Below are 288358 nucleotides of genomic sequence, written 5' to 3'. Positions count from 1 at the left end.
CTAATGGTACACTAACGGTCATTAATTCCTCTTACAAACAATAAACGCCTCAAGAAGATGGCAGTAAACTGCGCACGTTTACATCCTCGTGCATCTTTATTTGTAAGGAGAATCTTAGCTCTCATTGCGAGCCATTAACGTGAGGGACACACAGTTCGTCCAATTTCACTGCAGAGTAGAAATGAAAGTGAAATTAAACACGTTTAAAACTGGAAGTTTAACTTGAAGGACCATGTCTCAATCCACCATGTGGAAATGATGATGAATAATGGTAAAATAATTCCTTAGCTGCTGTCCTGCATTACATACTGTAGACTTACACAGATAGCTTTGTAAGTCAGATAAAAATGCCCGTTTTTGTTAAATTTTGTTTTTCGGTAACAACATAGTGAAATACTATATTATCCTACTTCATAATAATTATAATGTATACTACAGGTAATTTGCACTGAAAAAAGTGGTTGGAAGATGAATGTATTGCGGGTATATTTTAGGTGGTAAAAAAAAATTAAAAAAAATACCACTGCTGATCTCATTCTGCGGCTTGAGAGGCTTGTGTGAAAAGTACCATTTCACCCTGCTTACAAATCGCTGGCTTCATCCCTCAATTAGCATGTAGGCAAGCTGTCCCCCTTCCAGGAGCCGAGGGCGCAGTGCGGCCCTACAGGCGGGATGAGACTGCCCCTCCGACGATTAACCCAGGAGCCAAACCGCACCGTCAGCCAAGCTGTGTGCGGAACGACATCTCGTGAGGTAAAAGGCTGCCGGACTCTTGACTGGAAAACCCCGCCCTCTCACAGAAGGGGGTGGGCAGCGGAACCAAGCCCAAATGCTCCCTGTACTCCTGAAGCTTGGCACCGTCAGAAACGCTTGGCGCGGCCTTTAGACACGATGTGCTGTGATGCTCCTTCCTGGTAGCTTGACTTCAGCACAGGGAAAACGGAGGCGTTTATGCGAAAGCTGTCAGATGACTACCTTTTTCTCATGAACCATACCATTACCCTACCTGATCCACCAGTGTTTAGTAAGACGTATGTGTTTATACATGCTTGAAAAACATATCTTTCAATAAAGTATAACCTACCACAGTATTTAATGCTTGTACCTTCAACAAGTCATTTGATTTGGAGGGAAATACAACATATTCTTATGAGTCTTTCATGCTGGCCAAATTTTCAAATCCAGCCCTTGTTCCATGACTTTACTCTAAAGACGGGGCTTACTGCTGAACATCTGATACAGTCTAAGAGCAAGAAATAAAAATACACACTGGCAGGTATCAGCAGCACCCGTGGGGCAGACGGCGATGCCAGAAAATGTTACAGGAGCACCTCAAAGACCGCAGTGCAGTCACAGGTACTCAAAAGTCCAAATGAAACCAAATAATAGTAATAATAAGAAGAAGATGAAGAATTGATACTTTATTGACCTCTGTGGGGAAATTCTCTTTACGCCTCCCCCATCCTACTCTCTGTAGGTTCAAGCAAGCTGGCCATGAAGGACAGCCACCTGTTGCGGCGGCCAGTGAGCTGGGGGTTAAGGGTTTTGCTCAATGACCTGCAGATGTCTCGAGGCCGGGGTTTGATCACAGGTACAAAGGCTTTGCCCACTGAGCCACACGCTGCCCCCAGGGAAGTGAGAAAATGGGGTGACAGCGTCGAATCAGGGGATGGAACCCTGAGCCAGAATCGCCGAACTTCAGACGGTTTGAAAGTCTTGAATGAGGTCCGGTTTTCTGTGGGCACCCCAGGCATCTAGTGGACATGGGAGCACAGGGAATAAAATAGTGTGTAACAGAAAGAGAGAGAGGCAAGCTAATCGGAAACAGGAGTATCAGAAGCCAGAGGCACATTGGCTGTCTGATAGGAGGGAGAAGCGGCCCTTGAGCCGGGTTCAGGCGGCTCCAACACCGACCAGCTGCGGACTCCCACAGCTTGCTGGTCCACCTTAGGGGAACCACAACGGAGAAACTCGACAGATTCACAGCCTCCCTAGCTGAGCAAAGTGGATGCACCACAATCAATATGAATGAAGACACTTTTGTTCTGGTCCTTGTTAGGTCAGTGCTTTTCATTCCATCACCTAAATCTAAACCACACAGCTCATCTGCTCAGGATACACCGTAGTACATTATGCATCCATCCATCAATGCATCTTCCACCCACTTATATCGGACAATTATGATACATCTGGCCCGGATGCCAGGCTGTGGTAGATTGTGCTGTACTCTGTTCTGAATAGTGGTGCCCATCCTGGTGCAGCTGAAAGGCACCTTGGTCTGCAACCTCATCTCCCAGCATTCACAGCAGATCCTTTCAGGTGTACCTTTGTTCCTGCTGCTATCCGCTCGGTCAATGCCTCCCGTCTCCATGTCCTTAAGCCAGCTCGGAGGACATTAACCGAAGTCTCTTTGACGAGTCACCATACTGCCGCACCTGCGCTGCTTACACACCTCCCGTGTTTCTGTGCCACCTGTAGTGCCCGCTCTCTGCTATACTCTTTCTTGCTACATATTATCTATTTATTTGCTTCCTTTTTTTTGGGGGGGGGGGGGGGGGGGCTCTAGTGCTTGGATTTATCTATTTTTCAAACGATGCTGGATAACATAGACCCCAGTAATATTCAGTCTTATACATCAGTCACCTATAAATCTGACCCTATAAGCACAGGTGCAGAATAGGACGAGGGATGTTTCTGAATTAGACCATCATTCACAGTAGGTCTGAATACAGTGGTATTGTGGTATGCAGTGACGGTACAATTAGGAGTGTCAAGTGCCTAATTGTGTTTTCTGTGAAGCAGAAATGCCACCCTTTAGGATACCGGCTAGGGAGGATGCTGTTACATGCGTGCGAGGTTTTCACTGTCGTAAACTTGGCTTCAATTACGGCAGCAAGCAAAGACTTCACGCAAAATCACTGAGCGCAACCATGGGCTTCCCTCGTCAAAACACGACCTGCAGCCTAGACAACCTATTAATAAAGCGAGTTTTTCAGGGGTTTGAGCAGACTGACCCAGATTGTCAACGGCCACACGCACCCCAGGTTTGACGGAGGTGCCGCCCAGAGGACTGAAATGGATCCTCTGTCCAGTCCTGCCATCGGTGTCACGTGGAAAAAGCCTCTTTTGTCTGTCCCAACCCCCATTCACTCACGCACGTACGCACGCACGCACCGTTGAGAGTCTACCGAGTGTGACGAAGCTTTAAGAGCCCGCAGAGATTATTCTTAAGTAAAACAGCTTCTGCAGAAACCTGCCAGCACTCTCTAGAGGAAACCACCAGCAGATGCTGATGCTGCCAGGGTCCATTAGCCAGAAGCCTCCATGCTGTCTCACGCAGAGTGGGGAGGGAGGCGTCAACGCCGCCACGATCCAAGCACGGGTGGGGAGGGGGGGGGTAAACGTGAACCGCCGTGCCTTCAGACAAATTCCATGAGGATGCAAACAAACAAATCCTGGAGAGTTTGGCTTGGCCAAACCACTAGCGATTTCGCGCATGTGTGTAAATGTTAAGAAGTCCTCTAATACATAAACAGCTTCTCTTCCATTCGTTGAGATAGCTTATGCACAAAAATTGAAATGTAAGGCTTTAAAACCATGGTAGAAATAGAAAAATATCCTCTCACGAAAAAAACATCTTTCCCTGAGCCAGTAAATATAAATTATAATACATAAATAAGCTATGTCAGCCTCCATCTATTTCAGGGGCCTGAAACTACCTGGTACATTTGAAAAATGCATATAACCTGTGAATATGGTTTGACCCGAGAGTCACCAGAAGTCAACGCTTATCGTTTCACAGCATTGACACTGCTGACAGTCCCCTCCAGCCTGCGAGTTCCCCCTGACACACAGAGTATCATTCCATCACGTCAATTATCTGAAAAACAAAAGGCAAACCGGCAAATATGTTCCAACCTTAAAAGTAAACAAACCTAAATAAAATGTTTAAATACCAGACTGATGCAGTTCTGGGGGAATTGCGAGCAAAGCCGTTTAGAAAACGGTGAGTCAAACATATATGCTCCACTTTTCTCGTTAATCTTTATAACAACGAGAAGCAGCCGCACGCCGGGGCTGAATCTCTCAGCGTGGCGGCGAACGCAGCAGTCAGGATGCTGACGACCTGGGGTCTAATCATGTTGTTACTGCGGTAGGGTGTCCCCCCCCCCCCCCAAAAAAAAAAGGATATCTGGAGAGATTTTCCATCTATCTCAGCTTTATCGCACCAGAGTCAAGAAAGGCAAGCAGATGAGCAGTTTGTACCTAGCAGAAAAAAGAACACCGAGTATTCCAAGCTACAGTGTTGTTGCTTTTTATGTGAAACCTCACAAAACCACAAAGAAACAAGACAGCAGGTTAGTGATTCGAGTAGCAGAACCAGGACTAGAGAATTTTATTTACAAAGATTTGAGTGAATTCACTGTGATCGAATAACCTGGAGGCCACATGGACATCGGAAGTCTGGTGCAAGCATCTGTCTTGTAGCATTGCGGTCTTTGTCCACAGGAAGGATGGACCCCTGAAAATCACACTCGGAGAGGCTGTCTGACACCTCAGAAACAACCAGTGTTAGATTATCTGTGCTTCAGAAAGTTGTTTAATTGTTTATATGGGTAAACAGTTCCAGAATGTGAGAAGCATTCTGGTGGCTATTGTAAATATACCATAATACATCCCTTCTGTTAAATAAATTGAACTTACTTTGTGCATTTGACTTTGCCGTTGTGTTAAACTTGCATCAAATTATAGCAAAACTAGGTTCAGGGACATAAAAGGTATTATTGAGGATGTTTTTGAAAAATAACACAAAAAGAGTAATGATTCCAGGGATGGGAAGGATGTTATCAAACTCTTTGAAAGTGAAAGGAAGGGTTACATTGAGATGGTGAAATCAGGGAATAAACATCAGAGAGGAGGGGTCGAACCACACATTCACAGACGTGTTCACAGACGTCCTCGTGAAGATGGCCATCGAGTCACAGTCCACGTGTGTCTAAAACACCGAACGTTTGTTTTTCTGCTGATAAAACGGGACGGCCTCAAAGCTCCGGAAATCGGCAGCGCACATCAAAACAGTGAGCCGGACAGAGAAGAGAGGAAGGAAAAAATAAGAGAGAACAGAAGGCTAATTCTGAGCTGACAGGGGACTCTGCGCTATCTCAGCTTAGCGACCGGCGTTACAGAGCCTTTCTGAATCTGCTCACCGGAGATAAGTGGACAGGAGGCAGACGAGCGTCCGGAGAGCCATCATATCGCCCCCGTTGCGACCACACGTTTTGCGGAGCACCGTTGGTGAACGCCCAGGTGCTATGAAGGACTTTCCGTCATTCCCAAGGGTGTGTCTGCAGCACTAATCTTTGAGCGCTCAGCTCTCGAACAATGGCGGTATGTGAGGGTAAAAAAAAGAATTAAAAAATAATAATCGCACTTATGCAGAATATTCCTCATATCACCAAAGGCTATGGTTTGCCCGGGGACAATTAATTGAAACGGTTTAATCGACCAGAATGCTAATGAGAGCCCTATTAAGGCTGAAATTTAAATAGGGCAGGTTTTAATAAAGGTAGGAGTTTGTGCTTTGTTGTGGCGTACAGACAGAAAGCTCAGAAAGGTTAGGTGACACCTCACCTCTTTAGCCTGTCTCTCTGATAACAGGTGTTTAAGCATTTAAGACAGAAGCATCCGAGATGGAAAACAAAAGTGGACCCTAGATCTGAATCGCATCATGTATCTGTAAACTGCAAATTTTGTCAGTTCAGTACGAAAAGTCTTGAAATCCTGACCATACTTTCCCCTCATAGAGCAGTTACCATGACAACGGGCTCTGAGTCTGCAGAACCTTCATAAACCAGGAAACTACAGAGCAGAAGTTTGGGATTGATGGAGGATTAGATTTTTCTGGAAGGAGTACAGGCCTTTGCAGTGTAAGCATCGCTTTACCCTTGGGTGCAGAACACTATGCCTTTTCTTGAGCTCTGTGTTCTGGAAACTGAACTCCGTGTTCTGCAGGTCAAACCTACCAACAGAACCCATCCAGAGAACCAGGCCCATCTGGCAGGCCAAACTGTCTGAGAAGGAATGCATTACATTGGGATTATTCGGCATGCATCAAAGATCCACTGTTCTACCTGGTTAGCGGGGATTGCCAGCTGTCTGGCCTTGAAGATGACCTGGCAACAGAAAGGTCAGGAGCCTGCATTTCTCCTGCCAGCTCAGCTCCACCTGCAACATGACTTGGGTGGTAAAAAGAGCCATCCTGGCCAACGCCCCCAGTGCCAACGCCCCCGGTGCCAACGCCCCCAGTGCCAACGCCCCCGGTGCCATCCGCTGGACCATAATACACAGAGGTCCTTTACTGTGAGTCAGCTCTTAAACTAACTTAACTGACTCGTTGCTAAGTAAATCCATATGTAGTCAATCCCAATCATTATTTACTCAAGATATTTCACTTTTCTACCAAAGTTGGTTTCACAAAAATTTCATGCAAAATCAATTAAATAAATAGCTGGCAACGGGTATTTCCTCCTGACACCTACTTTGTGCTTCTTGATATTATCAGCATAACACTTTAAATATTATTACATTTAGCGATTAAGCCAATATTCATCCAAAGCCGCTTATAGTTTTCAGTTTTTCCAGAAGATTCCCCCCGACCCTGGGGAACCGTGAGGTATCACATTCACGTCGGATATGGAGAGCACCTAATCCAGTGCCGGGGTACCCTGCTGCCCCACCCCAGGAGTGGGCGAGAGTCACCAGGGGTGGCGACGGAATCTCTAGCGGCTGCTAACTAGAGCCGACACGTAGCTATAAATTCATTTCCGCAGCAGCGTAATAAAGACGCCTGCCCACTCTGCTCTCTCTAATTACCGGTGGCTTTACTTAGATATGAACAACAGGGGAGGAACAGGCCGTAATAAGTTGTTTGTCTCCAGCCGAGTTTTCTTAAATAGTTTCGTTTTCTCTGGAAGGCCAGAGCGGCACGCTGCGAAATCTCCTTCCGCCGTGCTCGTCGCTCAGCAACGCCCACGAGCCTCGGAACTTAATACGCCTCATAAACAAGCTCGATTTGCGTGCCGGCGGTTAACTCGCACGCCTCGCCGAAGGAAGCCTGAACGAGCAAGAGTCATTCCCTCCGTTTTGTGTGTCTGAGCCCCGTCGATTCTCCCAGAGATCTTGCCACAGCATAAAATCTGCCTCACACCTGAGGGAGATTTTAAGCAAGGCTAAAGTAACATCTTTTTTTTTTCAAAAAGTAGATAAACGCTGTCTTGTGCCTCCTAAAAAAAAAACAAGTGACTTCCACCAATTTTCAACAACAGCTTTACTTAGTTGATAGTCAAGGGGAACCTGAGATCTATCCCAGAATGTACAGAATACAAGGCAAAGGACAGACAAAACAGGATGCCACTCCATCAGCAGTGTATGCAGGGTTGGGGGCACTGGGGCACTGGCCCCCTCCTGAAAGATGAGTGGCCTTTGGAGTGTCCCCTCCCCCATCAATCACCAACTCAAAATATCATTGTTTGCCCCTTCTGTATGCATTATGACCCCTCTTACACCTTCCCCCTTAAAAAAAAAAATCAGTCCTTGTACTCATATCTTTGTGGGGACTGTCCATTTATATTATGGGCAAAACCCTAATCCCAGCAATGACAACCTTAACCCCTACCCAGCCCTAACCTTAACCACCAAGTCTTTTGGCATGTTTAGTTTTTCAATTGCAGTCACAAATTTTTATTAAATTGAGTTTCGCCAAAAAAATGGTATCCACACCGTAAAAATAACATTTGGTCCCCACAATGTAATGTATACCTGGACTGTGCACGCACACAGACACACCCAGACACACACTACGGGCAGTTTAAAGACTCCAGCCAAACACACAGAGAGAAAAATGTACTTTTTAGAAATCGAACCCTCAACCTTAAAGGCAGCTTAGAGCTGCCATACCACCCTCCCACATGGCCTAAACAATATTCCGGCCGTAAAGACCGGCAGCATTTCCTTTCATGTGTGCATTTAAGGGGGGCCCAGCATCCAGCCAGGGGGATGCATGACGCAATATTAACAAGTGGGCAGGGCCCCTCCCTGATAACCCGTCACAGGGCATCAGGGTCTCGCTCCCGTGCCGTGGATCTCCAGAATGCCATCTCTCTTTAATGAGGAGAATCTCCTTTTGGCTGTCGAGGAAGCGGATGTGTGAAATCGCCGCGGCAACGCCAGCAGACACCAGCCGCATTACAAACCAATCGCCCCGTGGGAAATCCTGTACTCAATTACTTGTCATTCCATTATAAAATAATGGATGAGTCCCCATTATATTAACCAGACTGCAAAGGCTCAGATTATACACACAGCAATGAGAGAGAATCAACACATTTTCTAATTGAATTCGGTTAAAATCAAATGTTTCTTCTGAAAATTGGATGATGTATGGCTCTCCCGCACCCGCAAAACTTTGCCGGTGAAAATTAATCAGACTGCATTTTTCTACACTCAAACTGATTGATGAGCCATTGACTTAAACCACAAAACACTATTTAAATCATACATTAAATTGCCAGTATGACTAAATGAACGGTAAAATTTATGTATGTAACTTTCTACATAACACATCCTAATTATAAACTTACATTTCAGTAATAATTATTAAAAATTCCAAATAAGTAAACACTGACAATATATGCCAACACTACAGCCAGCTGACAATCTGCGTCCAGCATGTTTGTGATCTCTGAGTGAGGGTTTGCAGTCACATGACCATCATGGGGTAGTTGGTGGGAGGGGGTTGTAGGGTAAGCTTCATGCCCTAGACGTCCACTACAAGGGAACAGAACAGGAATTTGTCCTTTTCTTAATCGTGATATGGGCTTAACAAAATCCACACATTGTCACTGTTTGGAGGGGGAAAAAAAAGGAGGGAATTTGCAGGCCACCCCAGGTCACAGAAATTCATATAGCAGAAGTTTAAAGACCTGAAAAACATCACACCACAGTGGAGGGCTTCAGGGACCTGATATCAGAAAACTTCCCAACACAAGTTAACTTCAGGTCCTACCAGCTGTTAGGATAATACACAGCAATCAACAGGACCTTCTCAATGAATTACATCATGGAGGGAAGGTCAAAGTGTGCCCAATTCCCAGAATCCTTTGCTGCCCACAGATAATACTGAAAGGCCACAACCTCTGTATTCTATATCCCGGCCAGTGCTTCCCCTTAGAATTTCATTGCTGCAGAAGGGCAGCAGGCGGCAGGACGGTTAAGGGTTATTGAGGTGGCTCTCTCTAATATTTTTTTCAGCAAGGTTTTAGATAAAAGAAAAAATATCACCTTGGACGCCCCCGAAACTGAAGAAATATGGATCCCACGTTGATAGATCTTGCTGATTGGGGGCTTCACTAGGTTTTGGGGTCCCTATAAAGAGCTTGATCACATTAATCTGCCAGGGTTGCATTCACCTCTGACACCCGTGGGAATGGGGTGGGAATGGTGGCAGTGTCACCTTGAAGGTGTAGTTACCGGTAACAGCTGCACCAGGACATTAGCCAGCATGCCGAGGCCCAAATGCAGCCTTACCAACATTCACTATACAATCAGCTAGCAGGGCACATCACAGGAACCTCCACAGCACACCGCAGTGAAGCATGGGGAACTGGTCCTGCTGTCCGCACAACAGTGACTCGCCCCTCTCCTCTCATAAGACATGGAAGACGTGTCTCATTCCAACTGGATTACTGTCCCTTTGGCCAGTTATTAAATGCTGGAAAGCCTTCAAAGGGTCACCCCCCCTCCATCCAACACACAAGTGACACCCCCTCTCCACTCAATACCCGACATGCCTTGCCCCCTTGAAAGACAGTCAGATGGTGAAAGGGACCATTTTTATTTAGTGACAAAGAACCAGCATAATCCTTGAAGCTGTCCGGGAAAAAAAAAATAAAAATCAATACATATGAGTTATCACTCCAGCAGGATTTTAGGTCGTTTCCATTGGTCACTCCTTAACATGCTTTTTATAGGAAGAATTTAAACAACTCACAGCTGCAGCTCAGTTTATTTAGTTGTAGTTTTTTGGGTTTACGGGTGCTGGTGACAGGAGGGGCAGTAGGTCCTTCGACGTGTGAAAAAACTCACAAAACGTGAAACTTCGTGACTATTTAATCTGCTTTCTGTAGGAAGAATTTAAATGGGGAGTTTAAACAGCTCAAGGCTCCAGGTTATTCAGCCCAGTGTTTTTTTTTTCCTCCTTTTTTTTGAGGTGTACCAGCTCTGGTGACGCGAGGGGGCGGTGGGTCATCTGACGTGCGAAGACCTCGCGCCTCTGACGGCCCCTCAGAAGAATTCACGGTTGTTAGCTTTGCGCCGGATGGGTCAGGACAGTGCGAGAAGTGTGGAGAATAAACCTTGCGGCGAGGAGGGGGAGGCGAGAGTTGACAAGAAGGGCATCTAATGGCGGTTTTAACAATTAGCATTGATTCGATTAAAGCAGATAGAGAGTGTATTTATGCTCACCCCCTGCTGGCTTCCCGTGGCGCCTTCCACCGGGAGCCTAGTTGTGCCCAGGGTAATGAGGAAATGCCTGCCTTCGCTCCGCTTACCAAATAAGGTGCAAAACGCCTGAACTCACATCCCCCACCACCCCCCCACGCTCTGCGTGTGTACCTGAGTATGACACCCCCTCACCTACCCCAAAGCCCGAGCTCACATCTCACACCTTGCTCGTTAACCACATCAAACCCTCGCCACTGCACCTTGCTCCCTTCAGTCGGCCCCGATCAATTTCCATTTCCTCGGCAGAAATAAAAGCGCCACCTCCGCCGGCCCACGGTCCCGGCCATGCTCGCCGCGACCCGGTGCCACCTCGGCCACCCGCGGCCCCCGTCGACACCTTCCAGGCCAGGTCCAATTTGCCGCGCCGGCTTTCTGCAGCACGGCTGCAGAACCGCGAGGATTTGCACACAGGGGAGTGCAGCTGCCTCATTAGGCCACAATGGGGCATCGCCATTAAGCTGGTCCCTACCCGTACCGCCGTCATGTTTTAAACATCATGTCCAGGGCGTTCTGAGCCGCGCCGGGCCCGTTCTACGGAAAGCGCTGTAAATCAAGCCAGGAAAACAGGCGGCGCGGCTCCTCTGTGGGATTTTCTGACCCCTGACATCGGACGAGCTTTCCATAATCCCACTAATGCCTACCTGTCTCACCCGGTTATTCAGACAAACTGCATGAAACGTCTTCTCGGAGCTCCCAGTGGGGGCAAAACAGCGAGAAGGAGCAGGTGATGAGGTAAACAAACGCAAGGCACAAGGCAGCACTGCTTCATCCACACTATACACTGCTTTTATAACTAAAAAGACACTTTAAATCATGTAATTCTGTGAGTTTATGTATATGGAAAAATTACTTCATATACACATATATAAACACATGCTTCATAATTAAAACACAGTCTGATTTATATACATTTTATATTATAGGTAGGAAGTGCTTATGTATACATCTTTCACAACTGCTTGAGACAGAATGTGCGTCCTGCATTTTAAGAGGGAAAGAGGCTAAGACTGACCCATCGTGTGTCAAAATCAATTAACTCTGGGCAACACTTTTCAACGCGGATTAGATTTCTAGGAGCCGGAATGGACCTGAGTGGCGTTTTAATGGGATTTACCTCCCCGCTCCACCTAAGCCCCTTCAGAGCCTGCTCTCAGTTTTTAATCCCACGTTAGTGGCGCTACATCTCAATGCGATATTGTCAGGATGGGGCGGGGCTCCAGGGTAGCAGACTGCATTTAATGCGATCCATTGACATGGCTGGGTAGATGAAGGGGGTGGTTGTTGGCATCTCTCCCAACTGGTTTGTACCATGTCTGAATTAAAGGACAATATAAGAGATTAATAAAGCATAGTTTAAACTTAAATCTTGACGCGACATAAGACCATGAGCATGCTGGATTTAATTGTTACCCTTTCACATAAGCCATTAATTGACACTTCATTCTTTATTTCATCAAACAAAAGCAGATATGAGGAATGCTTAAGCTGATGTGAAGGTGGACTGGTCAGCGATTATCAATCATTTACCTATCTGTCAAAGTCACTTTGGAGGGAAACCAACTAATGGTCAATGAAAGATCCTTAAGGCTTTCTACCATAACATCACACTTGATGTACATTAAGAACATTAACACTATATATCGTGGTTTAATAAATAGTTCCATTTGTGGACCATAATCCATTGCTCTTGGTTATCCGGCCTGCAGAGTACCGTCTTATACGATGCTAAATAACGGTGCCATCTAATGAGGCTTCTTATGGATGGTAGCTCATAAAATATTCACATAAACAGCCAAACGTTGGTGATGATTTGACCAAATCCTAAAAGAGCCCCAGTTCCATGTTCTGCAGGGCAGCTAGCAGAAGTATCAGAGCTAAAGCTATAAGCGTTTGGGTCGGTGCCTTCCTCTGTAACAGCTAAGTGAACCTCGAGGATCGGGATCATCGAAGAACATCCAGATCGTCCACATAAGAGAAACGCAATATGATGTAGCAATGAAGCGACTTCACTCTCCCATGCGGTGGAAGAATCAAGCCGATGGCTTCGCTAACACAAGCTCCGAAGAAAAGAAACGGCAAGGAAAGGGACTCGCGCTCCTTCCATTCTATCTGTGAGGTAAAATCAACATCTCACATTAGCGGTCTAGGAAAGGAGACACTGCTCTCATAAGCACTCTCAGGGTGAACTGATGCTTATAGAACGATGCTTTAGGATAACAGTGGTAGACCAAAAGGTTGCAGGCTGGATCCTACATTACCTTGGTATTCCCTACTACATCACTGCAAAGAGATAATTACTATTAGAACTCATTAGAACTGCTTGAAAATGGAACCATGAACACATTACCGAGGAGACCATTCTGAAGTCCGGTGCACAGCAATGATATGGGTGCTGGGGAAAGCCCAAAAACAGGGGCTCTGTGGTTTCAACACCCTTAAGGAAAGCGCTTAAACGACGACAGCTCGGTAAACAGGCGGCAGAATGAATGTGAGAATGTGTGGAACTGTGCGTGTCAGCAGATGAAAATGTGAGCTAAGCAACAGAATAATAATAATAATAATCATCATCATCATCAACGTGATGTAGGACCGTGAGAGACACCTGGGGGAAACGGACCTGAAAGAACGGAGAAGGGTATGGGGAGATTTATAAATGTACAGCCTGCAGGTGATTAAACCACAGCGGCTACTACTCAACAAGAAGCTGCAGAAGCTGATGGATGGGCCGGGGGCGACAGCCAAGAAAAAGACGGAATTAAAAGGAAGGCAGCGCTAGCAAACCCGGGAAAGAGAGGAAAGGGAAGGAGCGATGTCGCTGCAGATGGGGGAGGCGTTTAGGAGAAACGTCCGAGATGTTCCAAGACAGATGACGGTAGGAGATTCATGACGCATAGAAAATAGGAGGGAGACTTTTTAAATATATATATATTCATAGCAAAGGGACACATTGAATAAAACAGCAGAACGGCCATCCAAAGGGGGGGAGGGAACAGATGAGAGTGTGGGTGGGGCAAGGGATACGAGGCGAGGTGAATCGGCCAGGGTATGGGTAGGGTAAAGAAAACCCGAGAATCCAAAGCACGAGTTCCGAGCACAAGTCGATAAATCAAGCCGGCAGGTCTGATGCCGAGATCATTTACACTGATCACCCTCCACATGCACGGGCACACACACACACACACACACACGCACACACACACTCACACGCACACACACACGCACACACACACGCACACACACACACACACTCACACGCACGCACACACACACACACACACACTCACGCACACACACACGCACACACACTCACATGCACACGCAAGCACACACACACTCACACACACATACGCACATACACACGCACACGCATACACTGACACACACACTCACGCACGCACATACACTGACACACACACTCACGCACACACGCACATACACACGCATACACTGACACACACACTCACGCACGCACATACACTGACACACACACTCACGCACACACGCACATACACACGCATACACTGACACACACTCACGCACACACACACACACACGCATACACTGACACACACACACACACATGCACATACACACGCATACACTGACACACACACGCACATACACATGCACTCTATGTCCCAGACACCTCACTGCACCCAGCCTGGAACTCTGGGATGCCCGTTGTATTTGTACTCCTGGGTCCCAACAGTGCCCACATCAGACAAAACACAACGTGGCGACATGTAAAAATACACAGTGTCTATGTAATCTATCAGTGGCTGGCGGGGGGGGGTGTGAGGTGGATCCACGAGGCAGATCCTAATGCCGGCATATGCGAGCCAAGCAGGAGGGGGGGGACAAAAAAACCTGAGGAAGATGCCACATGCGTCACGCGAGCGTGGGATTGCACGGCGTGATGGCGTTTGCAGACAGGAACACGCTCCGGCGCACTTTCAGGATTAATGAGACTGAAAATAGCATTTATTAGCCTGGTATCAAGGCAAAAAGATAGATCTAGCTAACTAGGAAAAAAAGAGCACTAATTTCATTTGCAGTGATGCCCCAAACCCTAAAATGCGTCTCTTGCTGGGGAAGCAAGGCTTGGCGGGAATCCGCTGCGTAGATGAGCTTGATACCATTGCGACGTATGGCGGTGGCAGTGTCACGGCGCATTAGATCACCGGCGTCCGCGACCCGCACTGAGAGACGCCACACACTCGCAGTCAGCTTCCTCCAGGCGGATCAGTCATCTGTATGCGACACTGGGATGGGGGGGGGAGCCGCATTTTAACAATAACACCTTGACGCTGACACGGCTCGTATAAATAATGACTCTTCATTTTTCACGTGTTGCCTCTCATTTATATTTCAGCAGCACACACACTTGGATCAGAGAGATACAGCGAGCGGCCGACGTCTTCAAAATAATGAATCATCCGTTACGGATGCTCTCGCTCCCTCCTCACCGGGCGCCTCACTCGTTAATCAGGGGACATCGCTGACTATCTCTGCTGTGTTCCGTTGCACAGATCCGACTCGTGCTCCGGCCGCCCCGGAGGGTGTGACCCCCATCAAATCTCGCGGGGCCACACATGAGGCGGCAAGCCAGAAGATCGCATGATGTTAAACTATGTAGAAGAGCGGTGAGTATGTAAGTTCGTGCAGCGATAAAAGAAAGAAAAAAAACCTTTGGAAGAAACGGTGCTTCTCTTTGCTGAGTGTCCATTTAGGCTTGTGAGAAAAAGATTTCGGAAAATCCTCTGCGAAAACGTGGCCGTTGACCGACTCACCACTGAAGGCAACATGCATGTGTCTGGGCACCACAAACACAAACGTATCATGAGAGGTTACTAGTTAACAATCTTTTACCATGGTTTTGTTTTTCTATGGTTGACTACAAATTTACTTACTCATTTATGCAAAAGAATCAGTTTTTTTTACCTAATGGTATGTTTTTTAAGTAGTCTTTTTATAAACTTATTCCTTTCTCATAAATTATGCATAATCCTTAAAATGCTCAGCCTGAACCCAGACCTAATATCAAAGTACAAAGACATATTACATGCATGTAAAATTAATTTGTATAACAGGTGCTTTAGGAAGCAAGTATCTTAATCACTGATGCTTGCAAACGGGCTTATTGTGCTTGCCTGGTAATTTCTTTGCTACTGAACTGGCGACTATAGTGATCTTCCCGATCCCATTTAGGGACATCCATCCACCCACAACCACTTATCCAGTACAAAATCCCAGTGAGCCTGGAGCCTACCCCAGAACGCACTGGGCATGAAGCAGGGAACAACCTGGATATGATGCAAGTTCACCACAGGGCACATACCATGGCTAATTTACAGACACCGTCAGTGATTTGGACTGCAGGAGGAAGCCCTTTATATCATGGGGGAGAACATGTAAAACACCTCACACACAGAGCTGGGGGCTACGATCGAACCAGCAGCCCTGGGTGTGTTCCAGGTCAAGGTGATAGGCACAAGCCACCATGCTGCCTCACAACATCTCACTATAATTAATTATACCCCATTTGGAGAATATCACAGAACATCTGAGGTTCCTTTCAAAAGCAGAACGATTCTGAACATCTTTACCCGCACTGATGTGCTTTAACTCCTTTGTTGTGCTCTTTTGTCTCCTTCGACATCAAAGCTGCTGTTTGCAGCTCGGTGTTTGCAAGATTCCCCTTTCATGACGTTCCAGACGAATCAATGCGCTTCCTTCCAACCTTAAAGCGTCCCCCGTTAAGAATACTTTCAGTCGGGGGACACGTTTAATGGATTACATGAGCATAAAGCGAACCCCACGCGCCGTAATCCGTAAACCGGAGACGGCGCGGCGAAGTCGCGTGGACCAGGAGAGCTAACCATCCCTCGCGCGCGTGGCGCGTGGCGCGTGCCGAGGGGTTAATCCGCAGCGGCGGTAAAAGCTGTCGAAACCTCCCGGAGCGAGTTCGCTCGGTTTATGGACCAGAAACAATGTCCTTATCTACGTTTCCAACCTGCCTTTCAATTTAGGGAATGCCAGGGAGGAATTTGCATGTCAATCACCGAGGCGGCTGACATTTAAAAAGGACTGAGGAGCACTGGTATGAAATCACGGAAATTAAATGCAAACATTCAGCTTTCTGGGTTTTTTTTTAAATATATAAATAGAAATTCCTTTGCATTCTTTTCGGTGGATTTCTCAAAAGTTAAAGAAGATGACTTCCCTTAATTAGGAAGTCAGTACCAGGGGACGTTTTCTCCATTTGCAAAACATAATAAATGATATGAGCTCTTTTTGATTGTAATAAAAGAAAAGCACGCCGCCTCCTCTAAGGGATGTATGAATTCCTGGAATCAACATATCACGGCAGGGTTCGCAGTCTTACATTTTTTTGAAAACAGAATATTTCATTTGACGCTGAATGACTGTAATATATATATATATATATATATATATATATATATATATATATATATATATATATATATATATATATATATATATATAGACACACACACTCTGGAGTCTGACGGAGCAATATGTAATAACGTGAAAACAGTAACACCCAGGTTGCCCAGCCTAGTGATTTGGACCAGAACAGCTAAAAGTAGAAGCCGGACCTGAAGGGCTCTAAGCCTATCTTGGCAGAGTGACCTTCCTCATGGTTCCTGGATCTCCCTAACATATTTTTAAAAGGGGGTTAGGGGCTTCGCACAGGGGCCCGATGGCCTTAAACAAACAGGAGAACTTCCAGTCATAAGCACAGAATCCTAACACACTGAGCCACATACGATCCCCCCAAAAGGAAGTTTCAGATGGGCAACTGGAGATGAGCACGACTGGATGTCATATAACTCTTGAGCTCCTGTATAGACGGTGGACAACAGGCAGATTGAATGCATAACACCGTAATAATGTTTAATCATGCATTGCAGAGAAATCATAGAGGGCACCTCCACCCTCAAGAGCAAGATTGAACAGCGAGCAGCTTCAGGGCCTTAAACAGCAGCAGACAGGCAATTCCTGGCTCTGTAACAGGATGGTCGCGATGACATCACTAATCTCAGAGACTGGCTCCTACCTCCCTCCTTCAAAGGTAAGCACCTCCTTCCCAGCTCACTTGTAATTGCATCCTCATAACCAACTGTGCTCCATATTGCTCTTTTAGTACAGCAGGGTGGCCAGCATTGGTCAACTGGCTGTTCAAATCGAGACAGGTCTGCACACACATGCACACACACATACATGTAACAGTTTTACCTTGTAAATAGTCTGTCCTGTTTGCAAACTACCGCAATGCGTTTGATGTAGCTAACTTTAGGTTTATAATGGAATAATACAGATTTGTCATAAGCTTTCTTGCGTAAGCTGGAAAGCGTGAGTGTGACACGTGATACGTGAAAGTTGGCAGCCCTGGTACAGGGTAACAGGTTATTATGTTTTATTTATTTAGTACGTTAATTGATTTAGTATCGTATTTAGTACGTTTATTTAGCGATATTATCTAAAGCCATGTACATAATGTAGTTTTTGAGAGAGCAGGATCAGCCAATCACTGAAGAAATTGATGCCCAACAGTGAAATCATTCTGCTGACCGCAGGTTTTGAACCGACGACCTTCTGAACACAGGCATAAATGTCCTATCCCCCTGAATCACACACCATCCTTGCCAGCTAGCACAGGATGTGAGGTAGGGAACACCCAGGATGGGATGCCCATCTATTACAGGTCACACATGGGCAATTTAGAAGCCAAACTGACTAATGGTATGTTTTTGGGCTGCTTGGGAAAACCACAGGCCCATAACACTGGGAGAACATACAAACTCAACAAACACACACAGAGAGTGGGATTCAAACCCTCAGAACACTGGGAGAACATACAAACTCAACAAACACACACAGAGAGTGGGATTCAAACCCTCAGAACATTGGGAGAACATACAAACTCAACAAACACACACACAGAGAGTGGGATTCAAACCCTCAGAACACTGGGAGAACATACAAACTCAACAAACACACACAGAGAGTGGGATTCAAACCCCCAGAACACTGGGAGAACATACAAACTCAACAAACACACACAGAGAGTGGGATTCAAACCCTCAGAACATTGGGAGAACATACAAACTCAACAAACACACACAGGGAGTGGGATTCAAACCCTCAGAACACTGGGAGAACATACAAACTCAACAAACACACACAGAGAGTGGGATTCAAACCCCCAGAACACTGGGAGAACATACAAACTCAACAAACACACACAGAGAGTGGGATTCAAACCCTCAGAACACTGGGAGAACATACAAACTCAACAAACACACACAGGGAGTGGGATTCAAACCCTCAGAACACTGGAGGAATGAAGAAAAGAACTGCTGTGTGCAATTTAAGGCTCAATTGGATATATTTAGCAATACTGCCCATAGCCACAATAAAAATCCTGCATGGCTCTGTGTACAAAAACATAAATGGTCCGAGAGTCTAAGCAGAAGCCATGTGGATCCAGGGGTGTCTCCTAAGCAACAGGAATCAAACACAACTGGTTATTTAGTTTTAATCCTGCAAATAAAACATTATTACGACTCGATCCATATCGACAGAGGTGTACGACGGAGATGCAAAGGCGCGGCTGGGATGCTGGGATTTCGGGGGCGAGAAGCCAGGGGAGGTTAATGTAGGAGCCCCGTTCGGCGCCGCACCTTCGTAGTGGCATTCAGATAACAGACAGATGAATGCCCTCTGCCACGTCCCCCTATAATGGGCCTTTTAATTGTTTTTTTATTAATGAGGATGACATTTGGGTAGTAATCTCCTCAAGCTGCCCCCCTCCCCCCCCCCAATGACACAGACAGGGTGAGGTCCGCCTCCCGTTGCTATCACGACTGGGTCCTTCACCGCTCTGACCTCAAACCGCACCATTTATCGCAGCAGGAGGGGATTCAGATGAGGGGGAAACAAAAAAAAAAGTACTACTTGTTTGATCATTTAATTACACAGCTGGCTTTGTGGGTTTTAAATCTTACTCAGAGCAAAGCTAAGGTCTTACCGTCCACGTTATTCTGAAATGAAAGGCCGTTCACCTGTAGGAACAGCGCTGTTCCACAGCAACTTAGACCAAGCAATGTTTTCATTAGTGTGTAGAAACTTAACTGCCACCCTGTACTGGATAAATGGATGGATGGATGGATGGATGGGTGGATGGATGGATGGATGGAGCAAATGTGCCTGTACCCATTGGAAACAATGGCCATAAAAAATGTCATACGAATTTTATAAACATTGTCACATAGGGGCAATTCCAGGATTTTTTAACGTGGGGGTCATAAGAGGGGCCACAATTCATAAAAAGCGGACAACCTTATCATTAGCCAATGATATGATTTGAATCTGTGAGTGACGGGGAGGGGTACGCCAGGGGCCAATCAGCTTTCAGGGGCCATTGCTCCTGTGGTCATCCCCTCACTATGCACTCTTGGTGTCACATGACCATGAGGATTAGGTTTTCTAATGAGACTGCATAAAAGAAGTTCAGCCTTTCCTCAGCGTGCCTTTGCTCCTCACACGTGGCAATGTCATCTCGCATGATGCGTTCGAGAAAGGAGGCGTGACCAGTGCCAGCTGGGCCCCAGCCAATCAGAGCAAACCTCAAGTGCTAGTCCTTTGAGGACTTCCCGTTCCTCCGAAGACCCGGGGGCCGAGAAACCAGACATGCCTCCGCGTCAAAAACCCAATAATGTCGAAAACAAAATTACCATCTAACAAGTAATGTTATTTCCTCTTACGTGCACAGAAATGTCAGTATAGACTTTTGCTTGACATTTATAGTTGTTACATCTGACAAAGGTCGAGACTGATGCTGGAAAAGTGGATCGAGCATTCGGCACTGTGACTTGCGGGGGGGGGGTCCTTAAAATACCGAACATGGGTGAGACACTTGACAAGCAGGGAGGAACCAGAGCACGTTGGTCAAATGAACTCAGTGCCAATCAAAATGTGCTTGCCATGTCTACTTATTTTTAAATAAGGCCTTCAAAATAAACGGTGTCAGTTTACCTATGTCTAATTAATGTTTGCTTAGGTATGTATCTCAATGAGTGCTGTATACATAATTTTATATGACAGTCTGGGTGTCACAGAAAGCTTTTAGCGACTTTTGTAAACTTCTTAAGAAAGCTCTAACTCCTACTTATCGCCCCCTAAAGACATGGAGGTCAAACCGCAGCGGCAAAGGTTTGGAGACAGACATACCAATGTTATGATGTATCAACGGCCTTAAACTTAGCTGATCTATAATAAATGAACTCCTCAGTGTCACTTCCAAGTTATGATCATCGTGTAAAGCCTTCATACTCTTCACAATGCACCCAGCGTAATGTTGAGAAAGAAACTGTAATCCCCCCCCCACCCACAAGCCACAGGAAGCTGCAGGTTAAGGTGTATGTGTGGGTGAGAGACAGCTTTAAGATGTTCGTCTCATTAGCAGCTGTCAGGGAACTAAATAAAAACTCATTAGGACAGCGAAAGCTACTCTAATTAACTTATTATACCATAAAACATAAGTGATGTCACTACTGAAAAAAAGTATTTAAAAAAATCTGTGGCATTTCTCATACTGTGTAGAAAAACATCTTTCTGCAGCAGTATCAGTTTATCAAAAGAATAATTATTTCTGATGCATTATTCATCCCCCCCCCCCACCTTTAAAGTGAAGTGTTTTACATTGCACTTTAGACTTTAAACATGAAATGCTCCACACTTCCTTGGTTTCCAAACACCGGTATCTCTGATCTTTGCTGACTGTGACATCTGGTAGGAGTTCTTGTGTACACTTTTGTTTGAAATGTCAGGTCTGACATTATGTGCTCCCTCCAAATGAGTTTAGAGGTCTCCTAAAACCCGTAAGTGCTGATAATTTTAACCTGAATGGATGAAAACAAAAGCTAAAGAACCCCCTAAAATATTAGTGCACAGTAGGGGGGGGGCAAAACAGCCAGACCGAAATGGGTTAGGCGGGGGAGCATAGCAGTGTCCCCCGACGCCCGCTAAGCGCCCATTCTTTCAAAGCCACACATGCTAATGAACGCATCATTGACTCAAAGGTTGACGTGCCTCTAGGATTATGGCCGTTTAAATGGGCGTTTAGGGTAATCTGAGATCCGCGTCTTTGCGCCGTGACATTGACTGAATGACAAGCCGTCATATGGGACGGTTGCAGCCCGCCAATGAGATATAAAAAATTAAGCATAACCTCAGTAACACATAATTAGTATTAATTACATATAATTGTGCATAATTAACGGTAAGACATTCCATAGGCCAAAATACAGTTAGAATATGGCAGCATATGGTCTATTACCATCATCCTCCCACACAGTATCTCTGCCACGTGAATGAGAAGCCCAATAGAAAAGGCAAACACAGACTCATTAAAGCCTGGGTTCTGAACCGTTTTTTGTGGCACGTATCCCTTGGCAGGCCGCTGAAGCCTTGGGGCCTTTCTCGGATTAATTACATGAAAATATCTGTGATTTCTTTTGGTGTAAAAGTCACAGTAGAAAATGCTGAAGTTCCATTAGGCTTTAGGCGCAAGAGAGACAAACATTTTGTCTTGGACCTCCTGAAATCCCCAAGACCCCCAGCTAAGAACAGTTACGTTGACCTGGGCTTGCGTTACTGTGGCCCATTGAGTTGCATTAGGCAGTTCTGTCCCGCAATGTACAAATACGCACTCCAGCTTCCGTTAACTTTATATTATTATTGGCTACGTGTTACATGATTCCTAACAAAAAAACAATAACAGCAGGCTGTACACAGCCTGAAACTATGCGCCTTGTTAACTTGCTGCCATTTGTACAAGTACAGAGAAGATCTTTAATTTCCTGGTCGGCTCGGCGAGTCAGCATGTGTCCATGATCGTGGTCCCTCCAAGAAGGCCCCTAACCGCAGGTGCCTCAGGGACTGACTGTTCCAGCTTTTATGACTGTATGATGCTTTGGATTAGAGTGTTAAGCCAAATAAATAAATAGTTTCACATATCCCATCTAATTTTCCTATGAGACAAACAGGCACGGGTGAGAGCACAGGGTCAACCATTTATCTAGGGTTCAACACTGATATAATCTCTCTGACAGTGATGGGATATGAACTAGGAACCTTATGGTCATGGGCACGGATCTGCAGAGCCAGTCACAGATTCCCAAACAACCAATCAATCAACCTGCTACCTACTTTTACTAACCCTCTCCCATTCCTGAGAGATTGCATCAGTGCATTTAAAGCACCTGTTTATGGCAAGCAAAAAACCTGCATATTAATGAAACATTAATAAATAATTATGAATGCGGATAAGAAAGTGAGCTTACACCAGCTATCTGTACACTTAAATCCCAGTAGGGGTCCTAAAATCATTCAGGTACTTAAAGTGAATGTGTCCTCTGCTCGTTTCCGATAAAAACCTTCCTCCAATTAATTATTTCAAAAGACTCGCTGTGCCTCTTCTTTCTTAGGCCTTGAAAACAATTTACATCATGTCCAAAACATCAGGAAAAAGCACTAACTTGAACTGGAATGATCTAGAAGACCACCTGCTTTTTCAGACCCATGGGATGGGAAAAATGGCACAAATACCGATAGCTACAAAACGACTCGGAAAACAGCACATCAGTAGACGACAGAATGGCCCTTTTAAATAATAAATAGGATAATTTAGCACGTGTAATTAAGTATTCATGTGGAGCCAAATGGATGCGACGTTCCTTCTTGTCTGGGCAGAGTAGTGGGATGGGAGGTGGGGGGGCTCACTTTTCAGTAGCTCAATCACTTTTATTACTGAAAGGGTCTGCAAACAAACAGCTGCTGAAATGTCAGATGTTAATGAGTCCCAGCGACAGTGTGCTAAACCGTAGGATTCTCTCTCTCTCTCTCTCTCTCTCTCTCGCTCCCTTTTTTAGGTGTGCAGTATAATAATCCCCAGTAATAATCCCATCTTCTGGTCCACTAACATCAGGGCAGGCCAAAGTGCAGCAGGTGGCCATTTGTACCACTTATCACCCAGGCTGTGATGACTGGGAGCGAAAAGCAGTCTGACTAATTCCAGCCGGCCTGCATTCCCCCCACTCCCCCACCCCCCGTGAAAGGTCGGTCCTCAACTGCAGTGAGCATTGACCCCTTTTTTCCATATTCACTGACAAATTACCCCCCCAGTCACGGTGAGCGCAGATGAAAAGGCGCAGATATGGTCTCTGATTGAGTCCTCCCACCATGACAAAACGTGACTAGCTACCATTCTGCGACAGCTCCCCCGCGCTCCACGTCCAGCCTACGGCTCCAGTCCCTGTGTTCCTTTTGAGTGTTTCCCCAAAGCCATTTAACAAATTAAATATGATTTAATTCCCTGAAAAAAGAAATGGCAGAATCAGCAGCATTTAGAAAATAAAGTAGATTGTGTAGCATCAGGAATGCTGTCATATTTCTAAAACAGGGACTGAGGAAACAGGACGGACATTCAGAGGACAGTATTTCACTTCACCCTTAATGCTTGTTGTTGTTCTGCTTGCTGGACGCAGAGTTTCTTACAGCTTGCAGTTTGACAATAGGATTTTTTATATCAAAGTGCAACAGCAGTATCCTCTCCGGATGCAGTTGTCCAGCTTAAGCAGCCCAGTTCCTTACTACATACCCTTTATTCGAGAATTCATTTTGGATTCAGCACAATTAAAGAAAGTAATTATAGCACAGTATAATCACTCCCCCACCCAGCACCCCGCCCCCCACACACACACACTCACACAAAACATGCGGTGTACTAAACTCAGTCAAATAACCTAACATAATTATTAAAGAATAAAGACTGACTAATTATAAACGCCTCACCTACCTGCCCGAAAACATCCTTTGTATTAAAAAATCAGGCCATTTTTAACAAACATTTAATTCCATTATGCAAATAAGAGAAGAAAAGAATTGAAGGGACATTTTTAGTTATTAGTTATTATAAGGTGCTGGGAAGACCGAATAGAAACGCTGTGGGAGAGAACAGAATCACCACCACAGATGTGAAATCCAGCCGTTTGAAGGGCAGGAATCCTATTGTGATCTCTCCGGTGTAACATTAAAGACATGGGATGATACAGCCTTATCGTGTACCGCAGTTCATCTCCCCGACTCGCAGCCCATGTGCTTAGCAAATGTCAACAGAAAATCATGCACAGCCAATCTTATTTGTTCAAGAATTGCTCTGGGTCACCGCAATTCACGCCGGTGTCCACAGCTCTGCTCTCAAAAGTCCCGCTCTGAGCTCGGAACATCAGCCACAGCACCTGTGCTTCACAGGCCGTAATAAATGACAGCTGGAAGAGCCTCCCCCCCCCTACCCTGCACCCTCTTTTCAAATGCATCTAATAGGAATTGCCAAGAAAATGTCCATGAAAAACCAGCAGTCAGATGGTATAAGGAGTGAATTCTGGGTCTCTGTGAAACCTACGTGTCTCGCACCCCCAGTGGAAATTCCATGCAAAAAAAATCTGTCTCAGTAAAAAGTAACTATAAACCGCATCAGTGCACCAAGGTGTAATCTCTACAGGTGTAGTGGCAGGAGTCATCTTGACTCGTCGGATGTAAATCACGTAGGACGACGGTGCCAATGCCCAGCCTCCTCGCTGATTTATTCCTAAGTCCGCCCAGTCGCTAATGTTTAATTTCCAAATGAGAAGGTGGCATAATTCAAAGTGGTCGTTAACCACCGGAACACAGCGACTCGCTAATGCTAACGTCGGCAGCATGGCAATGACACATCTGACACGTGGCCACCCTTGCACTTCTCCTCTGTTTATTCTTTTCACTGAAGAGTAAATGCACCGAACAATCAGAGTCCACCTTGATATCCAATATCGTACCTCACAGGCACGGGGGGAAAAAAAAACAAAAAACAAATAAAACTGAATACCAACGTTCGCGGAGAAACACCGAAGACGAGATTCATCGCCAACTAAGGAAAGACCTCAGCAAACAGCATGTCATCGAGCCAAAGTGGAAACTCGACGCAAGGGAAGGCAGGAGCCGGAATCATCCAGAAGCCCATTTAAGACTGAAGAATTCACACCTGAGTCATTAAAGGCAGTCACAGAAATAACCTCAAGGTGCACCCTATTTCCTTCTTTTGCCAGTGACTTTGCCTAGTATAAATAGTTAGATGTATTATTCTTACACAAGACACCCAGGATCTCTTGCTGAGTTGTAAAGTAACTGGAGGTAGGGAAAGTGACCCGATTAAGCCCAGGTACCATATAAAACCACCCACACTTTTCCTAGAAAAAAACCCATGAGGAAAGCCAGGGAGATTTGTTTGTTTTTCAGCAAATAGTCACATGATTGTACTTTTTACTTGGAGTCAATCAAATGCTTTGTTTTCTAAGAACAGGAGGTATTATTGAGAGACAGCCATTCTTGTATTTTGTATTTAGTATTTAATTGTACTGTTTTCTAGATGAGTGTCCAGAGCTAGAGCAGAACACAGAACTTCACATTAAGTCTCAGTCATGATACCATCACATTCACACCTAATAATGAGTACACATCACTCGTGTAATTACCCCCCCCCCCCCCCGAGTCAAGGATGGCTTTATCATATGGTCACTGCAGACCAGCTGAATGAACCTTGCATTCAGCATTAAGCTTAGAAATCCCAGAAAAGCAAACTGTACTGATCTTGAGGTCAGTGTGATCTGTGAGTCAATTACTACCATTTCACGAAATGCAGTGAATGAAAGTGCTTGCCATTATATATAACCTTTCAATAAATCTGGGTTTTTGTTTGTTTTTTTTAAGCCAGTGTGTCAGTCAGACTCCTATAATTCAAATGATTTAGCCTTGATAGAAAGATTCCAGAGATTCCATATTGTACACGACTGAGGACTCTGGGATATTTTGACATGATTACCAGAACATCCTTCTCTCAGGTATCACGGTCTCCCCTCTCTGGGGATTGTGGGCCACTTGGAATGGTCCTGGTGACAATCCAAGGAAGGTGTGGGAGGCAACGCCGAGGACAGGCAGACGCGCCGTCCATGGGGCTCTCCTGCAGCCTGGGATTGTCATCCTAATTGCAGAAGCTGTCTCAGGTACAACCAATTAAGCCAGGCTCCAAATCACAGGCTCAGCCGATCCCTGCTCTTTGCCGGGATGAATCTATGATGTTAAAATACAGCACAGCTTTTGAAAATATGGATTCAGTGTCATCACAACAATATATAATGATCTTTCTTGAGAATACTGTGTACTTTGCTGGGCTTTGCAGAGCATTTTATGTGAAAATAAAGCCTTTATTTTATTCCCATGGGTTTCTGCTGGACGATAAAGCATTTTTTAATCAATGAATGTCTGGGGTACCAGCTGTAGGAGACAGGAGAGAGCAGTACCTTAAACTACTGACTCGTTCCATATACAGACAGTCCCCTAAATACCCAAAGGTTCACATACATTTAATCATAGCATGTAGCCAACAATGGATCTCACAGTTTTAAAATGTATGGGTGCTTTTAGGTCAAAAAACCTGCAAAAAGACAATTTTTCTCAGCTACTAACATATCGAGGTAACTCAGCAGTAACAGCTCTTTAGCTCGGCAGTAACCGCTCTTTAGCTCGGCAGTAACAGCTCTTTAGCTCGGCAGTAACCGCTCTTTAGCTCGGCAGTAACAGCTCTTTAGCTCGGCAGTAACAGCTCTTTAGCTCGGTAGTAACCGCTCTTTAGCTCGGCAGTAACAGCTCTTTAGCTCGGCAGTAACAGCTCTTTAACTCGGCAGTAACTGCTCTTTAGCTCGGCAGTAACAGCTCTTTAGCTCGGCAGTAACCGCTCTTTAGCTCGGCAGTAACAGCTCTTTAGCTCGGCAGTAACCGCTCTTTAGCTCGGCAGTAACAGCTCTTTAACTCGGTAATTGAATTTTTCTTATTACTGTTTTGCACAACCTACCGCTCTAGCATAAGTTTGGTTATTTCTGACTGCCATTGTGCCATCTAACCAGTGGTATTCAGAGAGCTTAAACACTGCATTTACTCACAGTTAATGATGTCACAAATGGTGATGGGGACATTAGGTTCTGATGGACTCAATGCTGACGGTTCTGGGTTAATACCAAACCTCCCATTTGCTACACATTCAGCATATTTGTCGGCCTATAACAGTGATTCTCTAGCCTGGCCACAGCCCACCCATCTATAGACCTGATTTTATACCTTGTCAACTAATTATAAAACCCTTGATTACCTGGGTCTGGTATGTAGGTGGGCGTTTAGAACAAAAATGCAGACTGATTGTGGGGGGCTGAGCCAGGGTTTGAGAAGCAGTGCCCTGTAAGACCTCTTTCCCACTGGATAAATATGTCTCCATCATGAGAAATGTGCAAATACATGCCGAAGAGACCCAACGGCTAATATGGCGTTAAACGATACTAGCTATTCAAACACGCACAATGTGTTTGTGTTTGAACTGAATTTATCGGTATTTCACAAAGAGCAGGAGAGAGCTCATCAATTAAACATGGCTGGAGAGGAAATGTAAACATTATTATTGAAAAAAAAACTATAAGCCTCTGATATTTTTTTTTCTTTTTAAAGGACAGTAGCACAGTGACTAGTGCTGTTTCCTCACATTTTCCCAGTTTGGAGGTTTTTTTTTTTTACCCCTGTCCTGTCCGGCAGTTTAGCAAGCAGGATGTTAGTCTGGGTGCTTTATTGTGCCAACACTTTTATTTTGCCAAGTGGAGCTTCGGATTAAGCTCCTCTTGTTACTTGAGGTATATACTCTTTATTAACCATTTTAGATTATTGCGCCACGAAGCCAGAGCTGACAGGGGAAGTTAACTGAGGTAGAAGAGATAGGGTCTGTCTGACCCCCCCCCCCCTTTTTTTTGTGTATTTATTTATTTTTCTTCTTCTTCAGTTTGGAGGTTTTGAATCCCGTCCTGGGCCTGCTTTGGGTTTACATGTTATCCCTGTGTGATGCAACCTTCATACAGAAATAAAAAAGTATATTGTGCATGACCCTACTAAGGAGGATGGATAAAACTTTAAATATTTAAATCTATGTCTCTTAACCCAGTCCTCAAAGACCCCAGACGGGCCGCATTTTTGTTCCCTTCCAGCTCCCAGCCAATCAGGAACACTGAATACCTGGCAGAGACATGCTGGGAGCTGGGAGGGAGCAGAAACATGGACTGTCTGGGGTCTCCGAAGACCGGGTTGGGAAACACTCATTTAAATATTGGACAACCTTTGCCCAAACTTTGGAAATAACATTGTAATCCAAATGCTACACTGTATCATTTAACACATGTAAAATTTTGTTCCAAATGCACCATAATCAGATGCATTTTAGCAAAAGAACAATCCTCAACTGCCACGTACAGTATTCGGAAGGTCATTCAAAGACAGTCCATACTCTCACAGCTGAAATTAAGTTTAAAAGCATTTCATTTCTATAAGCAAGATGCTTTAGGGACAGTCTTTTCCCCATTATTCTATTTTCCTAGCATGTTCATCACTCATTCCAAAGAAGCACCGAGGCTCTCCTTCAATCACACGAGCCCCACCCACACACTTAACCTTGACCGGCAAATTCAGCCATCACTAAATGTGAATAATTTAATTATTGCTTTGCTAAGATGACTGTTGGATGGGCGGGGAAATAATCAGCCCAGGTGAGGCATGGCGGGAAGGGCAATGACGGCTCGACGTTCCCAAGCTTCCCTGCCCTCATTTGCGTTTGTTGTGCCCGTGAGTTTTGCTGATTGGTGCAAAGGCAGATGGAGGCGGGACATACAGGCTCAGCTCCAACCATTGGCCACTTCCTGCACTCACCCCCTATGCCCTCCACCGTATTGAGCCCTCTGACATCACCAGTCAGAACTTCTCACCAATGTCTATGCGACTAATTTCCCAGGCACATACCAGCAATGCGCACAGGGGGGTGGGCAGCCGCGCCCAGAGAGACCTCTCATCCAGGAGATACCACACACACATTCTGAATTAGGGTTAAATTTGGCGCCCCCCCAGGTCTGCAGACGGATCTCTTAGAAGTTCTCATCCTCAGTATTTTCCAGTGCTTTCAGATCAGCCCTGCAAGCATGATGGGCTCTTCAAAATGCACCTGATCCTCCCAAAAAAATGAATCATCAAGACTACAGTGATCAGACTCGTGTGTCAGTACACGGTCACAACAGCCCTTAAAACCTTCCAGTTGAGGGTTATGACTAATAGCAAGATAAAACCTCATACAGCACATAATTACCCATTCAGCACCCACATACACAAGAATCGGCATGCATACACATTCACACATCTGTATGTATGTGTGAAACCAAGATAATCAAAGCAGTTTTCATCCATATTTTATGTGCACCTCTGTATATTTAAAGAGAAAATACAAAATATGTGTAGTGACCAAACGCGAAGAGGCAGTACTAGGCTTGTGTCAAAGTAAACAAAATCAGCACCAGCCATTTAGAGCAAAACGAGAGGTCAATGGCTCATTCTCAATCCCACATGCCCCCGCCATGACCTCTGACCTCTCTGAGGGACAAGGGCCATGCTAACAAGCAGCTAGCCGCAGCAGACTAAGCTATGGTTTTGCACTTGCTGTGCCTGTCCCTGTGTGTGGGGGGGAGGGGCAGGCTAGGGGGCCCCCACCCTTCCACACATGATAGACTCAGGTGTCCGGTGAACTAATGCCAATTAAAGTAGAAGCCCTACCCAAGATGTCCCTGCGAGATCAAGACCTTCCACTTTCTCTTGCCTTTTTTATAGGGGGGGAAAGAAAAATCAGCTTCCTGTGTGGTTAAAAAGGGAGGAGTTTTAAAATAGATACTGTTATGAAAGACAGCGTGACACAAGGACAGAGCCAGGTGACACCGGGAGTTCAGAAGTCCCCTTTTCAGGGCATACCATACAACGGAAGCGGGAAGGGCGGGCGAGGGGGTGACACAAAAAATATATATTTTTAAGAAATTTCGGCAGAGACTGGATGAAGCAGCACACAGGTTTCTTGCACTCCAGCACAGGTTTGACATAAATTGCTTGGGGTTACTGGAAAAAAGCAATATACTCCTACAGACACCTACAATAAGTAACAGGTAAGACGAATCAGGGGACTGTCACCTGACTTACCCTCCCAAGACAGATGGGCGCCTCCTGCCCGATCAGAATCACTATCCTTCATTCACTGGGTGCAAGGAACTCATCCTGCTGTAGGTGATGACATATAACATACAATATACAAGCTCCCCAAAAAGTATATAGCCAGTATATAGATACATCATGTTTATATAACCTATATAGTTATGCCAATCATATAAGCTGGAATCTAATGTGCTCCGTAAAAATTGTCCCAGCAATGGGATGAATTTAAAGAATATATAAATTTGTTAGTAAGGAACAGAGGCAGGTTCATAGATTCAGGCAAAAGGTCAGTCACACTCTGAGCTGTACAGATCCATGTGGCCAGGTCTTTTGGTCCATTCTCACCATACTCAGCACTGTCAGATGGGGGGAGGTGCTGACCGCAGACACACAGCTCTGAGGTGCCACATAATTACACACATAACTGCAGGTGTGTGTGTTAACAGATTAGAATCATGTGAGGTGGTGCCCGCGGCCATGGGGGACAGCTCCGCCCACAAAAGTTTTTTTTGTGAATTAAAATCAGCTGCTTCAGATGGCCAGAAAACAAACTGGGGAACAGAACAGAAAATCCCTGGGACTATAGTGAGGTTACCAGGGGACTGCATCACAAAGCAAGATTTTTTGTTTAGCTAGTTAACTTGGCACATTTAAGGTACCACAACTTCAATGGACTTTATATCTGTTCACTTACATTGAGTTCAGACTACCTTAAATCCGACAAGTTATCTTATGCCCAAAGTTCCAGCTTTGTCATACAAGCCTCACAGCAGAAGGGATAAGTGGAAGACCAACACTTCACCTGACCACCGGAGACTACACCCCCATCGCGCTCAGAAACTCATTAATATTAAAACATCCTGTAATGATAACCGGTTTCTCAATGCTGTTCTCCATGTTTACTGCTTTTTTAGACTGTGTAATACACTGAAGTATCTCTTCAAACAAGGGAATTTAACACTTCCCGTTTGCATCCTTTAATACTTAGGAAATATTCTGTCCAATTAAGAACTTGTATAACAATGGCTCAGTGGCTCATGCCATTAGCAGTGTAGCCCGTAGCACCAACAGGGGGGTGGGTTTGACTCCCGGCTGTTTATGGAGTTTGCTTTGTTCTGAGTTTGGGTTTCTTCCGAGACATTTTCTCAGGTGCACTAGTGTCTCTCACCGGGTCCCCTTCCTTGCGCCCTGTGATTCCTAGGATAGGCCAATGAATGGGATACCTGCCAAATTTCAGGTCCAGAAAGTAAAAATCCAAACCAGGATTTTGTTTTAACCAACCAGTTGAATACTATGTGACTATGACTCTTTATGCCCAACTGGTTGGTTGAAAGAAAATCCTGGTTTGGATTTTTACTTTTTGGACCTGAAATGTCCACCTCTATAAATAGGTATGGGAAGTGGATAGACAGATGGATGGATGGATGGAAGTATTGGTGTGTCTCTCTCTTGGCCATAATGTGTGTCCCCTTCCTCGTGTCCTGTGCTTCCTGAAATCAGTTCTGGCTTCCCCACAGCCCTGTCCTAGGTACGAGGCTATGAAGCATGCACATCTTCAGGTCATTTCACACTGACTGAGGCAGTTACATCCTCTTCTGAAGTTCTGAAGAGGAGAGAGCGAGCATGTGCATCAGGGAGAGGCGAAGCAGCCCCCAGGCCAGCGAATTTCCAGGCTGTTCTGTCAAACGGGCCGGTGGCAGCGCACCGGGTTTGGGCCCAGAGAGTGAAAGGCCGTGGAGCATGAGATTTCTGGTCAGCGGACTGGAATGCAGCTGGGGAGAGCAAATACGAATAGTTATTGGAGGATGTGTATAAGGGCAGTAGATGGAAATGTCAAGAGGTCAAAGGTCGATGGCTGTCATTGCTTATTTCTCAGTGGATGTTCTTCATGACATGGAATCAGGACACGGCCTTGATGCCTTATTTCCATGATTGTATAACGGAGGATTTTTTAAATGTGCATGGTGTGTTGGGGGAGGGGGGTTCTTCAGGTGAGACTAATCGAATGTCTGCTCAAAAGGCACCACTCTTCCGAGCACGTCACTGAAGGCTGTTACGATTGTGTTTTTTCAAGCTCTTAGACATTTTCTTTCTCCTGAAAAACATTCTGGGGAAAAAGAAAAAACGAAAGTCAGGTTTCCAGGCTCCGCTGATCCCAAGAAGAGTGGAGATTCTTTTCTCCCAATCATTTGTGGATGAAATCTCCCTGCCTGAACTTTGATGTTCTACATTAATAACTTTCAGAAAAGCCGAATCTCGCCTCAGACTTGGCGCTCGGTTCGGTGGGGGGTCGTTTGAAAGGAATTTAACTCGGCTTGGATGTTAATGGCTGTAAATCTCCGCTCCGTGGCGCAGGCGTACAGGAAGGATTTTATGTGCGCGTGGGCGGGCTTACGCAGGCTTGTGCAGCCTCCGGAGGTCACGTGTGAACGTGTGTGCACACGCGTGTGCAACTGCACATCAAATCATGTGTTCCATTTTTTTGCTCATATTATGAATTACATATATTATACCATAATTAGAAATTAATATATCAAAGTAGAGAAAATCTCTTTTAAACCAATGACTAAACCCCACACCTACTTGACTGAACATATCAATTTATAATATTTAATGGGCCTGGAGAATCTGCAGCATAATGATCATAGATTTCAGTTTACCTGTGATATTTCAGTTTACCTGTGATATTTCAGTTTACCTGTGATATTTCGGCGAAATCTCTGCTGGAGTTAATAAACTAAAAATAATTACTCTATACAGGCACCAGGATTTTGTTACAAACTCCACTTTGCTACACATTGCATGTCTTTTCCCTTTACAAACATCCCTGCTTGCTGCCATTTATGGCCATTACCACACAGGGGGATTAACTCACGAGCGGCGTCTCGAACAGCAGCGTCTCCTCATGTACACATGATCATTCATCCTCCAGTCGTCCGATCCCTGCGGTCTGACAGCTGCATCTGACGGAGGGTCCATCTGAGTCCCACGGCAAGATGTTTACAGGAGTGTACGTGTTACTCCTAATTAACCCCCCCAGCCACAGCGCTGAGGTGTAGGGAAAATAATCACCCTTTCCTTTCATAATGATAAATACAGAGCCTAACAGTGACTGTGTTTTTAATTTTGGAAACATACTTCACTGTGATAAGATACTTGATACAATTTAATTTATGTAGTTTAATATATATGTTTACATAAAAACAGCAATAGAGTTTATAGATATATAGATAGTTTATAGAAATATAGTTTATAGATATATATAAACAGAATTTATATAGAGTTATATCAATAGATCGATAGATAGATAGATAGATAGATAGATAGATTGATAGATTGATAGATTGATAGATTGATTGATTGATTCTCTCTTAAAGCTACAGTATACTTTCTCTCAGGGAACAGGGTATTACTTTTTAATGAACTATAACCATAATATTATACGCCATTGTCTTTTCTTCAATAGATAACCGTGCTCACAAACACTTCTACACCCATACGGCGCATTCCTCAAATCATTTCAGTGCACTTTTCAGCCTGAATTCCCATAAGCATTTTTGAGCAACAAATTAAACATTTACATTTTTACTGTGCAGCGAAGCTTAACATCTGTAAGGCTTCACAGCGACAGCGAGAGCCCAAGGGAGGCTCCTCCTCTGACAAATTAATACCTCTGAGAGGGGAAGCTGAATGGTGGCAATAAACTCATTTGTTCCCCCAATAATGAAGAATGACTCCCCCCCCCCCCCCCCCACTACATCTGTGACTGTTGCCATGGTGACCCGGCCTTACCCCCATCGTTCCTAGAAGTGCTCGACGCTCGCTCGGAGTCGTGCGTTTGATGTCATCGGAATTGTTCTCGGGGTTTTGCTGCACACGCGTGTGCACGCGCTCACACACGCACAAAATGGAGGCGGTGCCTGTGTTTGTCTCTGAAGCCGTTCACTCATTACTCTGCTTCCTGGTCTCTGGGCTGGAGGATGGCAACAATAGACCGAATTAGTCTTTTTTTTGTTTTTTAATCTTCCTCTGCTTCTTTGATTCACCCTTCAGTCAGAGCCGACCCCGTGAACTCCACGGAAGTGCCGGTGTCCCACCTCAATTTATCTCCATGTTGTCATAGCACTTAGCAATTAGTCGTAGCGATTACTCAGCCTTGAAGTGTTTCCGGGCAAACACAACGCCGTCATGTCCCGGCCCTCAGCACTGCGTACAAACCCCCCCCGGGTCACCAGTGGGGCCTGGCAGGTAGGAGGCAGCTTCCAAACTATATTCATCGTCAACAGCAAAGTAGACTTTGATATTGCAGTGGTCACAACTTAATAATTTAAACAAAGGTCTATTATTTGGGGGGGGGGGTGAATGAATCTAAATTAAATATTGGAGGTACACGCCCCCCCCCCCCAGGGTCCAACCTGTAAATTACTTAATCTTTCTGGCAAATTTACTGACAAATGTTTTGAAGAGTGTTGTCCAGTAGAGCGGAGGTGAAGAACCTGATCCATGGAGGGCCAGTGTGGGTGCGGGTCTTAGGGGTGACCCCGCCATCAGCCAATCACAGTGGGTGCCCAGGACTGGAGTTGAGAATCGCTGTTTTATTATTGGCAGATTGAGAGGTCATTACAAAAAGCTGCACCCACAGTGGCTCTCCATGGTACAGGTTCCCCACCCCCGCAGTACAGGGTGGCAGTAAGTCCAGAGCTGGTCCCAGTGAAGCTCAGGGCATAGACCTGGATACTGCCTGGGTGCGATGTCAGTCCATCGTGGGTGAAGCTCATGGCATAGACCCGGGTACTGCCTGGGTGCGATGTCAGTCCATCGTGGGTGAAGCTCAGGGCATAGACCTGGATACTGCCTGGGTGCGATGTCAGTCCATCGTGGGTGAAGCTCATGGCATAGACCCGGGTACTGCCTGGGTGCGATGTCAGTCCATCGTGGGTGAAGCTCAGGGCATAGACCCGGGTACTGCCTGGGTGCGATGTCAGTCCATCGTGGGTGAAGCTCAGGGCATAGACCCGGGTACTGCCTGGGTGCGATGTCAGTCCATCGTGGGTGAAGCTCAGGGCATAGACCCGGGTACTGCCTGGGTGCGATGTCAGTCCATCGTGGGTGAAGCTCAGGGCATAGACCCGGGTACTGCCTGGGTGCGATGTCAGTCCATCGTGGGTGAAGCTCAGGGCATAGACCCGGGTACTGCCTGGGTGCGATGTCAGTCCATCGTGGTGAAGCTCAGGGCATAGACCCGGGAACTGCCTGGGTGCGATGTCAGTCCATCATGGAGCATACAAAGACACACTCAGCTACAGTAAGCTTCACACAAACTGCCACCCGCCATGCCAAAAATGTTGAGATCTCTCTGACCCCCCCCCCACCCCCCCCCCCAAAAAAAACACCGCTATTATTTTAAAGCTTTAGGAATGCCAAGGAAGCGTGCATTAAATTTATATGAAATGCATTAAAATCTAAAGATCACGGCAGGGGAGAGAGATCCCAGTGCTTCATACTTAGCCGAGCGTATATTTTAATTTTCCTTCTCTGCTTGGGCCGCACCTCCTTCACACCTCGAGATCGCAAGAAGCTTCGATAAAGATCTTCCCGCGACGTTTATGTGACTTGGGAGGCAAGCTGACAGCAAGTCCCGGGAATGCAGAGCTGGGTCCAGGTCCGACTGTGTGCGTCCAGAGACGAAGAGAGTGAACTGAAGCGGACAGAGAAAATAACCATATGTGGCTAAAACAATTAACCAGAGCAGACTGGACATAATTCTGCAGCCTAGAGCTTTTTAAACATAGTAATGCTGTTCTAAGCATTGAAAATGACAGACAAATAGCAGCGTCTTGAATGTGGCACGTCTGAAATTGCATCCTGCTACCCAGTTACCTGTATTACTGCAGGACAGATAAATAATCTCATTAAAACGGTCCCTTAGGAAAAGACAATAAGGTGCATCACCATGATGTTTTACTTGGATGCTTTGGCTTATCTGAAACCGTTTTGGTAAAACGCTTCCCAACAGTGAGCATCGAGTAGAGCGGGGGGGGGGGGGGGGGGGAGGAGTGCATACGGAGGAGAGCGAAGGAGGACCATTTCAGCAAGGCGAAGCTTGCATCTTTCAGGCAAAACTATTAAAACTGCGAGCGCATTACAACATCAAACATCTAAGAGACTCGTGCATAAAATATGCATGATATGTGTAGAGTAATACAATAACACTGAGAGGAAACAGTAAAATCCCCAAAGCTCTTCTGCTGACAGTGATTACCATACTGGCCTTGTGCTGTTAATATCCCACTAAGCTAATTTATCTGTACACAGTGCACATACAGAGGCACGCCTGGCCATGTACTTTATTTCTAATAATAGCGGAAGTGCGTAAATTCTCTCTGACATCTGATTTACATGATTACAGCCAAAGTGTGAGCCGGTGGTATTTTTCAAAATTGGATTTTGCTCGTTCACTCCTCACCCAAAGTTTTGATTCCACCGGATATTGCGGACAAGCGTGTGTTGCTGTTTCTGTGGAAAGCGATGGTTGCAGGGTGGAGGTTGGCCCCCGAGAGAAGCCAGGCGAAGGCGGGGCACATTTCCGGGGTGGGTTTTTTACTTCGTGATTTGATTTATGAAAACACATAGTCAGCCACAACAAAATATCACAATATATCAATATATCACGAAACCTCAATACAGTATTACACTTTCACATACAGCCTTAAAAAATGATAGCATATTATGTACATATAAAATAGCATATTAAAACTGTACACACATACACATTATATTATTTATGCTTCAATTGAGACAACTAATTTAAAGTTGGTCATCTGAATTTTGTGAAATGATTATCCTCCTGGAGAATTGGGTAGCATGCACTGATTAACACATCTTAGGAGACTTATTCATTTTAATTTCAAATAAATGGGATTAATATGAGCCATTTAAGTCTGTGTTATGACATGTTCCCGTTTATCGGTGACAAGCTCCAAAAAGGTTTCTAATAGGACAAAGTTGAACAACATTAATGTTTTATTTCCCCACAAATGGCACAATTCAGCACCGGATGTGCTCAGCCAACTTAGAATAATCTGTTTAATGAAACTTAAACAGGAAACTTCAACCCTTGTTGTAAGACTTAAATCAGGGTAACGGGCACTAAGTGAACACAGCAAACTAAACAGGCATGCAGCCTTTTCATCCATCTGTTATACATGGCGGTGCAAGTGACTTTAGTTTGTGAGGAAAAAATAAAAATAAAATGAATTCGGTCTGAACAATGAGTCAGAACAGTGTACTCAGATAAAAATCTCCATTTTCTACGCTCCAACCTAAAACAAGGAGACTTGGGAATTTTTACCACTATCCAAGTGTTTGGATGTGCATCTAGTTAATTATTTTTACCCCCTATCCCTCAGCCAGAAAGCACCCCCCCCCCAATCCCACCCCTTCTCCACCTCCCTCCCCCACGCACCCCCCACCAGTGATGTGCAGAATACTAATATGGTTAACAATCCCACCCCCCGACCTTTGACTGGGAGGGATGGGAAAATTGTGGGTTTGATCAGTACAGACTTATGCGACCCATCAGCTACAACCTTACAGAAGATGGAAATGACCTGAAAATCTGAACGCAAAATACATTACGGGCACAAACTGACATTCGGAAGGGATTGAAGCTCTACACACGGTGCTAAAAGGTTACACCTATTTATGCCATTAAGTCAATTATTAAGTAAAATACGTCCACATTTCCATTATTACAGCCATATTCTTTCACAAACGTCGCTGACACAGTAAATGCATTTTAATATCTTAGTAACTTTGATAAGAAAATTACTTGAAAACATTCAAAACGCTTAATGGGCAATCTGTCTTCGCGCGGCAATATTAGCAGAGATATGAGCCATTTACTTTCATGTAAAAATGATTGAGTGGAACATTCGTGCCTCATTTAGTCAATGCATTTCCTCTCAGTGGTGACACGGGATCCTGGTATAGCCATTAAAGGAGTGATATCCGCGCGCCTCACACGCGACTGGGGGTGCGGACGGATCGGGAACGAGTGCGCACACGCCGTGACCCCTCTCCCGACGGCCGGCGATCGGGTGCACTTTTGACAGTGCCTGTTGTATCTCGCTCGGCTGATAAAAATCCACTTTCTCTGCGCCCCCCTTTTTTTTGTGGTTTATGGAAGTGTTTCGCTTACTCGTATATACTCCATGTTGCGGGCTGGATGTCCTCCTGAGATGCAGAATTTCATTTCTGTCCTCTGCATTATATTTTTGTTCATATCTCTCATACTAGACTATATATGCCACTTTGTTTAGTCCCGTTGTTACTTCAAGATAAGTTAGGGATTTGAGATGACATCATAGTTCTGTGTGGGGGGGGGGGGCGCTTTGTACCATCCGATCACAAAATTTTTATAAAATAATTTTTATATATATATATATATATATATATATATATATAGACACACACACGTACACACACAAAATGTTCTCATTGATCTCAGGAGATCTGTATTTTACAGTTCTGTTTTATTTTTTGCAATTTGTTTCACTTTAATGTGCTAAATGCCGTGTACCTGGGCAATACATGGCGTACAAAGTTGACTCCGATTCTGATTTCGACGCATTTTTTCTTTCCCGGCTGTAGCCTTGAGGACCAAGCGGGACGCTATAACGCCAAAGGGGAAGCCGCACGGCGCTGTTTCCTCTGGGTGCTGCCGGTCCATTTTCTCGGTTTTTGTGCGCACCTGCGGTGAAAGGGGTGCGATAATTAAAACGCTAAATACGAGCCATTGTCTCAGCTCCATAATCGCTGACATTTCCGCTCAGGACTCTGAGTTACATTCTTATTCTACAAAGGATTAAATTAATCCAACGGCCGGGGACCGAATTACTATTAATTAGACAAAATGCTTAGTGTTGGGAATTGCCAACATAATTTAAATGGCTTATTAATATGCAGTCTCTGGCAATATTTGATTTTTTAATTAGAGGAATTGCTACACTGTAGAAAAAGTATTTAAATGTACATTTTGCCGATGTCTGTGGGGTTTGAAGGTGCTGCTTTCCAGTCGTTATGAAAAGCTAGTTTAGATATTTCGCAAACGCCGGGAAGGACTTCGACTTCTCTGCATTGTCCTTTCTATGACAAACAATTTTAATATAAAAATAAAAAGTGATCATCTGATGTACAATTTAATTAACCTGTTCACCTCTACTATCGTCTCCCTATGTCACATTTCAGCTAAAAAATAAGATTTTAAAACGTAAAATCAATGTAATTAAAACTGACTGTAAAACTAACAGTAATTGTAAAATACCTACAGTAATTGTGCCTGTCGTTGTCCCTTTCTGAGACTGGCATACCTACCTAATTTTTACTATATTAGGGAATTGCAGCTGAGAATGTAATTAAGTCTGATTACATGCTACGGAAAGATTACGAAAACAAACCCAGAGTAGGTGCAGCACTGGCCAAACAGAATATACACAGTTCTTTGCTGGAACCCCAACAATTATTAAAGATATCGCCAACCATTCCCCAGAACCTTTTATTCAGATCATGGTTGCAGTCTGTCTCTGCAATCACAGGTAAGGAGGCAGGGGTCACTCTGGATGAGATGGCAGTCTGTCACAGGACGGACACCAGGGTCACCAACTCTCACACATCTAGCGTGACACTCACGCTTTCAGATTCTCACGCAAGAAATCTTACGGAAAATGTATATTATTCCATTATAAACCTAAAATTAGCTGCATCAGAAGCGTTGGGGTAGCTTGCAAACCCTACAGACATTTTACAAGGTAAGAAAACTCTTACATACATGTAAATGCGTGTGCAGACGTGTCTCCAAATGAAAATCTCACGCCAGCCAGCCGGCCAAAGTCGGCAACCCTGACACACATCAGCACATCTGGATATTTCAGAGACACCATTTCACCTCATAGTGTGTTTTTAGTCTTCAGGAGGAAATCAGCACAGGCAGACATTCCATGCAAACATTTTTTTTTATGTATTTTCTTGCTCAAATAGCCTTCGTCTAAGATTTCGAGGCATGCTCTTAGGCAGAGCCGAGCGGAGTGTGACTGTATCGCTCTTATCGTATTGGGGGTTTAGCCACACGGCCTGTCAGCCACCCCACCCTCCTCTTCGATAGTTTCACTCGTTTAATCTCAGCACCTCACCATGTTCTTCCCTCCGCCAGTCTCATGAAGGAGTGACGCACCGCTGCCACCATCATCATCATCATCGTCATCGTCCTCGAAAACGCCTGCCATACCCTGGGTGGGGGGGGGGGGGGGGGAAGGGGGGGTTCAAATTTTTCTTTTCAGGAATTATACTTCTATTTAAATGTCACATTTAACTTAGAAAAGACAAGACAGTAATGACCTTCTCTCTGTATTCCAGTGAGGAATCTCTGTGGTCTGTATTTCTGCAGAGCTCAAGGGCGCGTTCGGCGTGATTTTCCGTACAAAACAGCATGCTTCAGGCAGTTTCTCATTCTTCCTGTTTCATACAATAACTGCTCTTCCTTTGCTGGGCCTAACAAAGCCTGCATCCCTGCTTGCTGGATGCTTGATTTTCCTTGGTTTGTAGACTGAATGCGATTGGCTTGGCGATAAATTGGCGATCAGCAATGTTACCTCACGCCTCCGATGATGGGGGCTGTCTCTTCCTGTCTCTCCCACGTGTAAGTCTGTCTCCAGAGTCTGTGCGGTTATGTGGCTTTCGTCCAAGTCCTTCTGAATCCTTTCAAGACCCGAAGATGTGCAATTTTGGTGAATTCCTCTCCTCTAAATGCCCGTAGTTTGACGTCGTGTCCTCCGGAGGACTTGAATTGCAGGACTTATCCTGCATGTCCTTTGTGAGATAGCCATGTCCGTGCACTGGATAAGCAGTCAGGAAAACAATGGATTATCCAACAAGCAAGAGGCACACACTAGATAAAACAGTATTGAAACAACTGCTTAAGTGTAGAATAACAATATGACAATATGAATAACACTATATGTACTCAATCCACAGTCCTATACCTCTACAGCTTCACTTATAATGGTGGTTTTCAACCCAGCCCTTAGGGACTGGCAGACAGTCCACAAATAATATGTAAGACTCCCTCCCTGCTCCTGGTAAAATGTGGATAGTCTGGGGGTCCCGTAAGACCGGTTGGAGAAACACTGGCGTAGAAGAAAAAATGTTTGCGTCTTACATATTATTTGACTCTGTTTTTGTTCGATTTCATGCCGAACGCACCTCTATGTGATACGTGACCTTTCAGGGCCAGTGGCGGTTTTCAAGGTGGGAAATGGATGAGATAAAACAAATATATATTTCCCCAGGCTTGACAGAATGTCATTTTTGATCGACTAACAGCTCCCTGAGTTCTTTAGCCCCCAATGATCTTTCTTCTTGTAATACTTCTGGAGATACAGTAGGAGAGATGCCTTTACGTTGGATTCTGCTCCATTAATGCCACACACGAATGTAACACGGGCTTGGAAATTCCTCTAGACAGGGAGAACATGCCAGATTAGCCCATTCTATGTGTAGCTTTAATGTGGAGTAGGTAATCCCTGCTACAAAGCGGGTCTTCGTTTGCTTGTACGGATACCTAAAATCCGCTGTGATTTTGGCAGCCGTCCGGGCCAGTGAGGCATTGGAGGCGTCACACTCTTGCATTTCATGCTGCTCTTGGGGAATGCTTGCTCTCTGCGTCCAGGGGTCCTTAATAACGTGCCACGTATTAAACTTCTGGCTTCCTGCACACTTGAGGCCAAGTTAGGAAAAATGATGGTGTCTACCCCCCCCCCCCCCCCCCCGCCCCCGGCTCAGGTGTAGAGCTAACAGAGTAGACAACATCCCAGAGTGCCGCAGACCTGGCCGGCGGGCGGGTAATACACCCCCGACAGGGCTCAGACAGGCATGGATGCAGTGAGTCACAACGTGGCTTATGCTGGCCTCCCTTTGGTCCTTTGCCATCAAACAGATGCTAACACAAGCATCCTGGATTCTGAGACAGAATATGCTCAGGCAGGGGCGTAGCAAGGAATTCTGGGTCCCCTGACAAAATATCACCTTGGGCCTCCTTAGTAGATTTTGCGAACTGAGGGAGGTGTTGTCCCCCACGGTAGATCAGCAGACTTTAATTCCCTTCCAGTCCAGCCGACCCCCGCACCATGTGATAGCCTTCTCTTTCAGGATGGAATAAAGAGAGCCTGATACAGTTAAATAAGTGTTACAGCTCTGGGGAAAAAAAATAAGAGACCACTTTATTTAATTTTTTTTATCTGCATTTTTAAATTCTGGTTTGATTCTGGTTGTGCAGACAGAGGGCTACACTGTGAGGCAGGATGCTTCCAGGCTCAAAGGTTCTAAGACAGCAGTACATAAGAACAAAGTGAAGCAGGAGACACTGGGAACGACCAGAAACAAGCAAGGTAGAGGGCAGAAGTGACTTTCTAATGACAGAGATGACCGTCAACTTGTCCGGCAGTGCCTCATAAATCGGAGGATGACCTCAAGTGACCTTCAAAAGGAATGGGAAACATTAAGTGTAGGTGTGAAGTGCACTGCTAGGACAGTTCTTAACAGGCTCCTAGAAGCAGGACTGAAGACCATAAAGCAAGGAAGAAGCCCTTCATTAAAGAGAAGCAGGGAAGAGCCAGGCTGCAGTTTGCAAAAACGTATATATTTTACACAGACACATGCTGTGGTCTCTTAATATTTTCCAGAGCTGTACATTCATGCTATTCTTTTGTTGGTAATTATATATTCAATAACGTAACATTTCATATAAAAGTTTACACCAACATTTCATTGCTAGACCAGTACTGTTCCATCCCAGCAGTGTATTGGACACTCCTTTTATTACATCCCATAAGGAATGATCAACACTCTCCAGTTTATCTTTCACCTTCTGGTAATCGTTGACATCACTAAATTCGACTAAATGCTCAAGCTAATTCATGCCCCGGGTGATTTACGATGCTCATGACACCACGACGTGACCCTAAACATGATAAGGGACCTCATAAAAAATCTGCCATATGGCTGGCCTGTTCTGTACGAGAATGGGAAATGCTCACGGTAGCTAAATACCTGTGTATTATCAGGCATTCTGAGCTCACGGGAGATTTACTTACACAACAATGTTCTGAGGGCATAATGAAACATGATAACCAATCAGATTGCAGAGGAGGTGGGTCCAAGCAAATAGAGGAGGTGGGACCAATATATCTGATTGGTTGGTGACGTCTCCTCTAGTTTCTTGGACCCACTTCCTTTACAATCTGATTGGTTATCCCATTGAATCAATCATTTTTCCTTCTGCCTTCAAAACATTTTTCTGTTTGAGTAAAACTTCCATGAGTGCATTCTGATATTAATTATTTATAAAAGGAAAAAAATCATTATATGTGCAAGACGAGGGATAAGGAATAGATGGATTTGTAACTGACAGCTTATACATCATAGTGTTTTCACACAGGTTTGTGTTTCTGTCCACTTTGCACTGGTGAAAGCATAAAGGTCACCACGGCTGTCTGTTGCCCCCCACCTCACCCCTGACCAACCACCACGGCTGCAGCCCCCTGAAAGGCGTCCGGTAGAGGCTCTGGGACCGATCTGTGTGATTTCACTTGTGTTGCGTACACGTCTGACACGTGGGCCAATCAGAGTGCTCCATGTGGTATCTGGCAAGCAGGACCAGTCGGCCGCTTGAGTTCACCCTCAATTTCCTGTCAGGAGCTGTGGAGGCAATTACACGACGGTATGATATGAGGACAGACCCGTATTCACATCACGCTCCTTCCCATCGCATGGATTCCGAGAGCACTTTCAACAAGCCCGATGCTACCTGGGAACTTACTACTCAACTTCAGTAGTATTTTTTTCAGCTAATCGTTGCGAAACCATCTCGAAAGATATGAAATAACACGATATACTGAAAGAAAATCTCCCAGTCGTGCGTCTAAAATTAAAAGGCAGGCTCTTAAAAGCAGTTCCTATATTAGCAGCGTGCCAATTACTGATAGAAACGGGTGTCAAAGGTCATAGCACGCCGATTTTATAAAACTATTTCGTTACGTTTACGAGGATGGGGGGGGGGGCTATGATATTGGGAATGGTAAGACAGGAGCAGTCAAAACCAGCATGGGCACCAATCCCCAGGAATGGGGGGTGGGAGAGGGGGGGTGTCAATGACACATCATACCATGGCAAACATCGAGCTATTACAGCTGTAATTTCACACCTAATAAAGCGTACTTAACGCAGCTAGCGAAATAAGTCCCGGAACGAAGAAAAAGAACAGTACGAAAGATATATGGTGATTTCCCTTGTTTTATTACATGTTAAAGATGGTGCTAATGCGCTGCCGCTTAACGCGGTCGGGATAACCGACTGAGCAAAGGTTCGGGCCTCAAGGTTAACTTAGCGGAAACGATGGTAAGGTCATTTAACGAAGGAGCCGCCTGTCCGGGACATAAAACCTGCGGGGGCTGTGGGACCCTGACATGAGCAAACCAGCTCCCCCACTAAACACCGGATTTTATGCCTTGGATGGAATTCTAGAATGAGTGTGTGCGTTCGCTCGTCCACAGAACCGTGAAAAAGTGAAATGGCCAATTAAAACCACATACGCTGAGTTTTTTTTTTTATTATTATTTTTCCCGGTGAATATAATATACTAAAAAGTCTGTGAACGGACTCAAACATGCCCATTAAGTGTCTAATGGTGGGAGAAGAATGTTTAATGTGGAGCCCCAGACGAGACAAGAACATACATTAATGTAATCAGGGAATGGTAAATATGATCTTAATGTCCAGTACGAAAGAGGAAACATATTTCTAATCACGCTCCACAACTCGAATAATGTTGACGCGTGACAGGACAGGTCATCGTATAATATGAATTTCAGCTTGTGATCTGGTTAAAAGTCACTGATCCAAAAAAGCACGCCTTAAGTTTGACAGGAGCAAGACAAATTAGCCTTACACCTCCCTGCCCCCACGAAGGTGTGCAAGGTGCTTGCCAATCTTAGATATTTAATTGTAAAAAAACCCAATTAACAGCCAGTTCGCAGTGGGAGGGGTGGGAACAAGGACTGGAATTATGGTGACGCCCTCGCTAATTTTACGCTTTTCAAAATCTAAATGAATATTACTTTCACGTACGTCTGACAAAGGGCAGAAGCGTAGGCCGAGCTTAATTTGAAATAAATCTTTCCATCATTTCCAAGTGTGTGATTACAGGAGAGCAGTGGTCAAGCGGTAATAATGTTTTTTAACACGACATCATCTTTCGATATAACGCACCACTTCTAAAATTACAACAGGAGCGCGGGGGGGGGGGGGGGGTTTGTTTATTCAGAGACGTGAGTGAAATGATATTTTCATCAAGGCTTAAACACGTACGTGTGCATCTCTTGGTGACAAGTGATGGAACCTTCAGAGATGAACTCGGATGTTATATATAGGATTACGATAGCGTGAGCTGTTTGCTTAACATCAGCAATGCATAATCTAAGCATAGATAAATGTAACCCCAAGTCCTTCCCACTAAGTGGTGAGTCAGATTTAATTGGACATGACTGTTAACTTGATATTCAAAAGGGAATTGCATATATATTACTAAAGAAAGAGATTGCTCGACATAGGCTCTTCAACAGGAAAATGTTATTGAATTAGTAGGACCAATGACTGGCGTTTTAGGACGAGAAACTACAAATCCACACCAAAATTTTGTTTGTAGCAAAAAGTTAAACATAAAGAGTCACAGTCACAGAGACTCAACTGGCTGATAAAAACAAAATCTTGGTCTGGATTCGTAGCTTCTGGACCTGAAATGCCCAACACTGAGGAGGACACAGTCTTTCCCCCATCAATCAGGTGGTTAACTTGATCTCTTTGTCACTGTCTGAATGTTCAGGTCTATGTGTCTCAATAGTTATACTCTTCTTCTCATTTGCATTTTGACCAACAAGAACAATATTCCACACTTTACATACCTGATGCTGACAATAAAAAATACTTTGACCTTTTTTTTTTTAACATTTTTTAACACATGCAAACACCCCCAGAGAATGATACAAAGATGCAATCATCCTGGCAGACTGTCAGCATCTTTGGGCAGTGGCAGGGCTGGACGGGGTCCCCTACAATTAATTTTGAAGGCCTACAAACCCATTGATCCACTGGGAAAATTCGCAATATTCCAGATGGCCAGTCTAGTCCTGGGCAGTGGAATCGACATCCTTGCACATTAAAAAGATGAAGTATTCAAATACAGTGACATAATGCTCAAATTCTCTCTCAACGCAGTAACCAATATCCAAGGCAAGCTAATATATCCTAAGTTCTGTATGCAAAAAAATAGTAAAATAGTTCCTATTATGAATGTGATTCTGTGAAATGTCTGCAGCATTACTAGCAAAAGATTTCCCCTAGGATAATTAGAATACTTTCCTGCACGTTCTCCAGCAGTGAAATTATAATAAAATGTATGTTCATTGAAAATTAACCAAACAGACATTTCTTGTGGTAATGGAAAAAATGTCTGCCATTGACGGCTGAATTATTTTAAGTTTTGCAAAAGAAAACCCTTGAAATAAAATCCATTCATCTATCAGCCAAGTGCTTATCTGGTACAGGGACGTGAAGAGCCTATACCAGGAAGCAAAGGGTAGAAGGCAGGGACACCCTGGATAAGATCCTACACCTTTATGGAATACATACATGCGCAAAAATCACGCAGTATAGACAATTTACAGCCCTTCTGTTCCAGCAGAGTATAGTAAATCATAGCCGATCCTAAACCTTAATATGTCTTTAATCTGGTCAGGTCTGATTCCATAAGCAAACAGTACAATTATGGTTCCACAGTAGACCCAGTACGGCGGTCCGAACAGTAAATTACGAGAGTGGCCCTGATCTTGGCACAGTGCCCAACATCTATTATTAATATTGTTATTAATATGTAGCAGGTATAAATGTGAGCTCTTTTGTAGCTGAGGGCAGAAAGCAATTTAGAACAGTACAGCCGAGATATTTTTAAACACAAAGGAAGGATCCACAGAGGTGTATATCTGAATATCTGTTGTAATATGCAATGGATATGACTGTACTAAAGTACAGTACGATCACATATCTAAGCAGAAAAGTATTCAAGTGGCCTAGCAGGTTGGGATCCATGATCAATATTCCTCAGCCCAAATACCTGACGTAATTATATATATATACATATATACACACACACACATATATATATACATACAGTAAATACATATATACACACACACACATATATATATACATATATACACACATATATACATACAGTAAATACATATATACACACACACATTATATATATATATATATATATATATATATATACACACATATACACACACACACACATACACACATATATACACACATATATATACACACACATATATACACACACACATTATATATATATATATATATATATATATATATATATATATACACATACATATACATACACACACACACACACACACACACATATATACACACACATATATATATATACACACACACACACACACATATATACACACATATATATATATATACACATAAACACACACACACACAAACACACACACACATGAAAAACTATGACATATATGTCAATGATGGTTTGACACAAAAGCACATTTATGCAATTCTAACGTTACAGAATATAAAATTTGCTTTCCACTTGTATTACAATATATCGTTGTGATGGATCATCAGTTCCAGAAAAAGAATAAGAAGATTTTGATGTCAAGCTGGACACAGATGGGCAGTGGCATTAAAAATGACACGAAAAGAAATTCACGACTGAAAATGTAAGCAAAGTGTGCTTTGCACAATGAGGTCGGCAAATAAAAATGAACATTTCAAGAAAGCAGATTAGGTATAGATATGCTGTCCTGACCTTCTGACCTTTGTCCAGCCCAAAAATAGCCTGAGTGTGAATCTGATCATTTAAGAGGGATTGATTGGCAAATGTCTCACAAGGAAATTAGTATTAGAAACAAAATCCCTTGGACTGGACATTAGCTGCATTTGCCATGTCGATTAACACATTCAACTGCATAATGGAAAGAAACACTATATGTAAAAGTCATCAAAATTTATTTATGGGATGTGCAAATGTGTACATATCTGGTGAGAAGAGTGTGGGGGCTCATATGGAATCTAATCAATACCTGTGCTGCACATCAATGCTTCGTTATCTCTTGCCTGGGAGAAACAAAAAAAAACAGCAAAAATAATTCCACAAACGCCATAGTACATAATTTAAATAAGCTCTCTTAATAATGAATTGTATATCGGGCTTTAAGTCGAATAGTTAAACATGATATAGCAGTTCTTTGGCATACCCGTCTGTTTAAAAATCAATACAGGAATTTCCACATATTGATCCCACTGTTGATGAAATAATGCAACGGCCTTAAACACAGAATCAGAATAGCAATCTGTCTGCAGCAGAATTAGATACAGTAAAGATCAGCATGGACTAGTTTATGAAAGACAAACCATTTTGCCATAAATCCACTAAAGTGTCTAAATGCCACTGTATTTCTGAAAGACAGATGGAAAAAAACATGTAGCACAACGTAATTTCTGTTTAGAAAATTAATTACGCTTTGACAGAAGACACTTACTCTTTTGACATATGTACAATGAATATGAAGGCTGATTCATTCCCCATAGATATTTATTTGCTATAATTGTAATTATAATTACATTCATGACCTGATTTTTACTGGCGATACCCCGGTAAATCATGCGAGAAGTGTTGAGCAGTGATGCCTGGAATTCAAAAGCTGGGAAAAATGTCCCAAATCTGGTGCTGTGAGCAAAGTACGGGCTCTGAGCATCTTGTTTTGGTCCAGATATTATGGCTAGAAATGCCTCATTTTCATTTAGGCATTCAAATCGAACCAGACCCCCCCCCTCACAGAAGCAATGAATGGGAGCAATATTAGCATGAATTAGCATGTGCATTAGTATTAGCATATTAGCAACTTCATTCATTGCTTCAAAAGAGCCAGTTACCGGCACTCAGGCATATAAATCATCACGGGCCAAAGGTGCATCTACATGTAGTAAGGTGACTTGCTCAAACTTTCACGTTTGACCTGAAAAGTTATGGATGTAGACCCTGACTCTTTTAAGTGCAGGTTCAATAAGAGCGCCACCACGAGGAGGAGCGGGGAACTGCAACACTTCCCGACATGAGATGAAAAATGGGCGTGGGGGTAAGACGGATTTCACCCTGGGAAGATGGAGCAATCGATTGACAAAAGTGAATCCTAAGTCACAACGTAATCTGTGCTTTTGTTAGGAAATGAATCTGCTGGGGTGCTTATCTGACATTTTTATCCAACGTGGCTGATGTGGTTTACAACTTTGCCCGTTTAGACCATAAGGGGTTTTAGTGATACATTTCAGACTAAGTGCCCAGCAACAACAGTGGGGGTGTCTCCTGGGACTTGAGCCCATAACCCTGTGGTTATAAATCCAGTTCCTTAAACAGTACACTACCCACACCCCAGTTAACGCAAGCAGCCGTGTCATGGGGAATGTGCACAGGTCAGGCCGCAGTGTAACAGACACGTTGGGGTGTGATCACACATTCCTATCAGAGCTGCCCCACATCTGACCTTTTTATGTGAAGGGTGGGGGGTGAAGGATAATGACTCTGCCTGAAGCTACAACTTGGACTAGAAGCAGAACCCAGTCCAGCAAAACTTAGATACACCACAAAGGAAGAGAGTGTACATCGGGCTGGTGTGGCTCAAAGTGCAGAATATTTCACGAACTTTTACCTAGAGCGCAATACCCACCCCCACCACAGGGAGGCATATGAACTAACTTCCGGGTTCATGAATAAAAGCTGCATTGTGACAGGCGTGTTTGGGGAGGGCTGATGAGTCAGTCACATGACCGGGTGGAGGAAATCGACATTGGCGATTGGTGGCCCAACAGAGGCTGCCTCGCCCTGACAGGGCAGAGGTGACCGGCTTGCCTGCTGATTGATTAACAGCAGTATCGCGCCCAACGTGCTCCCAGCATAAACTGCAGGCTCATCCATTTGCCTGTCACCTTCAGGCTGCACTAGCTGGCCTGGCCAACTTTGGGGAGGCAGGCTAGCAAATTTACACATTGCCCATGTATACATGGCGTGTGCGTGTGTGTGTGTGTGTGTATATATCCATCCATCCATCTATCCATTTTCTGCAATTACTTGTCCTTTTCAGGGCCGCAGGGGGCCCAGAGCCCATCCCAGAGCCTACGGGTGCAAAGCAGGGAACAAACCAGGATGGGGCACCAACCCATCGCAGGGCACACTCACACACCATTCACTCACACAAGCACAACTATGGACAATTTGGTAACTCCAGTGAGTTTCAACATGTGTTTGGACTATGTGTGTGTGTGTGTGTGTGTGTGTGTGTGTGTGTGTGTGTATATATATATATATATATATATATATATATATATATATATATATATATATATATATATATATATATATATATATATATATATACATACACACACACACACACACACACACACACACACACACACAGTGTATGTGTGTGTGAATACACATCGTGGGACATTCTCTGTCTCCCCTTTTTGTACAGTCCTTACCAACTTAGCCAGGCTCCTATGCCTTTAAGAAAGTATAGCAGGGATACATTAAATCAATCAAATCCACGCTTTCAAAGATATACTGGTGAATGACGCAATGTTAGAGTACATTTCATTGACGGTGGGAAAAAAAACACACAACATAAGGAAATCCAAGAGTGCCGCAAGGTCTTTCATACATGAAAGGAGTTTGAAAAACACTCACAGGTTCAGATGAGCGTTCCATATAAAGTGGCTTTTTATTCATACTTGACATCTTTCCTGAAACAATTTAGGCAAGGTACCCTCCTCAAGACAGTGCAGCAGCCCTTATCCTGGGACGACTGCTACATGACCAGTGCATGTCCTTAACCACAATATTGGACATGACCATCTTTCACCACATATGTTTTTAAAAAGCATCTCTAGCTTCATTTTGTTTTCCAAAAGGAAGCAGAACTATGGATGTGAGGGATTTTTCAAAACACAAAACGTAACTTTGATGATCGACGTGTTCATTCTCAGCTGCACCTCGCCCAAGGAGAACTGGCGTACATTTCGCCTGAACTGATGGGTATATGTAAGTTAGCAAAATTAGCAAACAGCTCATCACTTAGAGCATTGTAAACTGCTAAATCATTCACGGACCATTGCGTCTAACATTTCATTATGAAACAAGCTACGCCCGATAGTGTGGAGGCCCTTATCTTGAAACAGCACGCCACGTGCTGTCCCTTATCACCATGATTGTTACGGTGATGAGGTAATGATTAGCTAGGAACCCCTTCTTAAAGTGCTTATCCTTATCTACAGGAAGAACGCTTACTTCAAGTGCTGTCCGGCCTGGTACGGTACAGAGGGCCACACTCTGTATAAGGACCCAACACAGCAAAACATGGGGCTGCACAATAGTGTATTAAAAGATAATTAAACAACAAAAAGCCCATTAAAATAATAAGGTGGACAAAAGGGAGAAAAATCCCCTAAACGCCACAGGATCATTATTGTTTTTCTCTTTAATTTGTGACATAATAAATGTTCCATTTAAACATGTAAAGCAAACAATTGAATTTTAAAATCAGCTGTGACAAAACCACCCTTTAAATTTAATTTTCACTTATGTTCCATTCCAGCATTTTATCTTAATTGAAAACGGATAACAAAAAAATTGGGGTCAGTCCCAGTATGCAGTGGCACAATGGCTAATAATTCCAGCAACACAACACATGAAAGGAAACATACCACAGTTTCTAGGGGGAATGTTATGTACCTAATTAGTTTTAAACTGATGAACAGTGTACAACTGGGACAAACAGCATACATATGAATGCCATCCTGAAGCTATGTTACTTAATATTAATAATAATAAAGATTTACAGCCACTGCTCTATACATGCATGCCTGTTAAGGAATATTATTTTCATAATATTTGCATTATTATTACAGGGAGGGTGGGTGATTTCCCATTTGAAAACTTGACTAGTTCGTTGGAAGCCGGAATTGTCATACTCTACGTTTGTATTAAAAGTCATATCTCTTTGTGTAAACGGTGTATTAATGTGATTTTTTTTAACAAACACCGATGTCAATTCAAGGAGACCGTTAATGAATCTATGCGCACACAAAGGCACATTTTCAGCGCTTTCAGAAACTGGGACATTAAAATACGCCGTCTGACAGGGCTGTGGGGAAAAAATTGCTAATTTAATGGCTCCAGGGATGGTGATTATTATGACATTTAAAGAGGTATTTCTGTGGCAGAAAGGAGTCATTTAGACCACATCTTAAGTGCACTATGAACGCCAAGGTCACGTCACTGTTTTCATTACTCCGCGAATAAAATGCTAATGGGAATTTTCACATACCCTTCGTATTTCTCTATAATCCGTACTCTAAAGACTGTTTTATCTATCTTAGCCAGTAGAGTGTTGTCACCATATAAAATATATACACTGCATGTCATTAATAACAAATAGGAAAAACATCTAATTTTAATATCATTATCATTGTTCCCGCGCACATACGAGTTCCATTACTGAACGATTACTGGACTCCATAAAATACCAGGAATCGTTTATCTCTGCCTTTAAGTGATTGAATGCTAAAATTCTCTATATATTGAGTAAAGTGATTGATGAAAGCTGCTGTACAATTAGAGAGGTAAAACTGAAGCAAAATGCAATTTTGTATAGAACAAACAAATATATAGTATAATAGGAAAGCGACCTTATAAACTAGTAAACACCAGTTTTGCAAACAACCAAAACTTTCGTGGAAGATACACATATAGGTGTGCATAATTGCGGGAGCGCTAGCTGTTATTTAATCCGTTAAATCCTAGTTAGGATTAACCAAATCCCCTGTAGCTGCCATATGTTACATTAATAAAGTGTCATCCGTTTCACAGGCATCAGTTAGAAGCACGCACTTCAACAGTATTCCTCCAGTCCGTATAACGACTCGTGTACAGGGTGTGCTGCTCGTTATCGTTTTACAATGCTGTGACCTGCAACCGAAGGAGGTGTAACAATATGGCTATAACCCATTCGTTTCATCTGCGCCAACAGCCCGGCGTGATGGGTGGTCCTGGGGGCACTGAAAGGAGGCAAAAGCATGAATTATCCCTACATTTCATAGTTTGCTCGCGTTCCGACGTTTTTTTTCTCAGAGCTAATCGCCAAATAACGCAATTAACGCGTCACTATTAGTAAAATGTACAGTTTTCGAAATTAGCTGTTCGCTGTTAATAATCATCGCAGACAACATGAAAAATCAAATAAGCAATGAGGTTTAATATACATAATTAACAATGTTTTTAAATCCATTACAAGCGGCAGAACTAATAATGAATTAAAGTGTCCCCGAGGTCATATGTATACAGCCAATTATCCATATTCCGGTATACCACACACGATTTTTACAGAAAGCAACGTCTTCATTAACATTACACAATACAAACGATTTGGCAGACTTATTAGGGGTAACGTGTATTTTCATATGAGCATTCCGTCAAAAACTTCACCTGTAGCGCATGTGCAATAATTAAAACTTTTATCTATATTCCAGTGCATTATACCATAATGCAGCAATATTAATCCTTCTCCGCATTTTATCAAAACTTACAAATACTGCAAACTGTGACACATAAAACTTAATGACGGGCTGTCCACCCACGTTAAACTGCTCTACCTTGTTTTCCCGGCGCTATACAATGATCAGAAGTAACATCTCGATCGCATTATCCGTCAAGTAAATTTACTACATTTAATCTAATTTATTTTTATTTCACAACGACATAAGACTCAGATAATATACAAAGGAAAGAATATATTAAAAATTATGTTATTGTACCTCAGTATCCAGCAGGTCCCTGCTCGGCATTCTAGACTTTTTTTTCCTTTTCAAGGCAAATTAAGCTTTTACGAAACAAAACCAAATGGAAAATTAATAAACGAATATGCGATTTGGTCTCCATAGTGCTGCGGTACATTAGGTGTGTGGCAGTATGAACGTCTATATACTACGTCTAATCCATTTATAATGTGGCGTTTCGGAGACGCAGTTTTGGGAGAAAAAAAAAAAAGACAGAATGATTGCTGAAGATGCACGAATGAATCAGAATGAGATGGCAAGAAATAGCGTCCGGCGACTCATACTGAGCAAACCCACTGTACTCTGAGTAATAATCTTCAATGTAAAGCAGAAGCAAGTGTCTGTTCAACCATTCGTGTAGCTAAGTGGTGGCGCCCGGTACACAAGATTGGTTAAAAGCAGAGAAAAAACTTTTTTTTTTCCAGAAAAATAAAGTTAGGGTCACATACCTCAGTGTTTACAGAGAGATGCGGTTTGCTGCTGGAAACTGCCCGATCCACTCATGTAAGTGCGTCCATTAAAGGTATAATTTAATTCTTATATTGTCAGAAGTCTACCTAAATCTTTGGGAAAATTACACATACATCTACACTGAAGGTTTGCTCAAAGCAGAAAAACGATTCGGTGCAGCCGCTTTACAGCCTGCCTAATAGAGCGATCAGATATATTTCAAACATTTCCGGTTAAGGTGATCGAATGCAATAACTTCTGTATTCAGAGAGTAGCTTTATATGGCCCTATATATGGATCTAAACATGCTGGCAATGTCAACACACATTTTAACGTTTGAGATCAGAGACCATAAAATCTTAAAAATGTCTGTGTAATTTTTAATGATTTTAGCTCCCCTGTATGATGTTCCATTCTGCAGACCACAAAAGCTTAATTATTCCTGGTTATTCCCTGACCGGAGCCCATGACCACTCACCGTACCAGGCTTTCTGCAAACTTTAGGTGCTGAAACAGTTCGTTAGCCAAACAAGGAGGCTAGTTAAAATACACGGGGCTCGTTTAAGAGCCAGTCACAATTAACCCGACGTCTAGGTCACGGCTGACAGAGCAGGCAACGCGTACGGGACGCAGGGCGTGACGCTCATCCAGTCAATGTGCGCTTTTCGTAAGTGCGCCTGCGTGTACAGTAAGAGCGCAGACTTTATGCTGATCCCGCTTTTAATAACTCAGCATTAAATACTGTTTGCACGCCAGTGATTACCTTGTGCGCCTGCTGTTGCTTTCTCTGACCACCAGGCACTAGTCTTTCTCACTTTTTATCGTTTCTTCTCGGATGAACTTGAAGCGATTGCTTGCAAACCATTTGGACTGTTCAATATCAAGCTCTTGGACCACCATATTTATTTTTTAATGTTTACATTTTAGGCCTACGTGTTAAGAAAGTCACTAGTGGAAAACACCGCAGGATCTTCTTTATATCGCAAACGCGAGATGAGTAAAAACCTTTTTTTTTTTCATTTGGAAACCAGTTTTATTTAAGCAATATATAGCAGCACTTACAGAATATCAATATATGTTGTTAACTTACTGCATGCTCTCGCCATACAGTATGTCGAAGTCTGTGGGAAGTACTACAGCGCTCCTGTCCTGGCCACCTTAGATGTACCAGCCCAATGTCAAAGGGCATGGATAGATTTACGCATGTTTATCCAGCCTTGTGTGGGGTTTGAAGACTCAGCATAATTCCCTTGCAATGCCCTGTAGCCATTTTATATGGGAGGTGGGTGTTCTGGATAGATTATAATGGGATATGAATTATATTTGCAGCAACAAAAGCCTGCGTGTATTTGTGCGTTTATAAGTAGAGCAATGCAAGAAACAAACATCCAGAATGCATTAAAGTATTATTTTAATGTTTCTGACTCATTAGATTACATTTTTAAAGAAAGTTTTGAAAATACATTCAGTGCTTCTGCACCCACACGGCGAAAATTCAGCACACCCACGCGCAGGAAAAACTTTATCTGTCTGCACTTCATAAACTCAACGACCGATGTACAGAAAGAAAATTAGGACGGTAAAAAAAATCGCAAGTAAAAAATCATGACCTCTATATTGACACAGGGTACAGTTTATCTTAAGTGCATTTCTGGCCATTACAGACCTTCAAGGCAGCACAGACGAAACCTTCTCTGTGGCAGCAAAGCTAACACAATTTAGCTCAAACGAGATTTGCCTTAGGTGTGGACGTCAGCTCCAATCAACACTCATACATTTGGGCCCTGCATTGAAAAATATTACTCTATGAAAAGCAATATAAAATGTCTACCCATAAGTATACGTTTCATTTGATTAAATATCATTAAAGACACAACAAATCACCAGTCTTTTTTCACAGTCCTCTATAACTCATTATTATTGTCATTCCTTTATTCCATCAAATGTTATAGATTTTCAGGCCAAAAATTTAAATAACATTTCAATGCATATTTAACAGGTAATACGTTTAGACATCATTAAATATTTATGGAAGGATACAATTGCAGTGCAAAATTGATATCAGAAGCCATCTGTATCTTCCCAAAGGTTGAACAATTTCTCATGAATTAAAAACATTGTTATTTTGAATATGCATTTTTTCCCCTCTGGAATCATCTTCAATATACACACAATGCACACACACATATATGTATATGTATATATATATATATATCCTGTGTGTGTGTGTGTGTGTGTGTGTGTGTGAAATTGTGTGGCCTTAGATGAAAAAGAAACAGCATGAGACAGAATTCTGACCATTTACAAAACCACATGGGCTCACAGCAATTTTTTTTACTGTTTTGATCAGATCTTCCCTATATTATGCTATATTATGAGACTTGGATATATCATATGATAAAAACCAGTGATCAGCGTGAATCATCGGGGGGAGGGGGGGGTGCAGCTGATATGAGGACTTCGAAACAATGTAAACATCAGATATGAAGTTGATTTCCATGCTGATGCTGAGGGATTTCTCAGCGTACCACTGCGTGCTTTTGGTTAATGGCCTGCACTTCTGTGCCTAACTGAACTTCATGTCCGCCCAGAAGCCAAGTTGTGATGAAATATGGCAAAACTGCCTCATTAGCAACTGCAGACACATATATAAATAGGGTTGTATTCCTAAAAGAAAGGGGCAAACCGTGTACGGACAAACACCACTTTCTTTTTATACTGACATCTTTTAAGTGATAATGTAAAAATTTACATTAAGTCTCCCTGCATTTACTCCATTACAACGTCATTAACAGGTCTAGAAAAGTCATCATTTTCCAGCTCCAACTTTAAAATAGATCATCTCTGGTTTTAAACAGGTGACATAAGGTGAGTGACCCAAAGCGGAGCTACAGGAAACAGAACAACAGCTTGCTGGATGTCCAAGTAAAGTTGCCGATTCAGTCCGTGTGACTTCTGATGCCTTTTCCTCGGCCATCCGGCTCTCGATGCAGCATCTCTCCCGGCCGCTCACCTGCTCCTGTGCGTCTCCCTTCATGCCCTCTAGCACTCCGGTGGTGGGATGTCTTCCGACTGAGCTCAGATTTATTCATCTCCTCTGCAGGTAAAACACTCCCGCAACTCGGGACTGAAAACACCCACCGGCTACTTACACTTTCTGCCGGAGACTCATACATAACAAAAACAAGCAAGTCTGTGAATAGCAGGAAACAGAAAAGGAAAAATGTATTTTGTAACTTAAAAACAGATGAACATAGAATTAACAAACCCCCATTTCACTATTACACTCATTTTAATTATTTTTCAGTCATTCGCCATTGTTCGTTGACCCACAGAATGCACACAACAATTCCGGAAAATCACAAAAGCATTTTCTGCTAGCAGAATGGCTTTTCTGTTTTTTTCTTTTATTTTCTAATTCCCTTATTGTATTTTTGTATCTATCGTGCCCACAAAAGCAAACTGCTGAATGCATTGCCGCAACATTTGTTGACCATTATTCCTTTCTGTTATCCACCAGTGCATGAATCAGAGAGACGGACACCCGCTCAGGGGACATACAACCGGGGGTCGATTCTAGGAGGCCATATCTACAGCTCCACAACTCCAGCGGCAAACTTAAGCCCCCAGGAGCAGCCTCTTTTTATCCCCTTACGCCCCCACAAACACCGCACCAAAAATGTCTTTGCGGTGCTGCAGTCATGGCCACATCCACCTGCAGAGAATTGTGTCACCCCAAACGTGGCGGGGATGAGAGCCCGGTCTGCACCGACGTGACTCAGCAGAGATGATATCGTCATGGCACAGGGGCAAGCATCTTCTCCCCCTTCTATGATGTGGAGTATTGCCGAGATGTGGTTCATCACGCGCTAAATGACATTGGTGACTGTGAAACTGCCCAATACCAGCAAAGCTTAGTCACCAAGCATATTAAGCTCAGCAGAGAACCCAGAATGTTAGCTACGGACAGCGGGAGGGTGTTGTTGCCATGCCCGATCGATCCCATCATGTCAAACTGAACGACCTTCTTCGGCACTGCGTGTTTAATGGACAACCCCTTAAAAAGGGTGGGCGGGGCTACTGAGAGTCGTCTCCAGGTCGCCTGCCAGTCTTACATCAGTCACGGCCTCCTCGCTCCTCTCCGGACCGCTTCTGTTGCCGTTTTGCATCAGATCGATACTCCCTGCTGCAGCTGCTGAGACTGAAGGATCTCCGGGCCGCTTTTAGCAAATAAATCCTGACAGGCAGACGAGGCGAGAGCAGCAGACAGGCCTTTTGATTCGTATGATTCCTAACTGCCGTGAAACTGAAATGATCCAGCTGCTTATGTTCGTTTCAACAAAGAACAAAAAGTGAGCACTTTTTTTTGGCAAATTGTGCAAGAGATGTGCACCTCACGTGGACATTAACTTAACGTGGATCGTGAGGTTGCAAGCTGTATCTGGGGCCCATTGAGGGCTCACAAAATCCAAGCTGTACAGAAATAATCACACACAAATTACTCGCAAACACAAACACACACATTCTTTTTGGAGTTTTAGTGGAACAGCAATCACATCATCAGGTGTTTTGTCTTGATGTTTACTAAAAATGTACTTTGTCAAAAAAATGTACTTTTATTTAATAGTTTTAAATAGAAAAGTGCATGAACATCATTATAAGACTGACCAACCACCTCTGCAAAATTTTATGACATGACGAAACAAAGCATTCTTGCAAAATCTCCTCTATCCAACCATGAATTTTTAGTTTAAGCTCAAATTAAGGAAAGACATTTCTCTGTACACTACATAACGAAATAAGAACGTGTAGTTTCTTACTTATTTTTAAATCATCATCCTCATGAGGATTGCGGTCGTATGGTTAAATGTAACTACCAAATGTGCAATAAATATTAGAATTCCAATTTCATCTCTGAAAGCCTGTTATCGCTGCGATCGTGGGTAGAATTAGCTACCGACGTTGCTCCTTATTTCTTGTTATCTTGCCGGACATAATATGCTAGCTATGACCAGAGGCCCGGTCGGGCATCGGAAAAAGGCGGTCCCTCCTTCATTGTGTCTGGGTTCTTGGTGCTCCCAGCATGTCCAGATCGCAGATAAAAAAAAATGCCATGAAGCTCTGCTCTTTTTAATTTCCCCTGAAACTTCCGCTGGTCAAACCAAACAGAACGGGGGGCGGTATTTAGCAGCACCTGGGACAGCTGGCCCCGGAGAACCTCGGGAACAGAGATGTGGGTCTAAACATCAGCTTGTGTCCCTTTTTTCTCTCAAAAACTAATAATGACAATAATAACAAAAACATATCTGAATAATGATCCTGAATAAAGACCTACGAGGCAAAACGTGTCCGATACCAACTGATATACCCAGGAAATGAGGTTTGCCTTAGTTTATGTCCAAACAAAATAGGCAACATAACAACAAATCTATTTATCAATAATATTTATCGATACTTTACCTTTCAGTACTAATTCACTGATGCACCAATTACTTTGCCCCCCGTAAATGTTTTATTTAAGGACCATAGATGATGTTGTGTGGCACAGAAGGTACCTTTAGAAAAGCAGTGAAAAATGTTTAGGTATATTGCAAACACTGCAGCGTCTAAGTAGATCTGGCGTGTTGCGGTATGTTGAAGATGCACTGTGAAATTGTCCACATAAATTAACCCCCCCCCCCCCCCACCGCCATAAGGACACAGGGAGACTGCTTTGACCGGTTAGTACGTATATTACCGACGCGATACTTTATTCGCTTACTCCCTGTCCGCCGGCGTCTTAATCGCGATACCCTTTATTCGGGTGTATCGATTTAAAGCACGCGTCTATTTAAAGCCGTATGACAAGAAATGATCCGAACTAGAGGCGCCCCATCCGTGCTTTCCACGGGCTTACGGGGCTGTCTGGCGGGGCTGCCCGTGTGATGCAAGGCAGCTATCCAGCGCCGGGGAAAATCTTGCGGGCTAAAGATCCCGTGCCATGATGAAACATTAGAGAAACACCCTGCAATATCGCTCCTTAGGATACAGCGGCGTGTGCAAGCAGGGCAAATAGACGCTCGTATCCCTCATTTCTCTGGGAAACACGTGGCGAATTGCTTTAATTAAACCCCAAGACCACGCAGACAGAAATTGATCTACGTGTTTATTTATGCATGCACACACATATATAGCAAATATACAACGCTCTAGGCCTGAAATAACCCAGCACTGAATAAACAGCTATATATGTATAATGTACAATAATAAATATATAATGCGCTAGTAGCCAGTAGATTGAAAAGCATTAAACATGTAAATGATTGTCCTATTAGTACAATTTCTCAGAAATGAGACAGTAATTTACAAACAAAAAAATCACCTTCCGTCATTTGCACATTCAGAAGCTCCACATCGAAACGCACCGTAATTAAGTGTAATTTTTAATTGCGGGTCACCAAATACAAACTGATGTGTCAGCTGTCACGGCGTTAATTACATCAGTTCTAAAAAGTAACTTGTTACACTCCCCATCTGCAGGCAGAGAGGCTGTTTGTCATAGTTTCATTACCACGCAGCCACAGTGTAATTATTAATTTCTTTTTTTCTGCAAGAGACCCGGCGAAAGTTTTTTTTTATGTCTACGCAAGATGTTCGGAGCGAGGCCCATTCTGCGCCGAAAGCAGATTTGATGTGGAGATGCACTAGACTTCCAATGACTACATTACTGTGTTCTTAATACCCGCGGTTTTGCCCTTGCTGACGATCGTGCAGATTTTTTTAATTCTATTATTAGTCATCCATTGTCTGACTGCTTATCCGGTGGTTACACACTCTGGGAAATTTATAAACCCCAGCTCCCCTAATTGCAAGGGTTTGGACTTTGGGAAGAAAGAGGAGTGTTAGAAGGATACCCCTCCAAGCTCCAAGGGGAGAGACGCAAGCTTCACACACACGAGCCGGATGAGAGTCGAACCACCCGTTAATTATAATTTAATTTGTTGTTTTGTGTTTTTTTTTTTTTTTTGCTAAATTGCACATTATTGGCACGTCTATTTTTTCCCTCACATCTTTTTGTTATGTTTCCTTTCTGGAGGTGAAACATCTGCTAACGCCCACTGCGGGGTCCTGTTAGGACAAGGGCGTCCAGGTCGGTGCCTGCGCAGATAATCCACTCCACTCGACACGAGCACAGGTGACGGATCAGGACCCCGAAACGGAGCGCAGACGTTCACAGTTGTCATCCGCCGCCAGCAGATGTCCCGTTATGGCCTAGCGTGTACGTCGTCAGAAAGCAATTAACTCGTCAAGTGCCGTTTACGACCCATATGCACGCCAGAGGTGCAAATGACTCCTTATCTTGGAGAGATTCAGATGCCCAGATCGGGGAAGGGGAGGCAGCAGTTTGAAATGGGATGAATATCTGGTTCCCTTCAGCTTTAAACTCCATCGGCTGACTAATCAGGGCCTTACGTTGCTGAAAGCTGAAGTTGTTTGCAGACAGATGGTCTTTTAACAATAAAGAACACAAACACCTATAAACTTATATAACCAAGAAACATATCTGCAGATTTAACAGAAGCTTTAATATTTAACGGCGTGAGGTATAAATGAACGGCCTGTTTGCTCTGTGAGGTTGCGTCCAAGTGGACCTTCGTAAATGTCTGTTTTGCTTTTTCAGTAATACATTTCATGATTGCATCATCTAGCTTTCAGGGAGCGACAGTGTCCAGTCGTCTGGTGGGTGTTCCACTTCGCCTGTGCAAAACACATTTTCTGCTCTCTCAGCCTCGATGGCCTGCACTAAGAGTGGCCGCAGTAGATCTATCTTCTAGTATTTCCTCCATTATCTGATTCCACCCTGGCTCACGGCTAAAGTTACCTCTTCGTCTGTGCCTACCCCCCCTCCCTTAGAACCCCCACTCCCCATATTACATTGGGCTGCTGTCGGCAACAGCCAACCACCTGTCAGGATCAGAAGCCCCGCCTCTCGATGACCACCACCAGCCACCCCATATTGCTCTGGAAATGGTGTGGGGGTCCTCGCTTGCCCCCCCACCCCCTCCAGGGCTTTAGGGAGTCAATCCCCCTTGTGGGTGGGTGAGCTCTCCTCGTATTTTCCTGCCATGCTTCATCACTAACCTCACATGAACTCTCTGACACCCCCCCCCCCCCGTCAGACCAGCCCAAACAGTCAGCCAGGCTTAAGGTTTTTATTCCTCTGTGTTTCAGGCTGGGTTCCCCCCCACACACACCACCGAACAACAAAGACGTCGGATTCGCCCATCTTGTCTGACCTCCTAACTGACAGGGGCCCTGACTCGCACCATTATGCAGCCCCATGTCTGACACTCGCCCCCCTGCCCCAGCCTCACACTGAAGTGGCCAAAACGGCTGTCCGCAAATGCCCGGCTCACCGCGGCCGCGGCGTTGCCGTGGGAGACCGGGCTTTATTCCACTGTTTATGCTGCTATGTTATTTATGACCATTGTTTACGTGCATTAACGCCCTGTGCGTGTGCACCCTTAAATCCAGCACTGTCCCGTGTTTTTGTCTTAATGGTGTCACTGGCTGTCTCTTGTTATTTTGTGCCACTGTATACCTGTATGGGGATGTATGGAGGGGATGGCTGCAGGAAATCACTGGCAGAGCTGGACACTGCAGATTTCTTTCCCAGGATCCAGTGGCTGATTAACAATGTTTTCCTTCCCTGGCATAAAACGGTAAACAGATTCTCTCTTTTTTTTTTTGTGCAGTATCCAGCGCCAAGGGGCTCGGGGGTCGATGGCACAGGCGGCGGTGGGGGCTGGCGAGTGCGGTTGCCTGGGCACGTTTCCGGCACGGCGTGACGACGTCTCACGCTGCGTCCGCTGGCTCCGCCTTGACAACGCACCAATCCGCCGAAGGGCTAACGCACTCTTAAGAACTCTGCCAGAATCACTGATATTGAAATACCCCCCCAACCTGCTGGCTGTGGAGTGACGACAGAAGCCTGCAAGGCTGCTGTGAGCGAGAGACGGGCGACCACCCCCCCCCCCATCCACGCTATGACACTGTCTCCCAGGGCCCTCCTGGGAGAGCAAAATACATCTCACAGCACAAAGGGCCAGGGGGGGTGGGCTTTTAAAGCGAGCGTTAAACGGGGCATCCGAAAGCCAAAATGGAAAAAAAAAAAACAAGCGGCATGCTAAGCCTCAGGACTGGCAGGCCTCTAGGTACCATTAACAAGCAGCATGCTAAGCCTCAGGACTGGCAGGCCTCTAGGTACCATTAACAAGCGGCATGCTAAGCCTCAGGACTGGCAGGCCTCTAGGTACCATTAACAAGCGGCATGCTAAGCCTCAGGACTGGCAGGCCTCTAGGTACCATTAACAAGCGGCATGCTAAGCCTCAGGACTGGCAGGCCTCTAGGTACCATTAACAAGCGGCATGCTAAGCCTCAGGACTGGCAGGCCTCTAGGTACCATTAACAGCAATGCCAGCCCAGAGCATCCGGCTAAATGCTGTGCAGTGTTATGTGTTTTTAGTATAGCGCTCTCCCAGTGATGGAAAATAAGCTGCAGTTAAAGAGAGCGGGGAGTGTAGCTCTGTAGTTTTGACACCCCAGGGTCATGGGTTCGAATCCCACCCATGTGGAGTTTACATTCTTGCCTGGGGTTCTTCTGGGGGCTTCCACTTTCATTCCACAGTCCAAAGGTAAATTGGCGTCTCCGCATTGCACATCGCCTGTGTGTGCCTTGCGATGGGCCCTCACGCTATATCGGATAAGTGGTTGGGGAGGGAACTCCAGAGGTTGGCTGGCTGCTCCCCTGAAGACCGGCCTGATACTCATCCCCTCTGGTTCTTTACTGAAGCCTCTTGGTAGCAGTGTTCATTCCAGGGGACAGGGACGCGAATGACAGCAAAAGTGGCGAGCCCTCTGATGCACATTCTGGAATTCCGTAAGAGAAGGCCGGCATGTCTCTGGGGACCCGGAGAGCAGGTGGGCGGGGAGAGGGAACTGGCGATTTTCCTGTGACTTAAGCAGGAGCAGTGGCTGTGTGGAGGCCTGCTGAGTCCATTGTGATTTTTCACGCCCCATGGAGTGCCTTCGTGCACGGCGCTGGCAGTAACTCGCCAATGTTCGTTAGCCAGGGCCCCCCAGCCCCGCACTGCTCCCCCTGCCCACGTTTTGTTTACACCGTCAACCGAGAGCGAGAAACAGACTCTTGTTTATTTCTCCATTTCATTTTTTCCCCCAGGTAACTAAAGCGAAAGCACATCTTTCTACCGTATCGAATATTTGACATTGTGTTCGTAAGAAATCCATATGTACTGTATCAGGCAGCTGTACAGATCTGCTTTAGGCTCAGATGAGATGAAAATGGTGAGATACCCATTAAAAAAGCAAGTTATTTAAACATACAGCATTACTGTATGATTACAGTAACAACAGGGTAACTCAGGTGAAGAATTCCACTGTTAGTATAACTGCTTGTGAACAGTGTTTATTTTCCATCCTACACAATTATTGTTTAAATAAAAAACAGAATTCAGCTTAAAAATGCATAAATATTTCCTGGCCCATGTTTTACATTAACAATCATCAATCATTCCATACAATATTTTTATTTAATTGTCGTATCAAAAATACTTCATATAAGAACAAATTGACATTTCTAATAGATTTAGACTTATGCCAGGAATAACTGACCTGCTTATTATGAATCGAATTTGGCACAATTTTTATATTTAGACCAGATTAAACCTAGACCAATTACATTAGTATTAGACATAATGTAGTATCACTAGTGGTGTATATGACTTTAAAAACTGTGTGATTGCGGGGGGGTGGGGGGGGGTGACTTGTGGAATCCCAACATGTGGAGTGTTTTCCTTCTCGTGTTTGGGTCAGATGGTTCTGGTGACTTTGTATAAACTGTTAACATGTCTGTGTCTTTACATAAATCCACTGAATTTGTATCTAGTCACACAAAAAAGAATATATTCTCACCAGTAGCCTTCTCCCTGAATCAAACTGGATAAGTGATTTTCAGGCCGGTGCAGACAGACCCTCGTGTTTGTGTTGGTCATGTGACCCCTGCGTGCGGGTTGGTAATGCAGCGGTCCAATGACGTGTGAATCTGGTTCTGTTCAGCTGCTTAATGATTGATCTGGATGAGTGGACTGATTGCGTCCTTTTGGCCACGGGGGGGTGGCCTGGAAAAATGTCATGTGGTCACATGAGGCTCCAAGCGTGAGGAAATCACCCGCCCTAGACTTAACGAGGCAGCACATGTCAGAGGTCGTGCAGTTAGGGGCCCACCCTCTGCCCGCATTCGCCCTCCTGCCTGCGCTACACAGGAACCCGTGACATGCACATACGGGGGGGGGCACCGCCTTTCCTGCTCCCCCCAATGGCTCAGCAAGCCACGCATTTAATATTCCATCTCCGCTACACCGTGATTGTACACAGCGTCTAGGACCCGGTAATGAGCCTCCTGTTGTAAGGACACATCACCCCCCCCCCCCCCCCCCCACATCACCCCCCCCCCACCACCACCACTACCACCAGTCTTTGTCTTGATACTGTAGCCAGGGGCAATTAAGGCTCGCGCATCTCTGAAGATATTTGCTTTGTGGAGACAGATGTCTGCGCTAACACAGTGCGTTAACACAGTGCGTTAACACAGTGCGTTAACACAGTGCGTTAACACAGTGCGCTAACATACACTTCTGCATGCGGATCCCAGCTGACGGCTTCATGCTAAAAACCATGGGCGCCGTGGGTTACGGTTGCCCTGGAAGAAAAAAACTCACTTTGTATTAACTGACATGTCACATTGATGAAAGTGTGGAGAAGAAAAAAAAATTATATATATATATATATATATGACATGTCTGAGTTAGAGCTGGGACTATTAAAGTGTTAATGATATAAGAAATGATCCATCCATCCATCCACCTCCCAAATACTAGCCTGAGCAGGGATTCTTGCAGCTTCTCCCTGGCTGCAGAGAGGTGAGGTTCACCCTGGATGGGGTGCCAAACCCCACAGGACACCCACACACTCAGCCGCACATCACGGCCGGTCAGGACACCCGCACACTCAGCCGCACACCACGGCCGGTCAGGACACCCGCACACTCAGCCGCACACCACGGCCGGTCAGGACACCCGCACACTCAGCCGCACACCACGGCCGGTCAGGACACCCGCACACTCAGCCGCACACCACGGCCGGTCAGGACACCCGCACACTCAACCGCACACCTCGGCCGGTCAGGACACCCGCACACTCAGCCGCACACCACGGCCGGTCAGGACACCCGCACACTCAGCCGCACACCACGGCCGGTCAGGACACCCGCACACTCAGCCGCACACCGCGGCCGGTCAGGACACCCGCACACTCATCCGCACACCACGGCCGGTCAGGACACCCGCACACTCAGCCGCACACCACGGCCGGTCAGGACACCCGCACACTCAGCCGCACACCACGGCCGGTCAGGACACCCGCACACTCAGCTGCACACCACGGCCGGTCAGATACAAGAAATGAAACAATTCAGGGGCAGCTGGCGCATGGAGGTAGAGAAGGTAATACTTCCTCTATTTTTAAAATTAAATTATGAAGATTAAATTATGAAACAAGTGACTTTGAAATAACTCATTGCTATAATTTTATTGTCACATTAAACATATTTTCTGGCTTCTTTGAAAAAATTTACTATTGTAATATTACGAAATGTTTTATCTTCTTTCCTACTCAATATTTTTAGCTACCAGCCACCACCGGTTTTATATACGTGCCCTGTGCCTGCTGGGAGAGCTGTGCTAGATTACTGGTTATGGGAAATACTGGGAAGGAGGGATGGTTGAATGGATATAAAATTCAAGCGATAAACTGGAAAGACACCCTTGATCACTGAGATCTTTGTATATGCACAAAAGTTGCAGAACCCTGGATCCTATCGGAGAGGGGTTCCACCTTGCCACTGAGGACATAGTCATACGCCGTGGCAACAGTTAGCATAAATGCATGTCTTTGGACTGCGGGAGGGAAGTGGAGTACCTGCCAGTAACCCACACGACACGGGGAGGGGGTTATGCAGACACCCCAGGGAGATTAGGGGCAGGATTCAAACCCCCATCCCTGGAGGTGTGAGATTACTGTGCGGCCCACCCCTACAAATATTACACTGTCATGAAATAGAACAGCTGTAGGATCCATCATTATGCAAGACAAGCAAGCGAGGGAGGAAAGTGGTTTATTCCTCCGAGAGTGTCAGGGGTGTATGGATGGAAAGAGGAATGTGAGATGGGCAGACTTTGGAAGAGAAAGCAAATCACATGATTTTGGCAACAGGAGGTTTTACTTACACAAAAATGTTCTGAGTGCAGAAGGAGAAATGATTAGTTCAGAGAGAGAACCAATCAGATTGTATAGGAGGTGGGACCAAGACACCTGATTGGTTGGTCCTACCTCCTTTGGTTGCTTAGGCCCACCTCTTCTATAATCTGATTGGTTACCTCTCTGAACCAATCATTTTTCCTTCTGCCCTCAGAAGTGAAACTCCCATGATCCCAAAATGCTGGATGGCATTCCCTATCCTGCTACCCATCATGTCACGTTGGGAGGGACCAGACGGACCCAATTCACAGCATTTACACCAAATATTACCTGATTAAAATGCAGTTATTTGAGTTCTTTGTTCTGAGTGAGGCACCCGCCCTTTGCTCCGTACCAATAGCTTCATTATACTTTATTATTTTAGCGGAGTCGGCACACAGACTGGTTCCTACTGGCACAATCTCTCTGTCAGCCCTGAATTTCTGCACGTGTGCCCTCCCAGCCGTCCTGCTGCTCACAGCCGCATTACAGGAGGATCACTTCGTCTCGCCATCGTTCTTGCCTTGGTGGACAGTCGTGTGATGTGGGAATTTCAGGACGGACCGGCTTTCAGTCTTAGTCAGGGATTCCCAGTTTTGGGCAGAAGTGAAGAGGGAGGGAGCAGAAAATAGGGGAACGAAAAGCATTCTTTCAGAATGTGGGGTCACCTTTTAGACGAAGAAAAGGGGAAAAAATGAACACTGCAGACCTGGAAATCTCGAATTGTGGGTGTTTGGAGCCGAAGATGGGAAGCATCTGGTCTGAGTTTCATGACAAAACAAAAGAAGTGACAAGTGGAAGGAATCAGTGTAAATAACAACAGTCACCTGACTCACCTCTGGAGTCCAGGCCTGGGTCTCTGGCCTGGCCCAACCAATTACAAGCCTGGCTCAACCCAAATGCTAACCAATCAGGAGCCTGGTCCAACCCAAATGGCAACCAATCATGTGTCTTTTTTATTACGGTAAATAAGGAGAAACAAAGTCAAAAAGGCAAACACTGACCATCCAGGCCCCTGCAGAAATTTTGTGTGCCACCCTCAGAGCCAGAGCCGGGCCTTGAAACACCCCCCCCCCCTCGTAAGGATAGATGGCTGCCCCCCCGCCCCCACATGGCTTGGTGCGTCACCATTTCTGCACCAAATTATTACTGCCGCTGTTTCATTGTTTGTGGCCATTTGTAATGCCATGACCACACCGGACCGCTTGCTTTCATTACAGACATCACTTCTCCAGCCTGGGTGGGGGGCGATGGGGGTGATCTAATCTCCCAGCTCGTAGACCCAGTGAGCCCCCCCCCCCCCCCACCTTCTTACGCCCTCTGTTCCTGCCGGTGTTCTTTTCCTCGTGATGGACTGCCTTCCCGCTCAGACCAGAGGCTAAGAGCACTCTTCATGGGGGGGTCTCCCCGGGGGACGGGGAGGATGGGGGAGGGGGGGTGAAGGGTCTGGGGGAAAGGGCTGCGTTTAGGAGGTGTGATGAATCATCTGTGGGCCCTGCTCCTCCCCAGGGGGGCAGGGGGGAGGTGGGATAATGTTCTTCCCAGGATTGCTCCTGGGGCCTGGCTCTTCTCGTGTTGGGGGGTCGGTGCCAGGACACTGTGCCCCCCCCCCCCCCCCAGCATTCAAAACAACACATCATCTCTCAGGGGGAGCAGTGAGAGAGTAACACAAGAGCATGGGGAGCAAGAATCTCTGCAGCTTCTCCCAGAATGCACCACACCGCACATAAGCGCACTTTGCTTATCAAGTCACAAAAATAACAGCAACTGCATAAACTACTGCGCTATCAACTACTTACGCGAGTGTACATACAAATTAAAATGAACAAAAAAAGGCTGAAAAAGATAAAGCATTCTAGTCTCTAATAAAAGTAATTACCTTTTCTCTAATTGGATTCAGGCTATTATCTTTAATTACATAAACTGATTTTACATTATTACATCATTTGCTTTATGAAATCCTGCTTTTAGAGGGCACCGCGGTGTTTAATAGTCGGCTACAATTAAAGCCAAGCCTGCCTGCCACCACGTTTGACCGTGTTAAAGGCCTGGACTATACCGAAAACACAACGATTGGAATTCACACATCACAATGGAAAGTGATCAATGACTTAATGATTTAATAATCAAATAGGCACACATATAGGCTGTAACACTTAACAGCACCCTGCCCCTCATCTCCATCCTATTAGACATACTGCTGGTGGCCGTTTCCCTGTGTTTGGCTGTACGACTCGGCAATGTGCTAATCCAACACATTCCCTATTGATTATAGGGCTTATTCCAGGAGACCAAATTATGCTTCTGAAAGATGCTGTGAAGGACCAGAGGGTTGAAAATAAATGAATAAATTAACGGGCAAATGCGGCCCGTTAGGGACGACATCATAGTGCTAGAAAACGTTAAGCTAAATGTTTAACTTGCCTGTGGAAGCTGCCCTGCTGTTCATCAGTCTATATATAAAAATCATTCCACTTAAATTTCCTACTGATTCGCCCACGCGACCCTGAAACTTTGACCTGCTGGCCGTATATCACCGCTAATTGGCTACCTTCAGGCTTTCTTAAAATTGCGATTGGTTGTGTATATAAACAGGAATAAGGGCTCAAGATACAAAAATGTGCTCGAAAATAACGACAAAGGGCTAGCGAAGGTAAACAGGCTGTCAGTGGATTTTCATTGGTCGGCAGCGCCTTGGAGGACGGGGTGACGGAGACGGCATCTCGCTGGGGAGGCCATTTAGCCTTCATCAGTGAAGGATGGAATCCAACGGGGGGGGAGGACTTCTCGTGTCACGCCACTCTTGCACGAGTAATCCTTTGCGTACGTGAAGTTCTGCTGGCCCCCCCGGAACAGTACCAGCCAGACGGTGGTGCAAAAGCCAACTGGCCACAAGGCCAAGGAAGGCAGTTATTCTGTGATCCTTAGGCTGTCCGTTAAAAGCAGGTGGCTCCTCCTTTTCAGACCCCCCGACTCCCAGATGGTGAAACTCCTTCCGGCACATTCCACCAGGCATCTGCCCAGACAACACGGAGTTCCGCGAAAGACTGCATTCTCCTTAGGGAGACGAGAGGAATCCTGGGGACCACTACTGGGACGTTGGCTTTTTGGTGAATCGCGCTCTTCGCTGATGTTGCTTCCATAGTGGGCCATTGCATTTCTGAGGGCGTCAGCTTGCAGGTAAACAGGAACCGGGGATCCTCTGCAAGTCGTCTAATTCTTGGAATAAGTGTACATATCCAACAAGAAGGCTAACGGCCTGAGATTGCAATTTCGCTTTCTGCTCTTGAGCTACTGGGCACCTATCGCGAGGGATATCAAAAGCCATGACGGGATGCACAATGTTCACGCAAATGCGTCTCATTTTAGAATCGGGATACATTCAGACATATGAAGGACCTTCAATTCTGATTTAAGCGAATAACCCTGTTTTTGTTCAGAGGGATGCGGAGACAAAGCTCGGACTTGTCGGAGCGAGCATTAGCGCGAGCAGCACCCCTGAGAAGTCGTTACTCAAAATGGAAGCATGTCGTTTGTTTACGCCCTTGGATGAGGAGGCAGAACCTGGGTGAATGGGGATCACTGTTTCGGCATTTCATGTTTTAAATAATGAGACCCATAATAATCAGAAGCTTTTATTAAAAAAATAAAACATATATTAAAAATCTTAAAACAAACGTTCTTGCTTTTTTACATTCAAGAGCACATTTTAAAGACCGCAATAAAGAAATAAATGAACTGGATCGAAGTTTCACTTTCTCCTTGGCTAATCACACAACCATATATTCTATAGTAGATAAACACTACAGATAATAATATTATAATGATGTAATATTCTGTATGCCACTTAAATAGCTAGATGCAATCTTCCTTTGTATGTGTATGACCCAAATATAAATGGATGTAATACATTGAAAAAGACATAATAATTTATCCCTGTAATTCATATGATGTTCATGAGTCCATTTAGAAGCACCGGATGGGACACCTTACAAAGAAACCATTACAGGCCGCCGATGTTATTCAATCCATGTTGCTCCGCCCCAGCAATGTTGTGAGACCCTCCGATCGTTTGAATGCAGCCTTAAAACCTCCCTGGCATTCTGTGTTTTGCTCTGTCAGGGCTCGACGATCAGCTACAGGGGTCCCCTAGTGGTGAAACTCAATTACAATAATTAAAATGCATTCTGCGGGGAGAACAAAAATAATGAATTAGAGAAAAAGCTGATGTTTGTTTATGTCTGTTTTGGCTCGGAAATTGGAATGGCTGCTGCCGCATGGTCTGGCCAAATGTCTAGGTACTGACCAGCTTCTACAGTAGCCTCAGATCTCATTTCAGGGTGACTCCCCAGATTAAGAGACATGCCGGACAGAAATATACTACAGCATATTAAAATAATACTACATTAAATTTAATTTTAAAACACAGATCAATGCTGCATGTGCTGTACTCATTTTTCTGAACAGCATCTCACAATGAAATGCTTTAACATTAATGGGGATCTATCAATATTTAAACTGAAGGCCTAGTTTTAAATGAGAAATAACAGCTTGACTGATCGGAATTTTTAACGTCAATTGAGGGTGTCGGTTAATGAGGAGCAGAGCTGGACCCTGGCCAGAGTCAGTAGATTAGGTCAGAGCTATTGAATGAAGCATTATGGTATATTCCTGATTTTATTTCATAAACGGTAAATTAAGCACATGCAATCAAGGTGGGGGGGTGTTCTATGATCATTTAAATACACGATTCCCTCGTCGCATAAATCCAGCCTGAGCCGGTGGACATTCCCCCCTCGCTCGCCTCTTGGCGCCAGATCCCTCACAGCAGAAATTCGGCGCAATAAATGTAATTTAAAAATCAATTTGCATCGAAAAAGTTGGAGTGCAACGTCTGATCTCCGGGCCAATAACAAAGACCCGGGCATCCATGTCATTAGCCAACGTACAATGCGATCAGTGACCATCCCCCCCCTACACTCACCCATCCACGAAACCCCACACCCCGCCAGCATCGTCTAAAAACGAGGATAAACACTCTGATCCGTCGTAATCCGAAGTAAAGTAAGGCTTGTTAAATAGCATCTGCTTAGATCGGTACGGTAACAAAAAAAAACAGCATGTAAAATCACTGTAAGAAACTGCATAACGAAGCTATGAAAACAGAATCATCTGTTGGGAGGAAAGACTGACATGAAACTTACAAAGGGCAAAAGGCCACAGGCGGCACCCATGAACAATAGGTGGCAGCAAAGAGCCGCTAGACGTCCGTTAGCCCGATGGGTGAGGGCACGAGGTGAGTCTCATTGCTCCACCCCCACGACGGGTCACGGCGGTGAGGGGGGAGGGGGCGGTGCCCTGGAGACGGCCTGACCTGAAGCTCCTCGGAGTCGTCGAAATGACTCTCCTCGACTACGCGTATTCTTAAGCAATAACAACGTGATCCGTATTATCCACCCAAGAATACCCGTCACCGAAGAGAATCCACGAGAGGACAGAGACATGGGCAGGGAGTTATAAACCGCGGCAGGCTTTCACACGATTGATTGAAGACGGCCTGCGTCACGCGACGAGGCCGTGCCAGAGGCGTTCTGCGGACAGAGATTAAAAACAGTGCGTTTTGGGGTGAAGCTGACATACCACTAAATAAAAAAAAAAAAATCCCACCTCTACGTTTCGTAACGCTAATGTCGCCTGCTGAACCAGGGGCTTACCTTGCATTCGGGCACTCCACAGGCGACCCCTCGGAAATCCCATTACCGCCATCCCCGGCACGGCGCCGGCCCGCCGATTTTCTGCCAACCCATGTCCAAGAGTAAGCGAGTCGGTCCTGTGGAAACAGCAAAACAGTTAGAGGGTCACTGCGGCAGCTGCTACCTCTCCACTCCAGACCGAGCATTAACGTCGCCTGCCCCATTAATAGTCAGCCACCCCCCCCCCATTCAGCACCAGCACCAGCACCATCTCTGCCCCCACCCCCACCCCCACCAAACCCCTGCCTCTCCTGCCTCCAAAAAAAAAAAACACAAAAAAAATCCATTAGCAGCAGGGGGCAAATTATATATCATTTGGGGTGGGGGGGGGGGGGTGAAAATGAAGCCTGTCAGAATGGAGAAACAACGAGTGTTATTGAGGTTTTCTTCTGCTAGGGGAGGTAGCGCCCCCCCCAGTCAAATTAAAACAGCCCCGCGAAGCTTAGTGCCGGGAAAAGCCAGTGAACTGAAGCTGTAAGCAGGACAAGGGACGGGGCCCCCGTCACCCAGTACCCTGCATTAAAGGAAATGTCACGTGCACCATTTTTAAGGCCATTGTCACACTTCCAAGCACGGATGTGCGTTACGACGAACGCATTTCAGATTTTAGCATTTAGTTTTACCTTTAAGAATGGCACTGCAAACAAAAATCTAATTTAAATTTATTGTCCATCACACTTCTATGTATCAGCACAGAGAAAATGTACGACGAGTTCAATTTAAAGAGAATTCATACATTTAAACAAAATTTAGAAATATACACACACTCCTAAAGACACACGACCAGGATCCAAATCACACACCAAATAAAATAAAACATTTCATCATAAAATAGCAGCATCTTTTACCTTTTTTATTTTGTAAAAAAGGCAAGAATAAAACTTTTAGCAAAAAAAATAAACACCTGAGTTAAACCACCTGTGTTCAACACAAATTCTCTTCCAGTTGCTGTCAAAGGATTTCAAAACTCTGTGAGTATAAGGAAGACGGAGTAGAATACGTATTTTCCCCCAGTTCAGAAAATGTTATACATTTTTAAAAAAAAAAGAAATTCAACAGCCCAAAAGCCAACACAAGATGGTATCCCTATTCGGCATGATATTCCCAGTTTGTACATCGAACTCCCTCCAGCAAATATCTTCTGATTTCCATCGCAGTGGGACAGCAGAAGGACGGGATCAGACCTTTCTGTCCGATGTGCCGCCGGGAGCCGTAGGGAATGCAGGATCCTCCGGAGCGAGCCAGTCCCACTGACCCCCCCCCCCCCCCAATGCCCAGCCACCTGGTTTATCTTGTTTAAACAGCATCGGCAGAGAAACGCAGGGGTGGAAGAGAGGGGGCTTGTCCGGGCGGCCTCCATCTGGCTCCCCCTCTATGGAGAGCGTCCGTGCACCCCCCGCCACCCCCAAAACGAGGGACACGCCGAAAAAAGCAGACTGGAGTCATGCTTCTATCTCCCAGCCTCCTACGGACGCATATGGACCCAGCAGAGAGCACACCGCAGAACGCAGGCAGTCCGGTGGGGGGGGGGGGGGGGGTTGGGGGGGGGGGGTCTCACGCAAGCCTCGCTACCATAGACAGATTCCCACGTTTTCCCCTTAATATTCCTCACGGCTGACTGGAAGCGATGATTGGATCTTTTCGCACCCATCGCCCCAGCCGGCCAAGAGATAAAAGTTCCACCGGGCGTGCACTAAACCTGACATTTATAGTGCCTTTCCACTTGTACGAATTCTCTCTCTCTCCTTATTCCAGTTTTCACCCCATCTTCACAAACACGCGGGAAAGAGTCAGAAGGAAACAGAACGCTATTAAACATGACACGGGCAAAATTCAGCCGCATCCTGCGCTCCTGTTCCCGACCCCCATCCTGCTATCTAGCTGTCATCCCACCAGCGGCACCCAGAACTTCCCACTAAAAAAAAAATCACCGGATTTCCGAGAACGCGCTACAGCAGCACGCCGGACGACGGCCGAGGCAGCACGGACACAGGCGAAGACGTAGCGACGGGAAAAACCTGCGACGTCTGCGGCTCAACATGCTGGGAACATGCATTTTTTTTTTTCTGACACCGTGGCGTTGGTGGTGAGGGATGGTGAAAAAGAAAGAAAAAAGAACAGGAATATCTTCACAAATCCACATCCACGGAAGCAGCTTACCCTTTCTGTCCCGCTCCGAAAGAGACCTCCTGCCTGGGCGAGATCCAGCCGCCGCCACCGCCGTCGTCTGCTGATGACTGACCGCGATACGCCTCAGATTGTAAGGTCGCCTCGCCTCAGTCCACAGCTGATTTATGTGGGTTACCGTGCTACTGAAGCGCAGTGAAGACGACGGAGAGAGCGAGAGCGGAGCTGGCGTACGGTCAGGCTGGACCCCGGCGGGCTGGGAGCCACATGCACATCCCTCCCGGCGTAGCTGGCTCAGCTCGGCAGGTAGACGCTGACGCGCGGGGAGAGCTCGCCCATACCGACAAGGAGCGGGGGGGCTTTCCCTGTACCAGGTGTTGCTCCGGCAAACTTAGGGACACGGTGAGGGAGAGAGAGCGAGAGAGCGCATGAGACTGAGAGAGATACAGACAGTGAGACTGGGAGATACTGAAGGAGAGAGAGATAGAGGGAGCGTGTGTGTGTGAGAGGGAGAGAGAGAGAGAGAGAGAGCGAGAGCGAGAGCAGCATTGAAAAAGCCAGCCACAAGGCTGCACAGGACTGTCATCTGCTCAGAGGAACAGGGAAAATAATTAGATTCGAGCAGCACGCTTTTTCCAAAAAGTCGGGGGTCTTGAGTGTCTAATGTTGGATTAATTAAGGCAGATGTGATGTGAGAGCTGCTTAGGTTCATCCCCCAATAGGACTGAGCTGAAGCCCCCGGGGGCCGTCGTTAACATACAATCAAAGAGCCGCTATCAGGAAGGAGGCCGTGTGGTCCGTGATCACCGCTATATGTTAGGGGAAGTGTTTTGTTTTATTATTATTATTGTTGTTTTAGACTGGCTGTAAAGACTGTAGTTCTCTTCCTGTCATAAAGACCCAGTTGTCTGCTGCGAGCAAAGTCCTATCACTCGTGCACAGGGACAATGGCAGTGGAACCTGTCCCACCGTCCTGACTGCGAGAAAACAATGACACGTGAATCAAGGCCTTTCACGGGAGATTTGAGGGCCTTGGAAAGATTCCTGCTTGTGGTGTTGAGGAGTCAGATTTCTGGAGAGAAAGCAGACCTCGACCCCAGGAAAAAAAAAATTAAACATAGACAATTTCTCGTTAACGCTAATAACTTTTTCATGCAACTCTACATAACCCGAACAATTGTTAACATCCTCAATTACTAATCATTAATAAACTGAGCATACTTATAAAAAAGGTCCGGAAAATGGGATCACAGGAAAATCTATGAATGGACAATGAAGATTACAATCAATTTCAAACCTGAACCAGCCAATCAAATAAAAAAAGAATCAGAATTCTGTATATTCCTGCTGTGCTGTCACACACCTTTCCCAGCTAAATGGCTAAGTGGTTTGTTACATTTAGATCGTTTTTGTGGCGTTTAGCACATCTATTGTGAAAAGTGTCAACGAAAAGACGTTGAAGACACCGAATTTACATAACAGAGCCGGTCTACAGAAACTCCATACCACAAAATGCCATACTACCTTACAGACGATTTGATTGACTGAAGTATGCATTCGTTATAAAATGGTATCATCTATTTCTTCATACTTTTAACATAGTAATGTCTTTAGGCTTTTCAAATCCGCATTTCAGGGGTGGTATTTTTATAGCCTGTACAGATGTACACAGCACAAATCCTTATTTTTAATAAATAAAAGCCTTCCTAAACCTGCAACTTGAAATGTCTGACGCGGAGAAATAAGACCAACGGCCGACGGCTTCATCTTGAAAGAACGATAACGCTTTTACTCTCAAGGCGCATAAACAATAAAGGTGGGATGCGTGCGAGTTTTAAATAAGGAACAGAGAAATAATCGAAGCCATTCGGCGAAACGAGGCCCCGCGATACAAAGGAGACAAAGGCGGCGGCGGCGGGGCACGTCTGCCGATACGCAGCGATATACTGCCCCCTAGCGAGCAGCACGCGACGCGCCGGCAAGTGGCATCCCGGATTTCTACGATATGTTAAATTATGAACGAATAACAAAAAAAAAAATACACTTATTACACTATATATATATATTTGTATATAGAAAATATTATATAACTGTTTTTCTCTTATTGAGATACTCCATGGCTTTGACCACGGGCTGCTATTTCTTTATATACAGCAAAGTCAAATGTCAGGAATCATACAATGGACTCTCCATTCATTTCTATGGGGAAAACTCTAATCCCAACATGACAACCTTAACCCCTACCCAGCCCTAACCTGAACCATAAGCAATCAAACAAAATACAAGGCTTTTAGTTTCAAAAAAAGTTGTCAAAAGAGCAGAGTTTTATCACATTCTGGGGTACATTTGGTCCCACACAATGTAATATAACCATAATACACACACACACACATTCCCAGTAGCTGCAGGAATGTGTAAGGTTATGTCTCATTTGGCTGCCAAACATCGGCGCTCGCTCACGCTGAAATAATTGAAATTGACTTTCAGATGCTGGGCGACTACGCCGCATTAACTGGTTTACAGGGGCTGAGAAAATTGTCCCCTTAATGATGTAACTGTAGATCAGGCAGGAGTGTGACCACCCAGGCATCCTGTAACATCACAGTGACCCGTCACTGTCCACGCCCCCCCCCCCCCCCTTTACAATCGAATAGAAAAATGCTAAAATGTCAGATCGATACCGTGATAAATGCTGATTACCGGCTCCGCCCGTCAGAGGTCCTGCCCCGCAACATCTGTTTGGGGCCTATCAGGTTACAACATTAGGAAACAGGGGAAGGGGAGGCTGGACATGCATGGGGAATTAAATACTAATTGTTACGAGGTACTGCGCTCAGAGGAAGCATGTTAAACGGGATTAGCCAACGTAATGTTTCTTATAATTTAATAAGAACCTTTCAGTTTGAGAAATCTTTATTTTGAAGTTAACGCTAGATCTGGACCCTGCTATGCAGGCCCTGTGTCTGCTGTAGGCATATAATATACACACATAAATAAACACGCACAAATGAACAGCGTTATGATGTGGTCTGTGTGGATGTTTGTGAACATAAGAATTACGGCGGCTGCATCAAGCTCAGGACTTTTTCGGAGCGGGATAGGCGCATGTTGTGGGCGGCTGCCACTTCCTGGGTGTGACTGCACCCTTTTGAGTGTTCTTAAGAAGGAGAGAAGGGGTGTTTCTCTATAGCAAGAAAACAAAGAACATACTTGTGGGTTTATCAATACCGATCTTGCTATCTTACCTCCCAAAAACAAATTGATCTCGTTTGGTGAGGATGCAACCAATGCATCCATGATATTTGGGGCAAGAATGTCATCCTGTGATTTTTACCGTCCTCTGTGCTTCTGTTCTTAGTATTGGAGCCATACTTCGGCAATGGAAGACGACATAAAACAAGTACATGAGAACACAAGTACACCAGAACACAAGTATGGTCAAGTATGCATATTAAGTAATAACCTAGGTGTGTCCCCTTGCTGCTAGGCAACAGACATGACAAAGGGCAGTGAAATCAGCCCTGAAAGGATTTTACTGCAGCAAAGGATGGGCCCCATATGTGTCACTCATAAAAACACATAAACTACAACATTTATTGTTGTGAAATCTTCTCATAGATCACAGACTAGAAAAACAGACAGATTTTCCCCTCAGTGGTAAGTGAGGTAAAACGCACTCCGCAGCAATCATTTTGACTTGTTTTGATATAAAAGAGAGAGAGATTGTGTGTGTGTGTGTGTGTGTGAGAGAGAGAGAGAGAGAGAGAGAGAGAGAGAGAAGGTTTTGTTTTTCATATAGTCATCACCACCTACGGTTTGCATATGGTGACAGGAAATGTATTGTTCACCTTCATGCTAGTAGATTCACATTAACTCATAGCTCAGAGCTGGTTACTTTTAACACATTTAGTCAAATGCGTTAACTACCCATGACCCTGAACAGGATAAGATGAATGACTGCCTGTGACCAGTATGAACATCACAGAGATATAAGGAGATGCTGGATAAGAAGGGGAAGTTCACACCAACTTACACAGTAATAGATGTAGCAAATGACAGTACTCATAATGAAAGAAAACGTTAAATGGATATATGAGTGGGGATTATATCTATAGTTAATCGCTCTCAATCTGTATATAATACCTAATCTGGGAATTGAGGCTGGCTTTCTTGGTAAAGCAACGCAGGGTTGCACTGCCGGCAGATTAGCAGAAATATCACCAATATCATCTCTCACTCTACCCTCCTTTTTCTCCCTTTTGCATTTTCGGGAAAGGGGTCGTGCAAATTATTTGAGGATCTATTTTAAAAGCAGGAAGCCTGTGGTGGGACTTAAGTGCAGCTTTTTCGATTAGATACGGGCAGCTTGGGACGGGCGTGTTTGCAAAGGGTAAACACGTTTAAAACTCAAACTAATCACAATCGTCCCCTCTAAAGTGCTCAAAAGCGGGGGTAAAATGGCTTTGAAAACTAACATTCAAGGGGAAAGTGAACAAACTGATATACGGTTATTTTTCCTGAGTCTAAAAACTATATTTAAAGAAATGTAAGGCGTCTGAGGAGAATAATTTACGTTAGATCCAGCAGTTATCCTGCAGTAGCTCGATCTGTCTATACGCGCCCGATCTACTGGGAAAGTACAAGGATTTAGTTTAGATAAATATGCATGACCCACCTAATCAGGTCCCGCAGTCCAGAAATCCCCAGGTCCTTTACGCTTGTCCACGTTCCCGAGTTTCCCGCTCGTGAAGCACGGTTTATAAAGTTGCCATATCAGTGTTGAGGTGTAGAGCATCTCAAACCTCCAAGGTTGCGGGTTTTGATTCCCATTTCCAGCCTTATGAGGAATGTCATCATGCTCCCTCTCTGTTTGGTGGGCAGGGGGTCCAAAGTCCAAACACATGCAATTAAAGGAAAGGTTGTATCTGAAATGCCCCACTGTGACTGTGTTGTGCCATACAATGAATTGGCATCCAATCCAGGGTGTCTAATGCTCCCTGCCCTGTGCATCCTGGGGACTCTGACTCACCACATCCCTCTGCTGGGCAGCTGGAAGACAGATGGATGCATATAATTTAGTATGCTGGCCGGAGTCCGATATTTCAAACCAAACTGGAGGACTTGGAAAGGAAACCCAGTAACGTATTGATGTATGCAAAGAAATATGGTCACAGCCCAGCAATGTGAGTCTCGCAGAGACTCTCTGTTGGTGCTGTTCGGCTCACATGCCGAAGGCCTGGCCTTTAGCGGGAGAAAACTGCAGATTCACAATTAAAGGATATTCGCAGTCTGCTAAAAATGCACCCCGATAGCAACGCTAAGAGTCATGTGATCCTCCCAGCAGCCCCGGCGGGGGCCCCAGTATACGGTAAATCCATCGTGATCGCCGGGGCAGACGGGGCAGACGGGCCATCAGTATAATAGGTGGCAGTGTAAATATGAATCGCGGTGTTCAGGCAAACAGGATGTCCATCGATCCATGAAGAGCCGCCCCTCCACTGAGGGTTGCTGCTCATCTGGAGAGGAATATGACATGGGGGCTCCGCGTCCCGCATACGGCACGACAGTAATACTACAATTTTCGGTACGATAATAGCCAATCTGCTTACCTAATAAACACAGATGGTGGACAACTTTCGCCAATGTGCAAATAGCGTTCAATTATTAAGAAAATTTATCCCAATATTAAAGTTATAAGTACCTTATGATTGGTAAAGTCAACCCGCAGCTCACATAAATAAACACGCACAAATGAACATGGGTCGACCCGCGCATCACTACTGTGCATTAAAGCCCCCCCCCCCCCCCCCCCCGACTGTGATGTCAAGTTTTAGGATTTAAATCTTTTGAAGACACTTAACAGCCCATACAAAGTATGCAGAGTCCAACTGGAAAATCATGAAGCTGCACACCGTCACGTAACATGCATACCTTCATACCCCCCCCCCCCCCCCGGCACCCCCCATACCCCTTTGTTCCTGGAGGCCAAAATCCAATTGAGACACCCATCTTGGACTCTTTCACTACCCCACAATACTTCGTTATCTTCATTCAGCCTGTGGAGACTGGGAGATCGATGCAAAGAGGATGCAGACAGGGGACCGTTTGGGGAGAGGGCGGGGGTGGAATCACCATAAGTAGAGGCTATTTTAGACCGGAGCCGAGGCTATTGACTACAGCACCACTCGCTGTGCGTTGATCTGTTACAGGTCAGTACGTATCTGTGTTTACCAGTCACTATCTGTCAGCCCAGTAATTGCTTGGACACTTTTTTTAAACCGTTGTGACATGTTACTTTTACCAAGATAAAACTATTCCGCGCTCTCAGCCTTATGATGTCAGGCTTAATCCGCAGCTGTGGTCGTATCTCTTCGGTCACATTTTGTCGAGATTTATTTTATCATTTCGATCTGAGACTATAAAAAGCTTAATTATAAGTACTCTGCTTACGGGTGGCTCGGAAACATGACCTGTTGCCGGTTAATGCGTTCTCGTACATCCTTCAGCTATAGCGGCTTATTCCGTACAGTGTCACGGCAAGTGTGGAGCCTGTATGGGACAGGAGACTTCCTGGGTGGGCCGGACCTTTGCAGGCCTCACACACACTCACACTCACAATAACACCCTGTGGACAAAGGAAAAACACCAATTCAACTAATTCCGTGTTTTTGAACTTCAGGGGTAAACCATTCAAAAACGAAATCCTCTGAGATATAAAAGTTTTCTGCTTCTGGGTACAGTAGAGATTCTTGTATCCATCAACACTGCAGCTGAGGCACTGATTTTCTGGATAGTTGAATGTTAATCTTGAAAAACATTGAATTGTAACACATTTCTTACACTTTATACATATACATAATGACCATTGTACACTAGCGGCCAAAATTAGCATTTTTTGGTATTACACTTTATTAATTACTATACAAATTTTGGTGGTAATATTTATAAACAATCAAAGAATGTTACAAATATCACACATTGGATATTTGGATATCACACAGTAAATAAGTTACTGGAGGGACTGGAATAAAGTTCTGCAATCTCTAAAAACTGGAAGCATTTCCACAACTTTGGCCACTAGTGCACTGTTATGTTAAGTCAGATATTCAACAGAACGCAAGAAATCGAGAGGTACTGATAGAACTGACAGAAATATTGTAGTAAGTTTTTCTTTGTTATTTTTAGTTAGGTAACAGTAAAATTTGAATACAATATAGTTATTACCTATTATTACGAATTTCAAATTTTTATACTGATGTTTTTAGAACTGTGCTGGTTACTTGAATGTGGGATATGGGAGTTTTTACTGTACCTGGAGGAAACCAGAGAACAGAGTAAAACTTTTGACGAAGAGCCGCGCACAGGAATCACTCCATCAGCCCTGGACCGGTGAGGCCATTGTCCCGTCCAACAGTTTTGCTATTTGGAAAAATAAGGAGGTGAAGAAGCTGTATTTTTTCCTCTAGGGAGCACTGATTTGGGGATGTGTTCTTGAGTCTTCAAGGGCCTCAACGCTCTTGCCCAGGGCAGCGTTACAGAAAAAGCTCCCCGTTTGCTGGGAAGCGCCCCTGGGGTGGCTTGTTGCCGCGGTGATGAAGATGATGCGACGGTCCTTACTGGAAGCTGCCGGTGACTCATTTTGGCAAGGGGATTATGGAAACAGGGCCGGGGGGCTTGCTTGGGTTAGCCTGGCTTTACCAGCTCTCGTTCCCTGCCTGAATACAGGGGGTTTTTGGTAAGGTCAGCACGGAGGCTCATTGCGTGCGTCTTTGGGGGGGGGTCTGCTTCTCCCTTCCACTCCCCATATTATTCTATTTACCCATAGTGACTGACACGGCCCCGAACTGGGCCCCAGTCACCATGTCAGGTGCCTCGGATACATACAGCAACTTCTTCTGGGATTGAATCCGATCTGCTGGATACAGCAACATCCCAGCAATGCCGTGAAATGAAAAGGACGTGAAATGAGCATTTTATTTGCCTTTTGCACAAGTATGGTTACAGGCACAGTGGAATGCCTCTTTTCATATATCCCATCATGCTCTCCTTTGAGACAGACACACACATAGATACAGGTGAGAGTGAAGTCCAAGCGCACCCCCAGAGAAAATGTTTTTTTTAGGTGGGGGAGCTTGCCCAAGGGCCCAAGAGAAATGTGACTATTCTGAGGATGGGATTCAAACCAACAATCTTCTGACCATAAGTGTCCACTTAGGGCGTCGTCTTCTGGGGGGCTGGGTGCCAGCTTAGCAAGGCAGTTACACTTTTTCTCAGATGGGGGGTGCCAGCAGTGAAGCTCGCCTAGGGCACCATGTGGCTTTCAAGTGGCACTGCATCCTAGGTGCTGCTGAGTGACCCCCCCTCTGCTAATTAAGGCCTCGTGCTTGTTGTCCATTGTCAGTGCGCTGTTTTCCGTTTGCTAAATTCGTCCGCAACAAAATTAATCAGATTCCCAAATATTAGTCTATGAACCCTAAATGGATGAGCAAACTAGGTTTCGGAATGAGAATCGACCTCGTTGGCTAAGTACGTCACCGCATACGTGGATTCTGATATGATGCCGGAATCATAAAAACATTTCGGTCATTTGCTTTGTCTTATTATCTATTTTCCTACCCAAATAGATGTCTGTACGTCTCTTTCTTCTGATAACCATTGAAATACCCTGTTTACCGTTGGCTAGCGGAGCATGTCACCACCGCCACCGGGAAGACAGGGCCCCTGTGCAACTGATCCCCCCCCCCCCATTTTATCACTTGTAATTAAACAACCACTCCCACGGGCTCCCCATTGTTGAATTTAATTTGCTTTGAATTTAAGTCTTCAAGTTGAGAAATCGGCATTGCCGGTGATAAACAAGGCGTGATAATGAGTAAATAGGATAAAGGACCCCCCCCCCCCCCCCCCCAAAGCACTACCCCACCCCCATGTAGCAGTATATTAAAACTGATTTCAGGCTTGGATCTGGGGGCTTAGTGGTGATAGGGGGTGGAGCCTTTGTGCAGTGATCTGTTCCATTTTTCCAGTGATGGACAAGGGAGGGGCAGCTGGGGGATCCTTCACAGGGGATCCTTCACAGGGAGTCCCCACCTGACTGTCATGCCTCGAACCCAAGACCAAGTCCATGGTCTGCAGATTCCTCTGGCTAACTGCCGTGCAGCTCAGCCTACTTATACTAAGGTCTTCCACCCCCACTACTTTGGATGAAAAGATTTTTTAATTGCAAGAATTAAATACATGATTCGCTCCTGAATGTAGTACGTTCCGAGATGTGGTCCCCATGCCGGTGACATCCACTTGCCATCAGTGGATCTTTGGAAATGGGCTGGTCTCGCTGCCTGAGACAAAGCAACGCCCATTGGCTTCGAGGAGTCAGACCTCATATACATGTCCTTCACACGCGATGGCAAAAAAATGGGGGGGGGGCAAATCCCACAAAGCCTCTGTGAATTCCCCGGGATACGGTGAACGGCTGCGTTCCCTTAATTAAAAGCAATAAAACGACTGATATTTTCTTTGATTTTTCTCCTTGGTCGCCACGGCAGCGATGCTCTTTCTCCCTGAAGCCAAATGCGGCCACAAAAACCAACGGCTGGGTATTTTATGCTGACGCCCAATTTGTTAGGGACGATTCTGAGATGGGGAGGGGTTAAAAGGGGCCATTATTCTTACAGAAGAGTCTAACTTTTCATTAGTCAATGATACGTTTTAAATCGGTAAGTGACAGGGGAGTAGGTACTCTAGGGACCAATCAGCTATCAACTGGGGGTCAGTAGCCCAACCCTTGCCAAAGCGGCCATCCTGATGCACAATGCTGGACAGAATCATAAGCGGACGTGATGGAGCTTGTCGGGATGACTATTGTTTTATCACAGGATTCAAACCGTGGAGCAGAGAAATATATGATGCGTGTAACACATGTGACAGGGGGAATGAGCAGGCTTAGTCGTCAAGGCGCCAGACCGGTGACGAATGCCAGTTCAGGTTTTCAGGAAGGGAACAAGCGTTCCTCGAATGAAGCACTTCACCTGCATTGCATCAGCAGATATGCGGCTGCACAGGCGAGTGAGGCTGTAATTTGTACAGCTCTGTGGTGGATAAAAAAACTGCTGCCAAGCTGCTGTAAAGAACTGCCTGTGCAGTGTCTCACAGGGCAAGAGACAGGGGGGCACCCTGGACGGGATGCCAGTCTCTCACAGGGCACGAGACAGGGGGACACCCTGGACGGGATGCCAGTCTCTCACAGGGCACGAGACAGGGGGACACCCTGGACGGGATGCCAGTCTCTCACAGGGCACGAGACAGGGGGACACCCTGGACGGGATGCCAGTCTCTCACAGGGCACGAGACAGGGGGACACCCTGGATGGGATGCCAGTGTTTCACAGGGCACTCAGATATACTCGTTTCTTGGGGATTAGCAATTTTGTTGGTACCGTTTAAATATATCCTTCCACCTGTGGTGGCATCAAAAATACTCCCACACCTCACCCCCCCGGTCACCTACTGGCAGTTACCTGTTCATAGTATTTCTCGACCCAGTCCTCGGGGGCCCTCAGACAGCCCACATTTTTGCTTGCTTGCAGCTCCCAGCGCACCTGAATCAAACAATGAAGAACAAATCAAATGATCAACAAGAGCAAACCCAACAACCAAGAACACTGAATACCTGGTACAGTTTTGTTGGGAGCCGGGAGGGAGCAAACATCACGTAAAAGTCATTCAAGATAAAGAGTTTCGCTGAACTGGGAGGACAGAACACGTGAGGACAGAAAATGGATGTTACTCGGACGAACGGGGCCCAATGAAAACAGAGCTTAGGGGTTGTGGCCGGGGTCCTTGAGAACGGCAGCACTGAGCGTGAAGGCGGCTCGCAGGGGGCAGGGAGGGAAGCATATCCTGGCCCTGGGCGTGAACCAGCTGGGGGGGGGGGGGGAGGCTGTCGTGGAGCCAGAGAGGGTGGGGAGGGGGTGGTGGAGAGAGTGGGTGATGCAGAGAAGGCCCGAGGCAATTCCCATTAAAACGCGGAGCACGGAACGCGCCTCGGCAAGGCCGCATCGCTAACCCAGACGCTGCTAAGCCGCAGATTTACAAACCTGACTGGAGGGGAGCGTGGAGCCCTACACGGGAGAGGAGGCGCGGAGCCGGGAGAGGAGGCGCGGAGCCAGGAAAGGTAGCTGCTGGGGAAAGGGGTTTCAGGCACAATTACACGGAGAAGACAAGCTGGGAAAATCAAACCCACCCCCCCTCCCAATTTGTATTACACCGAATATATTTCGAGAGCGGCCGGGAGAGTCCGCTAACGCTATTATCCGCTACATCATTATCCTGCGTTCAACAGTCATGTGACAAAGACAGATACGGATACAGAGAATGAAGGAGAGCCTGGGTGGCAGCCACACGTCGGCCCAGCCCCAGCTGACATAACCGGCCTTATCAATATTTCACACGCTATTTCGCAATATTCACGCAATATTTCACACGTGCTGTACGAAGCTCTCTCCAAACGTGCCGTCACATCAACTTGAGCATGGCGGTGGCAATCTGCTGTTCTGGGGCGGAGAGAGTGGCATGCTTTCTGTCTCTGAGCAACCCCCCCACCCCCACCCCCCTCCAGTGCCGGGAGTTACCGGCTTCACTGGTCTTTGGAATTATAATTAGACAGAATAATAGAATAATACCGATACGTGAGCTCAAAATATCACGTGGCTCACTCCCTAGCCTTGTAATGTCGCTTCCCCCCCCCAAATAGCGGCGATCAGTAATTTCCGCTCACCTTCCGACGACCCATTGGGAGACCACTGAGATGCAGCTAAATTTTTCATTCACCTCTTTTAAATATTGCCTTTTGAAGCAATGTTGTTTTCTTTTATGTCTTTCTAAAGCCACCTGGCAAGTTTGCACGGTGTCCCAATTCTGCACCCTACCATCGGACACTCCCAGAATGGAAGGATTAGTTCTTCTAACCCTGTCATCCCAATCTCCATTTATCTAGAAGATTCAGATGCCCGCAGCAGTAATCATGCCACCTCTACGTCCTCTTGTCATGTGGGCAAGAGCTCCACGCTTATTTTATTTCCTTTTTAAAAAAAAAAACAAATTGTATTCCTATTCTAACTTTAGGAAGGCTTTCAATGACAGCTTGCATGACAAAATGTCAGAGGGAGGCTGGTAGCCGTTAATTAAGTAGAATTGGTGAATGTCAGGACAGCAAAGGTCAGCCCTAATCTCCAGTTATAGTCCCTCCCCCCCTCACGCCCCCACACAACGGGACGGAAGTTTGCATGGCCATATCGACGTGTTTGCATATGGTGTTTGGATTTCTTTTCCCCCCAGCACCATTAGAAACCTGGAGATCTGTCCATCCGTTTATTCTAGCTAAGGGTGAAAAATAAATATTACATCTCCGAATGTAGCTTATTTTTTATTCAGAAAAAACAGGCACAGTATCAGAGGCATTGTTTCTCACTCCTCGACCTTTCCAGCTCACGAAGGGTGCAATGTGAGCCTCTGTTTGCCCGAGCGTAATTATGCAAATGGCAGAAGCCAGCAGACCGCTTTCCGAATTCCGCGTAAACTCCAATCACAGGGATCATTCTGGGCCACGTCACAACTTGGGAAAAGTCCCCCTGTCCAGAGAACCTCACAGCTGCAGAAAAAAAAATTAAGAAGCTTTGCAGAATTGGAGAAAAGGACATGTTTGATTACGGATCAGCCGGGAACGCTCAGGGTCAAACGCGTAAGTTTATAATGAGCAATATCTCAGCTCTCCCAAGATCGTTCCTATTGATCATTAGCCTCCCGCGCCTATAGTGATTTTTATTATAATTGCTCTGTCTGGAAAATGTCAGCCGGCATCTCCAATAGCGTCTGCGGACATTTGTAAACATGGCAATCGCTAACTGGGACCAATGCCGCCCGTCCTGCCGCCCACTCCGCTGTCCAGCCACAGTCTCTCAAGTTTGTGGACTTGAGAGGAGTACATTTAATAACACTCTTCTGTGTCAGCTGACCTCGAGCTGCATCCCTGATGCGTTCGCTGTAATTGGTAGGCCAATGTGAAACAAGCGCACAAATGCATTACAATTTATGCTGTAAACTTTTTTCCGGGGAAAATTGCGACTCACATTCAGGGGTTATAGCAGTCAGTCACTGACATGGACATGACATAGCAGAAAGAGGGAGGGGTCGTGTAGCACAGAGGGGCAGAACCATATGAAAGAGTAACGCCACCTGATGCCCAGCTAGACCGTGTCGACTTGCAGGGCAGCTCAGTGGTACCACGGCTCAGTGGCTTTTTCTACAACCAGTGGCCAGTGACCCAGAATGGAATTTGGATCTTCCCCATTCTTCTGTTGTTTCTCAAATTGCTGCCACGTTTCCCACAAAACAAATGCCTCTTTCTACAACTTCATCTGCTGTTTTTCTGAACAACTGACCAGCGCCAATTCTCTTAAATCGAATCTTAAATTTTTGCTTCTTTTTTTTTAGATACGTAGGGCTGAATTTGGCAGTCATGGTTTTCAGGAAAGTGAATCAATAAACATGCAAAGGTACCTGTTAACATGTGTGAGTACACATGCACCTACAAAGGCAAAAAACTGAAACCTGATGATTAACCGCAAAGTATTAAACGTGTACGTCATGTGGACACTTAGTACCTTTAAGTTGTTTGCTGAGCAAAAGCTTGACATATTGTCTGAGGACGGGCACGGTCAAGGGGCAGGGGGGCAAAAATGCCCCATCAGTGGGGTGAACTGTGCAAGACTGCAGCAGGGAAGCAAAGGCATCCCCGTGATGTCTAAACAGCGGGCTGGAGGGGGTCAGCGAGGAGGACACAGGGGTTATGTTGTGAAAGGCTATTCTTGTTTTTAGCAGAGATCAGCCCAAAGGCGGTCCCTGACTCACTGCCATTTCCAGAACTCCGCTGCCAAAGTCCTTATAAATGTCACGGCGGGAAGCTTGCAGCCCAGGTATGACATCGAAGGCAGGGAAAGAGCGTCAGCGTGACGGGCCCTGATCGTGCCTCGTACCCGGCCTGGGGAAACTGCCCGACTCTGTAGTTACCGTGCTCCTCGACATTTGAGTTGGAAAGCGGCAGAGGGAAAAAATCACCCGGAAAAAACACGCAGAAAAGGAAACCCCGCTTTGCTGAGGAAGGTGGGTCTCCTGTCCATGTCTGGACCTCGTACATTTTTCACACTGATGATCACATACTGCGTATGAGAATAAATAAATAAATCAGAACACAGTAGAGTAAGAAAGGTGTGATTCCCGTGACGGAAACAGCCACACGGGGTGGATCCTCTCATTAGCCGGCGGAATCCATCGGGATTTGCGGTCCGGCCTGGATCTGTTTGTCCGGCTCGTTTTCCTGGTTGCTCTGGTGACTTCACGGCACAATGATCCGTAACGCAACGCCTGCAGGCTGCTAGATAAACCCATGCGCTCCGGGGTTTGAAAATAGAATCGAAGTCGAGCTTCAAAAGGCAGGTTTAGAGTTTTTTTTTTTCTTTCCTCCTCATGAAGAAGAAGCCGTACAGAGGCCAGATACTGCAGGGAACTCATAACACTGTGTGTTAGCAGCAGGAAACAGGAGCCGGCTGCAGAGATGGAGGGAGTGGCATCTTCTCGCACACAGATGGACCTCCAAATGTTTTGGAGGAGGCGCGGAAGCGCTGGTAACAAACATAAAATCTGAGACGACGGGACCGTGAAACATTTGCCGGTTACGCAACACGCGGGGGGGGGGAGGTGGTAAGCCTGCAGAACCCCTCAGTGCTACGTGCATTACATCACACCGTAACCAAGGCCACCATCACGGTCAACTGGAAGCACTACTGGTAGGTGTAACTTTCTTCCTGCTTATATTCTTACATAATAAGCAGGAATTATGCAGGAATTACACAGGAAATGGGAATTACAGAGCCCCTCTTTTGGACTAGGGGGACATCATACCATCACGGGGGAAGGAGTAGATAAAGTGGGGACATATCCACAAAGGAGGGACTGGAGTGGGTAGGCAAAGCAAGCAAATTGTTCTATAACCAAAAACGAACCAGCCGGACTCCCCTCCAAAGACCCAGACCATTGCTCCCGGATACTCCCCCAAAGCAAAGCCTTACTCTATTCCCTTAAAGCCTTAATAGCAGTGCACCTGAACCTAACCCTAACCCTCCAAAGACCCAGACCATTGCTCCCGGATACTCCCCCAAAGCAAAGCCTTACTCTATTCCCTTAAAGCCTTAATAGCAGTGCACCTGAACCTAACCCTAACCCTCCAAAGACCCAGACCATTGCTCCCGGATACTCCCCCAAAGCAAAGCCTTACTCTATTCCCTTAAAGCCTTAATAGCAGTGCACCTGAACCTAACCCTAACCCTCCAAAGACCCAGACCATTGCTCCCGGATACTCCCCCAAAGCAAAGCCTGACTCTATTCCCTTAAAGCCTTAATAGCAGTACGCCTGAACCTAACCCTAACCCTCCAAAGACCCAGACCATTACTCCCAGATGCTCTCCCAAAGCAAAGCCTTACTCTATTCCCTTAAAGCTTTAATAGCAGTGAGCTGTGACCTCACCTTCCCTCCTCACATCCACATACTCATAATGTCTCACATCGACCAATACAGGCAAAAGACTGGGAATGAAAGGGAACATCCAGGCTGGCACAGATAATCACAGTCACCTAGCGGCCCCACTCAAAGTACCCAGATCCTGTTTAGATACTCTCAGAAAAAACACCAAAACACTGTAATTAGCAGTTAAATTTAAAGTGAAACACATATTACAATCAGAATTAAAACACCAAGGGGAAAAAAATTGGTGTGGCTAGATTTACAGATCTGTTTATTCCTTCGAGGGAAAAGACAGTTAAAGATTTTTTAACACGTACAAAAGTCTAACCCTGAATGTCAGGGAATAAACAAAGTATCAAGTGTGGAGGGAAGAAAAAACCAGAGACGACACTCTCCACCATGGCGGTCAGCGTCCCCATCTGCGACGAGGCGAGACAGGAAGCTGAGGGAGTGACTCCCAGGTCCACCAGACGCTGACTAACGTTCGACAGAAGGAATGTCACTGAAATCTGGCCATTAAACTTACAGCAGCTTTTCTAGGGGGAAATAAACTGTTCGGATATGAAAACCAAGATTATCTCAGGCGGCGCAGGGGAACCGGTGCAGGGGGGGTCGTTAGCTGTCCAGCGAACCATCGCCAAAGCTTCCCGACCTATGACCTTCGACCTGTTATTTTTAGGAGCACTGAAATCCATCACCCAGGCAACATGGGGTGGCTAAATTTAAAGGTCGCCTCTTTGAAAAAATTCAAGGCCCACAGCCGCGTCGGCAAGGGTCAGGTGGCAGGGAGGGTTTTGGCAAATTAGGCGTCTCGTCGATGCCATCATAAATAATTGGTTCTCATTTTTACTTGTTCAAGCTCTGCCTGTGACTGCTGCCTGTGACTGCTGCCTGTGACTGCTGTCTATGACTGCTGCCTGTGACTTCTGTCTATGATTGCTGCCTGTGACTGCTGCCTGTGACTGCTGTCTATGATTGCTGCCTCTGACTGCTGCCTGTGACTGCTGCCTGTGACTGCTGTCTATGATTTCTGACTGTGATTGCTGCCTGTGACTGCTGTCTATGAATGCTGCCTGTGACTGCTGCCTGTGACTGCTGTCTATGATTTCTGCCTGTGATTGCTGCCTGTGACTGCTGTCTATGATTGCTGCCTGTGACTGCTGCCTCTGACTGCTGCCTGTGACTGCTGTCTATGATTTCTGCCTGTGATTGCTGCCTGTGACTGTTGCCCAATATCCAAACCCAATATTTTTTTTGTTTTTTTCATCCAAAACAAAATAAAACGGCTGTTACTTCCTCCACCCCCACCCCCTCCCCAGCGCGTCATTCTTCTTGCCATCCATCCCAGACAGAAAGGTTCTCATAGTAACCCATCACAAATTCTCATCCGTCTGATGGGCAACTGGGGACAGGAGGTTCCCCAGGCAAGTTTTGGTGAGTTTATCTGTTTCACGCACAGGGCAAAAAGGTGGACCCTAGCACATATTAATAACTCAACTAATTGCAACAAATGACTGTGGTTGTTTCTTTGACGAGCTTCTTAATGAGCAAAACAGTCCTAATTAGGGGGTAAGGGGGGGCATCCGGTTCCTTGTTCGGCTTGGCCAGGCGGCCACATGGGGGTACAGTGCTCTTAGCAGTGACCCTGTAAACATTCCCAACGTGATAGACCACTAGGGGGCGCCCAACACTCTGCATGCATCACATTGTCAACTATAAAAGTGGAACAGTCCCCATGCCTGCCAGAGGCCACTCAGATGTGGTGGATGAGCCGTGAGGAGTCATGTGACCCAAATGGTCAAAGGGCATAACACTTACTTCAGGGTGGAGGGGGGGAGGCAGGCAGGGGTGAGAAAAGATACTTAACCCTAAAACAGTTTCTGTAAATTCACCGCTGTAGAAAAGGGGCTAAATTACAAGCTGTTTGAGTAAAAGCATGAAACGGGGAGATGAATGGTGTCATGTTGATGGCGAGCCATTAGCTTAGCCGTGATTCCATAGTGAGTGTAAAGGCACCTCCGAGCTGTGGGTGCAAGGCCACTGGCAGGTGGCTCCCTCTCGCACACTAATGGGGAACATGCCTTTTTGCCCCCCCCCCCCCACCCCCAACTCCTCCCTCCCCCCAGAGCTGAAACGCAGGTCCCTGCAACCGGCTGTTTTACAAACAGAGGGATGCTCTCTTACGTTTTTATCCCATCCGTTGGCCAGAAAGCCGTTCACAGATCCACCATACAGGGGCCAAAGGAAAACACCAGGTTTTTATTTTTTTTGGTGGGGCATGAAATATTTATGTGACATATTTTATTAAAAGGAAAAAAACGTAAAAAAAAAATGAACACGTTCCGCTATTTCAAATCCCATGGAATCTTCCGGCACGTCTCCACGCTGCATCGATGTCGCTGCAGATCTCAATGAGAGCAAAGACACTCGTCTTCAAACCGTTGATGTAAAAATATCCCGTTCCGCTACATCGTTCCCGAAAAAAGGCACCCTTGTTAAAAAAAAGCGTGCATGTATCAGTCGCTCTGTTCCCGCCAAGTGGAATCAAAGCCAGACAACAATGCTAAATATTAATTCTGCCGAGTTTCACCTGCGGGCTTCTGGGGAATATTTACTTCTTTGGGGCTTTGCTATTGTTCGTCAGCTCTCAGCCTTTAAAACGAGTCGATTTTTAAAAATATTTTCTCTCGCATACGCACAGGTGCACACAAGCACCCCCTGGGATCATCAGGTCTCACGTTACTATGGCGAGAAACGTTACGTCGTCGAGACCTATGATTTTTCAGTGGTATTTTTAGCAACACTTGCAAGGGCAGACGGCATGGTAACCTCTGGAACACGCTCAGGAGATGGTCTAATTGAACAGCTTTTTCTTACAGGAAACTCAATATATTTAATAAAGTGGCACGTTAAACATTCGAGCCGCGGTGTCACTAAACCAGCTTTTTAATAAATTGTTGCAATTTTTTCTTGGTCCCCACCCCAGGGACAGGATCACAGTAAGTTTTACACAAAGTTCCACCCTGCCAACCCGAGTTAATAATTCTGCTCCTGATCAGGAATAAATCTGTGTCATTAGACCCCATACAGGTCCATTTAAACCCCCCTTAGACTCTCAAGATTTCCTGGTTGGCATCTCCCCAGTCCACAGTTATGGTTCATGACATCCACGACACGCACCTTAGATAATAATCACTCTTCATGTTTTGCAGAAGGATAAGTTTTGGTTTCTGGAGTTATGCAATTGCCCACTAGGTACTCATGACCACTTCTGCAGATTACTCTCCCAATTTTCCAGGCATTTCTTGGAACAGCAGAACAAAAACAGCAGAGCCAATCAGGAAGTGAGTCAGAGCAAAACAGGAAGTGAGTCAGAGCAAGAAGATGCCATATGGGGTTTCTCCTCCTCCAACCTGTCTTTGCTCGGTGGATTAACGTTCACCAGGGCTTCCAATATCGCTATGCAGTGGTGGGGATGACATCCCTACATTAGATTGTTTTTCCATCGTTCCCATGTGAGTGTCATGGCCCTTCGGTATGGATGAATCGCGATGATCAATCACCGGCTAAAATGCCCAACTACAGCACAGCGCAGTCAGAGAAATACGACTAAAAGCTTCATGGTTAGATTTCATTAGGCCATAAGCCTGCACTCTAAACTCCTTCAATTGTTAGAAGCTCGCTCCCATAAACGGAATAATCTGTATACATAAAACCTAATTTCAGGTTTCCCTTCTCTCTCCACACCACAAAACCTAACAATCGCTGCTCTGGATATGGCGCGTTCTAAATCCAAATCTGAATTTCACATAAATGTGACTCATCTTCAGTTACCCCCGTTGATAGAGTCAATTTCTTCCTTTTTAAGGAAATCCATCTTTCCTTGCTTGCTAACAGTATGGAGACCGTAAAAAAATTATAAAACCGCAAATGCCGGAGCTCAGTATCGGCTGTCATCTTTCAGGGGGGTGATTTTAAAGATGAATGTGACAATTAATCAGTTGGCGAATCGATGAAAGTTCTATAAAATGGCAGGCCCATCTCTCCCTAAGACAATTTGTCTAGGGCGACCTACCTGACCTCTTGCTTAATACCTCTTCGAGAGATAATCTTTTGTTTCCCAGCAAAATGACAGAGACGAAATGCTCTCTCAGTGTAGAGTACGCCACTGTAAATTTATCTAAATGCCCGTAACTGGGAGCAGACAGTGTTTGCTTTATAACGGAAGAAAGGTATAGCCCCAGTAGACAAGTCCGGGTTGTGGGATCTCGGATCTACATTACTGAGACAACATTCCTGCCCTGAAGGAAGCCATTCTGGCAGAGGACTCATGAGAATTAGACTGGCTTATGATGCTTTTTTTAATCATTGTTTCTGTACGCACATGGCGCATTTAATTTATTGCCGTCTCATTGTAGAGCTGAGACTCGCGGCCACAGGTGACACTCCCTCCGTGCTTGGGGTGTGTGTGCCACCTTAGTTTGACGACAGCGGATGCCCGCGTTCCCCGGGAAACGTGGTGAGGTCCTATTAGACAGTGAAGGGGCACAGCTAGCGGGATATCTAGTCGGCCTGCAGCACCACCCGTGGGGCTCTGTCACTCCTTCACCGTCGCGACTCGCTGGCACATGTGTACAGATGTGGCTCCAGCATCGCGCACAGTAAGCATGGACGTCCCAGGGGGCGAATGTTCAGTGACCATGCCTGTGTAACATTTCCCATGTTCTAATTACTTCAGTCGGAGGGTCTGATAACGTTTAACATTCACGTAGAAGACTGGAGCATATAGGAAATACATTTAGCTTTAATAAGTGATAGATACTGGGAAAATGCAAAACATTAATTAAAAAAACAAGTTAAAGTAAAAAGTATTTTTTTTCTTTCTGTGTCATCAGCTAGGCCTGTCATTTGAACAGAAAAAAATCACAGCTCATGTAATGTAGGATATGCAGGGAAAACACGTTTTAAAAAATGTGTGCGAAACTGCATCACGGACGTAATGATTTATAAATCTGTCTTATTTTCGTCTGTAGGCCTGCTATTTATTATACAAGCAGACTGTCTTCTCTTTGTCTCTCTCTCCTGTTCCATTATACGGACTGCAGCACAAGCTGCACAGACTATCACCGTGTTCAAACGTCCTGAATCTATAGTAAGGCATACCCTTTCATTTCAGTAACCCGTTCGCATTTTCTATCAATCCTCGGTGCCCTCGTCTAAGCGGCTTCCCTATTCCCAATATTTCTACGCTCGTTAAGTACACACGTGATATGTAGCAGCACGTTCTTGTTTTCACCCTTTTTCAACTAAAAACTGGCATATTTTAATGATGGTGCGCCATTACGGAAATGACGGGTTTTCATTATAACTTAGAACACTGAGCTGGTCACATATTAAGCACGTTTTTTTCTACATGGACAGAGTGCAACAGATTAATGTGGAAAAGGTACAACTCTGTATAACTCTCCCTCTCCCCACTATGTGTGTGTGTGTGTGCGTGTATTTTGACCGATATTTAATTTCTTAATGAACGCATTTTACACCTGTCTCTCCGTGTTTTGAGCACGCGGCATATTCGCATCTCGAGATTTCAACTGAAAGAGAAAAGCACTTACAAATATTTTATCATTTATAGTGGAAAAAAACCTTACCTGTGATCGAAAGAATGATTATTCTTGGTCCCGTTTAGTTCCTATAACAGGCAGAACACGTATTCATTTGTAGGATACTCATACCTGAAATTATAAATGGTATCTATCTATGCCCATCACCCTGCAACATTTTCTTTTCTTATTTATACTTCTATCAATGGAGGGAAATAACACGTCGTTTTTTCTCACACAAATTCAGCATATAAATAAAGTTACCCCATGGATGTATTGAACGCTTATATTAATTTTTAATTCCTCGGAGCGGGATTCTATGCATATTCTCCATTGTTATCTCTTCAACAGTGTGTCTCGGTGTCACTTTACATTTTAATTTCGCTCTTTCTACCTGGTTAGTTTGCAATATTGTCTCGTGTTTGTTTCTTCGGAATCTTAATTGGATTTTACAGGTTAAAGGTCTACAAGCCGACAGTTCGAGATAATAACCCCCCCCGCGCCCCTCCCCAGGATCAAAAACACCAAAACACTGCTGGTCTTCTTCCTCTCCAGGCAAATGCGTGTGTTACGGAGTCAGTGATTAAACCCATAATACCGAAAACCGCAGTGATACAATGTTGCCACAGTGCAATTTAAAACCACTGACAATTCCAAAAGTTGGCAGAAATAAATAAAAATGCATGTTACTAAACAAGAATATAAAATCTGATTGGACTTGACTGGAACGTGTCTAATTAGTGTTTGAGAAAATTAATTCATTAATATGTTATCAAGAACAACAGTATCAAGATCTGTTATCACAGAGTGATGAGCAGGTCGAGGTTTTTGTCAGCCAAGACATACATAGGTGTTAATAACGCTGGTCCACGCACACTGACCTTGATACATTAATGATACATTTATGAATCACTTACGAAGAATCTCGTTTGGTGAGTTATGGACCAGGCGGCAAACAGATCATAGCAGGAGGATGGAGAGAAGATTTTATTCCACCGCTATTTAAAAAAAAAAAATAACGAGGATGAAAATAAAGCCGTTTTGTACTCAGCGCAAAAGGAGAAAAATTAAAGCGGAGAAAAACGGTAGAGGGTCTTGGGAAGGGTTAGGAAACAGATCAGGCGGTGAGGTCTGGATGCGTGGCCTGGAGTCAGAGAAACAAAACAGAGTCAATTTGATCCATCCATCCAGCCTCCATTACAGCTTATCTAGTATCCAGTGACGGCAAACCTGGAGTCTGTCCCAGGAAACACAAGCGAGGGGGCTGCTGGAGCATGGATGGGGCGCCAACCCAAAATCCATTTTACATTATTGATTTGCAGGTGACTAAATGGGCTGGTCATCTGACTCTGCTGTGTCCAGCCCCCCGTTTGACATAACATGTGCAGGTCTTTGGCCACACTGGCGTAATTCATTCTGTCAAAGGGTATTTAACCTTTTAAGACAAAACCATGAATCAAATGACATTTGCATTTAAGAACAAAATTTGTAATCTCCGCACTTTGGTAAATCTGGCCAAAGCTACTTGGCACGGCGCTACGTGTGCAAGCTTGTGATGTTTTTGCTCAGAAGTGCGCCCTCTACTGGCAGTGGGGCTCCGAGCATGGCGGGGTCCTCGGCCTGGGTCGGCAGCAGTCCTTCAAAACCTCAGCAGGCCCCAAATCCACTAACCCAATGCTGGAACAGCAAACCGACAGACGTGCTCTTCCAGGTAGGACGTTGGCTAACTCTGTTTCCATAGCAACCAGCAGCTGACCGGCTACTGGGACTGAACAGTGGTTGGGGTCCAGGCCAGCGATCCACGATCCACGATGGCGGGGGGGGGGGGGGGGGGGGGGAGGGGTCAAAGAGAGGAGAATATGTTCAGCTGAAATAAACCGAAAGTATCTCCAGGAAGACATGCATGCCGAGAAACGGCAGCGAGTTAAAAGAAATCCAGAGGCGATAGCTCGAAGCCGGCGGTGTAGGAACACCGAACCATAAACCAGGGCGTGCTGTACACGTGTCACCCCAGCTGCTGGGTATTTGTAGGTACGCCTTGTGAATAAAACATTAAAAAATGCTACAGTGATATAAACAGCATCATTCCATTAGCAGCGCAGCAATACCTTTTCCCTTCACATAAAATACAAAATCAGCACAGGCTAAGAGCTGTTTGCTTCCTACACTTCGAAACCCCACCCAGGAAGGCGGCAGCCGGCATGTTCATCTTTCTCGCGTTTAATAACGGCGCCTCTTGCCACGGGGCATCTTATAGGGCACAGCTTTCTGTCAGTGAGCTCATCCGGTCCCCCCAGTTGAACCTCGGTCCGCCCAGGTGGACGTGTCTTTGGCAACTTTTTACAGGATGCATCCATATGGGGGGGGGGGGGAGGTTCACTAAACGCTCTTCTGAGACCTGCCCCCACCACACCACACGTCGCCGCCGTGAGAGCCGCAGCAATAAGGAGTTTTCGGAGGGCGGTCTGGTTTGCAACCCTAATGGACCTAACAGGGATAAAATGTAATTTGAAAGAAGCTGATCTATGTAACCTATTGTTGAGGGGTAATGTTGATCTAATTATCAGTTGGCATTGATGGAGCACCGGTGCTTCTCTCTCTCCCCCCCCCCCCCCAACCCATCGGGATTCTGGGTCCATGCCACAGGGTCGGAGCGGAGGCTTCTCTTCCCCCCCCCCCAACCCATCGGGATTCTGGGTCCATGCCACAGGGTCGGAGCGGAGGCTTCTCTTCCACCCCCCCCCCAACCCATCGGGATTCTGGGTCCATGCCACAGGGCGGAGAGGGAACCACGATGCCTGGGCCCTCCCTCTTCTATTGGCATGTGCCACAGCGCCGTCTGGGCGCCATCCGTCTTAATATCCTTTGTCATATATTTATATCTCCGTGTCCCAGTGTCCTCCAGGAAGTGGCTCCTCATCCGTTGTAAATATATTAGGGCAATCTGTTCTCGACGCAATTTATGAGGTGCCGATGAAATCAACCCCCCCTCCGCCACTGGCTCCCCCCACCACTGGCTCCCCCCGTCCTAAATCAACATAAAAACGGCACAGCAGATCCAGGGTGAACGAGGGTGAGCGCTGCGCGTCAGCAGGCTGGCCCGCTTCCAGGGAAGTCGTTGCCACGGCAGCATCACCCGGCCGGCCGACCTGTCGGCACGGGCGCCCCAAAGACGGCGTCGGTCTTTGTCGCCCCTCCTGTCTGTCCATGGTGAGCCGGCGACAATCTGCCACGCTGGGAGGCTCGATCTTCCCCGCCACAGGCCGCGCTCTGCGCATCAGAAAAGAGCGAGCCTCTTGTAAAAGAACGTGCGTGAATTCATGTCCGGCGTCAACAGCAGCTGAGCAGCAGGCTTCATTTATCATCATTTAGATCCTGCTCCTTCGTCCTGCTTGCATTTTTTAAAATGTAATAATTAACTAGCAGGTTCCTGTCCTGGATGGAGCATCCAGATGTTCTGTCCACTGGACAGTTCTACTAGACACCCAGCTGTTTTGCAGAAAATAAAACAGAAAAGATATATTGTGCTCTGTAAGTGTGTTTAAGCGAGTCAGAATGTCCAAAGGAAATTTTGTTGCACCTCTGAAGAGGGAGAAGTTGAAAAAGATGGGAAATTTAGCCAACGCTTCAATTTGAATACATACGAGACAAAAAAAGCTAATAAATATTTTTTTAATATGATGTACTTCAAAAATCTAGGTTCAGGTCCAGAAAGTAGAAATGACTTTGTTTCAACCAACCAGTGGAGTATAAAGAGTCACAGTCACAGAGTACGCAACTGATTGGTTGAAACGAAATCTTGGTCTGGATTTTTAGTTTCCGGATGTGAAATGTCCACCTCTGGTTCTGCAGTATGTGGTGAAGCAGCTGCAGAACGGGGCTCCTAGCCAGATAACAGCATCAGGAAGGGCTCTGCTGCTGGCCCTTTGAATAAAGTAAGCTGAATGGCTTTGGGGAATACACTCATGGGAGTTTTACTTACACAAAAATGTTCTGAGGGTAGAACGAAAAATGTCTGGTTCAGAGAGATAACCAATCAGATCTTGCTTAAGATGTCAGACCAACCAATCAAGTGTCTTGGTTCCGCCTACTCAAGTTGCTAGGGCCCACCTCCTCTACAATCTGATCGGTTACCTCTTTGAACAAATCCTTTGTTGTTCTGCCCTCAGAGCATTTTCGTGTAAGTAAAACTGCCATGAGTGAGGAATGTACTCTGCCAACAGGGGCAACAACGCCCCCTAAGCAAGTATGACGATATTAAAATAAGCAGAACTCAGTTGGTCAATTTGATACTGACTTCACCGATACTGAGTCCTCAACCCTTACCTCTAAAGCGACTTAACCAGGACCAATCCATCTTTCACAACATTTTTTTTTAACATCTTTTTTCCTTAATGCAGAGAAAGATGCTCTAAAAAGGAAGTTCAAATCAATCAGTTCAACTAATTTTATTATATGGCATTACGATTATATGAGTTGGACGAGGTGACCTTTTCTGCATTCGCTGCTGTACCAGTCAGATATCCACACGGCAAAGACATGACCTTTGTAGAATTGTAATAACATTGTCTAATCTGAATGGCAGAGGAACATGTTCCCGTCTTGTATTAAAGGTTACGCAACCGCATGATAATGGAAATCTATCAAGGGCTTCTGCATGCCTGCATCGCCGTCAAGACGCCTGCCTTTTTCACCTGGAAACGCCAGCGGGAATTTTTCTGGGAAAACGGCAGACATGCCTTCTTCAAACAAGTTTCTCTCTCTCCTGCTCTCTCTCTTTCTCTCTCACTTAAAGCTTTTTTCCCCCAGTCACAAGAGGCACAAGGCGAACTCCAAGCTCCACCTGTTACCATTTTACACGTGTCACGTACCCACTGAAAACCCCTGCTGGTAGGCAGGCCAATTTCATTTACAAAATCTTACAAACCTGAAATTAATTTCATGGCAGCCTTCAGAAATAATTACTAAAGCACACATATATGTTGTTATAATATGAAACTGCCTTCGGATAAGAGTTACAAATTAAATGAGATGCCCACTGACAACAGTGGACAATAATATGCAAATCGTTCAAGTTTCATCACAATATTTAGGATCGACTGTCTATTATGTATCAACTGGAATGTGTTTTTTCCACATTATAAATATGTTATCATTCTTCCTGTCTTCAAAAAATAGACAAATTAGGCCCAGGCTCACGTGTGGTGAATGGTTTTCTACAAGGAAAGATGAATAGGAATTTATTTGTGCAACAGCGACATCTTTTGGCCGCAGAGGTCATAACAACGTCTTTTTATTGACGGACTGATTGTCACACGATGCCTCCGTCCATCCACAGATTGGACGGGGTCTTGGATGGACCTGGAGCGTATCCCAGGAAGCTTGGGGAACAAGGGAGGGGCACATCCAGGATCAGGGCTGAACTGGCCATCTGGCATACCAGCCCCCCCCCCCCCCCACCCCCCACCCCACCTATGGGGGACCCCAAAGTCCAGTGCCGATTTTTAATTCCAATCCAGCCCTTTGCTGAATGGCATGCCAGTCCGTCACTGCGTAGACATTCACATACCAAGGGCGCCAATTAGCCAGTGTTTTTTGACAATGGTTACCCACGCAAAATGGGGAGAATATGCAAACACCACAAACACGGAGTGGGATCAAGACTCGAACCCACAACTCTGGAGGGGCGAGTGCATAATGCAATTCCCTGTGGAATGTGTTATCCTCCATATCCCAGCCCAGTTTGAGTCCTCTGTGTGGAACAGAAAACAACATGAGGAAAATACAAGCCATAATGCAAATGATAAACAGACCTACCACCCTCCATTACGTCTTTATGTCTAAGTAGATGTCATGTGAATGAGTAGAGGAATATTGTTTTTGTCCCTCAAAAACAGACTTTAAATGATGTAACAGTTTTGCGGTATGGGAGATTTGAATGTGGTCCAAAATATTAGCATTCTCGGTGTATTGATTTCTTGTAAAGTTTGTATTGCTTTTCTAAAAATGCATGCTTGGTCGTATGCATTAGGCCTATGTAAAGTTCAATACACTCCTTTTTGCACAACTTGACTTTTCCCTTCAGGTATTGATTTATTTGCTTAATTGTGGATTTGCACACTGAAAATCAGCTGCGCATGTCTCGTTTGCTTTAGAGAGCCGCCGAAGCATTAAGTCATACGTGGGCAACTGATTTTATCAAAAAGAGAGATTTCTCCCTAACGGGATTATTGCTCTGGATAGAAGGAGGACAGCCAAAGGGAGATTCATCATCGAGAGCAAAATGATTTATTTTAAAGGTTGTAGCTCCAAAATGTGATCAGGGTCACTGTTGTATCTGTGGCTGCGTATATTGGGAGACCTCGGTCGTGTCTTATGTCTCCCAGGTCAGTCGCCAATATGAAGACTTCTTCCGGCTAAAAGGGCATATTTTACACACCTGACTTTGATTTGCTCTCTGAGCATTACCCGAAGTTATTTGTTACATGCAATGTATGGCCGTAAATCATTTCTATACTCGGCTTAAGGTTTTTGTTACGGAGTTCTTTCCGTACATTTCAGACGTCGATCGTCGTTCTTTGACTTGAGACTAGCCTCGATTTGTATTGTTTGTTTTAAGACGGGGATTTTCAAACTTCTCTTGAACCAGTGAATCGCAAATGAAAACATCTCAGATCCATAGGGATCCCCTGCCACTAATGCATGAACATATCTAAGGGCTAGGGGGGGGGGGGGGGCTTCAATATTTCTCGCTCAGGTGGGGTCCATATTGATTATGTGTCTCTCCGACCAGGGAGGGGCGTCTTCTACAATATTTTTGCGTTGCGTAAATCACATTTTAACATCTATTCGGATCCCCAGGGTGTCTGAAACACCAAGTTGAAAATCCCTGTCTTAAAAGAATGAAATGAAACGTAGCCTATTAACTATAGTGTTATATCAGGGATGTCTCGATTGGCCAAGTTGAGCTCCAGATTCATAGACTGACGGGGATATGTCATGCAGAAATCCACGGAGAAATCTCCATCATTGAGAGGAGCGGAAGTGTCACGGAAGCACAGAGATTGAAGTACCTAGGCTACTGGAAATCCAGAGTGTTACTGACACGTTATAGTTGGACCGTTAAGGTGAATCCCGCGAGCCTGAAATGACAGAAATTTCTCCACATTGTCACAGACGTAGTTGTCCCGTACGTGTCACTTGCGTAACTTGCTATTATTTCAATGATAGCGCACCTCTAGTGCCACACAAAGCCAGGTGCCTGAAGCGGGGTGTCATTTCATGGGAGGATCTGCCGTAGATCCGCAGCAGGAGTAGCGGCTGTTAGGAGAACCCCCAAGGCCAGCACCATACGGGGCTATTAACGACACTTAACAGTATTCCTGCTGAGACGAGTGCAAAGGCATCGCAATCAGCACAGTTACTGAACCTGCCGTAATATGCACAACCGGGGATGTCAGAGGAGCATTCATATCTTTCCCTTGGTTGACACAAGATCTACCTTAATAATCGTACACTGAAAAAAAATTGTATTAGGATTTACTTGGAAAAAGCTTGGAAACAATTTTCACTCAGAAAAGACAAGTAAAATTACAAAAATTTGCAAAGTAAAAACCACAACATAACTTAAGAATTAATTAAAGTTTCTAAAAGTTAAGTTTACTGGAAATTTCCAAGTAAATTTAACTTTTAGAAACTTTAATTAATTCTTAAGTTATGTTGTGGTTACTTTGCAAATTTTTGTAATTTTACTTGTCTTTTCTGAGTGAAAATTGTTTCCAAGCTTTTTTCAAGTAAATCCTACTCAAAAAAATTTTCAGTGTAGAGTCACTTAAATCCTGTACATACAGCTCTTGAAAAAAATTAAGAGATAACTGCAAAATTATCAGTTTCTCTGGTTTTACTATTTATAGGCGCAGTCGTGTGAAAAATAAAGTTTCCCAATTCTAAGGTTTTATGTATCAGGACACCATAGAAAATAATATGGTCCTTAGCAGGTCTTAATATTATAATTCATAGATTATTTATTCACACAGGTGAACACACAAGCAATTGGGTTGTATTGCCATTTGTCACGACGCGCCGCTCCGCTCGCGTCCGGCAAAGTTAATTTCAAAGTTCACTGTACATTAAAGGTCTCCGTAGATTACATGTAAAATACAAGACAATTGTTTTCGACACAGATGCTATTTGCTAATAACTTATGTTTGTGCAAATCCGTTGTTTAGCAAACTCAACTCTATCAATGCGTTAACTTACAGTCTATGGTTAAATCTTTAACCACCAGGACAGCTTAATAGCTCTATACTTTACTGCAACCGTAACTAAATTGACCAATAAACAAATATTTCAGAACTTACCGTGTATAAACCGTTCTTCGAGAAAAGATCTGTTGGTTTTCTTTGCTTCTGCGCGCCACTTCTGACCCAAGGGAGCATGCGCATAGATTGCCTGGCTTCGTGGAGTAAGCTTTACTTGAGTTTGCCACTTTTGCATTAGTTCATTAAATGACAAAATACAAAGTAAATAATGCTTGGGAATTTCCATTTGAGTTTACTCTATTTGAATACTATGTATTCAAGTGCAATAAATTACATCAATACCTCAAATAGTTTATTGAATTAAACGTAACATTTTCAAATAAAAAGACAAAATAGAATTTGTTTGTAAAATTATGCTATCTTTATTTACAATCACAAAAAATATTTTTTTACAGTGTACGGTGGACAAAGCAGATCGTGTAAATCTGCAATCATATCACGATATGCGATAACCGTTATAGAGATGGATATTATTATATATTATTATAAAGATAATCGAGATAATAGGGATCATTGTAGAGATATCGTGTCCGTCTGCGACAACAGTAGGTCTTTTTTTCAGAAGCAAAATAGACACAAAGATCATTTTCGATACTTGACAAGAAAACATTTCAGATATGGGTGGTCTTGACCCATCAGCCTGAGCGGAGCCCACACGAACTGAACCGAGATCGGGTGACCATACCTATAGATTTGTCCGCTCTTATGTTACGGACGAAATGAGCCCAATAGCCTTTATGCGGAAACCATACACTCCGGAGAATATATTTATGAAACATGTCTATTGTATTATACCAATTAATAAACAAATCGTCCCACTCTGATGGCAAATATAGCCTACTCCAAGGGTGGTGTAAAAGAATACTTTACACTATTACGCTCCATTTTTCTTTTTTAGTTATTGTGGTCAAAGGCAGCACATATGAATGTCTTGAATACGGGTTCCTTCCACAGTCCTAAGACATGCAACTGATTGACCTCTCAAAATTTCTCGTACTGTATGATTGTAATGAGTGTTTATCGTTCAACGGATGGACAGCCCATCTAACCACTCACCAACGCCGCAGCCCTGATCGGCATGAGTGGATGTCTTGGGCTTTGAACCTACAGCTATTGAACTGAACTTGGATCAGATTCTCCAGCTTTTAAAGCACATGTAGTAACATACTGAAATTTTTGTTGAAATAAATATTTAGCTTGGAGGTCCAGTTTTTGCAGTATTGTCTTTCAGGAGTACCGCCACAGATTTTGCCCGCTATGAAAGCATATCATATTGGAGACCCAACCTGGACCAAGGTAATTATGTTCCGAATTTTTTAGCCCCCTGTCACTCAGGGGTCCTAGGAATTGCCCCCTTTTCTGCCCCCTGTTGTTTTGTCTTGAATATATGCTGCATGGTGCTACCTTGGTGTTTCCCGAAACTCCGAGTTAATTTAACATCAGTTTAACTGTAGACAGTTGGGCAACAGGTGGACAAACGATAAAATAAAAAAAGAGCTTTTGCAGCATAGATGTTTACAGTAGCTATCGACTTGGAAGCAGCCATTCTGACGGACGGATACGCCTATATGGAGATGTCGGGCTGACGCCGTCTCCACTCATCCAGAGAGATCTCGGTCTCGCTGGATATGAATAGGACCTGACATTCTGAGTTTGGTTTCTATTTCGCGGGACTCTGAGAGGAATGGTCAACATCAGCCAAGTGCGCGGCTAAAAATGCTACTCCGGCAAACAGGAACGAAGCGCGATAAAGCGCAATATAGACCAGTGGCTCCCTTCTTTAATCCAGATGACACAGTTCATTCGTTTGATCGTGATTATTAATAATACGTTCCTTCTTACCTTTGATATCTTCAATTTTAAAGAAATTCATTTTTATACCTTGGGGTAATTTGACATTATTAAGGGACGTCTTTTCGTAAGATTATCCAAATACATCGGGATAGCTGGGCTCCTCATATATTACTGCATATCGGAAATTCATGATATAATGAAATTTCTATTTTTGATTCAATTTCAACGATGCAAACATGTGAAGAGGAAAAATATGTTTTTCATCCAGAAGGGCATCCCAGTATATCAATAGCATCGCACAAACGGGAAAAATGTGTAATTAAGGGCTTTTATGGGACATGCAGTGAGGCATATAGAATTAATTGGGAATATAGTTTAAAGGTCTTGAATGTACTATTGTTTTAATGTTAAACATCTTTTTTTACTAAGGAGTAGTAAAATCAACAGCATTTGTCTGTTGACACTTGCTTTAGCCATCCAATTCTTACGTGAAATATAGTTTAAGGCAAGACCGTGGGGTTAGGCAAGGTGAAACAAACCGTCGACCTTGGGCACCCATTCACGTCTTGCCCGTTTCCATAGCAGCGTTTGATCATCATGGCGCACAGTGGCCCCGATGTCCGCTCTTATTAACAAATTGACTTCTGATATCGGTTAAATAATGCAATGCAGAATAACATGATGAGCGCATGTTTTTTTCTGTTATTTATTATTACTGGAATGAGAAATATTGATTTGGCTCTAGCCTTGATAACCTCTATAATAGTATTAAAATTGTGTTGTCATATGGCTTTCAGACAGTCTACTGGTGCTTACCGTGACCTTGTCCTTGTTGTCCTACTTGTCTCATTGAGGCTGAACATCCCCCGCCAAAGTACTTGATGTGGCTCATCTGTTTAGCTCAGTATAGACTCCTCCTAACACCACTCAACCAATCAAATTAACGCGATGATGACGCCTTCATTCATCCCTATTCTAATGGCTTACCCTGACTAGCGGTGTGCAGATGAAGGGATACGCAACATTAAAAAAAAAAAAATTCAAAAGTTTGTGGAAGACACAAAATGAACACTGCGGTATTCTTAAGGACAGCAAGGTTTGCCTGTCTCACTGATTGATACTCACGATAATCAACATGTATTCATGCTTGGAACCATTAAGAATGGAGCTCAGGCTGGAATGTGTCTGCGGTGTGTCGTATTTGTACGGCAGCCAATGGAAGCCACACTGTAAGAGTGTCAAAGGCAACGGCACACGTGATGAGCTTTGTTTCATGCTAATAGGTAGCTGAAACTACATAATTATCCGAGTATCTTCTGCCTGGAGTTTTGCAATAATAATAAATATTATTTTCATTATATCTCTTGTTGTTGAAGTCTTTCATATAGTGAAGGCCACTAAAAAGTATATCTGTAAAGAAATGCTTGCTTAAAAGTAAACTTTGTGTGTATTTATTTATTTCATAAATCACACACTGTTGCACTGTTGGACCTTTGACCTGTTGTTAAGTCACTATCCCCCCCCCCCCCCCCCCCCAAGAAGATGGTGCCCTAGTCCATCGTTGTCATCAATAGGATTGACCAACCCTGCCCATCTAGAAATTAACTGATATCTCTTGACAGATTGACTGAGTTACAGAGTTATATACTTTCTATGTTTGTACCTCATTTACGCCACTTCATTTATTTGTAGGAGGTTTATTGCACTTGTACTTATTTTTGTAATGCTGCTTGACAACAAATACCCCCTCCCAAACATACAGTCCCTGGAGGATTTTACCTTAAACACTGTAAAGCATGTTTCCGGTTCACCCATTCAAGTTTGCTTGCTGGTTCGGCCTGGCTCCCTTCCCTGTCACTTTCCACGCTCACGTCCCATCATTGGCATCTGCACTACATAACCAGCAGGTACACCCTGTTCCCAGCTACTTCTTGTTGCCATAGAGACAGTCAAGAGGAGTAAAATTAATTGTTCCATTGAGCCATTCAACTGTGGGTGTTTACAACATGAATGGACAAAAAATCCTTTTTTATTTGATTTTAAATGATTAACAACTATAAGATAGACTACAAGCTTATAATGGTTATGTTAAATTTCATTGCTGAGGGTGACTCAGATAGATCAGTTTACATGCATGTATATTGCTGAATAATTAAGGCAGTTCGTGTTAATTATATTGCACAAGCTTTTGATAGCAAATCCTCTCATTAGAGAGGTGTTTCTCTGTCTTTCACCCAGTATGGAAATTGAAATGATCTCCTCAGATTACCCCCTTGACCCACAAATCTTGTGTCAAGCTTCCAGTATGTGTCTTATATGCTATAGATTTCACAGAGAAATTTAGGATACCTGAAATGCAAGCCGTCAAACGCAGTGTTGATGTAGGCCAATGAAATGAATAGGACCCTGACTAGTTTTGGTGACAAATACTCCAGAAAGATTTTAATATAAAATGTCATTTGTAATTGGTAAATGGGACAAAGTATGACGTGAGAATCATCAGATTAAACACAGGCCTCTGAATACAACCTACAGTATGACGTGCATTTTTGACGATGTGTGTAATATAACTTCGATCCAGAAGATGGCAGCAATGTCAAAGGCAGGTAATGTAGAATTTGAAACGCGTCGTCTTGAATGGTTTAATTCTCACTTACGCATTGCAAGATTAAAATGCCGGGACGTCTGCCTTACTATGCGTGAGAGCGAAGCCTGCCATATGCCGCTTTATGACTGGAATGGCTGGACTTAGGTTACCATGACCCTGAATGATTGAATGGTTAATTATTATGTCAAGGATATAGTGTATAATGCTACTCTCATAATGCAAGCCATATTAGTAGACCTTTCAATAAAAGCTATTTTCACGGTAAAATGACAACTGCTTATGTCCCTTCTCCCTGACACATATATTTGGTCACCCATTCTGAAATAATCGGGTGAGCAAAGACAGGGCTTTGGATTCAAATCATCTTATGGCTTTTATACATTTATATAGATTTCTTTTTTTGAGGAGCAATTCAGGTACTTTACTCCCGGCGATCAAACCAGCAACCTTCTGGTTAGAAGGTTATGTCACCACACGAATTATCTGCTACCAAGCTTTTTGTTTCTGAAACATTACACTTTATTTGTATGACCTATTCATAGTACAAACAATACTTCTCCACTCAAGAGTCCATCTCTGAATTTGCAGTCAGCAGAGAGATTAATGTGCGTAATCATTACGGAGAGGCACTTTGTTCGCTAATGAGATGTGCGGGCCGTCAGCACGGGGCTGGCAGACAAATGACACGTCGTATTGACAACGTCGTCGTGACGGCGCGACACATTCCCTTTAACTTTGAGAGAAGAGATTATTTAACCAGGTAGCAACTCTTGCTTTTAATAAATCACATTTCATTATTATATATATTTTAGCTTTTCTTTATTTTTCCTGCTCAAAGATAGGGTAAAATTAACAGTAACTAGGCCTATACATGGATATTTAAATAAAATTATTATTATTATTATTATTTTTATTATTATTATTATTATTATTTATGATTTTAGTTCTTAACCTACGGCTCCCTGCTGCTTTATCAACAGGATTTATATGACGGGTTTAAATAGCCAGTGTAGCAAATCAGCGTAATTATTCTGGCACAATATTTGTCGCTATTTTGCGCACACAGCAGAATCGTTTTGGATAAATCGATCCGTCCGGGTTCGTCAGCAGGATGCTAATTGATCGTCAGGAGTAAAAGAGCTTCTGAATATTTTAGGTTCTTGCTGTAACAGTACTTTTCATTTATTTATTAGGACTGGACCTAATATCGGTGGCCCTAAGTCGTCTCACCACTTTTTCACGTATTCTTTATATAAAAAATCCCAATTGTCAGCTCATTGCAGAACTTGGTGAGACTGAGAAGCTTGTAACCTGTTAACTAGAACAGAGGTTTGCTGTTTCTTCCACACATCTTGCTAGGTATCAATCGGTCAAGCGACAGATGCCAGTGTCAAATCATTACATGTTAAAATGCATACAAAACTCAACAGAGCCCTGAGCTGTATATAAGCAGCTGGATGATGATGGATCGATACCCAACATACTGAAGTTGTCAGCAAACCATTAGCTGATATCAGTTATACGCTTCATATTGTATTTCATGTGTGTATTTTTAGTTTCAGTGCAGGTAGGTATGTTTTGGGGAATATGTAAACAGCAGCTGAGACAAGTGTACAACGCGTCCCAGAGTGTCCTTCCTGTTTGTTTTTGGAACAGTGTCATTAAAATGCAGGAAGCAATGGTCATTCAATTAACCGGTTAGATCTGTTTTATGGATACAGAAATGGACTCTGAAGAACATTTTTGTACCATTGGGGGGCATTAATGTTGTTTGTACCTTGGGCATGTTCCTCGGGGTCCATTTCTGCACCTTAAAAGGTACATTTATGTACAGCTAGGGTAAAATTGGCAGACCCTTGAGGGTACAGCCCCAGTGGCAGGCTAATGTACAAATTGGTACCTTTTTACTGACAGTGGTTGTAAGTTGGATGGATGGAGGTTGTAGTGAAGCACTTTACAGTTCTATTTCCAGCAGGATTGGACAAAGCAGCAAAACCTTTCTTTCCAGTAACTCAAAATAGTTGAAAAAGGCTGATTGGGACAGTATACCAGGATAAACATGTACATTAATAGTGTACCAACACAGTCATTGAGGACTTGTGAATGAGTTTCCAAAATGGATCTGTGACAGAGCGCATAATTGCTAAATCATTGAAAAAGCTTCACGAGAAGTTTGTTTCCAGCTCAGAACGCGAGTGCTGACCTTCAGGACATTTCCTAGGTTACTAAAAAGCCAAGGTTCTACATCGAAAATTGATATCTGAGTGATTCTGTATGTTGTCCTTGCATACGTTCTTCTGAACTTATCTCTAGTGGCTTTTACAGTGTGTCCTCATTTAGGACAATGCAGAGTAGCTCTAAATGTAAGAGGAAATAATAGGGCATTAATGGATGTTTATCTAACCTCCCCCACCGCTTTTATGGCAACCGGAATGTGGTGACATTGATCATAAAAAAATGCCAGGCTAACACTCTCCCTGACATAAATCCAGTAAAACCATGGAAAAGGGGACCAGTATTCCCAAAGTGGGTGGACGTCTGATGTCCTTGAAGCCAAACGGTTAATATCCACGAAGAAGACGTTACAGGGGAGTATGAACCCACAGTGCTAATTTATCTTTATTCTCCATTTCCCTGTTGTTTGCTCGAGCCAGGAGGTATAATGCTTTCATTTGTCAGAACACATAAAAACAGACACACTGAGCCAGATGAAGAGAAAGGGAGATGTTCGGTTCAATGACATTCCAAGAGGGGGGAATGAGAGAAGAAGAGGAGCCTCATACAGACAAAGCAAGAAAAATCTATATCTGACATTCAGTGTTTTACAGCCTGGAGATTTGTTATCTTTCAGAGCGGAAGAGAGAAATAAATTGTGACTTTAATAGGGGCGAGTCATCTCATAGCCAATGAACTTCATGGGGACTGGGCAGCGTGAGGACATATGCTTGAGAAGACATGTGAATTTCTGCTGCTTAACACCTTCCAGACCAGGGTTCGAGCCTCCGCCATGGCCCCATATGTGTGGAGTTTGCATGTAAAATCCCCCCCCCCATGTCGTTCTGGGATTTTAGCCAAGTGCTCCAGTTTCCCCCTGCAGTCCAAAAAACACACTGAGGTTAATTGGAGTTACCATATTGCTGTAAGTGTGCATGTGCAAGAGAATGGTGTTTGGGTGTGCCCTGCAATTCTGGGTTGTTCCCTGCCTTGCACCCGTAGTCTCCAGGATAGGCTCCTGACCCCCTGTCACCCTGAATAGGACAAGCAGATACAGAATATGGATGGATGAGGACATAAAATGATTCCAGAGGCTTGCATCACATTAAGAGCCTGGAATTGATGGCCTGAAAGGACACAGGTGGACAGGGGCTTCACGGCAGTTGTCCGGGGAATCACCATGCGCAATGCACCAGCGTAACATCCCAGAGCAGCTTAGTGGGAGAATCAGCAGAATTCCTGGTGAGCTGCCTTGGTTGTGCGCTGGAGACAAGGACCAGGAAACGCAATAATTCTATGTTAACGCTATAGCTTACTGAGTGGTTCTCAAACTGTGCAGCCACTCGACCAAAATCACACCCTGCCCCCCCTAGAGGCTGACTGGAGGTATGACATTTCCAGGCAGAAGCTCACTTCCACCCCAGCCCGTTCACCATTTGATTGTTAGTTCCCGCTATTCGCAGGACACTCTCCATCTGACAAGTAACACCGGAACTCCCTCGAAGAACATTGAGAGAGCAGGTGCCCTACACTGATCTCCTGCTATATGTGTGGACATGAGACATCCTGTCCTGATCAACTGATTGAAGATTTCCAACCGGGAGACAGAAGCAACAGAAGAGAAGCACTGCTGAAGACTTGCAAAGGAACTGAAAGTCAAAGGCGATGAAGACAGAAGGCCAAGATCTCCATGGAGGGAAATGGCATCCATTCAGATGTGTGTGTGTGTGTGTGTGTGTGTGTGTGTGTTGTGGGGTAGGGTGGTGGTAAATAAACAAGTGCCACTAATCCTTCCGCTAAAATAATTTGCAGCCACTTGGCCAAGAGTACCTAGATCCATAATGATTTCATCTCATTAGTAGATAAAATAACAAATGAGCTTTGTGTTTCTCCTGGTGATAAATGAAACCCATTAATTACTGCCTACTAACCAACCCAGAAAGCTTACAGTGACATGTGGAATGTTCTTAAAGAAAAGCACGTGTTGGCTTTGGAAGAACAATGCAGCTTCTGAGACCATGCCCAGGGATGGCATTCCTTACCTGGCCGACTATGAGACCATCTTCTGCACCTGAAGCTGCCGTTCTGTTCTTGAATATCTAATAGCAGTGCATGCCTATATTAAGCCCATTTAGTTCATAGACTCCCTTTCAGCTACGGTCCAATCTCCCAGGAGTTCAATATATATGCGTTCGCTTCCCTGGCGTATATTAAATTTGATTTTCTCCTAACCTGGTGGCCTGGCCAAAAATATTAAAATTCATGCACATACATTTTTCAAGAGGCTTTAAAGGCAGGTATTTTAAGATGTGTGTATGAGTCTGAAAATCACTACAATGGAAAGGGGATCATTGTTAGTCCCTCTTACCAACTAAAGCAGCAAAAATTTCTTAATCCTCAAAAACACATTAACTTACATTATGATAAAGTACAAGAGAAAAATAGAACCTTTGGTGATTTATTAGTTTCTTCATATGGGGAAAAATGTTAAATAAGTTTTATTAACTTGAGTTTAACATAATACACTCCTGTGCACTGCCAATAGATACTGTTATATAGAAACCTTGGGGGATTGCCATGGAGACACCATGACAACAAGAACGTCGCTGGGGCCGCTTTAAAAAAACAAAAAAAAACCTGTGAGCGACATGTAAATATGGCTGCAGTACACTGTCGTAATTTAAGACTTCCAGCAAAACAGACCATGATTAATTAACTTTACCAAAATCAGGGTTTTTTTCCATTGTGAAGCAATAGAAAACTATATTCTGGAAATTTCAAAAAACAGTTATTTTTCTTTCACTTAAAGGTTCACAATGTCTTAATATAAATGTCCACCAATATGCAATTACCATAATCATTTGAATGATGCCATTGCTTTTTACTGCTTTCAATAAAATTAACTAAAAAAAAACAACACACAATCAATGACCCATAGAGCAGCACTCAATAGCAGCCAATAGGAGACAATCGTTCTGATGACTTCATTCATATTTCATTGTGAAGAGGCTCTGATTGCCCGGAGGCACTGCATTTGCTTTCCGCCTGAGGTTCAGAGGACGTGGCCCAATGCCGAATGCGGGTGGTTCACCCCCAGCGCTGTCAGTACTGAGGGAAAGTACTGGGTCACTCTCAGAGATGATCCATCACAGGACTCTGGATCTGAGATATAGAAAAGCGCGTGGACAAGAAAATATGAATCATATACATAATATGATCTTACATGTATTACATCAAAGCACTGCCTGAGTATAAATGTAATGCTCTGTGTCCCATTCCTAAAGCACGCCTAAGAGACACGGGTCAGAAGTTGGACACACCCCCTACTAAACTCCCATCTGGATTAAGCGGACTTGATGTTCCCCTCACGCCTGTTTGTCTCTGGTCCGGTCAGGGCGTGAGAGGTTCCGATGCAGCGCAGAACCGGAGCGACTCGGGAGCCCGCTGAGGGCATTAATCCAAGGCTTGAAAGGTGACAAAGGAATTAAATGGAGAGTCTAGGTGGTTAAATTACAGTAGATAGTAAAAGACACTCCCTCCGTCAGCTGTGATGTTTTTATTGATGTGTGAAATTATCCTGACAGGATACAGACTCCCTTCTCTTCAAGTATCTCAAAGTTTCACAATTCGCCTGAATGTTTAATGCGTCACTGTGGTTTAAAGGGGAGGTGAAGTACATATCAGTCCATCATTCAAGGCGATGACCTGACAGGAAGACGGACTCGTTTCGGGGTGAAAAAGAGCAGCTGTCCTTTATGGGAGAGATAACATCATACAGCCTTTTAAACCTGCATCATGTTACTGTTGTGTGACATGCCAGTGAGATTTCCTAGAGTAAGCTGACTGAATTTGACAAGCTAAATATTCTTGTGGGTAGGGGCGAGTGGGTATATCTATCCTTATGGGGACACAATGTCCCCATAACGTGATAAATATCAGTTTTTTTACCTTATGCGGACCAGTTTCTTGGTCCTCACAAGGGAAAAATCTATTTTATAAAAATTGGTGACTGCTATGAAAAAACTAAAAACACTGAAACTCTTGTATTTTGTTTGGTTACATATGGTTATGGTTATGGTTAGGGCAGGGTGGGGGTTAAGGTTGTCATATTTAGCATTATTCCCATAGAAGTGAATGAGCGGTCCCCATAAGGATAGGTGCGTGCGTGTGTGTGTGTGTAAATTTCATCATCCTTGAATTTCATCATCTTAATTTGGAAACATACTAATCTACATCACTCTTCTTTAACACGTGTTATTGATGCATTACTCATATACTATATTTCAAATCATGTCTACAAACATATGTAACTGTTTTAAACATGTTTTTTAAATACATAGCAAATGCCAAATGTTTTCAGGCTAATCTTTTTGCATTGAATTCCAAAACGGTATGTTATTTTCCTAGCTGTGAAACTGTTATGATCCCCAGTCTAGGGTTGAGGATCGCCAGAAAGGTAGAGGAGAGGGAGAGGGGAAGACGGGACAAGCAGGGAACGGGAAAGGGGGACACAGGAAAAAAAGGGATCTTTTTTTGTATTTTTTTATATTTATTCACAGACACGGTTACAAACACGAGGTGCAACAAACTTCGGGAGTGACCCACGTCAAAGTAACAACCAAAACAGCTAACGAACACATCCCAAGCTAAGCTAACTCTAAAGGTAATGAAAACAAGAGGAAACAAAAATGACAAAGACTAAGTGTAACTCCCTAACCAAAACAACAGTAAACACCACGTTCGCAAAAACAAAAAGGCAGCCACTCCTTACGCACCTAACAGACATGTACAGAAAACACACAGGCCGAAACACGGTATCCTAAAGGGCGAGGCAAAGAGAGTACTCAGGAGCTAAGCAAGAGTTCAAACCAGAAGACAAACAAACCGAAGGCAAAGGTACCAATAGGGCAAAGCAGAAAGTCAGAAACCTGGAAACCAAAACAGTCATACACAGAAGTCAATCAGAAACAGCAAAGCAACACAGCGATAGCGAAAGACAAAGCTTGAGCAAGAGCTCGAGCTAGATGTGACCAGCAGGCTTTATCCGGAACACAGGGCCAGGGTCAGAGGTCAGAGGGCGGAAGGGGCGTGGCCGGAAACTGGGAGGCGGCGATTGGCGGGTGGAGCTTGGGGCAGAAGACTGAGGTGTCCTGTAGACATATCCAAACACTTACGGCACATAACAGAAACGCAGAAGTCCTCCAAGATAAAATTTATTGCATCCCAAAACTAGTTAAAAAAAAAACATGGCTGCTTACCCATGTGTAACAAATTTGATGAATAATGCATAACCTCACTGTGAGCTTGTAAAATCAAGGACCCATTATACAGCATAACTTGGGCTTGCAAGGAATTAAAAACACTTTCCTCAGATTATGCAGACTCATCCGTACTGCACTGCGCATCTGCAGTCTGACTGGATGGTACTTTCTAAGAAGACAATATATTATTCAATTAACAACCACCTCTGTATACATTCCCCTTGACTTTTCCTTCCCCTCTTTCTTCATCTATTATACCGTTTGCTAATGACATTGTAAATAATGTAACCCCCCCCCCCCTTTTCATTTTATTTGAAGATCTGCTCCCCATATCTGAAAAATCTCCAGATTCTCCAGATTTTTCACAGCGTCCATATAAGCAAACGGATTGTATGAAAATGCCCCCCCCCCCCCCACACACACACACCGTTTATCACAGCAGGTCCTAGTGCCTCTTTAGGCTTATTCCTACGGGTGGGACGGGGTCCTTAGCGCTTATGAGGGTGTCGAGTAGTCAGGTTAATTCCCAGCCCAGTGGAGCTGTTAGCTTTCTGCTTTGGGGTGGGGGGCAGTATGTTATAGCATGAAGACCTGCATGTCAAGCGGTGATCAGTCCGGATTTCAGGGTGGTCAGGGGATGCTCCGGTTGTGGCCAAGGGCTTCTCAGAGCAGGACATTCGCAGACAGTGTCTCTGGTGCTGTGGCACTCGCCAAAACATCTGCGCACGGAGCACATTTCAGTCTCGTCCTGTTTTGCGCAGCGATTTCATAATGAGGCCTGGAGTATCATCGTCTGCCAGATCCCCCCCGCCCCCAACAGGATGCCCTGCAGTCCATGGAAACACAAACTGAAAAAGCATTAAACCTGAACCCAATCCCATTTTAACACCTGTAATCTAAGATATACCCCATGAGACATAAGCAGTCTGTGCTTGCATGTCATAAAACAGTAACACGATGCAGGTTTAAAAGGCTGTATGGTGCTATCTCTCCCATAAAGGACAGCTGCTCTTTTTCACCCCGAAACAAGTCCGTCTTTCTGTCAGGTCATCGCCTTGAATGATGGACTGATATGTACTTCACCTCCCCTTTAAACATCAGTGACGCATTAAACATTCAGGCGAATTGTGAAACTTTGAGATGCTTGAAGAGAAGGGAGTCTGTATCCTGTCAGGATAATTTCACACATCAATAAAAACATCACAGCTGACGGAGGGAGTGTCTTTTACTATCTACTGTAATTTAACCACCTAGACTCTCCATTTAATTCCTTTGTCACCTTTCAAACCTTGGATTAATGCCCTCAGCGGGCTCCCGAGTCGCTCCAGTTCTGCGCTGCATCGGAACCTCTCACGCCCTGACCGGACCAGAGACAAACAGGCGTGAGGGGAACATCAAGTCCGCTTAATCCAGATGGGAGTTTAGTAGGGGGTGTGTCCAACTTCTGACCCGTGTCTCTTAGGCGTGCTTTAGGGATGGGACACAGAGCATTTATACTCAGGCAGTGCTTTGATGTCATATAGAAAAACAGGTCAATTAAAGCCAACTGTATTCCGTTTAAGTTTAATTTTTGGCAAATATACTCTCGTTTCAGAGATTCCTATAGAAATATGTGCATTTTATACCACTTGTCCGACAGGGTTGCAGAGCCTATCTCAGAAACAATGGCCACAAGGCATGGAATCACCTAGTATGTGCCTTAGCATCATATTTTTGGACGGGGGGGGGTATGGTGGAGACCGGAGAACTTGGGTGAAACCCCACAGCAGGCCGAGGGAAACAGGCAGACTGTACATAGATAGCTGGGGGGGAGACTCACACCCTAGTTTGTACAGGTGAGAGGCAGCCATACCAACCACAGCACCACTGTGAGACCAGTGCAGGAATATATTTAGAATGAAAATCCACCAACATGCGATGTCAGGCATCCTGCACATGGTCTCCACTGCCTTAGTCTCCTTGGAGATGCTCCAGACTCTGGATGGATGGATAGATGGATGGAATGACTGGCAGTCAAAGCTGGTGAAGCAGTCAGACACTTTAATTGAATCACTTGCACATGAGACTTGTACTAGAAGCATGTCTCTGTGTGGATGGATTTAAAGGCAGAGTCAGATACCACAGTGGGCTTCACTGCAAGCGGAATCTTAATCTAAAGGTGCTTTATTGATCAGATTTCTGCATCCAGGGAGTCTATTTTTAACAAGTACTGCAGCACCATCAGCACAAAACGATTCTCTTTCTAAGCTAGAATAATGGGCCAATTACTTAGAGCAGAGATGTAATTTTACACATTTGTTCATCTGCATACTATTGGATATCTTTTCATTTAAATTTCACCCAACTGGAATCCAAAGATTGATTGTTTTTCCTCATGCTACATAATGCTAGCGGAACATTACAATGACCATCAAATACAGTACGGTCACCATAAAAAAACTGTATCCCCTTAATGACTGTCAAGTACCCAGAATGCATTGCACCACACATCTGTATGCCTCAGAGACGTCACGCTCATTCTGGGTGTGGGTGCACTTACAATAGCCCCTCAAGGATGTGCTCCTGCAATCCCCGCACTTAGTCCACACTGGGCCCACGGCAGTCCATGGTCCCAGCACAGTGAGTGGCACATGTTTGCTGTTGGATATAAATGCAGTTTCTCCTGCTTGGACCTTTTCACGGAGTTCAGCTTATTCTTGTAAGCCTGGAGAACATCCCTTTGACTGCAAACTTTTTAAAATTCCCCTCCTTTCATTTACGTCTGCACCGGTAAAGAGAGCAATGAAAGACGTCGATTTTTACCGCGTATCACAGAGAAATACAGTAAGTTCTGCTTGACAAAGCGGGTTATTTTTCTCATTCTTTCAGGTTACGCAGGATGACAATTTCAACATCTCCACCTGTTACTTATTTTTGCCAACCTGTTCTATTTTCATGTGCACCAAGTTTTCACAGGAAAGCACGCATTCGTTTTGCAGAGGCTGTTCGTTTGCTTTCGTCTGCACATATCCATTTACTTGTAATTTTACAACAGTAAACCCTGTCCAGTTCCCTTCCAGATCTACACTATGAGCCTGCTGCAACAGCCGGGCAGACAAGAGGTCGCACACCACATTTAACGAAACGACTCCACGGTTTATCTACTTGCAGAACATATCTTACCGAGTCTAGAAAGGAGTAATGATTTCATGGTTTGGCGTGACACTGATTCCACCTTTAGATGATGTTATTTTAAAGCTGAAATAGCATAGGGGACCCATTTATTACTGCTTTTTAGGACCAGAGGCAGATCTCAAGCAAACAGGCTGAACCAGATGAATTCACTGCAAATACGTCCCTGTGTCCATACAGAGCCTCTGCATCTGTAAGGCTTTGAATTCAAAATAGCAGATGCTTAAGGCTCTGTCCCACATCCCATAATGCAATTATAATGGACATCTGTATTCATAAAGGCCTCAGGCAGCGCCCACTGATTTCGGTCTGTTAGCGGGGAGTCTCATCACTGCCCACCGGTTTAAGATTTTCCACAAATAAATCAAATTATATTTTTTTTTAAGAAAGGTATAATGTCTTTGTCATAAAATTAAAAGAAATGTCAAAGCAGAATGCCAAAGTTATTGATATTTTTAAATGGCACTAAATCTCATTGCTGGCTCTACCAATTGATGGGGATGATTAAATCTTGGAGGCCGAGGTGGGCACGTTTAATTCACTTACTATTGATTATCATATTGCTCACTGCGTTTAAAAATGTAACAACTGATATGATAATTTCAGCCAGTGTGGGTGTCATGAGCTCGTTTCCTTCCATCTACGGGTTCTGCAAATGTTCACTGTGTCCGAGTGCTCAACTGATTAACTTCAAAATTAAGTTTCCATTTGGACTGAAAATTACATAAACTTGGCTTTTGCAGGAGTGAATATTTGTAAATTTCCCATCTTACTAAAGCCTTTGGCAAAAGTGCATATTTTTCTTGCTTGGGTGAGATTGAATGTGCATTCATTTGCTTTCTAACCATTTGGCAGGTGCAGTTATTTTCTGGATATTATATAGGGCAACTCGCTGACCTCTCATACTTTCATCACAAAGCACAGTTCATTTTAAATGCAATTCAGAAGCCCATTGGGAAAAAAGCATCATAATTCTCAATTATTAAACCTCATTAACTTCTTGTGAAACTCAAAAGACATTTATATAATAAAAACATTTCTGCCTCATACAGCGTGGTTAATTCAGAATGTAATTATGGCAACAAGATAAGGATCTGAGAGTTAAATATAAATACAAATTACAAAATATTTGGAAGTTTTAATGAATCAATGACCTTGTTTTATAAGAGAAAATAATACTGATGGAGAGGCGTCAATAAGAGGAAAACGAGGACAGATGTGGAATCCAATAGCTACACAGATGTCGAGGTGGATGCATAACCACAGTCACCTATCACACTCAGATTAGCATGTCTGCTAATATGGAAACGCAGGCGCAGGGCAGGAATACTAATCGCTCACCGATCTGCACTTTGTCCCCGGTGGAGCGCGAGTCCAGCTGCCCACACGTCGGCTACTCAGATTCGCCCCGACAGATGATGAGAGTGTCTCCACCAGGGTTTTCCCGCTGTCTGGGTGCCGTGTCAATCTCCTCCCCCAACTCTTCCTATAAAAGGAAAGTCTACCTGCCAAAGAAGCCATGAACAGCATGTGTGTCTCTGGAGAGGTCCTGCAGCTGGATCTCTCTGCTGTCGGCCAAGGGCGGGGTCACGCTCTGGCATGATGTCCCAGACCGGCCAAGAGGCAGCACCAGTGGCCCCTGGCGACAGAGGGACAGTCCAGCCAGGGCTATAGTTAGGGGGCGAAGATCAAAAGCAAACAGGGGAGGCCCTCAGGACACGCCAACAGCAACAGGCCAGTAGCCAGGGCATCTATTCCCTTCCCTCCCACCACAGCAACGGCGCAGCACGGAGTTCTGTACCCAAAGCCCAGTGTCAGCGTTAGCATTAGCCTTTAGCATTAGCGATAGCCTGAGACAGTTACATGAGAGCAGCGGTGACCTTTTTCTGTGAGGAGCAGAACCACAACAAATTCACTCTCTTTAATGAGCCATGTTTTCAAATTAAAAATAAATCTCTCTCAGATGTGCTTTTAAAGTAAGATGCAAGCACCCAATCTGCAACCCCAGCCAAGATGAACGATTAGAAGATGGATGGTTACAATCATCCATCATAATGAAAGAGAAGATAGTAATACTTTAAAAAAACATAATTAATTACAGTAATTCACGGTCTCTTCATCTCATCGGTTTCATACAAACAGTGCTTTACTGTTAATGAAAAAGCTTCAGTTAATTCAACGAAAATACTTTTTATTTGAACCCATAATTCCACATACAGTATAAACTGATCTGTATGCGCATTCAGAGAAAGTGTACCATACATAGCGCTTGTGATGAAAATAGTCACCTTGGCAATGGTTCATATAACACTATAGTATATCAGACACAGGAAGCTCACAGTAATGTGTCTTTCTTAATAGGTGATTAGATTAATTAAGCACATCACCTGCTAAAGCTACTGCACGTTTCTCACAAAGTGTGAACTCTGAATTAAGTATGGTAAGCTGGTAAATGGTGCCTTGTCACCAGTCATTATGTAACACTGACTTTCTCACCTGAAGGATCAGCCCAAACCTCACCTAGGGCACCGTACCCAATGACCCTTCCCATCACCTGAAGGATCAGCCCAAACCTCACCCAGGGCACCCTACCCAATGACCCTTCCCATCACCTGAGGGATCAGCCCAAACCTCACCCAGGGCACCGTACCCAATGACCCTTCCCGTCACCTGAAGGATCAGCCCAAACCTCACCCAGGGCACCGTACCCAATGACCCTTCCCGTCACCTGAAGGATCAGCCCAAACCTCACCCAGGGCACCGTACCCAATGACCCTTCCCGTCACCTGAAGGATCAGCCCAAACCTCACCCAGGGCACCGTACCCAATGACCCTTCCCGTCACCTGAAGGATCAGCCCAAACCTCACCCAGGGCACCGTACCCAATGATCCTTCCCGTCACCTGAAGGATCAGCCCAAACCTCACCCAGGGCACCGTACCCAATGACCCTTCCCGTCACCTGAAGGATCAGCCCAAACCTCACCCAGGGCACCGTACCCAGTGACCCTTCCCATCACCTGAAGGATCAGCCCAAACCTCCTCTCTGCCGTCCGCCATTTCGACAGTAGGTAATTACCAAAATTCAAATGGGTGTTCACTTTATTTACACATGTACACAGTTAATTTGATTTTTCAAACTTTTATTTAGATATAGTGTAAAAGGTGAAGTACTCATAAAAGTAACACAAAAACAAGCTAGTTGGCTCAGTACAACACATAATATATATTTAAAAAATAGGGAGAATCTGAATATGAATTAGCATGAGAATAAAATTCAGAATTGATTTTCTACTCAAACATAATATAGTGAATAAGAGCATTAAATTATGGAGAGACAACAGTTATTAGGTTTTTAATAGGTTGGTTTGTGTCTCTCACTACATCTCAGAATGAATCAAACTGTGAGAGTCACATTGTGTTTTTCCCCATCATCACTTTATATGTAGATTAATTACAGAAGGGCAACAGGTAGAGAATTAGGTGACAAAACCACTTTGATTATAAGTAGGTTCTGGCAGGTAAGCGCATTGACTGAGAGCTGAAAAACACCCAAAATGCTTCTGATTCAACTTATCATTTCTCTGTCCAGAAATGTCACATTTAAATATATTTTTTGAACATAAGGGATATTTCCTTCTCGTTCTGCTAAACTGTGCCTTGTCATTATTTCTTCAAAAACCAGATAGAATTATCCATTGAATTGGAACAGTTTTTCAGCCTTCTTCAACTGAAATATTGGTCAATTTCACCTTCAATTTCCTCAAATAACCGAGAAAAACATCCTATTAAACTAAGTACCAAAATTAAGATTGGAAAATGAAGATCTTCTAGAGATTCATAGTGAAATTCCACAAATCAGTGGCAGAATGTGAGGTTACTAAATGTCATGTCAGAGGTATATCAACAGCTAAATCTGAAAAACCATTAAAGACAAAAACTATGAATTTTTTGTTTTATCTGATTTATTACACCTAATCTGGGCCAATTTTTAATTTTTACCTGCCGGTACCTATTACAAGACAATCTATACACATTTCAGAGGTTTTACCACAATTTATTTGAAACTTTTCAGAGGTTGGAAGGACAGGGCTGTTCACCAAAGGTACTGAGTGAAAAGGGATTCCAACAATTATCAATATTGGTCAGAATTATTATTTTTTGGTTAAATATATAAAATAGTTTTGTTTTTTTGAAAAAATATATATGCTTACATAACATAACATAACATAACATAACATAACATAACACAGACATGTTAGGAACCATAAGTCAGTATTTAGGTGTAACACATTATTGCTTTAAAATGAGTTACATGTTGATTGTTAAAAGCAGGAACATTGATGTTAAAGGTAATAATTAGATGTAATGGATATACATGGACAGTCATATCTTCTACACTTCTGTACAATCTATTGCATGTTTATACCCTGCTACTGAGGCATTTGCCAATGTGCTTGGAGGGCACAGGTAAATTCAATAAAGTGATTTCATAGTTAAAGTCGCCACGGTAACTTCTCATGACACTAATGACACTTCACAATAGTGACTAAAAGTTGATTTTTGTGTTTCTGTATTAACTTCCATAGTCAAGAACAAAATGTTGCGCCGCTTCTTGAGAGGCAGGGGGATGAACACGGAGTACTGAAGTTGCTCTTTTTCATTTTGCAGAACAAGGGAAATGCACATAATTTCATTACACAAACACTTACCTTGACTCCAGAAAAATAAACACATAGACACCCAGACGATATCGATTAGAGCTTGATCTCATTACGCGGTGGGACAAATAAATTGGTTTTTCACTCTGCCCTTACATAAGGCGTATAACTCCACTGCCATATGCTGCTCCTAGTCTGATATTTATCGGAATTACCCAGAATCCCACTCACCACAAACCACTGACTGCCTACCAGAGCTGACCTGTCCTTATTTAATTAATGTGCAGATACCGTCCTGGGAACTAGCTACTACTCTCCAGCCATAAGACTTGTCTAATAACATCTCTGAATAAAATAATCATTCTCAGCTTTTATCTAAAAGCCATAGCAAAGTGCTTATTAACAAGCCATCATACATTATTCTGACTATACAGAAATATCTCTATTTAAGTCATTTCCTAGCCAATAACTATAATTTTCAGTGTGCATTCAGAACCAACACTGCCATTATGACTGGTATACACTAGGTAAACATTACTGTGAGTATTTGTGGTACTATTATCCTGCACTAATGAAGCCTGCTGGCTGGGTAGAAAATTGCTAAGTGGTTAAAGACTGAGCCCCCCATATTAAATTTGGCTTCATTCGTCCTGGCCAAAAAATAGACCTTCACATTTAATTCAAAAGATGATTAAAGGGCTGAATTTGCGACCTTAAGGAGAATTTCAGGAAGGCGAAAATGGCCTGAAGAAAAGAAGCTGAAGCACTTTCATTTTTAAATGACAGGAGACAGGATAGATCCGTACATTTTGTGCGACTAACGTAGGCCAATCAGAAGGGGGTTTGCGTCATGATTTCCTTACAGCTTGACATGTTAAATCAAAAGAGAAACCACCCAGCACCAATGAGTGGTCTCCCACGTCATGTGACCGGTCACATGACATGCAACATGTGAACCTTCTACTCAATAAGTCTCACAGCATGCCAAATTATGCTATGTAAACGCTTCCCTGTGTTACCTTTTCTCTCCTGGAAATTCTCTCTCTCCAATTTGTTTACTTCAAATTCCACTTGAATAAGTTAAACTTAACAAGCACAAAATGATTAATTTTGATTGTATTACACAACATATGAGTAAGATTTATTGAACCATGTTTTCATCAGGAATATGCCATAGCATAATTAACTAAATAAAAAAATGTAAAAATAACAATTCAGAAAATAATAATTACAATTAAATACTTTTAATCCCTGGTGGTTTATTTTTTTGTCCTGATCGTCATCATAGGTTTGAATCCGTCTATTTTGCGAAGGAATTTCCATGTTCAGAAATGAACCAGGGGAGGATTGATAATAATAAAATGTAGGATTTCTAACCTTGGATTCAGTGGGGAAAAAAAGAAAAAGTAAGAATTCTTTTGTTATGGATAATAATAATGCTGCCCGGACTGTGGTGTCACAGGGGTGCTGCTGAGGATACAGTTACCAATGTAAATACGCTGGAACAGGCTTCACACTCCGGCTACAACGACTGAACAGTGTCCCAACTGTCCGGGTGGGGGGCCGCACTGGCGTCATGTGACCTCGGCGAAGGTGATCGGATTCTGAGGGGCAGAGAATAACAATAGAAACAAAGAACAACCACAACCACAAAAATAAATCAGCCCGGGCTCTGCATAAGTGATTCATAAAGGAATGTATCTGTTTTTGACAGAAAAACAACAGGGATGATTCACAGATGTTTCCTGAACTGCTCATAGCAAAACCTTCGTATCTGTATATAATTATGAATCTAGAACATGGATATATATATACACACATTTTTATATTATCATTTATCAATTTTATACTTAATGTGCATTAAGGTTTAATATTATAATGTTGCGTCTATGCATATATAGCGAATATCACGTGTGCACATACAACATATATGTTGGTACTGATGCCAAGGTCATATGTCTGTTCTCAGTTTGGATCATGGGTAATTTTCCTTAAAATGCAGGAAGTTTATCATTTATTCATCCATCCATCCTATAAGCATATGTAATACATAATGTAGGCAGGCCTCCACTGTAGATTGCACAGAAGAACAGGTGTGACACAGCACAGTCATTCATCAGCTTGCTGACATTAGGCAGACGGGGGCTCCAGTCGCCCTTATAAAGCCAAACATGCCACACTAAGATGAATGGCGTCACCAGGGAGGGGCCTGAGGCGGCAGCAGCACAGTCACCTCACCGCTCAGCCCGGTGGCTGCCCTGCTTCGCCGTCTCCTCGCCCCATTCTGCTCCCTGGGTGATGTTATAGTGAATGGCCTGTCTGTGACGGCAGGATTCTCATGGGGGAGGTGTAAGTTATGAACGTTGTGGTTTCTGACTGTGCAACTGAAACTGGTGGTACGATTGGTGGCAGCCAACCCTGTTTTTTTATTTATTTTTTAAAATTTGATTATGACTTCTGCTCATATCTTGTTCCCTCACAAATATCCAGGGACACGCATAGATTTTTCAGTGGGCAGGGGGTGGCAGGGGCTCCACCTTGGTAAGTTTTCATGATTGAGGGGGGTCCCTCCTCAATTAATTTTTGTGATACATGGGGAGGGGATCCCCAGTAGGGATATTTAGCATAATCAAAGAAGGGAACTTGGAGCATCAATGGGGACCAGACATTAATTCGCTCAGGCCCCCCAAACCACCCCCCGCCCCCTTCGCCACATGCCTGCAAATATCCCTCAATCAGCACTGTAAATCTGGATGGGGGTTGGCATCCTCTGTCAGGAGCCAAGAACACATTATACTGACTAACATCAACTCCTGGAACACATTTCAATCTCAGCGAGGGCTTAGTGCCTCGCTATCCACCGAGCTGCAACTTTTTTTGGAAATCACGTAAAACAAAACAATGTGCGGAACCACCAAAGAAACAAATATATTGGAGTACAATGTCCAGGGGGACAAAATTGACCCCACGTCAGGGAGATTGGCCTGAAGCAGGGAAGGTGTTAAAAGCTACCAGGGGTGGACATTTCCAGTCCAGAAAGTAAAAATCCAGACCAACATTTTGTTTCAACCTAACAGTTGAGTACTTTGTGACCGTGGGTCTATATTAGTGATTGCCAAATGAAGCTTCATGAACCATTTGCTGTATTTTCTGACACCACTAGATGGTGCTCTCTATTCAAAAAAAGACTCAAAGCATGCCCCAAAGCAAACCAAGAGCACTATCTAGTGGGCTCAAAAAATACAGCAAATGGTTCATGAAGCTTCATTTGGCCATCACTACTTTACCCTCACCTGGTTGGTTGAAACAAAATCTTGGTCTAAATTTGTAATTTCTGGAACTGAAATGTCCACTTCTGAGTTACATATTCAAATATAAACCTAAAGTGCATTTAGATCAAATGAGGTGACTTTTCAGTTGTACAAACTGTCTAATGATACGCCTATCTGTTCACAGTACACATGAATCACTCAACCGCAGGATGAGTTGGTTTAATGTCAATATTCTCTATAGGTTTTAAACTTTCTTGCCTCAAGCTGTTCTCCTTGACAAAGACTAAACAGCCACCCAATTTAATAGTGGATGCAAACCCAAAAGGAAAAACATAATGTTACATATTGTATTTGGCATTAAAAAATAAACTTACAGCTGTAGGGCTATTTGTTTTAAATGCACTGCATTTAGTGGATTGCTGTCAAAAGTGTGAGCAGGTGTGTAGGGTATTGGTGTTACTCAGAGAAGATTCTGGTGCTCATTTGCGGCTTGCGGATTCCCAGATCTGGTGCGGATGGACCCCTTCCAGAAAAAGGGCCTCTGCTTCGCCTTGGATCATTTGTATTCACAAGTGTAACGCTTCTCAATTTTTTATATTCCCAGTCAGCTATATGAAAAAGCCTGAATCTGATTCAAGCCTCTGCCTGTTAAAGTGGGGATAGCTATCACAAAGATCGTTCTTATATAACGGAACCATGTACAGAGATTTTAGCAGATAAAAAGCCTACGGTATCATAAATACAGGTTTGAGTTATACCCCTATTGGATACACCCTCACTCCTGCATCTGGTTTAGTTTCATCTTCCCTTCTTGACACTGTAAATGCTATTCTGGACACAGCCATCAGTAAACATTTAATGAATGCTTTGTGGTAACCAGAACATTCTAGGATGTGAGAATCAACTCGTTCTTAGAATCAAGGAACGCATATGAAAATATATTTGTGAAAATTGCCGGCTGGTTCTGTATCGGTGGGAAGCAAGCAAACAGCCGGGATGCAGGCAGTTTGGGTTCGAAGCCTGGGCTCCATGCTGCATAATAATTAAGCCTCAGATGTGGCCAAGATCTACTCCTTTTCCATCTATATCATCAGGCCCAGATGTCAATACTTATAACAGGCCATTAAGCTTAAGGATCTTACGGCTTTTTGGCCATTAGGCTCCAGAAAACAATGTGGCTACTTCACTAACAGGTTTTTAACGTAAACCAGTGTTTCTCAAACCAGTCCTCGGGCACCTCCCCGAGGACTGGTTTAACCAGGAAATGTAAATCATGCTTTTGCATAGGGCCCCCTAGTAGTGGGGCCCCCTGTTGGCCACAAACATTTATTACACTGGAAGGACAAAGTGATTCTTTGAGGCCCACAGAAACAACAACTGCCCCCGGTCACATGTGGCCGCCCCGTAATCTCAGAGTGGTGGTGCCTATATCCGCCTGCCTGACCCATCCTCCATGCTCAATCGGCCCCTGAGTGGACGGGCCCGGGGCCCCTACCTGCGTGGCCGCATACTTCTCCCCTGGGCTCTCCAGTTCCGTCCGGCTGATGGCCGGAGTGTCGGTTATGCTTCCCTCGTGAGGTATTTCACTGAGCAGCGGCTTCCCTTTGAACTTCTGCAAGACACCAACCACCTTCCACACAAACACACACACACACACACACACGTTTGTATTCATATCTTTGTGGGGACTCTCCATTCATTTCTATGGGCAAAACCCTAATCTCAACAATGACTTAACGAAACAAAATGCAAGACTTCTGACATATTTAGTTTTTTATTGCAGTCACAGATTTTTATAAAATTGAGGTTATCCTTGTCGGGACTGAAAAATGTCCCCACCAGGTAAAAAGTTACAGGATTTTATCACATTGTGGGAAAATCTGGTCCTCACAATGTAATAATTACAAAAATACACAATGGAAAACCAGAGAAGTGGACTGAACTTCACCAGTAAACTCACAGTAACTCAGCCTTTGCTCACAGGTTACCTAACCTGCCATCGCACATGACAACAGAAAGAAAAGAAAAGAGAAGAGAGTGGAGAGAAGGAAGTAGAAGAAGAGAAAGGCGGCACATAAAAGAAGCAGAGGTATATCCTGGGGGAAGTGTATCCATTAAGGGTCAAAAACAGACTAAAAAGACAGGGAAAAAACAGCATGACTGTGCAGCTTCATCTCCAAAGAAAACACGTCCTTCCAGCCCTGAGCTCTGCTCTACAGGAACCCTGGACAAAATCTGGGCACTGGACACACACTGTGCAATATGAAAGCAGCCGAAAGAGAAGATATTAGTTAAAAACCAAAGTCACTTAATGCTTGCTGATATGTACTCATCTAAAGAAAAGCAAAAAGTATGTCTGTCAAGTTATACAGTGAAATTTATGTGATTAAAACAAATAGCTAACAGGACACTGTCACACAGTAACAGACTCGTTAACATTAATACAAATTTTGGGGTAGTGCGATTCCATCTATACATTACATATTATTGTTCTCATCAGGAAACTATTTTTGTATGTTCAATGTTATTATTAAATCATATGAAAAGCTTCCCCTTCTCATATCCATTTCCAATTACTGTTTATCCAGTTAACACACATTTTGGGATCAGTTTGTAGATCGTATAAGGACTGTACTGTAAATGTCAGTCTTGGCACAAACACACAAATCTGCAATCATAGAGACATGTGACACAGCACCACATTCTGTTTCCCCACTATATTTCACCAGAATAAATGTATAAAACACTCAGAAATAACAGTCCGTTTTTTTGTTAGTCAGTCTAATGAATTTCACCTGTAGTATTCTCTAATCAGATTATTTAAAAGGAAAATGACAGAAAGGCAGAACCTTTGAAGGTTCCCAAACAGAACCAGGAGTAACAGTGAACCTTGAGGTTGGCGATGAGAGACGACCTGGACGCTGACAGATGTTTGCTGTTTATGGGCCTTTAACTGCCTCCTGTTACTGTACCTCCTGCTTCTGCTCTAGTTTATGTTGATGGCAAAAGCAGAAACGCTGTACGTGGTTCCAGAGCCTCCAACACATTTTACACTCACCCCTCCTACCAAGCCATCAAAACGACGATGAAGGCCCGCATGCCTTTTTAACGACCTGATAGAATTAATTAAGTGCTCATCAGGGGTTGATTCCCCTTAATTGGCATCAAAGGTGTATGCTCCCGGTTCTTGACACCGCAGTGTCTGCGGAGGGCACTACTGAGCCATCACAGCATGGTTTCTTGAGCGCTGCACGGGGCCACTGAGGATTCCAGCTTCCCTCTCTCTCCAGTTGTGTCGACAAGCTCGTCGTTCCGATATTTCCGGACCACTTTATCCGTTTTAGCCCTATCGGGTCCATTATCATGACCCGGGGAAAAGGATGTTCTGCTGGTTATATGGTTGCATCAGAGGGGTTAAAGAGACCCAAACATCCAGGAACATCCCAAACGGAGACGCCCATTACAGAATTCCCTTTACGTGAGCTTGTTAAAAGCAAAGAAAATTTAACTGCGGTACCCCCCTTTGATTTATCACCCATTCTCCCTTCTCTGCAGTCCTGTGACCTTGCGACGTGGTGCGTGCTGGGGGCATCTGCAGCCATGCTGACTGAAGCACAGGGACAGCTGGAGCACCCGGGTCTCTGCCCCCCCCCCCCCAAACTCCCCTGCATGGCCTCAATTCGTGTTCCCATCAGCAGAAAGCAGACAGGGTCCGGGCCTCCAGGTGCGAGCAAATGACTGCCTCGTTGCATTTTAGTCCTCAGATTTAAAAAAGGGGGCTTCTGCCAGACTGGTGAACCCTGGCCGTTACCGTGACAGCACAGAATCATTTTTACAAATCAAAAATCAAACAAGCGATCGCACCGCCCTGGAGGCCGGAGGGACGCCTCGCAGGCTGAGATAGGGCAGCAATCTGGGGTCTGCCTGCTTCCAGCCACCTCCAGTCATGCATTAATCTAGATCCATTTCCCAGACAGCACTGCATAGAAATAGAAACAGATACTAGATAGGCCAATGATCAGCAGAATGACAAATACATAGGGTGGATTTGAAAAGCCAGTATCAGGTAATGTTGGGGCACCCAATAGGGCATATGTACAGTTCTGTGCCAAAGTCTTAGGCAGTCAAAGAAAATGATGCTTCAATGATCCCTAACTTCATATTGGTGGAAAACAATGACATCATGTCTCTCAAAGTGTGTCAGCTTAGCTATTTGAAAAGATCTCGTTAATTCACCTCAGTATTTGCAGGAACCGTGCAATACACAATACACGTGCAAGACTTTTGCACATTACAGTATGTGCCATGGGTAGGACGACCCCTCAGAGAGAGCCAATAGCATTGCTGACAGGTTGGACGAACCTCCTCCTTACCATAAATGTGGCAATGGCCCCGCCCACGATGAAACCGGCGATGACGTCGGACCAGTGGTTCCGGTACTCCACCACCCGGTTGATGCCGGCCAGCAAGGCCAGGCACATGAGTCCCAGGGAGAGGACCGGCTTGGCCAGCCGGGTGCCTTTTGCTTTCACCGAGCAGGTGATGTACATCTAAAAACATGGGTGACATTATCGATCAGAGACACGCCCCTTTTCTCTCAGATTTCTGTTAATGTCAGGGTGCTCACATGTATATGGATATATACAAGATCAAATGACCGTTACTGGGGTTCTTTTCACCTGCGGTTGATCACAGTGGGGGCCGCGTTTCCAAAAACACACGACCGATGATTGTTCAGTCACATGATGGGGAGGAACTGGCTATTTCAAGCTTAGATGGCACCCACGAAAGGACGGCTCCAAATTACAGCGAGGGAAAGAAACCCCCAAAGATGGTGAAATGCGTAAAGCACATAACTGGGTCTGTAGCTACACGGGTCCAGTTGAACAATGGCCACGCTTTATACAGATGTCTTTGAGGGCTTATTTGTATCTCTCTCTCTCTCCCCTCAGTAGACACCGTGAAAACTATAATATAACAAAATTAAGACAAAAATTTACATCAGTCACTCAGTCCATACAAGTTCCTTCCTTAGCACCCCCGTCACAAACACGCAAGCTTGTCCAAAATTCATCACACTCACAATTAACCAAAACAAAGTTTCATCGTACATATAAATACACACTAATTATATCACATACAACACAAAAAAACGTTAACAATTACCATGTGCGCCTCTTGGACCACATGCAGAGTTAGATCCCTTTCAGCGCTGCGCAAATACCCCTCCTCCAGTGCCACAGCACTAAACTGAGCCAAAACTCTAGCCATTACGTTTCACAACAACAAACAAATTTACAGAGAATTCTAAATTATTCAAGAAACATCATTTAAAACAATTTTAAAGATCACAACAAACTTAGGTAACTCGATTTATAACAAAAATTAACTTTCAGAACACACTGTCATTGGGACATTTACAGGGTCACTCCATTTTAATTCAACAAATGGTTTTTGCATCACGATGTTTTATTTTGATGGAATTTGGCACGTGAATTACACATACCGTCCAGGGCTCAGAAATGTCTTTGTTTATTTTTTGGTCTCACGGTCAAGTTTAACTTTTGCGTAAGGCTGGTTTTCTCGTTTCTTGTTGAATCGAAATGGAATGACCCAACCATAAAGAACAGTTAAACACTGTAGGAGGACAATTTGGACCCCGGCCCAACTGCAGCTCTGAGTCACACAACTCTGCTGACGTCCTGTCAAATGAACCAAAGTTCAATCACTTACTGCAGCATTCTGTCAACAGGATGGAGCTGAAGCTTTCGTCTGAAATGTTTTGTAATTATATTTATAATTTTCTTCCGTTGGGTGCACTGCAGCCTGGCACCTGAACTGCCGTGGGCTTTATTCCAATCCAAAACATGTTGTAATTTAGCTGGCATCTCTGAATCGGCCTTAGCCTATTGGGCTGGCATCCCGTCCAATGCCCCGTGCTTCCAGGCAGCAATAACCATTTATCAAATAACCAGTTATGGAAATTGGATGGATAACTTCCCTTCTGTGTGCGAGGGACCTTGCCGTAAGTAAAATAGGAGGGCGTCTCACTTGTCAGATAAAGAACCTACAAGATGAATTGATGGATGCACATTAAACATACCTGACGCTGAAATATAATCAGAAAAAGCTTGTAATGAACTGGAAATTGTGTGTGACAGCCTCAGCCATACAGTGAGGCCGATGACCAAGGCTATACCACTTACAGAGAGCAGCCTCCTCTTTTGGGGAGACCTTGTGCGTGAACTTATTATAGAAACGTGCCAACACATCACAGCTGGAGAAAAATTACTATTCAGTATTGTGGAGAAGCGGGATGCTTTGGGAGGGGGCGAACGTGCCCCTGCATCACTGCAGCCACACAGTCCCGGTGAGGGGGAACTGAGCGCAGCACCACGGGCGCCAGGGGCCACGGAGGATACAGCCTGGAGATTTACGAGGCCATCATAGAGGCTTCAACATGGAACTTTCCAAAAGAGAATAGGAACTCATCCCCCTGTGGGGGGGTTTAATGTATTATCACCCCCTAGTTTTGGCAGAGCTAAATGTCACCGCTTTCATGAAGGAGCGTTCATGAGCATTAACTAACTAACTAACTAACTAACTAACTAAATAACAATAGACTGATTAATAATCAATAACAACAACAATAATAATAGTAATAATTTATATAGCACTTTTCTAGGTTGGCTTTCAAGGAAAATTAATAATAATAAAAAAAAAATAATAATAATAATAATAATAATAACAACAAGGATCCAGCAGCTTCGCTGCTTGAATCCCAAATAGTAATAGTGCATTTCATTTACAGTACATAGCACTTTTCAGGAATCCTCAGATCCTTACAATAGGTGAGAGAACACAGATGACAGTAATAAACACAAGAAAACAAACATTTTGTCGCCTCGGGCACTTAGCAGCTATTAACACAGTTGCAGGTGCAACCCGCTTTGACAGACACTTATCACTGTGACGGTGAAGCAGAAGTTTCAGGCTTGGGGTACCAGCGCGGCACATTAGACCACAGAAAAGCGTCATAACAGTGATACATGTGAGTTTAAGCTTGGGCAAGTACTGAAACAACCTACAAACTGACCAATGACACCAATATCAGAAGAGTAAAAATGCCTTTTGGGAAGTAAGTCACAGAAGGCTTACTTGGCACAGAGGGATTTTTTGCATTAATTGTCTGAGAAATTGCTATCATTTCTGAAATCATGCTGTTAAACTTCCTCTCATAGTCTTGGATTCTTGAGCGGTGACATGAATTGCATTTATACCCTAAGTGCTAGGTAATCCCAGAACGGCCAGACAGCTGAAACCGTGAGACAGGGAGGCCAGCGATCGCGGGCAGCAATTTGCTGATTTAATGACATCAGTTACAGGCCTCCCGTATCTAATTCCGCTTTCAACATCAAACGCGGCGACAGGTCTGACAAGCCGAATCCACGCCTTTGCTGCCCAAGACTGCGATAACCATATTCGGTCAGGGCAACAATCCGATTGAGATCATCGAGAGAAACCCGAACAAGCTCCCTCACGTATGGATGCTTGCCCCTTCTCTCTTTTCAGTAAGTGTGCTTATCAATTAAAGCAGAAGCTTTTACGGCTGGTGGAGGGGGAGAGATCAGTCTCCGGATGAGCATCGATGCCCGTTTAACAACATGTTAGCACGACAGCAGCACCACTGTTCCTACAGCTAAATAGCTAGGCTTCTGAAAAGAAAATGCCTAGTTACAGAAAGGCTGGAAAATTACACGGAAACACGCATTCCCATTGATACACTGTAATTCTTATTCTGTATTGAAGCCGTGTTTCCTTCTCAGCTGACGGCCAGGAAGGCTTTACTTAACGCAAACTGCTTAAAAATGCAGGATCAAAATCTGCTCCAAGCGTCGAGATCTGGCCGCCACAGAGATCAGCCTGCAAGGGAAACGGCTAAGCAGTGACACGCCTCATCTTCTCCAGGGCTACACGCTGCCCCGTGGCGCTAATGGGCGTCAAGGCGTACGCAAATGACATGCAAATAATCACATTTAAGGGCGGAGTATGCAATTTACACATCCAGTTTGTTCAAAAGCCACAAACGCTGTGCAGGCAGCCTTTTTCGGGGGACGGGGACAGTTGAGACCCTCCTGTGGACTCTTGTGTGAGTGTCTAAGGAATCTGACCACTTAAACCACAAGTAATACTCATAACAGCCGTATAGAACTCCATCTATACTCCATCTCCATCTCACACAGGCACTATCTTTAAGCTTCATTTATATCTATACTTACAGTATGTTCACCGGAGACCCTGGAGCGTAGCAACCATGCATTTTATTGCACATTGTACAGAGTATAACTGATTGTGACAAACTTGGATAATCTGCAATGATAGAGGCTCAACTTAACTCGTAAGAATTATTTGAGCCTGTATCTATAACCATTTGTCCCAAAATGAGGACAAGATGTCTGAAGATTAACCCCATAGCAGAGACTGCTGAGGTTTCATCCATATTGGGGTGATTCTAGTGTTTCATGTGGGGGGGGGGGGGCATAAGAGGGGCCATAATTCATACAGGGCGGCCAGCCTTATCGTTAACTAATGATATGTTTTGAATCCGTGAGTGACAAGGAAGGGGGTACTCCGTGGGCCAATCAGCTTTCAGCTGGGCCCAGTTCTCCTTTGGCTCCGCCCCTGTATCCTTGAGACTTAGGATGGCAATGCAAGCGGCACGGGATCTCCACCCACCGAGACATACAGGGCGGCGTAGACGCTGAGGGCCGCCTCCTTGGAGGGGAAGGACTTGCGGGCGCGCAGCACATCCTCCTCGTTGCCTGTACACGCCCCCTGCTGGCTGATGAAGAGCGCCGCCTGCTGGCAGCCGAGGGCTGTGTAGTTGGGCTTGCACACGGTGAGGAAGTGGGGCGCCAGGTTGCCTGTTACCACCTGGCCGGCGTTGACGAAGATGTCGGTGGCGAAGAGGCCGAACGCATACACACCTGTGGAGGACAGGATCGGGACACACTTACAGCTGCCATTTGGGAAGATACACAGGAATTTTCACATATCCCACCTTCTCCCCCATGAGAAACACAGACACACACTTACGGATAAGAGCAAAGCATGGAGTCAGAGTGTAGGGGCAACCTTTCATTGGGATTAGAGTGTTTCACAGCCCAGTGCTCGCAGACCTCCAGACTGTCCACATTTTTACTCCCTCTCAGCACACCTGACCCAAACATTCAAGCAATCAAGAGCAACAAGGGTGTGCAAGAAATCGCATGCTTACACAGTACATACTGAATTTCACCAACTCGACCATTAAAGCAGTACGTACTGTTCATATGCATGACAACAGTACATACTGAATTTCATCAACTCGACCGTTAAAGCAGTACGTACTGTTCATATGCATGACAACAGTACATACTGAATTTCATCAACTCGACCGTTAAAGCAGTACGTACTGTTCATATGCATGACAACAGTACATACTGAATTTCATCAACTCGACCGTTAAAGCAGTACGTACTGTTCATATGCATGACAACAGTACATACTGAATTTCATCAACTCGACCGTTAAAGCAGTACGTACTGTTCATATGCATGACAACAGTACATACTGAATTTCATCAACTCGACCGTTAAAGCAGTACGTACTGTTCATATGCATGACAACAGTACATACTGAATTTCATCAACTCGACCGTTAAAGCAGTACGTACTGTTCATATGCATGACAACAGTACATACTGAATTTCACCAACTCGACCGTTAAAGCAGTACGTACTGTTCATATGCATGACAACAGTACATACTGAATTTCACCAACTCGACCGTTAAAGCAGTACGTACTGTTCATATGCATGACAACAGTACATACTGAATTTCATCAACTCGACCGTTAAAGCAGTACGTACTGTTCATATGCATGACAACAGTACATACTGAATTTCATCAACTCGACCGTTAAAGCAGTACGTACTGTTCATATGCATGACAACACACATGCATTCGAACATACTGCGTGTTACCTGACCCAGATGTTTTCCAATGGCACTGCATTACTTTGCGAAAGTTAAAAGTCGTTTTCCACTTAACTTTGTACAGAGACTGCACTTCCTCCACCATCTTCACTGTTCTAGAGGCCTTGTAGAATGTAGTATGTTATCCAGGTTTCGCTTGCCTGCTGTCTCGCCCATACTGAGGATTCGTACATACGGCTCAGGTCACATACTATACTCTGCCTACTACACAGCAAACAAGTACGCAATTTCTGAACCACCCCAAAAACTTGGTGTGCTGGGAGCTGGGAAGGAGCAAAAACCTGGACTGTCTGCAGGTCTCCAAAGACTGGGGTGAGAAAGACTAGGGTAACACTCATATGATTATTCTTGGCTAACATTGATATGATTATTCTGCTGGCCCGAGGACTCAAACTGATGACCTTGTGAACACGGGCACAGCTTCCTAACCCACAAAGTACACACCACCCTCTTATCAAGGCAGGAAAGATGCCTAAGGACTGCAGACTACCTCTCAGACACAGACAGCAAATTAGCTATGGAAGCTTGTATTGGGACACTCACCCAATGCTCCTAGCGTGCTGGAAGAAACCGCCATGCCTCAGAAATCGAAATCTCTAAACTCTCACGGAAATCTTGAGCAGACATAGTCAACTTCTGCTGATGGAAGACTCAAATACAAGCTTACGATGTACATTTGCATTTGTGGCAGACATTACTCCCCCGGGGGTGTTACACAGGCCACTGAGCCAGCACAGTGGTTCTGGATTGACAGGTGGCCTCACAGTTCTTGGGTTGTGCGTTTGATTCCTATGGGGTCTATGTGTGTGTTGGTTTTGCATGTTCTCCATATTGGTGGGTGGGTACAGCGGGGGCCATGTGATGGACGGTCATCCCATCCAGGATGTCCCCTTTACTTCCTGGCACAGCCCCCACACATCAGTGACCTCAGTTAGGGAAGATGGACGACTTTGCTATCTGTTTACTTTAAGGGCGACCAGCAACATTGATCATTTAAGGGGACGGCGACACATAAACGTCACAGTGTTTTGTTTTCGACACAGGAGACTGCGTCCCACCAAACAGCCTCCTGTCTCCTGGCCAACCCCCAGACTAAACAACGGCCATATTTCACTGGAGGCAATTCACCGGCATTGCTGTCCTGAAACTCATATGGTATCTTTAGGGATTTTAGTTGCAGTTCCTCTGTGTGGTATCAGTTTATTACACACTGAGAGCAGGACTAAGACTGATGAGAGTGGGAACACACTGCCTTTACACCTGGGAGGACAGTTTAAAGAACCAAAATGGCTTCTTTGTAAAGGACACATGAACAATAGTCTCGTGAATTCAATGTGTCAACAAACATGAAAAAAAATAACGCTTTTCTCCACCAAAGCATACACTGGGCCTGTGATCAGAAGGTCGCTGGTTCAAATCCCAGGATCAGCAGAGTCATTTCACCACTGGGCCCTTGAGCAAGGCCCTCAACCCCCACCTGCTCCAGGGATTGAGGGGCCCTGCTTCCTGAAGTGTGCAGCGCTTTGGTCAAAAGCTGCCGCTAAATAAATAAATAGTAAATATTCCTGTAGAATATGCCTCCATGCATTTGTAAATATAACATGATTATTTTAATAAATAATGTGCAGGACAAGTTCAGCACCATCCCCGTACTGTGTGAGTGGAGTTTGTATATCCTCCAGAAGTTTAAAAGTGTGCACTGGACTAGCATCCTATTGGGGGGGGGGGTCCCTGCTTTAACATTTATAGTTTAAAAAAAAGTTACCAAAAAAACAAGAATCTGAACATTTCCCATAAGACGCAGTCATGTGATGTATGATGGAACATAATGAGAAGTTCTGCTTTTTTGCATCAAGAACCAGGCAGGAAAATTCACATTATGTGCTTTGCATTAAACAGGAGGCTTTCATTCAAGTGATTAGGGTCCCTGCAGAAATGACCAAAAATGCGACATTGAACCTTTCCGGTGAGAAATGCGGCTGCTGCTGCTCCTCCGCCGTCCTGCCGCAATTCTTCTGATTGCTGTCCAGTTGGGGCCCAGCGGGTCGGCCCATTTGTTCCTTACAGAGGTCCATTTGAAACAGAACCTCGAGAGCAACTGCATTCAGCCGGCAAAGTGCGCATAATTCTTGCCACAGCTATTGAGAAATTTGAATTGGATTGATGACGACAGAATTTGGTGAGACTACTTCCAATAGCTATAGTGAAACTTTGCCCTCTTAGTTTGACATGTATAACTGGCTGAAAAGACCCTAAAGCCATTTTCACCAGAACATTCCCTGTGAGACCACCTGGGCTGTTTTGATAGCTTTACATCAGATTATAGTCATTCATCCATCTAAAGGCTGGGATATAATGGAGACTAATGCATCATACCTCTATCATTTTGTTTATCACATGGTGTTTTGTGGTGTATTATCAAAGGGATTGTGCTATCATCACCCTTATTAATATCCCCATAAATCCTTGGCGTCATGGAAAGTCGATTAATGGATCACCTGATTTGAACCTGGTTCACATCCCCGTTGTCACGCCCCATGGTCAAACAAGTATCCAGTTCGCATTGATCAGATACGCATGCAGCGCTCAAGTTAAAAGTCAGCACGCCCTCGCATTTGGTGTGAGGTATTGTTGTTCCCATGCAACTTATTGAGCGGCTCGTTATTGTCATCCATCTCGCCCTGTTCTTACTCATCTTCTCCAGTCCAAAGTCCCCGATCCCCTCGGATCCTCCTTGTGTTCACACACACTGTTCCTCGTGATCTCTCAGGACTGACTCAGCCTGCTTCCAATCTCTCCAGACTACTGACACTGACCACGAGCCTAGCCTGCCAATTTCACTTCCATTTTCCAGATCACTTTAATAAACCCCAGGTCTATTGTATCTTTGGGTCTTGTGGTTGGGGGAACGTCACTTAGAGTCTCTGGATTAATGTGGATTCAGAAAAATTCAAAGAACTGAAAAGCACAGCATTGCTGGGAACAATTGGCTACAGGTGCAACTTAGGTTCACAAATCCTGAAGGTACAGCATACAGATTCGATATTACTGTGCTGCTCGGCAGGGATCACATGAAGATGGAAAGATGGGGGGATTCAAGCTTATGTGTTTAGTAGAACCACTGAACTAAGACGCAGCGCATCTCCAGCTAATGTTTATCTCAACACACAAGTCCTTTCGCACAGAGCTGCATTTATCTGAAACCAAGCGGGAGTAGCAACTATTTCAAAAGACGTGATGCTCTTTGACTGCAACCCAGACGTAAAAAGGGGCCATGTGAACCACGAGGCAGCATCAGCATGGTACCAAATCCAGTCAGGTCTTTGAAAAACATGATGGTGCTTCTAGATGCTGGTCTATTTGGAGGCTTATGTCATAGAAACAAATATCGCAGAGGTGAAATAAACTAGTTAACAGAACTAACAAATGCCTTCAGATTCTTGTCCTCGAGAAAGGTTTTCCACTTTAAGATTGCAAGATTCCTAAACGTGACAGTGGTGGAACTTGCCTTATGTGGCAGGAGCCAGACAAAAAACAACCAAGGCGCAGCTTCCGTGCATCTACTACAGCCTGAGTCACCTCAGCAAATGACCCTGATGCAAGAAAATCACCAGGAAATGACACAGAGGACGACCCCAGACGTACCCAGGAAGCGGAAGGTCCTCCGTACCAGCGGGTTGAGGTAACAGCAGTCTCCCATCACAGTAATCTTCTCTCGGTTGTCCACGTCTTCGGAAACGTACTGGAGCAAGAAGAACACAGACTCTGTAGCCGATATCTAAAGAAAAGAAAAGGAAGATCCTACATAAATATTTCAATAGGCCACATTTCCAGCGCCTTTCCAGTAGATACAAGATGTATTTGTCAACCTGAAAGTGTAGTGCAGTGTAATTGCTAACACAACATGCAAAGCTTTCTGTTTCACTATTTAACCAAAATAAAATGGTATGTTAACAGGGTCAGCGTGACAATAACAATATTTGACAAAGTCAAGCTACAAAGAGAAAATGACTTCAAGCATATAAAACCATGTTCAATAGTCTACATGACATTTGTTTTGAGCGACTTCTGCAGAGCATCCTTCACTGGCTGCAGTTTTGACTGACGGATGCACAAAATTTATCTGAACCACTTCCACTAAGCATATGCTGTCTCAAGGTCCCATTCAAATTGTCAGATTTTCCACCTACAGTCTCCTTATATAGCATCATGATAATCTCTCCACTCTCAGTAATGGCAGGTGACTCCACTGAAGGACTGCTGGATCATACAAAAAGTGCATCTGTCCAGAAAGCAGGTAAGACTGTTTGTGTGATCCTAACTCACTCAGAAGTTCACAACTCTGAACCATTTTTCCAAAGCCGCTTTTGCATAGCTCAGTTATGGCACACAAACCAAAAGAGGTGATATTGCTGTGACTTTTCCAGATCAAAAATATTCATGCATCTTCCCTCACTTACGACCTTCTGCTTTAAGAATCTAATCTGCCTAAAGCCTCTGTCACCTCAAAGTTCTTGTACAAAATAATATCAAAGCGATCCATTGTTCTTCGGTCTTTCTCGCCTGTCATCTCTACGTCAGACTTCATCAATTTCAGAGCAGAAAATTCCTTCCTGGTTCCAGTCTGGCGACATGGCCTCCTTAGGAGAGTAGATTAGGTTATTGAAGTATTTTACAGATCCTTCACCTTGAATAGACTATATATTCTTTGAAAAAGACAATCCAGTATATAACTGAATGAAAAAATTTTTTTTTTTAAATGTCCAAGAGTATTATCAGAGTAGAATGAACAAAATACTTCTAGGAAATAATTGATCTTTTAGATTGAAAATAAATGTTTTTCTTGACCCAGAGATAGCAGTGCTGGTCTATTTTGTATTGTCCTGATCTACTTTTGCTGCTGTCGGTCTTCTTCTTGTATTGTAGAAGGAGATTGGTTCAGCCCTCTTTAAAAAAAAGAAAGTGGGGATCATGAGAGGGGCACTATTCTTGCTGAAAAGAGTACAACTGAAAAGACTGAGCTGCTCTGCATATTTCATCATTTCTCTGCCCTTTCACCCAACACAAAATCTCCATTCAGATAACATTTTCCATATTCTCCTGTCACCCTCCCAGTTCATATCTTTTATCTCTAGGGACACTGCAGTCCATACCATGCACATCTGGTTTTAAGTTACTTGCAAAATGGTAATCCGCTATATATTGAAACTGCATAAATTGTATTTAACATGAAATTAACACATTATCCAAAACAGTTTTGCAAATCTTCACTAAGGTTTACTTTCATTTCATGGGTCCTTGATTTCACTGAACCCCAGAACAGTCTACAAAAATATTTTCATTATTTCAAGCTCATATTCATTCTAGACACATATTGTGGAGCCTAATGATACCATAGATCACAGTCACCTTGTATTTAATGCAGGTTCACCTGTGTGGGGTATGTGATCCATTGAACACACACACATAAGGCACAGGTGTCCACGTGACACAATGTGTCACGCGAACTAACGCTCCCTGAAACCATGGTATAACCGTACGAGATTAGTTATTGAGGCTGCTGCAACGATAACGATCATAATCAATGACGTCAATAATAATCGGTAATAAAATAGTTGACGATTTTTTTCGTCGATTTTTTACATTTTTGCGCTTTGCAGCGTGCATATTCTATAATGGCATCATTGCCTAACAACGTTAACTTTGGTGTGTTACGATGAATTCGTCCGTCTCATGCGTACATGCTACATTTATTCATAGATTCAGGAGTATGTGGCGCCAAACCGGACAAAAACCGAGCGAAAATCGCTAGAGGAAACGAATGCATGTACGCGAGAGATGTTGAAAGTTTGGGCGAACAAATGAAAGTACGCGAGAGACATTGAAAGTGCGAGAGGGAGCTAAATATGGAGGAGACAGCGGATCTTTGTTTTTATAAAACTGTTACTTTAAATACAGATTCTCTGTAATTTGTAAAGTTTATATTAGTACTGTGATTTAAAAAAAACTCGGCGTTTTTTAAGCATTTGCACTTTTCTATCAAACCTGACTTTTGGCACAACAAATCGATTGGCCTAGTTGATCGTTTGATCACATGATTAATATCGACTATCAAATTTTTCTGCAGCCCTGTTACAGATATAAAAACGCATTCAAGTACATTGTACTGTTGTATGCTGAGAATGAACACAATTATAATAAACAAATAAATCGGCCTTAGCGCAACTATTATGGCTGTGCTCTGATTATGTTGTCCTTTTAAAATTGCGGCATTAAAATAAATTAATGCTGATCCTTCCACTGATCACTACAAATAAACGCACTACGTTTTCCATGCGTTGTTCTTCTCAAACGCAGAAAACGTAATGGGGCGACTCTTTCATTAAATAAATGTAAATAAATCTGCACTAATGACGAATTACAACAAATGAATCTGGTTTGATAATGCAATTTTAAAAGAATATTTTCTGCGTGACATGTTGAAAACTGTATGAAATGTCTGTGCGAGATATGCTCTCATTTTGGCTGTGTAAATTTGCCATTAGGCCTATATTTTTGAATTTATGGGTCTTTTTTGTTTGTTTGTTTTTTGTCAAATTTTAATAAGCCCTTAATTTTCATATAGCATAATGCATATCGAGGACATTGGAGAACGATAGTTAAAAACAACAAGTCTCCAACAACATCTGCAGAATTACGACCAATGGAAAGAGACATATCTGCGATTATTCACGTTTCACTGGAGGGCAAAAGAATACGGAAGACCAACGAGCATCGTGCACTAATAATAGCGGTCTCGCTGCCCTGCCCCATAAATGTCAGCTGCCATAACCCTGACGGAGGACTGCTCAGCATGCCGCTCGTGGATGCGAGTCGCCTCCTGACGCAGCCGCAAATTAATGAGCCTGACAGCAAATCTTCATTCATTGCAACTCTCCATTAAAGCCTACCATTGCTAAAACTGCTCACTTGGTTAATATGGGCCTACGCCTGCTGCATACAGCCATCTTACCGATGTTAAACTTCAATTTTACTGCCCAGATGGAAACTTCTCAATTTCATAAATCAATCCCTTTATTCCTTTCAAAGGTTTGTGCTGCTGGATTAGATCAAAATCACTTTTAGGTTTCCTGCAAAATGTATACACCCTGTAGCCTATTTTCAATAGCCGATGCACAAATTTTGATCAACGTAGGCCTCAGCCTATTCACTGAGTAATAAAAGGGTTAAACTTATACTACATATCTTACTTTTTGCAATTTCCTTGTTGGGGGTGTGTGTGTGTGTGTGGGGGGGGGGGGGGGGGGGTACACATCTTAGCCATAGAGTATTCCCCCTGCCCCCGACAAACACACAAGGCCAGTCAGGAAAGGAACTCAGGGATCTAGAGATACTGAGAACTGCACCTTCAGCTCCATCTGAAAGTCCTTAATGTACTTTAAATGACCAAGCAAGAAACTTCAAATTCTCCAAGAAATGGTCAAAAAACTTCAAGGTTCCTACAAATAACCTTTAGGTTATTTATGCACAGTAATTATAATGTACAGTATTTTTTCTGTATTGCAGTTTTATACATGTTCATTAAGAGCCTTTGATGGATCTGGTCAGCTGAAGTCCAATTTTATGTGCTTATTGCAAAGGTGATAGCTTTTCATCCCAAGTCAGTGTGGGCTGCTACCTTAAAGCTGCAGTGAAGTTGCTTCTGCAAAGCTCCCTCCTTGTGCTCTTTTGCTTTGGGCTGCCACATACTAGCTTGCTGCAAGAATTATGGCACTAAGAAACTCTTGAACTTGTGTTGGTGTTCTTGGCTCTTGCTCCCCTTCAAAAGGCATGGACATCTCTTAGGAATTCATTACATCCCTTAGGGATTCCAGATGCTGACTAATAAGGGATTCAATTAAGGAATATGGGATAAAATTGTGAATGCTTTTCCAGGGACCGACAAAGACATTTTTAAAACACAAAAGGTTTTACAATAAAACTGTATCAAGAGTGTATTAGATGCAGCCTCCAAAACAAAAGATGAAAGACAAAAATTCTGAGAAGACTGGTTAAACAATATTTTTTAAAGGTTCAAAAAAGTCAAAGATGACATTCGGCCGAGTTATGATAACCTTGGAGACATGGGCGTAAATCCCGGGGGGGACGGAGGGGACATGTCCCCCCCTATCCGAGGGTTGTCCCCAGGGGCGGATTAATCCGCCCCTGGTTGTCCCTCCCCCCAAAAAATTATATATATATATAAAAAAAATCGCACTATCTATGGTGAAAAATATATGTATGTATACCTAAAATAATTCTGTAAGTAGAAAAAAAAAACAAACGCAAAAAATGCATTAAGAAACGGTTGAGTTCCCCCTCCCCTTCCTCATAGTGGTTTGGCCAACTGCCTGCTTTCCCAGTTCATCTCACCTACTCTACACACACGAGTCAGGTGTGTGGCTGCGGCTCAATTAATGTTGAACTCCAGTAAGTAGGGTATTTTATTCACTTTAAATAAAGCGATTCTCTTTAATGTAGTTGATGCAGACTCATTCATAAATTAGTTGCGGCAAAAATGCTGATTACCGATGTAATTTTCCATGAATCTGCTATATTAGCGATTAAAATATTACTTATCTAGTTAACGTTAGCTTGTTTACAATAGCTTGTTGCATAGTGCACTGCAACTAACACGCCAAATCCGTTTCCCATGCATTGTTTTATTTGTGACGACTTGGCATAATGTTAACTTAACATTAACGGCCACAATTAGCATATTGTTTAGCTGTGCATTTACTAAATGAGCACTGTGCTACGTCCGAACTGACCCCACTGTATTTTTTTGTATAATCAATTTCTATTATGCATTTAAACAGTCATGTTTAAATTTTATTGTATGTTGATGGCTTGACTGTAAACAACATGACAAACAATGCAATAAATAGTTTTGAAGAAAAATCTGCTTTGTCATTGAACCTGAGGAAAAACTTTGAAAATAACCATAATGACGCAGTCTCCATGCTACAATAATAATGATAGAAGCAAAGTTTTTCATTGTGGGGACATATCTTTATAAGTACAATTTGACTGTATTATTTGTGTCCCCTTCAAAAATTGCTCATGAGAAATTTTATATTTATTGTCCCCCCCTACTGTTAAATGAAATTTACGCCCATGCTTGGAGATACAATAAAAGGAACAACGATGGCTGAGGACTTGCAAGTGAGATCTTACAATCTTAGAGAGGGTGCGGATCGCTGGCTGATATAGTAGCTGTGAGACAGAGGCTGTTGTATTTATACTTTGATCCGCCGATCCCGATGCTCATCACTAATTCTCGCCCGGTACAGACGTGGGAGGTACGTGCGCTGAATACGTATGACCGCCTCCCGGCGCACGCTTCGGATTCAAGCCACAAGCAAACGGAAGCTGTCGGTCTGCCGGTGGATTTCGTCCCGCAGGACGTGTGGAACTATCAGGCTGTCCCCAGGAGCGTACTTCTGACGCCTGACGACATGTGTCCGTTTCTCGCGAAAGGCCTGTTTCGCCGATGGAGCCTGTTTACGAAAGGAGAGGGTACGGGACAACTGGCTCACCTTAATATTCCAACGTGAACAAGGACTCTTATAATCAAGTCTTAAGCAGCCTCCGATATATATATATATATATACACACACACACACACACACACACACACACACACACACACACCGTGGAGTATGGAACTGTAAATTATGCACTTAGCAAGGTTCACTTTCATTCTTATCATAGCTTACCACATCACAGGTATCACACCCAGCTTACCCATTCTACTGAGTCAATAAATCATCTCATGTGTAAAAAAGATGCTCCCTGATTAGTTTAATTTCCCTTCCTATAACTTCCTAATCTCCCTTGGATTTATGTCTCCAGCTAACTACGTGCGCCTTTGGCTTACCAGATATACTAATATCTATTGATTAACAGTCATAGAGACACCGCTGTAGTCACTATAAATACCTCAAGTTCCCACGCAGGGCGAACTGGGCAGGAAGAAAAATCATCTCTTCAGATGAGCTCACACTCAGCTTTTCTCTGAATCTCAACTTTAACTACAAACCTACACAACCAACCTCCCCCCCCCCCCATTTAAGATATTGCCGTTTGGGTAAATGAATTATGTGACGCTATCAATCAAAAGACCAGATCCTCTCTTCAGAACTAATTAAAAGCCCAAAGGATCGGTAAATCAAAATAAAATTAATCGCCACAAAGCTAAATATACAAATTAATTAAGAAGAATATAAACGGAACATTAGGCTAATTAATCCTCAAGGGCGCTGTATGTAGATGAGTGATTGTCATTGAAATCTCCAGAAGCCCTCACGAGTCCCGCCATCACGGCAATATGAGGCCGGGGCAGTTTAAGTTTTGCTAAATTACTTATATAGAAAGCGTGGTATCTAGAAATGGCAATGCCTTGCGTGCCGTAGATGTGACCAAGTATGAATATTGGGAGGACCGATCGAGAAGCCTTCATAGTAGAAAGTTCTGTAAGATGACCTAATTACACGTTAATGTATAATGGATCATTACGATGATTATTAAAAAAGAAACAAAAATCAGTACCATTACAAAAAGACCAAATATCTATATCTTAAACGATGCAGCGATTAAGCACACTTTAGGACTATTAGTAATCCGTAAAGATGTCATTAACTGGAAGCTGTTATACAGTCTGTACATATATAAAAATGACAACTCACGACCAGTGCGGGAACTCCGGCGACCACTGTGTACAGGATAGCCGGGGGAATAGCGCTCAACTCCTCCGGTCCGAGGTACGGCTTTGTGTAAGCGTTGTCATAGCAGAAAAATCCCTGTACGTGCACGTTGAAAGTGTCTGTGTACTCGAAGTAGTACGCCAGCATGATAGTCCCAGCCATTATGACTATCTGAAAATAAAGCATTGTCGACCAAAATAAATCAATTTGATCCACTGTCAGCAGAAGAGCCCGACTGTCTTCGTCCCTCGCAACCCTAATGTGACCGGGGCATTTCTTGGTTCAGCACAGCGCCTCTTCTGCATCGATCACACGTTAAAAGAGATAATCCATGAAATATCGAAACACGCGCCGCTACCGGTCACGGCAACGCACGTTGGGCTGGAGCATCAGTGCACACTGTGCCTGCTGGGATGTTCAGTGCGAGCATTGCTGATTGATGCAGCGCCGTCCTTTCAACCATTTGCGCTCCACAAGCGAGCCTCGGCGACTTAAGAGTGATGTATATGTATATATATTATGCAGCAACATCAGCTGCACTGCGTTAGGACCCCCCCCCCCCCCCAACACACACACACACACACACACACACACTTTCAAGACTGCGTTACGCTTATCCTTATTACATAACCCAAGTTTCAAAAGGTCAATTTTTCTCCGACTCAAAGTAAGAGCTTTCGGGCATCTTTTCCAAAAGTGCAACGTTCACTGGCAATTTCTTTGATGATTTCTTTCGTGATTAAGGCGGGACGGTGAAACGCTGTTGATTTTGTTAAGATTACACTGAGTGGCCAGTGTATTAGTTGCAATTGGGGGTGCTGCTAGAGATTTTGGACCCCAAGATGCCCCCCCACGCAGACCAATCCAATTATGTTTCAATTTTTCCAGTGACAGGGGCCCCTGAAATCATCGTAATCCCCCCCCCCCTCCCTTACAATCGTTTGCTGTTGTGAACCAGGCTGCTCTTCATAACAGCAAATCATGTGTCTGTAACCGAATACATACAGCACACAGACAGGGTCAGGAGGCTCACTTACTGTTTGACTAAGCATTACAACGACCAAGATGTCTGACCTAAGCAGTTTCAACGATGGTGGTTCTATCCTCCCAGAAAGAGAAACTCTTCTGGGATTTTCATGCACTATATGTCTGGAATTTCCAGAGAATCATGTGATAAGCAAACGTCCAGTCGATGGCAGTTCAATGGCCAAAACATCTAGTTTATGACAGAGGTTATAGGAGAATGGACAGAATTGTTAAAGCTAACAGGAAGGCCACAAAAATGACAGCTCAGAACGAGATTGGTGCACATAATTACATCTATGAGCACAAAACCAGTCCGCCCTTGAGGAAGACTTAAAGCAAATACATGACAGCTCTGACATTTAACAGTTAGGCACATGATTATGGCAGTGCACTAATTAAAAGCCTCTGCCAAATGGTGTAGAGAAACAATTTTACTGAATGGGCAAGCTTAGATTCTACATCGTGTCACAGAGTAGTTAACATTGCATGTATGCATTAACAACATACAGATTTGGCTGAGTTTCAATCATATATCCAACTCCAATGAATCAGTGGCATGTTTTCGACTGCTAGACTGGAAAAAAATCAAAAGTTGCAGTGTTTGATAGCCGTACCAATTCGCAAAACCTACATAGGACATGAAGAAATCTGTTTTTCATGTTGATTTGGTGACATCAAAAAGATTCGTTTTTAATAAGACGTAAACTTAAGGGCAAATGGGGCAAACCATGGAAAAACGTTTTTCTGCATTATTAATGACGTTTAAATGTCTTTACAAGTAAAGAGCTCTGATTGAATAAGTACTGAAAATAACGTAGCAGGAAGATTAGGGAAAGGTTTCCACTACGTATTTGCGTCTATCTGACGTTTGCGTAAGCGTAGGTAAATTCAGAGAAATGGTCCATCTCGAATGAGGTTTTTTGCCGCCATGAAATCCAGACTAATAATATACTCAGCAGATTATAGAGACATCTGGAAAGGAGCAGACTTATGGTTCACTGAAGGCAGTCAGCCAAGTTTTAAAGCACTAAGAGGGGAAAGTTAGCGCCATGTATTAAAGGGATGCAGCTTTGTTACGTTACTCTATCTATACGCAACAAGACAATGCACATCAGCATACGTTTTCATCGTATCATATCAGTCACGTCATGAGGCCGAAAGTTAATCACGCATTCTAATAAGTAGTGTTAGATCAAAATAACAGTAAGATTTCAATAACGCATGCGCATTAGGAGTCCCAAGTGCCTAGAAAAAGATGTACAGTATCTACGCCGGAGTTTTAGGGGCGGGCGATATCATATCGCGCATGCGCAATAATCACTAGGGTTTCAGATGACGGGCGCAACATTTGGCCATGCGCCAGCTTTTCGGTGCTATACGGACATTTATTAACGCCCACAATTTAAGCAGTTTAATATTTTAGCCATACAACTAATGAGGCTTTCTGTGATGTCCAAAAGTCAATTAGTATAAATACGGCATATTCTTATGTTTAATAAATCATGTGTCAGACTTTGAGCTGCAAAAAGTACCACCACACCGCCGACGTCTTTTTACCTTGCTTATCCACAAGATCTCCTCTTTTAAAAGATGTTGTGGCTGCTCTTATTCACCGCAACTTCAGTGCGTATTGCACTGAGGTATACAAATCGTAGTATACCAAATCGTAATACAGTAAAACTGGTCTAAGTCGCCGGCATGTAACTCGTCAATGTGCACAAGTCGACGCTCAAGCAAAAGTCCCGATTTTTCCTAATGATGTTTCCTTTAAAATTTCTTGTGTAAATCGCTGCTTGTAAGTCGTCAAATTCCCTTAGTCGTCACCTAAATCCCGGTCCCGAACAACACAAATGAATGGATTTTCATACACCCCAATCGCTGCATTCCCGCCGCCTGCTGCACACCGTCATGTCAAGACCCTGACATGAACGCTGCACTCGAAGAGTAGTGTGATGCAGTTATGCTTGCTATAGCGCTCCATACAATTAACGGCAGAGCGTGATTCATCCAATGCGTGCAGCAGACCTGTCAGTTCTTCCGTTAGTAATCCATGACAGAGCACAATAGATTGTTTTGAGGGTTCAACATTCAGCTGAAATTGGACAGACCGGGGGCAATAACATCATGGCAGTCTGTAAAAGACTTGGATGGCTTTATAGGAACCCATACTGCATGTACTGACTGGTCAAGGAAGGATGCCGAGGCCGTGATGAGTAGAGGTATGGTATTATATTTACTAGTCGGTAAAACGGCGAGATAGACATAAGTCGCCAAAGTGTATCTCGTCAATTCTCTAAGTCGTCACATTTAAGTTGGTCACGCGAGCGTCGACTTAGACCGGTTTTACTGTATACAAAAACAGTATTATGTGGGGTGCCCCGCTAATTGAATTTAAGAAACATGAAGTTCATACAGATTACTAACTTTTCGGTATCACAAAACACACCTCATGTTTTAGCCAACTATTAATCCTCTTACCAAATCATGGGCATGTCCGTATAGGACCGAAAAGCTGGCGTCCGGCCAAATGCTTCGGCTGTCATCTGACCTGGCGGTGATTATTGCGCATGCGCGATATATCGCCCAGCCCTAGCTATTAATAAAGTCATAACTTTGGAGAATAAATAGTTGCAATTCTTGCAAAGTTAGAATAATTCGAGAATAAAGTTACGAGAGAAGTTGTATTTTTTGGGAATAACGCCAAAGGCTGCACTCCGAAACTTTATGGCTTTACCCTCGAATTATGACTTTATTCTTGTGGTTTTATATCTTTATTTTCATTATTAGTAGCCATAAAATTCGTATAACTGCCAGGGATTTCATATTTGTAGTTTGGGAGAACATAGTGTAACATGTCTGGTAAATACTGTCTGAATTCAAAGGTGGGTAAAATAGAAACTCATCGCCATGGCACTTACTGTAGGGGATTTTTGGTGTGAGGTTCCTGAGAGCATTGGGGCTTGGCCGCGTCTTGGCCATAAGGGGAGGACATGTTTTCTTGCCTTAGGGGAGCTTGAAGGTCCAAGTGGCCTCATTCACCGGGAATCTGTAAGCCTGGGAGAGCTTCTGCCATCACAAAGGCCTGCAGGCCTGTTTCTTGGCCTGCATTGAGCAGGTCCTCAGTCCCACAGGAATCCTAAGCAGCGAATCCAAAACACGCAAACCAGCCACCCAACCAAGTTCAGGTTTTCCCAAAATACTCCATTCTACAAATTACACTACAGCAACACAAAAAAATAAACAAAGCTATACTGCGCACATTGAGAAATGAGACCATTTCAATCTGGCAGAAAACACGTGTAGCATCTCTGGATTCTGACTTATTAGAAAATTTGCAACACTAATTGCATACATGTATATCAAGTCATGTCCCAAAACGCCACAGCTTGGAGCTTTCAAATTCAGGAAGCACTGAATAACTTATGCAGCAATACCACCCAGAAAATATCTAATGTTCCCTGTACACAGTGAGGATTACCTGCCACCAACAAACAGATAGGCTTTAATCATCAGCCAAATGCACACAAACACAATATAAACTGAGCTGTGTGCTTTGGCCCAAATACATAACAGCACCATCTGCTGCAGCCACTTCCTCACAGAAGATGGCTGCTCTCAGAGGGTGCATGTGACCCCCCCCCCCGCCTCAAGCACACTTCATTTTAACCACTTAACGTGCACCTGATTCCAATCACTGCCTAGGACTTCCAGCCACCTTATGTTCGGCACAACTTAGAATCCATGCTCTCTAGAACACTGTTTCCCAATCTGGTCCTCAGGGACCCACAGCTTGTCCACATTTGTGCTCCCCCCCAACTCACTTCCAGACAGTCCGCATTTGTGCTCCCTCGCTGGGGAGCTGGGATGGAGCAAAAACGTGGACTGATTGGGAAACACTGCTCTAGAAGTACGACTTGCCTTTATGACACAATGCTGAGTGCAAGTACAACAATACAAATCAATTTACTGCATCTACATCAAATTCCTTAATATGCAGCATTTAATCTTACCATATACACTCACCTAAAGGATTATTAGGAACACCATACTAATACGGTGTTTGACCCCCTTTCGCCTTCAGAACTGCCTTAATTCTACGTGGCATTGATTCAACAAGGTGCTGAAAGCATTCTTTAGAAATGTTGGCCCATATTGATAGGATAGCATCTTGCAGTTGATGGAGATTTGTGGGGTGCACATCCAGGGCACGAAGCTCCCGTTCCACCACATCCCAAAGATGCTCTATTGGGTTGAGATCTGGTGACTGTGGGGGCCATTTTAGTACAGTGAACTCATTGTCATGTTCAAGAAACCAATTTGAAATGATTCGAGCTTTGTGACATGGTGCATTATCCTGCTGGAAGTAGCCATCAGAGGATGGGTACATGGTGGTCATAAAGGGATGGACATGGTCAGAAACAATGCTCAGGTAGGCCGTGGCATTTAAACGATGCCCAATTGGCACTAAGGGGCCTAAAGTGTGCCAAGAAAACATCCCCCACACCATTACACCACCACCACCAGCCTGCACAGTGGTAACAAGGCATGATGGATCCATGTTCTCATTCTGTTTACGCCAAATTCTGACTCTACCATTTGAATGTCTCAACAGAAATCGAGACTCATCAGACCAGGCAACATTTTTCCAGTCTTCAACTGTCCAATTTTGGTGAGCTCGTGCAAATTGTAGCCTCTTTTTCCTATTTGTAGTGGAGATGAGTGGTACCCGGTGGGGTCTTCTGCTGTTGTAGCCCATCCGCCTCAAGGTTATGCGTGTTGTGGCTTCACAAATGCTTTGCTGCATACCTCGGTTGTAACGAGTGGTTATTTCAGTCAAAGTTGCTCTTCTATCAGCTTGAATCAGTCGGCCCATTCTCCTCTGACCTCTAGCATCAACAAGGCATTTTCGCCCAAAGGACTGCCGCATACTGGATGTTTTTCGCTTTGCACACCATTCTTTGTAAACCCTAGAAATGGTTGTGCATGAAAATCCCAGTAACTGAGCAGATTGTGAAATACTCAGACCAGCCCGTCTGGCACCAACAGCCATGCCACGCTCAAAATTGCTTAAATCACCTTTCTTTCCCATTCTGACATTCAGTTTGGAGTTCAGGAGATTGTCTTTAGTAGGACCACACCCCTAAATGCATTGAAGCAACTGCCATGTGATTGGTTGATTAGATAATTGCATTAATGAGAAACTGAACAGGTGTTCCTAATAATCCTTTAGGTGAGTGTATACTGGCTCATTTTGTGATATTCTGTAAACAACAAAACATTAAAAAAATATATTTTTAACAGCTCTTAAAAATGAAATACTAAACTCTTCATATACAAGTAAAAAATCTCCAATCCACAAAGCAAAACCCTACTTTAAATTTATTTTACTTTTACTTAATTTACTTTAATTTACTTTTAATTTTAATTACTGCAAACAAAAAAGTGGTTTAAATTTTAGTCCACATTCAGAAACAACATTCCAAATGAGCTTTTGAAAAAGTCTGAGCTCTTATAATCCTGGAAATGTGAAGCGTCTGTGACACTTGTACTTGTGGGGCAAAAACAGAACAAGGAAGGTTAACTATTCTGATCCTTCTAGGGCACCATACTATCACTTCCTGGATTCCTTTTCTCAGGATGGCCAGTACAGGTGGAGTCTTCAGGGTGACATTGGCAATGCCCCCAATCTCCCAAAGAGCTGTGCTAGCTGGAGAGCTGCATTCCTTGCATTATTACATCATAACCTGATCGGCATTCATTCGCTGTATAGCTACAGTGAGACGGCTCTCTTGGAGCTGCAGCGTGTGGCGTAGACGGACGATGCGTATCCCCTGGCATATTGTGAGAAGGCATGTGGCACCTACTAACGATGGCCGAATGAAGCTTCATTAACCAATTGCTGTATTTTCTGACAACACTAGATGGAGCTCTCAATTACTCAAAAAAAAGCTCAACTCATGCCCCAAGGTAAACCGAGAGCGCCATCTAGTGGGGTGAAAAATACAGAAAATTGCTCACGAAGCTTCATTTGGCCATCACTGGTACCTACTGTTGATAAGTTTGCAAGATTACTTATTTGTATTTTTATAAACATTCATTTAGCTGTTTTCTATGCCTACCGGACCAGAAAGTTCTAATATGAAGAGATAGTTCCTGACACAGGAAATTAAATTATATGAGCTATACAGCAATTTGATATTTTGGTCCACTTACAGACATATTCATTCACAAAATACCAACATGTGTAAAATGTATGCAACGTTCATAGATTTGCATGTAAATTACTGCTATTCGGACAGTACCTGAAATACAGTAGATGTACAGTAGAAATACAGTCTAATACAGTAGATGGACTCCAAAAAATCAATGTCTGTGTTTGCTTAGACGTGCCTGCCTCCCATCCTTAACTCTAAAAGGCGAATCTGAGGCGGCTTCATGCACTGCTCTCTGCCTCAGTCCGCCTCCCATCCTTAACTCTAAAAGGTGAATCTGAGGCGGCTTCACGCACTGCTCTCTGCCTCAGTCCGCCTCCCATCCTTAACTCTAAAAGGCGAATCTGAGGCGGCTTCATGCACTGCTCTCTGCCTCAGTCCGCCTCCCATCCTTAACTCTAAAAGGCGAATCTGAGGCGGCTTCATGCACTGCTCTCTGCCTCAGTCCGCCTCCCATCCTTAACTCTAAAAGGTGAATCTGAGGCGGCTTCACGCACTGCTCTCTGCCTCAGTCCATTTATTTGCAGTCTCTCTGTGAGACTGTTGCATTAACCTGGGCTGTCCTGAGTTTTTAAAATGAGTCCATTTGTAGGTGTAGCATGGTACTATAGAGCAGCAATAGCACTTTATCCTCACACCTTTCCCCATTGCTAAGAACAGAATTTAGTAGTGTATGAATCTAATCAGTAAAATATTCTTCATAACATTAATTTATATATAATATTAAAATATAACAGTGTAGCATATTTTTTCATAACATACCACCTGCAGTTCAGCCCAGGTTATCCAGCAGGGAGAGCCCATCCTGTGGTCTGTGTGGATCCCAGTGCAGTGAAGGGGACACTGTGGCCAGCAGGGGGAGCCCATCCTGTGGACTGTGTGGATCCCAGTGCAGTGAAGGGGACACTGTGGCCAGCAGGGGGAGCCCATCCTGTGGACTGTGTGGATCCCAGTGCAGTGAAGGGGACACTGTGGCCAGCAGGGGGAGCCCATCCTGTGGACTGTGTGGATCCCAGTGCAGTGAAGGGGACACTGTGGCCAGCAGGGGGAGCCCATCCTGTGGTCTGTGTGGATCCCAGTGCAGTGAAGGGGACACTGTGGCCAGCAGGGGGAGCCCATCCTGTGGACTGTGTGGATCCCAGTGCAGTGAAGGGGATACTGTGGCCAGCAGGGGGAGCCCATCCTGTGGTCTGTGTGGATCCCAGTGCAGTGAAGGGGACACTGTGACCAGCAGGGGGAGCCCATCCTGTGGTCAGTGTGGAACCCAATGCCTCAATGCAGTGACAGGAACACTGTGCTGTTAAAACAATGCCATCCTTTGGATGAGACATAAAACTGAGGTCCAGACTTTCTGAGGTCATGAAGGACCCCTGGGCATCTTTCGAAAGAGTAGGGGTGGTACCCTGATGTCCTGGCTAAATTGCCCACTGTGACCCTATCAGATCTGGCTGCCTATATCTGATTGGTAAATTCTCTCCTGCCCCTTCACCACCTTGGCTGCTGTGCGATAAGCGCACTGGCGCAGATTTGCTGCTGTCGCATCATCCAGGTGGGGGCTACATAGTGGTGGTAGTTGAAGTGGCCCCCCATTGCTTCCGTAAAGCACTTTGGGTTTCTTGAAAAGTGCTATGTAAATGTAACTTTCATTCATTCTTTGCTGAAAAATTGGAAATTTTAAGTGATAAAAATGTTCTTTAAGAAATGTTCCTGAAAGAAAGCCAGTCAACAGGGTAATGGCGTTGTCTATTAACATCTGATGTAAAACAAATGTGTTTAGGGAGTAACTAGTTCAATATGTCTGATTAGTGCATAGGCAAGATTTTGCAAACCTCCTTCACAATTTCAAGTGACTCGCTACTGGTTCTGTAAAAATGCGCAGGGTGTCTTGAAAAGCGCTATATAAAAATATAACATAATGTTCATTCATTCATTTGAATCTCCAGCCCTGTGTGCGTGCATGGAGTTCCCCATATGTGACACGGGTTTCCTGATGTGTGGCTAGGAACATTATCTCAAAATTATATATAATGTGTGAAAATGTGCCCTGTGATGGACTGGCAGTCATTCAGGTTGTACCCTGTACTGCCTGGGATAGTCTCCAGACCAGGCTCTGTACTGGATACCTGGCTGGAAGGTGACTGGCCATAAAGCGTACGTATGTACAGTATAAGCATACTTTAAAACGCGTTTTCCTTTTTCCATTTTATGGTGGTGCCTGCAATCTTAATAATAACCACAAGATGGCACTCGTACTGCAAAAAACAGCAGAAGTTCAAACATGCCTGTGTGTGTAAATTAAGCTATGTTATGTTGACATTTATCCTGCCCTGGGTTGGCGCCCTGTTCTATTTCTTGTCTTCTGCCTGTAGACCCTACAAGCAGGTATGGAAAATGAAAATGATCATTATATCATTATTATATTATATTATTCATCTTGATATTTTACACTGTACTAAAGGTATTTGGCCAGCTGGTATAAACAGTCTAAGATTATTACAACTCAAATGACATAATGGCTCAGTGGGTTGCATAATTGTTGCCTCCCTCCAAGGGTTAGGAATTCAAATCTGCTTCCAACTTTCCCCATGCTTTGTGGGTTTATTTTGAGTAATTTGGTTTCACTTTACAACCCAAAAACATGCAGTTTAGTCAAACAGTGTGCCCTGTGAGGGACTGGCACCCTATCCAGAGTGTGCCCCTGCTTCGTGTTCTTTGATAACCAGAATAGGCTCCTCCTGCCTTCCCCACCAGGATAAGTGTTAGGAAATGGATGGATCAATGTAATTTAAAAACATATATATAACATTCAGTGAAGCTGGTATACAATGTATCCTTCATGACACAGCAATTACCAAGCCAATCATTTTTAGTAACTACAGGGGGTCACAGCACTTATCAGGAAACACAGAGTTCTGGACACCAGTACATTACCAAGACAAAGGGGCAAGATAGAGCTGCCATTTCATTTGACCCACGGGGGGGTGGAGGTCACAGAAAAAATCCACAGAAACAATGAATGGAACTCACAATCTCTTAGGTTGAGACAGAGTTACATTATGTTGCTTTATAAATCATCAATAATATTGATATTATCATTCCTTTTCTACAGCCACTCATCTAACTTAAGTACAGTCCTACAGATTATCCCAAAAACTATTTGATAAATTATTATGGTGATAATTACGATAATCATTAATCATCACCAAAACTTTTTCATTTTTATTTAATTGTATATTGTGGTTATGGGATCGTTTAAAATTTTGTGGGAAGTTATTGCCCTGATTTTTTCTATTTCATATAATTGTATGGTTGATGTTATGGACTGAATAAACGGCAATGTCAGATCTATCTCACAAGTAGTACCTTCCTGTTTTAATGTGTGAAATGTACTACTCGTGTTTTTTCTGCTATGCTACTCAGAACAGCGCCTTCGGTGCCTGATTACCACCATCTGTATTTAAGCACAGTGAACTGAGATTATGTCAGTTTCATTCTAATCACCTGACTTTTATACGTATTTGTCTGGCAGTAACGTTTTCTGGGTTATGACACCTGGGCAAACCATCTTTAAAACAGCTGTACTTGTGGTTCAGCAGGTTAAGCATCAGTACCTGTGACCTAAGGGTTGAATCCTGCCTTGGCAGAATAATCACATGTCTGTGAGACCCAGAGAAACATCCTTAACACCCTCCAGCTCCCTGCACGTTGCATGGTGGCTGGCCCTTTGCTATAAAACCCAAGCTTGCTCTCACCTGTATGGAAACAAAATGGCATTAATAAAGTTCCCCCCTGGGATTAATAAAGTATCACCGTTACATTCAGAATTGTCCGTTGTTTGTCAATAAATAATGAACAGATTAACTTGGTATTGTACGGTCCTTTGAGAGCAATATTTTTCTTCAAGAATACCCCAAGGAATGTCAGTTCTTTATTTAGTAGACGATATAAGTTTTGTGTCCTGCAGCCCTGACCAGGAGAAGCAGCAGGAACAGTATAATGCATCAACCATGACAGCTTCATGTAATTACTGTAGTACATACACCTAATATGAGTTTCAAATACGACCTGAAATGGTGAAATGGATCTGACCTCTGCAGCTTGGCGGCCTTCACAATTCGGGATGATAGACTGGTCATTTCCACTGGTCCTGTAACTAGCGATAGGTGAGCGGTGATATGACACAGGTGCCCAGGTAGTGACAAGGCTAAGGGGACAGGGGGTAACTGAAGGGCAAAGGATCTGCTTTTATTCTTGTTCCTGCAAACAGAGGTCTATAAGTTGAGATTGTTATCGATGATGCTCTGCAGTTTGAAGTTCTAATGGTCAGAAAGCCAATCTTTTGATCCTTTGCCAGAGTGAAGTACGGAAAAATCTGTAGATAAAATTTGATTCACGTTTATTGCTGCTGAAATATATGGATTTAGAAGGATCCCCTATGTCAGTGTTTCCCAATCCGGTCCTTGGGGACCTCCAGACAGTCCACGTTTTTAGTCCCTCCCAGTTCCCAGTAGGTAGCAAAAATGAGGACTGTCTGGCAGGGACGTTTTTTTTTTAAAGAACCCGCGGAGCAAGAGGAGCAAGTCTGAAGATAACAAGGATTAAATCTCATGTTAGGAGTCCATCCAACATGTTTGTCCTCAGAGCCCAATTAACAAGGGTTAAGTGGGACCTGGTGGTTCAGGTCTTCTACTGATACTTCAGTAGCCAGATGCCTTGCTGCACTCAGAGTGGGAGCCTTGGATTGCGTTTTGGTGTTTGCCACTGAAATGGCAAGGAATCCAGCTGCAGCAGTAGCTGATACTGAAGAAGTTAGCAGCCTCCAGTTTCACAATCACCCTAAAGGGTCATGATCCCACAACTCAACACCATTTCTCTAGCACTCTGCGAACTCGGCCAAAACATCTCAGGGAATCACTGTGTATTGGTGGGGAAATAAGAGACTAAGTGGTACCTTCTCATCAGTTATCTGGGGGTGACAGTTTGCAAGGCTGGGATCCTCAATGATGGCACCTGCAAAAAGGCCAGAGGTCCAGACTGCTTCAGATACAGAAGGAGAAATGATGGCTGCCGTGAACCAACTAATAAGGAGTAGAGATGCAGCTCTGCATATCAAACCAGAATGGTTAGTCCTTCAGGGATGGAACAAGATTAGACAAATCTGTGGGGTTTCACCTTGGTTTTACACTTACACACTTACTCCATCCCCAAGGTAATTTTAAAGAGTAGCATCTGCAGCACCGTCATAAATGGAGGCATCAGCAATTTTTAGTGCTCGACTTCCCCCTGAAAGTGTGAACTAAAACAACAGGGCCAGTAACATTAGAAAACGCCATGGTAATAGCAACTTCACAGTATTACAATCGCGCTAAAGACGAGGCAGGTGTTTGGCGTGCTTTTAGTACAACGAGATGTCACCATCATAACATTGAGAAAAAAACACCACAGACGCCGGTGGACGTTTGCGCCACATGTAAAATGCTTGGTAAAATAATATCTGTGTAGTATCTGTGTGCTTGCATAATTGGATGCGTGTGGGCCCACACGATGTGTCCGTGTGAAACAGCTTAACTCTTCTGACGTCAGTTCTCCTGGTATTTTACCTTTTGCGCTCCCCATCATTACAGTTAGCTTTCTGTGCATCTGCACCCAGGAGAGGCAGGGAAATAATTATCAGATGTAAAGAAACGTTTCCTGTCTGCTTTGCTTGTGAATGCAGCTGCAACACTCCTAATAATAATTTGTAGGGTTAGTGCTTGCGTTGGCTCTGGGTGGTTTGCGAATGGTGCGGCTGCAGCGGAACCCAGCTACCTCTGCTCAGCTGCACTTGGAGATGGAATAAGCGGCAAGCCTCGAGAAGCGTATTTTTAGACAGTGGCTCTGAACACTTTTTAATAAAAACTGGCTTACGTTCCCGATTCAAAGGAAAAGACAGAACAATCCGAAATGTCTGCAATAGAGAGACAGAAAGGAAAGGTGACCAAAGACAGCGTTACATTGCTGCCTTGCTTCTATTTTGTGGAGGTAGGTTTTCCTTGTATCTGAGCAAATTGCGGATCACGCAACATCGATATAATCGTTTCGGGTGGCGTTTTCAGAAATAAACGAAAGATCCATAATTGTACCTTTTGTATTTAGTTATGGGAGCTATCGTCGCCTATTCATGTGTGCACTTTATAATATATGTGACCGCAGTTTCATCAAGGAACTGGATTAGAATGAGAATCACGTCAGAATGACTCCATGACCACAGCTTGTAATAGCTCAAGTATCGTAGAAGTTATTTTGCACAGTACACTTATCTAATATTTGCACTGAAAAGCATTTTACAGATTCATCTTGGTTTTATGTCTTTTTTCCTTTTCCGTACTGTGTGAAGAAAAAACGTGATATCACCATTCATTCCACTCTCCTCATATTTAGGTGGTTCCCACGCAAAGAGAAAATGCGGAAAAACGAGTGTTTATTGCTGTATGTAGTGGGATTTTCATGTGTTCGCTTATTTTGATAAAATGTCTTTTCTAGATATAATTTTGTTAGTGTGGCTTTGGAAATCCACGGTGGAAATGGCAACTGTGTAAAAACTGCATGTGAACAGCCTTTCTGTCGTTGTCTCCTCTTCACAGGATAATATACTGATATAATCAAACGCTGGGAAACATTAGCTTGGTCGCATGATGAGCGTATTTGATCAGCTTTATGTATACTTGATTTTGCGATGTATAATGTTAGGTTTGTGTTGTTACGGTTAGCGATTGAGTCATCTATTAACAGACCTGACATCGCAAACTTTTATTAATTCATGTTTTTACGTTTAGCAGGGATTGGAAATAGAAATCTGTTAGTGATGCCTCGGGGAAATAATGGTTTGGTTGGATTATGTCAGTTGGGGATTTTTAAGCGTTTGTATTGGTTTTTTCACGTAATTTCGTAAAAGGAAGGATGCCAGGCTGTCTTATCTATGAAACTAGGGCATGTTCTGATGAGGGAGCTCGCATGTACGCGGTATGAGGATATGCAGGCTTACGTCTATGTTCCCCCAGGCAGATTCACTCACTGTTCCAATGTCTGAATATAGAAGTAAAGGCTGACCAATAAGATGCAACATGAAAAACCTAATTGAATATTGAGGAATGCTTGACCAATCACATACAACACAGAAAAAGCTTCTGAATGTTACTTCTGCTCCGGGTCCAATCCAATCAGAGGATTTTACAGATTCAACACCACCCCTCAGTTAAGCGAATTTCGTATTTCCTAAGCCAAGGTCCACAATGTGTCTGATTGGTTATGATAACTGTCTGAACATTTTTTTTGTTGTTGTTGTATTTAGCCGTATGTTTCAAACCCAGTCGAACTCTGTCCCTATTATTGATTAAGCACTGTTAAATTGTAAATGAGGAAAAGTGCAAACTTAATGTATTTCTTGGTAAGCATTTGGACCTCTTGATAAGCATTTGGACCTCTTGATTGAAAATGTCCATTAATGTATGACGTACATTGTTGCTTAATTGGATTCTGCTTGTAGATGCAGCTACATATATACACTGTCAGTCCTGGTACAGTTTTGTTCCCCAAGGTGCAAACAACATTACTCCCCCCCCCCCCCCCCCCCCCATTGCTACAAAAATGTTCCACAGAGTCCATTTCTGTATCTTAATTTACATTAAAAGCTGCATTTACCTATGGGCTGGCACCTCATCCTGGGTTGTTCCCTGCTTTGCACCCATAGCCTCTGGTATAGGCTCCAAGCTCCCTGTAACCATGAATAGGACAATCGGTTACAGAAACTGGATGGATGGATACATTTACCTATATCAAGGACACAGTTGGCAGACCCTTGAAGGTATAGACCCAGTGACAAATAATTGTATCCCCAAAGGTAGAAATTGGTAGTAGAGTTCTGGTTCATTGAACAGAATGAGGATAAACCTCATGAGGTTGCTGAAGGAGCAGTAGTGAACAAAACTGTCTTTACATCTGAGCAGAGACTGTAATCTGCTAATGCCAAATATGTGACACACCCATATTTACCCCTTTGGTGCCCAAGACTTCTGAACCCTGGAGGTAGGATGTCTGATTAATTCTCATAAATTAAATTAAATTAATGAGGAAGAACTGTGTTATATGGCTTGGCTAAATATGTGTTCATCTGGAGAGAAAATAAAAGCAACATCAGATTGCCTAATAAAAATCTGATAAACAGGGACCTGAACCAATTAATAATTTTAGGCTTGGAGTAACAACCCTTCTGGCCACAGAGGTCACAGAGGTGTATGTGCGTGCATATGTGTAACATCTGTTCAGAGATACAACCTATAAACTGCCCTATTTTCTGTTTTGACAGCAGTTTACCAGAATCAATTCAAGTGGGGCTTTATTGTCACAAGCAATATTCAGTACATAACATACGGTGACAAGAAAAATCATTCTTCAGGACCACAGTGGTACATATATACATAAATAAACATCAGAGCGATAAACAATGACAAATACTCTTATTGTAATGCATTTTCAGGTTTGTTGTTTCATTGTGGTACTGAGGGTCGTTGGAATGTAATGTATTTATAATAGTTTTTTGCTTGTCCTTAGAGATCTCCTGGTGCAGATAGAGACTTAACAATAGATTTTCGTAAGGATATAGAGAATTGTGAATTTAGACTGCTGATTACGAGGTTCCACTGAGGTGAGTAGTACTAGTTGTAGCCAATGTAGCGCCCAGAATAAGCATCACTGTTGGGAAACACAGGCCTATAGGATTCTCGGCCCCGGAGGAGTGGATGGATTCCTCACCAAAGAACCAGCTAATTCCATCAACAAACGTTTGTTTTTAGGGTTTTGCTTTTTTAATCTCATACGTACACATGTACTGTTGAGAATTTCAGAGTAACAGCCACACAGCAGAGCGACGTTTGCTTTCAGTTCCACTTGCACAGAAGTGGGAGCAGGAATCTGCATTAACCAAACTAACTGTGCTAACATTGAAAAATGGTGCTGATGGAGAAAGCAGCACGTTTCTGTAAACTCATTTACCAACTAAATTAACCATCCATTCATCTCCCATAACCAGCGCAGAGATACAGTGAGCCTAGAGTCTGTTTCAGGTAGCACAGGGCACAAAGCAGGGGACACCCTGAATGGGAGGCCAGTTAAAATAAACATCCATTTCAATTAATGGGTTTTTTTTTGTTTTGTGATGAAACTCCGTAGGAAGGCACCGAAATTAAGGGCTATCCTTTCCACCATACAGTTGTAAGGATTTCAAAAAATATATAGAAAACATAGAGGTAGAACATTCAGGTTCCGAACATAAATATTCAGACCAAGATTTTGTTTCAACCCACCAGTTGAGCATAAAGAGTCACAGTCAACTAGTTGGTTGGAACAAAATCTTGGTCTGGATTTTAACTTTGTGGACCTGAATTTTCCAATCCTGTGTGTTTGTGTGTGTGTGTGTGTGTGTGTGTATGTATGTATGTATATATATATATATGTGTATATATATATAAGTATATATATATATAAGTATATGGTCAAAAATATTGAGACACTAGAATTTTATGACATCCCATTCTAAATCCATTGCCCCCTTAACCTCCCCCCCCCTCCCTTAGCAGCTATAATAGAAATATATTCAGGAGTTGCCTTTAGGAATTTTTGCCCATTAACCCAGAGGAGCATTTGTGAGGTCAGGCACTGATGTTGGATGTGAAGGTCTGGCTCACAATCTCTGTTTTAGTTCAACCCATAGGTGTTTGGTGGGGTTGAGGTCAGGGCTCTGCGTGGGCCAGTCAAGTTCTTCCATACCAAACTCACCCAACCGTGTCTTTATGGACCTCGCTTTGTGCACTAGGGCACAGTCATGCTGGGACAGAAAAGGGCCTTCTCCAAACTGTTCTCACATGGTTGGAAGCATAGAATTATCCAAAATGTCTTGGTATGCTGACGCATTAAGAGTTTCCTTCACTGGAACTAAGGGGCCAAGCCCAACCCCTGAAATACAACCACACACCATTATCCCTCCTCCACCAAACTTTACAGTTGGCACAATGCAGTCAGGCAGGTAACGTTCTCCTGGCATCCGCCAAACCCAGACTCATCCATCAGACTGCCAGACAGAGAAGTGTGATTTGTTACTCCACAGAACACGCTTCCACTGCTCCAGAGTCCAGTGGCGGCGTGCTTTACTACTCTCTCTGACACTTGGCATTGCACTTGGTGATGTGAGGCTTGCCTGTAGCTGCTCGGCCATGGAAGCCCATTCCATGAAGCTCCTGCTGCACAGTTTTCGTGCTGCATGGGATAAATGCCAAAGGAATTTTGAAACTGCATATATTGAGTCAGCAGAGCGCTGGAGACGTTTACACACTATGCGCCTCAGCACTCAGTGACCCGCCCTGTTACTTGGTCTGACACTTCATGGCTGAGTTTCTGATGTTTCTAAATGCTTCTACTTTACAATAATACCACTTACAGTTGATGGAATATCTAGCAGGGAAGAAATTTCATGACCTGACTTATGCAAAGGTGGCATCCTATGACAGCACCATGTTTGAAATCACTGAGCTCTTCAGAAAGACCCAAATGTTTGTAAACCTGACTGCATGGTTAGGTGCTCTGAATGAAACACCGGTCCACATATATATATATATATATATATATATATATATATATATATATATATATATATATATATATATATATATATATCATTGATAATTTTCCAAATAAGTTACAGTATACTTTTTGCATTTTAGTCTAATTATAGTTCAGTATTTGGTAAAGCTGCCCTAATTCATTCATGGTTTTCACAAGAGCACAACAATGCCATCCTTTCTGGGATTTGAATCCTTTTGCCCTCCTTTTTCTGACAGTGAAGTCATTTGTACTGGTGTGAATAGCTAATGCAGTCTCTTGGTTTCAAAATCTCAGAGTTAAATACTGTTTTCTAACAAGAATGGCTATGTATACTATGGCCCCTACAGTTTTTTAATGCGCAATTCTATATAACTCATCCAGCTATTTTCTATCCTGTTTATCCAGTTTCGCGGGAATTCTATACAGCTGTGCTGAATAGCAATTTCAGCTACTGGAATAATGCATTCAGTTCCACTAGGGAAGACTGCCACGATAATATTAAAAGGCCATGCGGATTCTGGGCATGCTTTCCTCTGGAAATTAAGTGCTTAATTACCGTTGATTCCGTGCCAGATCTTTATTTTCTGGACAGCTCAGCTAGGCTCCACGTAGGGGTCCAATTTTAGAGCACATCTCCCTGCTTCACCAATCTGTCTGTCTGTGGGATCGTGACATATCAGCTCCTGCATGTTCGACATAGTAAATTCTGCAGCTTAATTAGCTGAGAATATAGCTGCAGCTCACTTGGCTTCTCGACCCCCCAACCTGCAGCTTCCCGGCCACATCCATAATCTCCGCACTGAAATCATGGTGCGATGACGTAGCTGAGGCTAACGCAATAGCGCAGGGATGCTCGGACACATACGTAGGACAGAGAGGGTCTACATTTCGTCTTGGTCCCGTTTTCCTGCCAAAATGCGTTTTTATGTTGCTAGACGAGACATCAGGAAGCAAACGTGTCCAGAAAAGGCCGTCACTTAGGAAACCAGACAATAATTACAAGCTGTAGCAAGTGAATGGGGAAAAAACAGCCCAGAGCTATAGCACAGTTTTCAAAATGCACTGCAGTGAACCGAAGTCCCATGTGGGCACTGGGTCCCTTAAGCACATGGCTTTATGAATGTATAATTCCCGTGTTAAAATGTTATTGAACCCGTCCATGGTAGATTATCAAGGACTGTCTATGCAATCTACACCACTGACTGTGATCCTGTCCGGTGCTAGTTTGATATCACATTGTTCTACATTGCCAGTGAACGGCTGTCATAAATAACTATTGTTAAATGACCATTAATTGTGATTCTTCCAACCATTTTAATTACTAAGTTGATGCATGACAGGTGCATGACACTTTTGCAGACTCTCAATTTTCTTCTTATGTCCCATTTTGTTGCAAATTCATGTAGCCATGATTTCTGAACATCGAACTGTCAAAATCTCAGCTAAACCCTGTACAGGATAAGCAGTTAAAATGGGTGGAACGTGTCTGGAACTAATGTCTCAGCTGAAATAACGGTGCCTCTAAAAAAGCATAAATGATGTCAGTTCAGACGTTTCTTCGGCATCATTGGGTCCCCCGTCGACATTGCGCGATCCCAATGACTTGCCCCCAAGAACTCATCAAAAAACATTTTCCAGATGCTGTTGCGTGTTAAATCACACAATTCATTTTGCATCTCAGGGATACAGGTACAGTAGGACAACACGCTGTGGACTCAGATGCATCACATTTGTTGTCTTAACTGCTAAGAGGTGCCGTTTTGTAGTCAACAATTCAAGGACATCCACTTGGCAGTGAGGCAGGAGATTGTTGCCCTGTGTGACTCATTAAGAACAGGTAGCATAGCAGAGTAATGACATGGAACCGAAATACAAAGGCCTCCATTCCATTATTCCCACTGTAGAATTCCTATGCACAATTGTTGTGTTGAAATTACAGGTCTATAACTTTGTAATAAGCAGAATCCACTAATACCTAGTGATGGGCAAAATGCACTTGCATGTACATGGTGTTCTCTGTTCAAAAAAGGGCAAAATGCATCCCCCAAAGCAAACCAAGATCACCATCTAGTGGGGTCAAAAAATACAGCAAATGGTTCATGAGGCATCATTTTGTCCATCACTACTAATACTTAGTGTCGTAATTGTTGGGTGTTTTTTTTGGGCAGCTCCCCATCCTGGCTTCGTCGGTGGTCAGCCTGTACTTCCTGGAGCTGACGGATGTGTTCAAGCCCGTGCGATCCGGATACAGCTGCAATGACCGCAGCCTGAGTATGCCCTACATCGAGCCGGCGCGTGAGGTCGTACCATTCCTCATGCTGTTCAGCCTCGCCTTCGCCGGGCCTGCGGCCACGGTCAGTCACGCCACCCCCCCTTTCAGTGCTGCGTGGGATGCCGTGAGAAGCCGGCCTGCTAGGGATGCAGGAGATCTTCAGGGGAATGTCTGAGAGCTAGGGGAAGCCTTGATTGATTTGCCGGGGCACTGCAATATTGATCGAGGTTGGTTTGCCACAGATGTTCTTGATGAACTTGACGACTAGGGGGTATGAGGACAAGTGCAGCATCGCAGTAACAGATCAAGGGGTCATTTCAGGTCGTTTGACTCATGAACCTTGGCACCAAAACCAGTGGGGGTTTTTTATCTGCTCTTAGATAAATTCAGGGTACTTTGTAGGTAATTTCCATTTTCCAGGATATGTTTCCTCCTGGCTTTTTTAAATCCAACAATCTAGGTCTGCCCAGGCTTTTCATTTAGGGAATTAGCTGTACCTTCAAAAAGACTTGGTACTTACTCGTCACTTAGGGAAGGCCAAAAAAGGCCTAGGTTCGGCAGCAAGCCACACAGAGGACCCTGCCATTGGCATCTGCCATGGTGAAATGCTCCCTCTGAGATCTCCTAGCAACCTGCAGGCCTGTCTCTCCAGTTCTCCATCATACTCTCTCTGGCGGGCACACACTCTGCCTTCTGCCGTCAGCTCGGATTTTCACAGTCACCCACTCAACTTAGACGTCTGCACATCAGCAGGATGGGGTGTTGGGGATGGGCCATGGCCTGTCACAGTTCCGCATCATTGGCAAGGTCCTTTCTCTCTGGACTTTTACCAGTTTGCTGACCATTTCAATAAATGGGAACCATCTTTTGCATTTTTATGTCAATTTTGGCTCCTATCCGGTTGTGTGGGCTTCATGTGCAACTTGGAGAGGATGTTGCTGCTTCAACTCTGCCCCCCCCCCCCCAACCTGTACACACTAGAGCTCTCAAAACATTGACGGGAACACAACCCCCCCTCCCATCTACACCAACGCTGCTTGCCAGTACACTGGAGTAGCGAGTGTTTTTTCCCAGTGTTACATAACCCAGTGACAGAGCTGTATAGAAGCAGACACTGGTGAAGAAGCAGATATGTGTGATTTAATATAATTTTATTCTAGATGTATTTTTTTCTTTTATTGTAAAGGTGAAAATTGCATTTATGAATTATCTGCTGTGTGACCAAATTGGGTTCAGCTTCTTTAAACTACATCTTTCTCGTAACTGTGTTACCAGGTCAGCACAGCCAACTGATGGTTATATTTTAACGTTAAGCTTATGCCCAAAAAAGAGTGAAAGCACAAGCGTTACTTACCACTGTTCCCTGTAACACTACCTGACCTCATTCGTTTGTATTTATTTATAATACATTGGCTAATTTAATTAATTAATGACTGGTCATGTTGTAAATGGTAGGATAGCCTTCTTTGATTGGACAGCAATCACACCTGAGTGTAATATTTCTATCCAGGGCCGGCCCTAGGTGTTCTGGAGCCCTAGGCGAGGTTCCGCTGAGCACACTGCCGCCCCCCACTCCCCAGAGCAGCATAAAACATATTTTGCCATTTCATGTATACTAAAAACATTTCAGTACTACAGGGTATCTGGCTGTTAACTAGCTAGCTAAGGTCTGGATAAGTAGTGAAATATTAAAACTAGTGTAAAGGAAAGCAATCAGAGGTGCTGCTTCTGATTTGTTTCACTAGCTCCTTTGCACCCCGAATGGAACAGCACCCTGGGTGACAGCCTATGTGGCCTACAGGGTGGGCAGGTCCTGTGCCCTTTATCCCATCTCTCTGTCTCACTCCCCTTCAGATGGCTTTCAGGCAGATGCCCTGGAGTGGGATCTCTGGGTCGTGTTGCTCTGCCCTTTGGTCCTGTGGGGTTGCCAGGTGTCCTTGCAGAACTGGGTTGGGTGGGTGGGTGGGTGGGTTTGGATTTTTGGGGGACTGACAGTGTAAAATTGGAGCGTTCCTCAGTACCTCATCCTCTGCCTTCCTCACCGCAAACAACACACACAGCAGCCAAGAGTCTAGGTCGCATTTCTGGACCAGCGTGGGCTGCCCCATGAGGGTAAACACCCACCTCCTTCATGCCAGAATTATATCAAACGCAAAAAACATGACTTTCCAGTCGGTTGACTGTGTCAGCTAGGGACCGCCTGGTGAATAGGCCCGTAGGCACGCTCTCGCTGACTCAGGGGAAACGACAGCCCACCACCTACTGTCCCAGTTTCCTCCGGCAATCGAAGCCCGAAACTGGGACACGGAGGAGACTGTGTTTCCTGGCCCCAGCAGAATCCCTGGGGCCACACCATTCAGTCATCAAATAGCGGGTACACTGGGGCACAGATTTATTTCTCGATTGTGCCTCAGTGCGGAGGGAGCTGCTAGCTAGCTTTGGCGTACCACGGTACGGCCTGACGGATGGAGCTGTTCATTGGCAGATTATGATTGGCGAGGGGATCCTGTATTGCTACCTGTCCAGACGGAGAAGCGGGAACGGGGCAGAGGCAAACATTAACGCCGCCGGCTGCAACTTCAACTCCTATATTCGACGGGCGGTCAGGTTTGTCGGTAGGTTGTTACGTTCTTTTTACGTCCACATGTGTACTGGCAGTCTTCAATGCCCATGCCCACACCCTGCGCTAAGATATGTATGCCCATCTCTCCCTCCTGTTTTGAATGAATAGATCTCCCTAAAAATATCCTCTGATTCCAATTAATACATTATTCTTAATAGATTACATGGGTCTCACTGGTTAATCGGTTGCTCCCTTTTTCTGAGAGCTTGGTGAAGATACATGAAGTCTCTTTGACTCTTGGCTGAAAGAAAGCAGAAATCAAACATCTGCATGAGCCATAATCTCTTTGACTTCCTGGACCTTTGACCACCCATCCATCCGTCCACGTTGCATAACTGCTTACCCAGTACAGGGTCATGGTGAGCTTGGATCCTATCCCAGGAAGCACATGCACATTTGACAACCCTATGCTAATCATGCACATTGTGTTTTTACACAGTCAGTGTCATTGACAGTGTAAGAGAAGGTGACTCGAAGATAGGTGCCACTTAGGTCTGCCTTTGTCTTGCCCCGAGCCACACTCTCAAGGCCCTCTCTGCCCCCCGGGGCATCCCTGCCAGGGGTCCATGTTTTCGGGCTGTGTGGCACAGCGCTCATCACTGACATCATCCAGCTGTCCACGGGTTACCACGCACCGTACTTCCTCACCGTCTGCAAGCCCAACTACACCACCCTCAACACCTCCTGCGACGAGAACTCCTTCATCATGGAAGACATCTGCTCGGGGGGCGACATGGCCGTCATCAACGGGGGCAGGTTAGCCCCCTTCGCTCATTGGCTAATTTTGCCATGTGACTCGCAGCTCTTTTCTGGACCATTGAAGGGAGACGGAGGCAGTTTCAGCTCTTTGCTCGGGGGTTAACAGCCAGATCTTCTGCAGGGACATTAACTTCCAACCTCCCATTACGAGTTTCCAATAACTAGCCTGCCTACTACACTGGTTATAGCCCAATACCAATGTAGGCCATTAGTCAGTCCAGTACAGGGCCAAGTGGAGCCTGGAACCTATCCCAGGAAACCCAGGGCAGGAGGAAGTGGACACACCGGATGGGTTGCCAGTCCATTGCAGGGAAATCACACACAAACTATAGACAATTTAGATATACCAAAACACCTCACTGCCTCTTCTTAGACTGCAAGAGGAAACCAGAGGACCCAGAATTAACCCTCACAGACTCCTCACACACACAGGCTACAGCGCTAAACCACCTTTAGCTTTTTTGTATTTAATACTATTTTAAGTGGAGTAATGAACTGGAGATCCAGTGCAATCCCAACCAGGGTTGATGATTTTAGCAGAAGTCATCTGCTAGCTGGACGTGTTATTCTGCACATCGTAGCTGGAATGAATAAACTTGAGTCAGTGTGCCTCCTCTCCTGGACAGGTGTGACAGTAACACAGGAAAAGGAACAGAAAACTGCAAATGCCATTTCTCTCAGCCCACGCAGTTCAGTGCGAGTGTATTTATCAGCATTGGTGCACAAGTTTATTAAAGCACTCCTATCCAGACACATTTTAATGTACATTTTAATAGAATTTGGAACTTAATCCTGTGTGTATGAACTGCTTTTTAAAAATAAATATATAAGGAATCCTGTTATATCAACAGGAAAATTTAGGCTAGAGAGAAGAGCATGATGAGGACCCCATAAGTGCTTTGGAAAATTATAGGGACAATAGGTTTATTAAAATGACTGTGATTGTTTTGCACTGTTGTGCTATACGGTGCCCTGGGCGGTGTATTCTGTGTTAATAGGCCCTCTTGCTTCCTTAAGCAGATAAGTGATTTATGTTATCTTCTCCCTGCACTTCAGAAAGTCATTTCCATCGCAGCACGCCACGCTGGCAGCCTTTGCAGCTGTGTACATCTCTGTGAGTATGCAAGGCCTCTCTTCATTGCCAGATGGGGAGAGGAACGGAATACTGAATGTCATTCTGTGCCGAATCAGAATGGGTGTTTTTAAGTCATGGATACGTTATAGACAGCTGCTTCATTGGGTAGGTGTCACGGTTCTTCCCAGATGAAGGGAAAGCAGAATTGAAATGTTGAGGCAGATGGTATCAAATCAACATGGATAGCGCCGACATTGCATATATACTGTAGTTCAAGTGATTCATTCACACAAATACAGATTAAGGTTCAGGGTAAATGAATGCTAGATGAAGGCTCTTCGGTCCTATAGAGGTCACTGTCTTGCACATTTTCATCAGCAGTGTTTGGCCAATGATGGTTCGCACCTTCTGCACCGTTCATTTGCAGATGTACTTCAACGCAACTCTGACGGACGCCTCGAAGCTGCTGAAGCCCCTGCTTGTCTTCTCCTTCGTCATCAGTGCCATCATCTGCGGGCTGACGCGCATCATCCAGTTCAAGAACCACGCCATCGATGTGTACTGTGGTTTCCTAATCGGGGGAGGAATCGCCGTGTACTTGGTGGGTGTTGTTTACTGCCTGTTGGGGAAGCAAAGTATCAAACCGACCAACCGACCGTCCGACCGACCATCCATCTGACCAACCGACCGACCATCTGACTGATCATCCATCCAACCGACTGACCAACCATCTGACTGATCATCCATCCAACCGACTGTCCATCCTTCCACCCATAACCACCTATTCCAGAAAGCACAAGGCAGGGGACACTAGAACTAAGAACTATTATTCTTAATTAATGAGTTGTTTGTTGTTGTTGTTGTTGTTGTTGTGCCAAATCAAAATGGATAGTGCCCCCATATATGAAAATAATAATAATACTTATTATTATTATTTTATTGTTATCATTATAAACAGGGGAAAAAACATTTCACTTTGTAAATAGAATTTAAAGGTAATTGTATACTGTATGTGTACATTGTATTTAGAGGATACTACAAGATCATCTTTTCCATGAACTGCACTGTCGGTACGAATAAAAGTGCAATAATATAAGTGCAATAACGTATAAATACTGCAGTGTGCAGGGCCTATCTGCGGTAAAGCATGAGGAGGCAGGTGTCCGTTGGCGGGTTTGTCCTGTGCTGCAGAAATTTCACACTGTGGATGCTCACCAGGTGTCTCTGGCTGCTCCCCACTAGTGATGTGAATAATAATTCAGCATAACATATATGCCCACTGTCGGCGCAGTGTTATGAGGGACTGATATAAGTGCGCCCGGGGTACAGTGTGCTCATGTACTGTATTCTAAGCAGCTTTTTTTCTTATACATCCAGTGAGATGGGGGGGGGGGTAGGAGCGTCGTCATCCAAGGCCCATAGCAACCATTGGTTTTTGAATTACCTTTCAGTTACTTTCACGTACTTTTCCCAGCAGTATTAGGTTATATGCATTCATTCTAAGAGGTTCCCTTGAAAGTTAATAAATCTGTATTCCGTCCCCACAGTCTACTCACTGTAGACTTACCGTGCAAATCAACAGAAGCACAAATGCAAAAATCCTCTGCTCGGGTTACATGAAATACAGCTTCTGCTGAACATGCAGGAAACTGTCTGTTGGTGCCAAAAATGAGCTTTTTACATGGTATTTCTCATTGGAGTAAGTTTGACTGCAGTAGGATAAAAAAAGTGGGCTTTATGACCCTGGGGATGTGGGTCTGAGCAGCTTACATAGACGGTAATATCCCCTCCAAAAACTACTCAACAAATGGGTCAAAAATGCCATTCATTTATGCCGATATCAGAACTCCTTAATATGAATTCCTTTCTCTACTCTTTAGCACATTCAATCCTGAAAAACGTAAAGCAGAGTTGATGATTTTAGATTATTCATCATACTTAATAACATTTCACATTGTGGCTCTCAGTTCTCAGAGTGCATAGCGAGAGGGGCTGTAATACAGGGTATTGATTTTTATCCAGCTCGCCCGAAGGATGGCTTGCGGTGCTGCAAATCAAAGGTGGTATTAATGAAAGATGTTGGTAGTTGTCACGCCCAGCTCCGTCCGATCCTAATGTGTGCCACGCCCACCTCGTTACCTCGTGTTCATCCCTGATTGTTCTCACCTGTTGCCTGTTCCGTTTGCCTAGTCTTGTGCATTTAGTCCGTGTCTCAGTCGGTGTACCCCAGATTTGTCATTGACGTTCGTCTGTGTGCTTCCCCCGGTCCTGTTTACCTAATTAAAACACCGTTATTTTGACTTCCTGGCTCCTTTTCCCTGCTTCCCTGCTCGCCTTCGTACCGTGACGTGACAGTAGTGACCGGTATTCCTTTTCCTCCCCAGGGTCTGTATGCCGTTGGCAACTTCCAGCCTAGCGAGGATAAACCGACCCAGCCAGCTCAACCCAGAGAACCCCTGAGGTCGCTTACCAACATCAACCAAGAAGCAGCCCGACACTTAGCGCCCAAGAACCCCACTGGCGGCGACGGCCTCCCCGGCCGTCCTGAGACCCTCCTTACCCGCAACCACCGGGACGCCAGCTCCCTCACCAACCTGAAGAGGGCCAGTGCCGACGTGGAGATCATCAGCCCCCGGAGTCCGATGGGGAAAGAGAACATGGTGACCTTCAGTAACACCCTGCCTAGGGTCCATCATACCTCGGGCATGGAGGAGACCACCCGCCGAAACGCCAGCATCCACGCTTCCATGGATTCCACCCGCTCCAAGCAGCTGCTCTCTCAGTGGAAGAGCAAAAACGAGAGCCGCAAGATGTCCTTGCAAGTGATGGAGACGGAGCCTGTTCACTCCCCGCAGAGGAACATGGAGTTGCGCTGCAGCTCAGAGCCATCCCGGGTGGGCATCAACGGGGAGCACCAGGGTCCCGGGAGCCAGTACATGAAGATGGCAACCAACAGCACCCCTTTGCCCAACAACACCAGTGGCATCACCGGCGGCGCCCGGGTGTCCATCCAGTCTCGCCCCGGTTCATCCCAGCTGGTCCACATTCCGGAGGAGACGCAAGAAAACGTCAACATATCACCCAAAAACAGCTCTACACGGTCAAAGTGGCTCAAGGTAGCTGAAAAGAGTGGCGTCTGTAGAACTAACAGCCAGCCACGGATAATGCAGGTCATCGCCATGTCCAAGCAGCAGGGCCTGCTACAAGGAAGCCCCAAGAGCTCTGACAGCAGCACAGTCAGCTGCACAGGATCCATACGGTACAAGGCCCTCACGGACCAGGAGCCCACGGGCATCGTGAGGGTAGAGGCTCACCCCGAGAACGCCAAACCCATCGTCCAGCCGCCATCCACAGACGGGAGTGGCTCGTGGCGCTGGAAGTCACATGAGCGTGGAAGCATCCGGCAGTCATTCGAGCTCAATGACCTCAACAGGGACTCTGAGAGTTGTGAGTCCCTCAAAGATAGCTACTGCTCCAGCGGCGGGAAGAGGGGCAATCCTGATCTCACCGGTGAGCACCCACTTCATCATCACCATCACCACCAAGGCATCACCACCATTCGGGTGACCCCGGTGGAAGGCAGCGAGGCCGCATCCGAGACCCTCTCCATCGCCTCCAGCCGGGACTCCACCCTTCGGAGGAAAGGCAACATCATTCTCCTCCCGGACCGAGGCAGTAGCCCCGACAACACCAGGAACATCTTCTACAAACCAACTTCACCGACTCCGATATTCAAAGAGTGAGCCATCCTCACTCCATCCCCCCTCCCCAAATGTGTGGCCTTGATTATCGGAGTTACTCAAGAATAACGGAGGGATGGACCGGTTGAAGCTCGCGGTCTTGGGGATCTCCGTATCTACCTGCGCTTTATGGTTCCGTCATCCATCGCCATCTCCTGACAAACAGTGCTTATCCGCCCAACCTACAAGCGTGTTGGTGCAGGCATTTCAGTTTGGCTTTTGCCATTAGCACTCTAGGCCCAAGTGCCACGTTTTACATAAAAATTTGCTGCACATTATCGGAGGGAGGATTTAAATTAGAGTTTGATACTAATGTAGTTAACCTGCAAAGCTTTCTGATGGTTTTTACGTGACATTTCATACGTATTTTTAATAGTTTGCTCTTTTAGCGCCTCTGTCTTAGCATTAATTCCTATTTAATGCCGATATTATGCTTGTTGCACTTACTCTAGTGACCTTTAGGTGCTTTTCAAAAATAATTTCGTACCATGAGATAAAACAGACAGATTTTATATTTTTGAAACTGTAAATATTTATACGACTGGTGTTGAGGCACCATCCTATTCAGATTTGCCATTACTTATCATTAATAATTGATATTTAAAAATAAATTAATGTTTATGTAAAATTATATGTTATCCTTCAGTATTGCAGGAAGTTTCTGAAGAACAAGTAAAAGAGGTTTTTTTTGACTTTATCACTAAAAACAACACAACTGCCTAAACCAATTTCCTGTGAGAGGATAATGACTAAAATGTGTATTTATCACCATGTGGAATATTTATGTGTATATTGTGAGAAGTGCTCTTGACCAAGACCATTACCTAACCAACCTGACAAATTCGTTCTGTTATAATGCACTTAAGGAAGTCATTTACACAATATCAGTACATGTAAATAGCTAGCAGCTTAACTTGTCAGTGGTTCCGCTGATTAGTTTGTGTGCCGTAGAAAGAAGCATCACACGTGAAAATGGAACTATTTGAGGAAGGAGAACGTTCCAAAGAAAACTGTTCCAGCTACACATTGACCTTTTTTGTTTACATCATTATGTATCAGCTCGTTATCAGAGCATTATCAGCGCAAATCAAACACACATCCTTTAACGTAAATGTACACCTTCCCTTTCAGTTTTCTTCCCATGTTTTCCATTAGCTGGAGAGAAATGCAGAGACTGGGCATGTCGACTCCTTCCACGTTCTCAGTGTGGTGTCGTGAGTGATGTACCGTAATGTAGGTACTATAGAGAAGCATAAATTCTTGAAGTATTATACGTATTCTGCATTCCTCTAAAATGACTAACACAATTATCATTGTGGCACAAGTTCTTACAGCATCAACATGCATAAAGTGAGTCCAGTGCTAGTGAGGCTCATGCCACCCATTCGTCCCTCCTTCAGCAGTGAACCGTTTACTGTTACTTACAAACTGGCAAAATTCAAGCTAACTGGCATTAGCTTAAATTGTACATACCTGTTGCTGGAACTGTAACAAGCTGCAACTTTGAAACTTTAAACCTTTCAGTGTCCACGCAAGACAGCAAACAATTTTAGTCCTCTCTCTGTTATTAATTTTCACACTGAGAAGCTGGACGCAAACTTGCAAGGAATGTAGAAAATTACGTTTCTCTTATTTGTGTTGCGTTATAGAATGGTGAGCTATATAAACCATATTAATGGATCCATTTTTACTTCAATTGAGAATCTATATTATTTTTGTGCTTTTTTTAAATTCACTTTTAACTTTAGTGATATAATGATGTAATTATATTTTGATAGAGTGTATATGTGCCAAAGGGTTTATTAAAGACAAAATACTGTAACTGAAGTTTTATATATGCCTGCATTCTGATATCTACCATGATCATATAACTGCATGGTCATTTGATATTTAACAAAAGGCGCATTTTTTTGTAAATTATGGCATTAATAGGCATTGGCTGGTACCTTCATTTATACTTACAATGGAATCACTTTAACAACTGTTTAATCTTTTTACTACTGCTAATAATATTTGCAAGTCTGGCAGAAAAGGGGAACAAAAAGGGACAAATTCACATGGAGACGTATAGGAGGAAGATAAATGCATGAAAAAGGAACTATTTGTAGATATACTTCTATAGAATGTAGGGCATCATTCAGTGGTACTTTGCCAATGAACATCTACATAATGTTAGCTTTTGTTGGCTGGTGTTTTGAAACAATCAATGGCTCTGTAAGTGCTTCAGCAACACAACCTTGTGAACGCATCCAACACATGAACCCCGGAACCTTCCGCTGATGCTCCGGATAGCTCACCATGAGCATTTCGGGGTTGACGTGAGAAGAATTGTGTATTGTCTGAATATTTGAAATAAATGTTTGCTATCGAAACAAAAAACACGCTTGCTGGCTTTACTTTGACGTGGTTTGGAGGGGAGGGCACCCTTCATCCCTGAGGAAAATCTCACAGCCTGACATTTGAAGCTATGCTGTTTTCCCTACATCCAGCTAGATGGACATCCTTCCCTATTGAATGTAGACTGAAAACTGGACAACAGCAGGATGGCGGCATCTGGTCACTTGGATCAATCCATCCAAGCCAGAGTTTCCTGTGAGAACGTTGTCCTTACCATTCTTCCTACCCAAATGTTTATGGCGGGGGTGGGCAACCTTATCCAGAAAGGGCTATTGCGTATGCAGGTTTTCGCTGCAACTCCTTGATGAGACTACTAATTAGAGGACTGATTGGCTGATGAGTTCTCACACCTGCGTTTGAGCAGCTGACCTACAGGTTATCCCCAAAACCTGCATACACACTGGTCCTTTGTACACCACACTCCACGACTGCTTACAGACAAAAGGCCAACATATTCTGCTGCTTACACATTTTCCATGTATTGTTTTATGGCTGTAGAGTTTACTGTGACTGTCTCTGTTAATCTCACACTTGCAAGCGCAAACAACATGCGCAATAAATGAGAACACTTGCTTGCTGAAGTACTGACCATTCTGAGGTCCAGGGTAGGTCAAGAAATTGACCTTAAGTAAGAGTGAGCACTGATTGGACAGATTAAAATTGATTACTGAAGATCAAACTTGGTGTGCTGGGGGTTCAGGTTTAACCGATTAGTGATACTTTATTAATCCAAGTGGGGAAAATCACCCTATCTTGCTCTCCATGTGACACACATGCAGGTGGGAGCAAGCTGGGGGGGGGGGGGTCACAGTGAAGGGCAGCCACCTTGTGACAGAGAGCTGGGGGTGCGGGGCCTTCCTCAAGGGCCAAAAGACATGCCAAGGTTGGGCCTCAAACCTGCAACCATCCGATCACAGACATGGGCGCTTTTCCACCGCACAAAGTAAGGTACTTTTGGTACAGTACTTTCGCTTTTCCATTGACTTCCGGTCGAGTACCAGTACCGAAAGTTAAAGTACCGAAAGTACCAAACCAGTTGGGGTACTTCTTTGGTACTTCGGTACTTTGGGGTGGGACTTGCAAACGTATTTGCTGTCAATTGATTATGCAAATAGCCTGCCGCTAAAACACAAAATACAACCGCCATCTTTTGAAACACACAGCGAGAAACAAAATAAAAAGCAGTAGAAACAAATATATAAAAAAATAAAATGGAAGGATGGACAAACGAGGAAACACAGGCTTTAATCGCCATATGGTTGGATGAACAGATCCAGTGGGATTTGGGTGGCACGACTCGAAATAAAAAAGTTTTTGCCGTTTTCCTATGTTTCCCCGGTCGCGCGCTGATTTGTACACGGTGACGGTTTCGCTGTTGTTTTCTTGAGGTAAACAAGCCATATATTAATTTTAAAACATCACATGCCTTTTCTATGTTTTTTGTTTTTACAGATAAGAAATGAAATTACTTAATTGGCTGGATAGAGATATTTCTTGAAGAAAACGGTATAGTATTGCTTATAAGACTATATTATGCGTGACGATCTACTGTATTTACATGTAATAATGTACCTGAGTGATTTTCAGACATTTCACATATCTCTTTGCTTTAATATTAGGGGAAACATTATTTCCTGATAGACAGGAGAAACATAGGGAAACTGAATTGCCCGGAATACCGTAATACCAAGCCGCTTGGAAGAAATGGGGCACTCGCGAAACACAGAACAATGCCGCTTGAAAATCAAAAAACAAAATTAAATAATTTGTTTGCTTTCAAAAGACTGAATTAGCAGTAAGCTAATTCTTACTGCTTCGATCAGCTTAGCCAAAGTAAGTGTACCTACGTAAACGTAATTGATTGCAGCATGATTTGGGATTTTACCGAATCTTATACTGTGATAGATACTGTGCTGACATAACAATAAACCGCATTTTCCAGCCTCAACTGTTAGTTATTAATTTTGGGCTGTCAGTCAGGGGCGGTCACTGACGATGTCATTTGGCGCCGGTACCATTTTTTACGCCAGTGGAAAACCGACATGAAAGAAGTACCAAACTTTAGGCACTTTATGGATGTACCGAAAGTACGGTACCTGGTGCGGTGGAAAAACGCCCTAGGCTCTGCCCTCTGAGCCACACACTGCCTCCTAAAGGAGGAATGAAAGGACACACCTAACCCATAGAAAGGTTTATTTGTACTATTCTCTACATTTTAGAACAGGGGTCGGGAACCTATGGCTCGCGAGCCAAATGTGGCTATTTTGATGGCTGCATCTGGCTCGCAGACAAATTTCAAGTTTTCAATCCATTCATTTCCTACCGCTAATGTTCATGGTTGCGGGTGGCTGGAGCCAATCACAACTGTCCTCCGGGACAACACCAAATTTTTATTGGATAAGGCGTAACGTACACCGGTCGTTGTGAGGTCAGGAAGGTAACTTCCCTCCTTTTAATCAAGTAGTCAGCTAGCTAATTGCAGAAACCCTTTTATCGAAGATGGCTAAAAGAAAAAAAGATGAGGAGTATCGTGCTTTTCAGCAGGAATGGAAAGAGGAATTCGCCTTTGTGGAGAGAGCAGGTTCTGCAGCGTGTGAGTATTGCTGAACTGACAATGTTTGGCTCTACATATGCATGTGAGCAGTCCTTGACTTCTTCTCACATCTAAAGAATATTAAGACCTACCTACGATCACGTTCAACGGATGGAAGTCTCAACGCCTGCATGAAGCTTAACCTCACCACGTATCAACAAGACTACAAAGCCATCAGCAAAACCATGCAGCACCAGAAGTCGCATTAATGGTAAGAAGTACTTTATTCATCATTGGTTAGCAACAGCATAACAACGTTATTAAAAAGAATTCAGAGACTTATTGTACTTTAAAAGTGTTGGTCTTACATAAAATGCACACATTTACTTCAAGTAAATACTTGTATTTAGTTTTAAACAAATTGTATGGCTCTCACGGAATTACATTTTAAAATATGTGGCGTTCATGGCTCTCTCAGCCAAAAAGGTTCCCGACCCCTGTTTTGGAATAATAATAAAGACATCGAAACTAAAAAGTAACATATATGAAATTATATGTTGGGCCCTTGAGCAAAACCCGTAACCCCAGTTGCTCCAGGGACCAGCTGATCCTACTGTCTCCCCTACGGCAGTTTCATGAGGTGGCCTCCTGGGATGCTTTTATAGCTGTCCTGAAGGAGGTCCCATGTATATGCTGAATACTCATTGGCTGCTTTTCCTTCACTTTCTGGTCAAACTCCTCCAAAACCACTATGTTTTGGTCAGTTGCAGGCAGCTGGGTGTGTCCAAACTTTTGACTGGTACCGTGGTTTGAATACGATGTCCAGAGTGTAGCACCTTACTAAAACAGAATAGTTATTAGTTTATTAATGTCTATACCAAACACTATACCAAATGTATGGAGGAAGTGGTGTATGTCACATAATTGGTCCATTTAGGCCCATGCCCAGATGCATGGCGTCTGATTGCTCCCTGAGGGGGTGACTGGAATGCAAGCTCACTGATTGGTCCATTAAGCCCACACCGACATGTCTGAATTAAACTTTGATTAATCATATAAATTTTTGAGCATAAAAAAAATATTTTTAAATTAATAACATAAAATCACTTTGACTTGGGTAAAACTGACAAAAAGCTGTCAAATGAGTTTTAATTGCACATGTATTGTCATAGACATTGTTCAAATAAATTCCTGATAGATACCTGATGTACCTGTAAACAAACAGAGGGGTTTTGACTGGGGAGATTTCCCCGGTCATATGTTTTGCATTCTAATGGCCTGGAATATTGCTACTGGTTTACAGATAAAAGAACTGATTTTCTTAATGGATTCTGAAAATATAAAACAGGAAACGGGACACAGCAAGCGGGGACTTGTACATTCATCTTTAACAATATACTGCAATTCTCCTTCCTCAATAATGTAAATTTTGCAGCACAAGGTACTGAACAATTACCCTGTTTATCCATGACTACCAAAATAGTATGAACACAAGCAGTCTTTCTACAGAAAAACCCCAGCACAGAGTCAGTCACTGACAGCACTTCAAAGTCAGACAGCTTCCACCCAGATCCCAGGTGCCAGAGCCATCAACACTATGCCAAAAATACAATCAGCTGAGAGTGGCATCTCTGTTGCATCATTGGTCCATTTGGTCCAAATGCATGCCCAGACTGACACAAGTGGCATCTGATTGGTCCCTCAGGCCAGGATGGAAATGCGTGGTCACCGATTGGTCCCTGATGCCCAGGCCGACAAGCTTGAATGAGTCTGCCCTCACGCCCCACTGGGAAAAATTACTCCTGCCCACATGCCTCTGCTGGCCAAAGCAGCACTAAAATGACAGGGGACAAATGTTTCCAGTGTCCCCGTGTGATGCTTGTGAAGCACAGACAAATCCAAGGTTACAGCTCCAGAATTATGCAATCACCACCCATTGTGCTCCAGACCACATCATTTCTCAACAGACTAATATTTACTGTAAAGAACTGACATGCTATCCTGAGGGCAAAACAGACAAATTTCATCACTATCTACTGTATGATAAATCAAAGGTCCAAGATGCGTAAACAATCCAAGTAAATTGACTAAGAGGATCGAACGACTCTGTGCAACGGTATCTATCAAAATACGGAGGAGCCGTCTAACCCTAACCACCCCAGCAAATGAACTGGATGTTTCATACTTAAATCAGTGCTTTAACCTCAATAATTCAGCAACCCATGATGTTTACCTCTTTTTATTGTTTTACAGTTTTGTTTTGTTTTGTTTTCAATGATTATAAAGAAGCTGGCTCACTGTCCTTCCACACAGCAATTAATCACCTCCAAAAGCACTGGAAAAGATGTGTGAAAACCATGAGAAACAAAAAAAGTAGCTGGCTTCATTTCAAACTACACGTTTCTCGTTGCTTAAAATAAAATGACTAACACTAAGTTACTGAGGTCTGCTTTGCTTTGCTTTGCTTTGCTGGACCATCTTTCTGTACACGCAGCCGTATTTAATCACTGACTACCCAACACAACTACAGCAAACTTACAGACATCACAAACAGCTTTCTCACTTAAACTTCATTATAGGAGCAGAGGAAGTGTGTTAGGACGGCACGTCCGTGCGCACAAGATCCACGGCCATCTGCCTTAGTGTGGATCCAGTGTCCGACTGGGCGAAAAATCTATTTTTTTTTTCTAGCTGGAGGGCCGTGCGCGTAGTCACGCCGACCAAGCGGTTGGGTTTGGGACACAGCGTGGGCATGTGGGGAGAGCGCCCCCGCAAGCAGAGTGGCTCATAATCGTCACATGTTGCACAGGTGCAGTTTTCCAACATGACATGACCTAACACTGCCAATAGTGAGGGGAATTTGTATGTTCTCACACCTGATATTTGCTGTTAAATATCGTGTAATCAGTACCCCAGTATGTGTAAACCCCCCTTTTACTTTTACTGCAGATAATAAAAGAACCATTTAACAAATCTAATTCAGTTTGTTACCTGGGGCTAAATTACCCCATAATCCTGCTTTTTTTGTAATGCAAAATCCATCTTGATACCTGTTTGTTACCAACTTGCAGGATTGAATGACATAAGCATACACAAATATCACAGCATTAAAAATAAATAAAACAGCTGCATTTGTGCAAAAACGTGTAATAAGCAAAGTCGCTGCATTTTTGATGCAGATTTATTAAAAACACCTTCACCACAGCCCCATGCTTCCAGAGAGGCACATACGGGTGTCCTATTTAATCGTTGCGTTTACTGAATCCACGCGTAGTGCGTTTACCGTGGCGGTAATGTTGCCATGGCAACAGGAGAGCACTTGCAAGACAAAGCGTTCCAATCAAAGCAACGTCGAGGATAAATATATATGCGGGGCTTTAACAAAAGCCTCGAAGCCGGAATTTATGGCGTGATTTCGGAGCGTGCTGCTTTCTAGATAAAATCAGGGCATCTTGAGAAGTTGCTTATATCACTGTGCGTTCATTTTCTGTATGCCTTCATTTCTATGATCATCCGATTTGTTTTTACTCATTCACAATCACAGTATCGTTATGCTAAGGAGACGAACATCAATAACATTTCACATAATATCCTGTCCAGCGTTTACTCAAGCCTTGTGCCCTGTACTGGGTGGGACAAGCTCCAGCCCACCCTGACCAGAATAAATGGATGGAAGATGGATAAATAGCAGGCATGTGTGTCCGCTTTCCCATAATGATTTTTGAGGTTCTAAGTGTGCCTGTTTGATAACCTAAGAGCCCCCCCCCCCCCCCCGGACTATCCAGTTGGCAAAATTACCTTGAGGACACTGTCCTGACCCTCTAGCACCTTCCCCTCAAAAAGACTGTGGGACTGATAAACAGATATGTCACGTGTACATATGAAAACTGTGTTTTCCATCCATCCATCCATTGTCCAACCCGCTTATCCTACTGGGTCACGGGGGGTCCGGAGCCTATCCCAGAAGCAACGGGCACGAGGCAGGGAACAACCCTGGACGGGGGGCCAGCCCATCGCAGGGCACACTCGCACACCATTCACTCACACATGCACACCTAAGTAGAAATGATTCCCAGATTCTCCATGAAACTGCTCTGAATATGTCGACAATCTTGATAATAAATCCAACAGGAGGATTAGCGGCCTTTCCATGATGTCAAAGCTGAACAGTATCAAGTCGAGCCGTATTCATGGCTTGAAACTGCAGCTCTGCTTTGATACTGATGCGCTTTTTTCTCCACATTTGCCAGCTTGCATAATCGGAGCTGAGCTTCACACATAATGATTCAGGACACTATTGTCTCTATCAGGCACCATAGGTACATACTCTGGTATTTCACCCACACCTTCCAAGCCCAATCAACGGCACCAGGGAGCCAACTCATTTGGTCTGGAAGTGAATTATTCTACTAATTATGGGACTTTCAAACAAAGAGGAACAATTATCCGAGTCTCGTAGTGCCATCCCAGCTGACATTAATCAGAAAAACCCATCATTCCGTTGGTGAAAGGCATGTTTCACGGAGCAGACAAAATATCACACAAGCAGCTGGAATCTCTACACATAGCCCCTCGTCGGCGGGAGGGAATTAAATAGAACCACAAAATACGCCGTGGGGAAACCATACCATATAAGGCACAATCAAGCACGTCCTAGCAAGAGAATGACACCAGGAACCCCCTGAGGGACCACACCAGCGGGGCCACACCAGCACGCACACTAAGATCACTAAGCAGTAGAGGTGAGACGTCAAGCTCGACCCTTTATAAGCACAGGCTTTTACAAACTGCTAGTGCTAATTTTCTTTGCCTACGTGCTCACAGTCTTTTAATGAAGTTTGTGAAGGAGGTTTGCAAAATCTTGCCGATGCACTAATCAGACATACTGAACTAATTAACCCCCAAACCCATTTGTTTCACATCAGATGTTAACAGAATCCCGACACCATTATCCTGTTGACTGGCTTTCTTTAAGGAACATTTTATTATCACTTAAAATCACCTTTTATATTTCCTATTTTTCAGCAAAGAATGTTTACAATACATCAAACTTTGCATTTAATCATTCTGCCTATCTGAAGTGAATGAATGAAAGTTACATTTATATAGCACTTTTCAAGACACCCAACCAATAGGGAGCTGCTTCAACCACCACCACTGTGTAGCCCCTACCTGGATGGTGCCATTTACCAGTACACTCACCACACAGTAGCCAAGGTGGTCAAGAGGCAGGAGAGAATTCACTGATTAGATTTATGAGATGATTAGGCAGCCAGATCTGATAGGGCCGCAGTGGGCAATTTTAGCCAGGACATCAGGGTACCACCCCTACTCTTTCAAAAGATGCCCAGGGGTCCTTTATGACCTCCGAGAGTTGGGACCTTGGTTTTACGTCTCAACTGAAGGGCAGCACCATTTTTACAGCACAGTATCCCCGTCACTACACAGGGACACTGGGATCCACACAGACCACAGGATGGGCTCCCCCTGCTGGCTGCACCAACACCTCTTCCATCAACAACCCAACTTTTCTAGTCGGGCTGCCATCCAAGTACTGACCAGGCCCAAACCTGCGTAGCTTCAGGTGGATTACTTAGTCTGAACTGTGGGGGGTGTGGCTGCTGGCAGAAGTCTACCATCCATCCATTCATCCATCCATCCATCCATTTTCTGGAACCACTAGTCCTATTCAGGGTAGCAGGGGGGCTGGAGCCTATCTGGCCCATTTTTAAGACCTTTCCAAAGATGTTCTGTGAGCAACATGTCAGTGCCACTCATGAAAGGTAGCTAAAGTGTTCATTTTTTTCTTTTTGGTTTCAAAGATATGGCTGAAGAATATACTGTGGTTCCCATCATACTAAATTAGAGACATCTGCAGTAATTGAAATATTATATTGATTTAATTTCATCGATGCAAATCCTTACTAACGTTTATTTCCAGTGGAAGAGGTCTCTAAGGACAGGCGGTTCATTCTGCACCTCCATGCTTCCATTCAGAAAAAAAGAAGAAAAAAAAATGCAGGATGCCACATAGATCTCAATTTAAAAGCAAGCGACATTCTTGTGGCAAAATTCATTAGGGATCCTTTAAAATAGGACAACTGCTTGGAATGTAGGTCAGGCCAAGGGAGAGTCACGCCAAATGTTGTGAATGAAAGAAGCATGTGCAGCCTCAGGAAGAATTACCGACTTGAACATAGCCTGCCATGAAATTTAAAGGGACATCCCACAAAAAAAAAATCCTCCCTCATCTTTCAGCATCAGCGCTCTGAATCGAATGCAACTTACTGTACTAGCACTGCTGCGATGCTTTATGACCATTCAGGCTCGCCGATCCTGACAGCGATAGCTGAGTTATGTGTTAGATGAGCAATTGTGTTTGCCCGTCACTAGAGGATACGTCTATTAAACCCCCGGTTGAAAACGAAGTGGGTCAGTTCGGGCCAGTGTGAGCCAATGACTTAACGACAGAAACTGACAAACTACCGGCACAGATGCTTCTGCTCATAGTCCTGCCTCGGTGATGCCCTGGAGCTACTGAGACATTAGCCGCTCCACACCACCCAGGATTCCCAGGTCAAGTGACCATCGGAAATGTGTTGCCTTCAGCTCGGCACATACTTCAAAGCTAGAGATGAAAGGAGTGTTACATTTAATGTAAATTAGACACGTGACCATTGAGGAGGAAGATATTTCAGTAGACCTTTTCCCAACCAAAATCAACATGCTAAGGGCATAACATTAGGATCTCTTTATCTTGTTACCGCATTCTTAAAAATATTGTGAGGTAGCTATATTGTCCTTATATGATAATAATAATAATAATAATAGAAATAGTATTGAACACGTTCATATTTTTCGTGAACGCTGAACTGAACAAATCAGTTTACAAATTGTGAACGTGAACATGAGTGACGCGAGACTGAACGTCGCTCACGTTTTATGACGGTTTTAAAGTTTGCCGATTACAGGCTAGCATGGCTGGTGCTTTGAGTTTGGTCGCTTCTGCGGAAGGCAGTTTGTATAAACATTTCAGTCCGTTTTTTGAAGAAATCGATGTAGAATTAGATAGGAAAAACCACACGAGGTTAACGAGGGGGCGTGGCACACAGGAGGATCGGACGAGCAGGGTATGACAATGGGCTTATACTTTTTAATTTGTTTGCACCACATTTACTTGTTTGCACTTTGTTTTGCACTATACGTATACTTAATGTACGTCTGTGCTCTGCATACTTGCTGCGGTTCGCACAACAATCTCAGCCGATATTTCTCCAATCTCCGATATCCCAACTGCTTCTATGATACACAGAGCCAGCCTCATGAGCAACTTGTCTCCAGGGTGACTAAGAACTTACGAAGGTAGGCTATCTCAGAGGCCGGTGATTGATATAGCGGCAGCTAGCCAGCCCCTCCTCGAGACTACTATATCACCCCTTACTCCCCAGCACGACGCATCCATTAAAATCAGGCCAAGCGAGAGCCGCACGGCAAGCAGCACGGCACTCCAGCCTGCTGAACGAGCACATCGATTAATGACTGCACAAGCACCAGGGGATCCTTTCAAAAACAAGCCCTAGCATTTGTGTACTAGTAAGTACGTGACTGTGAAGTGTCACATAAAAGCATCATGCACCCACACAATGCATAATCCTTAATATACTAACCTCCGTGCTCAGTGATCTGGTAGCCATGATATGCTTTGTCTGCCTTTTTTAATTTATTTGCAAATACACTGATTAGCACTCAATCAATTAATTAAAATTTATTAGTTATAATACACTTGTTCAGAGGGGTGGAATGGTGGCACAGTGGTTAGTGCTGTTGCCTCACATGCCTCGGTCAGGGTTCGAGTCTCCACCTAGGGTCCATGTGTGTGGAGTTTTCATGTTCTCCCCATGTCATTGTGGGGTTTCTTCCAGGTACTCCAGTCCCCCCACAGTCTAAAATTGTGCTGATGTAAATTCGAGCTACCACGTTCCCTGTAGGTGTACATGTGTGAATGTGCCCTACAATGGGGGGGCAGCCCATCCTGGGTTGTACAGACCCACAAATCCCTGTAATTAGCTTAGCACACTTGCTACCACGGCACAATGACAAGTCATGTTTACATGTGGGCATTACAACCCAGGAGAAAATTCACATTTGCCACAAATAAAGAAGAGCATTAAACATTCATAAGCTGAGCTTCTCGTTCCAAATGCCGGTACCTAATATTATGGGGTAAATGTAGAAACATTTTACCTCTTCAATATAAAAACACACGCTCATCTACTTACGAATGAGATACGTTCCGAACGGCCGTTCGTAAATTGAAATATTCGTAAAACGTTATTCAACATCATTTTAATGGTATAAGTACAAAGAACTAGGATGCTGGAAGTATGCACGCAAAAAAAATGATGTTGCGGACAGGAAATGGGAGCCCGATGAACACAGTTTGGACTTACGGTCCTCTTCGTTCGTATGTCTGAAAGTTCGTAAGTTGAAAGTTTGTAAGTAGGGGAGCATCTGTATAAGTCCAATATATAAAGAAGGTTTCACATATCATGGTCCTCAATACGAATCACAATACAACATAAGCTAAATCTCAAACACATTGAGAGAGATGGCACAACTGCATGAGACAGTATGTCTAGTTCTGTTGTGTTTTTCTATGATAAAAATCAATACTGAAGCTGCAACCCCCCCCCCCCCCAAAAAAAAGTGTCCACCATCCATAGTCATACATTTCCCATTCTATTCACATTCCCTAATCTGTTATTAATGCCTTGAATAGCACAGGGATTTTGAAAGGGTTGTACTCAAAATCCACCCCCGTTCCTTTTCCCCATAATTAATCCCAAACAAGGCAGCAGTGTGACCAAAAAGTGACAGGTGACTGTATGGTGCCCAGGTGACGTTTCCCAGTCACAGGGTCCACCGCCCTGGACTGTGGGGTTGGGCCACTCTGCCTTTTCCCCAAAGCCTGGCAAGGAAGCTGACCCACAGCCATTTTCGCACCCACTGTAAGAAGAGGCTGGCGCCAGCTGGAGAGCGCATGCCCAGCTTTCGCCATGGCAACAGCAGCAAGGTAGCCGCGCGACCGCCGCTAACGGCAGCTGTCATCTCCTCAGAATTGCCGCCCACCCCCCAGCCGCCCTGGCACACACAGACCCCCCCACACACATACACCCCCACCTGCAAGTGGCTTATTCTGGTTTCTCACCAATGCTGGTGAAGGTCTGTGAACATTTGGAATGGATCCATGTAAGCCGGAAGCTGCCAGCGCAGTAATATATGAATACGTGCGTGGAGTTCATGGTGGCCAAGAATAGAGGTTCGAATCTCAACTGTGCTCCCTGCATCGTGAAGGATCAGCACCCCTCACCTTAGGAGTATGAGAGGCAACAGCCATACCCAATCAGCCACTGTGTTTGCCTTAAAAAATCTTAAGTGGTAAACTTAAGCCTTTCCCAGAGAGGTGAATTTCAACTTCCTGTGCCATAGTGGAGAACTATGACATCATCACTTCCCCATCATTTATGAGTGCAGGGATGGACTATAGGTCACGAGGAATCGGAAAGACGGTGTAATGCCCCATCCTCAGTATCTTTAAACAGTTAGGCAACATCTCAGTAAAGTGTCCAGTGTGCTAATCAAAGGGTCCTTCATTTACTGTTCAAAATGTGTCGTTCTCTCAAACATAAATACCGACCATATCACACATTAAGTGTTAAGGGAACCGGAGCATATTTATGTAACGCCTCAGAATTTATGTAATGTATCGGAAGGGTAATTGTGGGTCTTGTTTTTGAAGAATGTAATTATTCATACATATTTAAGTCTTCTATCACTGCATCTTTAATACTGTCTACCCAAGACAGGGCTGTAGTGACCCTGGAGCCTTTCCCAGAAAACACAGTGCAGGCACCAAAAGGTACAGTCACACGAAGTAATGGGTGACCTTTAAAGCTCGCACCAGCAACGTGGGCTGCGGGTGCTCTGGTGAGGGCCATGAAAGCTCAAGGCAGCACATGTCAGCCATCGGAAAGGCCTGCCATCGGAGAGGTCTGCCGTCTGAAAGGCCTGCCGTCTGAAAGGCCTGCCGTCGGAGAGGTCTGCCGTCTGAAAGGCCTGCCGTCGGAGAGGTCTGCTGTCGGAAAGGCCTGCCGTCGGAGAGGTCTGCCATCAGAAAGGCTTCAGGTTCTAGTATTCACCAGCGCTATGGTTTCTTATGTTCCAATTGACCAATCATATTTGAGTATTCACCAGCGCCATGGTATACGTGTTTATTATGTTCCACCATCTATCACACTGATGTGACATTTTCACAACAACTGTGCTTTTACGGTTAACTGGATTCTGATACATATCGTAAAACATTAAATTTCGCTTAACTCTTAAATAAGCTGGGTATGAAAGATCATACAGCTTGTTTCTTATACAAAATGCTACGGAGATGACGATGTTGGTGAGGTTGATTGGAACCGGCCATCCTGTGACGGTTTTAGAGTACAAATCCTGGATGTGCATCAGAAGTGCGTACCTAGGGAAGGTCATGTGAATGGTGCGCTGCACTGTGGTCCGTACAACACACTTGGCTGTAGAAACGGGTCCAGAAGGAATGGTTCACACTCCACTGCACGTTCAATAAGTATGACATCTGTAGCGACGTGGACCGACGCCGTCACCTATGGAGGGGGTCCACCCGCCTCTGACGCTGGCCAGGTTCCGTACCAATTGAGGGAAATGTGTCACTGGGACAGAAGTGCGACAGGGACTAAGGGAGGGATTTGGAGGGCTCCCGTTAGAAATCCTAATTACTTCTGAGATAAGCCGGAGGACATTCGGCACCAGGCGTAGAATTAAACCAAAAGACGCACCGAACGCTTGTCTTGCCCTTCACGCTTCGCTTAGTGTTACCCTGCCTTAAGCTGCGGGTAAAAACAAACCGATTTGACCACAGTGTCTCCCCTAGTGTTAACGCCATATGTGAGATCCCTGGTAAGGGTATATATTTTTAGTATGTGGGCAGGGCATGTTCTTCAATTGTGGGTCCGATAATTAATTTAAAATAATAATAACAATCAGCACTCCGCTGCCCCATGAGCTAGAGAAAATAATATGTTACGTTTCCTGTGTTTGGTATTCTGGCTACGGTGCAGATCTATATAGCATTAACTGGACTCATTGTCTTTTCATAATCTATAAGCAAGCTTTTAAATTACTACACCATCTGCCACTATTAATTTAAAAGATTTCCCAATTAAAACATGCAAATTACCTTTGCTCTTAATATCGGAGTTAAAACAAGATCGTTATTAGTTGTAGATGTCCACACATCTCATGCTTAAAGTAGACTGCTTGTCATGCACGGAAATACACCCACTTCCACCCACAAGTTACAGCCAGAGTTTACTCAACTGGGAAGCTTAACAGGAGGGTGCTGTGGATGCTGTGGACGTGAGCATACTTGAGATAAGTGGGAACGAGCACTCTGGAAATACTTGCACCGAAGACACGGAAACAGGATTACAACGTGAACATTAAGATAAAATGGCGGTGTTCACGATCTTGGTAATCATTCATTAACTGTAACCGTCCACGCACCGCAGTGTTTTTGCTGAGTTTGCTTGTGAAGAATACCGTTTGTGAAACGAATATTTTTTTTTTTGGAAATTTATCTGGTCCTTCACAACCTCCAGCTGACGCCACTCGTCGCAAGGCATAAAGCGTCAAAATGTTGCTTTGTCGCCATCTGCTGGAGAGAAGAAAACATGCGCCAAATTGCTTCATGTTGGCAATTAAATAGCAAGCCTGATATTGCTAGGTAATGCATCACAATTCCGAGATACTTCAGTCCGTCGTATTATTTCTTCTTCACAGCTGAACGAAACTTTTGATGGCTTTTGATCACAAAGTGATGAAGACACACGTAGATATAAACAGGCGGCCAGTCATTCATGAATCCCTGCCGTTTGAAGTATCATGCACAGATTTCTGCAAAAATATCTGTTGATGCAACATTTGCAGTACAAGGGAAATGACTCTTTTCCTTTTATGCTGCACTGTAATGTAAATTGTGATTAACTTCTCTGGCAGAATTGTGAACCCATAATATGGATTAAACAGCAAGGGCTAAGCGCTGAAGATGCTGCACGTTGAGGACAGGCACAGAGGCCACCAGCTTCCCCCCCCCCTCCATCCACACCCCCACCCTATTAACATTGTGAGGCAGAGTAGCACCAGCAGTAAAGGGACGTTTACCTCACGGGACAGGAATTCGCTCCCATCCAGAAGAATCCTTCAGAGGCCAAAAACCAATTTAGCCAAGGCAGGCGCTCTGCAACAAGGCCATTGTGGCGGTATGGGAGCAGTTAACAGCAAACCACAAAATTTCAGCCAGGGCAGCAACAACGAGCGACGAGGGCAGCAGCGGCACAACACACCTTATAGTGAATCCTGCTCTCCAGGTTTTATGGGCCATGAGTGGAACACATGCGAAAGTGGAAAGACTGCTGCCTGAACCCCCACAACATCCACTGAAGGAATGAACTGTGCTTCAGTTTCATAAAAGGTCATTATCAGGCCTTTTCATTTGAGAGACTCAACACTGAAGCTGTGTAGGGGGTCCATCAAATCACATCACGCCTCCTTGCTAGCAATTTGTCATTTAACTCAATTAATTTTTGTCCTAAGATTGGATCTATATTTAACTCAGAATTTTCACCTACGATTGGATCCAGTCATTACAGTTTCTATTAAGTAGGCACAAATTTCATTTTGCTTCCTACTTGTATTGTTAAAACCATTGCCATCCCATAATGAGGCCTAATCTACTTTGGAAAGTACAGTCTGACACATAAGGGAGGAGAAAACACACACAAAATATATTTAATCCCATCTGACCTTGAGGTTTACATCTGCTTCCATGGCAACTAAGCAAGACCTTTCTCTAAGCTGTAGTGTTATTTTATTCAGCCAAAAATGTGTGTGTGTGGGGGGGGGAGCTACTTAAAGGAGGCAACACTTTTAATATGTGTAATGTGTGTAAGACTGGAATATGGTATTCTGGTAGTGATTCATTACTATGCATACTTGACTATAAATAAGAATGAATTAGTATTGATTTTCATTTCCACTTGTTTTTAAAATACTGCAGACATTGCAGCATTTGTAAGCAAAATGGTAATATAACTTTTAATGACTTGTGATGCAGCTATCAAGTTAAAATCAAATTAATCTAAATGTTTTTCAGTTATATTGCTGTAAACAGACACAAATTTGAGTCTGCTGTATAAGTAGACATGAATATATTGCAGAATTCTGACTTGCTAATATGTGAATGTGACACGGTGTTATTTCAGCATTCAGAATGAGTGTGTCAGGAAAGTGAAGGTCTGCCCCTTACCTCTTTAACAAATCTTTCTTAATTGGCAGGGTCTGCTCCCCTTGCATTCACACATTGACCGGACAGGCACCTCTCTTTGAAAGTCAGCCAAGAATCCAGGAATTCACAGCTGATGTCCACATGCGCCCCAGGATGAAGCTCATCTTTAGGCAGGATGGGTGACAGACCCAGACAGGTTTTAATGAAAACTAGGCAACCTGAAAGTGTTTTAAACACTTTGAAACAAACAGCAAAACCCAAAACTTGTGCTTTTTGATTAGAAGAGCAGCTCTATTGATTTGTTGCACGTTGGGTATTATCACATTGTATGTCATATTTTGTTTTAATATGTTACATTTAAAGCACTTACAGTCAAGGAAAAGACTCTTCAAAACTTCAAAAACAGGACATTGTGGGTAATATATAAACCAATTTTATATTAGATTCTTAAGGTCAAAACTGATTCAACTGTGCGTAACAGGAAGTAGCAGATATGAAGCTTATTAGCTAAATCTGCTGCTGTCTGGAATAAAAGAGACATTGTCTCAGTAGATACATGAGTTTCTTTATCTATAGATACCTGACTGGACGGATTGCGACTCATGTGTCCCCTTCACTCTGTCCCATCCTCCAGAATGACAACATGGACGTTATCCAGTGTGGCCATTTGCTATCAGAGCCTCTGACTGATTGTTCCCTGGCATCCTGGAAGCAGTGATAATACAAAGAGTTTGAGGACAATCTTCTAGACTGATTTGAGTCAGCCGGTATCCCGGGCAGTCAAAGAACGAAGAGGAGAGAGACTGTGATTGTGTTTTGCCTTAGGTAGGTTAAGTGGCTTTTGGAAGATAGTGTCCCTCACTGATGTTTTTTTTCCTGAGAGAAGGGGGACAGTTCACAAAGTAACGCTTTGTAAATGATCTGGAATTAAAATAGCTCAGGACGTTGTGAAACCCACCAAAGAGGCTAAATACTACTCCACTGCATACCTGGGGATTTCATTTCACTTTCACTGCTATTGCACATCAAAGGCTGAGCTCCTGCTTCTTGTGTTGCGTTGAGAAAAGCACCTCGGGGCGGGAAAATTTTCCATACGTCTCCATGAATATCAGCAGTTCAGGTGGATTTGGACAACAGTGTTATGCTGACTCGGCCATTTAATACAAGGCTTATGTGATTTATATGTTACAAATATCCATAGATGAAAATGGGGGGGGGGGAGAAATGAGCTTGAACTTGGCTTCAGAGTGAAACAAGATTCCCATCTCAGTACTACAGAACCCCTCCACCCCCCACACTGAAATTCAGGCTTTGGCAATCAATTGGAATAGCTATTGTGACCATAGCAACACATATTCCTATGGGCAACTACTCCTGTTTGTATGTTTGGAAACACAATTGATATAGTAGAGTCATTTTTGTACTATGTGAATTTTGTGGGCCGGGAGCTTATTCCAGGAATTACAGAGCATGGAACACTCTAAATGGGATGTCATTGCACTGCAGGCTGCACACAGTCATGTATACAATAACACTGGATGGGAAATTTAGGGATACTGATTCGCTCAACCACAGAGGCTATCCTGCTGCGGTCTGAGTCACCATCTTCCTGCTATCAACCATCAGCTGTTGTCAGGGCAATGGTGTGTGTCTCAGTGGGTCAGACCTCTGTGTCAGTGCTTTGAAGGCTGCTGATCAGAATCCTGTGCCATATTTCTGTTGGGCCCTTGAGCAAGGTTCTTAATACTCCAAGGACTCTGGATGAATGGCTGACTCTCATCCCAATCTTCATTCCCACATCTATGTGTGTGTATGGGTGCATCTGAAATCACATACTTAGACTATACATACTGAATTTTGTTAGTAGTCTTCTATGAGACCGTTAATGTAGTGCATTCTGTGTGTATACATGAGTATAGTGTGCATGGACTCAAACTGTGGTCACCGTCTTACATATTGCCTGACCCAGATGTTTATCAATGATGTAGCTTGACCCACATGAAAGTTCAACCAAAAAAAATACATATTTGAGTCAACTTATGTAACTTATTGTTTTCTACTTAAATTTATAGAGATGGCACTTTCTCTGCCATCTTGACAAAAAAATCCTGAGCAAGTGATGTTCTTCATCTCTGGTTGCAGTTCCAGCAGCATTGTGGGATAGCGTGGTATTCAACAGTTGCACACTTAAGAATTTCAGATACCATTTGCCTACTGTCCCGTCCGTATTGAGTATTCGGACATACTGCTCATTTTGCATACTAGATTTCACCTACTACATACCAAACAAGTATGTAATTCTGGAAGCACAGTATGTCTTAAAAAGGGTGGAACGTGAAAACAAGCACATTCCAATCTACCTAGTATCAGTTCTGCTCTTGCTGGATCAAGTCACCATGATCGACATTTCAGATACCATAATGTTTGACTCTTGAATGGCCACTGTTAGAGAATTCAACTAAAACTCTCTATGGCTTCTCTTTTTTTGGTTCGTCTTTGTTGGGCCGTGATCTAAAGACAACTGGGAATGACCCAGCAGCTGCTCAGTATTAATTATGCTAAGTACTCAGCATGTTAACCGGACCTCCTTTCAGATACAGCCTGTTGCATGTTGGGTATGGAAACATGGAGGCGTTTTAACACTGTATCGCTAACGTGTACCTGCCAAACAGGTCTTCTCTCCCAAAGAGCAGAGGTGCTACTGATTTTTTAAACAGTAAAATATGCAGCAACAGAACTGCTATATTTAAATAATACAAATAAAAATACTAGATATTATGTAATGCACCTGAGAGCAGGACATACGTAGGTGTATTACTGTGGAGCACATTGCATGACGGGATTCCAGTTAGCTGACAGTGCAGTGCGCTGGTCGAACTTACGTGGCTGCCTCTGACGTTTCTAACGTGACTTTTCATGCCAGTTAAAAGACGTAATCTTTTTTTTCCTACCAGAAAAGTACTATGGCAATTTATTTCGTAAGTGCTGTTATGTTTTATCACCTTGTTCCGGAAAATGTGATTTTTCTTCATATATAGATAGAGCATCCAGGTGATTTGTGGGTGCTCGTTTTCTCCAACAGACGTTGTGTAGGGAGTTAGAAAAGTGAATAATTCAGCAGTTCAGGAGAGACCACCTGCTGGTTACACCTCTGACAGATTTCAGATGCCTCACTGGCAGGCTAATTAGACAGTTAGAGGGGAATTTCCCACATGGTTCTCTGTCCAATATCTTGAGTTTTTATGGGAACGCAAATAAACGGAACATCGTGCAGGAATGTTTGACACACGGGCGAGTCCAGCAGGCTGATTAGTAGCGGTGTTTGCGTTTTTTCCCTTAGAGGCTCTTATTTGCTGAGTGTTATATATTTTAAACCGTCTTTTTGGTCAAAATACATTTTATTGAACACCTAAGCCCCGTTATACCACGGCCCTTTTTCTGTTGTCGAGTCTGTTTGGGCAGAAGCGTGTTGATTCATTTTCCATAACGAATCACAGCTAGTTTTCTCTTACTTTGCTTAGCTGATAGTTAAATAACATGAAAAAATTACTTCAGTTCAGCTGGATATTTTTCATACCTTTAAACTAGTCTGAGTAGTAATTAATACATTTATTTAATATTTTGTGTGTGTGTCTATATATATATATATATACTATACTTATATAATAATATTATTATAATATAATAATGCTACGGACGACAACTTCATTTTTAAAGACAATAAATAACTATATTATAATTATAATTATTGAATGGGCCTAATACTGTTTTTATTTACGGTCGAGTGTTTTGCAAAATGTGCATTTCATCTTATATGCTTGAAATACCTGCATACCTGCGCCAGTTCTGGCAGCGATAAAGATTACTCTCTGGGCAGTGAAATCAGAGGGACCGGCCAAGTGAGCAGTCAGTCGCGGCGGCAGAGCGCTGAGCTTGTTCACGAAGCCGCCCCTGCAGATGGGCAGACCTTCAGGGCGCCTGGCCGCATTTCATTGGTGACAAGGCGAGACGCCAGTCATCGGTAACCCCGGCTCAACCCCGCAGTGCGGGGCACCTGAGCACGCATATCTAAGTTATATGAGCCCGCCCAGGCAGCTCGGCCGCTAGGACCGCACTTCTCTGCTCCTATCTGGTGAGTGTCCTTTTGCTGTGATGCATAAACTTTTTTTTATTGCTTATAGATTTATATGATACCATTATAGAAGAGAACGGCACCACGAGGGTCTCTGTTAATCCTTTAGTACCAATAAGACCTTGGATAGCCCATAGACTAACCAGATGGATATCACTAAACCTTTGAACCTTAGACCTGAATTGCAAAACTCTGGAACAAAAACACTATGAACTGGCCAGTTACAACCGATGTTTTTTCTGTCGTTTTCTTAGAAGTGAGAGTGAAATATGTCAGCCTTTACTTTGTTTATGTATTCAAACACGGGACACAGGCACGTACTGTAAACTCACAGTAACTGGTAAATAAGTGAATATGATAATGGAATCTCTATTAATAGGAGTGTGTCGACATGACACCTGATGTATGAGGATTCAGCCAAGAGCCAGACACCTCCGATGTAACAGCACGTGATACAGTTTCACTAGTTTTAAATTTTTATTATGATTTATTCTGCGTGTATCTGAGATTGATTTAACATCCTACTCAATGGCTTTTAATATTAAGCAGAATAAATCAGGCCTACTGATATAATCTCTTAGACTGAAAAGTGAGAAAAATAAGAAACAGTAGCACAGTTCAGATTCAGTAATGACAGGTTGTTATAGCGGAAGCAGATGCCGCCCGAGATTTACTAATCTGACATAATCCGATTACAGAGACTCCTTCCTAGCAGAAATAAGCAAGTTGTAAAGTGGTTTATGCTGAAAATGTCTCCGCGGCAGTTTGTAATACCTTCCGAGCAACAGTTCAACATAGACCTAAATAGGTTATTTAATACTAATGCGTTAATTCTTTAGTTCTGTTTCCTGATTATATCCAGTTAAATTGTGAGTAATTTCATGATTACTATATATAGGCTAGATATATTTGTGCCTGAGTATGCATGTGTGTTTTTGTGCTCGTGTATAACTAAGTAACATAGCTTCCGTTGAAACTGTCGTTTCAAACAGCAATGAGATAACTATTTGATGCCAGCAGCCTTTGCGCCAAATCCAGTTACTCATCTTGCCCAGCAGCAGCCTGTAAGGGTGATCAGATATTTTTAAACACAGCACATGTGTAGTGTGAAGCCCTGGCACAGTTTGTCACTCATGAAGGAGGAGCGTTACAGCGAGAACGGAAAAGCAAAACGTTGGCGAGGTTTTAAAGGGATTTCTCACGGCATCGCGCACTGTCGGGAGGAGCGTCTCGGCATCCGATCGACAAACGGAAATATAGGCAGACAGCGAGCTATAACGATATAACATCACAAACATCTGTTTTTTTTTATCGAGCTCAGACTCGAGGTGGCTCCCATAAACCCGACGATTCTCGCGTCCCATGTTACTGATCAGAAGGCTCACTGTAAATATGGCAAATCTGAACGGAGAATCACCTGGACGAAAGACACACCCACCGCCACGGCTCATGCAAGGAGGACAGGGCAGTTGAAATCTAGATCCGTTTGTCTAAGCCTAGCCAAGAAGTACAATTTCATAAGGACCCAAAAACATAGCAAAGTTGATGGATGGGTATTGAGATGACTGAGTCTTGCACTGTTGGCTTTGGACTGGGTCTCTAATTGATGGCATGTGGGTGGTACCAGGACCCTCCATCAAAGAGGACAAATGCGTATAGAACAGGGGTGGGCAATCTTACCCAGAAAGGGCTGTTGGGTTTGCGGGTTTTCGCCGCAGCTCCCTAATTACGTCACTAATTAGAGGACTGATTGGCTGAAGAGTCCTCACACCTGGGTTTGAGCAGCTGACCTAAAGGCTATCCAAAAATCTGCATACACACCGGCCTGTTGTGAATAAATAGAAAATGTGCAATATAAAATATGCAAGTCATGGTCTGACTGCCCATCAGGGAGCCCCTCTGAGACTCCCTGACACAATTCGAACCCTAGCTTTGGGGTAACCTGAGGGATCTTTTAGTACCATTGCCTGATTTACTGAACCTAAATGACTCCTGTAAAATTAATGAATGCTGGAGGTTTCATGTCCACCCAACTGGGTGAAGGTTAGGGTGTAATCGGTATCATCTCCGAGTCAGCAGCCCACACGGGGAAGCATGGCGGTGGTGCGAGACAGCCAACCACTGGGGGGGGGGGGTTCACATTACACGGAGGAAGTAAGGGGAGATGCCAGAGGTGCCAAAGTGTCCTTCTTTGGTGTTTGAAAGACACACTGTGCTTATGAATTGTAACCCAGAATCCCCTATATATGGAAAACACTCAGAAGATCCGCAGACAGGAGAACTTTTATTTTGACAGGCGTTCATTCAATATCAATCTACATAATGCTTCAATATTTAAGCCAGTATATCAGCCAATTCCAAGTTCGTCTGTAGAGTGAATATATCCACACTGATGCAGACCTTGTGTCAAAACGCCAGTGCCACACTCAAAGTGAGTTATTTATAAAAAAGAACAACGTAGAAGCCGTCCAGGTTCATACTTGATTATTGTTAATCTTATTGTGTTAATATTGTTGATGAATTAATGGTGCATAATCATCTAAGACAGAATAGTGCAGTGTTTTAAAAGATTCATTCTGGACTTTGTTCAATGGAATATATAGGAAATAGGTGTAAATATACCCATTAATTTTAAAAAGCAGTTACTGAAAAGAAAGCAGTTCTTCAAAAGTTTCTCTGGTGCTTGGGAGCCGGGGGATAATGAGAAGCACTGGTGCATTAAGAAAGTTCTTCAGTTTGCACTATGTTACACAGGTATGTAAGAACAGCTGGTTTTCAGCTACCAGACTTTATATCCAAGCCTTAGAGGTGTACAGGTCACGTTTGTCTGTAAATTATGTCATGGCGACTGTCGGGGATCTGAAGTGGCAGGCGCTGACAGCTGCACAGCTGTCTGGTTGTGCTCTGAAGATCATCCATGTTTCCTCATCACTGCTACTATTTTAGGTTGTGCCGACCACCTCCTCCAATGGGTCTGGCGCTACTCATTTTTAGTTTGGTTAGAACATATTGAATTACTATGGAAGCCCATTTCCGCCACCGGGGAAAAAAATAATATTAAATTTAAGTCGAAATTTCGAGATAGTTCTCGTTATTTCGAGATAGTTCTCGTTATTTCGAGATACTATCTCGAAATTTTGACTTAGTATCTTGAAACTACGGAAGCCCTGAACCGCATTTGATGAATTTTTTTTCTGAGACAAGTCATTATTTCGACATAAGTCGTTATAATGAGATATTGTCTCGTTATTTCGACATAAGTTGTTATAACGAGATAGTAAGTTGTTATTTCGACATAATGATAGGTATAAATTATAATACATTTATAGTGTGCCATGTGCTATCAGCATCAAGCACATATATCCAGTGAGCGTGCTTTTTGCTCAAGAAGTCGCGATCATAGCGTTGGAAAGAGTTTAATCATGGAACTGTGGATTCGTTTTGTAATTCTTTTTGTAAACGCTTCGGGCAATGTAATTCTGTCCTGGCTCACCGGTCAGTGTTATTCTGATTTTCAGTTCGGATGTAGATGAATTACCCAGGCAATGTTTTAGTAACGAATTACTGGAATGTAAAATGTTATGAAATGCTACACACGATAAGTTTATAGGCGATTTATGACAAACGATAAGAATAATATGAAGCATATTAGTGGTCTACATAAAGTTAACATCAGTAAGGGTTAACTTGGAATAAAAGCACAAACTATGTAAAATTCCCAGAAATACATGGGTCGTTAGTGTACCAAGTAAGCTACTGATGTTAACAGTGTCAGTATATGACTTAATGCATTCTTTAATATTGGCGCAAAGCTTAACATGAGTTATGTTGAAATGACTTTTGTCGAAATAACGACTTATTGTCTCCGAAAAAAAATGTATCAAATGCGGTTCAGGGCTTCCGTAGTTTCGAGATACTAAGTCGAAATTTCGAGATAGTTATCTCATTATTTCGAGAAGTTGAAATTTCGAGATAGTTATCTTGTTATTTCGAGATACTAAGTCAAAATTTCGACATAGATCTCGTTATTTCGAGATATTATCTCGAAATTTTTAGTTATCTCGAAATAACGAGAACTCTCGAAATTTTGACTTAGTAGCCTATCTCGAAATAACGAGAAGTCTCAAAATTTTGACTTAGTATCTCGAAATAACGAGAACTCTCAAAATTTCGACTTCTCAAAATAACGGGATAAGTCGAAATTTTGAGAGAGTTCTCATTATTTCGAGATACTATCTCAAAATTTCGACTTATCCCGTTATTTCGAGAAGTCAAAATTTCGGGAGTTCTTGTTATTTCGAGATACTATCTCAAAATTTCGAGAGTTCTCGCTATTTCGAGATACTAAGTCAAAATTTCGAGAGTTATCTCGTTATTTCGAGAAGTCAAATTATCTTGAGATAAAGGGATAACTAAGTCGAAATTTCGACTTAAATTTTATATTATTTTTTTCCCCGGTGGTGGAAACGGGCTTCCATAAATTACAGATGCCAACCTAATTCTCATGTTTAATATTCTTCTCTAGCCATATTCTGTTTCATGGCCCATACTTAACACAAAAAACTCCCGTTATATTCAAATGAATAAATTGCCTTAAAATTATGCTGCGTTATTCACTCACTCTTCGTTTAATTTGGTTTCATTAATGTAAGAAACTACCTAGAAGCATTACATCTATTCAAGTGTAAATTGTAATTTACGGTTAGTATATTATAAAGCATAAGTATTCAGTTGTAAGTCATAAAATCCCTTTTTCCTACACTGATGAGATCTGCGAGTTTTTAAACAGAGCTGGATCCCACGTAGCACTCATACTTCAGGCTAGCATCTGCCTGACTTACACAAGTGCCTAGTATATGTGATCTTGCATAAACATCTTGCCAATTAGCAAATGATTTGAGTATTACATCTTTTAGATGTAACTTGCGTACGTCGGGCAGATGTATGTGTGCTATCAGGGATGTTTGTCATTGCTGAAGAAGCTGTTGGCCTTTCAACCGAATAATAGGAAGGTTGCCAGGAAACAACATGATCCACTCACATTTCGTTCCCTTTTGGAAAATGCCTGGACAGCCTTTGTTGACAGTGACACATAACAGGCTGCACTCACTTGGTCGGGCTATTGTCCTTTGGCTCAGTATTGTCTACTGGCTCAAATCGGATCAGTTTTTGACAGTCCTGGTGAAAGTGTGAATATGATGTTACTTAAATATGCAACAATGTAATAACCTGGTGACCCAATGAGGAGGCTTCTTAGTTTTTGTTTGTCATCTATGCTAAAAATGCTGCTTTGTTTTGTTTGGTGAGCATTCCCAGGCAGGAGTTACATGGGATTGTCACAGAAGCTATTGACATGCTTGCTCTACATCAGTGTTTCCCAACCCAGTCCTCAGGGATCCCCAGCCGGTCCATGTTTTTGCTCCCTACCAGCTCCCGGTAGGAGCAAAAACGTAGACTGGCTGCAGGTTCCTGAGGAACAGGTTGGGAACGACTTCTCTACATGAATGATGAATATATGAGATGGATGTAGTTCCCCACCTTCTACACCTGGTCTGTATCATAGTCAGGATAACTAATTTCCTCTGTCCACTCCTTCTCCACCTCTGTTCCATGGTTGACCCAGCCAGTTCAGTCCATAGTCCCCCAGGATTACAGCCACCCTGATCCTCTGTTTCAGATCCACCATGGAAGAGGATGTCCTGATGAAGGAAAGGCTCCAAGCCATCACTGTAAGTTGGGGGGAGGAGTATTGGACGGTTCTTCAAGGATTCATTTTTACTTATAGAACAATTAAGGTGCCACTAAATTCAAACGTCTGAGTCAGAAATGTATTTATAATGTGAATTTATACCTGCCCTTGATATAATGATTGAGAAATGGAGACGTGACAGAAATAAAGATGTTGTAATCCTGTAATTCTGTCAAAGGACAGAAGTAGCACCCCAGTACATTTGCAGCCAATGTCATGAAATAATAGAGAAGGGATCTTTCCGCTAGAGGCCTGTTTGCTTCAGTTGGCATTGAAAGTTTTCAGTGAGGCCAGCCAGCCTTACAGGGATCAAGTTGAAAATGCCTTCTTGCACATATATGGCATGAGAATGACAAGCTTCAGTATGCAAACCTAACATCACATCATAATAATGCATTTGTCCATTTGCTTCTGCAGGATAAGAAAAGGGTTCAAGAAGATATCGTGAGGAGAAGACTGGAAATTGACAAAGAGAAGTTAACGCTTCAGTACCTGAAGGTAGGAGTCTGAGGGGCTGCATGTTGGTCCTGCGGCTTTGGGGTTGTGGGTTCAGGTCCTACCTGTGTACCGTGTACAGTTTGGATTTTATCCCTGCGTTTGCGGGATTCCTCCCACATTCCACAAAAAGTGCTGTTTAGGTACGCCAGTGTGTGCGTGGGCCCAGTGGCACTATGATGGTCTGGCCAAGGTGAACCCTGCTTTCTGAAACTGGCTGACTGTCACCCTGTGTTGGCTCACTCTTTTGAAAGAACCATTCAAAATAGATGCATCAGACTTAGATGAACCGGCGAGCTCCTTTTAAACACCAGCTGCAATATACTTCAGCGTATCATACCTTTTGTTTTTGTTAATAGGCAATAGCATTAGTATACCGCTAACCCATCAGTCAGTAATTCTCACAGCAGCGGAGTCGGTGACCTCCAAAAAAGCCGTAAAACCCACAATACAGTCGTGTTTATGTCATGTTTTTCTGCTTATTAAATTTAAGTGTTTCCAACACAACAGTAATAAAATAAAAGTCTAGCTTTAACATAAATACTAAAAGAATAGATCGCTTTAATCGCTGTTACAGTTGGGTATGGGCACGTGGTCTTATTTAGAAAACATACAAAAAGAGGCTCATATAATGTTTAATCATTAATTTTGTATTTGTCCAAGTAACAAAGCAAAGGAATGATAAGCTGCTTCAGTCGAAAACTGAATTTTACCTCTCATTTAAAATAAAATGCAGGGTTGGCAACTTTGGTCAGCTACATGGAGTGAGATTTTCTGTTCTCTGTTCTGCACACACATTTACATGTATGTAAGTTTTATTACCTTGTAAATAGCCTGTAGGGTTTGCAAACTGCTGTGACGTTTTTGATGCAGCTAATTTTAAGTTCAGAATGGAATATAGATTTGCCGTAAGATTTCTTGCGTGAGAGTATGAAAGAGTTTGCAACCATGAACACGTACATTTTTTGTTTCACCTGAATTGATTTGCAGAGAAAATAACCATATACAGTTGTCAAAAAGCGGAAACTTTGACCAACATGAAATCACCAATAAACGACTTCTATTTATTCAACATTTTATAAAATGCATATTACGTTTAGAAATTTCCAGCTTTACGGTTTCAGGACAGAACAGCCACTCTGTTGTGAACATTACAGGTTTTTAAGTATTATTAGTGTAAGGCGGGGAGTTGTAGCTGCCCGTGGGTGGATGTTAATAAAGATGATGGACTTGGAAATATATCGACGGCTAATAGTTTTTATTGAGCGGGAGCCTAGAGCTGGGGAAGAGAACAACCACCGTCCTCACTGTCCGATACCAACTCTCCGACCCACTCCCGCGTCTACGTCATCAGCCCCTCCTTTTCAGAGGGTGCAACCAATATAACAGTCCCTCACGGAAACATGCAACATACAATACAAGGAACTTTAACAAACGGCTTCACATTAGTGCCACCGTGGGAAAAGAAACGTCCACGTTTCTGGCTTATATAAAGCAATAACATCCTTAAACCGGACAAAACAATACACAGATTATTCTTTTCACAATATAACTTAAATTTACAACAAACAATACATGGTCTAAAATAAATAACAGAAAACAAGTAGCTGTTGTTCTTTTGCTACTTCACCACATAATCTTTAAACCTTGCAGGCAATTTAACAGGCCTGCGACCTAATGGTCTAGGGTCCACAGTCAGGGGTACAGTGTCCATGTCACCAGGCTGTGTGACATTAGCCTGTCCAGTGTCTGAGGTCAATGTCAGTGGGGATTGCTCCGAAAGCAAAGACCTAGATGAACTCCCACTATGGACCTTGCCAGTAAAAACAACAGAAGGCAAGTTGTTCTTGACAGCCAGTGTAGAAGGACCAGAAGTACCCGTGGGTACTTCCCTGTCAACAGGCTGTGCTGTGGGAAATGGTGCATCCGGGGCTGTCTGGCCAAGCTGAGAAGGGGAAGACAGGTAAGGTTTAAGGCGGTTATGGTGAACCACTTTCGCCGTCTTCGCAGGAACTCCTTTCGGCTGAATGGCATACAGTACAGAATGATCACCATCTGACTGGACATGTCCTGTTACAATATAAGGTCCTTTCCAACGTGGAGCCAGTTTACAACGGGAATGAGCAGGATCATTCAACCAAACCAAGTCTCCAACGTTGTAGGTGGTATATTTGGCCTTTTTGTCATACTGAGCTTTCTGCTGCTCATGAGCATGTTCCTGGTTCTCTTGACGGAGCTGGAAAGCAAACTGCAACTTCCTGTAAACAGATGTGGCATACTCTGCTGGGGTGCCGGCAGAAGCGCTGGAAGCTTCAGCAGGACAGGAAAATAATAAATGCACAGGCAGTCTAGCCTCACGTCCATGAACAAGGAAGAAAGGGGTGTATCCGGTGCTACTATGTACACTAGTGTTATAAGACAGTTGAACTGCACTTAACATGGTATCCCATGGCTCTGTTTGCTGATACAGACATTTGCTCAACTGGTCTTTTAGGGTGCGATTAAATCTTTCAATTAAACCATCTCCCTCAGGATGATAAGGAGACGTCCGGGTTTTGGTGACACCCAACCTAGAGCATAACTCCTGGATTAAGTCTGCTTCAAACTGACGGCCTTGATCTGTATGGAAACATTCTGGGACACCATGTTCCGTGACATACTGCTCAAATATACATTGCGCAACCGTTACAGCTCTTTGGTCTTTCATCGGGTACAAGTTCACATACTTGGTAAAATAGTCTTGAATAACAAGAACATATTTATGACCTGATGGTGACACAGGAAGCTCAGTAATGTCAGCTGCCACTTTTTCAAACGGGCGACTGGCATGAATAGTCTGCAGAGGAGCTACTCGATGGGGGACTGGCATAGATCTTGACTGACATGGAACACACTGCTGGCAGTAGTTCTCTATGTCTCTAGCCATGTAAGGCCAGTAGAAATGTGCCCTAGCTCTTGCAAGTGTTTTCTTGTGGCCAAGGTGACCTACAGTGGAATGGCCATGTAAAAACTGTAACACCTGGGGGACAACTTTGCTGGGAATGACTACATGCAGAGTAGGCGGCTCTTTTGGTGTATTACAGGCAAAACGGTAGATTTTGCTATCCTGTAAATGCAGTCTATCAAACTGTCGCCAGTATACCTTAAGCTCTGCCGAACCTTTCTTTAGCGCCCAAGCTAAAGGTCTCTTTCCATCCTTCAACCACTCACTCACCGTCCTCAGCGTGACATCATCTTTCTGACACTGTGCAATATCGACCGACAAAGTCTGAGAAAGGTCGACCACAGCATGAACGGGAAGAGGGGTTGTGCGCAAAGAAATTTTCGGCCCTCCTGCCAATGAGGGATCAGGAGTAAGCTGAGGAGTGGCGTCACTTTGAGCCGGGCGTCGGGATAGGGAGTCTGCATTTGTGTGCTTAGCACCCTTCCTGTATTGTATGACCCAATCATACTCATCAAGCTCCAATGCCCAACGTGTCCTACGTCCTGTTGGATCCCGATCGATAAGCATTTTCTTTAACCCTAACAGTGGACGATGATCGGTAACAATTACAAAGGGGCGCCCTTGCAAGTAGTGTGAGAAATGTCTAACGGACCAAACAATAGCCCACCATTCTCTATCAAAAGTGGACCAGTTGCGCTCGGTTGCACTGAGCACATGACTGGCATAGGCTATTACCTTGTCAACACCCTGTTGTTGTTGAGCAAGAACGGAGCCAATGGCATGGTGAGACGCATCTGTATACAAAACAAAAGACTTACTGAAATCAGGATAGGTGAGGATAGGCGGAGAAGCTAAAACATGCCGGAAATGCTGAAAAGTGTCCTCGCATTGTTCACTCCATGCGAATGTGGCATGTTCCAACTCTGTGGCGCAGGGATTGCTGGGATTGCTGCGAGGATTGCTGGGATTGCTGCGAGAGAGTGGTGTTGAGCTGCAGCGATTGTTTGGGATTGTTTTTTTTTTGAGTGTTTTGAGTGTTTGTGTGCTTTACCTGTTTACGTGGGTGGCTGTTTATTTCTATTTATTGTTCTTATTTCGGTCAGCGTGAGTGCTTGTCTGTCCTGTCTGTTAATCAACAGCGCGATTATTACCGACAGAGAGCTGCGGGTGTCGCGTGCGCGGCGTTTTTCTGTCCGCGTTTAAACTCCGTAACAAACACCCGCGGGGCGATTATAACTAATAACATCTAACGTCGGTATCGCTACCAAGCGTCGGAAAAGGACAGTTGCTCCTGAGCTTTGCTCGGTCGCCAGTCGGGGCCGGGAGGACATTTTCCACTTTTTTCCCGCTCCGGCAGTAGCCTGCTGTGAGGGGGTTTTTGTGGTTTTTCGACCTCCCAAGAGCAACTTCGATTTCGCCTTGTTTTTAGTTCATACTTGGTTCAGGCGGAAGTTCTTCTGGTAAGTAGTAGTAAGTTTATCAGGTTTAAAATTTTTAATAAAATAATAATTAAGTTCCGTTTTAACACAAGTAATAACTTATTTTAGTGTACTCCGCACGTTACTGCATTTATTGTTACGCAAATTAATCTTTATAGTTAAATACACTATATAAATTTACTGGGCTGGGAGTACGGGGTCATAGTGAGTTAGTTAATTATGGGGCCAGCTCAGTGTTGCGTTTGCAAGATGTTTGCCCTTCTGGACGTTAGTGTCCAGTCGGACTTCATCTGCGAGCGATGTAAGCTAGTGGACTCACTCATGGTCAAGGTTCGCGACCTTGAGGAGCAACTGGCTCGCATCCAATGCAACAGTGAGTTAGATGAGCTAGTTGATACGCCGTTTAGGGAGACGGTGTGTACGCCACTAACGGGGGGGAGGGAGAATGAAGAGCAGAGAGGTCGAGAGAGCTGGGTGACCGTAGGTCGTAGACGCAGGAAAAGGCGTACACACGTTACAGAGGCGGCATCACCTGAGGTGTCTGTGTCTAACAGGTTTCAGGTGCTTCCAGCTTTAGAGCCGGAAGGGACTGGGGAAGCAGGTGGGCCCTTGGGCACTGAGGAGCCCCCTCCCCCCAGAAAGAGGGAGGTTGTGGTAGTGGGGGATTCAATTATTAGGGGAGTAGACAGTTATGTGTGCACGCGTGATAGAGGGTCCCGTACGGTGTCTTGCCTGCCTGGTGCCCAGGTAGGAGACCTTCCAGATCGTGTGGACAAGCTTTTGGCCCCAGCTGGGGTGGATCCAGTTGTCGTGGTGCATGTTGGCACCAACGACATAGGCAAGGGTAGAAGGGCTGTTCTGCAGGATAAATTTATAGAAGTCGCCAATAAGCTTAGAAGCAGAACGTCCATGGTGGTATTTTCCGAAATACTCCCCGTGCCACGCGCAAGTGAGGCTAAGTTAGCTGAGATAAGGAGATTAAATGCGTGGCTAAAAGGATGGTGTAGGAAAGAGGGGTTTAGGTTTATGGGGCACTGGAGGACCTTCTGGAACAGGTGGGACCTGTTCAAGCCGGATGGGTTGCATCTGAACCGGAGGGGAACCAGTGTACTGGGAAGGCGTATTTGTAGAGTAGTTGAGGAATGTTTAAACTAGGGACTGGGGGGGCAGGGAGGTTAGTTAAGTATGTAACTGGGGGGAAACGGAAAGCCCAAAAAAATCATATTATAAGTAGGCACTGTAATAAGCCTACCCTTTGTTGTCTGTATTTAAACGCCAGGAGTATTAGGAATAAAATTCATGATTTAGAGGCTCTTATCTCATCGGACTCTTATGATATTATAGCAATAACTGAAACGTGGTTGAGTGATAAGGATGGACAAGAATATAATATGGATGGTTACACATTGTTCCGTAAAGACCGTATAGGTAAGAAGGGAGGTGGTGTTGCAGTATATGTAAAGGAAATCTTGCAGGCAAGGGAGCTTACTGATATAAGTAAAAGTACGGAAGCTATATGGGTAAAATTAGATGCTACAAACTCAAATAGCCTAATTGTCGGTGTTTGTTACAGAGCACCCAATGTAGCTGCTGAGGAAAGCAGATTGTTATACAGTGATATTAGGATTATGAGCAATAAAAATGATGTGGTAGTTATGGGTGATTTTAATCTACCGGGGATACAGTGGGACATTGTTGCTGGCTCTTCTGAAAATGAACTTGAGATGGTGGAATTAGTACAGGATTGTTTTTTTACTCAGTTTGTTAACACCCCTACCAGGGGAGATGCCATTCTTGATCTTGTTTTGTCTAATAACCAGGACAGGATTGGTAAATTAGAGGTTTTAGAACCACTTGACAGTAGCGATCATAACATGGTTAAATTTGAGGTTAAGTTTAGTGCCCGAAGAGCAAAGTCCAAATCAAAAATATATAATGTTAGGAAGGCTAACTTCAATTGTATGAGATTAAAACTAGAAACCGTGAACTGGATGGAGTTAAATAACAAAACTGTTGAAGAGGCATGGGAATTTTTTAAAAGCACATTATTGCAAGTACAAGAGGACTTCATACCTGTTTCTAGCAAGAATAAATCTAGGAAATTGCAACCTAGGTGGTTTAATAGGGACATAAAGTATAAAGTAAGGAGGAAAAGGGCTTTGTTCCAGAGATGGAAAATAACTGATGATGACATAATAAAGCAAGAGTATCTAAATCTACAGGCTGAATTAAAAAATGACATTAGACGAGCTAAAAGGAATGTCGAAAGGAAGATCGCATTGGAGGCTAAGGATGACGTTAAAAGTTTCTTCCAGTATTTTAACTCTAAAAGAGCTCTAAAAGCTGAAATTACTAATCTGCAGGATAGTAAGGGTCTTATAATTGAAAACGACATTGACATAGTAAATGAGTTCAATGATAGTTTTGCACGGGTATTCACTGTCGAGGACACTAGTAACTTACCAGTTCTTATTACTAATTCAACATCGTCTATAACTAATATATATATAACTGAAGCTGATGTTTTGCAAAGCCTAGCTAAGCTCAAAATAAATAAATCACAGGGCCCTGATGGCATCTTACCTATAGTGTTAAAAGAGATGAGGGATATTATTTGCCGACCCTTAACATTACTGTTTCAAAAATCCTTATCTGAAGGTGTGGTACCTTCTGATTGGAAGCATGCCAACATAACGCCCATTTTCAAAAAAGGGGATAGAAGTAATTTGTCAAACTATAGGCCAATCAGTCTAACTTGTATAACTGGTAAAGTTATGGAGGCTATAATCAAAGAGAAAATGGTAGATTACCTGGACTCAAATAACATTTTGAGGGATAGCCAGCATGGATTTAGGAGAGGTAGATCCTGTTTAACAAATCTGTTGGAGTTTTTTGAGGAAGCTACTCAGGAAGTTGATGATAAGAAGGCCTATGATGTCATCTATTTAGATTTCCAAAAGGCTTTTGATGTTGTTCCCCACAAGAGGCTCTCACTTAAACTCAAAGCGACAGGTATTTTAGGAACTGTAGCGACTTGGATTGATAACTGGTTAACGGATAGGAAGCAGCGAGTAGTTATAAGAGGCTCGATGTCACAGTGGGCCTGCGTTCATAGTGGGGTACCGCAGGGTTCAATTTTAGGACCACTTTTGTTCCTAATTTACATAAATGATATAGACACCAATATATACAGTAAACTGGTGAAATTTGCAGATGACACCAAGGTGGGTGGTGTAGCAGATACTGAACTAGCGGCTCAGCAGCTACAGCGGGATCTTAATTTAATTAGTGACTGGGCTGACACCTGGCAGATGAAATTTAACATAGACAAATGTAAGGTACTCCATGTAGGGAGCAGAAATATAAAGTACAGGTATTTTATGGGACCTACTGAAATAAAGGTAGCTGATTATGAGAAAGACCTTGGTGTGTATGTTGATGCTTCCATGTCTCATTCTCGCCAGTGTGGGGAAGCAATAAAAAAGGCCAATAGGATGTTGGGGTACATCTCCAGGTGTGTGGAGTTTAAGTCAAGGGAGGTAATGCTAAGATTATACAATTCCTTGGTGAGACCTCACCTAGAATATTGTGTACAGGTTTGGTCACCATATCTTAACTCTATGGAGGGCACCAGGGGCCCCTTGCATGGGGGGGCATTTCTTCCCTCTTTGGAATAATTACCTTATAACTTCAGATATAAAAGTCACAGACACATGCCTGATACCTAAAATCAAAGTTGACCCCTTTACAATTGATTGTAGGAAGTTCAATAACGAAATGAATAACCTGTGTATAATTTATGGACATGCGAATATAACAAAAACAGCTGGAAAAATACAAAAACCTGTCTTTGTGTCTTGGATTTTTGTAAATATTTCAAAAACTACATGATGGAATAGGTCCAATTTTAAAAATCTGGTTCCCAAACTTGTTTTCTACATGTGTGCCCAATTTCATATCATTTGATGCAGCCCAACAGGTTTTACGGAGGAAAGAGCAAATGGTGCAACTGGGAGCCTTTCCTATCCAAAACCTAACCTAAACTAATCTGAAACTTATCCAAAATGGCAATAGTGTAACTAGCAGTGTTTTTTGGGGTAGCAACTTTCTTTCTAAATGCATTACCACTTATAGGTCAGAAGTAACAATTTGTCACACATCATCACCACACATTTGTAGGAAAATCTATATTTTATTCACACGACTTGTACCAAACTTATCCAAAACCTATCCAAAACCTATCCAAACTGGCCACAGTGTAACTAGCAGTGTTTTTTGGGGTAGCGTCTTTCTTTCTAAATGCATTACCACTTATGGGTCATAAGTAACATTTTGTCACACAAAATCACCACACATTTGTAGGAAAATCTATATTTTATTCACACGACTTGTGCCAAACCTATCCAAAACCTATCCAAAATGGCCGCAGTGTAACTAGCAGTGTTTTGGGATAGCGTCTTTCTTTCTAAATGCATTACCACTTATGGGTCATAAGAAACATTTTGTTTCTAACCCTAACCCTGCATAACTGTGCCCAAACAAAGCCCGACAAGTGCCCCGCATAACTGTGCCCAAACAAAGCCCGACAAGTGCCCCGCATAACTTTGCCCAAACAAAGCCCGACAAGTGCCCCGCATAACTTTGCCCAAACGAAGCTGACAAGTGCCCCGCATAACTTTGCCCAAAAAAAGCCGACAAGTACCGTACATAATGTTGCCCAAACAAAGCCGACAAGTACTGTACATAACTTTGCTCAAACAAGGCCGACAAGTGCCCCGCATAACTTTGCCCAAACAAAGCCCCGCGTAACTTTGCCCAAGTGAAAGCCAAAAGCGCTGCATTACTTTGCACACTTCAAAGCTTGACAAAGGCGATGCGGAACTTTTCCCAATGTACCACAATACAAGTGTTACCAAAGCAAATGTTAATTGTAATTTACTGAATCACGGAATTATAAAAATCTATAGAATAAAAGAGTAAACTGTAAATAAATGTACTTATGTCGAGCGTTGCATCCTCTCCGCGCAAAAAAGCGTCCTCCTCCATCGAATCAATGGATAAAAGCGACACTTTCTTCCCCCGAACCACTCTTCAAAATCATCTTCTGTGCTTTCTCAACAGTGAAAGTCATCCGAGCCATTTTTCTTCAGTCAAAAAAGTTGTTGTCCGAAAATAACTGGGTAAACTCACGGAGACTACGTGCGCAATGCGTAATCGAGACACTCCCACAAATACTGCACCTGCAGATAATAAGTTGCGCATTCATGTCCCCAGCGCGAAAAACAATGCCCAATCAGCACATCCCATACCATTTTGCAAACCTTAGACACACCTCTATTGGATGAAGCAAATGACACTGTAATTTGATGTTCATGTAAAAAGTTTATTATGGTGAAACATAACCATGGGCAAAGGTTCAGTGCGTAAAAAATAATGTGCTAGCAGGGAAGCAGAGCATATATCTGAAAAAATACTTGACAATGAAGGATTACAGTGATTGATTTATGTACATAAGAGATCAAGCTTTCAAACGAGGGTAACTTTGTCATTTTATTCATTGGTTTTCTTCTAAAACTCCGAAGATAATAAACATTGCACGAATGTACAGAATGCCGACTGACATTTTTCCGCGATGAGTGAGCAAGCTATTTCAGAGCATTACAGTCATATTTGTGGAAAAATGCGTGTTTTGTCTTAATACTGTGACGGTTTATGAATTATTGGCCGTGAAAGAAATAGTTTGAAGTGCTTAGTTTTCATTTTATTAACACTTATATTTTACTTCCTGACACTCGACCCGTTTAAAGATGGCTACCATGGTCATTTTATTTTTACTTGTTACAAAAAAACCATGGCACAAAAATTGCGCAACTTTCTACAGATATTATCTGAAAGGTTTTTTGTAGTGTAACAAGCCGTTTTTGGTTGATTTGATACATTTGTTTCTTTTATTGAACGTCTTTTTTTTTTGTTATTGAAAATTTGGACGTATGCGTCCGAACCACTAGGCGGCGACAATGAAAGAGTTAAAAAGGACATAGCGGCCTTAGAAAAGGTGCAGCGTAGGGCCACAAGAATGATTCCTGGTCTTAGAGGAATGTCATACGAGGAAAGGTTATTTGAGCTAAATCTGTTCAGCCTCAAGCAAAGGAGACTGAGGGGGGACATGATCCAGGTCTATAAGATTCTAACAGGTTTGGATGCTGTTCAACCGAATAGTTACTTCAGCATTAGTTCAAATACAAGAACTCGTGGCCATAGGTGGAAATTAGCAGGAGAACATTTCAAACTGGATTTAAGGAAGCACTTCTTTACACAGCGTGTAGTCAGAGTATGGAATAGTCTTCCTGATAACGTAGTGCAAGCTGAATCCTTGGGTTCCTTTAAATCAGAGCTAGATAAGATTTTAACAACTCTGAGCTATTAGTTAAGTTCTCCCCAAGCGAGCTCGATGGGCCGAATGGCCTCCTCTCGTTTGTATAGTTCTTATGTTCTTATGTTTCTTTGTCAAATCATGTAAAGGGGCTGCCTTTTCTGCAAAGTTCCTGATAAAACGCCGATAGTACGAACAAAGGCCTATGAAAGATCTAACCTCTGTAGGCGTAGCTGGACGAGGCCAGTTCAGGACTTTCTCAGTCACTTTGGGGTCTGGTTGGATACCATCCCTTGAAACAACATGGCCTAGAAAAAGTACAGACTGCTTGAAAAACTGACACTTTTGAGGATGAAGTTTGAGGCCAGCTTGCCGTAATCTACCAAACACTTCAGACAGATCCTGAATGTGGTCCTTAAAGGTCTTACTAAAGACTATTATGTCATCCAGATACACTAAAGTCTTGGTCCAATGGAGACCACGGAGAACAAGCTCCATCAATCTCTGAAATGTCGGAGGGGCATTAGTAAGGCCCATTGGCATAACTTTAAAATGATAGAGAGAATCACCTGTAGTAAAGGCAGTTTTCTCCTTGCTAGCATCGTCCATCTGAATCTGCCAGTAACCACTGGACAAATCTAGGGTGCTAAACAAGGTGGCTCCAGAAAGGGCATCTAAACTGTCATCCACTCGTGGAAGTAGGTGTGCATCCTTAATAGTAACTGAGTTCAAACGTCTGTAATCGATACAAAATCTGTAAGAGCCATCCTTCTTACGGACAAGTATCACTGGGGAGGCCCATGGGCTATGACTAGGCTCAATCAACTCAGCATCAAGAAGTTTCTGTACTTGGTTATCAATTTCCTGGCGAAGAACAGGGGATGTACGGTATGCTCTCTGACGCACAGGGGACGTAGAAGATGTCTGTATGCTATGCTTAATCAAATCAGTTCTACCTAGATCGGCAGAGGTAGTGCTAAAGACATCACAGTTCTCTCGTAGGAGGGAGTTAACCACTTCTACCTCACTGGGAGCAAGAGTGTCAGTACCCATGTAAACATTAGGTACCGGGCATGAAGGACTTGGCAGGCTTACCGGAGCCACCAGACTATCCACAGGCCTATAAAAATCCGAAGGCACATTACGCACCGTGTAGAATTGACCTAATTGAGTCTGTTTGGGCAGCTCAATATCCCGGTGTGTAGGATTAAGTAGATGAACTACAGTGAGTCCATTTTCCACATTAGAAAAACTACGAGCAACAGCTAAGTCCTTGTCAATTGTCACATTTGGTTCGAGAATACCTTGAAAACCATGAAGTTGACTTCCTGTGTCCGACGAACATGCCACTGAGGCAGGAACAACAATCTCTGTCAAGGGAGGAACTGAAACTGGTGAGAGCAAGAATACATTACAGCAGAAAGGCAATACATTCGAGGAACTGAGAAGGAACACTTTCTCATTATTAACCACAAAAGTACCACAGGCCGTGTCTATTGAGGCACCATGTGCTTTGAAAAAGTCCCATCCAAGGAGGACATCCTGTCTAGAGCCTCTTACAACGTACATATTCATACTGAATGTGTGTGACCCAAGACGTAATGCGACAGGTAATGAGCCTAAAATGTCCAATTGTTGTCCTGTCAGGGTGTGTACCACCTGGAAATTTTTCAGTAAGGGTCGACGTTGTAATGCAGGGATGCGTTGGCGTAAAGATTCACTAATGAGTGACAAACCAGCACCAGTGTCAAGGAAGACACTGACTTCTTGATCCTCAATGAGGCCTTTGACGTATGGTGTCCAGTTCATAGAGTCCAAAGATGTCACTGTGGCGTCATTGTGGGCCGCTGACCGTGGAACTGCAGATTGGCCCTCATCTCCAGTTACCTTCCGTTTCCCGACTGCTGACGTTCGGAGAAGTGTACATGACGTGATTGTGGACTTGGAGAGCGATGTCTGTAATACTGCGCATCCCTCCGTCGATCTCGGCTTCCACCTGGGCTGCTGTCATCCTTTGAATAACGGCTGTAGTTGGATTGAGGAGTCGCTGTGTCATCGTACGCCGCAAATCTTCTTTGAGGGCTAAAGCGAACATCTCGACTATTATAGTGCAGAGGTTTGTCATAGTCTTCCTGCTGATGGTAACTCGGCCTAGGGCTCCCTTGTGATCTGTGATAGGGGCTAGTGGAACGTACAGGAGATCTTCCTCTGAAATAGGACTCACGAGATGCAGTGGAATGATAGCGAGAAGGTGATAACCAACGGCCATCCTTAGCTCTGTCAGGAACAGGGGATCTCTGACGATAGGCGAAGCGACGTTCAGGAGATGAGACTGAACTGGGGTGGTGAGACTTGGACTGCATCAGCATAGTGACAACAGACTGAAGCTTGTCTACTTTGAGATGAAGGTCGCTGAGCTGCACTGCAAGCATGTTGGTAGACTCTGATGCTAGGCTGTGCACTGCCGCAGGCTGAGGAGCAGCAGGTGCCAGCAGGGGAAAAGTCTCAGTGGCCGCGGAACGTGCTCTCTCGCACCTACCAGCTACTTTAATGGCTTCTTCAAGTGTGGTAACGCCAAACTCGTACAACTTAGATTGCAATGCCGGTTCAAGTCCAGATGAAAATCTTCGCAGAATTTCTCCTTTTATGGCTGATTCTCCATAATCTGGGAAAGCTTGATGAACTAGACGGGTCAATTCAGCAGCATATACTTCCAATGGCTCATTACTCTGACGTGGTCTGGCATTCAAGTAAGTTTGAAACGTCCTTAGCAACTGTTGTTGATCAAAAACTGCAGCCAGTTTGCTACATGTGGTGTCATAATTAACTTTTACGTCATCTGCTAAACTGTCCCAGTAACTAAATGCAGCACCCGCCAATCTTGAAGGAAGAACTTTGGCGAGCTGAGGTTTGTCCATACCAGAGGTCTCACAGCATACCTGAAAACGACGAGCCCATTGAGAAAAACTTTCGTTGCCGTCTCCAGCGAAATCTGGGGGTAAAACAGCTCTGAAGTGCACGTGCGGGTTAGTTCCGTTGTCTTCCGCCATGTTTAAAAAGAATTAAGTCACTGAAGTGCTGTATCAGCTCAATCCAGCGGAATCTTTTTATTGCAAAATGGTGGTCGGAGCCCGCCACAAAAAGGGGGTAACGCGCACACGTATCAGAAAAATGAGCGCCGTTTACTCCCGGCAAAAAGCCAACTTCAAAAAGAAAACCGCGCTGCAACCGTCGTCTTTTACTGTGCTTTTTATCTTCCTCTCCGAAATAAAATGAAAGAACCAAATAACCGAACGTGAAATCAAAACTCACACGATGGTGAAAACAAAGAAAAACCCTGCTCTAAAATTATAGATAGCCTGTCGAAATACAGTCCATATATTCGAAATGGTACGTAAAGCAAAGTACGTTTCAATCTAAATTAATCCACCAGTACAACTGATCCAGCATATACGAAGAAAAAGGGTAGTGATAATCATATAGTGCACTCTTCGTCACCTTACCAGCAACTTTTCCAAAAACGCTGACGGTTATCCCACCGCTGCCACCAATAAATGTAAGGCGGGGAGTTGTAGCTGCCCGTGGGTGGATGTTAATAAAGATGATGGACTTGGAAATATATCGACGGCTAATAGTTTTTATTGAGCGGGAGCCTAGAGCTGGGGAAGAGAACAACCACCGTCCGATACCAACTCTCCGACCCACTCCCGCGTCTACGTCATCAGCCCCTCCTTTTCAGAGGGTGCAACCAATATAACAGTCCCTCACGGAAACATGCAACATACAATACAAGGAACTTTAACAAACGGCTTCACATTAGTGTTATTAACAGCAGCTAACAGCACAGTAGCGCAAACAAAAGGGCTGCATACACCGAAGTAGTTCTTGCTTGGTCATTGGCGTGGGAAAAGGCGGTTCTAATGTTATTAGGAGGGTAATAAGCGTTACCTGCAAGATCACTATTTTTCTTTTTGCTGCAATTGTTTTCATTATTACTTTAACTTGACACATCACATCTTTAAATTCTCATCCTTGCATTAGAACATAGACCAGTTAATACTGATCGATGTTCTCATGCTGCGTCATGTTTTAAAATTACTACACACTGAATATTGAACTGAAGCTTGACATAAAAAAATTAAATCGCAAATCAAATCGTAATCACAATTTCTGTCAGCGAAATCGCAATTCGATATTTTCCCCAAATCGTGCAGCCTATCTTGGTTTCATATTCACATAAAAACAGATTTTGCTGTTGTCGGCGTATTTAGGCTTAAATATCATAAAACATAAAAATAAAAGTAACAGTAGCTCTCTGTGTATATTACCCATCCATCCATCCATCTTCTAACTCATCATCCTGCTAAGAGTCACAAGGGTACCCAAAGCCCTGAACACTATCCATTCCCTGATTAGACTTTTATGCAGCAATTCTGTATATAATGAAAATATGACAAAAAAAAATCTATCTACTAACCCTATATTAGCTGCTTATCTTGTGCATGGTCTGCAGTGCAAACAAAAAACATAAATTTTTTGAGTGTCACCATAATTTTTATAGCCTGGGACGCTATACTGGATCAGCAGTTGGAATTTGGATACATGGATGGATGGATGGGTTAATGTAGATATGATGATATGTGAGTCTTCTATGGACACTGTTTAATAACAACCACAAATGCAAGAAGCTTTACGCAGAGCCGTCATTTAATGAGGCATGCAGTAAAATGTTTTACACAAGCGCTCAGGGTAGCCTTTGTGAGTAGAGTGTTTGTGGGGCTCAGCCATTCTCTCTCTGTCCCACAAACAGAAGAAAGCAGTGCGGGAGCAGTGGCTTATGGAAGGACAGGGCGCCCCCTGTGGGCCAGGGCAGGAAGGCAGCGGGCAGCAGATACAGGAGCAGCAGGAGCAAATCAGGACCCATCAGAGCATCATCTACAGGTGACACGAGACTCAAAAGACAGAACGTTAAATGTATTAAAACAGTCATGATTCCAGAGCAGAAATAGATTTATTACTAAGCATATTTGCAATCATTTTGCTTAAGGAATCAATGTCACAATGGTAGAAGCAGCATTTTATGATGTAAGCTGAAGCAGATTGATGGCATCGGACTGTAATGGTACTGATGATGAAATAAAAAGTTATGCTATGGACCAAGTTGTGACATCCATTCCATCACAAAAATGTTTTTTCACCTTTGATTCGTTTTCTCAAGCTCTAAGCACATTGGTTTCATGGTTTCCATGGAGACCACTAGACTAACAGTTTGGTAAATTAGAAAACAAGCCATTTGGAAAGGAAACAGAGTCTATCTCCAGCATGTCATGCCACATTGATTGTAGCCAGAGACCTTAATCCCAGAGATGATGACTGATAGTGTCGCTGATAAACCCCAGAAACGTCAATAACAACGATTTCAACATGGCTCCTCTAGATGTGACAAATCCAGTTAGTCATCTAATTTTTAACCATGGCGCCACCTGCTGTCCATTCGTTGAAAAGGATAATGCCAGTGCAAAACCTTGCCTTTATATGACCTCTCCCAGTTACCATCTGCTTTAAAAAGTCACACCCTCTGAAGACAAGAAATAAACCAAATGTCCTTGGGTTATTGTTGTATTTGGTTTTTTTTATGCCAGACATTTTATATATTTTTTTGTCTTACAGTGTCAGTGTAAAATAATCTTCATGTGACTTAATATGCAGCTACTGTAACTCATGGAGCAACATTTGAATCAATGTGCTGCCCTTGGAATAAGGTCAATATTCCCTAAGTCAGTGTGGCTCTAACCGGTCCTCAGGGACCCCCCCAGACAGCCCACGTTTCTGCTTCCTCCCAAAAATGTGGACTGTCTGGGAGGGAGCAAAAACGTGATTCATGAGGCTACTCAGGATTACAACATCTTCTGCCTCCCAGGGACTTTGCTCTAGCTGAGTACTGTTAGCATTTTGCCCGAAGTAGCAATGATTCTCCTTGCAGAATGGAGAAAGAAGTGGAGGCTTTGGAGAGACAGGAAATGATGATTTCCGCCAATGAGGATTTTATCCTGAGAAGGCTGAAGACAGTGGAAAAGTCTGCACAAGACGTTATAAAGGTATCACCCTGCACAGATACTTGTAAAAAATGTTTTGTAAGGCAGTGAAGGGAAATGTGTTAAAATCATATTTATCATTAAAACTTTTAATCAAGTTTTCATGTTTAGTCACTTAGTAATTATAATTTCAAATGACATCATTTCAAATGACCATATTCAAATGAAGATTTTCATTTGTAAATTATTTTTGGGCTGAGATGTATAGAAATATTTTTACCTGATGTTTCTGATATCTGAAATGTTTTGTTGTACCTCTATACAGGCAGTCAAGTCTCGAATACAAGAAGGTATACTTCTGCTGTTATGTTGGTTCGGACTTTGTTTTTCATTTAAAAAAAATAAACCAAAGCCGACTGGCACTAATTTTAAGTTTTGCATTGTAGAGACTTCTGAGCATGTTCCCTCCACAAATGCATCCACATCCTACAGATCTCCACGCCTGCAGAAACACAATCCAGGGTCAAACGTGGACCAACCGACAAGAGGTTAGACATCAAATCACAGTCATGAAATTTATTAAATATAACAATAACCTGTAACCTGCCTTGCCTAGAGTGAAATCTAGAGAAGTACATTTATATCGACCAATCAATATAATCCTCCATAGACAATGTTATGTTTTTTTTTGCAGTAGCTTCTTGAAATTACATCAAAATGATTGAGAGTTGACTGGCAAGGTTATTAAAAGTAAAAACAATAACCCTCATTGGTACCTTTTTTTCTATCCTTAGCTCTGTATGCCTTGGAAATAAATGTTCAGAAGGATAAGAGGACCGGAGAGAGCGTGGTCCTATCAAAAGCAAGCATCCCACCACAGCGAGCTCAGCACAATGGCGTGAAAGTCTATGATGACGGGAGAAGGTCGGTTTATGCCGTGTATCCAGAAGAGCAGGACTTCAATAAGCTCAGTCCTGATGAGGTGGAGCAGCTCCTGAGGACGGCCCCTAAGCAACCGTTCAGAAATGTCCCACAATGCCATGGGTCGGGGACCCCAAGGTTAAGTGCCACGCAACCAAACCCTAGAAGACCAGTGGCAGACCAAGTGACAGCAAAGTCCAATGGAGTTCAGGGGTCAAGTCCAACAATCCCCAAGATCACGTGCAATGAGCAGTTTTGGGAACATGGGTGTTCCATGGTGCCATCTTACATTCCAGTTTCCTGTAGTGACGAACAAGGTGGACACTATGGCCAGAACATTAGGCACAGCCAAAGGTGTTCCACAAAGTCAGGAGACAATGAAGCAATACAAAGACCTCATAACTCTAAGCATGATTCTGGGGACACCCCTACAGGGACTCCCAAGGAGCCCCCTAGGGATTCCTCAAATCATAGGAATCCACCTCTTTCAAACTCCCAGAATTCCAGAGGCGACGAGCTGAACACCATGTCGGACGATCTCGACTCTTTAAAGCCAGTCACAATGATCTTCATGGGTTACCAAAGCATCTCGGACGACGTGCACGTTCCGGGCCACGATGGAGCAATCCGGGCTGAGCTGGTGATCATCGCCAGCGACGACGATGATGAAGGCCACCGTGGTGTGGTTTGCCACCCCAGCAGGAGCCCCGGGCCAATACGGCACCTCCCCGCGGCCCAGGGCAGCGGCAGTGTGCCTGAACACATTCAGGAAGCCAAGCTAATTCCCCCCACAGCAAACATGGCGACAGACGGGGATGTCATGACAGATGCCTCCACCGCAGGTAGTAAAAAAAATAAGAAGGAGAAAGCGCTGTGTTGCTCTCTGATGTGACTCCACCACACTAACATCCTCTTCTGATCTGATGCACTTTCATGATTGCTAACATAGATGTGCTTTTTACAAGACATGTGATGGACATACTATGACTCACCAGCTAATCAGTTCTTCAGTCCCTGCCGGTTCTACATGTTTCCCCTACATAAGACGGTTCCTCATTGACCCGAACGTAATCCATCCAAAAGAGCTGTTCAATGAATCACATGTTGACAGTCATTTTTCATATTATTGAGCAGTACCAGGATGTTTGTTTTTTCCGGCACCTTCCTTTGTGCAGCCGTAACAATCTGTGACAGTCCATCAAGGTTTTGGCCTGTAACAGGAACCATCTGGCCAGAGACCACCTTCCAATGGATCTTTCCAACACCGCATGATGTGATTGGTTAAACACATCATTGTCACACAGTCAAAGAGAGCCATAGAAGAATGCTTCGTGTGATGGTGTTTTATGGTTTTTAATAAATATTGTAAGAGGAAAATAATATAGCCTTAACTACAGTGGATCTATATCGCAGTGAGTCATCTCTGGTTCAACAGAGATTGATTCAACAGGGACCGTGACTTTTTTTAAATGGTTGCAGTGTATAGCACTTAATATCCTTCGCAACTATATCTATTTATATAATTAGTCAATGAAAAGTCCAGTGCTATTCATGTGGATCTTGTCCAAGATTTCTTTTGGCAGTTTTTATTAACCTAATCCTGTGCCCCCCATCCAGTTCACAGATTTGCTCATGTTTCCGCTAATTCTAAAGCCCTTGATTCACTGGCTCAGGCATGCAGGTGGGAGCTGTGAAAGTGTGGACTGGATGTCGGGACCGGAAGACTAAATAGAATCAGTTTTAATGCTGTCGGGGATTTAGCAGCATTTTATGTAGGTTAAATCGATGTTTGTTTTTCTGATGTCACCGCCATATAATAATGAGAACATAACTGCAGTTCTGTTATACCTTATTCAGTGGAAAAAAAGCACTGAATGCTGACCAGCTGTGGTAATGCCCGCGAACGCTCAAAGGACGTGGTAATCCAAACTTTACTGCCACCTAGTGATGATTCACAGATATGCAACAATGGCTGCATAACCTGTTCTTGCTCTGCATAGCCCTCATAGGCCAGCCTGCTTTTACACTAATCCCTTAACTAATCGTTATATTATTTACATTATACTTTTATAAATCGCTTTTGTGCTCTAATAATATTTTCGTTATGCATTATCCCTAATAATTTGCATTCTTTATATTATATAATTTTGACTTCTGTGGATTAAAGTCATTAGTTGTTTTTTTTATCTTTCTTTTTTCTGCACTTTTCATCGTATTTTGAATGACTGGGGTTGTTTTACAATAAATCTGTAAGACATATTTGGGCAAGTTATTTAACACAGTTGTAACATGTTTTGTGCATACGTGTGCATGTATGTGTATATATACACAGGTATGTGTATATATACACACATAAGTTTCCTGGTCAACAAACACATCTCGTCCTACTCACTGAAGTCAATGAGGAAAAGTTGGTATTGTATGAGATTTTGGAATAAAGGCAACAAAGGGCGCTGTCTGGCCACAAAATGTCCAAGCTAATCATTCCATTTTAAATCATTATAATCTAGCTTCCAAAATGTAGCCCATTCCGAGGCCTAGTCCTTCGTCAGACTTTGAAATGAATGTCCACTGCCATTAAGTGTCCTGGACACGAAATGACATTTCATAATGTGCCTCTTGAGTTATATAAGCAACCTTACAAGTTACATAAGCCATCAATATATTTGTAAAGACAAATTGAATCAATCTTGCTGCCGTTTACATTCACACAGCTTTTGTCCCTTAGTAAATCCATGTAAAATGTAAGCAAAAGATGGCTTCTCTCTGGGGTCCTAGATTTCCATCTAAATTGTGATTTGCTAGTCTCACATTTTACAAGAAATGATGAGAGATGCCCTTTTAAATTCCCCAAAGAGCTTTCTTCTTATGTACGGTATATTTTAAGACGAAAAGGAGCGCAGTCTCACCCATGTTTTCGCTCTCAGCCACGGCGACCCTCATTAGCAGGCCGGCGATGTCACACTGACAGTCTGTGTTTTTCCCACAGCGACGCGTGAGGGGATGAAGGCACTAAGCAACGAGACTTAATCTTCCAGGGAATACGACCCCCTCCCCTCCACAATCACCATATTCTGCTGAGAACCACAATGCAATCCAGACTTAACTATCAGGAGACCGCAGATGGAGAAGTCTATAAATACAAACGGATCTTCAGAGGAAATGTTTTTCTATTAAGTACAAGCTAATAACATAAATTTTAATGTGATCTGGTGCCAATCGCGATAAGTAAGAAAATTACCAGCGGTACCATCAGCTGTATCTGTTTCTATGTGCCTTTTGACTTTTGATGCCGTCAGGTTTTTATTAATGTGTAATATGCTCATAGAACTATCAAGAAATCAACAAAAAGAATCTATGCAGAAGTATATGAAATAATTGTGTTTTATGCCTGCCTGCAATAAAGTTAAAAGTTAATGATAAAACTATATGCAGTTTTTATTGCACTCTGAATGAAGAATATGAACAGCAGAGCACTCTGAGAGCTGGATCAGAGACACGCATGTAAGCATGCATGGTGTTACTCACATTGTCGATAGCATCTATCGGCGTTTTTAATGCAGATCTCGAAAGTGAATTTTTAGACGTCCTATACGCAACTGGATGTTGAAAACAAAGCCAGGATAATCTATTTAATAAACAGCTCGCGGATCCTCCCAGTGTTGTGACAGCTGTTGGTGGCATCCCTCCAGACAACCTGTGCTACTTCTATCTATTTTCCAGATATATTTCCGAATGCATGCTGAAAGCACGTGATCCGAATAGCCGTATGCAAACCACCCGTATAACTAGCACTGGCATTTCGATTCCAGGCGTTACATTTCTTATTAGCACGCACTTAATGCATTACCATTATCCGTCCGTTCCGCTAAATGAATTTACACAGCTCTGACACTATTCACCAAAGGAAAGTTTCCATTCATTTGCAGAATTCCACACTTTTAATGAAAATTACATGTTGTGTTCTGCACGAAAAAAGAACTCAGTATTGTCCTAACGTTTAAAATTAATAAAAAAAAATAATACTGACAAGGGCTGCTGTTCATACACGCTGCGCCTGCATGGTCTGTCCAGACCAGCTGCAAGCTCCAGAAAGGATGACAAATGCAAATACGAGCATATGGTCCATCATTTTTGCTCACTCGCCAAATCATCAGACGCTTCTTGAAGGTGTCATTGCTTACTGATGCGCTAATTGAAAATTTACTGTGGTGGAAATATGTGAGAGGAGCACTTCAAGTTTGTTGGTCAGACAAACTGACAGTGATTGGCGTGTTTGTGATAATGCATTTATATTCATGCATTAATAAAACTTATTAAACGTTGTTTTTAGTACCTCTTCCTTCGGTTTTGATACCATGCACCAAATCAGAGGACTTTTGTAGAGTGGGTTTTCATTGGATTTTAACATTGATAACATCCCGGTGTATTTGCCTTACATATTGTCACCAGTAACTTAATTTTTCCAGTAACAAAGAGTTAATATCCGGCATGTCCTTTCCTTATGGCCCACGTCATATATCCATCCATCCGTATATCCATTTTCTTTACCCACTTGTCCTATTCAGGGTCCCGGTGGGTCCGGAGCATACGTCATATATGTTAATATCTAATTTTTTTATTATACATACAGAAATCAACGTATTATACATTAATATATGGAATCATGCAATTAAAATATTCATCTGTATGTTTCATTTTGTGTTTATTGCATTTTAACAACATCTGGTTTTGAAAATATACTTTTTAAAAATAATACTTTCTACATTTTTTCCAATTACATGCAAGCTATAATACGGGTTAAATATTTTTAGATGTAAAATCGCGACATTTCTGATAAAGAGTCTTAAAGATAGTGGAATGGCCTGGCTATACAGCATCAAAACCGAACGACCTGTCAGAAATAATCTCCCAATTATTTTCTTTGGCATGTGCCTAGAAATAGCATAAAAACAGAGTGTAGGTTGTATCCTTGTGCAGAGCATCCTCTGAAAACAGTACCAGTGACAGGTAGAGGTTGGCCTGTCTATCATTTCAGCTTAGCCTCTCCCATTGGCTGATCCCCCCAGTGTGTTAGATCTGAGTCCCGCCTACCAGGGTTACCATCAGACAGAGGCAAACACACACAGCCGATGAGCCAGCCAAGCCACAGCACCGACTCAAGGTAGGAATGGGAAAAGTTTTTGAAGGTTTTTTTTTTAATGGTTGACCATTGATGACTGCTACCCATTTAGAAGGAGGAGGACGCCATTGTATAGGAACCAGCAGGGAAGAGGATGCCGCAGAATAACCAGCTAGTTATGTGGTTCAGAGGGAGGTCTGTCAGGTCTGCACTGATATTCAGCTCTTTGAAGAGGTGTGGGGAGAAGGAGGGAATGTGTGGATGAGGATGAACGCACAAGGCAGTAAGATATCGGCATGTGCGCTTCACAGAAGTGTGTGGGCTGGTGGGAACATTTCCAAGAGAGGAGCCAGATGAAAACAGAAGCAGGGCTGGCAGATTTCATTGCAGGATTCACAGACACAGACACAGACACACACTGCTCAGGCACATGCATTGTTTTGTGATGCACCTTTTCACCCAACAGCTTGCCGGGAGAGTATCAAAACACCCGGGTCCTCTACACTATGTGACCTCGGTCTTGATATCATGCAACAATTGATCCATCAGAATACTTCTGTACAGCAGCCTTTGAGTTGATTTTAACATTGCTAAGGTACCTGGCTGAGTGTCCCACTCAAACCACATCCCAGTAGATTTTCATTATACTCTGAAAAGAGCACAAGGTTGTCCAACTGATTTGGCTCCATCGATTTTGTAGCGAAGCCAGTCAATTTCATTCCCTAGGCTGCATAGTTAGATAATGCGGTGTTTCCATATCTGGGCCTCGGGAAACCACAGACAGTCCACGTTTTTGCTCCCTCCCAGTTCCGGGTAGGGAGCTCTGAGGGAGCAAAAACATAGACCGTCTGTAGGTCCATTAGGACTAGATTGGGACACTTTAATAATGGATTTCAATTGCAATAAAATGAACCAATGTGACCATTAGGTACCTTCACCTGCTTAGTGTGTACACTGTTCATTTTGCAGATGCTTATTAGGGCCTCAGATCTTCATGAAGGAGCTGAAGGAAAAATGGAGGTTCAGGTTTTCAGTAGTGCAGCATTCATCAGCTATATCAAGGCGGAAATTGCCAACAATGTCAGTCAGCAGCTACGTTTTTCGTTTATCATTTTGTTTATTCTGTTTTGAGGTGACAGTACTTATGACTTGACTGTATAATTGCACTGAGACAAGGGAACTGCTTCTTCTCCTGCAGATGAAAAAAAAATATTACTCGTTTCCTAGGTTTGATGCAGATCCACCTGGCACACCCTGTGGGTAGGAGTATGGATAGATTTCACGGACAAAATACCCAGGAAACCTAATGCTTTCGAGCGTTCGTGTTCCACTGCGCTGCAAAACACATGCATACCAATCAGAATCGATGGCGCTGACACAAACCCTGCTCGACGATCTCTTTTGGTAATAGTGAATGGGACACAGCATTGACCGCGGACTAAAATCGTGTGGGCTTAACCGGCAGCTGATCTAACAGCGAGCGAAGCCAGAGGCTCCTGCGCAGTGCGCCGCGCACAGGGAGGGTTCGGCGGTAACACAGCTCATTTGGCGATCAAACACATCTCAGTGACATTTGTGCCAATACGTGTCGCGTTCGCTCGGCTTCATCCCACCAGGAGCTGCTCGGTAGATCAATATCTTCGGTAGAAATCAAGCGGAGTGACGGGAAAAAGCTGAACTCTATGCATTACTCGCGACGCGTCGCAATTTGGTTGTACCGGCTGCATGTGGGTTTGATGGAAAAATGTGGGTATTTTTCTGACTTGGAGATGATCTCATTTTGGCTACTCTGTTTGAAAGTGCTGGTAGGTAACGGGAAACAAACTATACTCATGTCTCTCCCTTCTGTGTGAATTGACTGGCGCTGGATTGCTATGTTTTTGCTTGAGCTTGAAAGGAAAAATCCGCTACAGCTACCTTTGTGCATGGCTTTGATGTTCTTCTGTCCAACTGACATTTTCAGAATCATTGGGATGATCGGTAATGAGGGATTTCCCGACTGTTAATTAGTTGCTTCTTTCTGCATTGCCGGACACTGAAAAACAGTAATGCTGCATGCCTGTTTAAGTAGCCGTGGTAAAACTGTGCTGGTAAATACATTTTTTCCTTTGGCAGAGATAGACATATATAAAAATCAATCTACCACCAAACAATGTTTACACAATGTTTGAACATATTTGAATAAATAATTGAAATTTCGTTTTATAGGCTAATAAAATGCGTATATAAATATATTTGGTATATTTAGATTAGAAAAATGTGTATTTTTCTCTTTTCACGTTAGAATCATCAGAGTGTTTGTGTTGTAATGGTGTTTTGTTAAAAAATGTTTTTGATTGGAACAGGTCATGGTGCTTGAAATCTTCCATAATCCCTTTGATTCTGTGATATTTTACCATAATGATTATACATGACAGTTTGTGCCGTTTTTCCCCTTTCTCTGCGAGCAGAGTTGTTTCAGAGTTTTACAGAGGGGGCAAGAGATTTCATTATATTAATTTTTTTTTGGGGGGGGGGGGGGGGGGCATCAAGAATGTCCCAGAGCAAGAACGGAACTGAAACCTCGGATTTTTCGTTGTTATAAATTCATACCTCAAAATACAGCAGATAATATGCTTACGGAACCCTGCTTATCGCTGTCTTCCCACGGAGTACGTTTGTCCAAATTTTAACCTTTGTCTGATTTGTGGTTGGATGCTGAGGACTGGGAGCAAAGCCAAGATTTCCCACAGCAAGGGCTGGTTCTGCTGGGCAAATCGTTTGCTAGGGCACCAAGATTTCGCCTTCAGTTTAAAAGCAAAGATATTATAAGGAAACAGAGAATTGCGGTCGCAAAGGGAAAACACACATATGAGATGGGAGAGATTATTTTACTACCTTGATGGATCTCATGGACTTGTGGTATTGTGATGTCATTCAGCGCAATAACTCAAATAGTGTAAATCACGTTAATCTTTTATAAAACTGAAATTATCTGTGTTTAAAGATAATATCAGTCATTGAACATGAGCGTGCTTAAAACGTGAACTGCAACATATCTGTCATTTAAAAAGGTAAAATTATCGTACTGTATCTGCTTTGTTTATGAAATCACTGGTTCCGGCTTTGTGAATCTCATGACGAAATGTTTGGTTCCAATCCTCAGCACCTCTTTCCCCTGGAAGTACCGTCTTGAAGGGCTGGACCCCACCCACCCCCCTCCCCAGCAGTAAAATTAGGACCCGACAGTCATGCACCACAAGAACAGAGCAGCGCAGGCGTGGGTGACAACATTTAATCCAGAAATCTTACATAACAAGTCCGCTGCTTCTTCAGGGGTTCTCTTCAAACAAGCACTGAACAGTATTTTCTAATATGTGTAATATGTGTAAACATTGTGTGTGGAAATATATGCCATTTTTCTTTCCTCTACGACTGTGCTGTCATTAAGTGTCAGGCTGCCGCATAACGACCTCTGTTTTGAAAGAAAAAAAATATATATGTGTATATGTGGGTGTGCATGAATTTATTTAGGTTTAGTTATTTAGGTTATCCTTTTTTGTTGAGTAGTGTTGTTTTATAACTTTGCAAGTGTCCTCATGCACACGCACATTACTCACAATTTCACACCAGTCATCCATACAGTGCTACATTTGCAAAGTCCTTTAATAGAATTACTGCATCCCTTTGCATGCGTGTTTTGAACTTGTCACCGGTGCCGGCAGCACGTTGGAGCATGCGACAAACGCACGAGTGCACATGCACTGGGGAGGCAGGGAATTATGGTAATTCCGAGGCCTCTGTGCCGTGCCCAACCGAATTCCATGGTTTGCTTGAAATGTGTCTCATGGTGAATTGTGGTATCAAAAGATGCCTGCCCACCTGCCGTGTGTGTCACTGTTACGCTGAAACAAAGAAACAGTTGTCACTTTGAAGGGTTCATGGTGGAATGTGTGACATCTCGCAGAGATTCGCCTTGCAGAGCAGAGACCTAAGTGTAAATGGCTGTAGATCGGTGCCTTTAACACCTTCTTTGTGGAAAAGTAGGATTTCAGTTGGCGAGCAGGTAGGCATCTTTTCACACTTAACAGACCCCAGTTGTGTGCAACAGAGGGCTGGAAAATGACAGGTTGAGCATTTCTGCAGGTTGAAAGTAATGCTGCAAGGGGTTTGTTGGTTAAAAGCTGTTTTGTTCTGGTTTTGCAGAGAGCCACGACTGGCCTGAAAAGGACGAATGGGGGCAAACTGATTGAAGGCTGCAGTCACCCTCAAAATCCAACAGCCGAAGATCAGGAATACTTCTCAGAAGCTGTTACCATAGAGACCAGCCACCTTCCAAGCACGGCCACTGTAACTGACAATAAAATGGATTCTATGGAAACAGAGACAGCAGAAAATAATGGCTTACTTGTGGAAGGTGTCCAGGCAGACATAACACAACCCATTAAGACAGAAGAAAGTGTGGAACCGTCAGAGGTTCCACCCGGAGACAAAGATGAAATTTCTGTACTTGAGGACATAGAAAATGGAGATCAGGAGAGTGGGAGAGACATTAGCTGCCACAAGGAGGCTTTGGTCCTCAAGGCAGGACAAGAGGAGTCCAATCAAACAGAGACCACGACATCATCAGTTTCAGACTCACCCTCAAACACAGGAAGCGTGTGCAAATCACAGGACCCGATCGAACACAACAAAAGGGACACTCCTTTAACCACGGATGAAAAGGTCAATTCTGTTCCCACAGAAGAAAGGCACAGTCTTATATACACAGAAAAAAGGGACAGTCCTACATCCAAAGAAGAAAAGGATAGTAATATACCCAATGGAAAAAAGGACAGTCCTATACCCACAGAAAAAAAGGACAGTCCTATATCCAAAGAAGAAAAGGATAGTCCTATACCCAAGGAAGAAAAGGATAGTCCTATACCCACAGAAAAAAAGGGTAGTCCTATACCCAAGGAAGAAAAGGATAGTCCTATACCCAAGGAAGAAAAGGATAGTCCTATACCCACAGAAAAAAAGGATAGTCCTATACCCAAGGAAGAAAAGGATAGTCCTATACCCACAGAAAAAAAGGATAGTCCCATACCCAAGGAAGAAAAGGATAGTCCTATACCCAAGGAAGAAAAGGATAGTCCTATACCCACAGAAAAAAAGGATAGTCCTATACCCAAGGAAGAAAAGGATAGTCCTATACCCAAGGAAGAAAAGGATAGTCCTATACCCACAGAAAAAAAGGATAGTCCTATACCCAAGGAAGAAAAGGATAGTCCTATACCCACAGAAAAAAAGGATAGTCCCATACCCAAGGAAGAAAAGGATAGTCCTATACCCAAGGAAGAAAAGGATAGTCCTATACCCATAGAAAAAAAGGATAGTCCTATACCCAAGGAAGAAAAGGATAGTCCTATACCCACAGAAAAAAAGGACAGTCCTATACCCAAAGAAGAAAAGGATAGTCCTATAACTAACAAAGAAAAAGATTGTAATATATCCAATGAAAAAAAGGAGAGTCCTATACCCAAAGAAGAAAAGGATAGTCCTATACCCAAGGAAGAAAAGGATAGTAATATAGCCAATGAAAAAAAGGACAGTCCTATATCCACAGAAAAAAAGGACTGCCCTATACCCAAAGAAAAGGATAGTCCTATACCCAAGGAAGAAAAGGATAGTCCTATACCCATGGAAGAAAAAAATTGTAATATACCCAATGAAGAAAAGGAGAGTCATATAGCTAAAGAAGAAAAGGAGAGTCCTATAGCTAAAGAAGAAAAGGAGTGTCATATAGCTAAAGAAGAAAAGGAGAGTCCTATAGCTAAAGAAGAAAAGGAGTGTCATATAGCTAAAGAAGAAAAGGAGTGTCATATAGCTAAAGAAGAAAAAGATAAACCTCTAGCCAGTGAAGATAAGGGTAGGCCTATAGCTAGAGAAGAAAAGGAGAGTCCTATAGCTAAAGAAGAAAAAGAAAAAGCTCTATCCACAGAAGAAAACAACAATCCTATATCCAAAGTAGAAAGGGATACTCCTATACCTAAAGAAGAAATGAACTGTTCTGTCCTCAAAGGAGATGCTGAAGACAATGTGGTTCTAGAAATCAGTCAGAAAGCTCTTGATGGTTGTGAGGGACATGGTGTTACCCAACATAATGCCACTCAGGGGGAGAAAAAAGAGCCTGTTTTACAAAAGTGCCTCAGAGAGGATAACTTATCAGACATCTCCAACGAATCTTGTCACAATCTCGACCAAGATGACTTGAGTGATTGTTTGCAGGTTGAAATAGCCATTGTGTCATCAGACAGTGAATCCGATGACAAATGGCGAGCCATATTTTCATCCTCAATAAATAAAGAGGAAGAAAATGACATATACTTGGACAATAGCAAGGACACTAATGCCCAAGAACATTTTGTTGAAGAAGTAGCAAGCACAGAGTATGCTCATACAGAACCTGAACAGAAAAACGAAGCTCAGGTCCAAGACAGTGCAAGTATTTCTGAACAGCCTGAGTCATACTCAGGGTATGACTTAGAGACACAGGAAGATCCCTGCCATTTTTCTACCCAACCTCATGGCTTATCAAAAAATTCTGAGGACAAGGAGGAGGTAGCTCCAAGCTTAGTCAAACATAGAACATACACAATAAACTCTGCGAGATCCGGCATGGACAAAAAGATCCCCAGTGACTACTGTGTAATCCAGGAAACAAAGAGTGAAAATGTCAGCACAGAGCATGTGGATTTCCGATTTGCTCGCAAACAGTGGCTGAAGATGGAGGAGCAGACGAAGCAGCAAGCTCTCCAACCTACTGTCAAACAGGGATCCTGTCAGGGGGGACACAGCCTCATGTACACTCCGGTGAGGAACATCGAGAAGCCTAAGAAAGACATAGAGCTTGACAGTCTGGCTCTGAGGGAACTCACATTTACCCAATTCAGCCCATGCTCTGAGGATTCGGGTCTGGATGATTCCAGCTACCGCTCCCCTTATGATGAGCCTGAGACTCCCATCGAAAGGGAGATCCGCCTAGCCATGGAGCGAGAAGAAAACTTTAGAAGGGAAAGGGGGCTGCCTACCTCACCCTCTGCCAATATTAGACCTGCCACCGTCTTCATGGGGAAGTTCAACAAACCAGAGGAGAGAAGAAAGACCCCAGACCTTCAGGAAGACAGCTGTAGACCACTGAGGTCTCCCAGCATTAAAACACCACCCTTCTCTGTCAGCACTTCGTCATCATTAAAGAGTCCCACATATCACGAGATGACGGCCAACAACGTCATCATCCTCGAGCCAGATCCCTGTGGTCCTGGAGCAAAGCATTGCTCTCAGGGGCCACAGATATCTCCAGGATTGAAGACATTCAATGAGTGGCCCTCAGACACCACCAACGTCATCATCCTCGAGACGTCCAACCTGATAATACGCAGCGCCTCTGAGTTCTGCCTCAACACGACCTGCCAGGATGCACAAGAGAGTACGTTCCTGAACAATCCCTTCTTCAAACTGCGTTCCCGGAGCACCCAGTCCCTGGTAGACCGAGAAATCAAGATCGTCAAGCAGAGGGAGGAGGAGCTAAAACAACAAAGGGCTCATATTTATCCAAAAGAGAAATACAACACTGTTCTGGTGTCACCAAACTTAATGGAAAGCATAAACTTTGACAAATCAGGTAGGTCAAGCCTGAAAAATTGGTTTTGCCATTCCTGAATTCAGTTTGGGTGAATTCCGACGTAGCACAAGGCATGTAAATGCTGGGAATCTTGACAAGTGTCAACAGAGGTTCTGTGTTTCGTTCACCAGAATTGCCAGTGAGATGCAAATCATCTCCTTCGTCACCCCTGAGGACCGCTCGCAAGATGGACCGCTCCATTGTGTCCTGCGACCACAAGGTAAAGACTCCAGGTTATAGTTTTTCTCTCTATTTTGTGTCAAAATTTTATAGCAGCAGTTAATCAATGGGTAAAATTAATGAGATGACCCTGCATGTGAAGCCAGCCTTTATGGATGAACCCATCTTCCCTTAGTTCACAGACACCTTTTCTGTGGTACGTCGCAAGAGTGCCATGGCGATGCGATGGGAGGCAGGGGAGTTTGCCAATCACCAACAAGAGTGAACACAGGCGACCTATAGCAGCAGAGATGCAGGAGGCCTACAGTTCTGTTCTTTTCTGAATCAGTCATGGTGCTGCGTTTTGTCTTGATATAACCTAGCAACAAGCAATGTGTATTTGTCATGGATACCAAGGTATTATGCGAAAGAAACAACAACTAGTGTACAAATGTCACGACCCCCGGTCGCTATATGAATGACGGCCCTATATTTAGAGCACTTGATGTTCAACAGAAATTATTTTACATCATTCCGATTTATAGTCTAGATCACATATGGAAGATATTTATTATACTTAATTTTTACAAAAAAAAAAGATTTGTACTTTTTCCAAAAATTTGAATTTATGAATAAGAGAATAAATTATATGAATTCAAAAATAGGAGACATTTGCTTAAAATTATCTTTACATTTATTCTCTAGGAGAAGCAACAAAAAAGGTAATCATCCTTGTTTGGAAGATGGATAAATATATCCCCTTCATATTTTGAGACACATACGATGAATTATGACTCATACATCACGTGGCACTGAATAATATACAGATGTCCTAGTTTATAATGTACAGCTTAGCTCTTTAAACTACTTCTGCCAAAGGTGCCAATCTTGAAAAACAATGTTAAACACTACAATCATGGAAGATTTGCTATAGATTGTAAAGTAAACATAATTTTACTATTGTCGAATGTTTAAGCAATCATTTTCTTAATAATTTTTAATAAGACAAGTCTTTATTGGTCAGAGTATTATGAGAATTTACAACACATGGACCTTACAATGTGGGGGAAAATGTGAAAAACTGGATTCCCGTGGTATCCCATAAATAAATAGTTGTTTTGTTTTGAAAATACTTGGAAATAATGAAAGAACTGTACAAAAATGGAGTGCTATTTTATATTGCAATTATTTATCTTCAAGGCAAATAGTTAATTGTTCTATATTGTTATCCGCAGATAGAGAGACACAGATAAGAAAATATGTTCATGGGGATTTGTTTTTTTTTGGGGGGGGCAGGGTACGTGTCATAAGCTTTAATTTCCCAGCTTTAGATGAAGGACAGCCTATTGTGGCAGTGCTTTCAACATATAGCTACATGGGCTATTTTCAGACGAAAATCTTGTTTCCGAGTAGAAAGTTTTCAAAAAGCAAACCAATTGAATTTCGATAAAATAAGGAGAGGAACGGTTACTCTTTTTTTAATTTTGCTAGTGTCATTTTGCATGCTGAAACCTTGATTTTGCATAACTGGCATACATGAATGAAGGGCTGTGTTTTGTTGTTTTGATCTCTGCTGGATTTTTAGGGCTGTCCTCTGTGTGTGCTGAGCTTCAACCTGTACGCCGCATGAAGACTGTGGATGCATTTGTGATGGAAATTCCGACAGTAGTAATGAACTTAAGGGAATTAAAGGAAGTGACCAGCTCACATGAAATGGTCACGTAGAGGGGAAGCCAAGGCTCGGTCAAATAATGAGCGGGGGATGGAGATTTTGAAAGGGGAAAAAAAGTAACTCTTCTCCAGGTGAGTTTTGGGAAAGGTCAGCCAGCAATTCTAATGCTGCAGTGCAGCTGAAAAGGCCCAAATCAAACATGAAAAAGGCTACACCGATTTAGATCTGTTTAGATCTTAAATTAACGTCAACTTCATGCCAGGTTCAGAGGTCACCAATGGTTATCAATGCCCTTATTAACATATGAAGACCCCACCTGTATATAAACAAAATCAGCAATCAAAACAAGTATTTCTGGTGCCAATCAGTGTTCTTTGAGTGCTGCCTTTGATTTAGCACAAAAATTAAAGATGCTACTGTTCTATGCCATCTATATGGCTCATTTTAAAATTTATTAAATATGAAATTATGTAACCACCGAGAGAGGTTGTTTCATTGACTTATATATGGCTGTTGTTGAATATGGCTTTTGCAGACAGTTCTGTTCAGTTTGCTAGTATAGCTGGCTTTGGGTAATGAGCACAAAATATGTTTTATGTTTAAAAGCATAATAATTACTGTCCTTTTAGCTGTTTTTTCTGCTCTTGTATTTTCAACCATTTAGTGTTATAAATAAAATAAAGATGGATCTAGAAACCTTACAATACAGTGGTCATTCTGTGCTATGGATTTGAAACCCTCTGGGAAAAAAACAAGAGACAGTTTCACTCATTTCGCAATTGATAGGTACATATGAGCCTATTTTGGTGATTAGTCATATACTTCACTAAGCCTGAGTCTTCCCTGCTTCTCAATGAAGGGCTTCTTCCTTGCTTCCTCTTCAGTCTTGCTTCCAGGAGCCCGATACTAACTTGTCCTAGCAGTGCACTTCACTCCATTCAATATTTCCCATTCCCTTTGAAGGTCACTTCATCTCATCCTCTGATTCATGAGGCACTGCCGGACAAGTTGACGGTCATCTCTGACATTAGAGAGTCACTTCTGCCCTCTACCTGGCTGGTTTCTGGTCGTTCTCAGTGTCTCCTGCTTCACCTCGTTCTTGTGTCCTGCTACCTTATACTGAGCCTGGAAGCAGCCTGTCTCACAGCGTAGCCTCAGCCAGCAGCACCAGGATTTAACAATGCAGATTCTTAAAAAATATGGTGTGGTCTCAATTTTTTCCAAAGCTGTATATGAGTTATACATTTTTAGACTATTTTATAACTGTACTGTCTTTTCGAACTGAAACAATAATATTCTTCCATATAATTTTAGCCCTTTACAGTTTGAAGCATTTCTAACAGACCTAAGATCACTCAGATATATATTTTTTTACCCGTTTTAAAATACATACATTTATCTCGCCTTTGCCCCAAGCAAAAAATATGTGATGATTAAAGTAAAAGGTCAGCCAGTTAAGGGCCTTGATCAAAAACCCAACAATGATATGATTTCCCTGGCAGCCATGGGACTTGAACCCACAGCCATCCTGAAAAAGGCACAGATTCCTAATCCACTAACTCAGACGCAGGATAATTCAGACGGAGGTAGGATGGTTGTTGTGGAATAGAGGCCTTGGTCACACACAGCTTATGAGGTATAAAAGAGTGATGATGAAAGCCATGTTTCCAGCGAGGAAGCCAATCAGAACCAGCTTTTTAAACAGGCTCTCCTATGACAAAAAAAAGCAACACATTCATTTGATCATACTGTACAGGTATTAAATCACATGAATGCAGGTTACAGTAAACCATAAATCAATACAGTGGTACCTCGGCTCACGAACTTAATTCGTTCGAGGACTCAGTTTGTGACCCGAAAAGTTCGCGACCTGAATCAATTTTTCCCATTTAAAATAATGTAAATACAAAGAATTCATTCAAACCTCAGAACCACTGATTTTTTTTAATGTTTTTCTGTGACCAAGAATATAGACTTAAATTAAAATAACCTTAATTATACAACAAATAATGCTGAACTAAATAAAACAGTACAACTGAACATACGCTTGTTGGCGGGCTGGTCGCCAAAACAAGAAAAAGAAACACAAAACATCCCCCCAAAAAACTAAACAATTAACATTAAAAGACTGAGTAGCAGTAAAAAACAATACAGTAATTTTGAAAATGTGATTTTTTTTAATTATACTGTACATTATTTTGATATGCCTAAAATTTTTATGTACATTTCGTGATGCGATGCGTTGTATGCCGATTAACTTTGTTTGTACTGTAAACAAACAATACGCACTTGCTACTATGCGTGAATGGAGAATATAACACTTAAATAGGAGTTACTTAATAGGGGTAATGTTGGAATAAGATCTTTATCGTTTTGGAAGCCATTAAGAAAAAATGCTCTTCTTGTTTTATCCTGTTCATTTTGTGTTTAAATGCTTAAAAAAAAAAACATATTTAGGTGTAATTTTGGGGGGCCGGGAACCAATTAATTGCTTTCCATTATTTCTTATGGGAAAAATTTGATCAGAACTCGAACTTTTTAGGATTCGATCCGGAGTCCGGAACGGATTAAGTTCGAGAACCGAGGTACCACTATATTGTAATTTTATGTATAGATATGTGACTGTTAAAAATGATCACAAACATGTTCATCAATCACTGAACGGTACCGCTATAACAGAACGTTCTCTCTATTTTTTTTCTTTTTTCAGATATTCGACCTCTTTAGAGATATATTATAGACATACATCTACAACAAGTTTTTTTATACATTCCACAACCGTTCTTGGGCACTTCTTTGTGTTTCGGGTGGTTCTTTGGGGTGCTTTTGGGGGATGTTTGTGTGTTCGCAGCCTGAAACACGGTTCATGAACCGGTACAAAAATTTTTTGAACATCTGGTGCGTAACCCAATTTCTTCGTGAACAGGACTATTTGTGGGTCGAGGTACCACTGTATATCAAAGGTAATGGAGGCACCATTAAAGAGACACTTTCTTGTGAGGGTGCACACAGTAAGACATACTAGAACCTTCTAAGGGATTATTCTAAATGTATCCCCCTTTTCCCCATCTAATTTCTGAAACCACTTGTCCTATTAGGGCTAACAGGGGGTCTGGAGCCTATCTCAGTGGCCACGGGTGCAAGGTGGCGAACAACCCAGGATGGGGCACCAACCCATCGCAGGGCACAGTCACACACCAGTCAGTCACACATTCACACCTATGGGCAATTTGGTAACTCCAATCAGCCTCAGCACGTTTTTGTTTTTGGACTGTGGGAGGAAACCGGAGTACCCAGAGGAAACCCCACGACGACACGGTGGAGAAACTCCGCACGCATGGAGCCACAGTGGAGACTCCAACCCTAGTCCCAGAGGCGTTATGTGACAATGCTAAACACTGCACCACCGTGCCACCCTCAATGTCCCTTTTCATAACATTAAAAAAAATGTTATTTACTTTGCATATAATAGCATAGATTTTCCTTTGGAAACAGTCACAGTTAATAAATGGCTACTAAGGTGATGTAGGGAATGATTTAGAATGTCTAGGCTTGTAGTATAAAACCTAAAGCTAGAGGGCGCCAAACCAATGCACATTAAGTGCACTGAGTTACCTATCACAGCTCTATTTTTAGCATATGGCACCTTCATTTTCCTGGAAAAGTGCTGATTAAGGAGTATTCATGCTTCTGTCACATCGAGATTTTACCTTAGACTCAGAAGATGATCCGGCTTCATACATGGGTGATTCCCTCCCTGTTTGAGGGAATAAGATTAATTACCAACCAGTTATTATTAAGCTGATTAGCCTCAGGGTGTAAAACACTCTCCTGCCTTTTATATAACAGCTAATCGTCGTTCACCTATCACAGTGGATGAGCATTTTAGAGGTCTTCCTTCACTCATCTCTAAGGATAATTTTTGATTGAATTCTCTCAAACAGTTTAAGGAGGTAGTGGGAAGCAACTGACCGAACTTAATTAGGCCTCTTCTGTGCACCTCCAGCACCAGACCAGTGAGAGCGGCCCAGCAGATGATTCCAGCGAGCACGCCGTTGGAACTGGCCGTGGGCAAGAGTAGCGTTTGCTGCTGGACACCGAGGAAGATGGTCGCCACTGAAAGAGACCGGCGCCCACTCAGTTCCACGCCGAAACCCAAAGCCATGTCATGCCGCACTCAGGCTCTCAGCCCCAACAGCATGTGACTCAAGAAGTGTTGCGCAAAACTGCCGCAGAGCTTGCGTCAGATATTCCCCACATTTAAGCAACAATTACTGTAATCTTAGGTATGTTTGGCAAGGAACCAACTTACCAGCCAATATCTGTGCAGTAATACCTCCACCAAAATGAAGCCAGTTGAATATATATCTCCTATGGACATCAATGACATAAAAGGGACATTAAAATCATTTCCAAAACACATAAATAGCAACAATAATATTAAATTATGTTTAAAAAACTAACTTAGCTTAGCTGCTTTAGTTTGAATAGACTTTATCATCGGCTATTACAGGATCACTCAGACCACATTTTTATTGTGTCATACATGAAATATGTTCATCCACCTATTCATCTTCTCGAGCTTATCATGCTCTGGGTTTTAGGGAGGGGCCTGAAGCCTATTGCAGGCAGCACCGGTCATGAGGCTAGGGAGGGTCTACCCCAGAGGAGATGGCATTCAAATACTAAAAGCTGGTTTTCTGTAATCTTCTCAATTTTCCCTGACTATTTCCTTGAACTGTTTATGGTTGAGAACAATTTGAGTCTGATTCTTCCTCCCCCGAGTACAAGTTAAACCAAATCATACGGGGCCACAGTGACACATCTGTTAGACCCAACATAATAAACAACGAAAGATATGATGGCAGGTCACACCAAATGCATATCCAAAATTGAGATCCCTCCTAATGAATCACGGCACAGCCCTTCTGTCAAAAAACATCAAGAAACAAAACCCCATTGCTCTCTCATCAAATGACACGCAGTTACCAATTAGACAAGCCTTGTCTGAGAGGAAAGTAGGTGGCAAACCTTCAAAAGGCCTTCATTATGATTAATTTTAACGACATGCAAATTGGAGTAGGGGCGTGCTTTAATTGTACTACTTCGAACATAACAAAAATGACATCGCCAGTGGGTGTTTTCTTCCAGTTAACAATCATATAATCTCATAAATGGACACATTTAGCTGTTTTATTAATATGTAGGATCACACATGCACATATCACAGGGCCTAAATTCCAGGTGGCCTGAGACAAGGCCGAGCCTGGTACGAGAGGCACCAAAGGGGGGTTACACACACAAACACACACACACAGATAACCAGGGAGGCTAGCACTCCAACTTTTATTGCCCAAAGATTTAGGGACCTACAGACAAGCAGAGTGGACTTCACGGACAGGGGTCCCTCGACTTGGCACACAACCCCCTCCCCATACATTCTGCCTTACATTTCACTCACGCAACAGACAAACACCCTAAAGGAAATTTCATTTAAGTTTGGCTTTTGTATACCCTGTATATTGATTTACTCACGACTACTAGTCTCAATATACAGATACGTTATGTTTGTATGTGTCCTAACTTTTAGAGAGTCTTCTGTGTTAAAACCCCCCCCTCTCTTCCAACATTCCTTTGTGGTCCTTATCTGATCTTGGTGGACCTCACCAAGTTTCTTTGTTTCTACCATGCTATGTTAAAAGAACTGAATTAAGGTGTATTTTATCCATTCTGGAGAAGATGAATTGGCATAAGCCACACCAAACAAATTATGTTCTTTCCAGATGTGCAACTTATATTGATATTACCACAAACTAACGGCCACGCCTATCTATGGATAAGATGTGCTGTTTGTAATATGAATATTTGATGTAATATCCGCACAAAGTGTAACATCTGTTGAGGTGCAACCCAAAACACCTGTATCCTATACTGATGTGAATCAGTCACATAGATACAATAATTAATTGTTTAATCAATTAATGCAGATGGTATGAGGTATGTACCTGTGAAGCTGGTATGGCATGTTTGGTATCAATCTGATTGTTAATCACCCCTGATTCCAAATCTGGTCAGTGATTACCATAAAAGTGGATGTATCAAAAGTTATAACAGCTTAATGAAAATCATCAGTAAAGGTAGAATCAGGCGGGCCATAAATCACAAAAGGACTGATACAGACCCCCTTCCGAAAGCCCGCCAAATGGATGGCCAGCCATTGGGCCAGGAGTCGAATTCCTGGTCATCCCTATTCATGAACTTTAGACCATAAAAATCTAGCACCTCAGAACAAAGGCGAGCAGAACAACCGCCAACCAGAGCAGAACAACCGCCAGCCGGCGCAGAGAAAACCATCCGCCCGAAGGAGAACATCAGCCCGGGAGAAGAGAAACCCACAAGAAGCCCTCCGGTGAAGGCCCAGCTGAACAGAGAACAGCACCCAAGACAAAGCTTCACCAGGAGAGAGAATCTAAAGGGACTCCACTCCACTGCTCCAAACGCCGCGCCTTCCTGAGTGCCATCAGCTCAGCAGCTCTGCCATCAACTGCCAAGACCCCCCCCCCCCCCCACTCTTCAACCAAGTAAACCAACTTCCTTTCATTCTAACAACTTAAGCTGTTCTGTTTAACCTGCTATAAAACTTTAGGGTCGTGTTTCCACAAACTATGCTTGCTTTGCAGAACAGTATTTCCCATTTAAGGTTACTCATTTAAATCCGGTCATTGCATTTTCATAATTACATCGTTTGTTTCTATTCCGTTATTTCGTGTTTGTTGTTTGTGTTAGGTGTAATGTCTGTCTTATGTTAGTTGTAGTGTTAGTTAGGAATAAATGCATGTCTTTTACACAACTTTAGCCTCCGTCATTGTGTGTCTCATAATAAGTTCCTGCCATTGTGCGATCTTGCTACACGCTCTGAACCTCAAACTCGCCTGAAACATCGCGAGACTCTCTCTCATTGGCCGTGAGGGGAGCTTCGCTACCAATCGTGTACATTACCTGGTGATGCAGCTCGCTGGACGAGCCTTCTAACCCAGGTTACTAAGCGATACTGGTAATTAGTGAATCCCATTTAAGTCTCACATTAACAGACTCACAGGGATACCGCAATTGAGTTTGGAGGAGCCGACCATTCGGCATAACAATTGATTAATAATCAGCATTAAATAATAATTAATTAAACTTTAATTAATTCAAACATATTGGTGGAGAATATTAAAATTTATTTGAGCTATTAATTCCTACAAATATAATACAGATCAATTAACTGGTACAAGACCACAGCAGCCAGGGTCCTGTTCCTGGGAATCGCTCCATCCATCCCTCCATCCATCCATCACTCCATCCATCCCTCCATCCATCCATCCATCCCTCCATCCATCCATCCATCCATCGATTTCCTGTAACTGCGTGTTCTATTCAGGGTCACTGGGGGTCCAGAGCCTGTGGACACAAGGCCTCCAGGAAGTCAAAATATTCTACATCTAGTCACAGGTTACAACAAGGTAACCACTAAGCTAACTGCTTGGATCATAGTGGTTCAGGAATAGGTCAAATTTTAGCGGAATTTTATACATTTATATTCCTATCAAACAAAAGCACATCTAAGAACATCGTCTCTGTTAAATTGGGGAGGCAGAGGAAATGGGGTCAGGAGTTCATCCATTCACTTCAGCCATCTCTAATTTTGGGTCTTGCAGCTTCTGCTTTCTGTCAAGCAGCAAAAACACAGGCAGGTCTGCACCTGTGTGCACCTCTTCCTGAACACTCGTTCTGGCTATTTGCATATCTTCACTTTTTTCGATTGCAAATCTGAGGCGACGGGTTCGACAAGTTATGCTGAGAGAGGAAATCCAAAGATGAGCGTTTTACAAACAGGGACCCTTTTATTTCAGTCTCAGGTGAAATGGGGAAGTTTAAAAAAAAACCTCAAAATATCTTGTTTGTAAGCGAACAGTGTTACATTGCTACAATATTGCATCATTCCAGGAAAGCAGGGTTTTTAGGGAGATGAGTCAAAGGGGCCATGTGAGGATAAAGGCTTACCGTGGGGCGTTGGGGTGCGGACGGCAGGTCGCCCCCACAGGCTGCAGGATAGCGAGGGCCAGGACGATGCAGCCCAGGTAGGGGTGCGCCCCCGCATCCTGTAAGATAGGATCGGTCACATTCCTGGTCAACGTTCATGTGACTGCAGCATGGAAAACTGGTCTATTTTTGAAATTTGTTATGATCACCATGACTAAGCAAAAAAAGAATGTGCATGCTACACTGAGGATATGACTAACAATCGCGTTGTGCATGTGTGGCTACGGCGATTTAATTTCAGTCAGGTATCAGAACTAGTCGCAGTGCCTGCAGCTAGGAACACTTACAAGGGGCACAAAGACGTCTCAGGAAAAACATTACAAACAGGCATCTGAGAAAAACAGATGAGCCTTTAAGATAAAGCCTCAGGTAAGGTCATGATAAAATCACTCCATGTTCCAGCATGTTAAATTCCCGAAATGTCACAAATATCCAAGCTGACAACCATAATAACAAAGGAAGAACACCGGTGGCTTTTGGGAAACGAGGCACACAGGCCCGCAGTGGAAGGGACTGGCACCCAGTGTCACAGTGGGCTAAAGCAGCCATTGGCTGACAGGGTTTCAGGCCCCGCCCACCCCCAAGGGCTTCACAGCTCCAGACCTCCCTTCGCCGGCATTCTTTCTTTCGTCATTATTGTCCGTGGGTTGATCTTAGCAGTACGAGGTGCGCCTGAATTTTAGGTAATGGCTGTGGGCAGGTGCTGGGGGGCGGTAGGTCTGCGATACGTACGTCACTCCAGCCTTTTCTGTAGATAAATGGGAGGATAAAGCCAATGCAGGACAGCAACACAGTCAGCGTCATTAGCCCACGGTGCACCTGGAGACATGGGGACGACACGCATACCCCCAGTGACCTCACACGATAAATCACAGCAATGTGTGGGCTTTACGTTTTCATTCTGATGTACAGTACTGTACCGAAGCACAGACACTTAAAACTGCGAGATGATTGCAGACACAGCACCAAAAAATATAATGGACAGACTGGATAGTTCATTAAGTATGTTGATTTTTATCACCACGCCAGCAACTAGAACAATAATCATGACGAGAGTGAACGGGTATCCAAATGTAATTTTTGGTGATGAGTGTTGACACACAACAACAAAATGTGTCCTCTGCCCCTTGCTATGTCCTATATGAGTTAAATGCAGCTAATTCAGCACCCGGGGAGCAGTATCTTACTCAGGGTACCTCAGTGGCACCTTGCTGGTCAGGGATTCAAACAAGCAATTATTCAACTACAAACACACTCTCTTAACCATTAGGCCACCACAGCCCCACAGAGGGAAGACATACTGTAAAAAGGGAAAAACTTCATAAATAGCTATAAAACAATACAGTTAATCTAAATAAGGTGTCTTAGATTAACTTTTGATAAAAAAACATTGCAAAAGAGCCTCTGGTGGAACTTTACTAAAAACCCCAGTTACACTTCACTTAAAGCAGTTATTATAATGCATCATAGATATCTTCATAATGCATTATAATGCATTCATAAAGCATTATAAACATGGCTATAACTATAAAAAGGCATAACACATTATAGCAATGTGTATTATGCAATATGAATGGTTCATGAAGATTTCATCTATAATGTACTACAGATACCTTCATAATGTAGTACAAAGCATCTTAAATGCAAACATAATGTCGACAGGCCATTGAAGACCCTACCTGGAACCAAACCTTCTGCCCAAACAGGGTGTTACTGGGCCATTCTGCCTTGAAGAACCTCGCAACAATGATCCCAGTGGTCACCATAGTCAACCAGGCGATGAGCATCAAGGCCCCTAGAAGAGCAGGTACAAGTGATGACTGAACAATGGACAACAAACCATGCTACTCTACTACTTATATAACCTTGAGATTATAGAAATTATAAACGGAGATTAACAGTAGTATCTAGATGCTTTAAAATACAGTATGCTTTGTATTTTAGCCCTCTGTAAATCATACAAAACACCGATTTGAAGATTCTCATCAAAGTTTAAGGATGCTGGGCATGTTGACCGAGGTCAGGCCCTGTAATCAGTCACACAGGCTGTGTAGACATACCATGAAACTTTATCAACAGCGAGGATCGTGAACCGCTAAAATTCTCAGGCAATCCAGTGATGGACTTCAGCCCATTGGAAACAAGGGGCTGGAGATCGTGCTTGGAAATCGCACCTGGGGACGGGCAGTGAGAGAGAGAGAGAGAGAGAGAGAGAGAGAGAGAGTGCTTAAATTGGCAAGAAAGAAGTGGTTGGCGACATGTGCGTATGTTTATCTCAGCGGGCTAATCGAAAATTGCTTGCAATAAAATTGTGGAAATGCAAGCTTACTGATTTGTTTTTATATGGCATAATCCACAAGACAAATGAGTGGAAATTGTGTATATTACATGCTAGGGGACACTGAAGTCTATAGGCCTTTCGTACACTTACATAACACCATAAAGCCATAGAGATAATTACCGGATGATCCTACTTCCTGAGGACATTTTAGTGCTGTCTTTAAAGCTGTATAATCATCCCACCTCACACCCCATAACCCGATTAATCCCAGTGCCATGGTATGGGAAAACAAACTACTGGTTTGTCCGCTTTACACACAATACCGTACACAGTGCACAGGTAGCAGTTTCGGCCAAGGACGATCCGTAATTATTTTACAACAAATAAAAAGATACTTTCCGGAAACAATTACATGGTAGTTGAAACGGATGTCATATCTTTTCTAGATTGGACTCAACAAAATTCAAAAACTGTCACATCCACATGTAATGTATCAAAGTATAGGTTAGCATTTAGTATGTCCGAACAAAACAATCAATTACAGGCAGCTATTTCAGTCAAATGCGACCGAGAAAAGGCTGCGGGGCTCACCAAAATCAGCTCCTCCGTTTGCTATAAATATGTAGTAGCTCTCATTCAGGTTAAACCTGGTTTGGTCGGCAGGGATGCTAATGTTTCTGAGAAAGCTGCATTGGACGACCCCATTGGATAACCTCCACGCCATATTTGACAGCACAGGCTGGAGACAAAGAGGCAGAAGTGAAACTATGGACAAATAGTGCATCGTGACAGCAGGTCTGGACATGTAGTTACTCAGAAAACGCATAAGCTAATAATTATGTAAACCAAAAAAACTCCGAGGTTCACAAACAATGATTATGGGATTTAGGCTGCAAGGATTCTCTCAGACTGAGATTATGCTTTTACCTGCTTTATTTTTTGATTTTAAGATTTTAGTTTCCATGCTATAATTTTTTGGTACCATTTTACAATGAGGCTCCCCTTTGTCGCTTGTAAATGGTAGTAACTCATTAATAAAAAGAAAACTATGTTATAATTTGTTTAAAATAGTCTACAGTATTAATAATTTACAAAGTGTTACAACCTAATTAATAACCAGATTATAAACCATTCATAAACCCTTTATATAGGTAGTCTTATTTTTTAAATGGCACCAATTTTTCTTTTCTCTGTCATGACACCCCTGATCTAGTTTTTAGAAAAATACGTCCCATCCTTGGGTAATCTGTTTCCTACCATAGACGCTGGTTCTGGGTAAGTCCGGCCCTTTGCATAAGCAGCACTGATCTCCACAAGGTTCCCATTCTGGACACATAAGTACACATCATCGTTCCCCTACAAAAACAACAAACACAGAACTAGCCATGTCAGGGTCAGCACCTGTTTGTCAGAGTCTTTCATGTCTCCTCCCCGTTTGGCCAGCAGGTGTCACTGGCCATCCTGTCCTCCCTGTTATCATGTTTTCTGCTGCTCATCATTTGGCTGCATAGCTCAGTGAGTCGAGCATGTTCCTACTTGTAATCCCCTCAGTTGTGTGTTCAGATCCTGCCTCCTCTGTTTTTGTATTTTCATAGATTTTGTTCCCTAGTGTTTCATTTGTTCCAGTTTTCTAGTTCTGGTGTATTCAGATTATTTATCCTGTCTCTTATTCCCCTAGTGGTAGATTCTGTTTCTTAGTTTCTCTGGTAGTTTGAGTTCCTTGAGTTAATTATTAGTTTCACCTGTTGCTTGTTCTGGTGCCGATCCTTGTGTGTTTCCTGATTGCTCGTTGTCCTGCACCCTCCCTGACAGGTTGATTGAGTTACTACTCCTTGCGTTACTACCCTTTTCAGTGTCTGTATTTAAGTTCCTGCCTTAGTTCAGTTCCCCAGTGGGTCATTGTTCTATGTTAGTTCTGTATTTTGTACTTTGCCAGCAGTGACCTCTAGTCAGGACAGTATGGCCCATAGTATCATGTGATGGGCATATTTTTCATCGTTTTATGTTTTTCACCATCACATCAACCACTGCACAAAGATTCTGCTTTGCCCATGGAACACAGCTGCAAGTTATTAGCAGTTACTTGCAAGTTACTCACAACTTATAAAGGGTCGAAACCCCTCTTTGATCTTAAAGTTTACGTTCTCAGCTGCTACAGTGTCAGCTGTTTGCCATCTGAAGATGGCCCGACTACTACACACCCACCATCCACTGGTCCAAGGACAGGGCGAAGGAGACGTATCCCGGGGCAGGCCCGCTGAGCTGGAACTGAACAGCCTGACCATTGGAGGCGAATGAGAGGTAGAAACACTGTGGGTCAGATTGCGGGTCACAGCCCACTGGATACCTGAGGCATGACATCGTGCTGCCACATCCCGCTGCACTGAACTGAGGGAAAAAAATAGAAGGGGAGAAGAATTGGGAGTGATTAAGAGCCAATGAAACACAGATAATTTAATCAAAAGTAAGGGGGACTATTTCAAGGGCCATTAATAAGACTATGCTGTGAAGTCAGTCACCGGAGCAGGCAACATGGAGCCGGGGGTGACAGTCATCCCTGGGGCTGGTGTTTGAGGACTCGCTCCAGTCAGCGATGCCACTTGACTCGGGACTTTTACCCAGAACACGTAGAAGCTCTGAACCACTGTGACTCTTGAAAGAGAGAGATTAACAAGTTTATTCCTTTCAATTATTGTGTTTAACTCGTCCCACAAAACTTCCTAAGAATAACTAGCCACCTTTCTGATGACCATGGCCAAAACTAAAGGGGTGGGGGCCCATAAGTCACTGTTAGGGTCTTATCTACATTATAAAATGCTGCTGCAACAGCCAGAAAAATATCAGGTGCCCCTGCGCTATAGCCCAGGTCAGCCTGTGCACGAGTCCAGCCTTGCTAATGTCAATAAGAGTCATCACAAACAACAGAACCTGAAAATATGGAAGACAGAATCTTAGGTTTTCAAAACTGCAAAAAAAAAAAAATAAATAATAAAATCTTTGAGTACTTACAGAAACTGCACAGCGGAGGGTGCAGCCTTCGGGGCGTTCCAGGTAACCTGTATTTGCCTCAACTGGGCAGGACTAGTCTGACTGACAGCAGAACCCTAAAAATGATCGGTTAAGACATTGTCAGGATATTCCACATATGCCAATAACCACCACTACAGCAAAATACAGCAACATGACGCCTGGATGTGGCGGTTACTGGGACCTCAGCCCTGGCATTTAGCTGATGGGTTTCTACCTGTGTGGACCCACAGTTCAACAGCTGCGACTGCGAAGGATTCAGGAGAGTGAAGGTGCCGACCGGATTCCCGCTGAGCTGTGTGGTGGCACGAGCCTGGATTAAGAAGCCCATAAACGTCGCAGATGACGTAAGAGTTACTGAAATCAAAGGCACAAAACAATGACATTAAATGACTGACTTTAATAAAAAATATATAGGGGAAAAATACATTTTAATTAATCACGTCATATGCGTGCATGTGTAAGAAAGACTCGAAAAACAATACAGAATACCTTTAATTTTGTCTCCTGGGCTGAACGTAGTCTTATCCACAGTAACCGCGTATGGGCTGGGCGAATTAGAACTGGCTGTTTGGCCATGATTTGGCATCATGCTGGCGCAGGCCATTGTCACCTGCCCATTAGGATAACATTCAACGCCCACGATGCAGGCAGCCGCTACAAGCAGCAGGACGCTCCCCAGTCCCACAGACATCTGAAACGACGGCGCACAGCCGGTATTAAGTGTACCAGTATGCAAAAAAGCGCATGTTCATATTAAACAATATATAACCGAAGGTTATATATTAATTAACCTATGTTTTCTGAAGTTTTCTTATTAAAAAATTGTCCACAGTTTTGTCTTTTTACTACAGGCAAGTTTTCACATTGTCCAGTATATACATGAACGGGTATAAACTGTATAGGACGGTCTTATTCTCGGCTAAATTTGATTGCGTGATATATATATATATATATATATATATATATATATATATATATATATATATATATATATATATGTAGGCTATACACATACATATAGCCTACATACACACACACACAAACAAACAACCACACGTACGCCACACCTAGCCAGTTCTAGCGGCGACAAACTAGTTGAAAAACTCTAAGATCTAAGAGCAGCACTTAGAGAACTAATCGCGAAGACACGTACATTATCAGTTGGGGTAAAGTTAAATGAATCATAAAGATAAAAAACTACAAGACGTATATAGCATTAATGAGCTTATCGGACGAATCGCAAAGTTTTATATATATGTATATGTATTGTGGTAGTCGAGCTGTTAAGATTACATATTTACAGGTCTTAAAGGCATGATATTAATCAGGCAGCAAAGCTGTTATAGGGGAAAACATAATATCAGAATAAGCGGGGAGGTAAAATCGAATTACACGAATTCAATTAAGCAACAATCGTAATCATTCCCATCACCCATCGCTCAGATAGAATAATAAACTTACTATAAAGAGTAAAGTATGCATGAACAATATTGAACAACTTAGCATAGTATAACCAAAAGCGCGAGAACTATAAGCGCCACGAGTGCTGTCACAGCCAAAATATATAATGTAGTATATAATGACAACAACAGCATTATATTAAATGTAAAACTCACTGTGTAATGGGCGCACAAGAAGCTGTAGTCTTAATCCTGCTATAGGCGTACGTCAAATTCACCACTCTTTCTCCAGCACCCTTTCCAAAATGATTCAGCATTTATTAAATTTAGGGGGCGGTATCACTCGGATCGGATGTCTTCTATAGGATAGACTCTTACAGGTAATTGCTAGTTTGATAATGAACTAGGAATAGTCCGAGGAGTTTCCTGCATAATGCGTATGGTCTTTAGAGGGCGCCATTAAATCGAGAAAACAATAATATCTATTATCAAAATCAGATATTCTTTGTATATTGTCACGTCCGGGAAGAACAGAACAGACTGAACCCAGATGCAGGAGGCCCAGAGGTTTATTGGGACACCGAACAAGAGACAAGTCCAAAGGGGCATGCAACAAGCGATGGTCGAGAAGGCAGGCAGAGGGTCGTGAGCCGGAGAGGTCAATCCTACGGGGAGACGCAGGACGGGAAGACAGGCACACCGGGAAACACAGATGAAGCAGGGCAGGGATCAGGAAGACGAGGCGGACAGGCAGGTCGGGCAGGACAGATGACGTTTCACAAAAGACAAGAGATGAAGAATGCTTAGTAGAGCGCATGAGAGCAACGATACTTCGCAACAGTGGTTAATCAGAGTGCTGGTTAAATAGATGATCGTAACGAGGCTTATAGTCACGTGGTCACGCCCACCGTGGGGTGACAGATATTGCATAACATGACACCGTACCAGCACAACATAATAAACAGCCGGTGTTTTCATTCTGTCTTTACACAAGATACAAGGTTCTGTGAGAGATATTAGCTCAGAAATCTAACACCAGTCTATGTTTTTAGCTTGGAAAATCACTTTTAGATTACTTGAATCTAATTTGTTCCTATTTAATTTAATAACATTCACTTCTATCCCTTTCAGTGCTTTCATTAATTCAAATGCATTGCCTTGTAAAAACATAGGAATATTTCAAACGTCATTAAAAAAAATTAGTAGGATATGTTTTATTGATTCCAGTCCGCAACATCTTTTTTTTTCTGCGCGCCAATTCCGCCAAGTACGACTTCTGGCCGCTGCTCCCGCCGCGCAGCAGTTTAGCGTGAATACTCCCAGCATCCTAGTTCTTTGTACTTCCTTATACCCTTAAAATGATGTTGAATAACGACTTACGAACATTTCAAGTTACGAACGGCCGTTCGGAACGTATCTCAATCGTTACGAACGGCCGTTCGGAACGTATCTCAATCGTGGTCTGTATTCATAAATATTTTTTTATTTATATGGTAATGTAAATGTAAATGTAAAAATGCAATGATCTTAAAATATGCAAATATGATACTTTATTTGTATGTTGATATATACTTTTATTCAATACTAATACTATTTTACACACATAAAAGAAGCCACTTCCAAGATCAGCAATGGACCTTGTGCCAATGGACATGACAGCCTAGGATGTCTTCCGGGAGTTACATCTATACCAGGCCCAAGGTAAAAACAGCTACGGATGGCTAACGAAATGGCCAATTCTCAGGCGGATAATGTCGTAGAAACATCCACAGCTCCTTGGAGTTGACGGTCGATGAATAAAACGTAGAATGTAGGATATCTACCACAAGAGGGAGACAAATCGATATTTACAGTTCTCCTAATGTTCCTTCTGTCTTGATAATAATAATAATAATAATAATAATAATAATAATAATAATAATATACTTTATTGATCCCTGTGGGGAAATTCTCTTTACACCTCCCCCGACTTACTCACTGGAGGTGAGTGCACCGCAGCAGTGCCCAGGGAGCTGGGGGTTAAGGGTCTTGCTGAAGGACCTACAGACATGGTGAGGCTGCACTCAAACCAGCAACCTTCTAATCACAAGCAGAGATGCTTAGCCTACTCAGCCACACGCTGCCCCCTTTGTGCTAATTAAACCAATTAAACTCATTTTCTTAAACACAGAGATGATTTGTGCTTTATATATATATATATATATATATATATATATATATATATATATATATATATATATATATATATGCTTTATATATATATGCTCCTCTCTTCCTTGTTCGGGATGGCGTTTCGGCAGCTTGTTACGGCCGTAGAGGGCGTGTCATACGCGGCTCTGTAGTTTCTTGGAGTTAGCAACAGCTATTAAAATCAATGTTGATTTTTTTTATTTACAATAATCAAGAAATATCTGCGGTTGGTTGGCCTAACCATATCATTAATAGGCTATTTTTCTTTTTAGATTTTAGCACCTGAAAGCATACATTTTATATATTTTTCTATATATTCCTTGTAACTTCTGTAACTTTGTATATTCGTATTAAACACAGTCAGTGCTCACATTATAGCCTATAATCCCATTATAGATAGATGTATACCATCCATGTAGTGGCACGAGACAGCGTTCCCCTTGTCCACAAGGCAATTACATACAGACAAAGCGGGTTATATTACATGGACTTGCAAATCACGAGACTGCGTATAAGAAGGGACTGGACATAAAACTACAAAAAACAAGGCACAGCTGCAGGCAGCAAAGAACCTGCGACACGAGCACAAATTCCCATTTGTGAATATACGAGGTTCTTTAAGCAAAAAGCACTCCAAAATTCTTTAAGCCGTAACTTGTATTGTATACGCGCAAAGATATTTACGACCGTACATACTCGAAGACCTACGGTACTGCAAGAAACTACAGAGCCGCGTATGACACGCCTTCTACGGCCGCAGCAAGCTGCCAAAACGCCATCCCGAACAAGGAAGAGAGGAGCAGCAAGGTGACAAATCAACGATAACCCTTCTAAATAACTGTATTGTGCATTTAGGCTATTTGCGAGTAGGTATATGTCGATGAATGCAAAATGTACCCCCTTGGGAGGTTTGCTGAGCTAACCAATCTAGCCGGATAAATGTCCATTTCCTTCGAGACCTGCGGGAGTGTAATCATCCACTGAGTGAGGTCAGACGAAAGATGTCAGATGAAGGTGAAATATGTATAATCCTGCAAAAAGAGCATAATCCTCCTAAAAAGCTGCCCTCGCCTTCTCCGTTTCTCGATGCTGACCTTGCCAGCTCGACGTCCTGATCCAATCTATCAAAAGCTTGTTCTGTTTGTTTCAAACGCCGGTTTGGAAAAACGGTCGAGGCGCTGCCACCAAGGTAGTCTGCATGTCTGCCGGCGTAGACGCGTCTGCAAATTGGTGCGGGGGGGATGGACTCTACTGTAAAATTAATGAATAAAACAAAAGTGTAATTCATTATTTATTACGACACGTAACTGATACCCATCAGCGTTATGGTCTTTTTAAGTTGCGTTTGGAAATGTCACATCACTGGTCTTAGTAGAAATTGTTGCATGTGACATTGCTTATACTCGGGCCGGATACCTTCGTACCCTTTGCAGGGATTGATCTAATGATTTGCCTAACTGCAATATAAGGTTACTACCCCCAGCTGCCAAAAGGTTCTGTGGATCACAGTTATTAATAGGGTGCGTGATCGTGAGTGGCTATCTGGTGGCAGATATGTGTCTTTGCATAGAGATGACAGTCATGCTTTTAAGCACGTATCTGCTCTGAGCTCTCCAGACCAAAATATACAATATACAATACCGACAGAGCTGACATTTAGAGACTCGATTCCGTGCAGCTTGCCTGTTTAAACCCTAAGAGCAAACGTGAAAATGTAAGTGGTCATTTTGCCCGTTTGTATTTTCTTGCGCGATTACTTACGTTGTGTAACTGTTGTATTTAATGCATGGGTCTCCGTGTATTTGCAGGTGGCCACATATTTGTTTCCTACATTTAAAGGGCGTTCTACATAAATACAGTTAAAATGCTCCACAGCAAGCAAATCAGAGTACTGGTGCTCAGTGACATGGAGAAGCTTGAACGGGCCTTATTCCGCCTTGACCAAGGTAAATGACTAATTTATCTTAAAGTATTTTGGTATTTTCTCTATGCCATTTTTATACATGATTAAACTATCCTTCACCAAAGAACTATGTAGCAGGTGTTGATAGAAATGTTGCAAATGGCAGAAATCAGTGTAGTGGCATATACTTATACCACATATATCTGACATATATCTCGGAAGCAGTTTTAATCTTGCTCCTTGAAATCATTGTAAAATATCTCATAAATAATTGTTTTCTGTCGAACACAGGGCATCCTGTGGCTCATGTGGCTACTCAGAGTTTACTAAGAGCACTCAATGTAGAAGATAAGATTACTGCATAAAAGTATAGTTTCATCATTGTCGCAGCAGCTAATGGAATACTTGGATGACATGTATGCATACATTGACTTTTGATTACTTTCTAAGGCTTTTGCACCTTTGTACTTGTCTCGTAATAACTCCCCCCCTCCCCCCCATACATATCTAAATACTTTATAATACTTGATTGGGTTATGAAACAATAAGGTGCTCACCATTATTCACTTTAAATTAATTATGTCAAAGTGAATCTACATGGCATTTGGTATTTGTTCTTTTCTCTGAAATTACGCAAAACATGCATTACAATTTGCAAATCACACCTCCCCAAGAGATTTCAGTGGCATGTAAGTATCCTTATGGTGAACTTGCTGTAAGAAGCAGGCCTGTCATATTATCTCACTGACCTGTACTATGGGGTCGCTTTTGACCCCGGCTTGGGTGAAGGCTCACCCCGCATAACAGCCATTAGGTCTGGTCCAGAAGGGCCTAGAGCCCTGCACTCACCCTCCTATAAACGCCCTTAGGATAGCCACAGACCTGCTGATCCTCAGAACTAGATAAAGTGTCAAGGCTAGATGTTAGCATTTAGCTAGCAGCATTAATGGAACCATTTCCTGTTTGATTTATTTCACCCTGTCTGTCTGGGCTCATTCCCGTAAGGCTACGAGCTCCAGTTTCGCCTGGGGCCGACACTGCAGGGGAAGAACGTGAACGTCTACACCAACTACCCGGTCAAGGGAGAGCCATTTGACCGGCAGAAGTTTCATCTCCTGGAGTGGATCAACCCCACCGGGAGGGAGGATGACTCCGATAAGTTCTGTAAACTTGACCTGCAGGTGGCAGGGTCTTATCAGTATTACTTTGGCCACGGGTGAGTCATTTTGACAGTTTCTACTCTCTTCTATATTTTACATTCATTAATTTAAACAAGTAAAGCTAGCATTTAAGAGTAATGGTTTGACATTGTTCTTCAGCATTTCAGTATTCGGGAGCTTGAGATTTCAAACAGTGATGCATTTCCTGGTTTGTCAGTACTCGTTTGGATGTTTTCTGACACACGTGTCACATTCCCAGTGACAAGGAAAAGAACGGCAGTGGTTACATCGTGGTCGACCCGGTTCTGCGAGTGGGGGCTGACAACCACGTCTTCCCCCTGGACTGCATCACCATCCAGACCTACCTTGCGAAATGCCTGGGACCCCTGGACGAGTGGCCTGATAGGCTTCTAGTGGCCAAGGAATCTGGTAAGTTGGCAATAACTGAAGAATTGACCAATTGCCATTAAGTTGATCTAATTTCCCTAGCACCTGATTGGCTGATGTGCATAGGCTATTTCATTCATATATTTCTAAACTTGCATAGTAGTGTTTACTTGACTTACGACCTCCAGAAAATCACACAGCAGGCACCTGTCTTATCTCATAATGGGGGGGTGGGGTGGGCAAAAGGCTACCATTAATCATTAGCCCAAAGAATCATATGTAAACTTTAAACTTCAAACATGGTCTGTTCAAGAGTGTATAAACAATATTCTTGACAGAGAGGTGCTACCTGTACTAGACTGGAATGTCTTGTCATTATTTTCAGGCTACAACATGGTTCACTTCACACCCCTGCAGAAACTGGGTCTGTCACGATCATGCTACTCCCTGGCGGACCAGCTGGAGCTTAATCCCGAATTCTCCCCCCCGGGGAAGCAGTATACCTGGACAGACGTGGGGAACTTGGTGGAGACCATGAAGAAAGAGTGGAACATGCTGTGTATCACGGACGTGGTCTACAATCACACCGGTGTGTGTGTGTAGATTTGTATATATTACATTGTGAGAACCCAGTGTTTCCACAATGTAAAAAAAACATACTTTTTACTTTGTGGGGACATTTGTTTGGTTGCTTACGGTTAAGGTTAGGGCTGGGTAGGGGTTAAGGGTGTCATGTTGGGATTAGGGTTATGCCCATAGAAATGAATGGAGAGTCCCCACAAAGGTGTGGGGGGGGGTGGTTTCAGCAAGTGCTGCCTGCTACAAAGATACTCTGTGAACTTTCCAAACATCTATTTGAGCTCCATGGTTCAAAAAGTTCAAATGGCTGCTGTCTTTGGCCCAAGCTTCTATTTTTTATTTTTAAAGTGTTTCTTTTTGGGCCCAATATTGAAATCACCATCATTTTGTAGCATTTTATTTTTAAACAAAATTAGTTTTCTGCACTCTTCTGTAGGCTGAGAACTTTGGTTGTCAAACTCATCTTCATCTGTACTTTTTTATGAGAGTGAATTTCACACAGCCTGGTGAATTATTTCAGCTTGCTAATGCCAAGTTTTTGAAGTACAAGATAATGACAGCACTACTAGAAATATTGGGCAGTGAATGAAGGGGTGGAGATTTCAGGTCCAGAGAGTACAAATCCAGACCAAGATTTTGTGTCAACCAACCAGTTGAGTATAAAGTCACAGAGTACTGAGCTGGTTGGGTGAAACAAAATCTTGGTCTGGACTTTTACTCTCTGGACCTGAAATTTCCACCTCTGGCTGTTACATTACAGACATCTGCAGTCCATAAGATTGAATTGCAAGGATGACATGAGGCGAGGTGCGTCCTGTGTGACCAGCATGCGGAATGAGAGCTGTGTGAATGGCAAAATTCAAGTGCTGCCTTTTGAGGGGGATTTCATCTGCTGTTCCGCGAGCACAGTAGCTAAGGCTGGGTGCTAAGGCCGCCTCAGATTGGGCCGCTAAGGCCGGCCGCCTCAGATTGGGCCGCTAAGGCCGGCCGCCTCAGATTGGGCTGCTCGATCGGACACGGTGATACAGGATGGATCAAAGTTGGGTCCCTGCTCTAGTGCGTCTGGTGTCCAGGGGGGTGAGGGCAGGTTCCATCTGGCCCGTATGCTGCCGTGTAAAGGTCACGCCATCAGAGAAATGCAGACCTCTGTTCCTTCCATATCAAGTTCTGGGTTCAGCCGAATGTCAATATCTAGATTCTGATGGACAATGCTACATATAGCTGAGGATCTGTTTTTTTCCACACTGTTTTAGATTGTGCAAAGCCCTGCTCATGACATAACCATAAAAAAATATGTATATTGTGGTCACATTTTACTAATTCGTTCCCTCGTTTCAATTGAATCATGGTCACGATTTTTTCATTCATTCCCACGATATATTAAGACGTGGGTTTGTTTTACTAGCAGAGGTGAAAAGTTCAGGACCGTAAAGTACAAATCCAGATTTTGTTTCAACCAATCAGTTAAGTATTAAAAGTCACAGTCACAGAGTACACAACTGGTTGGTTGAGACTAAATCTTGGTCTGGATTTGTACTTTCTGGACCTGAACTTTCCACCTCTGTTTACTACATAGCCAGCTTACAGTTTAAAGCATCACTTTCATTTAAGCTAGACATCTGCATCTGATGGTATGGGCAGAGGTAGTTTAAGTTTTATTTTATTTCATATTTTGCTATATTATTATGTTAAGGGCAAGGGCATTAAAGGTTTGGTCACTGGTCTATGTGGCCACAATTTAATTAAAATGAGGGAACAAATTAGTAAAAGGTGGCCACAATATATATTTTTTTATTGTTATGTCGTGAGTGGGTGTCCATAAGATTTCAGTTCATAGCTACAGACGTGACTTTCCAAGCGATGGGTTGCAAATTGCTGTGACTTACTGCAGACAGAGCAGTAATTTTACCTGTACAGTTAGTACTGTTGACTCATACTTTCAGGTTGAGGGGTTTAAATCCTGCCCCCAGCTCGTGGTGTGGGGAATTTGCGTGTTCTTGTCATGTTTTTGTTGAGTTTCCTTATCCCGCTTTCTTCCCTAGTCCCAAAATATGTGGTTTGCAAGTTAGTGTCTGTAAATTGCCCATCTTGAGTGAGTGAGTGTGTGTTCTGTGTAGTCTGACACTGCCATGCCGCCCAGGGTGACCCTGGCCTTGTGCCTTTTCATTCCCGGAATAGGATCCGGACTCGCTGAAACACTGTGCTGGATGAGCTCAGTTCCCGCATGCAGTTGTTACTTTTTACTTCATGTTTTTCTCCTCCTTGTTGTTTTTCATGACTTGTGAAGTCACCCTTCAAGGTGTCGGGAATCGGCGGAGTATAAAACGGTCTCCTTAAGATGCAGTTCAGATTAAGCATGTTTGAATAGCATAGTGTATAAGGGACCGGGTGGCTTTTGCTTTGTTTTAAAGGTCATCCGTTTGCTTGTTTGGTTTCCTGTCCTCCATCATTTGCCTGCGGTTTCTCCTGCTCAGCTGCGAACAGTAAGTGGATGCAGGATCACCCTGAGTGTGGCTACAACCTGGTCAACTCCCCGCATCTGAAGCCGGCCTGGGTGCTGGACCGGGCGCTCTGGCACTTCAGCTGCGAGGTGGCGGACGGGAAGCACACCTCCGCGGGGCTCCCCCCACTCATGCAGGGTGACCGGCATCTCGCTGTGAGTCACATGCACATGGGCACATGGGCACCCGCGTCCTGAGCTGGGAGGGGCCAAGAACCTGCTGTCACCCGGCACCGGCAAACCGGGAATGTTCGTTCTCTTGCAGGCGATCCGAGCGATCCTGTGGCAGGAGGTCTTTCCCAGTATTAAGCTGTGGGAATTCTTCCAGGTGGACGTGGAGAAAGCTGTACAGCAGTTCCGGACCCTTCTCCAAAGTGGTGAGTGGTCCAGATGTATATCTTGTATAACCACCTGAGATCCAGGCCAGTTATTTTTTGACACATGAATTAGGTGGAACGGTAAAGCAGACCCCACTCATCTTATAGCCCTAACTGTCCTATTGCAGGAACAGCAGGGGTTAACAGAGTGACATGTATAGTATGAGAGATCTGAGCAAACATATTATGCAGAGGACAGAGGACAGAAATGGCTCTCTGGACATTAAGCTTCTAAAATAGAGCATGGCGCTGGAGGAAATATTTGCCTGCATGTTCACATCAACACTAATAGATTGACATTGGTATGTAACATATACAGCTCTGGAAAAAATTGAGACCACAGCAACATTTTTTGTTTCTCATTTCTCACTTTATGGGTATGTGTCTGTGTAAAATGTACATTTTTTGCACACTCCAGCCTGGCCCTTCCCTGTTTCTCATTAATGAAGGGCTTCTTCCTTCCTTTATGGGACCTCAGTCCTGCTTCCAGGAGCCTGATATGAACGGTCCTAGCAGTGCACTTCACACCTGCACTAAATGTTTCCCATTCCGTTTGAAGGTCACTTGAGGTCATCCTCTGATTCATGCGGCACTGCCGGACAAGTTGACTGTCATCTTTGACATTAGAAAGTCACTTCCTCCCTCTACCTGGCTTTCTGGTCGTTCCCAGTGTCTCCTGCTTCACCTCGTTCTTATGTACTGCTGTCTTAGAAGCTTTGAGCCTGGAAGCATCCTGCCTCACAGTGTAGCCTCTGTCAGCAGAAACAGGATTAAACCAGGATTTAATTAAATATAATTATCTATATGTTAATATTCACATCTGCATAGCATATAAACTGCCTTATTTACTGCTTTCTGGAATAGGCAGGATTGCCAAAACAACAGCTTACAATGTTCTTTTTTTTTGTCTTTACTAGGCAAAGCAGCTAAATGCAAAGCTGATAGTAAACAGCAGCTGAGGATTATCCAGGATCCTCAGTTCAGGCGCTATGGCAACACGGTGGACATGAACACGGCTCTCATCAGCTTTGTGCCGCACGGGTGTGTGCATCGGTCATGTGACCAGGTTCCTCTGAGCTCTCCAGGCTGCAGCTTTAACAAGCCACCCCCCCCCAGCTCTATTGCATTGCATTTATAACATGAATGTTGAAGCACAATATAGATCAGCGTCCCTTCATTTTACAGGGACAGCGCTTCTGCTATTGAAGAATGCTGTACATGGCTCAGAAACAGGTTGAAGGAGATAAATGACGAGCAATTCAAGGATATGCAGTGCCACCAGGAGCAGGTAGCCCTGTCGTAGGCTAAACGTGTGCCAGTATATAAATGCTCAGTTCAGGCCTGAATGCATTTTTGTTACTGTGTTTAATCTAGGCCGCAAACTGCATTGTGGGAAATGTAGTTTATGAAAGGATCGCCGATCATGGACCCAAGCTGGGCCCTGTCTCGCGTAAAGATCCCATGGTTACACGGTGGGTTTACTCGCCTTTCATAATCCATTGTTAGGCAATATTCTTGTCTGTGACGCACATTCGGAAGCATTTATTCTCTTCTATTGGGAGATTTCCTTCAGGCACAAAGAATTTACGGACAATTTAGTAACACTTCCAAGAAGCAGGACATAATCAATTTGTTGTGGAAGAGAGATACAGAAAGAGAGGATTTCTGCCTTTGTAAGGGCTCATTGCATAATGTGAACAGGTGCCCTCTATTGGCAGAAATGAGTAATGCATCATAAATAAACAATTGAATGTTTTTTATTGTAATGGATTAATGAATGATCCTAATGGCTTTTTCAAATGCACATCTCTTTGTCAATAGGTACTTTACCTTCCCGTTTGAGGAGACGTCCTTGGAAGGGGACCTCCAGCTGATGCACCAGCTGGACAAAGCATGTCACTTCCTAGCGCACAACGGCTGGGTGATGGGAGACGACCCCCTGAGGAATTTCGCAGAGCCAGGTCTTGGCTACTGTACCTTTCTCACTTTCTTAAGAGCTTTAGTTGGCTGGTCGAGAGAAACGTTACTATGAGCACAGAGCCCAAGTTCAGGGTCACTCAGAGGGATACAAGGATTTTTGACTTAATGGGTAATTGGTATGATTATACTTCTGCTCCGCACATTTTGCCCGAGGTGTAGGGGTGCAGTTGCATCCCCTACTGGTCAGATGAAAATAATATTTTAATATGTAAAATTAAATAAAATTATATTACATTGCAATCACATTTATTAAATTAAATTAAAATAAATTATATTTGAAAATTTATTGTACTATGGGGATGGCAGAGTGGGTTCAAGTGTCTCCATGGCTCCGTGTGCGTGGGGTTTGCATGTTCTCACCCATAAAGCAGGGGTGTTTCTCAACTCCAAGAACGCAAAGATCATACTTGTGGTCTTGGCAAAAGCAGTCTTGCTAACTTGCCTCCTAAGCATGAATTGAGGCACAATGATTCATAGGATTGGTCTCCTTTGGTGAGGATGCAACTGATGTATAATTGATATTTGGGACGAGAATGACACCTGTAGATTTTTACCTTCCTCTGTACTTATGCTCTCAGTATTGGAACTGCTCTTATTCGTTGGAAGATGATGTAGAATGGGTACAGGAGAACACACATACGGTCAAGTGTGCATATTGTGAAACACCCCAGGGCTTTCAAATAGGACCGGCACCTAAAAGGGGGAGGGGCACCTTCTCTCTTCGTTGCAGGGTCCAATGTCTACCTCCGGAGGGAGCTGGTCTGCTGGGGCGACAGCGTTAAGCTCCGTTACGGCAGCAAGCCGGAGGACTCTCCCTACCTATGGGCCCACATGAAGAAGTACACAGAGATCACGGCCAAGCACTTCTGCGGCGTGCGCCTGGACAACTGCCACTCCACCCCTCTCCATGTGGCCGAGGTGCGTCACCGTCCACCAGCCGGAAGCATCCATTGACGCCTGGCAGATTTCCCGCCAGCATATTCGGCCGTTAATGACTTTGTAAAGCCCGCTGTTATAGGCTGTGTGGCCTGTCGGCCATCGCATGGTTCCTACGACGTCCACGCGGGTGTCTGTGTAGTAACGGTGACCTTTGTTGTGCCCTGTAGGCGATGCTGGCTGCGGCCAGGGCGGTCAGACCCAATCTCTATGTGATAGCCGAGCTCTTTACAGGCAGTGAGCTGATTGACAATGTCTTTGTAAACAGACTGGGGATAACCAGTCTTATCCGAGGTACGAGACAACAGCTGCTTTGACCTTATTGTCTGGGCATGACACTAAATCTAGTCTTCTCTCTTTCTCTCCCTCTCTCTCTTTTTTTTCTGCTGTCAATCCCTCATTTAACATATCTCTTTGACGCTCCCCCCCCCCACACATCTTGACCTAACGACTTTTTGTTTTGAATTCGTTTGCATTTTGTTTGATCTGTTCCTACATACCGATCACTTCCTGATTGCATTGATTTCCTCACCGCTGGTCCAACTTGCCTTGACTCCCCACTTCCAACTTCCTCTTAATCCTCCATTTTTGTTTTGTTTGCCTGACATTCTGTGCCACGTCCCTTTAACCCTGCACTCCCTTTAACTGCACCCCCCCCCCCGGCTTGGCTGGCTGCAGTACATGCTGGACACGGCCCGCGCCCTGAGGCCTGATCTCTATGTTGTGGCCGAGCTGTTCACAGGAAGCGAGGACCTGGACAATGTCTTTGTCAATAAGCTGGGCATTAGCTCCCTAATCCGAGGTAGGAAGTGACATCACACAGTGGAACAGCCCAAAGTTACGGGGCTCCACCCAGCAATGACTAATGACCACTGACAATTAAAACACTACTGCTGCTCAGGGGCCTAGGAACTGTGTACCACCCCTCAATATTTAATTTGGATTCATTCCCCCTCAATAAATAGACCTTTGCTTTTAAATTTTTTAAGGGGATATTGTCCCCTCCAATATCAAACTCTCCAAGGCTGCTACTCCTGCTATGCGCTAAAATCTGAGCTAAAATAATTTAGCCTGATGCAAGTAAGCAAACTTTTTCTAACTGGCACTATTGATCTAACCCAGGGCTCACCAACCTTTTTGAAACTGAGAGCTACTTCACGGGTACTGAGCCATACGAAGGGCTACCAGTCTGAAACGGCCTCCTAAACTTATCTAAACTTCATGTATAATAAACATGTTTTAAATGCTTTTTTTAGATATTGTCATTTTCAAATCTTTATAAATGCAAATGTGATTAAAGAAGAATAGCAACAGGATAAAATTTAATTTTAGATGCTGCTCACTGGTGAGTTGTGCTATTTTTAGAACAGGTCCGCGGGCACCTCATGTGGTCCTTGGGGGCATCCTGGTGCCCGCGGGCGCCATGTTGGTGACCCCTGATCTACCCACTGGCTGCAACTTTTGCATGAACTTGCGCATGAACTTGCTTGCTGTGTGATCTGTGTTGTCAGGGTTTGCTCTTAGTAGCTAAGATGCTTTCAGGTGATCAGAGCGGCATGTTATTCTCCCCGCCAGAGGCCATGAGCGCCGGTGACAGCCACGAGGAGGGCCGGCTGGTGTACCGCTTCGGGGGCGAGCCCGTGGGCGCCTTCGTGCAGCCCAGCCTCCGGCCGCTGGTTCCGGGCATCGCTCACGCCATGTTCCTGGACGTCACCCATGACAACGAGTGCCCCATTCAGGTGCGTCTGCCCGCAGGAGACGCTAACCACTGACGTCACCGGCAACCGTGAGGGCATCCCACCTCTCCGGAAAGTTCGGGAATCTCCTGCAATTTGACAGAAGCTCCCGGACACCTGCGAAAGACGTGGAATGTCCCAGAAACATGCTACTCAGTGTTGGTAAAATTAGCTGGGAATAAGTTTTACCGCCATCAATAGGCTTCAGCGGAATCTAAGTTTAATACTGTCATACCACCCAGACATTATACCGAGATATATGTTATTTTGACGGTATTTTAAAAATGACGGTATAGGAGAGAGTTTGATATTTGGGGGGGTGTAACATAATAATATAAAAGCAAAAGTCAATTTATGGGGGGGACAAATGCAGCAAAATTTAAGTATGGGGGGGGGGGGAAATGTCCCCCTCATTTCCTACAGCTCTGTTTAAAAATCAATGCTGTCCCTGCATTTCCGATAAAATTTGCTGAGTTGGGCAATAATGCAGCACATGATATTACCGTAATACTGCACAAGCCTAGCTGCCCCCCCTGCTCCCCCCAGTTGTCCTTTACCCCCCTCCCTGAAGTCAGTTTGCCTAAGGCGGCATGGCTCCCTGTGCAATTATATCAGGCAGAGGAACACTGTTGTGACCTATGATCATTATGTGATAATTAGGCTCTGCAGCCTTAAATTAGTACTGAGCTGCAGATAATGAAAAGGTAGGCAGCTGGGCGCCAATTAAATGGCAGCTTATGGTTACCAACGGCTCACCTCAAAGGTCACCGTAACCTTGGCGACAGGGCAGTGCAGATGCAGTGCGGCCTGGTGATTAAAGGTCTGCAGCATCAGACTGGGGTGAATAATGTGGGCAGGATTTATTTTTTGTGTGTGTCGTCGTCCCCCCCACCCCCAGGTGCGTTCGGTGTATGACTCCCTCCCGAGCTCGGCGATAGTCTCCATGGCCTGCTGCGCCACGGGAAGCACCCGGGGCTACGATGAGCTAGTACCCCACCAGGTAATGCCACTGCGCAAGGGGGCACCTGAATGCGGGCGGGGGGGGTGGGGGTGGGGGGGGGAAGTTATGGGAAAAACAAGAACCCAGTCACCAATGCCTAGTGACCAGTAGTATATAATGCAAATATTGCGAATAGTCCGGCTACGGGTCCCAACTGCATCCTGGTGTGTCACTCAGATCTCCGTGGTGAAGGAGGAGCGCTTATACCCAAAGTGGAACCCACAGACCAGGCCCTCGTCGCCGGGGGAGGTCAACCTCCAGAGCGGGATTATTGCCGGCAAGCTGGCACTGAACCGGCTGCACCAGGAGCTGGCAGCCAAGGGCTTTATGCAGGTGAGGAGCCCAAGCATCCCCCCCCCCCGTTTATGGCTGCGTGCCACCCAGAGCCTCACAATTGAGCCCATGTACAGGGAGGGGTCCCAGGGGCACTGACCCCAGCTGAATGCTGATTGGCTCCCAGAATGCTTCCCTTGTGTCACTCATCAAATCAAAGCATATAATTGGCCAATAAGGTTGTCCACTCTCTGTGAATGAACCCCCCCCCACCTTAGAGCTCCGTTTGCTCCTGTGGCCTGCAGGTGTACGTGGACCAGGTGGACGAGGACATCGTGGCCGTCACACGGCACTGCCCCAGCACGCACCAATCGGTGGTGGCGGTGTCCCGCACCGCCTTCCGGAACCCCAAGATCACTCACTACAGGGATGATGTTCCGCCCATGTTTATCCCTGGTAAGCCCCACCTACCAATAACGCGTAGCTGCTGGGCGAGCCCCGCCCACAATAACGCGGAGCTGCTGGGCGAGCCCCGCCTACCAATAACGCGTAGCTGCTGGGCGAGCCCTGCCCACAATAACGCGTAGCTGCTGGGCGAGCCCCGCCTACCAATAACGCGTAGCTGCTGGGCGAGCCCCGCCTACCAATAACGCGTAGCTGCTGGGCGAGCCCCGCCCACCAATAACGCGGAGCTGCTGGGCGAGCCCCGCCTACCAATAACGCGTAGCTGCTGGGCGAGCCCCGCCTACCAATAACGCGTAGCTGCTGGGCGAGCCCCGCCCACAATAACGCGGAGCTGCTGGGCGAGCCCCACCTACCAATAACGCGTAGCTGCTGGGCGAGCCCCGCCCACAATAACGCGGAGCTGCTGGGCGAGCCCCACCTACCAATAACGCGTAGCTGCTGGGCGAGCCCCGCCCACAATAACGCGGAGCTGCTGGGCGAGCCCCGCCTACCAATAACGCGTAGCTGCTGGGCGAGCCCCGCCCACAATAACGCGGAGCTGCTGGGCGAGCCCCGCCCACCAATAACGCGGAGCTGCTGGGCGAGCCCCGCCCACCAATAACGCGTAGCTGCTGGGCGAGCCCCGCCTACCAATAACGCGGAGCTGCTGGGCGAGCCCCGCCCACCAATAACGCGGAGCTGCTGGGCGAGCCCCGCCCACCAATAACGCGTAGCTGCTGGGCGAGCCCCGCCTACCAATAACGCGGAGCTGCTGGGCGAGCCCCGCCCACAATAACGCGGAGCTGCTGGGCGAGCCCCGCCTACCAATAACGCGTAGCTGCTGGGCGAGCCCCGCCCACAATAACGCGGAGCTGCTGGGCGAGCCCCGCCTACCAATAACGCGTAGCTGCTGGGCGAGCCCCGCCTACCAATAACGCGTAGCTGCTGGGCGAGCCCTGCCCACCAATAACGCGTAGCTGCTGGGCGAGCCCCGCCCACAATAACGCGGAGCTGCTGGGCGAGCCCCGCCTACCAATAACGCGTAGCTGCTGGGCGAGCCCCGCCCACAATAACGCGTAGCTGCTGGGCGAGCCCCGCCTACCAATAACGCGTAGCTGCTGGGCGAGCCCCGCCTACCAATAACGCGGAGCTGCTGGGCGAGCCCCGCCTACCAATAACGCGTAGCTGCTGGGCGAGCCCCGCCCACCAATAACGCGGAGCTGCTGGGCGAGCCCCGCCCACAATAACGCGGAGCTGCTGGGCGAGCCCCGCCCACCAATAACGCGTAGCTGCTGGGCGAGCCCCGCCTACCAATAACGCGGAGCTGCTGGGCGAGCCCCGCCCACCAATAACGCGTAGCTGCTGGGCGAGCCCCGCCTACCAATAACGCGTAGCTGCTGGGCGAGCCCCGCCCACAATAACGCGGAGCTGCTGGGCGAGCCCCGCCCACAATAACGCGGAGCTGCTGGGCGAGCCCCGCCCACAATAACGCGGAGCTGCTGGGCGAGCCCCGCCCACCAATAACGCGTAGCTGCTGGGCGAGCCCCGCCTACCAATAACGCGGAGCTGCTGGGCGAGCCCCGCCCACCAATAACGCGTAGCTGCTGGGCGAGCCCCGCCTACCAATAACGCGGAGCTGCTGGGCGAGCCCCGCCCACAATAACGCGGAGCTGCTGGGCGAGCCCCGCCTACCAATAACGCGTAGCTGCTGGGCGAGCCCCGCCCACAATAACGCGGAGCTGCTGGGCGAGCCCCGCCTACCAATAACGCGTAGCTGCTGGGCGAGCCCCGCCTACCAATAACGCGTAGCTGCTGGGCGAGCCCCGCCCACCAATAACGCGTAGCTGCTGGGCGAGCCCCGCCCACAATAACGCGGAGCTGCTGGGCGAGCCCCGCCTACCAATAACGCGTAGCTGCTGGGCGAGCCCTGCCCACAATAACGCGTAGCTGCTGGGCGAGCCCCGCCTACCAATAACGCGGAGCTGCTGGGCGAGCCCCGCCTACCAATAACGCGGAGCTGCTGGGCGAGCCCCGCCTACCAATAACGCGTAGCTGCTGGGCGAGCCCCGCCCACAATAACGCGGAGCTGCTGGGCGAGCCCCGCCCACCAATAACGCGGAGCTGCTGGGCGAGCCCCGCCCACTGGGTCTTCGATTACTGCTTTCAACCTTTTTTAACTAGATATTAATGATGGCATGCGGTTGGATCGAAAACCGAAAGCCTCTTTCCCTCCCACAGGTAAAATCGAGGAGATTGTTCTGGAAGCCCGCACCGTGGAAAGGAGTGCCGGGCCCTACCGGAAAGATGGGGAGAGCATTAACGGCCTGCCTGAATACACGGTGGAGATTAAGGAGCACATCCAGGTAAGGTAACTTCTGGAGTGTGTAACTCTCCCAACGTGGGAAGAAGCTTCTTACCCCGCTTAAGAATTTGTTATAGCGTGGCATTAGGTTTTAACATGTCAAACGAGTCTCTTCCTGACATTTTCATCTTGTTTGTATTTGTTGACAATAAAGTGTCAGTACATTTCGTCACAGTTTATCACTTCGTAAACTATTTAAAAAATAATTTTCTTGCTTTTGCCAAGTAAGAATCTATGATGCATAATTTTTGCCATTAACAAAGTGAACCCTCCTGGTTTTGTGATTATGCGGGAATAGCTGGACGAGAGCAGCATCGTCAAGCAGGTCAGCATGACATCCAAGGGCCGCAGCGAGTTCGTGCAGGAGATCAGCTTGGAGAATCTCACCCCGGGAAGCGTCATCGTCTTCAGGTGAATGTGCTGCTTTTCGCAAAAAAACGCTGAATGTAGTGCAAAGAGAGTGTCAACTCTGTAACAGCTGACTAACATGTCATGACCGAAAAACATGATGTAGCCAATATAAAACTGTCAGCAGTAATCCCATATGAGGGCTGCTTAGTCATGTTTACATGCCATCAGCTTCAGTAGAGTCCGTTGAGTTGATGCCAAGCTTTGTTCACACAGGGTGAGCCTGGACCAGAAAGCCCAGGAGATCGTGTCCTCTCTGCGAAGCCACCTCACCCAGTTCAGCCCCCATTACAAATCGGGGAGCCTCCCTGACGACAAGGCTCCAGCCGTCCTGAAGATGCCATTGACATCGTGAGTACAGTTCCTTTCCCCTCAACGTGATTGCAGTCAGGTTTTAACAGCAGCCTTCTGTCGGTGCAGCATTATGTCTAAGCTGACGCTGGCGGACATGAACGTGCTGCTGTTCCGCTGTGATGCCGAGGAGCAGGAAGATGGGGGGGGCTGCTACAGCATCCCTTCCTGGATGGCACTAAAATATGGTGGCCTACAAGGTACAAAAAGTACTACGTACATGTAGTCCAGATTTCTTACATCATTTCTCACATATTTATACCAAAAATCTGCTTGGTTTGTCTGTTCCATTTGTATATTCTTTGCTTTCCCTGTCAACCTCAGGCCTTATTTCAGTGCTGGCAGAAACACGTCCCAAAAACGATTTGGGACACCCCTTCTGTGACAACCTGAGGCAAGGCGACTGGATGATCGACTACGTGAGCAACCGCTTAGTGTCCCGTGGAGGCAGTCTGACGGAGGTGAGAGTTACTGATGATACTGACCTGTACAAACACACATCACACCGGATAGTGATGGTGCTGCAGGTTATGAAAATAACCTTCAGTGAACAAGATCCCTTCATCTTGTAATCGCTTATCCTGGACAGGGTATAGATCAGTGTTTCTCGACCCGGTTCTTGGGGACCCCAAGACGGTCCATGTTGGACCATCTCAGGATCTAGCGCAATTTAAAGACATTAGCTAGCCCCTATATCTTTGGACTATAGACGAAGTCCACAGTACGCAGGGCAAACATGCAAACCTCACATACACAGAGCAGAGATGGGATTCGAACCCCCACCCCTTGAGGAGTGAGACAAATGCTACCCCACTGAGCCACTGGCCTCATTGAACAAGAACTCTGCACAAATACACAATTGGGAAGGTGACCTAGAAAACAGGAGAGTCTGTGTCCTTGTAATGAAAGTTCTAGCTGGTTATATGCACTGATTCTTCTCTGCGTAGGTTGGCAGGTGGTTCCAGGCGATGTTCGATTACCTCAAGCATGTCCCACGTTATCTGATTCCCTGCTACTTCGACGCCATCATTGTTGGGGCCTACAGCACCGCGTTGGATGAAACGTTTAAGAAAATGTCAAGGTACTTTGGCTCGTTTCTGTTGTTTAACTGTGGAGTTTACGGGGGGAAAAAAAAACTACAAAAAAATCAACAAGGATCGAAGGTTGATTTTCATATGACGGGTGAGCGGAGTCCAGCTAATATGGTGATGCTGTCGGTCAGCTTTGTGCAGAACGGATCCACATTCGTGAAGCTGCTGGCCGTGGGCTCAGTGCAGATGTGTGGGGTGGGGCGCTTCCCAGCTCTGCCCCCCCTGTCCCCAGCTCTGCAGGACGTGCCCTACCGCATCAGTGACGTCACCAAAGAGAAGGAGCAGTGCTGTGTCTCGCTGGCCGCAGGTCAGTCACTCCCACATCCCAGAAAAGCACAATCTCCACCCACATTGCGATGAACTCTGGCCAGTATCTTTGCACATCTAAGAGCTCCACCCCTCCGTCAGGTCTGCCTCACTTTTCCTCCGGGATCTTCCGTTCCTGGGGGCGGGACACTTTCATCGCTCTGCGTGGTGTAATGCTCATTACTGGCCGGCACCTGGAGGCCAGGTTAGTACCTGTCCCCCATTCTGTCGTGATTGGCCAGGACAGGTGGCTTGTTCGGCAAAGTGTCACCAATCATAGCTCTACGATGCCTTTGATTAAGCATCCAACAAAAATAGCAGTGCCCATGTAGCGTGTGAATTCCTGAAAACTTTGGAGTTAAGCTAGGTTGAAGGCTGTACCAACAAAAGACTTGCCATGAGTGAGATTTGGGGCATTTGTGGCTTGTAGAAACGTCATTTTGGCGTTTGCCGGGACCCTGCGTCACGGCCTGATCCCCAACCTGCTGGGACAGGGCGTCAGCGCCCGTTTCAACTGCCGGGATGCCGTGTGGTGGTGGCTGCAGTGCATCCAGGACTACTGTGTCTGCGTACCCAGTGGTACAGACATCCTCACCTGCCCCGTGTCCCGGATGTATCCCACCGACAACTCGCAGCCCCAAGCCGCTGGAGCCGTGGTACGTTCTGAGCATGCTCCAAAAAGGATCCCCAGAACAAGCCTGTACCATCTCTCTCTGGGTCTAAGTTGCTGACCACATGGTGCGCTTATTACTGTTTTTTGTTTACTCTTTCATGTTTGTTTTATTGCAACCATCTGACCCAGGACCAGCCTCTGTGCGATGTCATACAAGAGGCCATGCAGAGTCACATGCAGGGAATTGAGTTTCGAGAGCGAAACGCAGGACCGCAGATCGATCGCAACATGAGGGATGAAGGTGAGACGAGATCTGAAGTGCCAGCATTTACCGCTGCCATTCATAAACAAATTTAAACATCTACTTAGTTCTCCTTGCATATTCTTTGTCTTAGGGTTCAATATCGTGGCCAAGGTTGACCGAGAAACAGGCTTTGTATCGGGCGGGAATCGATTCAATTGTGGGACATGGATGGACAAGATGGGAGAGAGCGAACGAGCTCGGAACAAAGGAATTCCCGCCACTCCCAGGCAAGGGCCTGCTTTTCAAATCCAACGTGTCCTTCGATGTGTCGAGTTTGGCCCATTTCTGAGCTCGGGTTTGTGTTTCTAGGGACGGGTCAGCGGTAGAGATTGTGGGTCTCAGTAAGTCTGCGGTGCGCTGGCTAGCAGAGCTCCACAAGCAGGGGCTGTACCCCTACGCTGGGGTCACCATCAACGCGGACTGTAAGCAAGATTACAGCACCTCAACTCAAGACATGCTTACAACAGCTCAAATGGTTCATGTTTAGTACGTCGGAATTTTTCTTGTGTGTGTTTGTTTTGCTGCAGGCAAGCAGCTCTCTGTGTCATACGAGGACTGGAATAACCAGATCCAGGCTAACTTCGAGAAGCTGTTCTATGTGTCACGTGACCCCGCAGACCCCAATGAGAAACACCCTGAGCTTGTCCATAAGAGAGGCATCTACAAGGACAGCTTTGGGGCCTCTAGCCCCTGGTGTGACTACCAGCTCAGGCCCAACTTCCCCATTGCCATAGTGGTGGTAAGCTGGGAACCTCAGCTTGGTGCTTTCCAGTGTCATACGTGCCGTGAACTTGCCTCAGTCTGTGTTCCTACCAGCCTGCATGACAAACACTTGGATATAATGTTTTCCATGTCTTCTCCAGGCCCCTGAGATGTTCACTGTGGAGAAAGCCTGGGAAGCTCTTGAGATTGTGGAGAAAAAGTTACTGGGACCTTTGGGAATGAAGACCCTGGACCCAGAGTAAGTCCCCAAAGGACCCAAAATGCTAATCTGCCTCACTGTCACAAATGTCAGGCCAAGAGAATCAGCTAATCAATCACAGCACGGTTTAGTGGTCGCCTGGTGGTCGCCTCCATTTAAAAGCCTTCTAGCCAGGAATGTCCCCTGAAGTTTGTTACATAATGTCCACCTAAAGCTATCTGGGGTTAAAATACCATTTATGTCACAGAATCAGCAGATGAGCTTTGCTCTATCCATAGACTTCCCGTTGCTTTATCCCCCCAACAGCGACATGGTTTATTGTGGTGATTATGACAACGCCCTTGACAACGACAACTACAACACTGCGAAAGGCTTCAACTACCACCAAGGGCCAGTAGGTGCATTCGTGAGATGATCATTTTCCGTTCAAACACTCTGGCCATGGGTCACTAGAATGCTTTTCCCTTTTTAGGAATGGATTTGGCCAGTTGGGTACTTCCTACGTGCCAAGATTCATTTTGCCAGGAAACTGGGGAAAGACACCTATGATAGAACCGTGTACCTGGTCAAGAATGTTCTCTCTCAGCATTACGTTCACCTAGAGAGGTACGTCTTTAACAAGTAGTGAAGCACCAGGGCAAATTATGGACTGAAGGGGAACTGGAAGTGTTTATTTCTACAAAATCATCGACTTTTACTCAACTTTCCTTCCAGATCTTCCTGGAAGGGTCTACCAGAATTGACCAATGCCAACGGCCAGCACTGTCCCTTCAGCTGTGAATCCCAGGCCTGGTCCATCGCCACCATTCTGGAGGTCCTTCATGACCTGTAAGACTCCAGCCATTTCAGGCCTTTGCTCAATTGTGGGCAGAGTCTCACTGGCATCAGTCTTCCAATTGTCAATTAAGGGAAATCGTGCCCCAGGATTTATTTTTCCCACGCCAGCACTTTCTGGATTCAACAGTATATTTTAGGCAAACAGTTTCTACAGAATTATAGTTTACAGTCTATGGAATATTTAGTATTAGTGCCACTAATATGAGTTTAAAAATTGTGCCTGTCACTTTTGAAAGTCATGGGTTGCCTTCAAAACGCATCACAAAACCACAAATCCAGATGAAGTCTGTTAACCCATTTCATTACGTGTCTGTTTAGTGAGAGCTTGCACTTTGCTATCATTTGGTTTGAGCAGTTGTAGCATTTCGGGTATAAAATGCCTGTAGTGTTATCAGTATACTTGGCAGATTGTGTCACATTAAAATAGTGTTGTTGCTGTTGGTCTCTCACCTTGTGCTCTGTATTCGCGTCACATTAAGCTGTATTTCATACTATGAAATAAATGGAAATGAAAATACCAAATGAGTAAATGAATTTAAACATTGTAGAACATGATCTCAAAGTACACAATGTCACTATGGTTTGGACAAACTACTACTGCTGATCCAGTCACTTGTCTGGTGGGGTTGGGGAGTGAGAAATAATATGAAATGGCAGGATTGCTTAGAGCCGTGGTGACCCACTGCTGGAATCTGTATCCAGAACACTTAATCGATTATCCCCCCCCCCCACGCTTAGTACATGGTTAGTCATTTTCTTCCTAGGTATATTCGTTTAAGAGAAATATACTCTATATGTACACTAGTTAGAGAAGTTGTTTACTTCCAAGGCTGAACGACAGTTTCCTGTAAGAAACCGACAAATCTTATGTAATCTGAGCCTCGGCGCACCCAATGCTTCTCAGCACAGTCACTGTGCTTTACATTTGTGGTCCACCCTTCCCCTCCCCCACATCCCCGCTTTATTACAAAATGCAGTGCTTAAAATATTGTACTGCCTCCAGCTGGTTGGATCATGCAGCTATTAAGCCAGACTTAATGTTAATGAAGAGGATGAGAGATCAAAGAGAAGGAAAGCTTGACACAAGGCTACCAGGCTCAGGACAATGCTGTACAGGGAACTAATCAAACCTGCATTAAGTAATATCATTTAACATAGCACAAGGCAAACAGACACACACATACACAATAAATTTACCAGGTGAATTATCCTAATAACCGTGGGAAAATTATTTTTCTATTTTCTTGCTGCCATTTCGTGGTCAAGCTAAAGTTTTGCAATGAGGGGAAAAAAATAATTAAAATGTTTTGAAATGAAAAGTTTATACAAATTCATAAGATGACAGGCAGGCTACAGTCACTCAGAGTCTGCACCCTCCATTACTCCATTACAATAAATTTACCATGTGAATTATCCTAATAACCGTGGGAAAGTTATTTTTCTATTTTCTTGCTGCCATCTCCTGGCCGAATGTAAGTATTGCAATTACCAGAAAAAAAATCATTTTAATATTTTTAAATGGTAGTACTCAATTTTGGCCACCAGACGGCAGCATAAAATGTGTGTGTGCTCTATCAGGGCACTGTGTGTGTGTGTGTGTGTGTGCTGTAACAGGGCACTGTGTCTGTGTGTGTGTGTGTGTGTGTGTGTGCTCTATGTGGGCGCTGTGTGTGTGTGTGTGTGTGTGTGTGTGCTCTATGTGGGCGCTGTGTGTGTGTGTGTTGTAACAGGGCACTGTGTGTGTGTGTGTGTGTGTGTGTGTGTTTCTGTGCAGTAACAGGGCACTGTGTCTGTGTTTGTGCGCACTGTTACAGTGCACAGTGTGTGTGTGTGAGAGAGAGAGAGCTCTAACCGGGGGCTCTGTGTGTGTGTATGTGTGTGTGTGTGTGTGTGTATGTGTGTGTGTGCTGTAACAGGGCACTGTGTGTGTGTGTGTGTGGGTTTGCATAGGTCACATTTGATAAAATTGTCCCCAAAGTGCAGTAAAACACACACATACAAACAGACACACACATACACAATAAATTTACCTTGTGAATTATCCTAATAACCGTGGGAAAATTATTTTTCTATTTTCTTGCTGCCATCTCCTGGCCGAATGTAAGTATTGCAATTACCAGAAAAAAATCATTTTAATATTTTTAAATGGTAGTACTCAATTTTGGCCACCAGACGGCAGCATAAAATGTGTGTGCTCTAACAGGGCACTGTGTGTGTGTGTGTGTGTGTGTGTGTGTGTTGTAACAGGGCACTGTGTGTGTGTGTGTGTGTTGTAACAGGGCACTGTGTGTGTGTGTGTGTGTGCTCTATGTGGGCGCTGTGTGTGTGTGTGTGTGTGCTCTATGTGGGCGCTGTGTGTGTGTGTGTGTGTGCTCTATGTGGGCGCTGTGTGTGTGTGTGTGCTCTATGTGGGCGCTGTGTGTGTGTGCTCTATGTGGGCGCTGTGTGTGTGTGTGTGTGTGTGTGTGTGTGCTCTATGTGGGCGCTGTGTGTGTGTGTGTGTGTGTGTGTGTGTGTGCTCTATGTGAGCGCTGTGTGTGTGTGTGTGTGTGTGCTCTATGTGGGCGCTGTGTGTGTGTGTGTGCGTGCTCTATGTGAGCGCTGTGTGTGTGTGTGTGTGTGTGTGTGCTCTATGTGGGCGCTGTGTGTGTGTGTGTGTGCGTGCTCTATGTGAGCGCTGTGTGTGTGTGTGTGCTCTATGTGGGCGCTGTGTGTGTGTGTGTGTGTGTGCTCTATGTGGGCGCTGTGTGTGTGTGTGTGTGTGTGTGTGCTCTATGTGGGCGCTGTGTGTGTGTGTGTGTGCGTGCTCTATGTGGGCGCTGTGTGTGTGTGTGTGTGCTCTATGTGAGCGCTGTGTGTGTGTGTGTGTGTGTGTGTGTGTGTGTGTGCTCTATGTGGGCGCTGTGTGTGTGTGTGTGCATGCTCTATGTGGGCGCTGTGTGTGTGTGTGTGTGTGTGCGTGCTCTATGTGACCGCTGTGTGTGTGTGTGTGTGCTGTAACAGGGCACTGTGTCTGTGTGTGTGTGTGTCTGTGTGTGTGTGTTTCTCTGCAGTAACACGCGCTGTAACAGGGCACTGTGTCTGTGTGTCTGCACTATAACAGCACACACAAAGCGGACTGATGAAATCAGTCAGGGCAATGACCTCGCAGACCAGTGGGCTAAAAGTTTTGCTAAAGACTCCACTGGGTTTGGGAATAAGGTTTTGCTAGCAAAGGATGTAGATAAACTATGCGCTGATAATGACCTTGTTTTGATTCAAACAGGTGCTACAGAGGGTGAGCTCCGCGGATGGAAACGGAGCGGCGCACGGTGTGATGGGGAAGGCGTGTGGCGACACTCTGGGACTAACCGACCTTATCTTCCTAGATCTGCGTATCCAGGGATGGCCAAAGCCGTTCATGGCCTGGATCATGTGTCTCGTGACGGGATGGTGGCAGCTGTGACTCGGGTGTGGCATGCCCCTGGGTTTGCCACAGCTGCTGCCCAATACTGCGGGAAGTGTATGGTGCGCATGAAAGTCAATGTGGGGAAGGGCATTCCAACCGACCCGGCAGTGACCCCGAGTCCCCAAAGCCTGTTCGATCACCTGCAGATGGATTTCATTGAGCTAACGCCGTGCAGGGGATACAAGTATTGTTTGGTGACTGTAGATCTGTTTTCCAGATGGGCATTCCCTTGCCGTCGCCCTGATGCTCTGAGCGTGGCTAAATGTCTGCTAAAGGAGGTGATTCCTCGATGGGGCATTCCATCTAAAATCACCACAGACAATGGTCCTGCGTTTGTCGCAGAGACCCTGGCAAAATTGTCCCATTGGATGCAAATTGATTTGAAACATTATTGTGCCTATCAGCCCTCGAGTGGGGGGATGGTGGAGAGCCTGCCCTGCCCTGGGTTGATGCCCTGCCCCTGGCTTTGTTATTCATGAGAGCCAGGACACACCGCCAAACAGGGTTGGCTCCATTTGAAGTGTTGACTGGGAGGCCAATGCGTGTTTTGTCTCCCTCGCAATATGTCACACTGGAAACTGTGGATGGGGATTTGCTGACTTATCTTACAGGTTTGCGGCAAGCGATAGGTGCAGCCTGGAACCGGGTTCGTGCCAATTGGAGGACTCCAGAGGGAGAACCACTACGAGCTGTGACACCGCTTGACCCAGGGAGCTGGGTGTTGGTTCGTGACCTGAGGAGGAAGAGATGGAACACGCCGAGATGGAGGGGACCACACCAGGTCCTGATGGTGATCCCTCACGCAGTGAAAGTGGAGGGAATCGACCCTGGGTCCATCGGGTCCACTGCAGACGTGTGTCCGAGTTCTTTCAAGACTCGCCCCTCAGAGGGTCACAACTGTGTTGCCTTTTTATAACAATTTTTATTGTGACAGTTATATTTGGGATTGATGCTATAATGTTTTGGAGAACCGCTTTTTCCGGCTGTGCCACCCACTGTACTCCGACAGTGCCAAACCCACCACAGGTTCTGGATCGAGGGAAAAGGGAGGTGATGGATGCCAATGCTGTGGAGCTTTTGTCCCAAGCAGTGACTGCTGAGCTGAATGTTTCAGACTGCTGGGTTTGTCATTATATGCCCCACACTTCTGCGGCGTGGCCATTCTACGGGGTTCCATACACCTATGATGTGGCAGTCCTACATCAGACATGCTCTGACCTTTATCTGTTATGGCTGGGCTGATGACTCGTGAGCTAGGGTTGTCCTCGACCCCGCCACCACCTATATGTCGCATTTCCGGTATCGCTGTTAAGTCGCGGGAAGTGGAGGAGGCCCTTAAGGCCACACGTGACCGATTACAACAAGAGTTTGCTGGGAACAATCCAGTCCTCTATCTGACTCAGGCTGATGAGTCCAATCACTGGGGTTTCACTACAGTTCATTTGCTAGTAGGCGTGAATAGTACAGGTGAGTGACGGGTTTAAGGAAGAGAGCTTAATACATATATTTAGACAGTAAAAATACATTTAGACAATGATAGACAGTAACAGTAATTATATAATAAAATACATTAAAAAATAAAGATTTCTTATTAATTATTTTAATATTAATAATAAACCATAAATACATTTAATTATAATAATATTGTCGTGCCGAGTGGGGACGGAATGGAGACAAAGGCGCAGACGTCAGGGTATCGGGGAATACGGGGTTTAATTACAGGTAAGGAAGGCAAAAGGCAGACGGACAATACGATGACCGGACTGGGGAAACAAATTGAAACGCGGACTAAATACAGAGGACTAATGACAACAACCAGAAACGGCTGATCACACGGGGATCACACACGGGGTTAACGAGGGGGCGTGGCACACGGAAGGAGCGGACGATCGGGGCAGGACACGTTTTTTTTAACTTTACACATTGTTTGGATGCATTTATTTGCTTAGATGTGTTTAGTACAGTATATGCTCTTCTTGTTTTATCCTGCTCATTTTGTGTTTAAATGCTAAAAAAAACATATTTAGGTGTAATTTTTTGTGGCTGGGAACCAATGAATTGGTTTTCCATTATTTCTTATGGGGAAAATTCCATCACAACTCGAACTTTTTAGGATTCGATCCGTAGTTCTGAACGGATTAAATTTGAGTTCTGAGGTACCACTGTAATTTACTATACGGTGTACCAGTGTAAAAAGTGGTTTGATGAGTGTTTAATTTTCCTAAGGGTGGGCAGCTGTAATCTCACAGAGAAATGCTGTGAGGCGCTGGCTTCAGCTCTCAGATCAAACTCCTCACCCCTGAGAGAGCTGGACCTGAGTCATAATGACCTGGAGGATTCAGGAGTGAAACTGCTTTCTGCTGGACTGGTGGATTCCCACTGTAAACTGGAGATACTGAAGTAGATACTACTGGGTATTCCACACTGTGTACTGGAGATACTGAGGTCAGTATTACTGGGTATTCCATACTGTATACTGGAGATACTGAGGACAGTATTACTGGGTATTCCACACTGTATACTGTAGATACTGAGGTAGGTACTAATGGGTATTCCACACTGCAAACTAAGTATTGAAAGTAGTTGTATTGTAAATATGAAAATAGTCACATTTCCTTAAAAGTAATGCTTATAATGGTGAGGTGATCTTCTTTATCTGAGAGTTTTTTTCTGTCTCTGCAGGCTGTCAGGTTGTAGAATCACAGAAGAAGGCTGTTCTTCCCTGGCTTCAGCTCTGAGGTCAAAGCCCTCACACCTGAGAGAGCTGGATCTGAGCTACAATCACCCAGGAGACTCGGGAGTGAAGCTGCTCTCTGCTGTACTGGAGGGTCGCAGCTGTAAAATGGAGAAGCTGAAGTGAGTACAGAGTGTGTGCCTGTTCCTGCTACAGACACATGTATGTGAGACAGATATAATAATTAAATAAATGGATGTTCCTGTATTATGTAATTCTGCTTCTCTTATAGTGTGGATCATAGTGGAGAGTGCCGGACCAGACCGGGGCTCCAGAGATGTACGTTTGCTTGAGCGTTTTTTTTTTTTTTTTTTACGAATACCATTAATTCTACATCCAGTGTTGTACACGAGCACACTAGATGAATGCGGATATGAAATTCGATGTATTACAGTGTCCAGTGGTGGAAAGTAACAAAGTAGAGTTACTTCAGTTCTGTACTTAAGTACATTTTTCACATATCTGGTCTTAAGTAGATTTAGCACTTTTGAGGCGGGGGGAAGGCGGGCACTCCTCTGACAGACAGGACACTCCTCTGACAGACAGGACACTCCTCTGACAGACAGGACACTCCTCTGACAGACAGGACACTCCTCTGACACACACAGTCACTGATATGATGTTGGAGGAGCTCAACCTAATACAGGGGTGGCCAATCTTATCCGCAAAGGGCCGCTGTGTGTGCGGGTTTTCGCTGCAACTCCCTAATTAGATTACTAATCAGAGGACTGATTGGCTGAAGAGTCCTCACACCTGGGTTTGAACAGCTGACCTACAGGATATCCCAACAACCTGCATACACACCGGCCCTTTGCGGATAAGATTGGCCACCCCTGGCCTAATAGATATCAGGGAGACACTCTATCCTTTGGAATTTCCCACCCACATACCTCTTACTCCAGAATTGATTATATATTGATCTCTATGGGTTTTGTTAGCAGTATTCAGAGTGCTTGTACTGGAAATGTAATTCTCTCTGATCATGCAGAGGTTGATATTGTACTGACCACCTTAGATGATGATGAGAGAGCTATACGATGGCGATTTAATAACTCACTCTTACTAAATGAGCCGGGCTGTAAGTTCATGAGAACAGCCATGGGAGAATATTGGCTACATAATGACGGCTCTGTCTTGGACCCTGGCGTTACCGGGGATGATCTCAGCTTATAGGGGACGGTTAATCCAATATTGCTTATACCGGAAAAAAACTGACAGTTAAAAACTTAAGATAGAATGGCAAATGATAGAACTTCATAAAGAATATGTCAAAAAAGCAGACAAAACTATTTTAAGTAAAGTGAATAACCTAAGATTCCACATGAATACCATTATCCAAAATAAAGCTGAATTTGCCCTGTTCTGCACCAAACCGCAATACTATGAACATGGAGAAAGTGCCGGTAAATTGCTCACATTTAGGGATAAACAGCTTAGTGTCCAAAATATCATCCCATCTATATTTAACAGTCAGAGGGAACTAAGTACAGGGAAAAAGTGTATCAGTGAGGTTTTCAGGGAATTTTATCGTAACCTATATCCATCCCAGACAGAGGGCTTTACAGACCAATACGACCAGTTCTTTTCATCAGCTGAGGTGCCTTGTCTGTCTCCAAGTAGTAGAGATTTACTGGAATGAAACATAACATTACAGGAGATTAAGGATGATATTATGGACCTTAAACCAGGTCGGGCCTCTGGAGATGATGGTTACTAATCTGATTTTTATAAAACCGGCAGTGATACCGGCCTCACTGCTCAGTCTGCGGTTATCGTTGCTGGGAGGGAGTTCGTATTTTAAAGTAAAGACCCTTTTAGAATTAATCTTTGGTGTCAGATTTTGTGGTAAATATGTTGTGCTGTTTTCCTGTTGTACGGAAAAATAAAATACAGGCTAAAGTGCAGTGAAGTCCGAAGCGAGTCTGTCTCTCACACAGCGCGGGGGCTACAGGAGTATATTGGGGATAAAATGTGTATCGGGGCAAGTTCTGTGTCGGTGTGTGAGGTGTGACAGTGATTAAATGGCGGAGATGCTGGTCTGCCTGATGGTATTAATCGCTCTTCCTCCTGCTTACAGACTCCTGCCAGCTGACACTGGACCCCAACACAGCACACAGAGGCCTGTCTCTGTCAGAGGGGAACAGGAAGGTGACACGGGGGGCAGAGCAGCCATATCCTGATCATCCAGAGAGATTTGAGACCGAAGCCCAAGTTCTGTGCAGAGAGAGTCTGACTGGCCGCTGTTACTGGGAAGCTGAGTGGGATGGAGATAGAGCTGAAATAGGAGTGACGTACAAAGGAATCAGAAGGAAAGGATGGAGTGCTGATGGTCTGCTTGAAGCCAATGACAAGTCATGGAGTTTGCGCGGTGGTCCTCGCAGTTACTCTGTCTGGTACAAGAATGAACAGACTCCCATACCCATACGGCCCTCAAGCTCCCGCAGAGTAGGAGTGTATCTGGATTGGGGGGCTGGTGCTCTGTCCTTCTACAGAGTCTCCTCTGATGGACTGACCCTCCTGCACAGGTTCACCTCCTCATTCACTGAGCCCCTCTGTCTAGGGTTTCGAGTTTCTCGAGACATTTTTACTGTATCACAGTGTGACATGTTGCCACTTCTCCACGGTAAATATCTGCTTTTTAACCTGTATAATCCATTTTTTTCTGAAGTATGACTGATGTTAGGCAAAATAACCTTTTCTCCATCCATCCATCCATTATCTCCCGCTGAATCCGAGGTCGGGTCGCGGGGGCAGCAGTCTCAGCAGGGAAACCCAGACTTCCCTCTCCCCGGCCTCTTCATCCAGCTCCTTTTTTTTTCTGAAGTATGACTGATGTTAGGCAAAATAACCTTTTCTCTCTGACTAAAACATAATGAAATGTAATCCTGGTGGGGGGGGGGGTCGGGGGGGGGCATAAGGTAACCCGCTCCCCTGTATATGTACATTCTATATATTTATGTATATATTGTATTTTCCTCTCTACAATGAAAATAAAGGCCTTCTACTCTATCTTGTTAATGTCCGGATTCATCGGTGCCCAAAGCATAGCAGAGTAACATAATTAAACAGATGGTACTGACGGTATTAATCGCTCCTCCTCCTGCTTACAGCCTGCTTACACAATGCTTAAAATTCACTTTAATACTACAACTGAGCATAATGCACTTGTAGACTAAATCGGCATATATAATAACCGTTTAACTGCAGACAACTGAGAAAGCAAAAAACATCTGTAGAGCTGGAAACATAAAAACAATAAATCACATTAAAAACATACTGTCATGTCCTGCATGCCTGTTCCCCTGTGTTCCCTGTTGTGTGGCGCTAACGAGCCTCACCTGTTCCTCATTTAACCCTGCCTCTCATTACAGCCCTCGTGTGGATGATCCCAGGTGCCTCTCGTCTGCTCCCTCGTCTGCTCCTCATCGCCTGAACCTGATCCTCTGCCAGCTCACATTCTCAGTGAACACTGTACTGAATTGTCAGCAACCATGGTACCTGCAGTTTGGACTTTGCAGTCTGTGTGAAGCTAAGCAGGATTGGGTCTGGCCTGTGTTTGTATGGGAGCCCAGTTGGGTTGTTGTTCTGTGAAGATCCTGGTGCTTTACTGTAAGGCCTCATTAAGGGTTGCTTGGTATCTTTTGGAAAAAGTAGTGGTTCAAGCCTGAGTCACGTCCACTACTATACTACGCTATCCGGCAGATCGTGATATGTTGACGCCTTAAGGGTTGGTGGTCGGAGGCTGGATGGTGGCGCAACACACTAAGTGTTTCGGAGCCTGCGATCCGGAGGTCGCTGGTTCAAGCCTGAGTCACGTCCTTCTGTTATACTACGCTATCCGGCAGATCGTGATATGTTGACGCCTTAAGGGTTGGTGGTCGGAGGCTGGATGGTGGCGCAACACACTAAGTGTTTCGGAGCCTGCGATCCGGAGGTCGCTGGTTCAAGCCTGAGTCACGTCCTTCTGTTATACTACGCTATCCGGCAGATCGTGATATGTTGACGCCTTAAGGGTTGGTGGTCGGAGGCTGGATGGTGGCGCAACACACTAAGTGTTTCGGAGCCTGCGATCCGGAGGTCGCTGGTTCAAGCCTGAGTCACGTCCACTACTATACTACGCTATCCGGCAGATCGTGATATGTTGACGCCTTAAAGGTTGGGGGTCGGAGGCTGGATGGTGGCGCAACACACTAAGTGTTTCGGAGCCTGCGATCCGGAGGTCGCTGGTTCAAGCCTGAGTCACGTCCTTCTGTTATACTACGCTATCCGGCAGATCGTGATATGTTGACGCCTTAAGGGTTGGTGGTCGGAGGCTGGATGGTGGCGCAACACACTAAGTGTTTCGGAGCCTGCGATCCGGAGGTCGCTGGTTCAAGCCTGAGTCACGTCCACTACTATACTACGCTATCCGGCAGATCGTGATATGTTGACGCCTTAAGGGTTGGTGGTCGGAGGCTGGATGGTGACGCAACACACTAAGTGTTTCGGAGCCTGCGATCCGGAGGTCGCTGGTTCAAGCCTGAGTCACGTCCTTCTGTTATACTACGCTATCCGGCAGATCGTGATATGTTGACGCCTTAAGGGTTGGGGGTCGGAGGCTGGATGGTGGCGCAACACACTAAGTGTCTACGGAGCCTGCGATCCGGAGGTCGCTGGTTCAAGCCTGAGTCACGTCCTTCTGTTATACTACGCTATCCGGCAGATCGTGATATGTTGACGCCTTAAGGGTTGGGGGTCGGAGGCTGGATGGTGGCGCAACACACTAAGTGTCTACGGAGCCTGCGATCCGGAGGTCGCTGGTTCAAGCCTGAGTCACGTCCTTCTGTTATACTACGCTATCCGGCAGATCGTGATATGTTGACGCCTTAAGGGTTGGGGGTCGGAGGCTGGATGGTGGCGCAACACACTAAGTGTCTACGGAGCCTGCGATCCGGAGGTCGCTGGTTCAAGCCTGACAAATAAGAAGCGTACTTATTTTTGATCAAAGAACAGAGTTAGGAATTACCCTGGGTAGGGTGGGATTTGAACCTGCAACCTTCTGATTACAGACATAGCAGCTTAACCCACTGAGCCACACTGTACCCCAAACAAAGAAAGATTTCCCATCCACAAATCAACAACAGCTGACAAAACAGTAAAATAAGACACAGGGAGCTATGGGGGATTTGAACCCTGGTTCCTTGGCTGTGAGGCAGCACTGTGCTATCCAGCCACCACCCCTCCTACTGCTCCCTGTAGGTAACTGATGTATTTGCTTTCTTTAGGCTCCAGCTCACATTCTCAGTGATCAGTGTTTCAAACTGTCAGCAAAATCTGGCCATCTCACATACAGTGTACAGCAGGAGTCTCCAACTCCAGTCCTGGAGAGCTACTATTCAGTAGGTTTTCTGTCTCACTTGGCTTCTGATGAGCCACACCTGTTCCTGGTATTTACCTGAGAACAGGTGTGGCTCCACAGAAGCTGGGTATGATAGAAAACCTACTGGACGGTAGCTCTCCAGGACCGGAGTTTGAGACCCCTGGTGTACAGACTACCTGGCTGTACAGGCTCCACACACAGGGAGCTGTAGGGGATTTGAACCTGGCCTTGGTATGTGTGAGGCTGCTTTCAGTGAAAGCAGTCTAAAGAGATTTTTCAATAAAGTGTCAATT

The 288358-nt window shown here is 44.1% G+C and overlaps 7 protein-coding genes and 2 long non-coding RNA genes across 25 annotated transcripts; 5 read left to right on the top strand and 4 right to left on the bottom strand.

Moving 5' to 3' along the window:
• Positions 1–72255: 72255 nt before the first annotated feature.
• On the bottom strand, positions 72256–77730 carry LOC111858464 (uncharacterized). Its single transcript, XR_002841589.2, has 3 exons — positions 76513–77730; positions 74314–74429; positions 72256–74190 (listed from the first exon to the last, which is right to left on the bottom strand). It is a non-coding gene; the product is annotated as an uncharacterized lncRNA (long non-coding RNA).
• Positions 77731–124151: 46421 nt separating this feature from the next.
• plppr5a (phospholipid phosphatase related 5a) lies at positions 124152–196531 on the bottom strand. Of its 7 annotated transcripts, XM_072704252.1 has the most exons (8): positions 196405–196531; positions 164658–164730; positions 161067–161124; positions 142640–142772; positions 137695–137945; positions 133332–133508; positions 130454–130588; positions 124152–127290 (listed from the first exon to the last, which is right to left on the bottom strand). In XM_072704252.1, exons 2-8 carry the CDS (start codon positions 164702–164704, stop codon positions 127261–127263), a joined length of 831 nt encoding a protein of 276 aa, XP_072560353.1. In that variant the 5' UTR covers positions 164705–164730; positions 196405–196531; the 3' UTR covers positions 124152–127260. The 7 variants fall into 7 exon arrangements, with proteins under 7 accessions (XP_072560353.1, XP_072560352.1, XP_072560349.1 ...); XM_072704251.1 differs by lacking the exon at positions 164658–164730 and having other exon boundaries at positions 196405–196481; XM_072704248.1 differs by lacking the exons at positions 161067–161124; positions 164658–164730; positions 196405–196531 and adding an exon at positions 157740–158264.
• plppr4a (phospholipid phosphatase related 4a) lies at positions 162552–180460 on the top strand. Its single transcript, XM_023840240.2, has 7 exons — positions 162552–162998; positions 169781–169966; positions 172370–172499; positions 173068–173263; positions 174323–174380; positions 174769–174942; positions 176726–180460. The coding sequence occupies exons 1-7, from the start codon at positions 162921–162923 to the stop codon at positions 178082–178084; spliced, it is 2181 nt and encodes a 726-aa protein (XP_023696008.1). The 5' UTR covers positions 162552–162920; the 3' UTR covers positions 178085–180460.
• On the top strand, positions 182738–227896 carry LOC111858458 (palmdelphin-like). 5 transcript variants are annotated; one of them, XM_023840250.2, is made up of 9 exons: positions 182738–183071; positions 183149–183282; positions 206193–206244; positions 206682–206762; positions 222326–222456; positions 223499–223613; positions 223876–223900; positions 223997–224098; positions 224345–227896. In XM_023840250.2, exons 3-9 carry the CDS (start codon positions 206200–206202, stop codon positions 225361–225363), a joined length of 1518 nt encoding a protein of 505 aa, XP_023696018.1. In that variant the 5' UTR covers positions 182738–183071; positions 183149–183282; positions 206193–206199; the 3' UTR covers positions 225364–227896. The 5 variants fall into 5 exon arrangements, with proteins under 5 accessions (XP_023696018.1, XP_023696017.1, XP_023696019.1 ...); XM_072704247.1 differs by lacking the exons at positions 182738–183071; positions 183149–183282 and adding an exon at positions 200274–200515 and having other exon boundaries at positions 224345–225313; positions 227461–227896; XM_023840249.2 differs by lacking the exons at positions 182738–183071; positions 183149–183282 and adding an exon at positions 197072–197208.
• LOC140581474 (uncharacterized) lies at positions 208001–210473 on the bottom strand. Its single transcript, XR_011984558.1, has 2 exons — positions 210439–210473; positions 208001–209062 (listed from the first exon to the last, which is right to left on the bottom strand). It is a non-coding gene; the product is annotated as an uncharacterized lncRNA (long non-coding RNA).
• A 1701-nt stretch (positions 227897–229597) lies between the features above and the next one.
• LOC111858466 (uncharacterized) lies at positions 229598–239543 on the top strand. The gene is made up of 4 exons (XM_023840271.2): positions 229598–229635; positions 233779–237238; positions 237370–237458; positions 237594–239543. The coding sequence occupies exons 2-4, from the start codon at positions 233938–233940 to the stop codon at positions 237681–237683; spliced, it is 3480 nt and encodes a 1159-aa protein (XP_023696039.2). The 5' UTR covers positions 229598–229635; positions 233779–233937; the 3' UTR covers positions 237684–239543.
• LOC111858467 (putative ferric-chelate reductase 1) lies at positions 238392–254700 on the bottom strand. Of its 2 annotated transcripts, XM_023840272.2 has the most exons (16): positions 254082–254697; positions 252955–253156; positions 252680–252819; positions 252445–252539; positions 251955–252087; positions 251641–251823; positions 250693–250791; positions 250027–250174; positions 249215–249328; positions 248834–248949; positions 247887–247973; positions 247116–247213; positions 243382–243440; positions 243042–243185; positions 242780–242826; positions 238392–240780 (listed from the first exon to the last, which is right to left on the bottom strand). In XM_023840272.2, the coding sequence occupies exons 2-16, from the start codon at positions 253154–253156 to the stop codon at positions 240688–240690; spliced, it is 1758 nt and encodes a 585-aa protein (XP_023696040.1). In that variant the 5' UTR covers positions 254082–254697; the 3' UTR covers positions 238392–240687. The 2 variants fall into 2 exon arrangements, with proteins under 2 accessions (XP_023696040.1, XP_072560295.1); XM_072704194.1 differs by lacking the exons at positions 238392–240780; positions 242780–242826; positions 243042–243185; positions 243382–243440 and adding an exon at positions 246424–246512 and having other exon boundaries at positions 254082–254700.
• Positions 254701–256770: 2070 nt separating this feature from the next.
• Positions 256771–277046, top strand: agla (amylo-alpha-1, 6-glucosidase, 4-alpha-glucanotransferase a). Of its 6 annotated transcripts, none has more exons than XM_023840265.2 (34): positions 256771–256862; positions 257864–258001; positions 258964–259174; positions 259378–259547; positions 259891–260094; positions 262559–262740; positions 262850–262961; positions 263879–264002; positions 264147–264249; positions 264336–264433; positions 264783–264922; positions 265672–265859; positions 266556–266679; positions 267453–267616; positions 268512–268613; positions 268791–268946; positions 269192–269342; positions 271569–271693; positions 271991–272103; positions 272317–272451; positions 272521–272651; positions 272776–272912; positions 273399–273532; positions 273674–273849; positions 273951–274053; positions 274279–274504; positions 274651–274762; positions 274857–274992; positions 275075–275187; positions 275293–275504; positions 275629–275726; positions 275994–276081; positions 276160–276293; positions 276402–277046. In XM_023840265.2, the coding sequence occupies exons 2-34, from the start codon at positions 257920–257922 to the stop codon at positions 276517–276519; spliced, it is 4602 nt and encodes a 1533-aa protein (XP_023696033.2). In that variant the 5' UTR covers positions 256771–256862; positions 257864–257919; the 3' UTR covers positions 276520–277046. The 6 variants fall into 6 exon arrangements, with proteins under 6 accessions (XP_023696033.2, XP_023696032.2, XP_023696037.2 ...); XM_023840264.2 differs by lacking the exon at positions 266556–266679 and adding an exon at positions 266048–266171; XM_023840269.2 differs by lacking the exon at positions 266556–266679 and adding an exon at positions 266048–266171 and having other exon boundaries at positions 256832–256921.
• Positions 277047–279908: 2862 nt separating this feature from the next.
• Positions 279909–285599, top strand: LOC140581436 (uncharacterized). Its single transcript, XM_072704007.1, has 6 exons — positions 279909–280166; positions 280999–281094; positions 282377–282417; positions 282655–282828; positions 282939–282985; positions 284784–285599. Exons 1-6 carry the CDS (start codon positions 279909–279911, stop codon positions 285377–285379), a joined length of 1212 nt encoding a protein of 403 aa, XP_072560108.1. The 3' UTR covers positions 285380–285599.
• Positions 285600–288358: the final 2759 nt, after the last annotated feature.

Source organism: Paramormyrops kingsleyae, chromosome 21, assembly GCF_048594095.1.
Source record: "Paramormyrops kingsleyae isolate MSU_618 chromosome 21, PKINGS_0.4, whole genome shotgun sequence".
NCBI classification, from domain to species: domain Eukaryota; kingdom Metazoa; phylum Chordata; class Actinopteri; order Osteoglossiformes; family Mormyridae; genus Paramormyrops; species Paramormyrops kingsleyae.
Note: the sequence above shows the minus strand (reverse complement) of the source record. Positions and strands in the feature narration are given on the sequence as shown.

What these genes read in the sequence shown, in the direction of transcription:
- plppr5a (XM_072704248.1), bottom strand. Translation starts at nt 158,222, where the DNA reads ATGGGCTCCCCCTGCTGGTCACAGTGTCCCCTTCACTGCACTGGGATC. An exon ending in CCTGGGCTGAACTGCAGGTG is followed by an intron (nt 142,773 to 157,739) that starts GTATGTTATGAA and finishes TCTTTTCTTTAG; the next exon opens with ATATCGGCTACAGAGTCTGT. An exon ending in AGAAGTATGCGGCCACGCAG is followed by an intron (nt 127,291 to 130,453) that starts GTAGGGGCCCCG and finishes TCTGCCCCTCAG; the next exon opens with AATCCGATCACCTTCGCCGA.
- plppr4a (XM_023840240.2), top strand. Translation starts at nt 162,921, where the DNA reads ATGTCTGCAATAGAGAGACAGAAAGGAAAGGTGACCAAAGACAGCGTT. An exon ending in ACGGGCGGTCAGGTTTGTCG is followed by an intron (nt 172,500 to 173,067) that starts GTAGGTTGTTAC and finishes CATCCCTGCCAG; the next exon opens with GGGTCCATGTTTTCGGGCTG. An exon ending in GAGGAATCGCCGTGTACTTG is followed by an intron (nt 174,943 to 176,725) that starts GTGGGTGTTGTT and finishes TTTCCTCCCCAG; the next exon opens with GGTCTGTATGCCGTTGGCAA.
- LOC111858458 (XM_023840250.2), top strand. Translation starts at nt 206,200, where the DNA reads ATGGAAGAGGATGTCCTGATGAAGGAAAGGCTCCAAGCCATCACT. An exon ending in CAAGTCTCGAATACAAGAAG is followed by an intron (nt 223,901 to 223,996) that starts GTATACTTCTGC and finishes TTTGCATTGTAG; the next exon opens with AGACTTCTGAGCATGTTCCC. An exon ending in CGTGGACCAACCGACAAGAG is followed by an intron (nt 224,099 to 224,344) that starts GTTAGACATCAA and finishes TTCTATCCTTAG; the next exon opens with CTCTGTATGCCTTGGAAATA.
- LOC111858466 (XM_023840271.2), top strand. Translation starts at nt 233,938, where the DNA reads ATGGATTCTATGGAAACAGAGACAGCAGAAAATAATGGCTTACTTGTG. An exon ending in CATAAACTTTGACAAATCAG is followed by an intron (nt 237,239 to 237,369) that starts GTAGGTCAAGCC and finishes TTCGTTCACCAG; the next exon opens with AATTGCCAGTGAGATGCAAA. An exon ending in TTGTGTCCTGCGACCACAAG is followed by an intron (nt 237,459 to 237,593) that starts GTAAAGACTCCA and finishes ATCTTCCCTTAG; the next exon opens with TTCACAGACACCTTTTCTGT.
- LOC111858467 (XM_023840272.2), bottom strand. Translation starts at nt 253,156, where the DNA reads ATGTCTGTGGGACTGGGGAGCGTCCTGCTGCTTGTAGCGGCTGCCTGC. An exon ending in AAACGGAGGAGCTGATTTTG is followed by an intron (nt 249,329 to 250,026) that starts GTGAGCCCCGCA and finishes GCCCGTCCCCAG; the next exon opens with GTGCGATTTCCAAGCACGAT. An exon ending in TACTGCACAGATATTGGCTG is followed by an intron (nt 243,186 to 243,381) that starts GTAAGTTGGTTC and finishes GGTCTCTTTCAG; the next exon opens with TGGCGACCATCTTCCTCGGT.
- agla (XM_023840265.2), top strand. Translation starts at nt 257,920, where the DNA reads ATGCTCCACAGCAAGCAAATCAGAGTACTGGTGCTCAGTGACATGGAG. An exon ending in CTTATTCCGCCTTGACCAAG is followed by an intron (nt 258,002 to 258,963) that starts GTAAATGACTAA and finishes CATTCCCGTAAG; the next exon opens with GCTACGAGCTCCAGTTTCGC. An exon ending in GGAAGCGTCATCGTCTTCAG is followed by an intron (nt 272,104 to 272,316) that starts GTGAATGTGCTG and finishes TTGTTCACACAG; the next exon opens with GGTGAGCCTGGACCAGAAAG.
- LOC140581436 (XM_072704007.1), top strand. Translation starts at nt 279,909, where the DNA reads ATGGCCAAAGCCGTTCATGGCCTGGATCATGTGTCTCGTGACGGGATG. An exon ending in TGTAAAATGGAGAAGCTGAA is followed by an intron (nt 282,829 to 282,938) that starts GTGAGTACAGAG and finishes CTTCTCTTATAG; the next exon opens with TGTGGATCATAGTGGAGAGT. An exon ending in CAGACCGGGGCTCCAGAGAT is followed by an intron (nt 282,986 to 284,783) that starts GTACGTTTGCTT and finishes TCCTGCTTACAG; the next exon opens with ACTCCTGCCAGCTGACACTG.